This window comes from Sorex fumeus, unplaced genomic scaffold (genome assembly GCF_029834395.1).
Source record: "Sorex fumeus unplaced genomic scaffold, SorFum_2.1 ptg000037l, whole genome shotgun sequence".
NCBI lineage: Eukaryota > Metazoa > Chordata > Mammalia > Eulipotyphla > Soricidae > Sorex > Sorex fumeus.
Genome location: NW_026606094.1, coordinates 14,377,770 through 14,647,500, shown reverse-complemented (window position 1 = coordinate 14,647,500; position 269,731 = coordinate 14,377,770). Strand labels below are relative to the sequence as shown.

General features: G+C 37.9%; 1 protein-coding gene and 1 pseudogene across 1 annotated transcript; one reads left to right on the top strand and one right to left on the bottom strand.

Annotated features, from left to right (window-relative positions):
* The first annotated feature begins 44,937 nt into the window (after window positions 1-44,937).
* On the top strand, window positions 44,938-223,543 carry CFTR (CF transmembrane conductance regulator). The gene is made up of 27 exons (XM_056118608.1): window positions 44,938-45,013; window positions 77,101-77,211; window positions 81,677-81,785; window positions 100,824-101,039; window positions 105,458-105,547; window positions 106,598-106,761; window positions 108,204-108,329; window positions 111,894-112,140; window positions 114,841-114,933; window positions 123,063-123,251; window positions 127,428-127,619; window positions 154,277-154,371; window positions 157,103-157,189; window positions 159,361-160,087; window positions 161,361-161,489; window positions 168,466-168,503; window positions 168,948-169,195; window positions 172,066-172,145; window positions 177,496-177,646; window positions 178,711-178,938; window positions 181,506-181,606; window positions 194,550-194,801; window positions 205,153-205,308; window positions 210,659-210,748; window positions 219,704-219,876; window positions 220,588-220,693; window positions 221,975-223,543. Exons 1-27 carry the CDS (start codon window positions 44,961-44,963, stop codon window positions 222,173-222,175), a joined length of 4,452 nt encoding a protein of 1,483 aa, XP_055974583.1. The 5' UTR covers window positions 44,938-44,960; the 3' UTR covers window positions 222,176-223,543.
* Window positions 66,732-67,217, bottom strand: LOC130027578 (ubiquitin-40S ribosomal protein S27a-like; annotated as a pseudogene).
* Window positions 223,544-269,731: the final 46,188 nt, after the last annotated feature.

Sequence of the window (269,731 nt, the reverse complement as noted above, 5' to 3'; positions counted from 1 at the left end):
AGAAATAGGTTATTATTTTAATGAATTTTCTTAAGAATCATACTATAATCAGCAAACCAAACAAGTAATTCAATGAGGATAAAAATCATCAGGAAACGTTAAAAATGGGTATTGGTTAAAGGGAATTAACCATATAATACACAGAATTAATGGTCAATTGTGTCATATTTGTTTCTGCAAATAATTTCATATATAGTACATTTTTGAAAATGATTATAAATGCATATGGGTAACTAGGTATAGCATTGTAGCACTGTCCTTCCCGTTGTTCATCAATTTGATCGAGCAGGCACCAGTAATGTCTCCACTGGGAGACTTGTATGTTTTTGGCATATCAAATACACCACTGGGAGCTTGCCAGGCTCTGCCGTGTGGGCGAGATAATTTCAGCAGCTTGCTGGGCTCTCTGAGAGGGGCAGAGGAATCGAATCCGGGTCAGCTGCATGCAAGGCAAACACCCTACCCACTGTGCTATCACTCCAACCCAACTAGGTATAGAGCAGTTAAATTTGGAAGTGGTGAAATGTCAGATTAAGGACTTCTTTTTGTGGAGAGAGCAGGTAGACCTGCTGATGGATAGGAGCTGGGATGCAAAGAAAACGGAGTAAGGTTTGGGCCAGAGTGACAATAGAGTGGACAAGGCACTTATTTTGCATGCAGCTCCCAGGCACCTAATATGGTTCCTTGAGTCCTACCGAGAATGATCCCTGAATGCTGAGCCAGAGTAAACTCTGAGCATCACCAGGTGCAGCCCAAATCACCTTCCCCTCAAAAACAGAAAAGGAAAGAAAAAAAGGGGTAAAGGATTATATATAGGATTTATTTTCTTTATAATAATATTTATTATATTATTTATAGTACATATTATATATTATAGTGCATTATAATTGCTTTATACTTGAAGTGCTGTTACATCATATCTACCACCAGAGTATGAGGGTTCCTTGACAATTATTCCAAGTTCCTCAAACCCCAGAACTCATGGATGACAGTTCTATTGACCTTATCGTAGGGTTGTTACCTCTATATAGTCTAATTACTTCCTTTGTTTATTTATGTTCTGCAAGAATGAGATCATATGACATTTGTCTTTGTCTCTCTAACTCGCTTGATTTCCGTTAATCCCATCCAAATTGCAGTGCACTAAAGGCAGTATTTTCTCATAGTTGAGTAATATTTCATTGTATAGATGTATCACAGTATCTTTATTTAATCACCTGTTATTGGACACTTCAGTTGGTTCCAGATTTTAGCTAATATAAATAATGCTGTGATGAACATAGGTGTACATATGTCCTTTCAGATGAGTGGTGTGTTATTTTGTTTGTCTGTTTTTTGAGACGTCTGACATGATCGAGTTTCATTGTTTTTTCACATCAGTTTTATTTATTTACTTATTGAATCACTGAGATACACAGTTTCAAAGTTGTTCTTGATTGGGTTTCAGTCATACAATATTCCAGTACCCATCTCACCACCAATGTACATTTCCTACCACCAATGTCCCCAGTTTCCATCCTGCCACTGCACTCCCTCCTCACAGTCTGCCTCTAATGGCTAGCACTTTTCTTCTTCTTCTTCTTCTTCTTCTTCTTCTTCTTCTTCTTCTTCTTCTTCTTCTTCTTCTTCTTCTTCTTCTTCTTCTTCTTCTTCTTCTTCGTCTTCTTCTTCGTCTTCTCCTTCGTCTTCTCCTTCGTCTTCTCCTTCGTCTTCTCCTTCGTCTTCTCCTTCTTCTCCTTCTCCTTCTTCTCCTTCTTCTCCTTCTTCTCCTTCTTCTCCTTCTTCTCCTTCTTCTCCTCCTTCTCCTCCTTCTCCTCCTTCTCCTCCTTCTCCTCCTTCTCCTCCTTCTCCTCCTTCTCCTCCTTCTCCTCCTTCTTCTCCTTCTTCTCCTTCTTCTCCTTCTTCTTCTTCTTCTTCTTCTTCTTCTTCTTCTTCTTCTTCTTCTTCTTCTTCTTCTTCTTCTTCTTCTTCGTCTTCTTCGTCTTCTTCTTCGTCTTCTCCTTCGTCTTCTCCTTCGTCTTCTCCTTCTTCTCCTTCTCCTTCTTCTCCTTCTCCTTCTTCTCCTTCTTCTCCTTCTTCTCCTTCTTCTCCTTCTTCTCCTTCTTCTCCTTCTTCTTCTTCTTCTTCTTCTTCTTCTTCTTCTTCTTCTTCTTCTTCTTCTTCTTCTTCTTCTTCTTCTTCTTCTTCTCCTTCTCCTTCTCCTTCTCCTTCGTCTTCTCTTTCGTCTTCTCCTTCGTCTTCTCCTTCGTCTTCTCCTTCATCTTCGTCTTCTTCTTCTTCTTCTCCTTCTCCTTCTCCTTCTCCTTCTCCGCTTCCTCCTCCACCTCCTCCTCCTCCCTCGGGCATTATGGTTTGCAATACAGGTACTGAGAGGTTTATCATCATGCTTGTTCCTTTTCCTACTTTCAGCACACAATTCTTGTCAAAAGTGATCATTTCCAACACTCCGTGTCCTAGTGGTCCCTTCTCTATCCCAATTGCCTTCTCCTCCAGCACTTGAGGCAGGCTTCCAACCATGGACCAATTCTCCTGGCCTGGGTTTCTACAGTCCTTGGGTGTTAGTCAGTCTTGTATTATATTTTTGTGTATCCCACAACTGAGTGCAATCATTCTATGTCTTCCCTCTCCTTCTGAGTCATTTCAATCAGCGTGATACACTCATGTCCATCCATTTCTAAGAGAATTTTATGACTTCATTCCATATCCTTATAGGACACGAAACAAGATGCTCAGTATTGGAATTACAGCATCAAATAATGGTTCTATTATAAAAATGTTGAGAAGTCTTCAAACCATTTTCCAAAGATTTGAACCAAATAACTGTCCTACCAGCAGTGCATAAGAGTTCCTTACACCAACCCCCACTGCATACTTACCAGGACTTGTTTCTGGACTTTGATATAGACCCTTCTTGCTGGTGTGAGGTGATATCACATTGTCATTTTGATTTACATCTCCCTGATAATCAGTGATGATGAACATGAACAATTTTTCCTTGTCCTTTTGACTATCTTTCTGTAGTCTTGGAGACTGTGCTCCATATATTGTAGTTATTAGATAGCACAGGGAGCAGGCAGTTGGGATAGAGAAGGGACCACTATGACAAAGATAGTTGGCAGGGCACTTGCTTTGCAAGTGTGAATATTTCCTCCCAATAAGTGGAGTGTATTTAAATTTGAGGCCTTATTTATTTCACTTACAGAAGCTTTTTAGTTTTATGTCGTCTCATTTATTTATGTTTGCTTTTGTTTTCTTTGCCAGTGGGTATTATATCAACGAAGCCTCCTCTATGTCCTGCCTGTGTTTTTTTCTCAGTGAATTTTATAGGAAAAGATTGGACATTAATGTATTTAGTCTATTTTGAATAAATCTTGTGTACAGTGTGGCAAAAAATGTTTAATTTCTTTCCCTCCTCCAACCCCTGCAAATTGTATAGTAGGTGGCTATACAATTTCCCAGCACTTTTACTTGAAGAGGCTTTCCTTGCTCTACTTTGTGAACTTAGTCCCTTTGTAATAAATTAACTTCCCAGAACAATCTGAAGATTTATCTTTGGCTGTCAGTTCTGTTCCATTGATCTGAGTATGTCTTTGTTCTAGTACTGTGTAGTTTTGTGATAAAGATTAAAGTCTGGGAATGCAATGCCTTCTATGTTCTCTTTTTTCTTATAATTTCTTTGAATATTCTGTGAGTTTTATAGCTCCTTGCAAATTTTAAAGGTATTTGTTCTATGGCCTTAAAAAATAACATGATAGTTTTGAAGGTAATTGTGTTGCATTTTCAAACCTTCAAAGAGTACCTTCCTTCCAAACTTTTAAAGATCTTCCAGGAAGTTAAAAAAAAAACGGAAATCCTCTTGAACAATATTAGATCAACATTACCTTGATAACAAAAACTGAGAGACATTATTAAAAAAGAAAATTTCAGATAGATATATCATTCAGTACATCTAATGATCACAAATGTGAAGGACCTCAATAAAAATCTAGCAAAGTGAATACAATAATATATTAATGCAGCATACATTATAGTTAAAACCGTGCGATTCATGCCAGGAATACAAGGGTGGTTCAATCTGTACAAATCAATTGATGTGATACATAGCATTAAAGACGGAAGGAATAAAACCATTTTATCATAGATGAAGAGAAAGTATTTGACAAAGTCCAGAACCTATTCATGATGACACCTCTTAACAAAACATGTATTAAAGGGACTTGCCACTATTATATAAAGGCAAGATGTAATAGACCTACAGCTAATAGCATATGTAATGGAAAAATCTGAAAAGGTTTATTTTAAGGTCAGGTACAAGTGAGCATATACATTTTCACTGTTACTTACCATAGCAATTAGATAAGAAAGTGAATTCAAAGGTTCAGGTTGGTAAAAAAGTTCAACTGTCACTATTTACAGATGACATGGTATTTGGTGTATAAAACATTAAAGACTCCACTAAAAAGTTCCTAGAAGCAATAAACTTACAAAGTAGCAGGCTACAAAATCAGTGCTCGAACACAGCGGTAGGGCATTTGCCTTGCGTGCAGCTGGCCAGCTGAGCCGGGTTCGATTCCTCCTCCCCTCTCCAAGAGCCTGGCAAGCTACTGAGAGTATCTCACCCGCATGTCAAAGCAAAACCTGGCAAGCTACCCGTGACGTATTCAATATGCCAAACACAGTAACAATGAGTCTCATGATGGAGACGTTACTGGGCCCGCTCTTATATGTTATATGTAGAAAGAAAGATATTTTTCTCCAAAAATCTCTTATTTACAATCAACAAAACTCAAATATCTAGAAATTAACAAGGAATGTGCAAAAAAATTAGTGAAAAGTATATATAACTTCTGAAAGAAATGAATGAAGAAACAAGGAATTGGAAACATATTCCTTGTTCATTGATTGGGAGAATCAACATTGTTAAAATGAGCATCTATCTCAAAGTAATTTATAAACATCTAAACATAAACATTTAAAATGTGAAAATTTGGTTGAATATTGGTTTAATTTACTAAAGTAGTGAGAAATGAATGAATTCAAAGAAATATATTTATATGTGGGGTTTTGAAATCAAGAGTATTGGTAATTACACTTTACAATATAGAAAATGCTGGTGTACCTTAAATGGGGTGTTAAAAAGAAGTTGGGTCGATTTTAATTTATTGGAATAATTTCATTTACCTTTATATCAGTTTCATGTTTGGTAAGTTATGAAATTTATTTCTTACTTATAAAGGTGCGACTTTTTATTTACATTCATTTAATTTTTCAGGGTACCTTAAATATCCCACCCACACAGCAAAGCCTGGCAAGCTATCCGTGGTCTATTTGATATGCCATATCCAGTAAAAAAAATGGATCTCATTCCCCTGACTCTGAACACAGCAGAGTCGAGAAGGATGTGGAAGGAGAGGCTGATAAAATCCCAAGGCAGAAATAGGCTGCCAAAACGAAGAAAGACAAAAATGATTGTCTGTACTTTTAATGCTCGTACGCTGGCATCTGATGCATCCATCGAGGACCTGATGGTACAAGCACGAAAGATCAAGTACGACATCATTGGTCTGACCGAAATGAGAAGACATCAATCACATCACGCCGTTTTCAACACTGGAGAAGAACTGTTCCTTGGAACATGTGACAAAAAAGATGTTGCTGGTGTCGGTATCCTTGTCAAAACAAACTTAGCCATGAGCATTGATTCATTCAAATGCCTAACAACCCGAATCAGACGATTACACTTGAATAGATGTGTCTCACTATAACCAAACTTAAAAATATTCCTGCCATCTAGGCATCCCCCTACTTTAGAACTGTAGCACTGTCCTCCCGCTGTTCATCAATTTGCTCGAGCGGGCACCATTAACCAGTAACGTCTCCATTGTGAGACTTGTTGTTACTGTTTTTGGCATATCGAATATGCCACGGGAAGCTTGCCAGGCTCTGCCATGCAGGCAGGATACTCTCGGTAGCTTGCCGGGCTCTCCGAGAGGGACAAAAGAATCGAACCCAGGTCAGCTGTGTGCAAGGCAAACGTCCTACCTGCTGTGCTATCGCACCAGCCCACATAAAACTAGCACTGTAGCACTGTCCTCCCATTGTTCATAGATTTGCTCGAGCAGGCACCAGTCACGTCTCACAACAAATTATAAGACCTGTTGTTACTGTTTTTGGCATATCGAATACATCACGGGCAGCTTGCCAAATGCAAAGTTTAAGAAGAGAACTTCCAGAACGACCACCAACTGGGAGCTCTTTGGCTCTGTTGCAACAACATGGGAAGATGCTGTCATTAACAACATTGATGAGGAATACGATTGAATGATTCAGCACCTCCATGATTGTGCGAGGAATGCCAAGAGAGAGATAACCACAAAAACCGCCTTTCTTCGAACACTCTGGAACTTATTCGCCAACATGGCTTGGCACATGCCTCAGGCAACAATAAGCGAATGTCCGAGCTGGCAAAACAATGCAGAGAGGCCATCAAGGATGACCTCAAAGAGAGGAGAGCAGCGGTGCTGGTAGATGCGGCAGAAGCCAGGAAAAGCGTTCGTAATGCCCGCCTGTCCTTCACCAACTACAAAACCAAGATGACTGCCCTCCAACATCCTGATGGATCGATCTATCACATCTTCCAGAAGGGCAATGGAGAAGATTATTCATGACTTCTACTCAGATCTCTTTAATAGCCACGTTCACTTGCCAACATACCACATTCCGCATGATGGATATGCGTTCCCAATATTCTCCCTTCCGAAATCCAACATGCCATCTCGTCGGTAAAGAAACAAAGAGCACATCGCCCAGACAAGATCAGACCTGATCACCTGAAGAACTTACCATCAGTACTCATCAATACACTGGCTCGGCTCTTCACACACTACCTGTCTGAATGCAAGGTTCCATCCTAATGGAAAACCAGCAGGACTGTACTACTGTACAAGAAGGGAGACATCCACGACATTGTCAACTATCGCCTGATCTGTCTATTGTCTGTCATCTACAAACTGTTCACTCAAGTTATCCTGAATAGGATTAGCAGAACACTAGATGAAGGACAACCATGTGAACAAGCTGGATTCCGAAAAGGATTCCATACCATCGACCATATCCACACGATTACTAAGCTCATTGAGGTTTCTCGGGAGTTCAAGATGCCGCTCTGTCTAATGTTCATTGATTTAAAGAAGGCCTTTGATTTTGTTGAGACAGAAGCGGTCATAGAAGCCCTAGCCAATCAGGGCATACAAACTCAATACATCAGGATCCGTCGTGAGCTATATTACGGATTCACTACCAGGATCTCACCATTCTACAAAGAAGTAATCATCCATGTCAAGAGAGGGATTCGGCAGGGTGATACCATTTCACCAAAACTATTCAGTGCCACCCTCGAGAACATCATGCGATGACTGGAATGGGAAGGAATGGGAGTGAAGATAGATGGTCGGCAACTACACCACCTCCGCTTTGCTGATGACATCGTTCTAATAACACCAAACATCAGCCAAGTGGCACAAATGCTGGCCGACTTCGACCGTGAGTGTGGAAAGGTAGGACTACAGCTGAATCTTACGAAGACAATGTTTATGAGAAGCAGCCTCATTCCTGACGCTCCATTCGCTCTCAACGGAACCACCATCTCCGAATGCAATAGTTATGTGTACCTAGGTCGAGAAGTCAGCATGATGAATGACCTGGCACCCGAGTTGCGCAGGAGGAAGAAAGCGGCTTGGAACGCCTTCAAGAGCGTCGAAGAAATAGCTAAGAGGATGAAGAACCTCTGGCTCTGGGCACATCTCTTCGATTCCACTGTTCTTCCTGCATTAACATATGCCTCAGAGACCTGGGCCCTACGAAAGGTAAAGGTAAGGTAAAGGCCCTCCCGTTGATCGTCGATTTGCTCGAGCGGGCCCAGTAACGTCTCCATTGGAGACTTTGTTGTTACTGTGTTTGGCATATCAAATACTCTCGGTAGCTTGCCGGGCTCTCGGGCCCTACGAAAACCGAATGAAAATGCTACTCGGGTCTCTCAAAGAGGAATTGAAAGAGCTATGCTTGGAATATCACGATTCACTCAAATGAGAGATAGAATCCGGAGTTCTAATCTCTGTCAACCCTCAAGAATCAGGGATGCTGTCTCATTTGCCAAGGCATCAAAAATCAGATGGGCTGGACATGTAATGAGGTTTACAGATAACCGCTGGACTAGAGCCATTACTGACTGGATTCCACGGGACATCAAAAGATCGCGTGGACGCCCACCTACAAGATGGTCAGACTTCTTTGTCAAGACCCTGAATGATCGGTTTGAGGCTCTGCATGTTCCTAGAATGAACAGATGCCATTGGGCTACTCTAGCACGCAACAGGGATGAATGGAGACATTACTGGCACCCGCTCGAGTAAATCGATGAATAACGGGGGATCAAGTGATCAAGTGACTTATAAAGGCAGCCTTTTAAATTTTTTATGGCTCGTTTAATTTTCTTTCTCCTCCTAGAAGACTAATTTGTATATATAAAATTACTGTGTTGCATATAGGCATGGCAAAAAAGAGTAATCCTAGGGATATGCTGAAACTTAGTTTCAACAAATATTATATTTAGAGACTGCTGAGAAGTAGTATAGGTTCATAAATACTTAAATAATTTGTGCTTAAAGCATTTCAGAAAGTTCAAGTTTAAAAAATGGATTGAAGGGTATGATAATGAAATTACAGACCATCATTTCTAAAATTGGAGCGATAGCACAGCGGTAGGGCATTTGCCTTGCACACAGCCAACATGGCCGACCCAAGTTTGATTCCTCCGCCACTCTCGGAGAGCACGGCAAGCTACCGAGAGTATCTTGCCCGCACGGCAGAACCTGGCAAGCTACCCATGATATATTCGATATGCCAAACACAGTAACAACAAAGTCTCCAATGGAGACATTACTGGGCCCGCTCGAGCAAATCGATGAACAACGGGAAGACAGTGACAGTGACAGTACTTTTCTATAAAAAAAAAAACAAATTTAAATTGATCATATTATGGACTCCAAAAGGAGCTCAATGGATATAATAGATTTTTGAATTAAATTAAATAGCAAAATATGGCTTTTAATCTAGAGTGGCACAAAAATCAGATATAGGATTAAAATACATTGAAGTGCATATAATTGGTCAATGAACATGAGATTGGTTACCTGCAACATGTGACTAAAAATACATATATATATATATATATGTCACTGTCACTGTCCTCCTGTTGTTCATCGATTTGCTTGAGTGGGCCCAGTAACGTCTCCATTGTGACAATTGTTACTGTGTTTGGCATATCTGAGTAGCTTGCTAGGCTTTGCCGTGCTGGTGAGATATTCTCGGTAGCTTGCCCGGCTCTCTGAGAAGGGTGGAGGAATTGAACCTGGGTCGGCTGTGTGCAAGGCAAACACCCTACCCGCTGTAATATCGCTCCAGCCAAGGAAGGGGTATGAATATGGAAAGTCCAATAAATTGAATCCCTGTGGTAAATGTATATTGTGATTAATCTTAGTTGTACTTATTCTATACTTTTAACACAGAGTGTTTTGAAACTCAACATAAAATTTTTGCGTGCAAGCTACTAACCCATGAGTTTCCAGTGGAAATTTAAGAATGTATTCCTGTTGGTAGAATTATTACAGTTTTTTTGACAATAAAAGCTGTACCATTAAGAACAAATCCTGATTGATAATGCTTTCTGATAACAGAAAACTAGGTTCTGTGGGAAATAATAGATTTTCTCTATTCCAGAGTTACGGGTTTTTGCCTCTATGTTATCAGATATCTGTTCAGTGCTAGGAGTAATTATATCTTGTTAAACAGGATTTTATGATGTGTATATACTAATAATGATATATTAGAAAATGTCTGCTAGAACTGAGAAAAACTAAAGAGTATTAATAAATTAATAAGTGGGTTTATGGTGGCCTTTATTTTCCAGGCACACATTAACGTACTTTTACCTGTTATTTGCAATTTGTACTCTATGATAAATAACTCCTGGTTACATGATCCAGGCAAAGCCTTCGAGTGGAGATCCATGTTTAATTGAGCTCAAGGTCGGGAAAGCTGATAGAATTTGATTGCAGAATGTTTAATTGAATTCAAGGTCAGGGAAGCTGACAGAATTTGTAGTGGATGATATAATTGTTGAACATTTGAGTAAATAGTCTATTTGAAGATGAACAGTATGCTTTACGCAATGGGAAATCATGCCACCCAATCAAGTTGACTTCAGTGAGATGATAAATAGCTATCTGAAAAAAAGAAAAAGAGGAACAAGTGGCTGTAACTTATTAACATTAGGAAAAATATCTTTAACAAAGTCTTTCTTCTTCCTCCTGTGAATAACCATCCCCCATCCACATTCCAACATATATATTCAAAAAATATTTCTTAAGATACACTATAGTGTTGGAGGGAAAATTTCTCTTTATTTAGTAACTGTCTTAGAAATCAATTACAAAATATCACAAAATATCAAGAAAGGTGTTGAAAAAGAATGTTTTAGTTGATTTACATTATGAAGTTCTGATTTAATAAAAATTTTATAGATCAGGCACTAATATTCAATTTCTGAGTTTATAATTACATAGGAAATGTTTTGTGGATGTGAAAAATTAACAAAGGTTTTTAAGTCTGAAATGCCGAAGAGAAGAAAGAAAACAGAGTTGAACTTTGGTATGATGAAATATAAGATAAGATCAGGGAGATGCAGATCAAAACCACAATGAGATATCATTTCACACCACAGAGACTGGCCCACATCCACAAGTACAAAAGCAACCTATGCTGGCGCGGATGTGGCGAGAAAGGGACCCTCCTTTACTGCTGGTGGGAATGCCGACTGGTTCAGCCCTTCTGGAAAACAGTATGAACGATTCTCAAAAAATTAGAAATTGAGCTCCCATTTGACCCAGCAATACCACTCCTGGGAATATATCCCAGAGAAGCAAAAAAGCATAGTCGAAGTGACATCTGCACTTGTTTGTTCATTGCAGCACTCTACAACAGCCAGAATCTGTGAAAAATCTGAGTGCCTGAGAACAGATGACTGGTTAAAGAAACTTTGGTACATTTACACAATGGAGTACTATGTAGCGATAGCACAGCGGTAGGGTGTTTGCCTTGCACACAGCCAACATGGCCAACCCGAGTTCGATTCCTTCGCCCCTTTCGGAGAGCCCGGCAAGCTACCGAGAGTATCTTGCCCACACGGCAGAGCCTAGCAAGCTCCCCGTGACGTATTCGATATGCCAAACACAGTAACAACAAAGTCTCCAATGGAGACGTTACTGGGCCCGCTCGAGCAAATTGATGAACAACGGGAGGGCCTTTACCTTAGAAAAGATGAAGTCATGAAATTTACATATACAAGTGGTACTATATGGAAAATATCATGTTAAGTGAAATGAGTCAGAAAGGGAGGGATAGACATAGAAAGATTGCATTCATCTGGGGAACATAAAGTAACAAAATAGAAGACTAACACCCAAGCAAGAATGGCCGAGATTAGTACCAGGAATTTTGCTCCATGGCTTGGAGGCCAGCCACACATGCTAGGGGAAAAGGCAGCTCAGATAAAGAAGGGAGCACCAAATAAAGGGTGTTGGGAGGATCCTCCCAGGATGGTTGAAGCATGCTGAAAGTAGACTATAGATCAAACATGATTGCCACTCAATGCCTCTTTTGCAAACCACAACACCCAAAAGGAGAGAGAGAACAGAGGGAAATGCCCTGCCACAGAGGCAGGGTGGGATGGGGGGGGGGCCATGGGGGTGGGAAAGATACTGGGATCCATGGTGGTGGGAAATGGGTACTGGTGGAGGGATGGGTATTTGATCATTGTATAATTGAAACCCAAGCACAACATTTTTTAAAAAAATTTTATTTTTTTATTAGTGAAACACCATGAGGTACAGTTATAGACTTATAATTTTTGTGCTTGGGTTTCAGTTATACAATGATCAAGTACCTATCCCTCCTATCCCTCCACCAGTGCCCATCCTCCACCACCACGGGTCCCAGCATCCCTCCCAGCCCCCAACCCCCCAGTCCCACCCTGCCTCTGTGGCAGGGCATTCCCACTTGTTCTTCCTCTCTTCTTTTGGGTACTGTGTTTTGCAAGAGAGGCATTGAGTGGCAATCATGTTTGGTCTATAGACTACTTTTAGCATGCTTCTCCCACCCTGGGAGGGTCCTCACAACACCCTTTATTTGGTACTCTCTTCTCTATCTGAGCTTCCTTTTCACCTAGCACGTGTGGCTGGCCTTCAAGTCATGGAGCAAAATTCCTGGTACTAATCTCAGCCATTCCTGAGCGCTAGTCTCACATTTTGTTGCCAAGCACAAAATTTTTAAATCTACAACTGTACCTCATGGTGTCTCACTAATAAAAATTAAAAAAAAAAAACTGAGACCACTACACATACAAATTCGATTCAAAAGGGAAAAAAATGTTTTGACATGAATTAATTTATTCTATTTACATAACCACGCCATGAAGTGGGTATTTTAATCATATTTTTCTTTTTTATGTATGTAAAAATGTATGTATCTATGCTCATATTACAAAGTGCAGCTTATTCCTTGTCCAAAATTTATATATAAAAATACTATTATGATAGAGCAAAAGAATATATATAAGATAAGGTCTATGGCTGGAAAGGGTTCAAATTATCATTGTTAGGGACACAATCTTATGAAAATTGCTGTTAATTTTTCCTAGAGAATTTTGGATGTTAAAAATGTTTTAACACATTATTTATCTTATTGTGCTAAAACATACATGACATAAAACCTATTGTGTAGACTATTTCAGTGATAAAATCTAGTGGCATTAAATATGTTCACAGATATTTATTTGATGATTATTATACAATCATCCGTTGACCTTGGACTCCAGGCTCAACGACCCGGGGACAGAGATTCTCTGCTTGCTCCCAACAACCACAGGTAACAAAGGGATTAAAATCAGGAGCCCCACCCTACCCTGCCCTGTCTGCTTCCACCAACCACCAGAGACACAGGGATTGGATTGTGCACAGAAGACCCACCCTACCCCTACTGGTACCAGATAAATACCTCACCTGCAGACCTCCACTACCTCCAGTACCTCCATCCAGCTGCCTCCATGCTCCAGGACGCTTTTCGGACACATTATAAGACACTTAATATGCATCTTCCAGAATTGCCATACCATATTTGATAGGGTTCAAATATGGTTTGAACCATGGGAACACCTACAAGGGCGATTAGAGGCCGCCCCAAATGCCTCTATCCCTCTCAGAGAGCATGGCAAGCTACCGAGAGTATTCCTCCCGCACGGCAGAGCCTCGCAAGCTATCCGTTGTATATTTGATATGCCAAAACTAGTAATTACAATGGGTCTCATTCCCCTGACCCTGAAGGTGTCACCAATATGGCAGCGTTGAGAAGGATGAGGAAGGAGAGGCTGATAATATCTCAAGGCCGAACTAGGCTGCCACAACGAAGGAAGACAAAAATGATTGTTGGCAATTTCAATGCATGTACGCTAGCATCGGATGCATCCATAGAGGACCTGATGGTACAAGTGCGAAAGATCAAGTACGACATCATTGGTCTGACCAAGACAAGAAGGCATCAATCAAATCACACTGTTTTCGACACTGGAGAAGAATTGTTCCTCGGAACATGTGATAAAAGAGGCGTCGGAGGCATCGGTGTTCTTGTCAACACGAACTTGGCCATGAGCATTGATTCATTCGAATGCCTAACAACCCAAATCAGACATTTACACTTGAATAGATGTAGCTCACTGCCGGCAGTTTCTATCTTCGTTGTCTACGCACCAACATCCAATTATGATAATGGAGAAATTGAGAAGTTCTACATGGAGCTGGAGAAGTTCTATAAAAAAGACCACACCTTCTACAAGATCATTGTTGGTGATTTTAATGCCAAGATAGGACTGAGAAGATCAGCTGAAGAACTCCACATCGGGACCCATGGCCTAGAATGGAACGAACAGGGTGAGAGACTGTCTGAGTTCATCATGTCGACCAAGACCATCCATGGTAACTCACACTTCCAGAAGGCTAAATCTAAATGTTGTACATGGGAGTCTCCCGGTGGACGATTCCACAATGAAATAGACCACATCATATTCAATCGATGGTTTTGCCTGACAGATATCACTGTTGTCCCAAAATTCCAAACGGGATCGGACCACTGTCTCCTTCATGCAAAATTCTACTTCACAGAGCAGGGAGAAAGGGCTGCAAAGTTTAAGAAGAGAACTCCCAGAACGACCACCAACTGGGAGCTCTTTGGCACTAATGCTGCAACATGGGAAGATGCCATTGTTGACAACATTGACAAGGAATACGATCGACTGGTTCAGTACCTCCATGATTGTGTGAGGAACGCCAAGAGATAGCCACAGAAAAAGTCTGTTTTCGAAAACTCTTGAGCCTATTTGCCAATGTGGTTTGGCACATGCCTCAGCAACCACAAGCGAATGTTCAAGCTCACAAAGCAGTGCAGAGATGCGATCAAGGAAGACCTCAAAGAGAGAAGAGCAGAAGTGCTGGTAGATGTAGCAGAAGCCAGGAAAAGCATTCATAACGTCCACCTGTCCTTTGCCAACTACAAGACCAAGATGACTGCCCTCCGACGTCCTGGTGGATCTATCACATCTTCCAGAAGGGCAATGGAGAAGATCATTTATGACTTCTACTCAGCCATGTCCACCTGCCCACATACCAAATTCTACAGGATGGATATGTCGTTCCCAAAGTTCTCCCTTCCAAAATCCGACACGTCATTTTGTCAGTTAAGAAATGAACAGCACCCAGCCCAGACAAGGTCAGACCTGAACACCTAAAGAACCTGCCGTCAGCACTCATCAATACGCTGGCTCGGCACTTCAAGCACTACTTGTCTGAATGCAAGTTTCCATCCCAATGGAAAACCAGCAGGACTGTACTACTGTACAAGAAGGGAGACATCCATGACATTGGCAACTATCACCTGATCTGCCTATTGTCTGTCATCTACAAGCTGTTCACTCGAGTCATCCTGAATAGGATTGGCAGAACACTAGATGAAGGACAACCATGTGAGCAAGCCAGGTTCCGCAAACCGGGTTCCGTAAAGGATTCAGCACTATCGACCATATCCACACGATAACCAAGCTCATTGAGGTTTCTAGGGAGTTCAAGATGCCGCTCTGTCTAATGTTCATTGATTTAAAGAAGGCCTTTGATTCTGTTGAGACAGAAGTGGTCATTGAAGCCCTAACCAATTAGGGCGTTCAAACTCAATACATCAGGATCCGTCGTGAGCTGTATTACGGATTCACTACCAGGATCTCACCATTCTACAAAGAGGTAATCATTGATGTCAAGAGAGGGGTTCGGCAGGGTGATACCATTTCACCAAAACTCTTCAGTGCCACCCTCGAGAACATCATGCGACGACTGGAATGGGAAGGAATGGGAGTGAAGATAGATGGTCGGCAACTACACCACCTCCGCTTTGCTGATGACATCATTCTAATAACACCAAACATCAGCCAAGTGGCACAAATGCTGGCCGACTTCGACTGTGAGTGTGGAAAGGTCAGACTACAGCTAAATCTTACAAAGACAATGTTTATGAGAAGCAGCCTCATTCCTGATGCTCCATTCGCTCTCAACGGAACCACCATCTCCGAATGCAATAGTTATGTGTACCTAGGTCGAGAAGTCAACATGATGAATGACCTGGCACCCGAGTTGCGCAGGAGGAAGAGAGCGTCTTGGAACGCCTTCAAGAGCGTCGAAGAAATAGCTAGGAGGATGAAGAACCTCTGGCTCTGGGCACATCTCTTCGATTCCACTGTTCTTCCTGCATTAACATATGCCTCAGAGACCTGGTCCCTATGCAAACAGGATGAGAATGCTATTCGGGTCTCCCAAAGAGGAATTGAAAGAGCTATGCTTGGAGTATCTCGTTTCACTCAAATGAGAGAAAGAATCCGGAGTTCCGAACTCCATCAACGATCAAGAATCAGGGATGCTCTGTTGTTTGCCAAGGCATCAAAAATCACATGGGCTGGACATGTAATGAGATTTGGAGATGACCGCTGGACTAGAGCTGTTACTGACTGGATTCCACGGGATGTCAAAAGACCACGTGGCTGCCCACCTACCTGATAGTCAGACTTCATCAAGATCCTGAACTATTGGTTTGAGGCTCTTCATGTTCCTAGAACGAACAGATGCCATTGGGCTACACTAGCATGCGACAGGGACAAATGGAGAAGATTAACAGGAAGTCAAGTGATCAAGTGATCAAGTACAAACATCATGCTCATCCATTTCCATAATATTTTTGTTATTCCAAACGAAGGTTCTGTATTCCTTAAAAAATTCTTATCATTCTTAATAAATAAAAGGGCTTTTGTCTTGCAAGTGGCTGGCCGACCGTCCCAGGTTCGATTCCTCCACTACTCTCGGAGAGCCTGGCAAGCTACCAAGAGTATCCCACCCGCATGACAAAGTCTGGCAAGCTACTCATTACGTATTTGATATGCCAAACACAGTAACAAGTCTCACAATAGAGAAGTTACTGCCCGCTCGAGAAAATCGATGAACAATGGGAGGACAGTACTTCAGTGCTAAGTCTCCAACGCCCTACAGTGCTATGTAAATATATATTTATATGATAATTCAATTTTACTTATGTGATATCCCCTTGCTCCTGGTGACCTTTATCCTATTTCTACTCTCTAAATTTGCCTGTTCTAGATTCTGTCTACAATTAGATTTATACACTTTGCATAATTTTTCAAAGTTCATCCATGATGTATCAGAAATCCATTCTTCTTTATCAGAACTTTGTTCATCTTATCTCCAAATAATAATAGTCCATACACTTGATCACTTGATCACTTGACTTCCTGTTAATCATCGATTTGCTCGAGCGGGCGCCAGTAACGTCTCCATTTGTCCCTGTGGCATGCTAGTGTAGCCCAATGGCGTCTGTTCGTTCTAGGAACACGAAGAGCCTCAAACCGATCGTTCAGGATCTTGATGAAGAAGTCTGACCATCTGGTTGGTGGGTGGCCATGCAGTCTTTTGACGTCCTGTGGAATCCAGTCAGTAACAGCTCTAGTCCAGCGGTCGTCTTCAAATCTCATTATGTGTCGGTCGTCTCCAAATCTCATTACGTGGCCAGCTCATTTGATTTTTTATACCTTGGCAAGCGAGAGAGCGTCCCTGATTCTTGATCATGATGGAGGTCGGAACTCCGGATTCTTTCTCTCATTTGAGTGAAATGTGATACTCCAAGCATAGCTCTTTCAATTCCTCTTTGGGAGACCTGAATAGCATTCTCATCCTGTTTGCATAGGGACCAGGTCTCTGAGGCATATGTTAATGCAGGAAGAACAGTGGAATCGAAGAGATGTGCCCAGAGCCAGAGGTTCTTCATCCTCTTAGCTATTTCTTCGACGCTCTTGAAGGCGTTCCAAGCCGCTCTCTTCCTCCTGCACAACTCGGGTGCCAGGTCATTCATTATGTTGACTTCTCGATCTAGGTACACATAACTATTGCATTCGGAGATGGTGGTTCCGTTGAGAGCGAATGGAGCGTCAGGAATGAGGCTGCTTCTCATAAACATTGTCTTTGTAAGATTTAGCTGTAGTCTGACCTTTCCACACTCACGGTCGAAGTCGGCCAGCATTTGTGCCCCTTGGCTGATGTTTGGTGTTATTAGAATGATGTCATCAGCAAAGCGGAGGTGGTGTAGTTGCCGACCATCTATCTTCACTCCCATTCCTTCCCATTCCAGTCGTCGCATGATGTTCTCGAGGGTGGCACTGAAGAGTTTTGGTGAAATGGTATCACCCTGCCAAACCCCTCTCTTGTATACTATATATAATATTACTATATTATCTTGTATACTTGTATAATATTACTATACTATTTCCCCAGTAATAGTATACACATTTTTTTTTTAAAAAACAAGTGTAGGTTCAGAAGGATAGGATAGGGATTATGACTCTTGTTTTGCATGCAGCTGACCCCAGTTCAATCCCTAAGCATCACCAAAGAGGGATTCCTGGATACAGAGCCAGGAGTAAGCACTGAGCAGAGTTGGGCTTGGCTAAACACCTCCCTGCCAAATAAAAAATGAAAAAAGTGTATGATGCTAACCATGCTCTATGATAATATCTCATTTCATAATATATCACTCAAAATTAGGGAGTGGAGAGAGGTAGGGCACTTTCCTTGCACATTTCCAATCCAGGTTTGATCCCTTGCCCCACATATGGCCCTCTGAGCACTCAGGAGTGGTCCTTGAGCACAGAGCCAGGAATAAGTCTTGAGTCCTTCCAATTATGTCTCAATTTTATCACCCTGCCCAATAATCAGAAAATACAATAAGATACAATTAATTTTTCACCGAATTTACTAAAACTAAAAATATTAAATTCAATAATGCCAATTGTTGTCTTAGATATGGAAAAAGTTCACATTCAACAGTGAACAAATACCAAAAACACAATTTTATCAAAGAAATCAAGACAATAAAAGAATGTATTGTATAGTTTCACTGATGTGATATTCAGAGGCTAAGTAAAATTGAAAGGTGACTGAAAGGAGACTTTTGCTCTGAAAATCTCAGTTTCTTGATCTTGTGCCAATTACTTGGATATATTCACTTTATATAAAGTCATCATGCTTTATATATTGTATAATGTTTTATATATTGTATTTATATATTTTTATATATAAATTGCTCATTTCTTGGAGCTGGAGCAATGTGTACAGCATTTTGGGCACTTGTTTTGCATGTGGCTCACCTGAGTTCCATTCCTGGCACCAAATATGGTCTCTGAGCATCACCAGGAATGATCCCTGAACACAGAGCCAGGTGTAAGTCCTGAATACCCCCGGGTTTTGCCTCAAACCAAAACAAAACAAAACCCCCAAATTATTCATTTCTCTGTATGTACATTACACTTAAAAAATGTTAAAAGAAAAAAAATACAGCCAAAAAGCGGGTCTAAAAATTATCATTCCCTAAAATTCAGGAGAGAGATATTGTTCAATTAAAAAATCTGTGTTTATATCTCAATAGTCAAAGCAAACACAGACTCAGAGTCAAAGGCTGGAAAACAATCCTACAGGCAAACAGCTCCCATAAAAAAGATGGTGTAGCCATCCTAATATCAGACCACATTGATTTCAAAGTGAGGAAGGTCATAAGAGACAGTGAAGGCCATTTCTTATTGATCAAAGGATCTGTACAACAGGAAGAACTTACAATAATAAATGTATATGCACCTAATGAGAGACCAGCAAAGTACTTAAAACAACTACTCATAGATTTGGAAAAAGACATCAATAGCAACACAATACTAGTGGGAGACTTCAACACTGCTTTGTCACCTCTTGATAGATCAACCAGACTCAAGCTTAGCAAGGACATACTTCATCTGAGGGAAACAATGGAAGAAAGGGACTTAGTAGATATATACAGGACACTTCATCCATAAAAAGCTGAAAACACATTCTTCTCAAGCGTACATGGAACATTCTCCAAGATAGACCACATGCTGAGCCACAAAACATGCCTCCATAAAATTTAGAAGATAGAGATTGTATCAACAATCTTCTCAGACCATAATGCGCTGAAATTAGAAGTAAATCACACACAAAAACAGAAAACTAAATCAAACACCTGGAAATTAAACAGTGCTCTATTGAACAACGAGTGGCTTAGACAGGAAATCAAAGAGGAAATCAAAAGATTCCTAGAAATGAATGAAAATGAGAACACGAGTTACCAAAACTTATGGGACACAGCAAAAACTGTGTTAAGAGGAAAGTTTATAGCTCTTCAAGCATTCCTCAGGAAGGAGGAGCGAGCACACATAAGTAACCTAACCTCACAGCTTGGAGAGCTTGGAGAAGGACCAAAAAAAGGAGCACAACCCGAACAGGAGAAAGGAAATAATAAAACTCAGAGCAGAGATTAACAAGATGGAAAACCAAAAAACAATTTGAAAGATCAATGAAACCAAGAGCTGGTTCTTTGAGAAAATTAACAAGATTGATAAGCCTCTAGCAAAACTCACAAAGAAAGGGAGAGAGAAAACCCTAATAAACCGAATCAGAAATGAAAAGGGGGTCATTACAACAGAAACCACAGAAATTCAAAGGATCCTCAGGGAGTACTTTGAGAAACTTTAGGCCACGGAACATCAAAACCTCGAGGAAATGGATAAATTCCTAGGCTCCTACAGACTCCCAAGGCTGAACCAAGAAGACCTGGAGTACCTGAACAGACCTATCACCATCAAGGAAATTGAAATGGTAATAAAAAGTCTCCCCAAGCACAAAAGTCCTGGCCCGGATGGATTCACTAGTGAATTCTTCCAAATCTTTAAAGTGGACTTACTCCCAATCCTCTTTAAGCTTTTCCACGAAATTGAAATATCAAAAACACTTCCAAACAGTTTCTACGAAGTAAATATCACACTGATACCAAAAGCAGACAGAGATACCACAAAGAAAGAGAATTACAGGCCGATATCCCTGATGAACACAGAGGCAAAGATCCTCAACAAACTACTAGCAAATAGAATCCAACTACTCATCAAAAGGATCATACACCATGACCAAGTAGGATTCATCCCAGGGATGCAAGAATAGTTCAACATTCGGAAATCAATCAACATAATCCATCATATCAACAAAAGAAAAGATAAAAAGCATATGATTATATCAATAGATGCAGAGAAAGCATTTGACAAGATCCAGCACCCCTTTATGATGAAAACCCTAGCCAAAATGGGTATAGAGGGGACCTTCCTCAACATAATTAAAGCCATCTACCACAAGCCTACAGCAAGCATCATCCTCAATGGGGAAAAACTGAGAGCCTTCCCTCTAAGATCAGGGAAGAGACAAGGATGCCCACTAGCTACACTGCTGTTCAATATAGTACTGGAAGTACTTGTAATAGCGATTAGGCAAGAAAAAGATATTAAGGGCATTCAGGTAGGAAAGGAAGAAATCAAGCTCTCACTATTCGCAGATGATATGATACTATCCTTAGAGAACCCAATAACCTCCACCAAAAAACTCCTAGAAACAATAGACTCGTATAGTAAAGTTGCAGGTTATAAAATCAATACCCAAAAGTCCATGGCTTTCCTATATGCAACAGTGAGAGAGAAGAAAGCAACATGAAAAAAACAATCCCGTTCACAATTGTGCCCCAGAAAATCAAGTACTTAGGAATCAGCTTAACTAAGGAAGTAAAGGACCTGTACAAAGAAAACTACAAAACGCTACTTCAGGAAATAAAAGAGGATACAAGGAAATGGAAAGATATCCCCTGCTCATGGGTCGGGAGACTTAACATTGTCAAAATGGCAATACTACCGAAAGCATTGTATAAATTCAATGCAATCCCTATAAGGATACCCATGACATTCTTCAAAGAAATGGAGCAAACACTCCTGAAATTTATATGGAACAATAAGCCCCCACGAATAGCTAAAGCAATTCTTGGGAAAAAGAAAATGGGAGGAATCAACCTCCAGAACTTCAAACTGTGCTACAAAGCAGTAATAATTAAAACAGCATGGTACTGGAACAAAGGCAGAACTGGGTTGAATACACTGACATCTCCCCTCAATCATATGATCATCTAATCTTTGATAAAGGTGCAAGAAATGTGAAGTGGAGTAAGGAAAGCCTCTTTAACAAATTGTGCTGGCATCACTGGACGGTTACATGTAAAAAAATGGGCTCAGAACTCTGCCTAACACCATGTACAAAAGTAAGATCAAAATGGATTAAAGACCTCAACATCAGACCAGAAACCATAAGGTACATTGAAGACAAAGGCAGCAAAACCCTCCATGACATTGAAGCTAATGGTATCTTCAAAGATGCCACGCCACTGACTGAGCAAGTGAAAACAGAGATAAATGGGACTATCTTAAACTAAGAAGCTTCTGCACCTCCAAAGAAACAGTGACCAAAATACAAAGACAGTCTACAGAATGGGAAAGGATATTCGCCGAATACACATCTGACAAGTGGTTGTTATCCAGGATATACAAAATACTGGTTAAACTCCACAAGAAGAAAACATCCAACCCCATCCAAAAATGGGGCAATGAAATGAACAGAAACTTTCTCAAAGAAGAAATCCGAATGGCAAAAAAGCACATGAGAAAATGCTCTACATCATTAATCATCAGGGAGATGCAGATCAAAACCACAATGAGATATGATCTCACACCTCAGAGACTGGCCCACATTCAAAAGAACAAAAGCAACCGATGCTGGCGTGGATGTGGCGAGAAAGGGACACTGTTTCACTGTTGGTGGGAATGTCGACTGGTTCAGCCCTTCTGGAAAACAGTATGGACGATTCTAAAAAAATTAGAAATTGAGCTCCCATTTGACCCCGCAATACCACTCCTGGGGATATATCCCAGAGAAGCAAAAAAGCATAGTCGAAGTGACATCTGCACTTGTTTGTTCATTGCAGCACTCTTTACAATAGCCAGAAACTGGAAGAAACCTGAATGCGCAGAACAGATGACTGGTTAAAGAAACTTTGGTACATCTACACAATGGAGTACTATGTAGCTGTTAGAAAAGATGAAGTCATGAAATTTACATACAAGTGGTACAACATGGAATGTATCGTGCTAAGCGAAATGAGTCAGAAAGAGAGGGATAGACATAGAAAGATTGCATTCATCTGGGGGATATAAAGTAACAAAATATGAGATTAATACCCAAGAATAGCTGAGATCAGCACCAGGAGGATTACTCCATAGCTTAGTGGCCAGTCGGGCATTCTAGAGGAAAAGGCAGCTCAGATAGAGAAGGGAACACCAAATAAAGGGTGTTTGGAGGATCCTCCCAGGAGGGGAGATGCATGTCGAAAGTAGACTATGGACTGAACATGTTTGCCACTCAATGCCTCTTTTGCAGACCACAACACCCAAAAGGAGAGAACACAGGGGATTGCCCTGCCACAGAGGCAGGGGGGGATGGGGGGATGGGGGTGGGGGGGATATTATCAATGGTGGTGGAAAATGGGCACTGGTGGAGGGATGGGTATCTGATCATTGTATAATCAAACCCAAGCACAAAAAGTTGTAAATATACAACTGTACCTCATGGTGTTTCACCAATAAAAAAAAATTTATAAAAAAAATTCTGTGTTTAAAAAAAAACCAAATAGTGTGGCTTTGAAACATGTTTCAATATTTTATGAAAATAAAACTTATAAAGTCTAAAAGTACAGACACTAATTTTGTGATAATCCCCCCTCCCTTGTTAAGATTATATGATTTTTCAGGATGAAAGCTGGGCATAGTGGTATTACTTCTTTGTTTATTTTTTTGGACAACTCTTAGCTGTACTCAGACCTTCCTCTTGGCCCTATACTCAGGGATCTCTCCCAGATGGACTCCGGGAACTATATGAGTGATAGAGATGGATCCTAGTCAACTTTAAGGCAAGCTCCTTATCTGCTATACAATCTTGCCAGCCATGAAATTACACTTAAAACAACTTTTTTCAAGGTCCGGGAAGTGCAGGTCTTCCATGTACTAGTGTTAGATGGATCTCTTGATTCCATCTCACTACTCCTGATGGTCCCCAAGGGGTGCTGGGGAACCCCCATCCCAATTTCCCAATCCTAAATAGCATTAGAAAGATAATACAATGGCATATTGATCTGTTTTATTGAGTGGTTTTATCACATCACACTTTTCTTATTTTAAAAATAAATTAATTAATTAAAATGTGACTTAAAAAATCTGTTGTGGGTGAAACTTCTTTACGTTTTCATTTTTCTCCTCATCTGCCACTAGAGGGCAGATGAGGAGAAAAGAAAATACGTAGGCATTTCTTCCTGGCCATACATTCTACTGAGCATTTTAAAATATTTACAAAGTGGGTTATTTTGTTTTCTCTTTAATAAATGTATTTTTAAAATATTTCCTAAATAAAATTTTAATTTTTTACAGGTAAATTTTTGCTCAAATAATCTCAAATGAAATTAGAATTTTGAGGTGTTCTTTATTTTTTTTTTACAAATTAGTGATTTATTAAAAAATGAGATATTTTTCTTTATATTTTGACATAAAGATATTTACAATATTTAAAATTCCACTCATTTTTAGAAATTCTAATTAACTAGACTCCTTTTATTTAGGCGATGGATATATTTATGTGCATAACCTGTATCTATCCTAATACAACCTTTTATTCTTTATTTCAGTAGGCATAGTTGTTCAGCACAGTCTGAAGTTTTATTAAGCAAATAACAGGTATTTTTTTTCAAATAACAGGTATTTTGAAACATAATTGAAGAATATAATTTGTAAAATTTAAGAATATATTTTTTTCTTTGCTCCAGTTTGTTTGTTCTAGTAACACTATGTTTAAATACGGTTTTGGTTTTTTTAATACATATTTCTATTTGATCAATAACAAAATCAAATTAAAAATCAAAATCAATTAAAAAACTTAAGATAGCTTTATATAACTTTTGTTAAATCTAAATAAAGTCAAATGATAACTCCAACTTTAGCTTTCTATAGTTGAGTAATTACATTGTTCTGTAGTATAAATACAGAGAGAAATTGATTCGTTTTCACAACTGGGACGATAAATCTCCATACTGCTTATTCCAACTGTTAGGAATCCTTATTTTTTTCATTCAACTTAGAGAAATTCATTTGTAAAATTTTTTTAACCTGTTTTAACTGCCAAAGTTATATATAGCGTTTAGAACATTACCAGCGCATAGATACTATCTAGGCTGTTATTGCATATTATTTTATATTGTATTTTTAGCCATTATTGCAACTCATATGTTTAAATTTGGGCTGGAGCGATAGCACAGCGGTAGGGGGTTTGCCTTGCAAGCGGCCAACATGGCCCACACGAATTTGATTCCTCCACCCCTCTCAGAGAGCCCGGCAAGCTACCGAGAGTATCTCGCCCGCATGGCGAAGCCTGGCAAGCTACCTATGACGTATTCGATATGCCAAACACAGTAACAATTGTCACAATGAAGATGTTACTGGGCCCGCTTGAGCAAATCAATAAACAACGAGAGGACAGTGAATGTTTAAATTTTGTCCATTTATTGAATTACATAGGGAATCATGTACAGTTGAAAAGATAGATTCATTAATAAAAGGGAGAACTAGAAAAATTATTTCATTCTTAGATCTTCTAATTTTAGTATTCTTGTATTCAATGGGAAAAAACCTTGGCTTGAGTGACTCTTTACACTTCACTTTATTGAGCAAATGGGAACAGTAATGTTTGTCACTTAATTGTCTCAGTCTGAATATTTCCTGGTATTGTGACTTGGCATTGAATTTCCTATGTGTAATAAGTATGTGATAGGATAAGATCTAGTACTTTTAAAGGAATAAGCGGGATTAGGAAGAAATGTTCACTTTTGACGAGGAATCCCCCTGATTTTAATTAGGGATACTTAAAAATACTCAACAATAAAAAAGCTTCTGGTCACCCACTGAAGGCAAGTTTGTAGCTTTGGAAACGGGCATGGGGAGATTCCAAGGAGAGGTCTTGAAGACGGAGGAAAAAGGAAATTCCTCTGGTTAAGCAGTGATGAGTCCTTAGGCTTAGGTTAACAGCGACAGACTCCTCATTGACTAACTATACTGTCTCTTTTTGTTCCCCTAGGCCACCGAATATATTTATTCTAGTTTTATTTTCCTAAAATGCAATGCAATGAGGTTATTTCCTTTCACGGTCTCATACTGACTTCCTTTCGCAAAAGCAAGCTGAAATCTTCACCCTTTCACTTCTCACTACACGATTCCATTCTGATTTTTCATTTTCCCTTTTTCCTCTACTTCTCCAACACCAACCATAAGGCTGTTCCTAAGTCGGTGCCTGTCTGCTCAGGTCTTTCTCAGGATCTCTCACTGTAATAATGTTGCCTTATCTTTCAAGATCCTTCTTCAGTGAAACCTCCTCTTAAGACATTCTGATCCTTCCTCTCATCCTTCCTGGTTTTTGAGTCAACCCAATGGTGCTCAGGATTTGTGCTCAGGGGACCAGGTGGTATCCTGGCTGGGATGGGGGTATCAAATCCAGGGCTGCTGCTCACTGAGCTTGTGCTCCAGCCTTGTAAGCTGTTGACCCTAACCAGACACTCTAGTTCTTAACTGGAAACGTGATCTCTGGTGCCGTTGAGTCTCATGGTTCTTTGAATCTCAGAATGCCCTTCATTTAGTTCTAATATCTATAAAACATATTTATGTTTTTGTTTGTTTCCTTATCTTTTCTCTTTTCTGCTGACAATAAGCTCATTGAGTGAAGGAACTATGTCTTGTTTTTTCCCTAGAGTTTAAGTTGGTGTTCTGCAATTTACAAAGTCTGCCAGATATTCAGAGGGGCCTGGGCCATTTGTATGTTAGTTAGAACTATCTTCATCATTTGTGTAGAAAATTATAAATTGAGTAACTCTATGAGTCTCCCTTTACTTACTTATTTTGTTTAGGGGGCTATACTTGGCTGTCCTTAGAACCTATTCGTAATTCTACTCAGGAGTGACCCCTGTGGTGCTCAGGGGACCATATGCAGAGCTGGGGATCAAACCAGGGTCCTCTTCATGCAAGGTAAACACTTTATTCCTGTACTATCTCTTTAGCCTCAGTCTCCCTTTAATACAATGTATAGAAATCAGCTACACCTAAAAGCATGGATTTATCTTAAGAATTTGAAGGGTTGGAAGCGGTGCTCAAACCCAGACCCCACTGGGTCCATGCTATGTGGTATGATAAAAGAATTTTGGTAAAAGAATTTATCAAAAATTAGATGATTTAGGCAGAGCAAAGTGCATTTATTGAAAAAAAAGTTCACCGCTCAGACTGTTACAGTGGGGAGGTTCCCAGCAAGAGAAAGCATCTAGCATTCTTAGGGAAACATTTTAATCTAGGCCGCTTCAGGTGGGAAATGTCTGCTTTCTATAGATTAGTCCCGGGAGGGGGTGAGAAGACATATACCCAGTTTGGGGGAAGGAATAAATTGTACTTAAGATATTCTAAGCCAATCACATAATAAAGACAATAAATCCATATAGTAATTTGCATCAACTGTAAAATGTTCTGAGTCAATCATAAAATACAGATAATAATAGTATCGAACCTACCCCAGGAAGGGTTTCGTGTGGTCAGTTCTAGGAACTTACATGGCAGAGGCATAGAATGTTTGTTTTGCTGGGCCAAAGTGATAAGGCCGGGGTGCTAGGGCAGTTCTGGGAACTGTGGGGCAGAAGTGGAGCAATGGTGGGGCCTTTAGAGACCCCTGAGCACAGCTGATTATCTCAGAAAGGAAGGTTTCAGTCTGACAGGACTTTGAAAATAGGGCTTAAGCTGGGTATCGTCATAGGGGGCTTTTGCTAGACCACTTCAGAATTGTCATTATTTCTAAAATAATTTTGCTATTCTCTGGTATAATCTCATTCTCTTATACTAATTAATAGGAAGGTGTGTTTTAAGGCCTGTTTTAGTAAATTAATTTGACACTCACCTTTTCTATAAAATTATTTTATAAGGAAAAGGGGAAGAAATGAAGTGGACCCTGTTACGTGTGATAATTCAGTAGCAAGGAAAAAAAAGGTCATTTAATCAGTGATTCAAGAGACACAAGGACACAAGTGGAGATGAAGAGAGAACCAAGAATTGGCGAAATTAGAATTAATTTGAGCCAAATTCAGTTTTTTTCTGAAATATTCTCCAGAAGAGTCAATTCTTAGAGATAGACCATTAAATATATGAACAGTTGAAAGATAAAATTGTTTGTCAAGCTTATTGATTACTTTAAAAAATATGCTAATTTACATTTATTTAAGCTTTATTATACATTGAAACACTTAATATCTAAAATAACTTTAAATGTTTTTAGTGACTTGAAGTAATTGTAATATGTTTTATGTAAATAAACCTAATGATGTTTCTCATAGTTTCATTTTTTATCTATATATTTAAAAGTTTATTTAGGTAAAAAGCATTTTGCTAGCTTATGATTTGTTTTAAACATAAAATATAGAAACATTAAAATAAGCCCTTATATAAATTAAATGTAAGAAAACTAAATATTAATATGCAAATGCTGTAAGTATGGGATTTTATTAAATAAAGTGAAGATATTTTAAGAAAATACAAGGCATTCTCACGCGTAAAAATATGCCTGATAATTCTCATAATGACCAGGTGGCAGCATTCACCAGGTGAATAGGCATGTAGATTGCTGACAGGCAACTAAAATATACATTTCCATGCTAAATCCCCTTAAATATATGGTTGTAAAACAACTAATGCAGTCCTAACTGTTTCAGGATTTCCAGTAATATTTCAAAATCTATCTTAATAAAAACTAAGTTTACATTTTTTTTGTATTGTGTCGCAAAATAAAACTCAGTATGTATTGTTATGTTTACAGATGACCAATATAATTTCATTGTCAAGTGCAAAAAACTGATTATTCTTCCAAATCAGGTAAATTTATTCTCCTGAAGGTAAATTTAAACTTTAGCCATTCTGTCGACAATATGCCCTGGATTGTGGTTTGAGTTGTGGCTTGAAGTTTTGAATGAAATGTGTCCCATCAACTAGGCTTCTCCAAAGTGCGGAGGGGTCAAAAGAGGGTACTGTTCTTTCATTTTCTTCCTTTTTATCCTTCGCTCTGTAATATAAATCTCTTGAGACATGACAGAATAGTAGCAGTCTCTTTCACTAAGTGCCCAAACTGTGTGACATGAAGTCAGTTGAATTTTCTAGTTCAAACTACTTCACTGGTATTACACTATAGAAACTTTAAATATTTTTTCTCAGTTAAGTTCTCTGTAAAATATGAAGGAAATAAATTGTGCATTTTTTATTCTCAATGAATTATATTGTTGAGATGGCATTTTACTCTGCCAGAATGTGGTGAAATGGAATGGTCTTGAGATCAGCTTTATTTAATACTAGAGGAAAGGCTGAAGATAAAGATAAAGAAGTTAGTGATTGCTTTGAATGCTAATTTCCCCCCCCCACAGGTACAAGTTATAATTATTATGGTTTCACAAAGATATAGAGAAAATTAGAGCATAAAACATATGAAACTTACCTTATTAAGGACTCTATACTCATTACTCTCTTGCATTTAGATTCTTCTGGATAATTGGTATGTTTGGTTCAGATTAATAAACAATACAGAAATGTAAAGTGAGGAGTAAATGGACATATTTTATGTCTCAATATCTATTTCCACAATAATATTTTAGTTTCGAAGTATGTTTTACTATAGTGGGCTGGAGCGATAGCACAGTGGTGGGGCATTTACCTGTTGCACAGACAGCCTGGCTAAGCCAGATTTGATTCCTCCACCCCTCTCGGAGAGCTCAGCAAGCTACCGAGAGTATCTCGCCCGCACGGCAAAGCCTGGCAAGTTACCTGTGATGTATTCAATATGCCAAACACAGTAACAACAAGTCTCAAAAAATGGAGATGTTACTGGGGCTGCTCGAGCAAATGGATGAACAATGGGAGGACAGTGACAGTGAGTTTTACTAATACATTTTTCAATAAAGTTGTAAAACCAGGGCTGGATGAGTTTAACTACTCCCAGAGTACTTTGAAATGTTTGACAGCTCTGTTAGTTCATAGTAATCTTAAGTAAATCTGAAGCAGAAAATCTGTGATGTTAAATAAAGTAGAATGAGAGAACTGAATGAGTAGAGAAATAGAAAAGGAATAGATCACACAAAATGTAATTGTTGAAATAAACATTTTCCTAGAGAAAATTAAAAAATACAATATTAAAGTTAAATCCATTTGAATCTAGTATTTTTTTTTAGAATTTAAATTATTTTTTACATAATAGAATAGGAGCTGAAATTTATCATTATTCTATTCCAAATTCACTTTAATTTTTTTTTTCATACAACTCTGATAGTGAGTAGCTAATGTTACCTTGAAACTTTGACAATTCTATTCTCTTTTTTTTTTCTTTTTGGGTAACACTCGGCAATGCACAGTGATTACTCCTGGCTTTGCACTCAGGAATTACTCCTGGCGGTGCTTGGGGGACTGGCTGGGGATCGAACCCAGATAGGCCGTGTGCAAGGCAAATGCCCTACATACTGTACTATCGCTCCAGCCCCGATAATTCTATTCTCTTAATAATAGATACAGATTATTAAATAATTGCAGGTTAGTTTGATGGTCCCGAACTGACAAAGGAACATGAAGATTTTATTTTCCTTTTGAGCTTTCTTGAGGTCAAGAAATTTAGTAGTCTTTTATTGTTCTGGTTTGTATTGAGAACAAATATTCATTGTTTATTAATATTTTTAACAAGATTTATTTCCCACTGGGAATTAAAAGTCTTTAATTAAGTCTTTAAGTCTTTAAGGTATAGAGTAACCCAATTGGAAGCCAGTTTCTCAGACTTACGCAGTTCCTGCTCTAAGCCCTAGATCCTATGGTCATTCTTCCAAGAGAAATAAGTAATTGAGAAAGATAAAAGCTAAGAGTATTGATTTTGAAAATGTCAAACACTAGATAAAAAGGTCTGACTAGCCTTGAGATTATATTAAATATTAAATATTATTAAGCATTTAAGTTATTAGCAATTTCTTTATTGCATGGACGATGTGCCAAAGATCAGTAAAAAGTTTTCCCTACAAAATTTGCCTACATAACTATGTTGGAAAATGTATAGCAAAACATGATTTGAAACTAAAGTATTTTTGTGAAACAACTAAATAATGAGACATAAAACATGCATATTTGTTCTTCACTTTATGCTTCTGTCTTGTTTATTATTCTGAACCAAAATTATCAGTAAAATTTTTGTTTTAAAATAGCTTTAGATTCATAAAAAAATGTGATGGTATTACAGAAATTTTCTGTATACCCCTTACTGTTTACTGTATTTATAAGTTCCTAGCTTAATAGAGTATATTTGTGTTAGTGAATCAGTACTTATGTTATTACTAATTAGTCCTTACTTTTTTTCTAGCTAATCCTATTTTCTCCTGTCAGTGTCACTGGCACTGTCCTCCCGTTGTTCATCGATTTTCTCAAGCGGGCCCAGTAACGTCTCCATTGGAGACTTTGTTGTTACTGTGTCTGGCATATGGAATACATCACGGGGAGCTTGCCAGGCTCTGCCGTGAGGGTGAGATACTCTCGGTAGCTTGCCGGGCTCTCCGAATCGAACTCGGGTCAGCCATGTTGGCTGCATGCAAGGCAAATGCCCTACAGCTATGCTATCGCTCCAGACCTAACGATCTTTTTCTGTTCTAGATTATGTCCAGGATAGCACATATTTCCTTCATGCTTCCTTAGGCTCTCCTTGGTCTGACAGTGTCTAAGACTTTCCTTAGTTTTGATGACCTCCTTGACAGTTTTGCTGAGAATTGTTCAGATATTTTCTAGAATGCCCACTCAGCAAGAATTTGGCTGAAGTTTTGTTTTTGTTTGTTCTGATTTGTTTTCTGCAATGCCTGGGAGGGAACCCAGGGCCTCACATATGGAAGACAAGAGCGCTATGGCTGAGCTCAATCCTCGGCCCTCCTGATTTTCTTTGTCATGATTAGATTAGCGCAAAGGGTTCCTGTGAGGAAGATCAGAGTTGACATTTTTCATCACTTAATTTGCAGAGCACATACCAACAACATGCCTTTTACTGTTGATGTGACTGCAATGGTGTTTGTAGGTTCCTCTTCTGTACTGTATGTCCTCCAGACGGAAGTCATCATGCATAATCTACAATCAAGTAATGGGGAGGTGAACTCTTTCTCTTTGAGAGTGAAATATCTACATATATTATTTGGAGTACATTAGTACAGGAAATTTGTCTATTCATAATTTTATTATTCAGTTTGTTCCTGTTTTAGTCTTTGAGGACTCTATAACTCCTGTATCCCTTTAAAAATATCCTCATCAATTCGTGTGTGAGTGTGTGTGTTTGTGTTTGTGTGTGTGTGTTTCTGTACTTTATTACTTTTTGCTCTCTGGCACTACAAGATGCTCCATGCACATCTTTTATATTTCCTACATCCTTCCTAAAAGGAACGCTGGTTTCTGGTTCCTTTTATTGGAAAATGGTATTGGAAAGCAAGATCTGTTGGTAGCTATTTAGATGTCATTGTTTCTAGATCCTCTCAGCTGACAGGGGCAAGCAATATATGTATGTATAGTAATTTGTGTATAAAAATATATAAATATTTTCATGTAGTCTTCTGTATCTTATTTAAGCTAAATCTACTTCTGTTTATTTACCACACAGATTATTCTAGCCTCTTCCCTTAAATGATCTCCAACTTCCTATTCAAACAGTGAGAAACTGTCTTCTATTTACTCTCTAGTTATTTAATTTTTCATTTCCAGTATACTTCTGTAATGATTTCTATATTGTTAGCCTAATTCCCATTAGCATACAACTTCATCGACTAAAGGAGTGTTTGTATAGACTAGTTTCCTTTTAATTATAGAAGCTACTCATTTCTAGTTACTTAGTCTAGAATATTACTCTTTTCAGAAATATTATTTCATATATTTGTAATAAAGTCTTTCGTCACACTTTGTATTTGTTTTGAGATTTCCCCCTGCCCACCTGATTTCCTAACTGGTTTATAAAGATTAATAAAGTTGAAGTTCACTATTTATCCTGTGAAGTTAAATGATTTTTGATAAATAGTGTCACATATCCACAATTATAGTTTTATTTTAGTGGTCCTAAAATTACTCTCAGTTTCATCTATTTAGACCTTTGCCCTTCTCATTCCAAACTACTACCTGTCATGGATCCATTCCCCATACAACTGAAATTATACAGTGTGTAGATTTTTATACAGCTTTCTTTTATGAGAAATAGGCATTTTGAGATTAATCAGGTCTTTTTGTGGATTGAGGGCACATTCCTTTATGTTACCAAGCAATTAAAAAAAGTGTCAAAAGGCAGCTGAGATAGAAAAGGGACCACCAAGTAAATGATTCTTGGAGGGCTCGCTCAGAATGGGAGATGTATGCTGAAAGTAGACTATGGACTGAACATGATAATCACTTAGTACCCTTAGTGCAAACCATAATGCTCCAAAGGAGAGAGAGAGTAAAAGAGAATGTGTTTGCTACAAAGGCAGGGAGTGGGGAGGGGGGGTGGTGGGAGAGATACTGGGAACATTGGTGGTGGAGAATGGGCACTGGTGGAGGGATGGGTACTTGATCATTATATGACTGAAATGTCACTGTCACTGTCACTCTCCTCCCGTTGTTCATCGATTTGCTCAAGCGGGCCCAGTAACGTCTCCATTGGAGACTTTGTTGTTACTGTGTTTGGCATATCGAATACATCACGGGTAGCTTGCCAGGCTCTGCCGTGCGGGCAAGATACTCTCGGTAGCTTGCCGGGCTCTCCGAGAGGGACGGAGGAATCAAACTCGGGTCGGCCATGTTGGCTGTGTGCAAGGCAAACGCCCTACCGCTGTGCTATCGCTCCAGCCGACTGAAATGTAATCACGAAAATTTGTTAGTCTTTAACTGTACCTAAAAGTGATTCATTTAAAATAAAAATAAAAAAAAGAAAGTGTTATAATTGTATAGACAAATACCACGGGTTGTTTTTATTCACTCATTAGTTAAGATATAACTTATTTACTTTTAGGTCTTGGCAGTTATGAATCAAACTTCTGCAAGCATGTTTTTCATGTGGACTTAAGTTTTCAAATCAATAGAATAAGTATCTGAAGTGGGATTACTACACTGTTTATTAGGTTATTTTTTTGCAAGAAAACTACCATACAATACAAATGTGACTGTACCATTTTTGTGTTCCTACCAGAAAACCTTACTTGCAATTAGTACTGGCAGTATTTTAAATTTTAGTTATTCTTAAGAGTGAATAATGGCATCTCATTTTGTTGTTGTGGAGGTCACTCCTGTATGTGCCCAGGGGTCATCAGGACCATACCTGGCACTCTGTAGATTGAGTCCAAAGCAGAGCATTTGTTCAATGTTTTGAGGCATATCCATGGTGCGATAGATCTCATTATTTTAATTAACAATTCCCTAGCAACAAAGATGATAGACGTCTTTTGATCTACTTATTTACCATCTGTATCTTCTTTGGCACAACATCTGTTGAGATATTATGCTTATTTCTCAAATTGGGTGGTTTTTTAATGATTTGGCTATCTCTATCTTTGGAGGAATAAATAAACAAAAACATCTTTTAAAAGATTCATTAGGAATTATCTCTTGTACCTTTTATTTTTTGCATGCAAGTCTTACACATTCAAGTTATAAACTTTTACTATTGAGCTACAACTCTAATCCTAGTGTTAAAAAAAATTATAAAAGAAACAGTTCAGTTTTAGTGGACGACTGAATGTAAAGATGTAAAATGTGAGACACTTCCTGAGCACTGTAAAGACAATTCACTACATTAAAAAAAATTAAATAAAATCATTTAATTGTCACAATTGCACTATGAAATGGCACCCCCCCCCCCCATTTTATAAGTGAGGAAATTTCAGTGCAGGAACTCTGAATCCCTATGGCATACTATCTTAGACAATATATTTTAAATGATGTGATCCAAGATTCTTTTCTGTCTTTTCCTTTTATTGTTTTATTACACAACATTAAGTTTTTGTTTGTTTTAGGCAACAGCTGAGCTCAGGACTTACTCCTGGCTCCGTGCTCAGCAATCACTCCTGATTGGTGCTCCGGGGACCATATGTGGAGGTGTGAATGTAACTGGAGTCAACAGCACACAAGGCAGGAACTTTAACCTCTTTACTATCTCTTCTGCCTCAGGTGGGTCAAATTTAATTATTCACAGATTCCAGAAATGAGGTTATTATTTTCTTGAGTCACTCAGATTTTGTTCGAGAACACTCTCAGGTGTTTGAGTGAGTCGGGGAATTTGAATAAAGCTTTAGATTCCTCTCCTCCACTTCCTCACTCCCATCCTAGATCCTTACATTTATATCTCAAGACATTTTTTTAACTACATTTTCTTAAAAGAGAGATACAATGTAATAACCAAATAGGCTGTTTTTCTGTTTAATTTTAGAACAATAAATAACTCCCACGAACCGTTTGCTTTACTATTTGATAGGCATTAATTAAAAGGAATCCTCAAGTCAATGAGAATCATTACCAACGTGGTCTTGAAAATCAGCTGTGCAGTAGCGGCTGGCCCTGGGAGCCTGTAGCAGGGGACCAGGTTCCACTGTCCTGGCTTCCCTCCAGAGAGCTGTCAATGTTAGGTGCCAGGTACTGGGCAGATGCAGAAAGGTCCAAGGTTTGTGTTCTCTGGTCATGTTGAGGGCAGAGGGCCTGTAGGTCAGGCAACAGGAAACTGGGCCCTGAGGGAAGGGGCGTGGTGCTACTGCTGTGCTCTGGGCAAGGGTTCAGCCCTGAAGGTGGTGTGAGAACCTTTGCTGCTCCTCAGAGGACCTACAAGACAAGGAGGGAATTTGCAGGGTGTTCTGGATGAGACACTAGGATTTGGGAGACTTCTAGTGCCATGCCTTTGAACTAGCCCGACTTTTCTGGTAGTTTGTTTTAATGGAATAAAGAAATTACAAAATAGGGGCCGGAGCAAAATTACAGCTGGTAAGGGGTCGTTTTGCAGAAGACCGATCTGGGTTTGCTCTCCAGCATCCCATCTGGCCCTCAAGGCTGCTAGGAGTGATCCCTGAGCACAAAGTCAGGACTAAGCCTGGAGCACTGTCAGATTTGGCCCAACCCCACCCCCCCTCAAATTACAAAATAGAGTTATAAAATGGTGTTTTATTTTAAAAATTACACTATTGAAAAAGTAATTCCCTTTACACAAATCACACACACACACACACACACACACACAAACACACCATAAGCATGCGCAATGCATTGTTTCTGCATATACATCATCACTGTCATCACTGTCTTCCTGTTGTTCAATTTACTGGAGCAGGTGCCAGTAACGTCTCCATTTGTCCCAGCCCTGAGATTTTAGCAGCCTCTCCTTACTCATCTTTCCCAACATATTGGAAGCTCTTTCAGGATCAGAGGAATGGGACCTGTTATTATTACTGTTTTTGGCATATCCAATACGCCACGACTAGCTTGCAAGGCTCTGCCGTGCTGGCAGGATATTCTCAGTAGCTTGCCGGGCTCTCCAAAAGGCGCATATATATATATATATATATATATATATATATATATATATATATATATTATATGGTGTGGTAATTATGGAAAATGGGTAAGGAGTATGGTCCAGAAATATGTTCACTCATGCTTGAGGCTCGGCCCAAGCGAGTGGAAAGTGGCCTGGTGTGTGGCGGTGGTTGGGTAGTGGAGGTCAGCTGCCGGGGCTCGGTCTCTTGGGGCGAGGAGGGCTCTCACCTGCCCCCTCTGGGGCACCCTGAGTGAAAACAGCCTGGCGCAGAGTCATATGTATAAGGTATATTAAAAAAGGATTTATAAAAATACTAACTTCTAGAAAGTAGTTAAGTGGAGGGAACTGGTTATTTTTCAGATGTTGAGTGTTAGCAGACGGAAATATTTTCCTTTTATTCCAACAGGGTATCTTTGTGACTTGTAAAGATATTTTGAGAAGTTTTTCTTTTCAGTCCTAAATGCAGAAATTGGTGAAGAATTTCACGTCTCCGAGGTGAGTAAAAGAAAAAAAAAACCTGAAGGTGATATGGGAGTTACAACTGATTGATTATTTAGCACCAAGAAATTGATGCTGATAATTTCCTCTGGGCTTGGGTAACTAATAGTTCGCTTTGCTTTGTCAGTTCTAGTAACAATTTAAACTTAAAAAACCCTTTGAAAACTGTAGTAATATTCTGTCTTGTTCACTTTTCCCATTTCCAGGTATAGATTTGGAGCACTGTAGGCTTTTTCTTTTTGCTGAGGTGGAATGAAATGAGCTGGGGTGTGATCCCAAGCAGTGCTGGGGAAGAGGGATTGGGGTGTTCCAATAATACTCTGCAGGCCACAAGATTTAAGTTCGGGACTGCTGTGGACCTCTAGGTCCTCTACACCCAGCTCTCTGAGCTATGCCCCCTGCCCCCATAGCAGGCTTTGCAGAAAAACACTAGAATAGAATCAGGAAGTCATTTTACTTCACAGGATGCATTATATTTTTTATTTTCAAAAGAATTTCAAGTTTAAAATTTATTGCGTAAGACAATTATGACATACAGCCTTCCTCTCTTTGTTTCTCCCCCCATGCTTATACAAATGTATATATACAATTATGCCTCCTTTCATCCAGTTCTTGTGAGGCAAATAAGGTCACAAATCTTTTAATGTGAACTTGGCAAGAAGACCAGAACCTTTGGTTTTGGTCTGACATTCTTCACCCCACAACTGACCAAGTATCATAGGGTTTCGCGTTCCAAGGAACTCATTTCTGTTTACAAATGCCAGAGAGGCTAGAGGGTCTGAGCAGTGGACTCTCACGTGCTCTGCTGCATTTTCTACTGCAGGAGACCCAGTCACCACCTACGTGAGTGATGACAATGGACACTCCTAAAGAGTGATATATCCTGGCCCACTGCTGTTGTTTCCGCTAGAAATTCTGCACAGGCTACAGAGTTTCTAGTGGAAAATGAAGAACGTTCTCCTAGCCTGTAAGTATCTCACACTTGCACATCCATAGTTGCTTCGGTAGTTTCCAAAATCTGCTCAACATTCCATGATGGCCAAGTTTCCCCTTCCAAAATGGCCAATCTCTCCCCCATCAGGAGACCCTGGCATTAAATCTTCCCTTGAATGGTGTCTTGTGTTTGTCTTAGGACTCCTGGGATCCACATCTGCGCATTTCAGTTGGATTTATCTTAATTCATCAGGTAAGTTTCAACTTTGTTGAATCTCAAGAGGAGATTTTATTTTCTACTTCCCATAGCTATCTCCCTACCTTACATTCATATAATGAAGAATCCTCTTTAATAGATTCTGAAGAAATAAATAGAAAGAAGAAATGCAAAATTTCCTTTATGATAGGCTCCTGTTTTTACCTAAATAGAGAAACAGGAGAAAACTTTGTAAATGGCTGTTTAGCAAAAAGGTCTATATGGTCAAGTCACAGGCCAAACACTGAATCCATGCTCAGCTCTAGAGTCTAGAGTTCTAGGCCTCACTAGCTTCATTCAAATTCTGTTTCTCTTTCTGGAATCTGAGTGTGATATTTAGCCATTTATTTACAAAAATATTTCAGTTTCCTTCTAAAATAGAATGATGATTAAAACATAACAATTATGTAGGTTATTCCTACAGTATATAATATATAAATCCTATAACCAATAATTATACACAGCATACAATTTTTCTTGCAAGAAGGATCATATTAAACTTGACGTGTGATATTAGTTTTTTAAATTTTAGATAGAACTCTGTAATAGTCAAATTTATTTAGTTGAAACAATGATGAAATCTCCCTTGAGAGACTTTGTTCCAGGAAGGATTTAGATGATTTTCATACCCATCGTTAAACATACATTTTGTACACATACATAAGAATTCCAAAGTGTTGTGCCACTATTTCATCATTGGTGCATTTGAGTGGGAAGATCTCAGTCACTCTGTGAGACTCTGAGATGCAAGCCAATGAGCACAGACCACTCTAGAAGCAATAATTTGTTCTTTTGACCATATGGATTAATCACCATAGCTGCACCAATCACATTTAACTTAAAGGTCAATGAGTAGTGCAGGATTTCTTAAAACAACAAGACCTTCTAGACTTGGTCTATAAGGGATAAGTTAAAGTAAGTCAGAAAGGAGACTTTGACCCTAGGAACTCTCAAATTCTGTTTCTCCAGGTCAAACAGTTTTCCTTGAATAATTATGTTTTTGCCTTTAAACATCAATGGGTGGAGAAAATCATAAAATAATTTTTGATAAAATTATGTAATTGAAAATACTCTACGTAATGTCATTTAGTCACAAATTGAATACCCTTTGAATGGCAAACTTTCAAGATTATGATTGAACGGAGAACAGTTTTTCCAGGGGAACTTGTATATTAACTTCTATCAAATATTGGGTTATGAAAACAATACACATGATTGAACTTTGGGGTCTAGGTGTTCAGAATTAATTCTGGTTTCTAGATGCAGCGAAATTCTCCATTCTATCTTTCTTCTTATTCTTTATTTCAAATATCCTTCTGTTATTTTGTATTCATATGACAAAATTGTTATTCTAAATTTTCTATTTGAGGAGATAATAATTATAAATAAATAACCCATTGCTTTACTTACCTCAGTTCCACTGACTTTGTAAGTGCCATTCTCCTGTGAAGCATTTAAATTAGGGCAGAAATAATCTTAGGAAAAGAGTAGCCATTTTAGTTTTAGTTTCAAAATAATAAAGCCTAATTTGTGGGAGAGGTTGGTTTTTGCACAACCAGAGGGGTGCAGAAAGGGTGCTTTTGCAGTGCTTCGGGGGACCCTATGTTGCTACAGATTTAACCCAGTCTTCCATCAAGCAAAGTATGTGCAGTAACACTTTGACCTACCTCCTGGGCCCGTTAAGCCCAGTTAAACTCTCTAGATAACATTTAGCTTTCAGCATATCACCAATCAGTGTTATGATTTCTCTTGTTTCTAAAAATCTTCAACAGGGAAATGAATAGACAACAGGTATAAATCATGAACAGCAGTTTCTGAAACTCCAGATTTATTAGCAGTTATAGTCAAGACACTATACTTCTAAATATTATTCACAGTTACTTGTTCATCTACTAATATACAATGTCAATAAGATTTCATTTTGTATAAGTTGAAGGTCCTTAAGATTTCCGTATGAGAAACTTTTAAGTTACAGAATTTTGATCAGGGTGCCAAGCTCCACCTGAACACGGTTGTTAATAATATCCCAGTGGTGATGAGCTAAATATGATAGAAACAAAAATATAGGGCTTCCTAAAGTCAGTTTAATGCAAAAGGAATTTTAATAGTATAAAAATATGCTATCTTTAATGAAAATTATAATAGCAGTGTACCCAAATTCTATCACCTATTTATTTTTTATAGTGACCACACTCAGTAGTTTGTGTTTGGAGACCCAGATGCCACCTGGGCTAATGGTGATGTGCAGTTTGTAGTGTTCACAAGGGTACACTGTGCTGAGGGACAGAACTCAGGGCCTTGAACATGGAAGGTAGGTGCTCCACCACTATGAACCATATTCCTGGCAATCAAATATCCCCCTTATTATCAATGCAAGCAAAAACATCAGTATGAATGAGCCTAATTTTTTCAACAATTCAGACAGCCCATGAAGATTCCAGTTTCCAGTTTTTAATACATAATTTTTTATTTAGCACTAGTGCTATATGATGAACACTGATAAAATTATTTGAATGCTAATTAGGTTCTAATCACTTTACATTGGTTACTTGCATAACATTTAATTAATTTCATCCAGTGATTCTCAAGTATGAGGCAGTTTTTTCACCCCCTACTCCTCCCACCACCATCCAGCGAATTTGACAATTTCAAGAAACAGTTTTGGTGGACCAGAGTGATAGTACAATGGGTGGATTTAGGGTGCTTGCCTTGCATGTAGCTGACCCAAGGATAACTCCTGGCACCCCATTCCAAATCCTGTCAGGTGTGATCCCTGAAAGTACAGCCAGGGATAAACTTTGAAAAATTAGCCGTAAAGTCGGATTTGACCCTCCCCACAAAAACTAACAAAAAAAAAGTTTTGCTTGTTTCAACTAGGTGTGGTTTTGTATTTCTGCTACTTTTGAGTGGGTAGAAATCAGAGAGGCTGCTAAGCCCCCTACACCGTGGAGGGTAGTTTTTCCCTCTGTGGATTAGAATTCTCTAGTCCCAAACTTCGTTATGGCTCAGGCAAAAAGAGCTCAAAATCCATTCAACTACTCTATCAGGTGTATATTATTACCCTTTGTTTAGAAAAGAACAGAGACATAGACCTTAAGCCCAGACCACGTAACTAAGAAGTGGCTTCAGGATAAAAATTCTGCTCTTTACTCCTTTATCGTCCAAATTATTACCATTATACTCTATCTTCTTCAGAAAACTTTGATGACTACAAGTGTAACTTAAGCCTTGGAAGATGGAAATCTTACCATAGGTATACTTCTTTTAACATCTGACTTTATGATGCTGAAAAAAAATTCATCTCTTAAGCATCTTCAAGATAGATGAATCTGGGGGGATGGGGGTGGGAGGGATACTAGGATCCATGGTGGTGGAAAATGGGCACTGGTGAAGGGATGGGTATTTGATCATTGTATAATCGAAACCCAAGCACAAAATTTGTAAGTCTACAACTGTACCTCATGGTGTTTCACTAAAAAAAAAAATAGATGAATTTTTAGGACATAGTACTAAATAAAATGAGCCAGTCTTAAGAAGACAAATGCTGCCCAGTTATATGGTAGTTAAGGTAGTCAAAATCATAGACAAAAATATAACATTGGTGGCCAGAGATTAGGGGGAGGTGGGGCTGGAAAGCTATTGTGTAACCAGTATACAATTTCAGTTTTAAAGATCAAAAGAGTTATGAAAATGAAAAATAATATGGTTGCACAACAACATGAATGTACTTATCATTCTTCTTTTTTGGGGGGTAAAATAACAGCAAATTCTTCTGTATGTGTTTTCATCACAATGGCTACCTAATCATTTATATTTAAGATTAGCTCTGTTTAAGACATTAGGAAATACTTCAGGGGAACTCTGCTAGTGGGTAAATAGCTTTTTAGTGAATAAATAGGTTTTAGGGGCCACATCTGGCACAGGGCTTTCCCTTGGGGGTTCATAGGAGACTATATATAGTGCCAGAATTTAACTTGGGGACACTGGGTATGACACAAATGCTTCACAACTGTACCATCTCACTGGCTCTATTTGTTACTGTGACGTGTTTGAGAAAAGATAACTCTCTTAACCTCAGATTTTTCAGCTCTATTAGATGGATAATGAAGAAATTATTTGCTCGACACAGATAGTATAAGAATTAATAAGGGATAACATGTATATTTTTTTGTTGTACCTAGCATATATTTGCTCGAGCGGGCCCAGTAACGTCTCCATTGGAGACTTTGTTGTTACTGTGTCTGGCATATCGAATACATCACGGGGAACTTGTCAGGCTCTGCCGTGCGGGCGAGATACTCTCGGTAGCTTGCCGGGCTCTCCGAGAGGGGCTGAGGAATCGAACTCAGGTCAGCCATGTTGGCTGCGTGCAAGGTAAACGCCCTACCGCTGTGCTATCCCTCTAGCCCAACAAATGTTAGCTATTGTAGCACAGCTATTGCAATAGAATTTTATGTGGTTATATTTGGGTAATTTACAGAGAATAGTTTTGATGTTTCTTACTATCACCCTTCTACTCTCATCTTCGCTGCTGATCTCTTTCCTATTTCTGACATCTCAGAGACACATTTAGAATTTTAGTCATGCCTACCAGTCATATTCAAATTCTTTTGAACCCACATTTTCACATTAGATAAGAGCTAGCTGCAAATCTTGACTATAAACATCAGTTTGTTTGCAAGCAGGTCCAATGTCATTTATTAAGTATATATAGTTCTAGTAAATATTTGGTTTATAGATTTCTATCTGAGTCTTGAAAAGATTTTTCTATATCATAAAATGTGAGGAGAAATTGGGTTGGTGTGTGCTAAATACATATGATTAGATGCAGTATTACGAATGGGTAGGAATGATGGTTTAGAATTAAATCAGAGTTTGAATCTTAGCTATATTATTACAAGTATTTACTTGTCTTTTGACTATTTCCTCAACTGAAAATTGGGGAGAATAAGACTTATCTGCATGGCTATTAATAAAATTTAAAGTTTTCACACGATGCCTGGATAATAATAAGAACTCAAAAAATAACCCACTATTGTATTTATTCATACCGGGGAAGATTGACAAATATTTGGGTTTTATCTTACCACATAATTTGGTCAGGTTCTATGATTTTCCTTAGATTTTAGTTCTTAATCCTTTTTATAGCCATTTGCACTTTGATAGCATTTCAAAAATGTATGTATTTTATTTGATGGGTCACACCAACAGTAACAAAAGCAAACAATAGAGTGGGGGTGGAGAAGTGAATGGAGTAAGTTCAATCACATACCTGGGAAAAGTCAATAATGAAGACAGCTTTGTAATTTATGCGGGGGGGGGGGCGGGGGGGAGGGTGAGAGAGGAGGGAGGGAGAGAGGGAGGGAGAGAGAGAGAGAGAGAGAGAGAGAGAGAGAGAGAGAGAGAGAGAGAGAGAGAGAGTGAAGCAGCTGATCATGATCCATGATGGATCCAGCGTTAGAAATTCCAAAGTTCTTTTCTGGTAGCAAGCTCAGAGGATTTGGTTTATCTCTTTGATTTCTCCATTACAATTTAGGATACTAGAATTAAAATGTTTATAAAACCCACTTTAAAATGGGATTACATTAAAATGCAAACGTACTATCGGAAACCAACTGAATTCATTCATTAAATACAGTTCCTGTGCACGTTGTTATTGGCAAGGTATTTGGGTAACAACGGGTTAGCCGCGAGGAAATTCACAAACGCCCTAGCCTTGGACTTGAAGAGGCAATAGCCAGACTCAAATTCTTTGATTTCATTTGAATGTTCCTAGGTAAACTCAGGGCGCACTTGCCTTTGCAGAACCGGACTCCTCAAGCAGAGGCAAGGGTTTGCAAGGCTCATTAGCCAGACTCCCCGGAGGCTGAGCTCCTAACTCCGGGCGAAGCTCAGGTGCTCCTGCACGGGGCAGTCGAGACGCCAACCGAGTGGAAGATGGCGTTTCTGAGTCAGCTCAGCGTTAACACGCTTCCTTCTCTTCAAAGATTGTTTGAATTCCTTTCGGTGTATTAGTCAAGATGTTTTGCTGCCTGAGACTAGACTAGGAACTCTAGAGGAGGGGCGGATTATTTTTCACACTGTCTTGCTCTTGTCATCACACACACACACACACACACACACACACACACACACACACACACACACAATTTTCCTTTTTTGTTTGTTTGTTTGTTTAATGCAGCTCGGGAGGGACTGCAAAGATCAGATCCCTGGGCGGATATTGGAGAAAGCCCTAAATCCTGCACCTAAAGAACCCCCTTCCCCCAAATCCCTCTGCTAGGGGTGGGGGGGAGGGGGGCTCTGTGCTCACTTGGAGCTCGTCTAAGCCTGGAAAGCCCCGACGCTGGCTGCTGCGTCCTTCTCGCAATCGAGGGTGCAAACCTCGGCGGCGCACGGAACTTCCCGGCTCCCCAAGGGCTGCCTTTTGGCAGCTGAGAGGCGCGCTTTCCTTCCCCTTTCCCCAGAGCGCCCGGCCCGGGGAGCGCGAACCCGGGCCGGCCGGGACTCTGCGGGAAGGCGCGGCGGCCGCGGCGGCTGGACCCCTCGGTACCCAGGACCTGGCGCGCGCGCGCTGGACGCTCTGAGATCCCCCCGGGCTGGAGTCGATTCTTCCCCTTTCTGGGGTCCTGGGGGGCCTGGCGAGCGGCACCCCCGGGGCTCCCCGGCGAGCTTGGGGCTGGAAGGTACGAGCTGGGGATTCTGGAAGGAGCGCTCAGGACTCCGCCGCCGCCGCCGGCGACTGGCGGAGGGGAGGACCTGAGCCGTCTCGGGGTGCAGGTGGGAGGCGCGCAGGGGGTGGAGAAAGCCGTTAGAGCAGAATTGGGGCCGGACCCGGCAGCGCCCGGCTTTTTGAACCCGGGCGGCGGAGGCGGGGAAGAAGCTAGAGGAAAGGGGAGGCCGCTGACATCACCGGCAGGTCCGAGCAAAAGGGGCCCCGCGGCAGACGCCCGGCTAGAGGAGGGAGTTTGGAGTTAGGAGCTCGCACCCAGCCTGCCCCAGCAGGGACCCCGGTGTCCCCAGAGATCATGCAGAGGTCGCCCCTGGAAAAGGCCAGCGTCATCTCCAAACTTTTTTTCAGGTGAGGGGGTGCCCCGCCGAGCGCTGGAAGTGCACGTGCCCATGAGGAGGGCTTGGTGTCTGGGCTGGGCTTGGGGGAAAAGGGGAATTTGGGGGGTTTTTTTGAAGATGCGCTAGCATTCATCTGTTGATATAGAGGATGTGGATTTTGTGGAATGAAATAGAAAACATGAGAAAAGAGTAAGCCTGTAGCCAATTATTTGACTAAGGATTCCAGTCTACTTGCCACTCGCCAGACCCAAATATGCTACCCTTGAACTGTTTGCTTAGTTTTCTAAGTTTCTGAAGTTAGCAACTTGTTGGTGACAAATAATTCACTCTGGCCCATTGTTTTCTTCCTATATGCCTTAGAAATGTCTGCGTGTATTAGGTGCCCAGAAAACCGTAGTGCATTGAACTTGCAAACTTCTATGAATTTGCCCTTTTCTATGAGGGGCGGTGAAGATGGTAATAAGTGTTCAAAGTTTATATTCAGAAAGGGTGTAAACCTAAGAAGTATATGTCTCAATCCCAGAAGGCTTTCTTTTAGAAACGGAAAAAAAAGAGACTCCTTTGAAATCTTTTTAGAAGCCAATTATACAAGTTACACATTGGAAGGAGGGAGGGGGTGTGAAAATTATCATGGATATGTGAAATCATGGGAATAGATACTGAAGTTCAATCCAAGTGACACTTTAACAACTTATACTTTTATCTGACTTTGTAGGCACCAAAAAAGCTTGCAAACTTCATTTAATGAGATTTTTAAAAATAGAGACTAAAATCAGACTTAGACAAAGTGCAGTTAGATGTAGATTTCACATTTGAAGTGATCTTTGGTTACTGTATCTATGCTCTTTTGTACTTGTATGAATGAATGAATAGGCACAGTTCTCTCATGGGATTTTACTTGACTCATACTTCTCTAGTGAATCAGCACTCTTAGATATCAAAAAATCCAAATCTATCATAAATAAGCTAATATGTGTGGAGGGGGTTGGGATTTAACATCTTTCTGCTTCATTCTGTTGAGTGAGCCTGGAACTCAGGGACTAAGGTTGGCCATGCAAGAGAGCTCCTCTGTGCAGATGCAGGACTTTACTCTTTGGAATCACTTTTGGTGTTGATGTTTAAAGCTCACTTTATTACTCCATGAATAAAAATCAGATTACCTGTTAGCATATAAATCCCTACTGCTTAAAAATTCAGAACACTTAATGGTATACATTATAGAGTCCCTGTCTCTCTCTCTCTCTTTCTCTCTCTCTCCCTCCTAGCAGGGTACACTGAGGCACCTATACATATATGTATATATATATATATACACACACACACACACACACACACATATATGTTCAGTATAAAATTACAGTTGTCAGAAAAAGGACTCTTACCATGGTTCCTTCTGACAACTGGACTACTAAGGACCTTGAAGTTGCTTCATCAGATTTAAATGACATCAAAGTATTTACTTGTTTAAACTGAACAGCTTTCAAATTTCCATACAGTTTTGAAAATATTCTCAGGGTGATGTGTAAAGAAAATGTGTAAGGGCAGAAGGGTCACTAAGTTTGTCAAGCATATACTCATTCCTATTCTCCAAACAATTTCATAATAAATCAGTCTAAGAATAGGTGTATTTAAAAAGTTAAGTTCCTACTATTTATAGAAGCCAACAATCAACTAAAATATCAGCGATTAGAATTTCCTTCTAATTGTGAGTTTCCATTGTGAGAGCAAAAAATTGCCTCAGGTCAAATAACTAAACAACTAAAGTGGTGCTTAGTTTCACAGACAAGGTGTTAGGCTTTGGAGTTATATTGCTTTGGTTCAGATCCTGGATAAGTTAAGTAGCTGGGTGACTTAAAGCAAGTTCCTTTACATCTTACGTTGATGGGACTTGACTTTCAAATTGTGAACTAGAAAACCTTTCAAATAGAACCTTGTCAGAGGGGTTGATCTGTGGAGAAAAATGCATGGGAAGCGTGTAATCCAGAGAATGTTAGCTGCTATTGTTATTTATTATATTCTTGCATTCTTTAGCATGTACTTTGCTAATATCTTATATAATGTAAAATATGCATTTCATCTTTGTGAATAGAATTGTGTGACTCTCAGTATGCAAAGAGAGTGGAGGGGGTTGAATGAGAAGCTAATTTAGGCCCAGTCTCTTCTAGAGTTTCCTTACTTATAGAGAGGGAAACATGCTTGTAACACATTTTCTTAAATTCATTAGAACTTAACTTTTTGGGGGGTGAAATGGGTTTGTGCTTTGTCCCAAATTCCTTGCCCAGCACTGCATGATTTCTTGAGCACCACTATAAGTGATGCCAAGCACTGAGCCACTGGGTAACCCTGAGTAACACCTGATGGAGCCCCAAAACAAAACAGAGGAATTTAGCTTTCTGAGCCCTTCAACTATAGTACTATGGTCTTCAGTTATGTGTTATACTAAACACTTGATTGTCTCTTTAAAGTCACTTGAATTTATTTCTGAATGACTTAAAATTTTTATTTTTGTTCTGGGTTTTTGGGACACACATCTGATGGTGCAGGGCTTACTCCTGGCTCAGTGCTCAGAAATAATTTTTGGTGGTGATCAGGACTGAACTGGTGTTGGTCACGTGCAAGGTCTTAACCGCTATCTCCCTAGCCCCTCTAAATGACTTTGAATTATATCTCAAAATCAAATCCACCCTGGACATATTAAGATCATTGAGTGTAATCTTCTTATTTAATAGACATGGGCTATTTAAATTTTGGTATTTATTTCTGTTTGTTTTTTTTGGTTTTGTTTTTTGGGTTACACCTGGCAATGCTCAGGGTCACACCTGGCTCTACACTCAGTTATTAGTCCTGGCAGTACTTAGGAGACCATAAGGGATGCCAGACCACAGGAGATTGAACACCAGTTGGCTGTGTGTAATACTAGTGCCCACTCTGCTGTAGTACTGTTCAGGCCCCAAGTTTAGGTATTATTAAAAAAGAAAACTTGCTGGGGCTAAAGAGATATTACATCTGGTCTGGTGCTTGTCTTGCACAGGGCATTTGCCTTTCATGCCGCTAGATTCTCAGTACCCTGTATGTTCCTCCAAGTACTACCAGGAGTGACCCCAGGACATAGAGCCAGGACTAAACTCTGAGCATTGCCAGGTATGGCCCCTGAACCAACAAATGAATGAATGAACGAATGAATAAATAAGATACTGTAAACTTTGCAGACATTTTTTTATTAAGGAGAAGAAATATACTTTGTATATGAGGGAATCTGATAAAGTTTGAGGAAAATTTAAGTATTTTCTTAAATTTGCATTGGTTTTACTTCAAGTAAAAATTTTGAAGGACATTTGGAATTGTCACAATGCGTATATGTGGGTAAATATTAAAATCACTGTCACTGTCACTGTCCTCCCATTGTTCATCGATTTACTCCAGTGGGCCCAGTAACATCTCCATTGTGAGATTTGTTACTGTGTTTGGTATATCGAATACGCCACGGGGATCTTGCCAGACTTTGCCATGCGGGTAGGATACTCTCGGTAGCTTGCCCGGCTCTCCGAGAGGAGCAGAGGAATCAAACTCAGGTCGGCTGGGTCGGCCGTGTGCAAGACAAATGCCCTACCTGCTGTGCTCTCTCTCCATAATCTAAAAAAAAGAATACTCCACAATACATCAAATATTTTATTCATATAATGGAAAACAAGTATATTAGCTTAAACATTTGTAAATTAAAAATATGATTTTGAGGGGCTGGAGAGATAGCACAGTGGGTAGGGCGTTTGCCTTGCATGCAGTCGACCTAGGTTCGATTCCCAGCATCCCATATGGTCCCCTGAGCACTGCCAGGAGTGATTTCTGAGTGCAGAGCCAGGAGTAACCCCTGTACATCGCCAGGTGTGACTCAAAAGCAAAAAAAAAAAAAGAAAAAAATATATGATTTTGAGCTAGAGGTGATATATTTGTATATTTTTTATTCATTTCCCAATATAATGATTTTCAGATGCTTATTAACATAAGTTTAAGTATTAATCTTGAACACTTTTCCAAGTTTAATAAAATAATAAATAAAGGCCCTCCCGTTGATCATCGATTTGCTCGAGCGGGCCCGGTAATGTCTCCATTGGAAACTTTGTTGTTACTGTGTCTGGCATATCGAATACTCTCGATAGCTTGCCGGGCTCTCCAAGAGGGCCGGAGGAATCGAACTCGGGTCGTCCATGTTGGCTGCGTGCAAGGCAGACGCCCTACCGCTGTGCTATCGCTCTAGCCCTTTCTTTAATAACTTGTAAAGTAGTAGCTCCATTTGTTCTGCTTATTTCTTACATACCCTGAATTTCCCATAATCTTGTTAGCTTTTAGATGGTATTAGCACAACATGTGTCAGGTAGCATTACTTGTGGTTTCTTAATTTTTAAATTTTATTGAACAACAGTGAAATACACAGTTACAAAGCTGTTCATGGTTGGGTTTCAGTCATATAATGTTCCAGTACCCTTCCTTTCACCAGTGTATTGTACGTTTCCCACCACCAATGTACCCAGTTTCCCTCCCACCACTCCCTGTCCCGCCCATCCTCTTGCCCATGGCCCCTCCTGCCTCTATGGAACTTTCTCTCTCTCTCTCTCTCTCTCTCTCTCTCTCTCTCTCTCTCTCTTTTTCTCTCTGTCTCTCTCTCTCCTCTTTCTGTCCCTCTGTCTCTTTCTCTTTGTGTATCTGTGTCTGTCTGTCTCTGTCTCTATCTCTGTGTCTCTGTCTCCGTCTCTGTTTCTCTCTCTCTCTCTCTCTCTCTCTCTCTCTCTCTCTCTCATGTTGTGATCATACTATACATATCAGAAATCTAGATCTGCACTTAAAAGAACCCTATAGATGTACCAGGGAGAAAGCTCACACGATAGTACACAGATCTAGCATGCACGGATGCCTTAATTTTGGTCCTTGTTATCCTATGACACTCTCCAACCCCCCAAGCATTTCCAAGTGTAGTCTTGGTGGGCCCCCAGATACTGCTCAATATGGCTCTTATAAAAATTGTTAAAGACTTCACAGATAAGTCTCAGATAAATAGTGCTAATATTTAAGGTGGAAATTCAGTAAAGAATTGCATATTGTAAGTCTTAGATTGGTAAGAAAGTTAAGACACTTTTGTAATTATTAAACACAAAATGATGTGAGATTTTAAAATGTATTAAAACTTTTATCAGAATAGGAATGATGACTCAATATAGTTATAAAAAGCATCAATCAATCTTATTGTAAATATTCTGACTTTGATCAAATTATTTTTTTGGATCTCTTGTTATGAAATTGCCTGTGAAAAACAGTACAATAGCTCAAAGGTGGGAAAAGCTGAAGTAATTCAATAGATTTGATAAAGGAGATGTGATATAGTTTTGTACAGTAGATAACTATTCAGCTATAAAAAGATGACATTTTACCATTTTGAACAAAATCTAAGGAACTTGGAATTATGTGTGGTAATGTAAACCAGAAGGAAAAAGACAGTGATTGATTTCACTGTGTGCAATGCACAGATATAAAATGGATGAACAGAAAGCAAATCAAAAAGTCGAAACATAGATGATGAAAATCAACTAGTATTATCTGAGGAGAAGGGAGTAGATGGAGTGAAGTGTCTTAAATAAAATTCTTATATAAAAATTATCATATAATTTTCTCCTAAGAGTATCATATATTTATTATAGTCTATAGTATAACTTGCCTAGATAAAAATCTGTACTATTCAAACTGGTCATGTTGACTTACTTCTTAGTGACCTGATTGTATCTCATAATTCAACATATCCTAAATATTAAAGATTTTTTCAGCAACATTTGTCTTGTTACAAACAAATACTGTCTAGGTATTATATTTCAAATTTTTTTGATTTTATAAATTATAGAATACTGAACAACCTTCCATTAAAGCTTGGCAAGCTACCCGTGACATATTCGATATGCCAAATACAGTAACAACAAGTCTCACAATGGAGACGTTACTGGACCCACGTGAGCAAATTGATGAACAACGTGAGGACAGTGACAGTATAGTGATTTTTATCCTTCAATTTTTTTTTGTTTGTATGGCAAGAGGAAATAAAAAATTATGGCAGAGTTACCAGTAGTTTGCAGTGTGTAGGTATTTGCAGAAATATTGTCAAGTGAGATAGTTGTACACTTAAGCACAGATCTAATTCTTTCCCAATCAATATATATATCATCTCAGGGCCGTCTCTCAGACAAAACAAATTATTCAGACCAAATAAATAATTGCCTAAAATATAAAGCTGATGGGAGAAGCACAATTCAGAGTAAGTCTTATCACTGTTCTGGGTGCCAGTGTAGCATGAGTCCATTTACTTTAGTCAGTTTGTGGCCAAATGCTATGCAGTGAGAGTTGTCCATTGTGCTCATGGGTTTCTGTGTGCTCTTTTGGTTCATCTCCTGTAGGAATAGAAGGAAGTCTTTGGGGACATGGCCTTTCTGTCTTGAACAGTGGTGCCCCATTACTGAAAGATGTTAGTTATCTCCCTCTGTCTCTCCATCAATATTTCTATCTGCCCCATTCACCTTTTCCAGGCTTTAATTTTTTTATGATTTAGTTGAGATCTTTCAACTTGGAATGTGTGTTATTTTAGGTTAAGTTTGACTGTTTTAACCACAGAATTCTAAAGATATCTACGTTATATGACTAAAGTTTTAATTATATCTACTTTAAGTAGAATATATATGATTACATAATTGTGTCTTTTAGTTAATTTTGCAGGTAATAAAAATTCCATCTTGATTTTAAAATATATTTCAACAGATTTTTTTTGTTCTTGTTTCTTTGTGCTGTTTTGGGGTCACACCTGGTGATACTCAGAAATTAACTGAGCATCAGCAGTCAGAAATCTGCACTCAAGAATCACTCTAGGAGGTGCTTGGGGGACCATATGGGATGGCATGGATGGAATCCAGGTTGGCCATAAGCAAGACAAATGTCTCCCTCCAATAGTTTCTTTGTAAAAGTTCAAATTATTACTTCCTTTACTCTCTAGGAAATATTATTACATTGTTGTAACACAGAGCATACAATATAGTCTTAATATTTAATGCCTTTCTAAGACAAAAGTGGACTATAATTTTAACTGCTTTATCAGTATTTTATGTTTTATGTGACAATCGGAATACAACCAGAACCAGCTGATAGCCAAATCACGGTTTTCTGACTTTTTATTTGTGTTTTTTTTTGGAGGAAGTAGGACTTTACGATATTTGTTATGTGTTGAAGAAGCTTATTTCAATGGCCCTTATGTGATCACTGCTATAAGTTGTATTGTTGATATTTCACAGGGCCTCTAATTTCAGTGTGATGGAACTACAAACACAAGTACATGATTACAAAACCATTGGTGAAGGGTGTTCACCTTTTAACATGGAGCTATATATTATTCGTCATAACTTCAAAAACACCTGTGACTCAGTAACAATTTTGTCAATTTTGAATCCACTGATTGATTCCTGATGCATTGTGTTGGATGCTTTCTTGGAACAAAATCCCTGTGATGCAATGTCAAGAGTCATGCATCACAATGTCATCATGAACTAAATATATTTATAAATGAAACATTTGGTCAGGGTCCCCAAACACCTCAATCTCTTCCATAATCTGTCATCCCTCTTTACCTCATTGCATCATAGGGATTTTGCTTCAAGAAAGTATTCAACACAATGCATCAAGAATCATAGTCAAACATGACTGTTTCAGTCCTAAGATTTTATCTTGCCTTTATTTCATTGTGGAATTAGCATTATAAAGTAACTACTATTGTACTTTATGACAGCCAAGAAAGAACTCAGCTTCTTTTAGCAGAGAATCTGTGAAAATTCCATGGGGATGTTTGATGCAGTGAATGCACATATTCTTGTAGAACACTGATATTTTTATTAGGTTTTCACAGCTCTATACATATTGTAAGGCTTATTAAATTTGTTGTTTTTTGCATTATTTAGTATTTCAACATTGATAATTATTTTAAGTAGTAAGGTCCTGGAGGCCTGGAATTTCTATAACTTGTTTGATATCATATTCAAACCATTCCAAGATTCCTGGATAGAATACTTTTATAAATACTTCTCTGTGATGATATTCTATAATGATCAACTCTAGAGACCTATGGACATTATATATTGATGACATACACTTCTATAGTATAGCATTATTCATTTTTAAAAATTTTTTGGTATTTGGGTCATACCTGATAGTGCTCAAGGCTTACTCCTGCCTCTGCACTTAGAGATAACTTCTGGAGGGCTCTGATAACCATATGGGGTGCTGGGGATTGAATCCAGGTCAGCTGCATACAAGGCAAAAGCTCTTCCCACTCTAGTATCACTCTGACCTCTGAGTTATATTATTTTAATCAGAACTTGGAGATATTTTTGATGGGGAAAAAAATCAGCCACACTCAGCAATGCTAAGGGGATCAGGTGGTACCACAGATAGAACCATGGAAAATGCATATTCTTTAGGTCACTGGACAGATTTTTGTAATGATTAAGAGTATTTCCATCAAATAATTTTACATGTGCCCTATTTTGGCTAGGACTTTGCCTTCTTTGTAAAGTTTGCTTTATAGTACTTCTTGACTGGTAAAGAAATTGATTGAAGATTTTGTTAAGTTCTTATTGTTGGGCTTCTCAGTTCTGAAACTAGGTTAATTCTCCAATCATCAAAAAGCTCTCTTATACATTGCTTCTAGGAGCTGAATCAGACCAAGAACTTCCTTTGTAGGTCAGATTCAGGGAAGCATGGAGAATACCCTCATGAATTTATTCACCCCCTTTGTTTTCCATATGAGTCATTAAGAAGGTCATTGTGGACCAGAAAAGGAATTAGTGCAGCCTTTATAGGAAAACATACTCCGAAGTCAGCCTCAGGAGCTTATTGAAACTCTCCTCCAGAGATTGATTGTGTCTTGATTGATCTCAGAAGACTTGCTGGAGGGACTCTTGACACTCAAACAGATTACCCAGACAGAGATGCTCATTGGTTAGGAAAAATGCAACATAAAAGCAACATTTAGTGTGGAAAACTGGCAGTAAGACTAGGCTCAAGCCTTCTATGAATTCAGAGAAGTTTCCTGTAACCGGAGCATAAGATGAATTTGATGCTCCAGCAAGGACCAAATGCTAATAGGCTTGATGGATTTTGTCAGAGCTTCATTATATTGCAAATGACAAGATTAGTTCAGAAGCTGTTGCAGTTTCAGAAAAGAAATAATGGATGCAGAGTGACAGTAGGAATTGAGGAGGAAAGATGGATTAGTGAGGCATTTAGGAGCTAAACCAAGAGGTTCAGGAATTGATTAAATGTATAGGTGATGGAAAGAGAAGAATCAGGGATAATATCAAGATTTGCTGACAGAGATAATAGTGTGGATGGTGGTGAAGCTTGCTGGGTGAGTTACTGGTTGCTATTGGGGAAGGCTTGGTGTGGCAGTGGAAACTACTCCACTCAATACTTTGCTTCTCTTTAAAATGAAAAAGGAAACAGTGCCTATGACTCAAGGCCAGGTAATCAGGTTATTTGAGAATCTATAAGAGTAACTGAGAGTTTAATCTTAGGTAAGAGATATTAAAATGTCTGAAGTGGTAGTCAGAATTAGAAATACTTCCCTCACACTCTTCCGGTGAAGTTTAAAGTGGCTCTAGGGCAGAGTTCACAGTGCCCATTCCTTTGACCTTGTGGTATAGCCATCCAAGACTATATTCTAGGGACTGGTTAAATACTGGTTAAATTCTATTTAAAAGCTTCCCATTTCCCTTCCTATCAAGCCTACCAATGGGATCTGAAGTGCTTCTGCCCCATGTAACTTACTATTTTATGTTTCTTTTCTTTTTTATTATTTTTTAATTTTTTAATTTTTTGTCTTTATATATATATATTTTTTATTAGTGAGACACCATGAGGTACAGTTGTAGACTTACAAATTTTGTGCTTTCCGCCTGTCCCACAGTATTTTGAGCCGTCTCCTGCTTGGCATCACTCTTAAACTTTGGTATTCCATCCGCAACACATTGATTTTCTCTGATCAGAGATATTTGAGGAGTTGTGGAGGGTGCTAGAGGGTCAGGTAAATTAGTTTTTCCTTATTACTAATATGAATTTTTTTAGGTTTGTGTGTTGAAAGGGTCTTTCATTACTCTTGGAAGTCTCTTGTATCATTGTTCTCTGTTACAGTGTTGATCCTGCTTAATCACACAGAGCTCTCTCTCTCTCTGTCTCTGTCTGTCTCCCTGTCTCTCTCAGTGGTGCTCATGAAGCTGGAGGGTAGGGTACAGAGGGTAGGGCATTTGCCTTGCACACAGCCACCTGGGTTCAATCATTGGCACTCCACCTGTTCCCGCAAGCACCACTAGGAGTGCTCCTAAAGCTCAAAGCCAGGAGTAAGACCTGAACACCACTGGATGTGGTCCCCAAACAAAAAACAAAATAATCAAATTTAGTACTAGTGTAGAAGTACGGCCAAGTTCTGCCTAAACAATCTTTCTCTCACTTTCAATGCCTAGAGAAGACTGAAAATTATCAGAAAGGGACCCAAGAAAATTAATTTAAAAAGCAATACCTGGAGGTGCTGAATTTGTAGATTCAAGGGCCTGATTGTTAAGCCCAATGTTGGTTTAAAAACGGGGGCAGTAAGGACTACGAAGGTCCTACAGGCCAGAATTAGCAATTCAGTTTCAGAACAGCAGATGCAGAAACTAATAGAAGCTCTTTTTTTAACATTGTATTTCATTTATGACATCTTTATGAACTATGAAAACCAAAAGCATTACTTTTTTCAATCAAAATCTATTGCTGTTTCTGTGATCAGAGTTGACAAACTTTCTATAGAGGGTCAAATTATAAATATTTTCAACCTTGTGAGCCACGTGGTCTCTGAGAGAGTGGGAAAGCTGCCAGAGACAATATAAAAACTGAGTTTTCATGGCTGTATTTCAAAGAAAACTTATGCTTTATTCGGGCACAGAAATTTGATTTTTGTATAATGTTAGTGCACTGAAACATACTCTTTTAAAAAATTCTATTTCAATAAACTTCAAAATAGCTTTAAAATTCTTTAAAATAAAAAATTGGGATTTTTTTCAAGACAAAAATAATTTCCATTATAGTATTTAGTAATTGAGTAATTTTAAAAGGAAGTGAAACATTCAGACATGCAATTTGGGCTTTTTAGAAGAGGAAAACAGGAGCTTAATGACTACTAGATCATTAACAAAATAGTTTTGTCCGTTTCCTCTTCAGTCTTGCATAGTCATCTTTTGGTGTGTCCTTCAAAAAACATGTTAGATCTTATCTAGTTTATATTATCTTATCCAGCTTATAGTTCAAATTCAGTTTATAGATATATTTCTTTTATTTTTGTTTGGGTTTTTGGTTTTTTGTTTTTGGTTGGAGGTTATACCCGCCTGGACTCAGGGCTTACTCCTGGCATTATACTCAGGGAACACTTCTGCATGACTCTGAGAACCAGATGTGGTGCCAGGGATAGAACTGGGATCAGCTACATCCAAGGCAAGCACCTTACTTGCTGTAATATCACTCTCGCCCTATGGATGTATTTCTAAGATTTAACTTTGGTGGTAATGTAAAAGTTATGATTGTGAAATTTTGAAACTTCCCATTTGGTATTCTGATGATAAAATGTCTAATTTTGCTGTATCTAGCAGTATTTAGGGTTTACTCCTGATTCTGTGTACAGGGATCACTCCTGGTGATACCCAGGGGACCCTATATCCCACATGCAAAGCAGGCACCTTATTAATCCATCTTATCTCTCCAGCCCTTAAACTATCTTATTTTGAATTTAAAAAGTGTTACCAAGTCTACATGTTCAGAAGTGAAAAAGCAGAATAGAAAAATCCTTTTGCTTTTGCTTTCCTTATGTGGTTTCCTTTGTAAAAAAATTCTGATTTAAATTAATGCACATTCATTTTTCTTCAAAGATCAGTGATTGACAAGCTTTTTTGTTTTTGTTTTTTTAATGGAAACATGTGAGATACAAAGTTACAAAGCTTTTTATGATTAATTTTTAGTCACACCCTGTTCAAGTACCTCCCTTCACCGGTGTCCACTTCCCTCCACCAATAACCCTGTTTCCTTCCTGCCCCCTTTTGCTATAGCAGACACTTTTCTTTTTGACTTCTTTTCCTTTTAGGCACTCTGGTTTGTAATACTGTTACTGAAAGGATATCATGTTTATCTACTTTACCTACCAATCAAACCCAGTTCTTGTCCAGAGATATCACTTCCCACTATCATTGAGTGATTGACAACTTTGCTATAAGTGGTTTTGTCCCCATGAAACATTTTGTTCTTCAAACAGCATATGAGTATCAATGCTATCGATACTCATCAATATGAGTATCAAGTATCATATTGATGAGTATCAAGATGTCTGACAGTTTTATTTTAACCAATTGTTAAAAATGATTGTTTATAAAAATTTCTTCCTAAATATATTTACTAAAATGTACTATCTTAATAAAATAATCTTAATTTCATTTTATACCTGTGAAAACATTCATAAAAATGATAGTAGCCTGACCAAACATAACCAAAGTAACATATATCTTTCAAAGCAAAGAGAAAAATTGGCATCTAAAAATTAGTAGTTTATTTTCTCTTTAGACCTGATACCCAAGTTGTTTTCTTCTGTCCATAAATGTGAATATATAGCTTATAAACATACTATAAAATTATTATTTATCTATAATAATTATAAATATATAAATTTTATTAAAATAAATATATAAATTATTATTTAAATAAATATATAAACTATTATTTATAATAATAAATTCCCCATGAATTAGATATGGAACCCACTTGGGTGAACATTATTAGCACAGTTTAACATTATATATTTTCATCGTTAATTAAGAGCATTAATATATAACTATAATGAGATCCAAAATTTAATTCACCATTCTGAATTTATAAAACTATGATTAATGCTCAGAGGTTGCCATTTCAGGGCTAAGGCTTATGGTTATATTATTATTATTATTATTATTATTACATCCACCAAAGTTCAGGAGCCATTCCTGGCTCTGTGGCCAAAAGTGATCCATGGTATTGCCCAGTGGATCATATGGGGCCCAGATTTCAAACCAGGGTCAGTTGCATGCAAGACATGCACATAACTCCTGTGCTTTTTCCCCAGTCCAAAGTTAAATTTTATTCAATGAAATTTTTCTGAAATTTTTCTAAGAAAGGCCACCATTATGAAATAAACTGATTATGAGTTTATTATAAGAATCACTGTATCACTGTCCTCCCGTTGTTCATCGATTTGCTCGAGCGGGTCCAGTAACGTCTCCATCATGAGACTTGTTGTTACTGTGTTTGGCATATCAGTACATCATGGGTAGCTTGCCAGGCTCTGCCATGCGGGCGAGATACTCTCGGTAGCTTGCCGGGCTCTCCGAGAGGGGCGGAGGAATCGAACTTAGGTCGGCCATGTTGGCTGTGTGCAAGGCAAACGCCCTACCGCTGTGCTATCACTCCAGCCCTATTATAAGAATAGCAATGCTAAACCATAGTGCCCAAAAGTAGTGAGAGAGTATGGGGGAAATTGTCTGCTATATAGGCAAGGGGAGGGTTGGGATGGGGAGGCGGATACTAGGGACATTGGTGCTGGGAAATGTGCACTGGTGGAGGGATGGGTGTTCGATCATTTTATGACTGAAACTAAAACATGAAAGCTTTGTAACTATCTCACAATGATTCAATTAAAACTTAAAAAAATTAAAAAATAGCAACACTGAAATTTGATTTTTCTTCATCCATATACGCACATATTCAACATAAATACTGAATCCCTGATAGTATCAAACATATGAATTAGAAGAATTAGGGCATATATTAACATGTACTATACTTTGTATTCTTTCCTTTCTAGAATTTTCTAATTAATTATTACTTTTTTGTTTTCTGGGCCACACCCAGTGTGCTTAGGACTTACTTCTGGTTGTGTGCTCTCGAGGGAACATACGGGGTACTGTGGATTGAACTCTGGGTTGGCCGCATGCCAGACAAGCACACTGCTTACTGTCCCATCTTTCCAGGGCCTTCAAATTAAGTTTTTAAAGGTGCAGTTTTTTCTCTTTGCAAAACAAAGGACATTATGCGCAACTTTAGGCTTTCCTTTATCCATTTAATAAAAGGGACTTGGGTCAGTTGCCAGGAGCACATGCGAGAGTTTGAACCCCGCTATAACGTGGCTCCCTGAGTGCCACCAGATATAGCTATGGAGGTCCCCAGCACCACAGGGCCCGAGCAGCACTGCATCCTCAGTCCCTAGCCTGGCCTGGTTGTTTGACTCTCACTAAGAGTGACTCCAGATTCTCTGAACACTGCTTGGCATTCCCTCCAAAATAAGTCAAGTAAAATAATAAGGCAAAATAAGTCAAAGAAATATTTTTATTAATTTGCAAATTGTTAACCTAATAAAGAAATCTCACATCATAAAATAAACTTATAAAGTCTACAGTAGTCTTCCTTGCTGGCTGGAGCAATAGCACGGTGGTAGGGTGTTTGCCTTGAGCGCAGCCAGCACTGCTGAGCTGGGTTCTATTCCTCCGCCTCTCTCGTAGAGCCCAGCAAGCTACCTAGAGTATCTCACCCGCACGGCAAAGCCTGGCAAGCTAACCGTGATGTATTCAATATGTCAAACACAGTAACAGCAAGTCTCAAAAATGGAGATGTTACTGGGCCTGCTCAAGCAAATCGATGAACAATGGGAGGACAGTGCTACAGTGCTACATATAGAAATTTCATATTAAACCCAGTTTTTGAGCTGTCTTTGGATTCACTGAGGTGCATAACTTGGAAACTTGGAAGTTTTTCTGAATTGCTTACAGTCTTTGCTGTTTTATTGTTTCAACTGCTTAAAAACAACTCTTGACTTTCTTGAATTACATTCCATTACTCCAGCCACTAGGGCTGGAGCGATAGCACAGCGGGTAGGGCGTTCGCCTTACAAGCAGCCAACATGGCCGACCCGAGTTCGATTCCTCCGCCCCTCTCAGAGAGCCCGGCAAGCTACCGAGAGTATTCGATATGCCAGACACAATAACAACAAAGTCTCCAATGGAGACGTTACTGGGCCCGCTTGAGCAAATCGACGATCAACGGGAGGGCCTTTACCTTTACCTTTACCTTACTCCAGCCACTAGTATGCAGAATAGGCTCAGATTCTTGGATACATTATTATTGGAAGAAAATGAGCCCATTAAATCTATTGCTAAAGAAAGTTTTATCTATGTTTAGTTTTTCTGTTCTAAGGGAAAAAGGATAAAGAAATTCTTTAGGTATTATTTATGTCCTTAAGATTAGAGTTAAATTTGCAAATTTAGACAGATGCTTCTGAAATTGTGGTATACCAGTCACCTGCTCCAAACTATATGAATATACAAAATATTACATTGATATTTCTAGATCACCCTTCATGCCTGAGTAATTTTAATAACTGTGAGAGCAGCAATAATCATTTTAGCATTCCAGATGATTATTTTTCCTACTATCATCTGATAGTCATTAATCAATTGTGATTGGTTAATAATTGATTGATCATTTGAATGTGCAAGTTCCCTAAATAATCAATTGTGAAAATAGATTTTGAGAAGCAGCGGAAGACTCAAAGGAGTAGAATGCATTTTTTCAGGGGGGAGTCCCACATTCAGCTCCCTATCTCAGAACCACTGAGTGTGGTCGCTATTAAAACTAGTATGCAGAACCCCAGTTTGATACCTGGCAATGTATATGGTACAGAACGCTATCAGGTGTGATCCTTGAGCATGGAACCAAGAGCAATATCTGAGAACTTTCAGATGTGGTCAACAAACAAACAAATGAACAAACCAGAAAAGGCCAGAGAGATAGCATGATAGTGAAATCACTTTCCTTGCAGGTGGCCAATCTGTGTTTGATCACTGGCACCCAGATGGTCCCCCAAGCACCTCCAGTAGTGATCTCTGAGTGCAGAATCAGCAGTAATCCATGAACACTGCTAAGTTTTGCCCAAAAACCAAAAAAGAAAAAAGAACAGTAATTTTTAAGTACAAATATATAGTTTGAGATACCCCCCAAAAGGGGTAGCATTTTAGGTGCTGTTTTATTGGGCCCACACACTTGTGCTTTTCAGATTCTTATTTCTGAAATTCAGATGGTTCTTGAAATTGATGTTAAAAGAATCTTGTTATCAGCAGCCCCTCAAATAAATCAAAGTATGGAAACTCAATAGTACATAGAAAATATTTATTTCTGTAGCCTCCTCCACTGAATTATTTGTAAGATATTTAAGGGCCTTATCTCACAAGGTTGAATTTTACTGTAATTCAATTTCTTGTTTAAAAATATTTGAGAAAGATTAATCATTTTTTTTGTTCATTTATTTATCATTGGTTTTGGGGCCAAACCTGGAGGAACTCAGGTTTTATTCCAGGCACTGCATTCAGGGATCACTCCTGGTAGTCTCCGGGACTGTATGTGGTGCCAGCTATCAAACCTGGGTCAGATGGCCAGGCAAACACCCTACCTGTGGCTCTATCTCTAAGATTATTCATTTTTAAAAGAAAATAGTTGATATTTAGTTTTAAGTTTGTCTGGCATGTAAAGTATGTAACTTAGGTAAAAGTTATTCAAGCTTAGCACTTCACAATGTGTTGAAGTTATATCGCCTGTCCTATAGGTGAAGGTTTATGAATGCAGCTTGTCATTGTCTTTGCACCATGGAATGTAAATATTGTGAAATTATGTATAGCTGAGAATAGCCAAGAGTGGCTCAGAAGAATACTTAAAATTAATGTGAAGAAGACTCAGAAGAAAACTTAATGATACTGAAGAAGACAGTGGAAAGTTAATTGACTAAAGAAATATATAATATTGTTTATTAAAATTATATTTCATGTAGCATTTTTTTGGAGATACTATTGTCAAATTGAAGTTGTCTTATAATCAATGTTGATGCATTGTGAAATCATGATAACATCATACATGGTTTGATCTCATTCTCTGGGAATCCCATAGCAACTCTCTTAAACTGGGGTAAACCTGGTGTGTGAACAGGAGATATGATGGGTTGCTGTCCTACGTATGCTATAGTGATGCACTCACTTTTGTAGTGTGGAAATAATAAATGACATATTTTTATGTTTTTCCATATGTGCAGAGAGATGCCTGGGAAAACTTTCCCCCATAGCGCACACTAAATGAGTTGGTCTGGTTGTCTGGGTTAAGGTTTGGATGAGTCTTGAGTCCTCAAATCAGTATTAACACAGATGACAATGTGTTATGCTTTTAATGTGCTGCTTTAAAGTAGTAAAACATTTGATAAATGCTGACATCTCAAATGAAAAGTTGGTTAACTCCAGGCTTCTCTTGGAATAACTGGATGTTGGAGTCCATCCTATGGAAACCACTAAATGAGTCCCCCTGACCCTTCACTCAATGTTTGTGGTTTTTGACTTTCCCTTGAGACTCACATTTTACCACTTAAATACTCGGATATTCACCTTTGTTCATGTGTCTCTGATGTAATGTGATAATATGAATTCCTTGTTTCTTACAGCCAGTGTAATAATTTGCTAGTATAGGTATCTGCAAGTTTGGTTTCTTCTGAGACGGTTGCATAGAATCTGTTCTATACACTCCCACTTCTAGTGACTTTATGGTACCCTTTTTGACATTCTTTGACTTGCAGAGGCCTAACCCTAGTCTCTTCATCTTTGCATACATTCTCTTTGTACGTCTCCTTTTTTGGTCCACATTTCACTTTTTAAAAAATATGTGGATACCAGTCATATTTGGTTAGGGTACATTCTTATGAACTTGTTTTAACTTGATCTTTATACAGTTTCTGTTACCAGTTAAGGTCACATTTTGAGGTACTGAAGGTTAGGATTCAAACACATCGTTTTTGGGTGGGGGAATGTGTACAATTTAACCTTATAATAGTAATAATCTTTAGAAACAATAATGTATAGAAGAATGAGCTACAGAAGCAATTAAATTATGTAGCACTTCTGAACAGTTACACTAATTTATGAACCTTTTAAGAACTACGAATACCTTATTTGTAAAGGTACATAAATAACATGTGAAGTGACATAGGAATTTTCAAAGAATGTCAAAATCAAAGGGAATATTGGTTCCTGTGTAGACTGCAGAATGTCTTTCACTTAAGAAATTTTGTGACAGCAACAATAAGAATAAGTAGAACAAAGGACATACATTAGGCAGGATTTTTTTAAATAAGGATATTTAAAATGGAAAAATTTTACTGAGGGGAATTAAATTGTTGTAACAGATTTTAGGATTATCAGCTTTAATTGTAATTCAAACAAGAGGCAGACATGTTATTAAAGAAAGATCACTGAACAAGTATATGCATCCTCATATTTGTGTTTCATTGACAATAGACTTGAAAAATATTTTGACTCTTTTGTTTGTTTGAAGTACATTTGATTAGAAATAAATAATGGCTAAGGTAACATCTAAATCACATTAGTGTCTTCTTCGAGAATACTTGAATAATTGAATTGGTTAGCATGTTAATTTGTTCAGTTTTTTCATTGTTCTAGGCACTGAACAAGACAATGGAGATATGAAAATGTAGTTACATCTACTCCATCCTTAAGAAGTTAGATCTTGTGTGGGAATGTTCCAACAGTATAGTGGGTAGGGGTAGGCACTTGGCATGAATGTGAATGACCTGGGTTCGATCATTGGGCATCCTATATGATCCCTGGAGCCCTCCATGAGTGAATCCTCAGCTCAGAGTAAGGAGTAAGTTCTGAGTACCATTGGATGTGACCCTCCCAAACAAACAAACAAACAAACCAGTTAGATCTGTAGGTATACCCTCTGACTGGTGTAACATGGAGCTTTGTGTATTTGAAGGCACAGTGGATTGGCAGACAAGTAAATGGGCACATTCATTTCACAGTTCAAGAGAAAAAAGTCTAGGAGAGAATGCAGTGCATAGGAGGAAGACAATTAAACTTAGGTTGTAGAGAGGGTCACACATACATAATTTATAGAAATTATTTCAGTGCATTTCAGTTGTTTGAAATAAAGATGAGGTTTTTATTTCGCGGAAGCTGTTTATTTTCTTTCAGTATGATCTGAAACTCGGGTTTGGTATAAGAAGAAAAAGTGATGGCCCAAGAGATTGGAATAGGAGAATTCATTTAAAAATTAAGAGACTTCTTATTATTAATGGCTTCATCCAGTGGGAGCTCCTGCCGAGTTCAAAAGGAAGAGAGTCTGGCTCAGTATTTCTTTAAAGTTCATATTCCTAAGTGCATCTGGAAACAAGAGATCATGACATTTTGAGATCATAATAATTTTAAATGTCTATAGAATAATTTGTCGTAGGATCATTAGGATTTCTTGTTATGACCTGTTTTATAAAGGTGACCATTTTGAACTCAAACTATTTAAGAGTTAATGATTTAGTTACATATTGTATGTTTTTCTTTTTCTTTTTTACATATTGAATGTTTTAACATTGGGGAAAAACAACTTCTGAGGGCTTTTATTTACCTGTGTGTTTCCAATATTTTTTTAAAAAAGGTAAAAGATTAAGTGAAAGGGATTTAAAATTATATTCTTACAGTAGTGTCTGATTTTCTTGTAAACTTTAAATGAACCCTTGCCTCAATTTTCTTTCTGTGTTTACTCCATTCTTCTGAGATTTCTAGTGAGAAAAATCACCACTGCCCTCGTCCCGCCAGCTCTCAGTAGCTGCATGGACAGTGTGCTTCCCACAAATAGCAAAACTTCAAGAACATGACAGATAGCATTAGTGTTGCTCCACAGTCTCAGAAAAATTTAACCCTGAGCCATACCATTTGTCTCCTTATGCTTCCCTGTCATCAAAAGGGCAGGGGAGGGGTGGGGAATGACTGAAAAAGATGCTAAATTTATCTTGTACTGCTATAGTTTGTAATTTTTTAAATAAATGAAGTAATAACAATGAAATATAAGGAAGTATTAAAATGTTTCCCAAATCCAAATTCCCTATTTAGTTTGAAGATGGGAAATAATTTGTTGCTGTGAAGTCTGAATCCAAGGCCATGCTGGTTTTCAAAAATTTTTGAGAAGTAATCATGAGTAGCAGCAGGATAGTAACCGTATGACAGGGCAGACAGCATAAGCCAATTAGAGTGAAGAGAAAGTTAAGATAAATTAGAAAAAATATTAGAATTCGATGCATTATTTGCTTAGTAGACTCAATGTAGAACCTTAGTGTCAGGCTTATTATGATGAATTTAAGAAAATCATCAACTTTATCTCCCCAGTGCAGCTTATTTCAGTGTTGTCCTTGGAGTATTAGTTTTTAATCATATTAACCTTAAACTATTTCTATCCTCAAGTAAACTGCTGGTAGCATAATACAGTACATTTTAATTTAATTTATTTTGTGTTAAGTTCCTTCCAGACAGTCACTGGCAAGGTCCTGTTGGCAAGGGTTTAGTGATGCTTTTGTACAGAAGGGATCACTCAGTCAATGGAATGTTGATATGTGCTTGGTCTATGATGGCTTGTACAGAACAGATCCCTGACTCCAAAGTTCAGAGCTTCTCAAAGGATTTCAGTTCTCCAAAATGAAGAGTCACCTCCACACTTATGTGGAAAAATATCTGGTAGCTTTAATTCTGAAGTTGAGCTAATTCCAGAATGACAACTGGATTGGAAGGAATGTGGTTATTTCATTACTGAAGAGTGAAGAAGACCATCAGAAAGAATTTACTTTGGGTCATAGAGGTGGTATCTGAAAAAAGGAGGTGAACAAAGAACTCCAATAAGGGATTAGAGTTCTAGAGAAAGGGAGAGAACACCAAATAAATAGAATAATTATAAAACAAATACTAGCAAAGTTAAATCAATATAATATGTGAGAGATATCCTTCTATCACTCATATGAAGTATGTTTTGTTCCTACCTTAGAGAGAAGAAGTGGAACTTGTTTTCCTTCTTTTCCTCTCAGGTACTGCTGGTCTCATTAGAAACTGGGTCTCCAGTCTGTTCTCTAGTATGCAGGTGTCTAAAATAATAGAAAATGGTGGTGAGGTCCTGCCTGTTGCACAAGCTTCTCTCTGTAAGCTTTTGAAAATGTCAGCCAGTCACACAGTGGCATTTCTACCGTAAAATCTTAAGGCCATTCTATTTCCCCTCTTCCTTATTTTTTTGGTTTCAAATGTATTTCTTATTGCCAAGGGAAATAAGAGTCAAAAATTAGAGAGCAATGCTATCAGTTGTCTGTTGTGGTTATTAAAGAGCTCCTAAAAGTGAACTCGTACAGGATGCAGTCATTTCATAGTCAGTTAATAATTCTGCCTTTTCAGCTACTTGTTTCACTATAGGCAGTTTTGTGGATTTTGTTGATGATGTCATTCTCTGATGGAAAACTCAAACTAAAGCTATAGTCCAATCTTGCAAAACTGTTCATGTAAAATATAGGCATAGAAAATAACTCACAATGTTTTAATTCTTCTCTGTTTATCTTTCAATATGGGTGTATATTTTTGTTGTATTACTTATTTCCTGTCAATCACTTCAGTACCTGAAATTCAAGTCATGTGTATAAATTAGGTATAGCAGTTAGAAACAGAAATTAAAGGAACCCATTTTTCAGTTTTCTTATATTATTATCACCATTGCCATCTTTTTTAAAGAGTTCATGCCCTTTATTAATCTATACAGGTATGATACTTGTCTTCTGGTTTGTTGAAACAGTATGTCAGACAACATTTGCCACAATAATGAATGTCAAAGTGGCTGGCCATAAAACTCCAGCACCACGTTCATCTGAAGGACATTCTTGGCGAAGGTGGCTGGTTTTGCCTTTTGCATCTACCTTGTTAGTGCTTCAGGACAGCCAGTTTGACGTTCTTTCTCTTATGCTTATTCTTCTTGGGAGTGGAAGAAGACATCTTCCTTTTCTTTGTACTACCCCAAAGTCTCAAAACGAGATAAAAAGTGGACTCCTTTTGGATGTTGTAGTCAGACCAAGTATGTCCATCTTCAACTTGTTTACCAGTAAAGGTCAATTTTTGTTGATCGGGAGAAATTCCTTCCTTATCCTGGATCCTGGCCTTGACATTTTCTCTCCTATCTGAGGGTTCGACCTCAAGAGTGATAGTCTTCCACGTAAGGGTTTTCATGAAAATCTGCATCTTGGCGGTGGAGCCTCTGTGGATGACGGATCACAAAGGAAGCTACCATTGCACTTTTAAAAACAATTATTTTTTGTTTTAGAAATTAAGTGTATTTCTTCTGGAACACAGAAAGAAAAATAAAACATTTTATACAATGCATGCTGCATGTCACCAACCAAATCTTCAAATCTCTCATAGGCTATCTAGTCTTGATATTTTTTTTTCTTTTTGGGTCACACCTGGCGATGCACAGAGGTTAATCCTGGCTCTGCACTCAAGAATTACTCCTAGTGGTACTCAGGGGACCATTTGGGATGCTGGGAATCGAACCTGGGTCGGTCGCATGCAAAGCAAACACCCTACCCGCTGTACTGTCACTCCAGCTCCCTGGTCTTGATCTTTTGCAGTAGCCTCCTAGGAAATAACATCTGAAAGAACACAGAAAATCAAAATCACCATAAGTGCATTTTACCAGTTCTACGTGTGAAATATCAAACATTTTGAAATTGGTTTTTAACATTGACACAAATGGGTTATTTATTTAAATGCTTTTATGTTATAGTCTCTGAGTCTTGGCCGCTGATGGAATTACATGGCGCCAGGGGGCCAATTGGTGGGTGTGACTCCCGCCTACTGGAATTTGGAAGATCTGGGTGGAGGATGCTCGGCCCCAATCCAAGTAGGCTTGGAGATCTCGGCCCCGGAACCCGTGTGGCTTTGTCCCTCTGCCAGTACCTTCATGTGTGCGGAGAGTGGTCTCAGCATGGTGGTGACTGGTCCTGGAGGTCTTCGGCTGCCGGAGCCCTGGTCGGGGTGGGGAGGAAAGCTCAACCCGCTCCCCTCCAAGGGGCCTGGCAAGGACAGCCAGGTGCGGGGGCCAAATACCAGTAACAATGATGGGTCTCATTCTCCTAAAGAGCCTTGAATATAATCTCAGGGCTTGGATGAAGGAGACGTTACTGGGGCCTGCTCGAGGCAATCGCCGAATAACAGGATGATTTGTGATTGATTGTGCTTTTATGTTGATTCAAGCTTTACAGAGCTACAATTCACATAACAGTTTCCTCATTAATGTACATAGTTCAGTACCAGTTATAGGGTCACAGAGATGTGTATGACTATAATACATTGTATTATTATTTATTTAAAAATTTTTTTGTTTGGGGGTTACACCCAGCTATGCTGAGGGCTCATTCTTGGAGGGCTCAGAGAACAATATGAGGTGCCAGAAACTGAACCTGGGTGGGCCATGTGCAAGGCAAATGCCCTACCTACTGTATTAGTACTCTGGCCCTTCTATGATAAATTTTAGAACACTTTTCTCATCCCTGATAGAAATTCCTGGTGGCATAGCTCAGGGATAGAGCATTTGTCTACAAAAAGAAACTCCGTATGGATAAGCAGCCATTTGCTATTCTTTCTCTCACTTCCCCTAGGTAGCTATTCATTTATTTTGTTTCTATAGATTTGCCTATTCCAAACATTTTGTATGAATGGAGTGAGATCTCTGTGATTGGTTTTATTTCACTTAGCTAATGTTTTTAAGATTTATTCATATTGTAGCATATATCTGTGCATTGTTCCATTTTATTGTTGAACGATGCTGTTTGTAGGAATACACGTTTATCCGTTCAGCAGTTGAAGAGTTGAGTTGCTTCTACTTTTTGACTATTAAAAGAATATTACTGTGAAAATGTGTGTGCAAGTGTTTGTTTGGACATTCCTTTTCATTACATGTGAGCATATTCCAAGGAGTGAAATTGTTTTGTCACATGGTAAATTTATGCTTAATATTTTTAGAAACTCATTGTTTTTGAAAGTGTCAGAATCACTTAACATTGTTACAAGTAGTGTAGAAGGGTTTCAGTTTCTCTGTGATTTTTGTCAGCACTGTTTAGTAATTATTTTTTGTAGCCAGCTACTGGTTTGAAATGGTCTCATTTAATTTTGATTTGCAGTACCCTAATTACTAGTGATGTTAAACATTCTTCCATGTTTTTTTTTTGGTATTTGTAAATATTCTTCTTTAGAGAATTGTCTATTAAGCTTCTTTGTCCATTTTTAATTGGGTTGTCTGTCTTTTACTTTTGATTATGTTACTGTCTTTTACTTTTGATTATGTTATATTAAGGACATACAAATTGCAAATATTTTCTCATATTTTGGGGATATATTTTCTCATTCTATGGTATTGATTGATGCATAAGGCTTTTAATTTTGATGACTATTGATTAATTTATTTCCTTTTTGTGAGATGATCATGTGATCTAACAACCTAGATTTTGTTTGTCTTTTCAGTACTGATGATTTGAACTTAACTTACTTGAGACAATCTCAATGTTTTTATCATTGTGCTATCCATACCTGGTGGCACAATGGGGTCCATTGAGCCACACTTTGTGGTACCAAGATGGAGAAAGGGTTGTTCTGAATCCAACCTAAGGCGTCATACATGCAAGGCGTGTGCACTGCCACTTAAGTCACATCACCAGCCCTTTAATTTAATATTTGGGTTAATTAGCATGACATTAAAATAATTTTTATTGAGGTGCCAGTTAAATTCTGGGAAGTCAGATGACTTTTCAGGATGTTTTTGGTATTTTATTGAGCACAAGTAATCAGCCTTTCAGATCTTTAGAAGTTCATTGACTTCATTAAGTTTACCTTTTGACTCATCTAAAGAAAGAAAAAGAGCTTCTGTAGTACTCTTGGTAAAATTAGAACCTCCTGAGCAATTAACTCTCAAACACAAACATGACTGATATTTGGTAGGAATGTACTTCCTCAATCTGATTGAACTGACTGAAGTGGCAATTGTTTATTTATTCACCACTTTATGGATAGGCAACAAACACTGTTTAAACACTTGTGGCATAGGACCTGGAGGAAGTCACGGACCTGCCGCTGACCGGGGTGCTGAGACTTTGGGGGTGCCTTCTTGAAGTCTAGGGCTTTTGAAAGCTCTATTGCTCCCTCACGCTTTACTTTTACTAAAATTTATTGGAAAAAGATATCCGACTTTACGATACGGTTGCAAAAGTAAGCAGTACCACTCTCTTAAGGATGGGGGCGCTAGACCTATCAAGTAGAGGCAGTAGTAGCCTCAGGTGCAATAATTTAGGGGTGACTTCTATTAGTTCACTTACAGGAGGTCGAGTTCAAGGGGGTGCTGAGTGATTTTTTTTTCCTGGAAAGGAAATGTTCAGGCAAATAAGTTTGGGAATCTCTAAGAAAATATTGAATCTAAGTAGATAAAACAATTGTGACATTTGAAAGGTTACATGACTTTTAAAAATATGTCTTTTAATGATGAGATGACTTCTTGTCTCAAATAAGCTCTTCCTGTCATAGACATTTATCAAACAACTATAGCGAAATGTAGAGCTAAATATGGCAGGAGTTGGAGATTTATTTTTCACAGTCTGTTTAAATGTTCATCCCTCTGTTTTCTTTCTTTCTTTCCATTTATTTACTTATTTATTTTTATTTTTCGGGTCACACCGGTGATGCACAGGGGTTACTCCTAGCTTTGCACTCAGAAATTACTCCAGGCAGTGCTCAGGGGGCCATATGGGGTGCTGGGGATCGAACCCGGCTTGACTGCGTGCAAGGCAAATACCTTACCCGCTGTACTATCACTCCAGCCCCCCTTTGTTTTCTCTAATATTTTCTTAGGACCATCTATATTATTTGTGCTATTTTAGACTCCTGGTTGCGATATTTTATGAAAAGAAAACCCTTCATGTATTTTAAAGTTCCTCACAAAAAATAGTTTAGAGTAATTTCAACTCCATTTTTCAAGTATTAATTATTGCATAATTAAAAGAAAAAAATAGATAGTTGCTGGTTTATCTGTTTTTCAGTATTTGGGAAAGTGTTATTTGGGAAAGTGTTATGCAAAGAATAGTTTGAAATATCTATTATATTTTATTTTATGAGGATAGTTGAAAGAAAACTGATTAAATGTGGTTGAATATGATTGTTTTATACAAATAAAATGCTTTTCAGCTGAAATAGATCTGATACCTGACCTTCATTTTAAATTCTAGCAAAGCAGAACTTCAGATGCTTCTACTGAATTACAAAAAAAGCCAATGTCAAATAGAAAAAAATAATTACATGTTTCAATGGTGGAGTTTTAGGGAGACAAATTTTGAGAAAATTATTACCTTAAAGTGGCTAGAGTTAATTTTTTCAACATAGGAAATTATGTCTTACAAACAAAAAATTGGGGCTGGAGCAATAGCACAGCAGGTAAGGTGTTTGCCTTGCAAGCGGCCAACCCGGGTTCAATCCCCAGTATCCTATATGGTCCCCTGAGCACTGCCAGGAGTAATTCCTGAGTGCACAGCCAGGAGTAACCCCTGTGCATCACTGGTTGTGACCCAAAAAGAAAATTGAAAAAGGAAAGTTTGTCTTAAAAAATAAAATAGTTTTTACTTTGTATGTGCTTTTAAAAAGTAAATGGTAGCTTTTCTTTCTCTCAATAAAACTGGAAGGCTTTTATAGCTAAGTGAATAGAACAGTGTTGTGTGTTTGGGATACTGGAAATTTCTTTTCAAAGTTAAAATATTTACAATGTTAGTTTAAAATGGACATTATGAAAAAATACATGAGTGATCTCTGTCTGCTGTACCATAATTTATGTTAATTTAATTTCTGTTAAAAATGGTCAGAACTTTTGAAATTGCCACATTTCTAAGAAGTTAGAAGTTTGTCCTCAATATAGCTGCTGGTTATCATGAAGGAGAAGGATAAGATCGATAGAGCCTGAAAAGAAAGAGTTGGTGAGGGCAAATTCGATAAAAATAATGTTACTGCTTTTGATTGTTGCAGGTGTTTTCTTCATGAAACCCTGAGTAGCTTTTTCATTTTTTAATAGAGGAAATCTGAAATAGATCTTCTTAATGGAAATTCCTAACTTCTATACAAGCATGTTTAAACTATTCAGAATGTTTAACAAAGAGCAGGACTAGACTTTTCTATTATTAATATTTTACAAGGTGTCAAAACAGATAGCTGAGCATTTATTTTGTTGATTTGTATTTCCAAGATAAGCTAGAGGTAGGTAAAGAGAAGTCTTTGATGGTATCAAAATTTGATTTTCTTGGTCTAGTCTCACAGAGTGAATTCCTTTTCTAATATGATTCTAATGATTGCCAAGCAACCTAAGGCTGATTAATTTTAGTTCTCATGATTTACCTTATGTTAAGTTTCTATTTTACAAATATAGGAATTACTAATGAAACTGTAAAGAAGCACTAAATTATGTACTGATATTTATAAATAGCTAATGAGGCAATACTACGGAATATGTCAAGTTTGGTCATGCTTACCTATGGAGTGCTTGATAAAATGAGATATCATGCTATGAGATTACCTTAAACACAGATTACACAGAAAGATTTTATTTAAAAAGAATAGAAGGAGAACAAACCAATTTATTTTAAAATGAGTTGGAAGCTCATTTATAGGAATGGTCTAGGTCTAAGCTATAGGACTCAAAAATACGTATTTAGTTTTATAAAAAAGAGGTGAAAATATTTATTTTGAAATTTTCTGCAGATGTCTTTTGTATTGTATTCTGAGAGAATGGAATTCTGCTTGTTTTTAATTTACTCTCATGTTTTAGTAACTTACCAAAAGTACAACAGACCACTCCCATTCCATCCTCCACCCTTGCCCAAAGTCATTTGACCTTCTACTGCAGTTGGTCTTTTCCAGCTGAACACACTACACACCTCTCAGAAATTTTGAGAGCTAGTTATTAAAAAAAAAGGGACTCTGCGCCAGGCTGTTTCCACTCAGGACACCCCAGAGGGGGTGGGCGAGAGCCTTCCCCACCCCAAGGGACCCAGCCCGGGCAACCAACCTTCATTACCCAACCGCCACCACGCTCCAGGCTACTTTCCGGATAGGACACTTCCTACCCATTTTCCATAATTACCACACGATGTTTGATGGAGTTCAGACAGTAGACAACAGATCATAGAAATTATATATATATATATATATATATATATATATATATATATATATCTCAGAGTGCCTGGCAAGCTACTGAGAGTATCCCACCCACAGGAGCAGAGCCTGGCAAGCTACCTGTGGTGTATTCGATATGACAAACCAGTAACTATAACGGGTCTCATTCCCCTGACCCTGAAAGAGCCCCCAATAGTTGGGAAAGGCGAGTAAGGAGAGACTGCTAAAATCTCAAGGCTGAGATGAATAGAGATGTTACTGGTGCCTGCTCGAGTAAATTGACAAACAATGGGATGACAGTGATACAGCTATTAAAAACGGCTAGTATTAAAGCTTATTAATTAAAATTGTCATCAGATATATCTTAAAAGTAATGAAAATTCAAAACATCTCTTCCTAAGTTTTTCTTGTTTGTTTGTTTTGTTTTGGGTTCAAAAACACCCAGCGCTGCTCCAGAATTGCTCCTACCTCTACACTCAGGAATCATTCCTGGAGGTGCTCAGGGGATATATGGGATGCTGGAGATTTATCCAGGCAGGCCATGTGCCTAATCTGCTATACCATCACTCTGCCCCCTTCCTAATTTTTTTATGTTCTGCTATTTTATAGGTTATTTTTTTCATTGTACCTGAATAGCAAATTATATAATAATAAGCATCTACATCTATCCACTCAAAAGTCTCAGACACTTCATACTTAGCTTGAAATTGCTCATAGTGGAATATTGATGCCTGCCACATTGGTAAATGCCATGCAATTTAAAAAAAATTCACTGTGAGTTACAGTTATTTGTGTTTGGTTTTCAAGCATATAATATTTCAGCACTGATCTCCTCACCGGTGTCCACTGTTTCCACCAATGTCCCCAACTCCCCTCCACTCCCCTCCAGTCTGCATCTATGACACACAGTTCTTAATAAGATTTTGGCACTGCAGTTTACATTACTGTTACTGATAGGGTTACAAGTTTAATATCTTCCCACCTTTCAGCACTCCATCCTTCCCCAGAGTGACTACTTCCCTCTACTATTGTTATAGTGTTCTCAGTGTTCTCTTCCATGTCCTATTCACACCTTTCCCCCCAAGGTGGCAAGCTTCCTACTGAAGCCCAGCTCTCATATTCTTCATTTCTACTGGCTCTAGGCATTTGTTACTGCCAACTATATTTCTTTAGATTCTGCATATGAGAAAGATGGTTTCATGTTGGTCTCTCTCCCTCTTACCAGTTTCATTCAGCACAATTTTCTCTACACTCGACCACATAGCAGCAGATTGAATGATTTCATGTTTTCTTATAGCCAAGTGATATTTCATTGTGCATATATACCATCCTTTCTTTATCTAGTCATCAGAAATTTCCTCAGAAAATACTTACAAATGGCATATGAAAAAATGCATTGCATCACAAATCATGAGGGAAGTGCAAATCCAAACAACGAGATATAGTATCGCGCCACAGAGACTGCTGAACATCAAGAATAACAAAAACCAACAGTTGGTGTGGATGCAGGGAAAAGGGACCCTCATTCACTGCTGCTGGGAATGTCGATTGGTGCAGCTTTTGTTGAAAACAATCTGGATTTTTCTTCAAAAAACTAGGAATTGAGCTCCCATTTGACCCTACTTTTTTGCAATATAACCTAAAACACCAAAAACACAATGTCGAAAAGACGTTTTTCAAGTCTTTTTAATTTGTTTTTCTGGAGAGGGATCTTTGTGAATCCACCACAAGGTCTTGCAGCCTGTAGTCTGTTAGCTTTCAGTCTTCCCGTTTTCAACCTCTCTGCCAAGACATCTGCTTAGAACAACTCACCAGGATTAATTTACATATGGAAGAGGCACATGGTGAATAAGAACAGATAAGTCAAATGAATACAGTAAAATTGAGTTTTGTTCTGCTCTTTAATAATAGACAAGATAAACGTCTCAGAAACTCCATTTCTGAAACCTTACAATAAGAACATTTTTGTTTTACCCACCAAGATTTTTAAATTAAAATCAGGTTATGCTGACATTTGTGAAAGTTATTTTAAAAGTTTTATATATATAAACATGCATACATAGCAATATTTTACACAAATTTTCATTCATAATAAGCACTTATTTTACCTTTTCACTTATAGTTCATGATTACAAAGGCTCCTAACTAATTCGCAGGAGCTGATATCTTAAATTGCTGTCTCTGGTTATTCCCAACTCAGTGATACCAGTATTTCAAATAGTATTCCCAGTGCCTATGCTGGGTGCAGATGGTGAGCTCTAGGTTGTTGTGTGGTGAATGTAACACTTTTTTCACTCTGTGTTCAGTCTACACCTGGCTCTACACTCAGGAATTACTCCTGGAGATGCTCTGGGAACCACATGGGGTGCTGAGGATGGAACTTGGGTCAGCCACATGCAAAGCAAATGCCCTACCTGCTCCATGTCTCTGGCTCCACATGTGTTCAGTTTTATCCTTAGTGGTTTATATTCTTCAGGAAAACACACTAAAGAATTAGACCTCTAGACTGAACAGTAAAGATGTAGCCTCCTCCCCACCCCCACCAGGGATGTCCGGTTTGGGCCGCACCTGAAAGTACTCAGGGATAACTCCTGGCCCAGCTCTCAGGAATTATGGTGATTGGTGATTGGGGGACAATATGGAAAGCTGGGGAAACCCCCTACCCACTGTTCATGCTTCTGGCTCTAATGAAACCCAATTTTTATCTTTTGTTAAGGTTAGAATGTTCTTATTATGTTGCATATATTGCAGCCCAATGGGGAAAAGTGGAATATTAAACCATTGTAGATCACTGATATTTTAGGAAGAAAAGATGATGAAAATTAAGAAATTCATTGAGCTGGGTCCTAAATGCAGTTGTTTTATTATTTATTCTTTATTTTTTCCTTAATTGCTTTTAAAATTTCACCCAAGAAAAGCTCAAATTACTTATAGTTCATTTAAATGTGTCGTTGCATATGATTTCTTTATTTCACAATTCTCTTCCTCTCCTTTCTTTTTCTTTTCTCTTAAATTTCTATGTAGAATTTTGTATCATCGTAAAGATTATTTAGCCTATTTATAGTGATAAAAATAGCATATTTAAAAATGTCTAGGTGTCTTGCCCAATTACTTGCTGTGTCATCTTCACTAATTTATGTGATAGTTTGTTATTTATTAAATTCATAGAAGTCAGCTGTAGATGAGTATCTACTATGGGATAAGGAGACAGAAGATAAGGTTATATCCAAACCCTCAGTGATTCACTCAGAAGTGAAAATTAAGATAATGAATTGATACAAAATGCTCATTAATTTTCAAACTATAGTAAATTTATCATAAGGTAACTCCATACCAAGTGTAATAAAATTATATAATGTCTATTAAGTCACCATTTTATTAGTTGTGTGTCATTTTGTATTTGAAATGCTAGAGACTGAATTTCAGAAATAAGTAAGCTGTAAACTTCCAATTTACAGTTTGGGATTAGTTTCTTTTAAAATAACATTTCACTATATAATTTTTGAATATTTAGTTTTCCTCTGGGAAGGAATCTACCATCCTTTTGGGGGGTGGTGTTGGATTTTGGCCATATCCATGCAGGGAGTCATTCCTGGTAGTGTTGGGAGACCATATGGGATCCATATGAACCCAGGTTAGCCATGTGCAAGATAAAAACACTACCTGCTGCACTATCTCTTCAGATCTGGCCCTATGGATACTTTTTTGACAGATAATGGTCACATAACTTTAGAAGCCTTGATGTTTCATATGAATTGGAAAGTCCTGATGTTTATGAGTTGACTAACTTTATTGATTCAAAAGAGAGTGTTTACTATTTTACATATTTCAGAAGATTTGAAATGGCACCAGTTTCCAAATTTGTATTGGACATAAATCAAGTCAATATTTATATCTGATATCCTTCTCTCTTCTTTAGCTGGACTACACCAATTTTGAGAAAAGGGTACAGACAGCGCTTGGAACTGTCAGACATATACCAAATCCCTTCTGCTGATTCTGCTGATAATCTATCTGAAAAGTTGGAAAGGTATGTTCATGAACATTTTTTTGACTTGGCATATGTCAAAAAATGAAATTATTGCCACAGTGAGTTGAGTGAACATCCACCCCTTCTATACTTACATTTTACCCCTATTATGAGTACCTATAAGATCTGTTCTCTTAGAAAATTGTACTATACAACATTGTTAAGTGTAGTCATCATGATTATTTTGCTAGTTTTTTTTTGCTTTTTTTGGGGGGGGGTTTACACCCGGCAATGCACAGGGGTTACTCCTGGCTCTGCACTCAGGAGTTACTCCTGGTGGTGCTCAGGAGACCATATGGGATGCTGGGAATCGAACCCGGGTCAGCCGCATGCAAGGCAGACGCCCTACCCGCTGTGCTATCTCTTCAGCCCCTATTTTGCTAGTTTTATTTTTGTTTTTATATTACAATTTAATTCTAACTAAAAAATTATAATAAAGTTATGTGTTTACAATCCTCTTGACATTTATGGTCTTGGTGTAGAGGGTTACCTCACCTTACTACCACTGGGGACATTTCTGTCGCAGTACACAGGGCCCATTCTCAGTGGTGCTTTGGGGAGCCATGTGGTGCTGGAGATTGAACTCAGTGTCTCCACATGCAAAGCCTGTGTCCTAGTCCTTCAATTCATCTCCTTGGCCCCTCGGAGAAATAAATTCTAAAGATAATTTACTTGAAATAGGACCAACTTACTTTATTGAAGAAGCCTTGATCTATTAGGAATTGAACAATGAAGTGATAGGGGAAAACTGTTTTCCTGGAAAGTGACTCCTTTAATGAAAAATACACATTTGAGAGGCTAGCGAGATAGTAAAGTGGGTAGTGTATGTAGCTGACTTAGGTTCGATTCTCAGCATCCCATACGGTTCCCTAGCACCTCCAGGACTAATTTCTGACTACATAGCCAGGAGTAACCTCTGAACATTGCCAGATATAACCTCCAAAACCAAACAAAAAATACATAAGAGAGAAGAAAGTAATTTAAGTAGATTTTTAAAAGAATGTAAGGTCTTAATGAAATAAATGTCTATTTTCTTTTAAAATCTTTGTATATGAATACAAACATATGTCCTGTGAAATATTAGGGTGATGGCTAGTATATATGTATCTCAAAGAGGTTAAAAAAAACCCTCACAATTTGTTTCAGTATCTTCTGCAGAATAATATTATTTTTATTTTTAAAAAAAACCTCACCAAAACTCACTGCTACAATATAATTTGTCATCTAATGATAGAGTCATGATTTGATCCCATACCTGTAACCCTGACTGCTCCAGGAAAAGTATTTCCATTATACATAAGTCTTAGGATCCCTTCTCCTAAGAGTATTTGTTAGAACCCCTTTGATTGCCAGTGAAGAAACTGAAACAATTAACTCAAGTAAGCCAAAAAAGAGGGAAATAATTGGCTCAGGAAGTCAGTGTGAATGCCTATGTCTCTATGACCTTAAGGACTCTGTGCAACCAGGAATTTAAACATCACCTGCTGGCATTTGCTAATTCTCTCAGACAATTTTTCCTCATTCACTGGGTCCTTGGAACACTTCTCATACTTTTCTAGATGACAGATGACAAAACCTTTTTTTTTTTTTTCTGGACAAGTGTGAAACATTCTATAGACTCTTGAGTTCTAAGACCAATCATGGTTCGGAGGACTTGTGTTGACTACTCAGGATCTGTTAAAAGGTGAAAGGAAGTGGGTGGGGAAAGGCAGTTGGCAAAAGCAAAATGAAAGAAAAAGTATCTTACAGAGTTTCACTGAAACAAAAAATGTTGAATAGACTTGCAATTTGTTTATCTTGTCTTTCTCATCTCTCCTCTTTTTGATATTTTCAAAATTGAGTAAGCATGATTTTACTAAAAAAATTAGACTAGACGGAATAATAATTCACAATTCCAGTATCATGTATAAACTCCCATTATTTAGTGTGGGGTAAGTGCCACAAAAATAGGCAATTTTGCATTTTTCTCATTTGATTTGATGCTTTGGTTTTTTATATATGTGTGCCTAGAATAAGATCTGGCATGTAGAAGGATCTACTCAATAAATATTTGTTTCATGAATAATTGAATGTAAAATATTGTTATGTAGAAAGAAACTTGTAACATTACTGCTTAGATAAAAACACATAAAACACTACATTACACATATATTAGCAAATTCAGTATAACATTGGAGATATTGAATATGTTTTCTGAGTAGATGTCAAAAGAATTGAAGCTGTAAATATATATATATATATATATATTCCAGATATATTTTTAGTATTTTGTTTGAGGGCATGCACTTCAATTTGTAGGACTCTCTCTGGTCTATCTTTTTTTTTATAGTCTAGCATTTTTATTTTTTTGTTCCTCCTTTGTTTTTTTCATGTTACCCATTTCAATTCAGTTTAAAAATGTACCTGTTTTGTTTTAAGTCAACAACTCTGTGCTGGCATAAATATGCATATTTTATCTTTATTATATCCTTTTTGGTTACATTTTTCACTCTTCCATTTTTTTTTAAAAACTAAAACCGATTGAAAGGACTTTGGGCCTCTGCAATCTTAGGAAATGGCACTGATCTCCCATTTCACTGTCTGAGCAAGTATCTCTGATAGTTGCCACATGGTTGAGGGCCATTGGCCCAGAAGGCTCTGTGGGGTTAAATCTTCTACATCACTCCAATGCACCAAAACATCCCTTCTATGATTCCAGCCAAGCTAAAAACTTGATAAGTAGGACACTTCTTTAATTTTTTCATCATTAGGAATGCTTATTGGACCTGTTAAAACTCTGCTTGAACCACACCCTTTACTCTTGCTGCTGACTCCTCTCAGACTATAAATTTTTTATGTCCCACCCATTAAAAAAATTCCCCAATCTTGCTTTTCCCTCAGGTCATTACTACACTCTTTTTTTTTCTTCATAGCTAACATTTCTCTGCTTTTCTGGCATCTCTACTTCATCTTCCCTCTACGTCTGAGCCCCTCTTGAAATGTAGTTCTATGTTGTGTCTAATTATTGCTAATATGACTGAGGTGTTCACAGGCCTCTTAATATGGTCAATTATAATGACATATTCTTATATGACTTCAATGTTGATTACTTCTTCACACCTTAAAACAAATTCTTAGATTTATGTACTACTCTTCTTCATGACTTTCTCACCTGTCTCATTGTTCCTTGAAAGAGAGCCTGAATCTGTCTTCATATTTATCTCCATATTTAGTTTCTTACCACTGTTGTAAACCACTGAATGGTGTGGCTGGGAGGCAAACTCTTGTGAGTGAGTGTAAGCATGGAGAAGAGTGTGGTAAGGTAGATAGATGGGTTAGCATAAATAATCATTATTAGATGGAAAGTGTCATGTCATATACAGAGAATTCCAATTTTTCTTCATGTTTCATGCATTTCTTTCTTTAAATTTCTCAGAAACACCCACATTTATGATAGATTGATAGTAATGGTAATATTCATTGAGGAGATGCAAAGTTTTTTTTTTCTTCTAGTTCATCGTTTTGTTCTTACCTGGAGTTTATGAAACTTTTCATCTCTGTAAGAGTTTAAAAATGAAGATGAGAGTAACATTTATAACTTACTTATTTTGGAAAAGAAAGAAGAAATATTATTGGAGACCAGTGCTAAACAAGTATAATTGGCTGATGAATGTATTATGCTTAAAAGTTTTTATTTAAATATCCACCATTTTAAGACTATTTAGTTTCTGTCCCTTCTAGAAAGTATAGAATTTGATTTTTTCTAATTTCCTCAAACTCTTACTCCCACGAGTTATGATGTAGCTGAAAAGAAAATTGATATTTGTTTTATGCCCTTATTTAAAACCAATGTCTAAATAACAAGTTTTTCTATGCTAAATACCAGAAACAACCACCTTATGTTTATATTGTTTTTGGTTTGATAGTTAAATCTTGTTAAAACTATTGTAATTCTAAATAAGGAAAGATAAAAGGTGAAAGGGAAAGAGTTAATGGTTTTTCACCTTATTATAGGCATTAACAATGTACATGATAAAAAATCATGTTTTAGTAGTCCATGTAAGAAGTTCAGAGCCTTTATTTAAAACATAGTGGCCATTCTGTGAAGATGATTCTCTGAACATTGATATATGGTGAAACATCTTGCCGAGTATTTGGCAGAACACCAAATACTGGATGGTCACTAGAAGATTTTGTCTCATTGGTTACCTGGGGTCTAGGAGAGATAGAATGGCACCCTGAATGGGCCTGACCAAGGTTTTATCCCTGTCACCCGATGTGGTCCTCTGAGCCTGCCAGGAATGATCCCTGAGTACAGAGTGAGGAGTAAGCAATGAGCAGTGTTGGGTGTGACTTGAAAACAAACAAAAAAGTGTATCTTAGTTTAGTTGGGTTTAATCTGTAAATAAAACTATGTTGAAGTAAATAGAACAACTCTAATATTTGCCCATGCAACTTATTTCCTCATTTAAAAATTCTTTTCCAGAGAATGGGACAGAGAGCTGGCTTCCAAAAAAAATCCCAAACTAATTAATGCCCTTCGACGATGCTTTTTCTGGAAATTTATGTTCTACGGAATCTTATTATATTTAGGGGTAAGTATTCACTTGTAAATTCATTATAGGTAATATTTTATACTCATTGTTATTTGTAGAAAAGGTCTAGGGTAGTCTGGTATACAGTTAAAAGTGTTACTCTAATTCTTCTTTTGCATATTATTATTTTTTATTTATTTTTTATTTTTATTATTATTTTTTAAATTGAATCACCATGAGATGCAGTTACAAAGCTTTTGTGATTTCAAAGCTTGGGGTTTCAATCATACAATGTTCCAACACCCGTCCCTCCACCAGTGCACATTTCCCATCACAAGTATCCCCTCTGTGTCCCCTCTGGCACTGCCCCCCCTCTCCCAGACTGCTTTTATGGCAGGCACTTTTCTTCTCTCTGTCTCTTTGTCTCTGTCTCTTTGTCTGTCTCTCTTTTCCCACACTCCCCCATCCCTTTGGGCCATATGGTTTGCAATCCGATACTTAGAGGCCATCATGTTTGGTCCTTACCCACTTTCAGCACACATCTCCCATCCAGAGAGACCCCTTACAACCATCTTTATCATAATGATTCCTTCCTATCCCAATTGCCCTCTATACCAACCTTGAGCGATAGCACAGCGGTAGGGTGTTTGCCTTGCATGCAGCCAACATGGCCGACCCGAGTTTGATTCCTCCACCCCTCTCGGAGAGCCTGGCAAGCTACCGAGAGTATCTTGCCCGCACGGCAGAGCCTGGCAAGCTCCCCGTGACGTATTTGATATGCCAAACACAGTAACAACAAAGTTTCCAATAGAGATGTTACTGGGCCCGCTCGAGCAAATCGACGAACAACGGGAGGGCCTTTAAGGTAGGCGTCCAACCATGGACCAATCCTCCTGGCCCTTGATTCTCCAAGAATCCACACTAGCACTGCTTATTTTTATTCTTTTTGATGTGTGTCACTCTCTGGGGTGTATGGTGGTATCTCATTGTTCTTTTGATTTGCATCTCCATGATGATTAGCAATATAGAGCATTTTTTCATTTGTAGTGACCAAGATACAGAGACAGCCCATGGGTTACTCTAATTCAAAATATAAAGACACCACTAAAGTGTAAAAGAAATAAGTGAAAGTGTTGGAAACTAAAATGTCCTGTGACCCAGAGTGATAATACAGTGAATAGGGTACTTGCCTTGCACATGGCCAATATGGGTTTGATTTCTGGTATCCCCCTGTGGTCCTTTGAGCACTGTCAGGACTGATCCCTGAGCACAGGACCAGGATTAATCCCTGAGCACAGCTGTTTGTGGCTTAAGACCCAATAAGTAAATACAAAAATAAAATTGAATGCCCTGGAGAGCTCAAGATGTGGATTAATGGTGTAGTACTTGCATTGCTGTGTGAGACCTAGGTTAGACCACTGGCACCACAAAAAGAAAAATCAAAACCAAAATCCCTGGGACATGGGTAGACATTTGTCATTTAAAACAGGCTTCAACAAAATAAATTTCTTTATGAACTGTATTTTCTGTTTTGATTCCAAATCACAACATTTTACATGAGATTGCTAGTTCCTTTATTTTCCTGTATTCAACAGGGGACTGTCAGGAGAAGAATTGGACCAAGTGTAACCAAGTGGTTATAGGAAAGTTGGTAAAGTTTTTTAGTCATATCGGCTTGCTTAATTGTTTCAAGGGGAAATAAGAAAGATTTTAGATTTGGGAGAGGTGCTGTTGCAGTTACTTTTCTGACTCTTATGTCTTCAGTGTGGAGGGGGCACCGTGACTGAAAATGCAGGCTTTGCAGGAATTCTGTACAGACTGGGAGTTCTCAGCTGCTATCAAATATGGCTGTGGTCTGTTTATTTTTACATCACAAGGGCGTCATTTTATTCCTTGGTTGCAATCTGTAAATAGTGATGGCAAACTGAAAAATTATTTAGTCTTCAGTGAAGAATGTACACAATATAAGCTTTGTGTTATTTAGTATCCTCTGGATAGATTTGTTTTGTGTTCATATTGGTCTTCATGCCTCTGTCAGTGAATGGGGTGATAGTATCTCCCCAAAACGCTAACCAGTAATATTGATTTAAAAAATCTATACTTAGTAGATACCATATAGAATACTTTTGAAAATTTATCTTGATAAAAAATGACCACTTAAGTCAATTATACTTTATAGTGCTCTTGATAATGTTCTGGAAATAATTTGTGTGTTTTAAAATCTGCTTCTCTATCTACATATTTCCTAATATCTATGTATATATATTATCCATCTTCACCCATAGAAACCTGCAATAATTTATGGGTGAAAACATTTTGTTGGTAAGTAGGAATAAGGTAGCTGAAGAGATCATTTTTAAAAAGATATATTTCAGATGATTTTTTTTTCTATGAGACTACTCAGAGTTTTGGGAAAAAAATTTTATCCATAACTTCAGGCACTGTCACTGTCTTCCCATTGTTCATATATTTGCTTGAGCGGGCCCAGTAATATTGTGAGACTTGTTATTGTGTTTGGCATATCAAATACATCAGGGGTAGCTTGCCAGCTTTGCCGAGTGGCGAGATAATCGAACTTGGGTCGGCCATGGTGGCTGTGTGCAAGGCAAACACCTGACCCACTGTGCTATCGTTCCAGCCCAACTTCAGGCAGTACCGTGTTCAAATGTGTTGTGGGCTGCCTTCATGACTACATTGTTTGCATTTGATTAATGTATAGAAGAACAATTCATGCCAATGAATTGGCATCATATAAGATTACATCATATAAGCATTTTAAATAAATCACTATTGGACTGAAGTAAATTATATTTCAGACAATAAAATAAAGTCATGACTAAGATTGTGAAAAAATTCAAAATTTTCCCTATTCATGTTCTTCCTCATATCAGTAATACTGAGAAGTAGAGAACTAATTACACTCCTAATGCTCTGCCGAATTTGTGATAATTTATTCTCGAGAGTCTACCAGCATAGCAATTTCATAAGAACAAAAGCACTCACCCAAACCTTAACCTGTGTGTACAATTTATTTTTTGATCTGCTGTATAAGGACCCCAAAAGTGATACTGTTATGATAGTATAATACATATGGTATTATTCACATAATTTAATTCAATTATTAATTAGGTTGAATATTATCTCATAATTCTAGATTTAGCACTAAGTTCTTTTTGTAGGTTATTTTATCTAATTTTTCTAGTGACTCCAGGAACAGACATTATTATTTCTAATATACAGAAAAGGTAATGGGGATGCAGAAGAAAAAGTAATTTTCCCAAAGTCACTCACAAGGGTAAATTTAAGTGGTATCTAGATCCCTTTTGCTCTAAAGTCTATGGCTTCTATTGTATCAGAGATTATTTGCTATACAATTATGTTTATAATGACTGAAATTAGATAGTAGAATGGTGGCTGTAGTAATTAGTTATGGGTCTGCAGAGTTTCTTTGCAGCTTCTCAAGAAACAGGGGTTAACAGAAACTGGAAGGTTTACAGTCTTTCTGGGGTGCCTCAGGGGATAGCTGAAGAAAGTTTACTGCAGGAAGCAGGACTGGGAAGTTAAGTAGAATTTTCTCACTTAGAGAAGGAACCATGTTTAATGCATCCCAGAGCCAGTGCTAAGGGTCAAACCTATAAATAAAATTAAAGGGTAGGAAAATTGAGTGGGTGTGGAGAGGCACTCACATTCTTCAACTTTTCAATCTTAAAAATGTCAGCAATAAGCATCTTAAAGGATTCCAAGGAGCGTTAATTACTTGAGGGTAAGTGAAGAGGTATTCCGAGCAAACCTGAGCGGTTGGCTGGAACTGACCCCGGGTTTGAAGGACAAAGTTTACTTCAACCAGCTTCTGCTGATAACCAACAGAATATTAGCTAGTTAAAGAACCGTGGGAAAGAGAGCTGGGAAGAGTGTGGCGAGAAGGTTGGAAAAGGAAAATTGACTTGCAGTACACTGTGAGGCCAGGCTATAGCTGGGTAGCCTTTAGCAGAGGGAGAAGGCCTTGCTGAAGCCATGCAGTTTTGATTTAATGTTCTCATTTGTTTGCTCCTGGCTCTGTGCTCACATGACCATATGAGATGCCAGGGATCATCGCTGCATGCATGGCAGATGGTCTTCACACTCCAACTATATCATTCCAATCCACCCATGAAGTTTTACGTGATGAAAATGCTACCAATCAACATGTTTAAAGTGTTTTATTTTTGTGTGGTCATTACAAGTTCCATTTTTCAGAGCATCTGATTTCTGGATTTTATTCTTTCTGTCCTTTAAAATAAAAACAGAAGGGAAAATTGACTGTTATAATAAGGTCTTTACCATTTGAAGCCATTTCTATCAATGTTTAATTACTCAGGTTTTCTTTCTGGCCATTTCTTCTTTCCTCTGTGTTTGTATCATTTTGGTAATCTTTCAATTCCATGAAATGGGCAGGGTTTCTTAAACTTGCTATAAAACTTTTTGGGGGGGCTGGAGCGATAGCACAGCAGGGAGGGCATTTGCCTTGCATGCAGCTGACCCGTGTTTGGTTCCCAGCATCCCATCTGGTCCCCTGAACACTGCCAGGAGTAATTCTTGAGCGCAGAACCAGGAGTAGCCCCTGTGCATCGCCAAGTGTGACCCAAAAAGCAAAAAATAAATAAATAAAAATAAAACTTTTTTGGGTAAAAATTGGCCATTTTTTCAAAAGGTCCTGCATATTTATTTTCTCCCTAAGTCTAGTCAAACATGCTATAAAGAATATTCAATTCATTTCAGGATTAATGGAGAAGGTACTATTCAATTTGCTGTTGACCGTGAAAGGTTAAGAAAAAAGGAAATACCATCATGAAGCAGATGTCTCTCTGTAATACTGATGTCATTTTAAATCATATTAGCTATGCTCTCTCATCACTATATTACTGTTTTATTCCTCCATCTGACTCAGCAGCCAGATACAACAATGTATTTAACATTTAAGACTGCCAGCTTAAAAGAGAAGCTGGTTGTTGGAGAATGGAGTGAGAGTCAATTAAGGTTAGTCTGAGTCAAGCCAAGTGCAAGAAGTTCTGATAGCAGTTTACTAAGTGGGGTTATCACAATACATTTATTATGATAAGAAATCCACAAGCGTTCACTCAAAAAATATTCTTGATTCCTCTGAAGCTCTGAGGACGTTTACATCACCAAATTGGCATATGTGGCAGTGCAACTACCCAGAAGTTCAAGGACATAAAGGAAAATGTCTTCAGAACCCTGTTTTTAGATTTCTCAAATCCCACGAGTCTGTATGCAAAGGATCGTTGTCCTTTAATGTTTTGACATAGCTAGTGAGTATGCACTTAAGGACAAGTATAAAGGGAAACGGTTTGGGGAAATTCTGCACATACAAAGTCCTTGGTTTAGGCATTTTGATTTATGCATGACCCTCACAATCTCATGATTAATGGCCTGAGGGCACTGCTTTCTGGTTCATCTGCCTAGGATTCCTTTCTCTTCTTTTTTTCCAACCCCACACCTTTCTCAAGTCAGTCTCTTTAACCCCAGCTGTGACTTGTACGTTGCATTGACTAAATACATACATCTCAAGTATTTCAAGCCTCTGCTAGAACCGCCAGCTCTAATATGCGTGAGCACTTTAATGTAATTGGTCTGGGATGGCAAGTGGGATAACATTGATCTCTAAAAGACACCCCCCAGTGATTCTGATTCAGGTAGACAAGAAGAAATGTTTTCACTAAGTCTGATTGTCACAAGAATCTAAAGTTAGGAAGTAGGGGGTTTGGTAGTGGTATACATACAAAGAAATCTTAGTTCAATTTTTTTCTTCATGAGACTAATGAAAACATTTAAAAATAGTAATATGAATGGTCACTGCTACCATAAAACAGGAACCATCTTTTCTTTTTTTTTTTTAATATAATTTATTTATTTATTGAATCACTGTGGGAAAAGTTACAGAGCTTTCGGGTTTAGGTCTCAGTCATGTAGATGCCGAACACATTTCCCTTTACCAATACTCATTTTTAACCCCGAACCCCAATAGACCCCCACCTCCCACCCCTCCCAATTCTTGTGAGGCAGATGAGTTCTACTTAATACTCTATCTACTTTGACTAGATAGATTATTTCGATAGAAGATGCACAATTATTGTTTAGAGTTTACGACCCACCCCCCCCCCCCCAATCAGACCTGCTGAAACAGCGTTGTGAAATGATTTGCTTTCTACAACTTGGTTAAAGAATAAAATGATGTCGCGTGGCCGCGATAGCGGCCGCGCGGTTTTGAATTTCTGCAATTTTACTTATTGACCCTGGAAGAATTTCTATTAAAAGTTAGCTAGTTAAGAGATTGGTTTCTGTGCCCTGGAGTCGTGGCCGTGCCGGAGAGCCGCTCGTGGGGGGCAGCTGGCGACCTCGGTGGGGCGTGGGGGACGGCCCACAAAGCCCCCCTTCCCATGAGGTCCCCGCCGCTCCCCCGAGCCCGGCTCAAACCTGCTTTCCACAAGGCTCCCGTGCGGCCGCCATCTTTCTTTTCAGAGAGGAGCGGGCGGGCCGGTCAACGCCCTTCCCCCTCCGGGCAGGCTTGGTGGCGCGGATCAACACAAGTCCATTTGCTTTTCTGCTCCAAGCGGCTGGTTCTCTGTGCTAAGTCCTTGTGCCTCCGGGGCCGTGGCCGTGCCGGAGAGCCGCTCGTGGGGGGCAGCTGGCGACCTCGGTGGGGCGTGGGGGACGGCCCACAAAGCCCCCCTTCCCATGAGGTCCCCGCCGCTCCCCCGAGCCCGGCTCAAACCTGCTTTCCACAAGGCTCCCGTGCGGCCGCCATCTTTCTTTCCAGAGCAGGAACCATCTTTTCTTAATATTTGAATAATCTTGTAACCAAACACAGTACTTAGCACAGAATGTCTCCTTAGCTAGTATTTGTTGATTGATGGTTAAAATCATTCTAAAATTCATTTGGGAAAGAAAATGAGAACTAAACCCAAAACATTTGAAGAATAAAGAATAGCATGAGCAGATTTACATTGCTGGGTATTAAATCATATTATACAGCTCTAATTATGTGTGTCATGACAAGGAAATGGACTTATCCGGAAAATCCAGGAACACGTCCAAGTACATTTAATAATTTAATATAAAATAAAATATGGTATTTTAATTCAGTGGAGATAGACTATAATAAATGATAGAGAAACAATACTTTCACTTTTAATTAGACTTCTATCTCATTTCTATCTCATACATACACTAAAATTTCAGATGGCATCCATATTTAAATATAAAAAATAACAAGAGAGAAAAGTAATAAATACATATCATTTGCAAAGGAGATATCTGATGCCAAAAGCAGAAAACAAAGGTAATGGTGCATATATTTGGCGCCTAAGTTTTTTGGGGGAAGAGCTCACAAATAGTGCTCAGGAGACCTGGAGGAAACCCTTTTAGCGATTCTTGGCCACACTGGCCCCTAGTTCGATATGAGGGATCAAGGATGCAGAGCTGCATGGGTCTATAGTATCAAGAATTACCTGTCCCCTATCTCCCCAGCAGTGCCCAACAGACTCCAGGCCCTACCTAGTGATGCTCAGCGCTGGGACATCATGTGGTGCTAGGGAGGACAGAACTGGGTCAGCTGCCCCAATTTTTAAAAATTAAAATATCTGGAGTAAGGTGATATGCAGGGGCTACAGCACATGCCTTGAGTGCATCATTTGATTCCTGGGACCATGTAGTCTCTCAAACACTCCTTGAGTTTCCCAAGCATGGCTGGTGATTCCTGACACACAGACCCATTGTAGCCCTGCATCCTCCCGTTCAGCCATCTGGCCGGGTTAGGAATTACTGGAAGTGAGCTGCTGACCCCCTCAGCACTGCTTGGAGCACCATCCTCACAAAATGGAAACTTTTGATTGTTAAAAAATAAACAAGAATCACTAAAAACAAATAATAGACAGTGAAAAATATTCTGCATATATCATTAAGATTATAACAAATACACCCCCAAAAAGTATCCAAGGAACACAACATGGCAATCTACACACCTCAATAGGAATATAAATGTATAATTAATATACTAAAACTCTTACTAGGAACCAAAATTAAAGAAATAAAAAATACGTTCTTTTTTCACATAACAATCTGGAATTTTTTTTAATGACGTGTTCTTTCTGAAAATTGAATTTTCATTCTTTAATTTCAAGAAAGTAGAATAGTATAACTTTTACAGAAGGCAATTTGAAAATATGCTGAGAATTACCTTTTGAAATAATCACAGGATTATTTACCAGAATGAATAATTGGTGACAATATAAATATTCAGCAATGAGGAACTGATAAAATGAATTACGGGTCAGCCATTTGACTTATTAAGCACTGAAATGATTAGCCTGAGAAACATCTAATGACATAAAAATAATTCATAGTACATTAAGAGATTAAACATTTATAGCAATAATAAAGTAATAATTGTCCCTTTATTAAATAAAATTCTCATGGGAAAAATTAGGATAGATATCCTATTTTATCAATGATTAGTTTTCATGATACTAAAGCCTGGGATAATATTTACATTGAAACAGTGCTAGAGAATTGGTTAGGTAAAAATCTAACCACTCTCTAGGGCCCAAGAGATAGTGCAGCAGGTAAGATTCTTGCCTTGCACACAGCCGACCCAGGTCTCACCCTTGGCACTGCATATGGTCCCCTAGAGTGTGCCAGGAAAGACCACTGATCATAAAGCGAAGTAAGCCTGGAGCACTTCCAGGTGTGTACCCAAAACCAAAAACCAAAAATAAAAAGCTGACTGTTCTGCATAATAATGTTTCTACAGGAAAAGTTGCAACAATTCCACTTGCTTCAATCTTGCAAGAGACAGAGACCCCTTGTGTACCTTGTTACTTGCTTTTTCTCAGTGGAGTTCCTGGAGGGGGTTCTGGAGAAAGGCAAAGAAAGTTAGTAGTTAAATTTGAGACTTTTTATAATCCAGATTCATATTTTTCTTTCAGTAAGATTTCAGTCACTTCTTTTCAGAGTTTCTTGGCTTTTGGCTAATTTGCCTGCTTCTTCAACTAGACTTTTTCTTTTTCCATAGCCATGTAAATTAGTGCCAGCATCACTACCTGGGAGATTGTTTTAGAAATGCAGAATATTGGGGCCATATGAAACTTCTTGAATGAGAATCTGCCTTTTAGCTAGATCGAGTACAATTGACATAGTAAGCATCTGAAGCTTAAAAAAACATTACTCAAAAATTTAATAATTCAGGTTGCATAAAACCCAGCAATTCTACTTTTTGGCATCTACCCCGGTGCCCCCAAAATATTCAAATAGACTTTGTGCTCCTGTGTTCCTTGCAGCACTGTTGACAGTAATTAAGGTCTGGAAACAACACAAGTGTTCAAGAATGGATGACTGATAAATTATGGAATACTTACACAATAGAATGCTATTCACTTATAAGAATAAACCAAAATCATGCAACTTGCCACTAACAAATGAAACAAGAGAGTCTCATGATGAGTGAAATCAGTGTGAAAAAGAGGACAGATACAGAATGATCTCTCTCAGTGTGGGATATAAAGAAACTGTAGCACGGTAGCACTGTCCTCCTTTTCATCGATTTGCTAGAGTGGGCACCAGTAATGTCTCCATTTTGGGACTTGTTGTTACTACTTTTGGCATATTGAATACATCATGGGTAGCTTGCCAGGATTTGCCGTGCGGGTGGGATACTCTTGGCAGCTTGCCGGGTTCTTTCTCCATGAGTGGTGGAGGAATCGAACCCAGGTCAGCCTCGTGCAGGGCAAATGCCCTACCCACTGTACTATCCCTCCATCCATAAAGAAACATAGTAAGGAAATAACAAATGCCCAAACATAACAGAATCTGACCGTTGACATATAGTATTGAGCTTTCTGAGGACTAGTGGATGGCAGAGGACCTTGAGATATTGTTGGAGGGTGTGGACTTGAAACACTAGATGCCTGAAACTATCACTAACACTATTCAGGTAGAAGAGAAATAGTCTAAGGATTGTAGACTCATGGTTTGGGGATCCTATGAGAGGTCAGATGTATCTCCCAGCATATCTCCTAATTTTTTCTGGGGGGCTAGTGGAGGTTGAAACTCAGGATGATTCTTAGGTGGCCAGAGGGATAGTACAGCGGTAAGTCTCTTTCCTTGTATCTGGCCCAGACTCTATCTCGGGCACCTCATATGTTCCTCAGATACCTGCCTGGAGTGATCCCTGAATACAGAGTCAGAAGTAACCCCTATGCACAGCTGGGTTGATGACCCGCAAACAAACAAACAAACAAACAAACAAAAAAGGTTGGAGAGCTAATACTGTGGCTAGAGGCTAAAGCACTTGCCTTGGACGCTGCTGACCTGGGTTCAATCCCCAGTGTCCCACATGGTCCTTAGAGCACCACCAGGAATAATTCATCAATGCAAAGTCAGGAGTAACCTCTGAGCATGACTGGGTATGATACAACAATACAAAGCAAAACCCCAAACCCAAATTATTTCTGTGAGACCTGGAGTAGTAATATCTATCTATCTATCTATCTGCAGAATAGAATGGTAGCTACTGAGGGTTAAGTGATGAGGGCAGTTACTGAATGTTAAAGTGAGGTAGGTAAATGGGAATTGTTTTTTAATGGATATAGTCCCCTTTCAAAAGAATTAAAGGAGGGATATTTATTGTGTGATAATGTGAGTGTACCTACTATTACTATACTCCACACTTGAAGAAGCTTACGTTGGTAAAATTTAGATCATCTCTATTCTACCACAAGTAAAGTTGGTTTTTTTTTGTATCTCAAGATAAAAAAAGGCCGTGTCCATTAGGAATGCAGTCACTGACTCTGTACTCTAACCTAATAATCTTTATACCCAGATGGTCTTCTGGATTCATACTTTTCAGACCTGGATCCCTTTGAGTAAAAAGTACTCAAGTGGTTACAGAATTGAATGGGCCAGGAAAACTGCCAAAAGCATCCTTAGTTTCTTTCTGTCTTAATTTTTTTGAGTGGGGGTGGGTGGGTAGATGGGGAAACACCAGGCTGTGCTCAGGGCTTACTCCTGGCTCTGTGCTTAGCATTCACTCCTGGTGGGACTGGGAGTGAGATATAGGCCAACTTTTTTTTCTTTTTGGGTCACACCTGGCAATGCTCAGGGGCTACTCCTGGCTCTGCACTCAGGAGTTACTCCTGGCAATGCTCGGGGGGGACCATATGGGATGCTGGGAATTGAACCGGGTTGGCCGCGTGCAAGGCAAATGCCCTATCCGCTGTGCTATCACTCCAGCCTATGGGAGTGGGATATAGGATTCCACGTATCAAACTCTGGTCAGTCGCAATACAAAACAAGAAAACAAGCTCGCCTTTCCTGCTGTACTATCTATTCAAAGACGCCTGAGTTTTTGCCTGGAGCCAAGATGTTAGCAGTAGAAGGGACTTTCAAGCTCAGCTTGTTCCCTCACTGTGCTTGTCAGTTAGGAAAATGTCCAATAGAAGTAGCCAAAGTGATACAGAGAGTGTCAATAACTTGCTTGGGTTTTGTAACGCTAAGTTTAGTGTTCATCTTTTTTTTTTTTTATCATATTCACTTTAAAAAGTTGAGCTGGAGCGATATAGCAGAGCTGGTAGGGCGTTTGCATGCGGCCGACCCAGGTTCAATTCCTCTGTCCCTCTCAGAGAACCCGGCAAGGTACCGAGAGTATCCCACCCGCACAGCAGAGCCTGGCAAGCTCCCTGTGGTGTGTTTGATATGCCAAAAACAGTAACAAGAAATCTTACAATGGAGACATTACTGGTGCCTGCTCGAGAAAATCAACAAACAACGGGAGAACAGTGCTACAATGCTACTTTAAAAAGCTGACATTAGGCTTCTATTGTCAAAATCAACTCTTAAGTAAGTTCCATCTTATTTGTGTCTAATAAAAAGAAAAAGAATGTTTTATCAAATTTTCAGTTTTCAAATGATTGTGCACTCCTTTTCATTATATTCTAGTCTCAGTCAGCTTGCACTATACATTATTTTACATGATGATCACTGTATCACTGTCATTCCGTTGATCTTCAATTTACTGGAGCAGGTGCCAGTAACGTATCTATTCCTCCCAGTCCTGAGATTTTAGCAGCCTCTTCTTACTCGTCTTTTCCCAATGATTGGAGGCTCTTCTAGGCTCAGGGGAATGAGACCTATTGTCGCTATTGTATTTGGCATATTGATTATGCCATAGGGAGCTTGCCAGGCTCTGCCTGTGCTGGTGGGATACTCTCAGTAGCTTGCCGGGCTCTCCGAGAGGCATAAATGGGTAGGAAGTGTCTTATAATGTGTCATGCAGTCCGGAAAGCGACCTGGCAGTTGTTGGGCAGTGGAGGTCGGCTGCTGGGGCTAGGTCCCTTGGGGTGGGGAGGGCTCTCACCCACCCTACAGCTGGAGTGGAGTCCCTTACATGATGATATACTGGAAATATTTTGTGTCTTATGAATTTGATAGGCAAAAAAATCAGGTGATATCTGTTAATTGTTCCATTGTAAATATTTGAGAACATTCTACTTAAAAGAGATTTGGGAAAACTTTGATGGTTGGGGGTTAGGATGCTAGTTTTGTCCTTGAATTTTAGCAGTTCTCTGACCATGAGATTCATGTTGATCTTTTGTTGGCAGATAGTCTTGTAACGCAGATAGTCTTGTAATTGGAATTTTTTAAACCCAAACTAAACTGCATTTAAAATTTTTCTATAAACATATATTCTTTGCAGAGCAGAGTAGTACTGCCAGTGTCTTTGTAAAATAGACACTATAACTGTAAGGACAAGCACATCTACTTTTAGTTAATGTGAGATGGTGACAATTGTTGTTCCAGTCAGTTTAATATACATTTATTTATTTCACCATAAATGGCAACTGAGTAACAATTTAGCAAATGGATCTACAGTGACAAGCTACAGAAAAAAAAAGGTGATATAATTGCAGGGAGTTTAGTTCAAATTGTTCAGAGGAGAAAAAAACTTATGTAAGCTTGTACATTTCTAACTCTAAAAATTCCGAGTACAACTTAATTGCTTAAATACTTTTTTTCCCCTCCGAGAATACTGTTTTTAGCATATTTTAGGTAAGACTTACTCCTTAGAAATATGTAATGTTTCCATCATTGGTTTTATATTCTTTGATATAGGATCTCTCATGGGTTTGTATTTATCATGTGGGTTCTAGAAAATGGAGATGTTTATTTTCATCATATTATGTAGTCTATTGAATTTATGAGTAGCAGTTAGAGTTCACAATCTTTTGTTTGCTGCCTCACGCAGAAAAAGAAATAGTACTTTCACTGGCATGGATGCTGCACTTCACTGCTTGTTTCTCATTGCTTCATGGTCACCCTTGATGCATCCTTGTTGCTGCTGTCCCTCTTGACTGCAATTCAAGAGGCCAAATACAAACAAACTATTGGTGGAAGTGTAAATGAAAATAATATGGTGCTGATATTTGTCTTTGAAGAACAACAAGATCTAAAAAAATTCTAAATATGTAATTCAAATCATAATGCCCCAAAGGGGAGAGAGAGGAGGGGAGAGAGAGAGAGAGAGAAATAAGCTGGGGGAAGGGTGGCAGGAGGGAAATTGGGGACATTAGTGGTGGGAGATGTACACTGGTGGAGGATGGTGTTGGAACACTGTATGACTGAAACTAGACCATGATCAGCTTTGTAACTCTATCTCATGATGCTTCAATAAAAAAAGAGAAATTTTTTTTTAAATTCTAGGATAAAATATAGACCTCAGATAATTTTGAGGATAAATTATCACTACTATAATCACATTATGAAAAATTATTTTTAATGCAAATGCATTTATAGACCTGATTTTAAATTTGAGATTATCATTTTAGGAGTTGCTGTGAAAGAAAATCATCTACTCAAAATGGTTGGTTACAGATATTTGGAACTTAATGAAATAAGTCGGGGTAGCATTTGCACAGATTGTAATGGCTCAAGAAAGGAAATAGGTGCTGAAGAGATATACCACATTGGATAGGGTACTTGCTGTCAGGTGGGAGACAATCACTGTCTCCACATGTGGTATCCGGAGTCCCCCCAAAAGCAATTCCTGAGCCCAGAGCCAGGAGAGAACCACAGACACAGTTGGGTATGTCCTACAGAACAAAAAGAAAGAAAGGAAAGAAACTTCTGCCTTAAGGTCGAGGTAATAGGTTACTTTTTAAAAAATAAATATACTTCAGGGAAGGGAGATAGTGACAGGTTAAGGCACATGTCCCACATGCATCTGAACCTGCTTAGATACCAGCACCAGGTGATCCCTTAAGCCGATCCTAGTGTGATTTTTGGGCCCCTGAGAACTGACTAGTGTGACCCTGGGGATCCCTAATTTCTTCCAGGCAACTTGGGTAATCCCCCGCACTTCAGGGCTGAAGAAACACTACATGCTCAGGCCTTCCCATTGAGCCTCTGCTTGATTAGCCATAAGTGACTAGGAGTGGCCCATCCAGGTTTCCTGAGCACCACTGGAAACTCTCCTCAGACTCCTCCCTCCTCCCAAGTTGTTCTTCAGAGATAGGATAAACTATTATCGTATTGTTTAGGGTAGTGATTTTCTTTACAGCACTTCCTGTTTACTGAATTCAAATTTAAATTTGCAATATGGATTTGTGAAATGCGAAGACTCTAAACATTTCGTGTGTGAATCATTGGGAATGTTTCAACTGTTTAAATATTTTCTTGTACTCAGAGCTTTGTCGGCACCACATAATTGAAATGATATACTGAATTAATTGCATAGTGAGTAGCTATGCAAAACCAGCAGTCAATCAGTGAGGATGTAGGAAAACATTTTAATCTATTGCAAATGAGAGAGTTGGTGGTATTGGGCACTTGAGATCTGGAGTCTAGCAATACATTGCAAACAATTGGAAAAATATCTGAGGTTAGGAAGAATAATGCAGAGACACACTGAGAGTCCAGTCATGTCAGAATAGACCTTTGCCATGGAACCAGTTAGCACTGCATTATTTCCCCTCTGTATGTGTTCACCTTTATAAGTTATGTTTATCCTGGAACCATTGCTCAAAGTACTTTTTAAAAAATTTTTTATTAGTGAAACACCATCAGGTACAGTTGTAGATTTACAATTTTTTGTGCTTGGGTTTCGATTATACAATGATCAAATATGCATCCCTCCACCAGTGCCCATTTTCCACCACCATGGATCCTAGTATCCCTCCCACCCCCATCCCCCCCATCCCACCCTGCCTCTGTGGCAGGGCATTCCCTTTTGTTCTCTCTCTCCTTTTGGGTGTTGTGGTCTGCAAAAGAGGCATTGAGTGGCAAACATGTTCAGTCCATAGCCTACTTTCAACATGCATCTCCCCTCCTGGGAGGATCCTCCAAACACCCTTTATTTGGTGCTCCCTTCTCTATCTGAGCTGCCCTTTCCACCAGAATGCCCGGCTGGCCTCTAAGCTATGGAGTAATCCTCCTGGTGCTGATTTCAGCTATTCTTGGGTATTAATCTCATATTTTGTTACTTTATATCGCCCAGATGAATGCAATCTTTCTATGTCTATCCCTCTCTTTCTGATTCATTTCGCTTAGCATGATACTTTCCATGTTGTACCACTTGTATGTAAATTTCATGACTTCATCTTTTCTAACAGCTACATAGTACTCCATTGTGTAGATGTAACAAAGTTTCTTTAACCAGTCATCTGTTCTTGGGCACTCAGGTTTCTTCCAGTTTCTGGCCATTGTAAAGAGTGCTGCAATGAAAAGTGCAGATGTCACTTCGACTATACATTTTGTCTCTCTGGGATATATTCCCAGGAATGGTATTGCTGGGTCAAATGGGAGCTCAATTTCTAATTTTTTGAGAATCGTCCATACTGTTTTCCAGAAGGGCTGAACCAGTTGGCATTCCCACCAACAGTGAAAGAGTGTCCCTTTCTCGCCACATCCACGCCAGCATCGGTTGTTTTTGTTCTTTTGAATGTGGGCCAGTCTCTGAGGTATGAGATGGTATCTCATTGTGGTTTTGATCTGCATCTCCCTGATGATTAATGACGTAAAGCATTTTCTCATGTGCTTTTTTGCCATTTGGATTTCTTCTTTGAGAAAGTTTCTGTTCATTTCATTGCCCCATTTTTGGATGGGGTTGGATGTTTTCTTCTTTGGAGTTTAACGAGTGCTTTGTATATCCTTGATATCAACCCCTTGTCAGATGTGTGTTCGGCGAATATCCTTTCCCATTCTGCAGACTGTCTTTGTATTTTGGTCACTGTTTCTTTTGAGGTGCAGAAGTTTCTTAGTTTAAGATAGTCCCATTTATCTATCTCTGTTTTCACTTGCTCGGCCAGTGGCGTGACATCTTTGAAGATACCATTAGCTTCAGTGTCATGGAGGGTTTTGCCAACTTTGTCTTCGATATACCTTATGGTTTCTGGTCTGATGTTGAGGTCTTTAATCCATTTTGATCTTACTTTTGTACATGATGTTAGGCAGAGTTCTGAGCCCATTTTTTTTTGCATGTAGCCGTCCATTGATGCCAGCACAATTTGTTAAAGAGGCTTTCCTTACTCCACTTCACATTTCTTGCACCTTTATCAAAGATTAGATGATCATATGATTGAGGGGAGATGTCAGTGTATTTAACTCTGTTCCATTGGTCTGCATTTCTGCCTTTGTTCCAGTACCATGCTGTTTTAATTGTTACTGCTTTGTAGTACAGTTTGAAGTTCGGGAGGTTGATTCCTCCCATTTTCTTTTTCCCAAGAATTGCTTTAGCTATTCGTGGGGGCTTATTGTTCCATATAAATTTCAGGAGTGTTTGCTCCATTTCTTTGAAGAATGTCATGGGTATCCTTATAGGGATTGCATTGAATTTATACAATGCTTTCGGTAGTATTGCCATTTTGACAATGTTAGTCTCCCGACCCATGAGCAGGGGATATCTTTCCATTTCCTTGTATCCTCTTTTATTTCCTGAAGTAGCGTTTTGTAGTTTTCTTTGTACAGGTCCTTTACTTCCTTAGTTAAGCTGATTCCTAGGTACTTGATTTTCTGGGGCACAATTGTGAACGGGATTGTTTTTTTCATGTAGCTTTCTTCTCTCTCACTGTTTGCGTATAGGAAAGTCATGGACTTTTGGGTATTGATTTTATAGCCTGCACCTTTACTATACAAGTCTATTGTTTTTAGGAGTTTTTTGGTGGAGGTTATTGGGTTCTCTATGTATAGTATCATATCATCTGCGAATAGTGAGAGTTTGATTTCTTTCTTTCCTACCTGAATGCCCTTAATATCTTTTTCTTGCCTAATCGTTATTGCAAGTACTTCCAGTACTATATTGAACAGCAGTGGAGAGAATGGGCATCCTTGTCTCGTCCTTGATCTTAGAGGGAAGGCTCTCAGTTTTTCGCCATTGAGGATGATGCTTGCTGTAGGCTTGTGGTAGATGGCTTTAACTATATTGAGGAAAGTTCCCTCTATACCCATTTTGGCTAGGGTTTTCATCATAAAGAGGTGCTGGATCTTGTCAAATGCTTTCTCTGCATCTATTGATATGATCATATGTTTTTTTATCTTTTCTTTTGTTGATATGATGGTTTATGTTGATTGATTTCCGAATGTTAAACCATCCTTGCATCCCTGGGATGAATCTTACTTGGTCATGGTGTATGATCTTTTTGATGAGTAGTTGGATTCTATTTGCTAGTAGTTTGTTGAGGATCTTTGCATCTGTGTTCATCAGTGATATCGGCCTGTAGTTCTCTTTCTTTGTGGTATCTCTGTCTGCTTTTGGTATCAGTGTGATATTTGCTTCATAGAAACTGTTCGGAAGTGTTTTTGATACTTCAATTTTGTGGAAAAGATTAAAGAGGATTGGGAGTAAGTCCTCTTTAACGATTTGGAAGAATTCACTAGTGAATCCATCCGGGCCAGGACTTTTGTGCTTGGGGAGACTTTTTATTACTATTTCAATTTCCTTGATGGTGATAGGTCTGTTCAGGTATTCTAGGTCTTCTTGGTTCAGCCTTGGGAGCCTGTAGGAATCTAGGAATTTATCCATTTCCTCGAGGTTTTGATGTTCCGTGGCATAAAGCTTCTCAAAGTACTCCCTGAGGATCCTTTGAATTTCTGTAGTTTCTGTTGTAATGACCCCCTTTTCATTTCTGATTCGGTTTATTAGTGTTTTCTCTGCTCAAAGTACTTTTAATATATTTTCACTATATATTATTACCGAGAGTATTCGATATGCCAGACACAGTAACAACAAAGTCTCCAATGGAGACGTTACTGGGCCCACTCGAGCAAATCGATGATCAACGGGAGGGAAAAAAAAACACATATATATGTATATATGAATCACTGAGATACACAGTTACAAAGCTGTTCATGATTGGGGGAGACCCATCATTTCAACAGTGTATTTTTCTTACCAATGTCCCCAGTTTTCCTCCTGCCAACCTACCCAACATACTGCCTTGATGGTAGACACTTCTCTCTCTCTCTCTCTCTCTCTCTCTCTCTCTCTCTCTCTCTTTCTCCACTTATACACACAAATACACACACACATAAACTTGTGGCACTTTTTTTCTCTCTCTCTTTTCACACACACACACACACACACATATGCACACACACAAACATGTAGCAAACTTCTATTTTGAAATCAACTTTATTTGGCCTTTTGACTTTCATTTTATCTTCAAAGTAAATATGGTAGTTCATACTCTGACTTCTAAAGTTTTCATAAAAATCAAAAGAAAACTACTTTATAAACTCTTAAGGGCTATGTAAGATGTTACTAATTAACACACTACTCCAGAAACTGCACCTTTACTTTATGGCCACTAATCATTCTTTAGTCAAAAAAATGTGTAATATATATGTGTAAAAGCTTGCCTCTAAGTGACTTTTGCTTTAGCTAAAAATAAATTTGACTTCAAACATAAAATATGAAAATTAATATGAAGAGTTTCATACATGACCCTCTGTATGAATACATTTTAAGCCCTCGAAAGATAAATTTTCGTGTGTTGAAATTGTGAGGTCATGTTATCAAAAGGAAATAAAATTTTTTGTTGTTCTCTTTTTCAGGAAGTGACCAAGGCAGTGCAGCCACTCTTACTTGGAAGAATCATAGCTTCCTATGATCCAGATAACACTGCAGAACGCTCTATTGCCATTTATCTAGGCATAGGCCTATGCCTTCTTTTTATTATGAGAACACTGCTCCTGCATCCAGCCATTTTTGGCCTTCATCATATTGGAATGAAAATGAGAATAGCTATGTTCAGTTTAATTTATAAAAAGGTAAGCTTTCTAGCGTGGTTTCCATGTGACATCCAGTGGTATCATGCTTAAAATTATTCTGAGCATATATAAGAAATACATGCTGAAACCCATTTTAAATTCTTATAACATAGGTAGCTGTGATGCTTAGTGTTTTTAGCTTTCCTTGATAATTCTGTCCACTTCAGCTAATAATTGAGAATCTTTTATAACCTGTTTGTATTATAGATGTTATATTCTTTCACTAATGTCATAATTTTAAAAATTTCAAGTGTCCCTGTTAAAATGACTCATATAGTCTGAAAAAGAGTATTGGCAAAGTATTATTTCCTGGTAAAATGCCATCTATTTTCATGCTCAGTTGTTTTAATGCTAACCCAGGCAATTAAAGGCATTTTCCTGGTGGTCGCTGTCTGATTTGGGGTTAGATTTTTCTGTTACTCTGTAAGTTCTGAAAATGTATGCTTTTTGGGAACAGCAGACAAGAAATCATTGCTGAAATGTGATTTTTAACTCAAATTTAGCTACTTTACAAATGAAATTTAAGTTTATTGAAAAGTATGTCTGCATATAGAGTTTAAGCACTGTAATTTACAATACTGTTAGTGGTAGGATTTCACGCATGCAATGTACCAACACCACACTTTATCCTAGAGTATAAACTCACCAACCTGATTCAAGATGATGTGTGATAGCTTAAGTCTGCCAAGTTATTATAAACTCTTTATATGGAACTATTTAAATATGATCTGGATTTCCTGTCAACAGATAGTCTAGAACACTTCCATAATTCACAGGAAGGTCAGTTTTGTGGTAAAACTCTGATATACATATTTTATTGCTCAGAGAAAACTTTTATGATAGCACAAGAAAAATGTGGCATCCACAATTTACTAGATTATTGCATTTGTCATCTTATCAGATCATAAGTACAGGGAAAGCAATGGCAGTAAATCAATAAAAATTTTGTTTTGATCCAGAAATTTTATGTAAATTAATAAGTTTTACATTGAAAGTAGAATATACACAGAATGCATACCAAAGAAATGCTGAATCCAGTTTTATAAAAACATGATTATAGTGGTAATTAAGTTAGGAATGTACAGGACAGGTTTGTAAGTAACTTAGATCGACTAGTCCATTTGATTCTACTCTGATATAAATATTTTATTGTTCAAAGAATACTTTTATGATAGCATAAGAAAAAAGTGGTGTCCACAGTTCACTCAGATCATTACAGTCGCCATCTTATCAGATCACAAGTAGTAAGGTAAAGGTAAAGGCCCTCCCGTTGATCGTCGATTTGCTCGAGCGGGCCCAGTAACGTCTCCATTGGAGACTTTGTTGTTACTGTGTCTAGCATATCCAATACTCTCGGTAGCTTGCCGGGCTCTCCGAGAGGGGCGGAGGATTCGAACTCGGGTCGGCCATGTTGGCCGCTTGTAAGGCGAACGCCCTACCCGCTGTGCTATCGCTCCAGATCATTACAGTCGCCATCTTATCAGATCACAAGTAGTAGGGAAGCAATAGTAGTAAATCAGCAAAAAATTTATTTTGACCCAGAAACTTAATAGAAATGAATAAATACTGGCATTATGTAGAAGGTGAAATCTATGAATACACATCAAAGAAAACAAAATCCAGTCTTAAAAATATTTATTAATATACTTAGCAATATAATGGTATTTAAAAGTTAGGAATGTACATAACTTAAGTTTACTATCTTACTTGATTCCCCTATGGTAGGAACTATTTTCCATATTTTATGGATGAAATATTTTTAAATTTATTTTTATTAAAGCACCATGATTTATGGGGCTGGAGCGATAGCACAGCAGGTAAGACCTTTGCCTTGCATGCGGCAGACCCTGGTTCGATTCCCCAGTCTCTCTCGGAGAGCCTGTCAGGCTACCTAGAATATCCCGCCTGCATGGCAGAGCCTGGCAAGCCCCTCATGGCATTTGATATGCCAAAAACAGTAACAATAAGTCTCACAATGATGATGTTACTGGTGCCTGCTTGAGCAAATCAATGAAGAATGGGAGGGCAGTGCTACAGTGCTACAGTGCTACCATGATTTACAAAGTTATTTGCCTTTGGGTTTTAGACACACTGTATTCCAATACCAATCCCATCACTAGTATCTTCATTTCTCCACCAGGGTTCCTAGGCTCCCTCCCACCCTGGTCCCTATTCCAGCCTGCCACCTTGACAGGCATATTTTTAAGTTTGACTGTTGAAGTTTGCATCTCTTGATTTCAGTGTTGTGGCTCTGTGGTTTGAATATTTAGCAATACAACTCCTTTACACCACGGACGTACTTGGATTCCCTTGATTCATCCTCACCATTGACTCCTATCATTTCTTTCCCTTCAAATTTTTGAAAGGAAAAGTTTTTTTTCTTTGTTTTTCAATGTTTTTTCTTTTTTTTAATTTTCTTTTCCTTCTCTGCCCTTCTCTCTATACTTTGAGGTGAAGGGTGATTTAGACAATGGATGAACTCTTTTAAGGTACTAAGTCTTAAAAATTACAGGACAATGCAAAACCTTAAGAATTTCTAAAATAGATAAATCATAATCAAAGGGAAATTATTAGAGAGAATAAAATTGGAACTAAAATAGCACAGCTAGCCAAAATGCATCAGTTATTCAAGAGAATACATGAGTATTCTGAGCTAAACTAGAATGGAAAAATAAAAAGAGAGGTATGTTCAGGTCTGGGAGATCACACAAAGAGTTGATGTGCATGGTTTGTATACAGAATTCTCAATCTTGAATATCTTTTCCTATACATTTTGCTTTATCCCTCTAGCCACATGTACTGGTCTGTATTAGCATCATCACCCAGAATGTTACTGCATATTCATGTGGCTCAGACTTGGTTCATAAAATGAGTCTACAATAAACTGGGCTCAGGTGAAATGACTTTGATTTGCATGAAAGGCACACACTCAGCACTCCTACTATCATCCAAATTTTGTAATGAAAGGACTGTCTTTGCTTTGCTTCAAAATCCAAATGGATAAGATACTCAGAATATATTTTAAGTAATGGCTAGGCATACAAAATAAAGTTTTCCCAGTGAAGTTCAAGAAGATAGAAATAGCTAAAATTAACAAATGTCCTTGACATACTTCCCCTGCACACAGTGGAGAGCTCAAAGGCACCTGAGATTTAGCCTTTTCCTCAGTGGAATCCAGCACAGTGGAATTCTCTCTTCACTTTGCTCTGTGTATGGAATTCACAGATTTCTTCACCTATGCTAATCTAAGCTGTATGCAGTATTCCACCTCATCTCAATGTCTACTTCCTCAAAATCTTTTCATAACCAGATACGTGAATTTTCTCATAGCAATCCTATTCTAGTTCTTTTAACTCATTTATCATATCAGTTTTAATAATATATATATTAGGTTGAGTTCTCGAGTCAAAAACTATTTTTTGGAGGTTGAGGGAGAGGGACCATTAGAAAATGCAAATGAGACATTGGTATAATACTGCAACAATAAAATAATGCCTTGACTGCTTTTGTAAACTATGATACCTCAAATAAATGAAAAAATGAATTGGTTAATAAATCTTAGTAACGGGGATGGAGAGATTGTATTTGCCTTGCACATGGCCGATAGGGTTTAGTCCCTGCCATGCCATATGATCATCTGAGCCAGATACAAGTGATCCCAGAGCACAGAACCAGGAGTTAGGCCTAAGAACAGCTGGTTGGTCCCAAAACCGAAACAAATAAATCTTATTAATGATTCTTTAATCCTAAATGACAGTGATTTTTATATTACAAGTCCACAGTATAAGTGATTCATTTGGAACATTATATTAGATAAGTACACTCCAATCAAAGCCATCTAGGGAAAAATCAGTTCTTACTGAATTCTAAGACATCATATGACTCTAACCTTTCATAATAACAATTGTTTTATTTATTTAACAATTCTATTATGTGTATATTGGTAAATTATTTATAAAACTTAATATTTTAGCATATTTTAGTTATTAGTGATTTGCATATAATTTTTAATTTACTTATATTGATTTTAACAGTAATTTTAAAAAATAAACTAAGCATAAAAAATTAAAGGTCAATATTCTAATCTCAAATAATATTGCCTTTGATTCTGTATATTATATAGTGACACAAAGTAGAAAAAAGGACAAGACACCTCTCTATACTATAAAAATGGATATTTGAGTATGGTTTCTCTTCTATTTTAAAGTAAAAATGTTATTATACTCCAGATGCTATAATAAGTTAGCTAAAATTAAATATAAATATGAAATTATACTGCAGCAGAGAAAGTAATTTTTATTGCCTTTGTTTAAAAATGCATCCATAGTTTTACCTAATACCTGAGCTGTATGATGTTACTTATGAGTGTATTTTTCTTATATTTGTCTCTGTTTTCTAACATTGCAATTTCATTTTAGACTTTAAAGCTATCAAGTAGAGTTTTAGATAAAATAAGCATTGGACAACTTGTTAGTCTTCTTTCTAACAACCTCAACAAATTTGATGAAGTAAGTGCCTATTGATTTAATCTTTTTTTTCTTCATTGTTGTTATAAAGTTTAAGTTCTCTGGGTAAGATAACAATAATAAGTTGATAAATCGTATGTATCCTCTATTTTCCAATGTCTGAAAACTGACAGAGCTAAATTGTGGAGCAGAGTATCATTCTGGTTGCTCTGAATTGTACCCAGAATAGTTTGTTGAAAGCACCCAACTCAAAGATACCTTGGTTTGCTGTGTACTTTAATGAGGGTTTAAAAAAATTCATTCCTTATCAGGTTTTGTTTCCTTTTGACACCTTTGATCAGTTATTTACTTTGGCTGAATGTAATACTCTGAGCAAAGCTGGTTAAGTGCAATCTTAGCTCACAAACAAAAGTCAAATCTTTGAGGACAGATACTGTGTTTTATTTTTCTATGTATTTCCAGTACTGAATATAGTACTGAACTTTATACTTCCTTATATTTTCTCATGTTATATACTGTGTCTCTTGTTTTATCCAAATAGAGGGAGCTATTTAAAATCAGTTGTTGGCTGTATTTCACCCAGGGACCATTAAGAGATTCACACACTTTCCTCTAATGAAATTCTTTTGAATCACTTTCAGTGGTTTATTCATAACAAACAATACAAAATGAATTTTGGTTCCGCTTTGGAGCAGGGGCTGGGGATTGGGATGGAAAGATCCCAAATATGGTGGTAGGAAGGTGTTATAGTGGTGGGATTGATGTTCAAATATTAAATATAATCAAATATAGTGAACTACTTTATAAAAATAATAAATAATTTGTTGCTACGAAGCTTAAGAAATACAATCTTAAAATACTTAGAACTATGGCCACTTGAAACTTGATGCTTGGGAAGTCCTAATCTATATGTAGACTATTTTAAAGCATGATCTATTTATTCCATATAATAAAACAGAAATTTTAGTACAGATGGCCAGGAAGTGTTTGATTTTATTAGCTCACTGTGCTCAGTTTCTGTTATCTGTGCTTGTTCGTTTGGGTGGGTGGTAGATAAACCTTCACTGGTTTCTCTGCTATTTTATCTTCCAGGGACTTGCCTTGGCACATTTTGTGTGGATTGCTCCTTTACAAGTGACACTTCTGATGGGACTTCTCTGGGAGTTGTTACAGGCATCTGCCTTCTGTGGACTTGCTTTCCTGATAATTATTGCCCTTTTCCAATCTGGCTTAGGAAGAATGATGATGAAATACAGGTAGTACTCTACTTCCATTGCTTTAAAAAGTTCTCAAATGGGGTTTGGAGAGATAGCACAGTGATAGCAAAGTTTTATAAGGTGCTTCCCCTCTACACAGCCAACCTGGTTTTGGTCCTGGCATCACATTTAGCTCTTCCCATCCCTACGCCCCCCCCCCCCCCCCCCCACTGGCCAATCCCTCCAGGAGTAATTCCTTAGCACAGATGCAAGAGAAATCCCTGAGCACAGCCGAGTATGCTGACTCCTCAAAAAAAAAAAGATTTCAGAAAGATGAAAGAATATACTAATCAAACCTGATCTGCTCTACAGTGAACATGATGTGCTTACAGGGGGTCACTTAAAAGAGTTACTTTAGTGGTATAAACCACACATTTGTATTATTGGGGCAGGTTTGTGCTTGTTGAACTACAGAAATTCTTTAAATGATTCAGTTCATTTTTGTAGATCTTAGGTTTTACTTAAATTAACAAACATTTAGGTGAATGACAAAGAATGCATACTTTGGGGAGGTTGTTTGTGGCTACAAAGGGATGCTCAGGGCTTACTCCTGGGTCTGTACTCAGGAATCACTCCTGGCAGGCTTGAGAACCATACAGGTGACTGGAGACCTGTGTGACTGCATGCAAGGCATGTGGAATGTGTACATTTTTGATAGAACTGACAGACTTTTCCTACTTGTTTCATGACTTATCACCCCAAAGCCTTATTTTTTATTACAAAATGAATCAGTGACAATAGTCACTGGTATTATAGAGGACATCTAGAGTGTTGTGGCAAGGGAATAATAAGAAGGGTACAGATTTTGGAGTCTGCTCACTCTTGGCTTGAATCTCAGATTGTAAGCTTATTTGTAATGTGAGCTTAGATCACTTTACCCTAATAGTCTAATTTTTTTCAATTTTAAATAAGGGATAAACTCTTCTCCTAGACTGTCATAAAAATTGGGGATAATGTATGGAAAGCACTTAATATAGTATCTGACACATAAAAAATATTTCCTAAATAGTAGCTATTATTATTTCTTATTGTCGTGAACATCTGGGCTAGAGCGACAGCACAGCGGTAGGGCGTTTGCCTTGCGCGTGTCCAGCTGACCGAGCCGGGATCTGCGATACCTCCACCCCTCTCGGAGAGCCCGGCAAGCTACCGAGAGTATCTCGCCCCCACGGCAAAGCCTGGCAAACTACCCGTGAAGTATTCGATATGCTAAACACAGTAACAACAAGTCTCACAATGGAGACGTTCCTGGGCCCGCTTGAACAAATTGATGAACAATGAAAGGACAGTGCTACAGTGCTACAGATGTGATCATCTATTTGATGATAAAACAAATGCTCATCTGTTTGATTAGAAAATGTGATTTTCTTTAAAAACTGGAGTTTGTAATTTGACTTCAGTTTTCAAAGTATTGTGTTGACTGATGGTTTATTGATTTATAGAGATAAGAGAGCTGGAAAGATCAATGAAAGACTTGTAATCACCTCGGAAATGATTGAAAATATACAGTCTGTTAAGGCATACTGTTGGGAGGAAGCAATGGAAAAAATAATTGAAAACCTCAGAGAGTAAGTAACTTATAATTTTCAATATAGATAGCAAGGTAAGTTTTAAAATTTTAAAAAGGAACATGTCACAGTGACTTCCAGCTTATATCTAGGATTTCTGGTAAACAACTGTATTAAGATAAATCAGTGTTCATGTGTTAGATACATAATGTCATTTTCATGAACTGCAGTTTTACATAATTGGTCAGGAGTGTTAATTTTCACTACATTTAATGTATACATATGAAAAAAATCACCTGTAAGCATTTATAGCCATTTAACAATATCTGAGCAAAATAATGATTATAATTCTGGGAACTGATTAAAATCTTAATTGGAATTGCTATTGTAGTAAACATACAATTTGGTATCAACAAAATCTTTATTTTACTTTTTACTCAACTTATTATAGCTTATAAAAATCTTCTATTTGGTTAAAATATGTTGTTCTTCCTGACCTCAATAATAATGTGTGGTAATATCTGTAAACTCATTTTCATAAGTTTTCCAACTTGAGAAGTCAGTTTAAGGAATGAAAGCCACTGAGAGGGATAGAATCAGTATATGGCACCTATCTCTGCTTCCGCCTCTGCTCATCTTCCTTTTGCTTACTAGTAAAGATTATGGCTGGCAAAAAAGCATAGTGCAGACCAAGATATAATCATTTAGATAGTTTTGGACATCATATAAGTAAGGGCATTCTTATAGTTATTATAAGACCATTTTTTAAAAGTCAAGTTCCAAATTTTGCAAACTGTGATAAAAATAGATTATAAGAGATTCAGTGGGGGCATATGTAAAGGACAAATAATTACACACACACACACACACATATATGTTATGCAAACATTTCAGAGGGAAATGTATACCAGAAGGAAGATTATCCCTTTGGATGGTGTGAAAATGGGTTATCAGGAATTTTGACTTGAATCTAGTGGACATTGGTAACTGAACTGCAGGTGTGTGATTGGAACAACAAAAGAAATGCTGAAATATTAAGTCCTTTGCCATGTAAATAGAAAGAGTAAAAGAGTATTTATTTCCCAAACATTATTGGTCATCTGTTTTTATTATGCCTTTTAAGACAAATACAGGAAAGGAATTATATTTTCTTTCCAGAATATCCTTAAAGTAGTTGGGGTAATTACTTCATTGACTGAAGTGTTTTTTCTCTTTCACACATTCCCCTTTGGACATCTTATGCATATACACAAAAAGTCAAACAAGGCTACTAGAGGACTGGATTTGCTCTGGCTCATGGTAACTTAGTGGTTGGGTAATTCTTGGTGCTGACTTTTCTTGACGTTGGTTCTCTGTCTCTGTCTCTGTCTCTCTCCTCAAAAGATGAAATCAATCCTTTCTACTCTGTATTTCTGTTTGACCAATTCTAATAGCAAGTGTGTGGTTGTAACTTGTATAATCTAGTTCCTTAATCTGGCATGAAATTGTTACCTGAAAAGGGTGGACAGTGCTGACGTAAATAAGGGACAGCAAGAATTGCTTCTACTCAAAAGAGCAAATACAATGTTCTGGAAAAATTGGCAAGGATGCACTTCAAAGGAGTGATTAGCTCAGCCTTGGGAACTGGACTTTGCAAAGTTCCCTAAAAATCTGTTCCTTCATTGCTCTTTGACCATAAAGTCACTTCTAATTTTTTTTTAAAGAAATGGATAAAAAATTCTTTAGAACTCACAAAATGTTAGTGATTTAATTATGGAAAGTACAAGTTTATGGAGAACTCATAAATGTTCTTGGATTTATATTTTTCTCTAATGTCACCTTATTTTTTTTTAATTATTTATTATTCAGTTCAATGATAATTTGGACAAGTGTGTATTTTTATAAACAGCACTTTCTATATTTTTGAAGTATCATCCTGAAGTCCATATCCTTAGTTGTTGAAAGCCATGGACACAACACTGTAGATACTAAGTGTCTGGCCCTCTGTTGTAGTCCTTTATCTTGTCAACAGTCCTACAAGAACATTCTATGGGCATGAATTTTATTGTTTTAAAGGGAGAGAAGCTGGCTTGAGAATGTGAAGCTATATGTTTGGGTGAGCCAAGAGTCAAACATCAGGAAGATTGTGAAATCATAATCTATCTTCAATGACAAATAATTGAAAGAGATAAGCCTCATTAGACCATGAATCACAGCCTAGGTGGGGCACAGTGAACTTCATTTTTCTCATTGGTGTTCTTGGGATTAAATTTTTCTTCATACTTTAAAAATAAATTGCCTTTGAATTTTATTTCAAAATGAGAATGGCTTTTTCTGGATTATATAAGAATGGGAAACTAGATCCTAAATGCCAGCATAACAGTTGTTCCTCCCACTGGAAGCCTCTTTACTTATCAGTATGATTGCTGCTTGCTCCTTTCAAGAACTTAATGAAGAGATTCACAGTGACTCCAAACTTTATGGTCCTTTAATAGAGGAACAGAGGTTGAAAGCAGCACTCTGCTCTTGTGTTCTGGCCAGCTCCCACACTCCCTGTTTTCTCCCTCTTGGGCATTTAAACCTCTTATCTGTGTCTTAAAAAAAAATAGCTCATATTTTCAGTTCACAGTAGAAGACTGGAATTATAATATGATTGCAAATAACTAGAGTAGAATGAAGGAGTCTGACAGAATCTACTCTGTTCTGATTTTATAATAAGGAGCTTCACATTGCAAAGTCCTTTTTTTTTCTGTGGAGGCACCGCCAAACATTGCTCAGGGGGTCCAAAGACCACATCAAGCAACCCACAACCAATGGGGTCCAACAGTGCTTGGGAGCCACAGGGTGACCTCTGTGGTGCTTGGGGGCAACTCAGTCTCCAGCCAGCAGTGTTTGGGGGGCGGTCATGCTATGTAGGGATTGAACTTGAAGCTCTGCTCATTCAAGGCATGCACACCAGTCTTTTGAGCTAGCTCTCTGCTTTGAGAATTACTTGGGTTCTTTTTAAAAATGTGAGTTCTAGCTCTTATCACAGATTTAGTCTATTAGTAGCTCTAAGAGGTGGGCCTGAATCTGAATTTTAATGAGTTTCTCAGGTATTTTTTTAAAAACTCATTCTTAGATATGTGAACCACTGCTCTGTGTTATATGTTATTTTCAGTTTTCTCCAGAGCCCGGCTACAATTTCTAAATGAGAAGAATCCATGAGGGAATCAGTAATGTGCTTTTTCTTTCAAATCCTTTGCAAATCTTGCCACACTATTATTCCTATGTATATTTAATTAATTCAAACACTAGCCAGCCAACAAGTAAAAAATGATATAAGTCTCGCTAATCTCATTACATCATAGAGATACAGAATGAATATAGCAGTCATATTAATAAGAATTGATATTATTAATTAGAATTAAAAATTGTATTCATGGGTATCATAAGCAGTACATGCATTATGATTACCCTTTTAGGTAATCTAGCAGCAAGAACATAAGTGAAATAATTTTTTCCAAAGCACACAGCTTAGACAGAATAGCATCCAGAGCAGAACATAGACAGAAAGACCAGAACCCACATTCAGATTTTAGATTCCCAAATGCCCAGTTGAGAAGTGAGAAAACATCCTGAATCTTATTTATTTATTTTTTATAGAACAGAACTGAAACTGACCCGGAAGGCAGCCTATGTGAGATACTTCAATAGCTCAGCTTTCTTCTTCTCAGGGTTTTTTGTAGTGTTCTTGTCCGTGCTTCCCTATGCGTTGCTCAAAGGCATTATCCTTCGAAAAATATTCACCACCATCTCATTCTGCATTGTTCTGCGCATGGCAGTCACACGGCAGTTTCCTTGGGCTGTACAAACATGGTATGACTCTCTTGGAGCCATCAACAAAATACAGGTAATGTGTCATGAATGAACATCACATACAAGGGGTTTAGAACATTTTAAAACTTTTATAATGGCAAACTTTGTAAATATTAATACTTGGTCTTAGACCTATATAATTTGTAGACTTTTCTCCTGATGACTATATTTGATCTTATGAGTACTTGTAATGAAAGAAAATGAAGGCCCTTGTTATGATCTTGAGTCAAAGAAACTAAGAAAATATTGTTTGTGTATTCTGGAGGAGTTTATTCATATGAGAAAATTGACGCTAATGAACTTGACAAATGTGCAAAAAAGATGGGTAGACTTATGAGTGATTTATAAGGTATTTCAGCTAGCAATATATACATGTTCTTCTTAAAATTTTACAAGCATTTATCAGGTTAGTAAGATGGATTAGAATGGCATTTTATGCCACATTAATTACTTTAGAATCCCAGCAATGCTGATGTAGTCGATGGCTCAAATAGTTCTAAAGTCCTCAGGTAATGAAATTCAATTTATAAGGGCTAATTAAATAACCATCATGTACTTGTGTGTGGTTATAATTCTGTAGTTAATGTGCAAATCAAATTTTTGTTATTTATATTTAATATTAAATTAAATATTTAATCCAGAAAATAAAATACTTTGATGTAAATAAAAGTGGGGAGGAAGGATGAAAGAGTTTAAGGTGGTTCTTCCACTTGTTAATTTAGACCTGAATTTGGATATATTGGACTACAAATTTAGTTTTGACCCCTAGATTTGTTTTTTTTTTAATCTTTACATTTAAAAAATTAGGTTCTGGGGAGTTAACAGTAAGAGTAAAAAAGTAAGATGCTAACCTTGCATGCAAGTGATCTGGGTTCAATTCTGGGTACAGCATATGGTCTCCTGAGACCTTTCAGGAGTGATTCTGAGTGTGTAGGGTCAGGAATAAGCCCTGAACATAGCTGGGTGTGGCTCAAAAAACAAAAAATAAGAAAAGCATTGAAGGCTGGAGAAATAGGTCAAAGCACCGGAGCTTATATTTTGCCTATAGGAGCCCTGAGCTTGATCCCGAGCACCTCATGGTAAATACTACATCATAGGGTGTGGTTCTCTTTCCTCCCGAAAAGGGGGGTGGTTATAAAAACTATTTGAATTAATTGCCAGCATTTGCTATTGGGAGATGCCACCTGTGTAATAAATCATGTCTTCAGTATCCTTTGAAGAATTGGAGTGGATAGAAAACTGGGTCATCATCCTCTACAAGCTGTGACTATATCCCCCTCAGAGAGGTCCTGCCACCCCCAGTCTCCACATGCTCATCTCCCTTGATCATATAGATTTTTTAAAAAGACTGTGAGTTTGAGATGTATACAAATTGGTGAATATAGCCAGAAACAGAACAAATTTTGTAGTAATATTCTTTTTTCTGTTAACCCACTAACCTATTAGCCCATGGGTGGGTAGGGGGTGGAAGGGAAATTTTGGAATATTCTTACTTCCTTTGTTATCTCATCAATCCATAGGGAGGATAGAGAGAGAAGGAAGGGGGGAGAGAGGGGGAGAGGGAGGGAGGGAGAGGGGGAGAGAGAAATGGGAAGACAGAGAGAGAGGGAGGGAGGGAAGGAGGGAGGGAGGGAGGGAGAGAGAGAGAGAGAGAGAGAGAGAGAGAGAGAGAGAGAGAGAATCAGTGAAAATCAGTGAGAATCAGTGTTTAGGTGGAAGGGATGTAGAAACAGACAGTCAAATCTGAACAGGGAACATCAAAGAGAAGAGTCAGTGGAGAGGAACAGAAAACAAACTTGGAAGAAACCAAAAGATACAGCAAGAGAACAAAAGAGAACAAAAGAAAATCATTATGCTGAATCTAAGACCAGGCTGTTTTCCTAACCTCTAGAGCAAAAATAACAGAATGTGCAGACTTACTTCTTCCTTACATTCTTATCTTTCTGAGGAATATTTTGCTTTGGATACTGCAATAGAACACATCTTTTTGGAATTAAGGCTTGATACTTTAAATTATAGAAGATCTTTGTACTTTACAGAATTCAGATATATGATAATAATTATGTTTCTATTGACAAAGGTATTATACAGTTAAAAACAGTAGATTTTTCCCCTCTGTTTTTTGGTTGAAAATAAACATTTTAGGATGTAATTCCTGGATGTCCTTTTGGATGTTTATCCAATTCCTGGATGTTTTTCTAACAAAGTTGAATATATAATAGGAGCAAACAGTGACGTGTTAAGATCTATTGCATAAAAGAAGTTTTTTATCAAATATCACACATTTATTTATTTGTTTTTGAGGCACACCTGGCTGTGCTTAGGGCTAACTCCTGGTTCTGTGGTCAGGAGAAAGGTGGAAGGGATGTAGAAACAGACAATCAAATCTGAACAGAGAACATCAAAGAGAAGAATCAGTGGAGAGGAACAGAAACCTAACCTGGAAGAAACAGCAAGATATAGCAAGAGAACAAAAGAGAACAGAAGAAAATCGTTACTGCTGGTGGTACTCTGGGAACCATAAGCAGTGCAGGACATGGAACCTGAGTTGGCTGCATGCAGCAAGTGATTTACCTATTATCTAATCCCAAATTCCTCAAATATCACACTGTAAAGAGTGCATTTCAAATATGATAAGTTTTAGTGCTTGCTAAGTAAGATTTTCGTTTGTTTGTTGGTTGGTTGGTTGGTGCTATTCCAGTTCTAAATATGTTGTTGCTCTCTCTTTAAACAGGATTTCTTGCAAAAGCAAGAGTATAAGACATTGGAGTATAACTTAACAACTACAGAAGTAGAGATGGTGAATGCAACAGCTTACTGGGAAGAGGTCAGAATTTTAAAAAATTGCTCTAAATATTTAAGCATTTTCTTCCTTTGTAAATTTGATTTTCATCCTAATGAGAAAACAAATTTGAAGGATAATAGAACTGGAAGGGGAAACACCTGCAGAGATTTTGAAATAGAGACCCAGGATTACCAAATATAGTATAAAATCATCATTTTTCCTCTCTAGGTCATAATTAGCTTAACATGATAGATTTGGAAGGACTACAAATCATAGGTTTAGGATTGAAATGAGAACAGGATTTGAATTCTGGTTCTTATTCTTTGTAAAATGCAGATCAAATTACTTTTGTGGAGACTTTGATTCTCTATCTGCAGAATAGGAACATTAATGTTTATCTTGAAAATTTGTTGTGGAAATTGAGTTTCCTGAACATAATCATTTTCCAATAAATACTATCTTCTTTTATCTCAAGTTTTACTCCCACAGGCTTTCTGTATGCCATTTCACAGATGCATTGTCTTGTGGATTTCTAAAGTATTTCCATTTATTATTAAAAATTATTCATATTTGTGAAAATAAAATTATCTGTTATCTTGTGCCTCTAACGGAACAATTTTGATTATTGCAAATACCTAGTGAGTTCTTTCTTCTTTATCGCTTATTTCTGCTGAAGAAAGGTGGGAATTGTGAAACTAATATTCTGTTTCTGCATAGCCCACAAATCTTGAATTGATTTTATTTACATAATGTGACTTAATAACCATGGCTTCACTTTGCTTCATTTTAGAAAATATTCCTTATATGCCTCAAAAGTTGGGGAAATGTATGTGGACCAGATTGATTTTAGGGCTTTCAATGGCAAAGGAAAAATAAGAAGTATTCCTCTTTTCAACACTATTTTTAGATCATTGTTTTCCCACTCTGTTGACAAAAACCCCTTCATTTTGCTTTTCTTCCTTCTAATAAAATAGTGTACATGAGCCCTTGGTATGTGCTAGGCTCAAGGAGTAACGCTTTATATGTTTTGTCTCAGTTAAAGTTCTCATGACATTAAAAATATTAAAATTTCCATTTTACTGATAAAGCTGCAGCTTGGAGCGATAGCACAGTGGTAGGGTGTTTGCCTTGTATGCAGCTGACCCAGGTTCGGTTCCTCTACCCCTATCGGAGAGCCCGGCAAGCTACCGAGAGTATCTCGCCCGCATGCAAAACCTGTCAAGCTCCCCATGACATATTCGATATGCCAAAAACAGTAACAAGGAGTCTCTCAATGGAGACATTACTGGGCCCGCTAGAGCCAACTGATGAACAATGGGAGGACAGTGCTACAGTACTACTGATAAAGAAATGGAGACTTTGTGGGGACTTGACTCAGCTCAGTTGCCAAGAGCTGAAGTTGGAATTTGACCCCAAATGTCAGTCTATAACACTTTTACTGAACCATGAGTTTCCACCTACTTACCATCTCATTCTCTAGTCTTTGACTTTCACCTCAAATTTCAGGCAGTCCTTGAGAGAATTTACAGCATGATTGTGTTCTTGTTAAACCTTGACCCTCTTGTCTGAGACATTGCTGTCTGCATGAGCAAACCTTTGACTCTTACCCATAGTGTTTATGTTCTGGAGTAATTCCTTCTGAGGCTTCCTCTCCTAGTGGTGTCCCAAGTCTTTTTTTTTGGGGGGGGGGCTCACACCCGGCAATGCACAGGAGTTACTTTTGGCTCATGCACTCAGGAATTACTCCTGGCAGTGCTCGGGGGGACCATATGGGATGCTGGGAATTGAACCCGGGTTGGCCGCATGCAAGACAAATGCCCTACCTGCTGTGCTATTGCTCCAGCCGCAGGTGTCCCAAGTCTTGTGAGCACCGAGTTCATTCTACTTTGGAAATGTCACAGTCTGAAGTCTCTTTCATATCCTACAACTTTCAGTGCTCTCAGTTTTTTAATCCCACGCTTCCTGCCTTTCAATATTAATATTTCTAGATTCTTCAGTTCTCATTTTAAAATCCCTCTTGCTTTCATCAAAGTCACTTAATCCAATAGCATTAATTGCTGTTCTCTCAGAAATTCTGCCATCAACCTTCTTTCATTTGCTAAGTTCATTGCTGCAGGATATTCACTTTGCTAGTCTCCGTGAAGGTGGAACAACCAGAAAAAAACTGCACACTCTTGTTTGTTCAAAATTTTCTAGCTAGATTTTCATCCTCAACTAGACCTAATAACACTTTTGGAAAATTCTTTTTCTTCAGTAAGTTTCCCACAGAACTTCTTAAAAGTCACTCCAGTGCTCAGCACTTACTCCTGGTAGGCCCGGGGACCATATGGAGTGCAGGGGATCAACACTGGTCCCCCATGTGCAAGACAAGCACCTTACTTTCTTTATTATCTCCCCTGCCTCATAGATTTTATTGCTTTTTTGAAACCTCTAGCCTTCCCTCATAATCTGCTCAACTTCCCACCACACCGCCTACCTCTTTGCCTTTTACTACAGAAGTCAGGAACCTGGCAGGTGAGAATTCAATCATGGAATCACCAAATGCTAGAAGCCATCATCTTGAATGAATGCTACTTCCAGTTTCACTCTTTTCACTTAGAGTTTTCTTTCATCCTTTCTATTCTAAAGAAATGCATATGTTTCTTCCAGCTCTTGACTGAACTATTATTATCTTGCTTCATCTTATCCATATCTCTTTCCAGCTGATTCCTTCTTATAGTTAAGTGTTTTCTTATTTATTTATTTATTGAATCACCATGAAAACAGTCACAAAGCCTTTCAGTTCAAGTCTTGGTCGGTCATGCAATGATCAAATACCCATCCCACCACCAAGAACCCCAGTATACCCACCCTCCCACCCCACCCCCATAGTTAAGTGTTTTCAAGTTAAAATATATTTCCTCACTTTTGCTCACCTAGCCTCATTAACAAATCTGACCTTTCTTTCTTCTTTACCTTTTTTCATATTTTCTTCACCATAATCTGTATTCTCTCCTTACCAGTCTATTAAAGGTGTTCTAATATTTATTTATCTTTGGTTTCTGGGCCACACCCAGCTGCGCTCAGGGCGTACTCCTGGCTCTGCTCTCTAGCATCAATCCTGGAGGGCCTCAGGGGACCATATGTGATGCTAGGGGAATAAACCTGGCTTGCCTATGTACAAAGCAAGTGCCCTACCCTCGGTACTGACTCTCCAGTCCCAGTGAGGGGTGAGGGGCTAGGAGGACCTCTTAGGCAGTGCTCCTTAAGACTGGGCACTCTTTCCCAGTGATTCGTAGCCAACCAGGCTTCCAACCTGAGGGTGAAATGCTTCTCCAGTCCTATGGTGCCCAGGGTTCCAGGGTGACACCCAGAGCTGCTCAGAGGACCACATGGTACTGGATATTGAACAGGGCCAGCCTTATGCAAGGCCTGTACCTTAATCCCTGTGCTATCTCTCTGGCTACAGCTCTTCTAGTCTCTTTTATTTTAAAATTCGCATTTACATTTTTCTTTTGATGTAGCTTTAAGGAGCCACTCTATCCATGTTATTTATATTCGAACATGCCTTCCACATCTTTCCTGCCTGGATTTCAATCTTCATGTGCTTCAGGTTCCAACCTTGTTCTTCTATATTTTCATGCTCTCTGTAGGTGATCTCACCAAGGGTCAACTGACTTGACTGTGTTTTTTGTTGATGCTACTTTCTTTTTTGAACTTCCAAAATATTTTCCAACTTGCTTGATATTCCTCCAGCTTTTCACATTTATCACCTCCAAGCTTTTAAAACATATTCCTTCCTCTGTGTTCACCATCTGGTTTGATGCTATCATCATCTACTATGTCATTCAAAAGACAAGTTCCTGATGAGTTATAGATGACTCCTCCCACATCCCAAACTTGTGAGTAGGTAAGATTTCTATTTATGTATTAGGAAGATGAGACTTTGAGAATTTATATAACCAGAGCAGAGTTAGATAACTAGGTATGCAGAGTGAAACAGTCAGTTTCTCTGACCTGTGAGCTTTTCTCTTCTCACCACACCATCTCATTAGAATAAAAGTGACCGCCACTTTCTGTGGAATATTCTTATTTATCTATATCTTCACTTAATACACTCAATAACTCAGGAGACTAAAGCTCAGACAGTTGTGATGACTTGCTTTCTACCACCCAATTAGTTATACATATGAAAGAAAGATTGAAAAAAAAAACACAATAGATATGACTAATCCACTCACAACTACAGAGGGCAAAAAACAATGGAAAATGCTGAGCATTAGTAGAAATCAGCTAAGAACTTATTTGTATAGATTCTATAATGAGATTCTATTTCCCTGTAAAACTGCAGCAACAGAACAAAACAAAATAACCCCCTAACCAGTAAGTGACATTGTTTATAAGGGTTACTGAAAACTCTTCTACATTGATGGAAGAAAGTCGGGGATTGCTTTCAAAAGAATTGGAATTGTATATACCTTCTTCTCTGAAAATTACACTCGGAGAGCCCAGCAAGCTACTGAGTGTATCCCGCCCACATGGCAGAGCCTGGCAAGCTCACCGTGGCATATCAGATATGCCAAAAACAGTAACAAGTTTCACAATGGAGATATCACTGATGCCCGCTCGAGCAAATCAATGAACAATGGGAGGACAGTGCTACAGTGCTACACTTGTAATTAATAATAATGAAAAATTTTGCTTCATGACTTATAGAAAAGTACATATATCAGATAATCATTGATTAAATTAAAATTATAAGTGAATTACATTTTTTAAGCAATATGATTCCAAGTATATGGAACCGCTTATATCACTTAGACACTATTCTACAATTGAAATTATATCTAAATGGGTATCTAATGAGACCAGAGAGTCCAGGGGTTAAAACACATGCGTTACTTATGCTAACCCAACCTTGATCCCCACATGGCTCCCCAGACATCTCTGGGTACAGACCTACAGCCACCATTCCCAACCCAATAATACCAGGAGTGGCCTTGGAGGCCCTGAAACACTGTGGGGCTGGTCTTGGAATCCTCCACAAGTACTGCCAGGGAAGTTTTATAATCCCTGGCACTGCAGCACTAGGAAGCATCACATCGTTGAACCTTGGCATGGAACTGCCAGTGGGCTGGCCAAGAAGTGCCAAGAGCGGTTTTTGGAATCACTTGGGAGGCTCAAGAAAAAGAAAGAAAAGAATATTTAATAATACGAAAATACGATTTTTAAGAAGCCAGAAAACAAAACTGATCGCAAACCTTTACTTTTTCTTACTATTGTAAACCAAACATATTTTTTCATATGTATGAGTACACATTTATATATATTTTGTAAAAAAAGGGAGGAATAGTAGTTGAAATGTTAAACATGCTGTCTTCTTGGAACTGACTCCTGTTTTCTTCTTTCAGCTTGTCTGTGGTTTTAAAATTTCTTGGGGGCTAGAGCAATGGCACAGCGAGTAAGGTGTTTGCTTGCATGCAGCCGACATGGGTTCGGTCCCCAGTATCCCATATGGTTCCCTGAGCACCGCCAGGAGTAATTCCTGAGTGCAGAGCCAGGACTATCTCCTGTGCATTGCCGGGTGTCACCCAAAAAGAAAAAAAAAATTCTTAAAATGAGATTTCAATTCGATAATAAAAAAAAGAAAATGATTAAAATGATTAGTTAACAAAAGAAAACTTCCATTGGTCCAAGTGTTTATTAGATTAAAGTCCCACCCATAATCTGTACACCAAAACCTCCTACTTGTCTGTATTATCCACCTTACAAGCACATCCTCTTTCCATTTTTTAATACACATCTAACTTAGCTACTCATAGTTCCTGAGGCATATTTTGTTCTTTTAAGCCTAAATCATTGCACATGCAATTTATTTTTTTGGATACACCTGTATCATTCCTTGCTCTTGTGAAATCCCGATTATATCCTCCATGCCTCCTTGTGGCATTTTCTTGGTCAAGGTCCAGCCTGGCTCTGTTGCTTTCTTTAACATACTCCCATAGAACTTGGCATGAATTATATCACAAAACATGTTGCAATATTAATAAATATTAACATGTTACTCTCCAAAGTGGGATTTTTAAAGTGGGATTTATTATAGAGGCAATAATAAATACTGACTAGTTAAATAAATAAGGATGAGAGGAGTAACTTGTCTTGTTTTTAAATATTTTCATTGTCAACTTATTAAATGTTTTGCTTTTAGTTGTTTGATGGCTGAGGAGCATGTTAGCTATCTCTAAGAAAAGATCTCAATGTAGTGGTTTTCAAGCTTCATAACTTACGTGTTCCCTAAAAGAACTGTAAGGAACTCTATGCCTCTAAAATTTTTATATTGACTCATAAATTTTTCACTTCAGCATGTGTTAACAGAACATTTTATTCATGTTTATTGCATACATTCAATATCTAAATAAATTTCACTCGTGTTCATTACATAAATTCGATATTTAAACATTGAACTTTTGTCATTTTTTAAGTATCAGATTTTATAATTTGTAACTAATGAATGTTTGTTAATACTTTCCTTTCTTTCAATCTCTGAGATGTATAAATCTAGAGGGGCATTTCTTTAATGTGTGGTGCCAGGGATCAAACCCAAGTCTCAGTGCACATGCAGGGCAAGTTTTATGACACTGAGCTCCTTCCAATCAAGAGAGTAAATGCATTTATAAGGCAATTTATATTGTCCAGCCAATCAGCTAAATATGCTTTGTTTTCTTTGTCAGAAATTGTGTAACTTTATCATAAAATGTAGACAGTAGTACATATTGCCTACTAAATTATTTAAAACTAAGAGAAAAATTAATGAATACTTAGCTGATAGAAATGGCATCCTCCAGCTCATTTGAGATATATGATTCTAATCTAGGTAAGACACATAAGATTGCCTTAGGTTTAAACATGAGAAAGATTCATATTTCCTTCTTCAATATTTCTGACTTTGCCTTGTACAAACTCTTAGGAGAAGTCAAATTACCCCATACTATTCCCATTATCTTTGCCTTAGGGGTATATACATTTTGGAAAGTGAAAGCATAGTAAGATTTGGTTTGGTGAGAAGTTTTCTTATTCAGTGTAAAGTGGTAGCACTGCACTGTAGCACTGTAGCACTGTCCTCCTGTTGTTCATAGATTTCCTGGAGCAGGCACCAGTAAAGGTAAAGGTAAAGGCCCTCCCGTTGATCGTCGATTTGCTCGAGTGGGCCCAGTAACGTCTCCATTGGAGACTTTGTTGTTACTGTGTCTGGCATATCGAATACTCTCGGTAGCTTGCCGGGCTCTCCTAGAGGGGCGGAGGAATCGAACTCGGGTCGGCCATGTTGGCCGCTTGTAAGGCGAACACCCTACCGCTGTGCTATCGCTCCAGCAAAGATTTTGTGTGAATTTTAGCAAGATACTCTCAGTAGCTCCGAGAGGGGCGGAGGAATCAAACTTGGGTCAGCCATGTTGGCTGCGTGCAAGGAAAACGCCCTACCCGCTGTGCTATCGCTCCAGTCCCAGTAATGTCTCCATTTTGAGACTTGTTACCTGGTTTTTTTGTTTTTTTTTTTTTTTTTGCATATCAAAAACACCACGGGGAGCTTGCCAGGCTCTGCTGTAAAGTGGTAAAGTGAAGAAAGAATAGTTGTGAGAGGAAGGTAGAAAAGAAAAAATGAAAAACAGCAGAAAAATTCTGAGGCAAGTTATTTTAGGCACAAGCAATTTGGATGTTGAGGATATAGAAACTGATTCCATTCAGCTTCTGTCTTATTAATCTTTGATATTATTTACTTTAATTTGAGTACCACTGCTCTAAAAATTCTCTTAGGACAGAGAAACGGAATTTTCAAAAGGGAATTTCTTCTTCCAACTATTTACATGCAGATGGAATTTCATGGAATTATCTGTCATTCTCATTCCCTGTGATAACTGTTTTTTAAAAAGATTTGAAATTCTTAGAGTAAGATTACTGGCATGATAGAATAGAAGTTACATCTGGGTTAGAATTCCAATCTGAAGATAATTATATCTTATTATTAAAATTTTTAAATGCTGTAGATTACGTGCCTTAGAAGTCATGAACTATATAATTATGTGCTATGACATGTATGAATAATATGCTTTTGAAACCAATCATAGATAAAACAAATAGCTATTGAGGAAAGCTGCAAATAAAACCCCATTTATTTTTTGTTTTTCTTTTCACAGGGACTTGGGGGATTATTTGAAAAAGCAAAAGAAAATAATAATAATAACGATAGTGGCATTTCCAATGGTGATAACAGCCTCTTCTTCAGCAACTTCTCACTTCTTGGTACTCCTGTCCTGAAAGATATCAATTTTAAAATAGAAAGAGGACAATTGTTGGCAGTTGCTGGATCTACTGGAGCGGGCAAGGTAGTCCTTATTATTTCTCATCACTAAATCTCAACACGACATGCAGTTCTTCTTTTTCAGAAAAGTTCGAAGTATAGCAAAGAATTTCAGAAAATTCAGACATGAGTATCAGGAGCACAAATGGAATATTAAAATATTCAAATATTTTATTGGTAGTAGCATCTTCTTATGGCTTCACATTACTTCCAGTGACTTTTCTTTGATAATGTAAAAAATGTTTTGTATAGTAGTCAATATGGTGTATTCTACCTGCTGGACATTAATAAATTTTAATTTAAAAAGTATTCATTTGGGAGGAGTACATGTAACAGTGCTCTGGTTTACTTCTGGCAGCTCTGTGGACAGGGATCACTTTGGTGGGCCGGGGGGACCAAATAGGGTGCTGAGTATCGAACCCAGTTCAGCTGCATTCAAGGCAAACTCTCTTCCCACTGCACTATGTCTCTGGCCCCAAAGTGTCCATGTTCATTAGCCTTTGGTGCAGACATTTTTAAAGAACAGAACATACAGTATAAGAAAATCATAGATTAGATTTTACATCTATAACCACAGAACTAAAAATGCAAAAGTGAAAGATGACATTAAAGTTTGGGAGAATCAATGAAGCCTTGTGTATAATTTGCCTATTTATTAAATGAATTTAATAAATTAATATATTTTATTTAGCAGTGGTCAGGAGCTACTACTGGTGGTGCTTAAAGGATCCTAAGATTCTAGAGATTGAATTTTGGTCTCCTACTTGCAAAGCATGTGCTGCAGCCCTTTGAGCTATCTTCCTGGACCTTTTGTGATTTAGTAAGAGAAAAAATATTAAGTGGTATTAAAGGAAATTTCCTATTGAATTCATTAAATTTCCCATTTAAAGCATTTTCTATTAAAGGAAATACTTAGAAAGCTAATTTATTCAATGCCATTAAGCATCCACCCAAATTATTATAAAACCAAAGATAAATGAATAGATTTAAAAGTGAACACATCGGGGCTGGAGTGATAGCACAGTGGGCAGAGTGTTTGCCTTGTACGCGGCTGACCAGGGTTCGTCTCCCAGCATCCTATATGGCCCCCTGAGCACCACCAGGAGTAATTCCTGAGTGCAGAGCCAGGAGTAACCGCTGTGCATCACCGTGTATGACCCAAAAGCAAACCAAAAACAAAACAAAACAAAAATAAATAAAAGTGAACACATCTTAAAGTGTTAAATTTTATTATAGGAAAAGTACTTTATGGTTATCTCCAAGGATATGGGCTATTTTTCAGGTAATAATAAACACTTGATCTCAAAATCTAGGAAATAAATTTCACGGCTTAAGGGAATTAAATCAATAATGAGAAAGGGTTTCCTGGCTTTACAATATAATACTAAGGGCACCAGGTATTTGTTTGAGAAGTCTGCAAAAATAGATTCTTGTACCCACTAGACATTAATTTCTAGAAATATAAGAAAAGCATGCAATGTACTCTTAAAACGTTTATTTCCTAGAATTAAATCCAAGGACATAAGAAGTGAAAGAAAGACAGAAGAAAGAAAAGAAAGAAGCAATGAAAGTAGGAAGAAAGGAAGGGAGGAAGGGAGAAGGGAGGGGGAGAGGGAGGAAGGAAGGAGGGAAAGAAGGAAAGTTGGCTTAATACTCGGCACTTCATATGTCCTCAAGCCTACCAGGAGTGATCCCTGAGCACAGAGCCAGGAGTAAACCTTGAGCATAGCCAAGGATGACCCCCCCAAACCAATAAAAAATAAACAAATTAAATTACTTCCATGTATGATATGAAGAAATAACTTTGGAATTAGAAATTATAGGACTTTCAGATGCTAGTAATTATCATATGCTAGCAATGAGCAGATGACTACTACTGCACACAACCGATCACATCTTTTGTGAGGTAGCTGTGAAGATATATAAAACAGTGGTTCCTTAGGAGTGGTGAAACCCTGAGAAGTTCAATGAAAGAGGATGTTTTGTGTTTTTAATGGAATCACTGTGAGATATACAGTTACAAAGCTTTTCATGATAGTTTCAGTCAAACAATGATCAAACATCCATTCCTTACCTGTGTCCATTTTCCACTAGCAATGATCCCAGTTTCCTTCCCGCCATCTCCCCTTTTCTTCTCTCATCTCTCTCTCTCTCTCTCTCTCTCTCTCTCTCTCTCTCTCTCTCTCTCTCTTTCTCCCCCTCAACAGGATGATTTCTAATAATACTAGGAAAGCATTATTTCATAATTTTATTGGACGAAAGATCTAGCTAAAACATGAAATGAAAAATACTGACATTTTGAGTTAAATCCCACTCCACTCAATTTGGTAATTGATGTATATCCAGTCTTAATCATAATTATTCTAATATGCTTATGGAGTTTGCATGCAAACATATTTATCACAACTTTGTCTTAAAAATCAAAAATTGGATTGGGGAACTCTAAATCTTTACAGTTGGGGATTGGACAGATAAATTTTCATCTTATTTTTTAATGACAGAATAGTCAATTAAAAGAAAAAAAAGACTCAAGAATTTGTATAATATACTAAGACAAAGCATACAAAATGTGTGAATATTATTTCTGCATTTTATAAAAGAACATATGTGTGTGTATATATATGTGGAAGAACATCTGTAACGGTCTATAATGAAGTTGCTAACTTTGAAGTTTTGGGTGCATTTTATGTCTCTAGTTTATCTAAAGTTTTAACAGTTAATATTCATAGGGGAAATAGGTAGCACTTGGATTTACTCAGGGCTTATTCCTGGTAGTACATGGGGGTGCTATATGTCATGCTGGGAATTTAAACCTGGGTCAATCATATGCAAGGCAAATACTACCTGGATTATATATCTGTCTGACTTCTGTATTATTTTACTTGAAAATAATGGAAATATCCAGAAACAGACATATAGATAAAGGAGTTGTGGTCTGTATATAATCATAGTGAGATATTGTGCAGCCACATGGAAAAAAAATGCTGCAGTTGATGGGAATGAAGGGTATCATGCTGAGTTAACTAAGTCAAAAGGAGGATGAGAACCAACTGATGTCACTCATCTGTGGAGTTCAGGGTAATAAAACAAGGATATAGACAATAGCTACTGATTAACAAACCCTGAGTACAAACTGTGAGCACCAGACTAGAGGGGGAGGGCAGTGTACAGGAAGTGACTAAGGGCAGTGGGTGTGAGGTTGTGGCCACTTTGGTGGTAGTGAGGTGCTATCTGAATTTATATCTATATACATCAAGATCCTAAATATCCACACTTTTGTAAACACATATTGTGAAATGTAGTCACTGTCACTGTCACTTTCCTCCCGTTGTTCATCGATTTGCTCGAGCAGGCCTAGTAACGTCTCCATTTTGAGACTTGTTGTTACTGTGTTTGGCATATGGAATACGTCACCGGTAGCTTGCCAGGCTTTGCCGTGTGGGTGAGATACTCCAGTAGCTTGCCAGGCTCTCCGAGAGGGGCGGAGGAATCGAACTCGGGTCGGCATATTGGCTGCGTGCAAGGCAGATGCCTTACCCGTTGTGCTATCGCTCCAGCCCGTGAAATGTAGTCAATTAAAAAATTAAAGTAGCATATCTACATAATACATTGAGTCTATATCTAAGAGTCCAACTCTATCTTTAACCATGCAGTTGTCTCCTTTGACTCAATTTACCCAGTCCTCCTTCCTCCCTTCTTCCAGGAGACTTTTCCAATTAGATCTCCCGTATTGGTTTTAACAATCTAAAAGTGTTTATTATTTCATTCATCTGCTCAGTTTTCCCTGTAGACCTCATGTGATTATTGTGAGGATCCAATAACAAAGTGAATCCATTCACAGAATCCTTGAACAGTATATTGAAATCATAAAAAAGTGTCAACAAGGTATTTGTTACTACTAATAGTTCACTCACTTCCTTCAACTCTATTGAAACTATCTGAATTATGTTCGCCTCTGTGCTTATGAACCACAATCATAATACTTAACACACTCTATTGTGATTGTCTCTGTTTTAGGTTTGTTTATTTCTTTTGGTACAGCAGAAAACCTATAACCGGAAGGAAGAGCAATACATTTGAAATGTATGCACATGGAATCTTATAAAATAAGAATATCTTTTCTTAGGATTACAATTAGAGGCAAGTACATCGTGAGCGTGGTTTGATCAGATGATCTAATAATAGTGGCTTTTATTTTCAGACCTCACTTCTAATGATGATTATGGGAGAACTGGAGCCTTCAGAAGGGAAAATTAAGCACAGTGGAAGAATTTCATTCTGCCCTCAATTTTCCTGGATCATGCCTGGAACCATAAAAGAAAATATCATCTTTGGTGTTTCCTATGATGAGTACAGATATAAAAGTGTCATCAAAGCATGTCAATTAGAAGAGGTAAGTAAGAATTGTGAAAATTTTCAGATTCTATACATGAAAGCTTCAAACTACTTAAATGATATATTAAGCTCAATTTCCAGTCTATATCTATACATACTTTTTTTAGCCCATAATACTTGTAAGTCAGTTAATAAAAAAAATGTATGATCCTGTCTGAAGTTTGCAGAAACACAAGAAAACTTTCTTAAATGCTAGGCTATATTGATTATGATTTTAAAAAATTGATAAACCGGGAGAATTTTATTTACCAGTTAGTGAAATGAATGTCCTCAATGCGCATTTCTATAGTACGCAATTTAGAAAAGATACTTGAAAATGAGATAAGAAGACTTCAATGACCTTAAAAACTACGTAAGTTAAGGTAATAAGCTTTGAATAGTTGGAAGAGAATAAGAGATAATTTTTTATTACATCTTACCCTTTGACCTTCAGATAATCTTCTATACTCTATAGGCTGCAAATCTCCAAAATAAACAAGATGAAAATAATGCTACTGATCAATTTAATGACAGGAATTGGACTACAGAATGGGATAAAATCTGAAAGTATACAAAATATTCCAAGTCATGATGTAGGACCTGTGCTATTTAGTAGATAAATTGTGTGATGGATGATTCAATAATTATTGATATAAATGTTAGAACAGTAAATTTATTATGTAGTGTATAAACAGTATTGCCTGAATGGTGATCTTGATTAAAAATCATTATCGTGAGAAATTGCATTTGGTATTAATGGAATCCCTTATATAACCTTTCATAAAAAATTATAATGAAATGAAAATGCTTAATGTATAGTGTATAAAAAATAGAAATACCAGTTATAGAGTACATAAAAGCTACAATTATGAGCAAGTTCTGTAGTGATTATATAAATGGCTCTCTACTTATATATTGACTCAATGATGGGTTTTTATTCTCCAACTCCTTATTTTACATTTACTTTCAAAGCATAATACAAATTAAAAGCTATCCTGAAAAGTTAATGTATTTTCTTTAAAGAAAATATTCTTTTATGAATTATTTCTTGAAATCTTTCTTTTAGGAATAGTATTTTACCACTCGGAGGTTATGAGAGAAAGCCAAAGAGCATGACTCTAGATGCACTTCAAAAAATATTCACAATGACAGTGACATATTTTGCTTTATCAAATATACAATATTTTCTTTTTATACCTTGCCATAAAATCTGTGAGATTTAAGATGCTTAAAAATCTGTGAGACGCTTAGCTTTTATTTTCTAATCATCCTTGAGTCCCTCTTACTTTCTGTCCTTATAGCGGGAAACTGATTTGGCCTTTCTGGTCCTTCTAGGAAGGGCAATATTTTTCAGGCATCTCTAAAATTCCTTGCATTTTACACAGTCAGATGTAGTGAGTAAAATGAACATTTGAGAATGTGCTGTTTTCTTCTCTTTACCGAATGTTCCTTTATTCTTTTTCTCTTTTTTCTTCTTGTGCTATTATCTATCCAACTACATGGCAAATTCCTTGAGAACAGTGATTCTAAAAAAATTTATTTTGCTAAACTCCACCTAGCACTGTGGTAGACAGAAAGGTAAATTCTTATTGAATGCCTCTTCCAGAAATATTTTTCAGTAAGGAATGTCAGTTGTAAGAAATTTGCTCAAAAAATATTCTTCTGTGAGGCTTACAGTTTCAAAGATTAAGGAGGGGATTACATTGACAGCATTGATGCTGGGAGTAGCAATAAAAATAATCAGAAGCCTTAGACTCCTTTGGCAAAGTCAGAAGTTTTCCCTATTTTCAGTAACTTCAGAGTTTTTAATTGTTGTATTGTTGTTAATTTGGTATTCCTACCTTCGAAAGTGGCCAATGAGAACCTTCCAGAAGGCAAATTTTTAAATTTTTTTAAAAAAACCCTTTATTATTATATTTAAAAATAATTTAAATTTATTGTGGAGATACTGATTTACAAGAGTAGCACTGTAGCACTGTTCTCCCGTTGTTCATCCAGTTGCTGGAGCAGGCTTCAGTAACATCTTTATTGAGAGACTTGTTACCGTTTTTGGCACATTGAGTATGCCACAGGGTGCTTGCCAGGCTCTGCTGTGCGGGTGGGATACTCTCAGTAGCTTGCCAGGCTCTCCCAGTGGGGCGGAGGAATCAAACCCTGGTAGGTTGCATACAAGGCAAACTCCCTACCCCCCTCCCACACACACACACATACACACACTTATCTTTTATGGCTACAATGTTCCCATCCCACCTTCACCAGCAAAACACAAGTATCCCTGTGGGGAAGGGAAAATTGAAGGGGAGGTTTTAGATTTTAAGTGTGGAGGAACTTGAGCACAGATACATAAAATAGCCACAAATTCTGCGATGGTTAAGCAGCTTTTGCCAGCCAAACAACTCCCTCAGTGCTTTCTCTACGTGGCCCCTATCACCAAACACAAACACTCATGATTCAGTGTGTTTTCATTTTGACTGCCAAAGTTGATCTGTCCTCAGTGTGCTACATCAGGGCTGGGAACAGTTGATGAGAACAGAATATTTTCTTCCTCATTTTTGTGTTTTTGTTCAGCTCTAATATCTACAAAGTTCTTGCGTATGTAATGATGCTTGGTGTCACAGGAGTAAGTAGGTAGGTGTAAATTTGCTTGGATAGAAAAAAAGCGTGAGTAACATAGTTCACATAGTTTTCTGATTTCAGTTTGTTGTTGAAAATTGTTCCTTCATGGGATCGTTTTAACACTTTATCAAGGGGAAGGGCACGATTGTGCTCAGAGAGTAACATGCATATGTGAACATGCGTGAGAAAGTCATCTTCAGTGCCTCCCTTTCAGGACTTTCTCTAGGTCCTGCTTTAGTGTCTTACTTTCAGTGTTGATAATATTAGAACGAATTTCAAGGCAAATTGATATATTATTTTTAAGGTATCACATTATATGCCTCTGCTCTCTTCCTCTCATGTAGCGAACTACCTTTTTGGGTTTTCATAAACATGAGTAACTTTTCTAGCTAACTCTGAAGAATTGAACGGCTGAATGGGAACCTATAAAGTGTGGCCCCTATTAACTTATTCTTTAAGGACACCACAGTCATATTTTATTTTTGAAAAAGTGAAGGGCTTCATTGTTCTTAGGCTTTCAAGATTTTTTTTTGACAAGAAGGGGCACAAGCAGTGGTGCACAGTAGCTACTCCTGGTTCTGTGCTTGGGGTCACAACAAGTGGGGCTTAGTGAACTGTGTGGTGGTGGGGAATTGAACCCGGCCTCCTGCAATTGTTCCTCCAATTGCACTACCTCCCCAGCCCTCTTTTGCTGTTTTTCATTTTCAGAATGTCTCTTCATTTGCACTTCACCACGAATAAAACCGACAACAAAAGACACAGACTAGTGTTTTGATAACAGTAGTTTGTAGTCAGTGAAACTCTCATAAAAGCACCAGGCTTTGGAGAAGTTACTGATTTTCATAACAAAGTGTTGGTGGGCAGTGTGAGAAGAGGTCAGAGGCTTAGGATCTGTAATGTTTCATCAAAATTGTTGCCATCCTTTTGTAACCACAAAATGATCCTCATTAAGTATTTGTTATGAGACTATTATAAATGCATCACTGTACAAGTTGACGGAGGTAAAAATATGTTTTGTATTCCACCACCACTTGACAGTTTTCATATTTAGGTAACAAGAAGAAAAAATTAAGTTGGCAAGTGGTTACTAAAAGAAAAAAATTTGGGAGGGAAATTGGCAGAAGTATGAAAAACTTGGGAGGGAAGTGAGCAAAGGAATGAGTTAGTGACTGGTTCATGTTTGGAAAATAAATTCTATTTTTCAGATACCACATGACTAATTAAATTTGAATTTGACCTGGGGATAGCCAGATCTAGCCAAAACTAACCTGCATTGAACTGCCATTTCACCTTTGGTTGGTTGAACTCACCATTGTAGGAGAATTCCGGAATGTTCAGTTGGGACATTTGTAAATATAAAGGTGCCATAGAAATTAGCACCTGCATTCAGTGGTAGCCAAGACATAATTGATATCTAAAACTGATACTTGAAGTGTATTGAACTATGCCCCCTGAACCAGAAGGAACTGCCTTCAACCACTGGCAATTTTCTCCTGATGGACAATTAAATTTGAAGGTGCTGCTGTAATACAAAGCAAGTACATTTATTTTATAAAATTACTGAACCAGAACCAAGCAAGAATGCCATAGTGTTTACCGAAATAAACTGTTATTTCATTTCATTTGCACCCTGAAACTTAAAAATAAATGCTAGCCAAGATCTATTGAGAGACCATGTCAGAAGCACTATACCAAGGGCTCTGTGCACATTGGTCCATTGAATCCTCCTTTTCCAGTTATCTGTTGGTAATTTTTCTAGGCATCTACAGTCAGAATGAACATGAGCTGAACTCTGAAGGTGTGTGAACTAGGGAGAAGACGTAAGATTAAAACTCTGAAACTATGTAAAAGTTCTCACATCTCTAAAATCAAAATAGTCTTAAGACTTCCCTTCTCTGTAAGTTGTGGGCCAGTTACCAAAACAGTTACTTAAAAGTACAAGTAATCTTAAAAGTACAAGATTTTAATTATAACTATCTGGATGAAGCTGTCTCGTGAATAAATAAGGAAGCTAAGACATTTAAGCCAGGCCTTTGTATTTAAGGGGGAAAAAAATCACTGTTTTCCAAAGGTAAAAGCCAGACTATATCATTATCTTTATGCCTTATGTTCCATTGGTCTTGAAGTAGTGGGTTTTTATATCCTTCTTCCACTCCGACTTTTTCATTTTGTAGGAATGGCTAATCAAAGGAACCAAAAGGAATCTTATACTTGTACTTGAATAGAACTGTAAATTTTAATTGAGCTTTAGAATGTTTAGTAATGTTTAGAAAGACATTTCTAGAAAAGGGGACTCTGACTTTCAAACATATTTAATCACAGGTGTTCTTTAGGCAAAACAGCCCTTGAAATGGCAATAGTATTATAATAATACATTTTTGTAGCACTGTAGCACTGTAGCACTGTCCTCCCATTGTTCATCAATTCGCTCCAGTGGGCACCAGTAACCATTGTGAGACTTTTTTTGTTACTGTTTTTGGCATAGCGAATACGTCACAGGGAGCTTGCCATGCTGTGCCATGCAGGCAGGATACTCTCGGTAGCTTGCCGGGCTCTCCAAGAGGGACGGAGGAATTGAATCCAGGTCGGCTGCATGCAAGGCAAATGCTCTACCCGCTGTGCTATCGCTCCAGTGCCAATATATTTCACTACTATCTATAATATCTATTTTCATTTCAGAAATTGAGTTACTCTTGGTTCAAATTCAAAAAATTAAAATTTTCTCTTTAAAATATTTTTATTATTATATGTCCTATTATGGGCACAGTGCCACATTAGACAGCTTAGAGCCTGCCTCCTTGTGTACCAAGGGTCCCTGTCTGCAATTAAATTTTATTGATAGATATATTGGAAAGATATATGGAGAATATTTATCTGTCTACCATTTAACAATTTAGTAAAGACATGTGAGTAGAGACATTAAATTATGGATTGCATCAAGCTTTGGGCAGTATTGGTGGACAGGACACATGAGACTCATGGGGCTTTAATTCCAGTGAAGACAAACAAGAAAAAATACATGTACTGTTTGGTAGGTTCCCTAATATTGACTGATGCAGGGTCCTGTGTCTGGAAAGAGAAGCAGCATTTATAGTCTGGCCTTAGATGGGTTAGGAAAGGTTTCAGAGAAGAAATAAATATCTAGAGTGAGTACAGGGAGATTAATGGGAGTCCTCTGAGTGAAAAAAGAGCAGCAAAAACATTTCAGAATCAGAACACAGACCACATGGATGGAGGGAAGGAAGAAGAGGGGAAGGAAGGGTGGGAGAGAGAGACAGTGTAACAGCAAGAAAGAGAGATAGAGAGAAAGACAGAGACAGAGAAACAGAGGGAGAGAGAATTGCACTTACAGAACACTTTAGTGTGGTAGGACTTAGATCTGGAAAGGAGAGGGTATAAGGTGAGAACTTAGCTGAGAGAGGCCATCAGACTACAGTTTTGCTCACCTCATTTACCCAAAGAGGCTGAAAGACAGGGGACTGGAGTGATAGCACAGTGGGTAGGGCGTTTGCCTTGCATGCGGCCGACCTGGGTTCGATTCCCAGCATCCCATATGGTCCCCCAAGCACCGCCAGGAGTGATTCCTGAGTGCATGAGACAGGAGTAACCCCTGTGCATTGCTGGTGTGACCCAAAAAGCCAAAAAAAAAAGAGGCTGAAAGACAGACGTCCTCCACTTCACTTTCATATACCATATAACTGTTGAAATCTGATTCTGATAAGACACTATAACTGCACAAGAGCTGAGGAAACCTGAGGCTTAGCTGAAGCTAGAAGAACATAAGCTGAAGTGCTCTGGGAAAGAGAAGGATCCACAGTTATCACCAGCTGCTTTACTTTATTGAGGAGCTGCAATCATCAAAGTAGTTGTTAAGATGATTTCTCTAGTATCAGATGCAAGTGGGGAATGGCACACAGGGTAATGGTAATGTTGTGGTCAGAAGCTTATAGAATTTCTTTCATATTTAAAGGATGAAAAAGTACGAGTTGAAGAGTCTTGTTAAAGTTTTGATTTGTAACTGATGGACCAGAAATAGTATCCAAAATCTTCGGACTATTTCCTTTTTGCAATAAGAAGCTCTATCTTGTATGCTTAACTTTTTATCCATTGAATTTTACTGACTTTAAGATAGAAATAAAGACTAGTCCATTTCACTTAGATCGGAGCAATATGATTAAATATTCAAAATTATAAATCTATAGTTTGCAAAAGAAAGGATAATGCTAATAAAAACCACTAATGGCATTGAATCACACAGCAACAAGCCTGTTACCATGGGCCTGCAAAATATGTTGGTAACTCCAGAGCAGCATCAACTACAAAACAACATAACCACATACCAGTAAAACACCAAGAAAGACATTTAATGGATTGGGTTGTCCCTGCATCTTTACAGAAGTATTTTATTTTCTTTAGCTGGTGACCTGACTATGGGGGCAGAAAGACTCTCCTCAATGCATGCCCGGGCCCAGGGATTAAGGTCAGGATCTCATACTTGCCCCAAGGTGTTTTCTAAACCACAGAGACATCTTCCCTGCCATTTCTGGATGGGGATTCCTAAAAGTATAGTTAGGAAGGCAAGAAAAGCCCTGTAAGCCATTGAGTCATCTTCCTGGCCCCTGGCCCAGCATCTTGGGTGGATAGATTTAGACGAGATTAAGGAATCAGTATCTTCCTAAAGGCCAATTCCTGGACCAACTGAATCAAATTAATCTACAGAGCTTTCTAAAACTATGTACTTTTAAAGGGTCATTTCAGAGACCGTGAAATCAAGAATTCAGAAACTTATAGTTAAGTGAGTCTAATAAGATAATCTTTTTCACTTGTTTTAGGTATCTTTTCTAATTTGACTTCCTTGGAAATGCCTTCTTAAAGACTCCTTAGATGACTGTATTTTAAGACTCTCCCCTTATAAAAGTTTAAACTCTTAGAGCCATAGAAATAGTATAGCTGGTAAAGTGCTTGCCTTGCACACAAGTTAACCTGGGTTCCATCCATGACACACACATGTGAACTCCAGGGCCCTGCAAGGACTCGGAGAGGAGTTGTCCCTGAACACAGAGCAGGAGTACAACCTGAACATCACCAGGTATGGTCGCAAAACCATAAAAAAGGAAAACAAACTAACCCTTTCTTCCATTCTCCCAATATTTCTTCTGTCCTCTCCTGCCCTCCCATTTGCCTTGTGCCTGAAGCATAGTACAATTGCCTAGTAATTATTAAACATTAGTAACAATGTCCCTACCTGATGATTCACAGTTAAGGACATGCTTTATAAATGCTCTATTAAATGGTATTACCTCTAAAGTTCAGGTTCCCGCAACTCAGTTTCTTACCCTCCCCCTTTGCCACAAGAAACTATATTGTCAAGGTTGTTATGAAGAATGACAAGGCAGCCATAAAACAAAGTTTATGATATTTTCCTATCTACAAGCCACAGGAAGCTCAAATGTACTCAGCAAACATTGCAAAAGTACACAGGTCCAGTAAATGTAACACCCTTTTATGTCTTTTCTGTATTCTCTCTCTCTCTCTTTCTCTCTCTCTCTCTCTCGCTCTCTGTGTGTGTGTGTTTGTGTGTGTGTGAGACAGTCCCATAGTCACATTATTTTGCTTTTTTAAGCATTTTTTTCTCTTGTTTTTTTGAAGGGGTGGTTTTTCTCCTTGTTCTGTGCTCAGGGATCATTCCCGATGAAGCTTAGGAGCCAACCATATGGGGTTCAGGGAGCAGACCTAGATCACCCAATAATTAAGGCAAGCACCTTACTCACTGTACTATCTCTCTAACCCTGACCCCCTCCTTTATTCTCTTCTCCCTCACTCTCTCTGCCCCCTTAATATTGCATCTTTGGACCATCTTCCCATTGTATATTCATGATAAAGTCGATGAGCTTGATTTTAGCAATTCCTCTTTAAATGTCCTTGGTTGGTCTGTCTCTGTTTAACAACCTTCAGATGGTGGAGATTAGGTATATTGTTAAAAAGTAAAATGGCAAACATGTGAAAAGTGCAGCACATTGAACACATTGAACATATATGCACTTCTTAATAATAAAATAAGTTAATCTTTATGGCACATTTATTATAACACTACTTTGACCTTCTCTCTAGCAAGCTTTATCTAGTTATTTTCAAGTGTTTTACAGTATCATAGAGACTTAATACATAATATGCACAGAATCCTTTGAAGTTGACATTTGCCTTTCTAATCAGCATATTGTAAAAGAACTTAGCCAGAACTTAGCCAGTCTACTCTGTTTGAGTAAATCATGAATAATGGGAGGACAGTGACAGTGACAGTGATGAAAAAACTGCGCTGAGAAAATGATCAAAAGTCAAGATAACAATGCATGGTATTTCAAAAATAAGATTTTCAGGATCTCCAACAATAAGATGGATTGATCGTTTTTTAAAAAAAGAATGTATTTATTTAATCACCCAGAAAACAGTTACAAAGATTTCGGGTTTAAGTCTCGTCATACAATGATGAAACACCCGTCCTTTCACCAGTGCACATTTTCCACCACCAAAAACCCCAGTATAACCCCCATCCCACACCCTCCCCCTACCTGTGTGGCAGAGGATTTCCACATTACTCTCTCTCTACTTTGATTACATTCTATATTTTGACACCAGACCCACCATTATTATTTGGCGTTTTCCGCCTACACTCAGATCTGCCAAAGGCAACACTAGACAATTTGTTTTCTATTGTTGATCATGACTACCATATGATTTTGGAATTCCAAAATTTTAATAATTGAATCTGGAGGGATTTCTGCCAAAAGCCCCTGGGTTTCAAGATTTGTTTGTGTGTCTCTGGAATCATGGCCATTAAGCAGCTTAATCAGTAGCTGGAGGGGCCGTTTGTGGGTGGCTACGGTCTCATTGGGAAGGGAACTGATCAGTTTTTTGAGTTATATATATGCTTTAGGAGACAAAACTAAGGTATTCACCGTATCACTGTATCACTATCATCCTGTTGTTCATTAATTTACTCAAGTAGGTGCCAGTGACATCTCCATTCGTCCCAGTCCTGAATTTTAGCAGCCTCTCCTTACTCGTCTTTCCCAATGCTGCCATATTGGAGGCTCTTTCAGGGTCAGGGAAATGAGACCTATTATTGTCACTGTATTTGGCATATAGAATACACCATGGGTAGCCTGCCAGGCTCTGCTGTGCAGGTGAGATACTCTTGTTAGCTTGCTGGGCTCTCCGAGAGAGCCTGCCCCATAATCGCTCCAGTCCCGATTATGATAATATTTTAGCTAAGATATTAAATGATTTATATTTGATTTTGTTTAAGACATAGGTTTTAAAAATCTCAGCTGTTAATTTTTAAGATAATACATGTGACCTCATGCCTAACGCCTCATGCCTAATGTATGACTTTTTTTAGTAATTTTCTTGAAAACCCTCAGAAGATGAACATTGGTGATGAGAGTTATGCAGTGGTGAAAGGATGGGTGTTGGAACAAATGTATGACTGAAACTCAAACATGAACAACTTTCTAACTGTATATCTAACAGTGGTTCAATTAAAAAACATTAAAAAAATTTAAAAAGACCCAGAAGATGATTGATTATGGGGCTTAAAGCATTTGCCTGTCAAGCATAAGGTCAGGAGATCAAAACCCAGTGCCACCGCATGCCCTGGAGCAAAGATGCCAATCCCTTCATTTGCACATGATCCCACTGTCTGGGAATCTCAAGCAAGGAAAACATTTTGATTGCAGAAGGAGTTCAAAAGATATTTCAGAGCAAATAGAGAAAAAAATAGATATTATCTGCATGTGCAAGTTTTCTTGAAGTGGCACATGCTCTCAGCACAAGTGCTACGACACTTCTTTTTTTTTTAAACTGGTAACTTTAACAAAAGAGAAAACCTGCTGTGAAGTCTGAAAACCAACACCCTTAGATAAATATATTACCAGAGTAGAGTGCCCTTAGAAATCACAAAGATAAGTGCTAAATAGTGCATGCAAATCAAAGTGTTTTATGTTAATCAAATAGAAAAAACAAACATTAGTAAAGAAGTCTACAAATGAACAATAAAGTAAGTAATCAGAACAAGTATTCACATTAACAGCAGGATATTGGTATCAGAATATATTTTATCTTAAAATAAAGAGCTCGTTCATAATTCTTCTAGATGCACCTTCATTTTTTGGTTTTGTTTCAGTCCTAGAAGTTTCTTACTGATTATGATCTGAGATACTTATTGCATTTAAATGATCCAAATAGAAATAATTTTCTTTATAGATTATTTTAGTTCAGGAAATGTGGTCGAATATATTGGCTTGAAATAAAGTCTTTTTAGATGCAAGAATCCTTTATTTTATTCTTTCTGTAAGTAGTATATCTCTCATCTAGTGTCTCTATGACAGCATTTTTAAAAATTTATAGTTGAGTTTTTTTTTATTGAATCACCATGAACCACACTTACAAAGCTTTCGTGTTTGAGTTTCAGTCATACAGTGATCCCTCCACAGTTGCATATTTTCCACCACCAATGTCCCCAGTGTCCCCCCCAACACCCCCCGCCTATCTCAGCCCTCCCTCTTCCTTGATGGCAGACAATTTCCCCCATACTCTCTCTATTTTGGGACATTATGGTTTGCAATACAGATACTATCACGTATGGTTTGCAATACAGATACTAACACGCATGTTCCTTTACCTACTTTCAGCACACATCTCACATCCTGATCGATTCCTCCAACCATCACTGACTTAGTGATCCCTTCTCTATTCCAACTGTCTTTTTTTCCCAGCACATGAAGCAGGAAACCTACAATGGAGCAATTTTCCTGGCCCTCATCTCTACTGTCCTTGGGTATCAGTCTCATTTTATGTTATTTTATATTCCACAAATGAGTGCAGTCATTTGATATCTGTTCCTCTCTTTCTGACTCATTTCACTTAGCACATACTCTCCATGATCATCCAGTTATAAGGAAATTTCATGACTTCATCTTTCCTAATAGCTGAATAGTGTTCCAGTCTATAGATGTACCAAAGTTTCTTTAATTAGCTAATTCTCACTCACATGTGTTGTTTCTGGCTATTGTGAACTTAATCACTTAATCACTTAACTTCCCGTTAGTCGTCGATTTGCTCGAGCGGGCGCCAGTAACGTCTCCATTTGTCCCTGTCGCGTGCTAGTGTAGCCCAATGGCATCTCTTCGCTCCGGGAACATGGAGGGCCTCAAACCGATCGTTCATGACCTTGACAAAGAAGTCTGACCATCTGGTAGGTGGGCGGCCACGCGGTCTCTTGACATCCCGTGGAATCCAATCAGTAACAGCTCTAGTCCAACGGTCGTCTTTAAATCTCATTACGTGACCAGCCCATCGGATTTTCGACACCTTGGCAAATGAGACAGCGTCCCTGATCCTTGATCGTCGACGGATGTCAGAACTCCGGATTCGTTCTCTCATTTGAGTGAAACGTGATATTCCAAGCATAGCTCTTTCTATTCTTCTTTGGGAGACCTGAATGGCGTTCTCATCTTGTTTGCGTAGGGCCCAGGTCTCTGAGGCATATGTTAATGCAGGAAGAACAGTGGAATCAAAGAGATGTGCCCGGAGCCGGAGGTTCTTCGTCCTCTTAGCTATTTCTTCGACGTTCTTGAAGGCGTTCCAAGCCGCTCTCTTCCTCCTGCGCAGCTCGGGTGCCAGGTCATTTGTCATGTTGACCTCTCGACCTAGGTAGACATAGCTGTTGCATTCGGAGATGGTCGTTCCATTGAGAGCGAATGGGGCGTCAGGAACAAGGCTGTTTCTCATAAACATTGTCTTCGTAAGATTCAGCTGTAGTCCTACCTTTCCACACTCACGGTCAAAGTCGGCCAGCATTTGTGCCGCTTGGCTGATGTTTGGTGTTATTAAAACAATGTCATCAGCAAAGCGGAGGTGGTGTAGTTGCCGACCATCTATCTTCACTCCCATTCCTTCCCATTCCAGTCGTCGCATGATGTTCTCGAGGGTGGCACTGAAGAGTTTTGGTGAAATGGTATCACCCTGCCGCACCCCTCTCTTGACATCAACGATCACTTCTTTGTAGAATGGTGAGATCCTGGTAGTGAATCCGCAATACAGCTCACGGAGGATCCTGATGTATTGGGCTTGAATGCCCTGATTGCCTAGGGCTTCAATGACCGCTTCCGTCTCAACAGAATCAAAGGCCTTCTTTAAATCAATGAACGTTAAGCAGAGCGGCATCTTGAACTCCCGAGAAACCTCAATGAGTTTGGTTATCGTGTGGATATGGTCGATGGTGCTGAATCCTTTGCGGAACCCTGCTTGCTCACATGGTTGTCCTTCATCTAGTGTTCTGCCAATCCTATTCAGGATGACTCGAGTGAACAACTTGTAGATGACAGACAATAGGCAGATCGGGCGATAGTTGCCAATGTCATGGATGTCTCCCTTCTTGAACAGTAGTACGGTCCTGCTGGTTTTCCATTGAGATGGAACCTTGCATTCAGACAGGTAGCGAGTGAAGAGCCGAGCCAGTGTATTGATGAGTACTGACGGCAGGTTCTTCAGGTGTTCAGGTCTGACCTTGTCTGGGCCGGGTGCTGTTTGCTTCTTTACTGACGAAATGGCGTGTCGGATTTCGGAAGGGAGAACGTTGGGAACGACATACCCATCCTGTGGAATTTGGTATGTCGGCAAGTGGACATGGCTATCGAAGAGATTTGAGTAGAAGTAATGGATAATCTTCTCCATTGCCGTTCTGGAGGATGTGATGGATCCATCAGGACGTCGTAGGGCAGTCATCTTGGTCTTATAGTTGGCGAAGGACAGGCGGGCGTTACGAATACTTTTCCCGGCTTCTGCCGCATCTACCAGTACTTCTGCTCTTCTCTCTTTGAGGTCTTCCTTGATCGCATCTCTGCACTGCTTTGCAAGCTCGGACGTTAGCTTGCGGTTGCCTGAGGCATGTGCCAAACCACGCTGGCGAATTAGCTCAAGAGTTTTCGAAGATAGGCGACTTTTTGTGGCTATCTCTCTCTTGGCGTTCCTTGCACATTCATGGAGGTGCTGAACCAGTCTATCGTATTCCTCGTCAATGTTGTCAACAATGGCATCTTCCCATGTTGCCGCAATAGTACCAAAGAGTTCCCAGTTGGTGGTCGTTCTGGGAGTTCTCTTTTTGAACTTTGCAGCCCTTTCTCCCCGCTCTGTGAAGTAGAATTTTGCACGAAGGAGACGGTGGTCCGATCCCGTTCGAAATTTTGGGACAACAGCGACATCAGTCAGGCAAAACCGTCGATTGAATATGATGTGGTCTATTTCGTTGTGGAATCGTCCACCGGGAGACTCCCATGTCCATCGTTTAGATTCTGCCTTCTGGAACTGTGAGTTACCATGAATGGTCTTGGTCGACATGATGAACTCAGACAGTCTCTCACCCTGTTCGTTCCATTCTAGGCCATGGAAGAGCCTGGCAAGCTATCCGCTGTGTATTCGATATGCCAAAACCAGTAACTACAACTGGTCTCATTCACCTGACCCTGAAGGCTTCACCGACATGGCAGCACTGAGAAGGATGAGAAAGGAGAGGCCGACAAAATCTCAAGGCCGACCTAGGCTGCCACAACGAAGGAAGACAAAAATGATCGTCTGTACTTTCAATGCACGTACGCTAGCATCAGATGCATCCATCGAGGACCTGATGGTACAAGCACGAATGATCAAGTACGACATCATTGGTCTGACCGAGACAAGAAGACACGAATCTCACCATGCCGTTTTCGACACTGGAGAAGAATTGTTCCTCGGAACATGCGATAAAAGAGGTGTTGGAGGCGTCGGTGTCCTTATCAACACAAACTTGGCCAAGAGCATTGATTCATTCGAATGCCTAACAACCCGAATCGGACGTTTACATTTGAATAGATGTGGCTCACTGCCTGCAGTTTCTATCTTCGTTGTCTACGCACCAACATCTCATTATGATGAAAGAGAAATCGAGAAGTTCTACATGGAGCTAGAGAAATTCTATAAAGAAGACCACACCTTCTACAAGATCATTGTGGGTGATTTTAATGCCAAGATAGGACCGAGAAGATCAGCTGAAGAACTTCACATTGTGAACAGTGACTGAATTTTTTTTCAACTGAGTTTTTAGGATCCAAGATAAATTCTGTGTATTAAGGAAAAAACTCACTAAGTTTTCAAAAGGTAAAAGCCAGACTATAACATTATCTTTATGCTTTATGTTTCATGGGTCTTGAAGTGGTATTTTGTATTCTTCCTCTACTCAGAGTTTCTCATTTTGTAGTAATGGTTAATCGAAGAAACCAAGAGGAGAGGTTGAATACATTTGAATAGAACTGTAGATCTTAATTGAGTTTTAGAACGTTTAGTAATGTTTAGAAAGACATTTCTAGGAAAGGGAACTTGGGTTTTCAACCACACTTAATCACAATTGTTCTTTAGGCAAAATAGCCCTTGAAATTGCAACAGTATTATAAATAATACATTTCAGTATTGTCTATAATATCTACTTTTCATTTCAAAAGTTAATTACCCTTGTTTCAAATTTAAGAAATTAACATTATTACCCCACACTTCTCACCATCATCCTTCACAAAACCCAAGACTAAAGGCAATTATTGCTTTGGTGGTTTGTTTGTTTGATGTTTTATTGGGGGGCCCACCCAGCACCTCAGCACCTACTCCTGGCCCTGTGCTCAGGGATCATTCTTCTCAGTACTCAGGGGATGTGATGTTAGGAAAAGAAACATTTGTCTCATGCAAGGCAAATTACCTTACCCGCTGTACTATTTCCTGGGCATAGTCAATCACTGTTTTTAATGTACTAAGTACTTTTTGAATACACTTAGTTATACAAAGAATTTAAAATTCAAATGCATTTCACCCATGTGAAAATACTTATCTCTATACAATTCTGAAATTTTTTTAGTGGACTTTGAAATTTTAGACAAATGGTATTTGTATACATTATTTTCCAACTTGCTTTCTTTGCCCTATTATTTTTTTCTGAGTCTATTTTTGCTGTGATATGTCAAAATAATCTCATTTTCTTTACTGCTATACTATACTCATGTCACATTTTATTTACTCATTCTGATACTTATGGGCTGGAGCGATAGCACAGCAGTAGGGTGTTTGCCTTGCATGCATCCAACATGGCCGACTTGAGTTCGATTCCTCCGCCCCTCTCGGAGAGCCTGGCAAGCTACCAAGAGTATCTCGCCCGCACGGCAGAGTCTGGCAAGCTACCCGTGATGTACTCGATATGCCAAACACAGTAACAAGTCTTATGATGGAGACATTACTGGGCCCGCTCAAGCAAATCGATGAACAACGGGAGGACTGTGACTGTGACTGACTGTGATACTGATGATCTTTAGATTCTTCCAAGATTCCACTAATTCTATAGTAAACTTTTAAAAAATATTTCTCTTTCCAAGAGTTTCTCTGATATAGATAGCTATTTTTGTTGTTTTGGTGCCACACCCAGAGAAGTTTGGGCTAATCCTAGAACTGTGGTTTCCCCTGGCTGTTCTTGGTGGGCCATATGTGGTGCCAAGGACTAAACCAGGATTAGCTTTAAGGCAAGTGCCTTATCTCCTCTACTATCTCTCTGGTCCTGACTGAAATCTATCAGATGAATTGTGTTACCATAGGATATATATGTCCATTTTCAGTTTCACCAGCTTCTGACAAATCGCACTTTAAAGTAGTGGTGCCTATTTACAGTTACTTATAAGAACTCCTATTTCCTCAATCTCTGAAAGCTCTGATTATTGACAGACTTTCACTCTGACTTGTAAAACTTTGTATCTTATTTAGCTTCAGTCTTATGTAAAAGCCAATAGCTCAAGTCTAATAAAAATTCAAAGTAAAAATGAAAGAATGAATGCACTAACCTGTTCAAACATCCCTAGATAAACATTATTTGATTACTTTAAATTTTACTTCATAAAATTATTAATGATCTGTCAACTGGTTTCCATACTAAAGAATTTCTGGAGTCTGGTGCTTTACCCCTATTTGTGTGTGTATTTACATATCTCCTAACAAAATTCCAGTGTCATTGTGCTACCAAAAAGATGCCTTTACTCATTCTTCTGACTACTCTCTCATTCCTCTCTGTAACCATTGTCATTTTCAATGAGTTTAGAAGTTACTCCTTTTAATTTGTTTTTTTTTTTGGCCAGTTCTTTTATTCCACATATTAGTGAAACTATCTTTTACTTCTTTATTTACTTCACTTAGCTTAATTATCTCAAATTCCATTTATTTTCCCCCAAAGTACAATTCTGTCTTTTTTAATGGCAAGGTAGTTTTACCACTGAGTCTATGTGCAATATCTATTTTATTTAATCATCTGCTTTTGGACATTGAAGTTGGTTCATTGTTTTAACTCTTGTGATTATTGCTGCTATGAACATAGGGCTGAAAATATTTTTCAAAATATTTTTTTCACATTCTTTGTATAAATGCCTAAGAATGGTATTGTATATCATAAAGTATTTCTATTAACAATTTTTAAGGAATCCCCTACCTTTTTTTATAGAGACAGCAACAATTTATATTCCTGGTATACAATAGTATACAATAGTATACCAGTTTTGTTTTCGTAGGGCGGTTGCCTTGCACGTGGCCAACGGCAACCAACTCGGGTTCAATTTCTCCACCCCTCTCGGAGAGCTCGGCAAGCGACTGAGGGTATCTCACCCGCACAGCAAAGCCTTTTAAGCTCCCTGTGATGTATTCAATATGCCAAACACAGTAACAACAAGTCTCACAATGGAGACGTTACTGGGCCTGCTAGAGCAAATCTATGAATAACGGGAGGACAGTGACAGTGACAGTGACACATCTTTATCATCATTTCTTGTAAATATTATTTTAAATGATGGAAAATTTGTGCAACTTGTCTAAAAAAAAGAAATGTTGAACTTAATTAAAAGGGAATTTACTGAAAAACTACTTCACCAAACTAAAAAGAAAACAAAAAAATGAGCACTCTAAATCAAAAGTAGAATTAATAGACAATATATGATAAAATGGCTGAATAGTAGAAGAGATATTGAATAGCAGGTAAGTAATAAAACGGTAGATAAGATAAGATCTCTTTTCTCTGTGTTAGGCACCATGTAGAATTGAGATTAGAAGACTGTCCAGTTCATATGAGTAGAAAAGCATGAAATACTTAGGGATCAGCTTAATCAGAAGTATATAGTACATATTACATTTCTGGTCACTATTGCTGCTCAATTTTTCTGTTTTTTTTAAGATTTATTTTAGACTTTAAAATATTCAGCTTTGAGAGATCATACAGATAGTACAGCAGCTGACACTGGTTCTATCACTGCACTCCGCATGGTCCTCTGAGCATATCAGAAGTGCTCTGTGAGCACAGATCCAGGATTAACGCATGAGCACCACCAGGTGTGGCCCCAAAGCACTACCACCATCACCGCTACCAAAAAACAAAACAAACAAAAAAACCCACCAAACCCTCAAAGTGGAAAAAAAAAAAAGTCAAACATCTAGCTTTGGATTGTGATTGTCACATTACTTCATTGCACCACATGTATTCCTTTGGAAATTCCATTTCTCTAGTTCTTACACTTAGTGCCCTTTATGATGAAGGATTAGTCCACTGAGATTATGGATCAAGGAATTGAGTCACTGCATTAAGTAACTGATATTTCATAATTAATCTGCAGATCAGGGTTCAAATCTTAAGCCTCATGATATCCCACTTAGTTTTCCAACTTAGTTACTTGTGGAACAACCAAAGGGGTATACCAAAGGGGTATACCACACATAAAATTTAGATTTTTAGCTCACCAGAAATTCACAGGGAAGGACACTGAGGTGAGGGCTTTGTGACATTTTACCTGGGTACACCAAGCATGGAAGTTCTCTCAAGTGGGAGAGAAGGGATCATGTGGAAAAATATCAGTCACACTAAGCTGGGTCAAGAGTAAGACAAGAAGCTTCTGCACCTCCAAAGAAACAGTGACCAAAATACAAAGACAGTCTACAGAATTGGAAAGTATATTCACCGAATACACATCCGACATGGGGTTGATATCAAGGATATACAAAGTACTGGTTGAACTCCACAAGAAGAAAACATCCAACCCCATCAAAAAATCGGGCGATAAAATGAACAGAAACTTTCTCAAAGAAGAAATTTGAATGGCTAAAAGGCACATGAGAAAATGCTCCACATCATAATCATCAGGGAGATGCAGATCAAAACCACAATGAGATATCATTTCACACCACAGGGACTGGCCCACATCCACAAGAACAAAAGCAACCGGTGCTGGCACGGATATGGAGAGAAAGGGACCCTCCTTCACCGGTGGGAATGACGACTGGTTCAGCCCTTCTGGAAAACAGTATGGAAGATTCTCAAAAAATTAGAAATTGAATTCCCATTTGACTCAGCAATACCACTCCTGGGAATATATCCCAGAGAAGCAAAAAAGTTTAGTCAAAGTGACATCTGCACTTGTTTGTTCATTGCAGTACTCTATACAATAGCCAGAATCTGGAAAAAACCTGAGTGCCTGAGAACAGATGACTGGTTAAAGAAACTTTGGTACATTTACACAATGGAGTACTATGTAGCTGTTAGAAAAGATGAAGCCATGAAATTTACATACAAGTGGTACTACATGGAAAGTATCATGTTAAGTGAAATGAGTCAGAAAGAGAGGGATAGACATAGAAAGATTGCATTCATCTGGGGAACATAAAGTAACAGAATAGGAGACTAACACCCAAGAATGGCCGAGATTAGTACCAGGAATTTTGCTCCATGGCTTGGAGGCCCTCCTGTTGTTTGTCAATTTGCTCGAGCGGGCCCAGTAACGTCTCCATTGGAGACTTTGTTGTTACTGTGTTTGTCATATCGAATACGTCACAGGGAGCTTGCCAGGCTCTGCTGTGCGGGCGAGATACTCTTGGTAGCTTGCAGTGCTCTCCGAGAGGGGCGGAGGAATCGAACTCGGGTTGGCCATGTTGGCTGCGTGCAAGGCAAATGCTCTACCGCTGTGCTTGGAGGCCAGCCACACATGCTAGGGGAAAAGGCAGCTCAGATAGAGAAGGGAACACCAAATGAAGGGTGTTGTGAGGATCCTCCCCGGATGAGAGATGCATACTGAAAGTAGACTATAGACCGAACGTGATTGCCACCCAATGCCTCTTTTGCAAACCACAACACCCAAAAGGAGAGAGAGAACAAAAGGGAATACCCTGCCACAGAGGCAGGGTGGGATGGGGGATGGGGGATGGGAGGGATACTGGGATCTGTGGTGGTGGGAAATGGGCACTGGTGGAGGGATTGGTATTTGATCATTGTATAATTGAAACCCAAGCACAAAATTTGTAAGTCTACAACTGTACCTCATGGTACACTTATAAAAATTAAAAAAAAAAAAGAAAGAAAGAGTAACAGCCTAATGGTCCAAGTCAAGAGACAGAATAAAGTCCAATGACTTTATGTGTTTTTAATTATTCCTCAAACAGTATTTTCTCTGGAATAAACAGCATTGTATTTCTCAGAAAAAAGAAAAAGAGTAAGACCAGTACTCACTGCTGTGACACGGAGCTTCCCAGTGACACAGTCATAATTTTCTAAGCTGAAAAGTTCTATCGCTTGATGTAGTGCTATGCAACTATAAGGATTTCATTACATATAACCATAGTTATAAACTATGGTGTCTCAACAAAATAAAATTAGTATGCAGGAAAAAAGTTACACTGCTCTGAAACTAAAGGACCAGAGGAATCTATGGTTCTCATTAAAACAGATGAAGAAACACAGTACTGGGAAACCATCAATTTCTTCCTCGAATCTCTTAATTTCTGACAGTATTTTTTTCTTTCTTTACTTGGCCAGCCTCAGACCAGGATTTCTTTCTTTCTTCTTTTCAAACAAAACAGTTTTTATTGAAAGAAATTTTGAAAAATATGAGAGCATCTAAGGAATCATGTGTTGAAGAGTGTACCAGCGCTTCTAAGCAGAAAGGGCAGAGAATGGTGTTAGGAAGAAGGTTATGTACAATTTCTCCAAATTTTGTTGGCCTGGAGTTCTTTATATGCATTCACCTTTCTTCATACAGAAAGTCTTCACAAAGAAAGTCTTCAGGTTTTCATACCAACCATTTTTATATTCTCTGTAGCTTCTCTTTTACTGAGGGGGCCCCACCCTTCTCTGGGTGGTTTCTTGGTTTCTGTAAAGAGCTCAGCTCAGGCTTTGCATCTCTATGGGGATGTGTCCTTCATGCCTTTGGGCTATTTCAGTCCTGGCTGGCAATGTATTCTTAAATTTTATTATTTCTCCAAACTCATTACCAGGGGCCTCATCTATCAGCCTACATATTTGGCCCCCTAGAGATTTCACCCTCTTAAATCTGTAAGGGCTACTTGGGTGTCCTTTGTAGCTTCTTCATATTGACAAAAAGATGAAGAAACTGCTTATGTAAGAGTGTGAAATTTCATGCAAACTTCGGGGCCGGGCAATGGTTTATTGGGTTTCAGAGTTGTCAGTCTAAATGATAAATCAGATTAGTCAACAGTTTTAGAAAGCTATTAGGCCCTAGAGGAAAAAAACTTTTCCTGGCCTAGGGAGGGTAAAGTGTTTAACAGAATAAAAAATAATAACCATTTCTTCATAAGCATTTGTTCCTTTCTTTTGCATTCTGATTAGTCTTATGTAAAAGAAATGATCAAGTTCCTGCTTTTACTGATCACATGTAATGACATTTTCAAAGTTAAAAGAATTAAAACTTAGTTTTTGGTGTTGACTTTTGTTAAAGAAAGGCTTCAAATTCTTGATGGATTCAGAGCAATAATTTGAGTCACTCCCCTTTAGAGTCTGATCCCTGGAAGGTATGGATGATGCTGGATTTTTTTCCTGGAGAGACGAACTCAACTAATGGGAAGGATAAATCAAAAAGTGTGTACTAATTCTGCTCTTGTTTTTGCTTTTCTAAAGAAATTTGATGCCGATTCATTCAGTCTGAACAAAGCTTGAATTCACTTGAGAATCTTCTGAATTCTTTCTGGAATATTTTGTTTCACTCTATACTCATAAGAAGGACGAAGAGATATTTTATCCCACTTTTCCTCCTACTTTTTTGGCTTATTTGAAGTATAAGTATTATTATGTCCTAAAAGAGAAATTTGACTAAAATAGCATCTTATTTATTCTGTATTAAGAAAATAATTTAGTAAATTATATTCTTTGGATATTTAAAATTAATAGTGATATTTACTAAAGTTTGGACTATAATTTATTGTCTTCCCCTTAAATTTCCTTGTCTCATTTTTACTGCCAAATGTTTTCTTCCTTTTTTCCTGTGTATGTTTCAACTTCTTTCTGACAATTATTTCTTTTCCTATTTCCTTTATTTCTTTACAGTATCCTTCATCAGTTCCTATTCTTGTTTGCTCCTTTTGTTTGAAGCTTAATGTCTGATTACTCTTCTTCTATTCCCTCTTTCTTTCTAAATTATACAAATCTTTATTGTATGCTAACTCTGGGCCTCTAAAGATATGATTCATTTCCTAAATGTAGTAATCACAAACTCATACTTCTAAATTTTAAAAGGTAAAATTTTTAACGGATGTAGCACAATGTTGAGTTCAAATTCGAAAAGAGAAAAGTGCCAAAATATTTCAGCAATTTTTGTGTTTTTAATATTGTGTAAGTAAATTTTCTTCTTTAAGAAAACCTGCCTTACTTATATGAGGTAGTTATTTTCTTTTAAAATTTTTTGTTTCTAGAAGATAATGGGATGGAGAAAGGAAATCATGGTACAGCAGAGAATAAATGCAATACCTTTCTGTTTTCTCTAAAACAATAGAAAAAATGTGCTATAAAGAATAGTCTGTAAAACATTTCCAACAAGTTTCTGGAAGTGTGTCCCTTTAATAGGGCTGAAGATTTTAAACTTTAAGGTGTGGAATTTATGTGTTGTCTTTGTTATTTGGATGGAATTCTAGGTATGTGGCTTGGTTCAGGGTTGAATAGATAGTATAGTCCAACAAAAAAGCAATGAGTGCTTGCTGTCACGTTTACATAACAACAAAAGTTCCTTCTCACCTGGTGTTAATGGGCTCTTTATGAGATATTTCTCCAACTAATGTAAGTGGGGTCTCTAGACCACCCCCAACCCCCATTGTTTCCTACCAACATGTCAGCAATTTTGATCACAGGACTTGGGTCCCTGGGTAAGGAGTGTTGCCAGCAGCAATTCCATGAGTGCAGTGACTCAGATGGTTTCAGCACAACTTATCTTTTGTAAGTTCCCATTACACTTTTAGTGGAAAACTGACATTAGTGCCGTGTACCTGTGTTTACTGAAATAATTGAAAGAAATCTAAAGAGATGTGCACGTATATGATAAAGGTGAAATGCTAAATGATAATCCAGGGCTTATTTGGTAGTAGTCAATACAAAGGCAGTGCATTCATGGACCAATAAGCAGCAAAACTGGCACTACCAACATTGCTGGCACTATTTGATAGAGGCTGAGTATTTATACTATCATTCCTCATTTTATTATATGTTAGTACTAGTTGAGGTGTGATGTGTCCTGGTATGATTAACTAGGCTATTTTGGAGGTCTGGGAATACTAAAATTCTTTTCTAGGTAAATTAGTGGTAATTGCTTATTTGCTTTATTTCATCGAGGCAGACCAAATGGTTTTCATAAGGAAGTTATACTTCTAGCATGGAGGAAAAACCTGTAGATTATGGAAATATTATTAATTTACAGGCTTTTTGAGCTTAGAATTTTGTGTATAAATTTCCACTTAACTCTCATATTGTAGATAACAGAAACACAAACAGCAAGTTTGATTAAATGTAGATAATGTTGGCAATAGATAAATAAAAATGGTAATGGTTTCTGGATTATTAAGGAAAAAGGAACAATCTAGAAATGGGGTACAATGGAAGGAGAGTGGTGAGAGGGAAAGGAAGTGTCACTTTTCTGAAGATGATGGTGCCGCAGTGTACTGGAGGTCCCCTGGCATGTTCAGGGCTGATCACTGACTCCTTGATCAGTTAATTATAGACAAAGAAATAGGGACCGCAGTCTGGTTGATAATCAGTAACTGTTTATTCAAATCTCACAGTATTAATTATACAGAAATCATGTAGGGTTGGGGGTAGTAATTACATAGATATGGCTGAATGTTATCAGAAATGATGAACAGATGTACAGCCCTTCCTTCAGGGGAAGTTCTAGGGGATTCATTAAAGGACAGAATCTCATCTAGGGGCTCCAGCACGTTATACTCCTACTAGGAGATCAACCAAAGGATGGAATTCCATCTAAGAGTGTATTGCTTTCTCCTTCTTTTGCTAGTAATCCACTAAGTGCACTGTACTGTGCACTGTCCCCCCACTGTTCATTGATTTGCTCAAGCATGCCCAGTAACATTGTGAGACTTGTTACTATGTTTGGCATATAGAATATGTCACGGATAGCTTGCCAGGCTTTGCTGTGCAGGTGAGAGACTCTTGGTAGCTTGCCGGGCTCTCTGAAAGGGGCAGAGGAATCGAACTCTGGTTGGCCATGTCAGCCTCATGCAAGGCAAATGCCCTGCTCGTTGTGCTATCGCTCCAGCCCCACTAATTCTTAATAATATGTCTAATCATTTTGTTTGAACACAGTAGGAGATATATTAAGCTTAAAGGGTGGCTCTTCCTGGGAACATCTTGCTATATATCCCAGACAATAGTCCTCAGGCCAGATTAGTTGGTGCTAATCCCAGAAGGGTCCTTATTTAGTCACTTCTTTGTTGGGTCATGTCAGAGTTTGTTTCATGGCCATACTCTTAAATTATGTTTCTTGTGGAGTTTAGCCTGTCCGTTTTTGATAGCAGGGTAGATTACAGTTTGCGCTGGATACATCCATGTCCCTCGGCGGGACCCCTGTTTTGGGGTGTTAGGAACTAAGGGCAACTGAGGTTAGGAACTAAGGGCAACTCAAATAAATATGATGGACACCCACGAGTAAATATTATTTGGAGTATGTTTACTCCCATGTTACAAAACCATAGCATTAATTGTCTTCCTGTGTCTATACAAAAAAGGACATTGCTCTAAAATAAACTATGCAAAGGACATAAAGGCAAGAGAAAAACAATATTTCACTTACATATACGAAGTCCAGAGCCCTTAAATTACAGGGTCTGATTTGGGTATATATGTGATTAATAGGGGAAAAAAAGAGCACCAAGGAGAGGTTAAAGATAAACACAGAGGATCGGGAGTACCCCAATGGAATTGGGTGTGCCTCGGGAGCACTGTGGTGGGAGTAACTCAATAAACCTAAACTCCCTGTGGGCGCTCCCAATGTTAAAACTAAAATGCTTCGAACTCTAAGTATACTGTTTGATTCTTCATATTCTTCAAGTCTAGAGCTAAAACTCATCTGTTCCAGGAAGTCTAGCATTTTTCATCTATTTCATGCATACTTCCACTCTCTGTAAAATTATATATATATTCCACTATAAAATTATATATATTCTATTATTGGTAAAATTCATTGGCTGATCTTCTAAATTGGATTTACAATGATAGAAAGTCCAGGCTGTTTCTGATAAATTTTAATCTTTTTGGGAGACAGCATTGTTATTATTATAGCAAAATTCAATCATTAGCTATGAGAAAGGATGATATGACACTTGTGGAAGGGAGGTGACATAAGAGGCAGAGTGGACCCATGAGTACATAGGAAGAAAAAGTGGATGAGGAAGAAAACTGCATTGACTGGGTTAGAAATGTGAAATGAGAATGAGTGACCTTGTCTGTGGATACGGAATGAGTATACTTGGATATTGGTCTGAATAGTATTTTAAAAATTCCTTTTAGTAGACTTATTCACTGGAGGGGTTTCTTTTTTACTGTTTTAATTTGTATTGATTTAACATTGGCTTACAATATTATGGAATTCCGAGAGGTAAGCTTTGTGCCACATTATGTGTGGAATTGTCACCACCCCTTCCACTGAAGTTCCAATGCCATCTCACCATTTAAGACACTCCTCTCCTCTTCCTATCACTCCCTTCTCTTTCCCTTAGATAACCATCATAGTTATCACTGAGGTGAAGAATTAGTTTTGTTGTTTCTTTCTATCTGTTTGCTTTAGTAATTTATATCCCACATATTAATGTAAGTAAGTTTATGTGCTGATAGCATAGCAGTAGGGCGTTCGCCTTACAAGCGGCCAACATGGCCGACCCGAGTTCGATTCCTCCATCCCTCTCGGAGAGCCCGGCAAGCTACCAAGAGTATTTGATATGCCAGACACAGTAACAACAAAGTCTCCAATGGAGATGTTACTGGGCCCGCTCGAGCAAATCGACGATCAACGGGAGGGCCTTTATCTTTACCTTTTACCTTATATTAATGTAAACCTCTGCTAATTATCTTCATTTTCTATTTCACTTAGTATAATTATGGATATTTCTTAGAAAGACTTGATATAAAAAGGAAAAAAGTCTACTATAGATTGAGCTAGTTATAATAGTATTGGGTTTTGTGAAATGGGTCTATTGACTATATATATTAAATATATATTAAAGTCCTGTAAGTTTGCATATGCTTTACTTATTTATATTTTCCAAATATTATTTTATGATTACAAATCACATTCTAGAGATTAAAGACAACTGTATGTCCAAAATTTTAGCAATGTTTTGATCAATTGAAATTAGTATGAAACAATATAACCTTTTACAAAATTTGAGCCATGATGACAGCAATAACTTGATATGCGATTACATTTATAGGGGTCTCCCTATAATATGTCTTATTTTGGGGGGAGTCAGACCCAGTGATACGCAGGAGTTATTCCTGATTCTGCACTCAGGAATTACTCCTGGCGGTACTTGGGGGACCATATGGGATGCTGGAAATCAAACCCAGGTCAGCCGTGTGCAAGGCAAATGTGTATTATTGCTCCAGCCCCTTATAATGTGTCTTTAAAAATTATGCAATAACATACTGACATAGCCTTTTTCTATTTGTGATAATAGGATATCTCCAAATTTGCTGAGAAAGACAACATAGTTCTTGGAGAAGGTGGAATCACCTTGAGTGGAGGTCAACGAGCCAGAATTTCTTTAGCAAGGTGAATATCTGATTGCTCAGTGAGCGTTTGCTACAAAAATAATGCATTTTAAAAGTAAAAGTATTTGTTTTTCTGTTTCTTTCTTATTTAGAGTTAGACAAATACCTAAATGGATTTTTCCTATCTTCAACAACATTTTTCTTTTCCAAAAAGCAGATGCTTATTTTGGTATATGTATATTTGCCTTATGCGTTGCCTCATGACGTGACTTGCCACAGGCAAAAAACTCTGGGATTTGGTATTGTGTGTACTCTGAGAGAAGAGAAGGTGTAAATTTTTACTACTTATTCATTTATGTTGCTTTTGGGGGGTCACACCAGATTGTGCTCAGGGCTTATCCCTGGCTTTTTGCTTAGGTATAACTCCTGGTAGGTATGGGGGATCATATTGGGTGGAAGTGATTGACCCAGATCAGCTACATGCAAGACTAGTGACCTGCCAACTGTATTGTTTCTGTGGCACCTGTATATTTTCACTATGTTAATCATGAAATTCACTCTATTCAATAATACACAGACTCCCTTTATGATTGATTCTGAGTATTCTTCTTGGTTCAGAAAACATGTCAAAAAACTAATGTAATTTAAAAATCATTGTTAAAAAAAGGAAAATGACTTATCTCACAGTTTGTAAGCTTTAGAGAAAACAAATGGGATAAGAACATCTATCTCTTTGGATGGTAAGGATGGCTCTTGTGTAGGATGGCCTTCTTAATCTCTGCATTTTGAGCAAAGAGAAGTACATAGAATTCATTTATGCCAAGGGAAAACTCTAAACTTTAACCTTTATTTTAAAAATACTTCATTATATGGGATAACATACATTCATTCAATATTATTTAAATGAAAATCTTTTTACTGTATTGCTAAATTTGTTAACAAGAAATTACATTGACTCGTTAATATTTTGGTTGCTTTCCCTACTTCCTCTGAGACAGGAAAGTCACTAGACTTCCTTATTACCTGATACTATTCTAAGGCTGTGTGTGTGTGTGTGTGTGTGTGTGTGTGTGTGTGTGTGTGTAGTGTATTCATATACACTTAATTTTACTTAATCCCCATATCACTCTGCATTCCATTTTGAACCAGTTCCACTTGATTCCATATTAAGCTGTGACTTGAGCTTTGGATAATGAAATGCACAGTGAATAATTTACAGGCATGATAATGACTTGTAAATAAACAGAAGCTGATAATTTTTTCTGTGAGCCAAATTGATATCTATATTACTTTATCCACTTCAAATTTAGGAATTTTAAATACTCTACAAAGAATTGAGTTTTATTTTTTTATTTTTTTTACTAGATTAAGATATGGTTTTATTGTAAAGTTCACATAGACAAGTTAAGAGTTACTACATTTTTTGGTCTTAGTCACAGTTTATTCCAATCCTCTCTCCATTCACACCAGTCTCTCTTCCCTGCCTCTGCCTCCGCTTCTTCCTCCCCCATGCTACTTCATTTTCCTTCTCCATCCCCCTTCATCCTCCTTCTCTGGAGTCTGGATTCTGATCCTTCTTTCTCTTCCTTCTGATCCCCCAGCCCACTCTTACAGTACAGTTAAATCCCAAAGCATGAGGGATTGGGTTAATAATTACACATAGGTGTGGTCACAATCAATAGGGGTAGAACTCTTTCCCTCAGGGAAAGCCACTCCAAGGACAGATCCTCTCTCAGCAGGATGGCCCACCCTAGAGCGGAATCCCATGGGAAGAGTTACTACTTTAAAGAATATTGTTGTACTGATTGGAAAGTGCCAATTGTTATTTTTGACTATGAATATATCATTTCTAATCTCTTACAAATCTGTGGTCACAAATGTGAAGTAGGGAGACATTGAAATAAAGTAGAGCAAAGAAAGACCGTTGGGGTACATTTCTTGAGATTTCTTTTATCTAGCCATTGCATGATTTCTCCAACAGTTATTTATACTGAGAAAGATTTTTCACTTTTTATTCAGAATTTTCCTCATTTTTTATTCTATTAAGCATGCTGATTAAACACAATGTTTTATATATAAATATACCTAATCCTGTGTAGTAGGGTTAGAGAAAATATTTTTGAAAGTTAGTTAAAATTAAACAAATGTGAATTTTATTTTTAATTATTCATCTTTTTTATTTGAAATTTTTATGTGCATGGAATAGACCGAGCCTGTCAGGACCAATGTAAAGTCACAGTTGCATTCATCAAGCTCTTAGTAACAATCAACACTATAAAACATTGAAAAAAGATAGTTCCTGTAAGTGCAGCAATTTATTTACTGTGTCTAAAATTTCACCACCAAAATAAAAAGTCTTTGAAAGAAGCCTTTATAAAACTGTCTAATTTTTACCATTGTATTACCACCAGAGCTTTAAAAATATACTATTTTAAAAAAGAAAATTTTTAAAGAACATAAATTTTTTATGTGGTTCAACTTAAAATTTTCTAGTTTGTGACACATTTACTTCAGCAATTTTTAGAGAGTATAAAATGCCATAAAATTAATCAGTGACATCAAGCAGGAGCAATTGTACATTGGTTGGGGTGCTTACCTGGCATGTGGCTGACTGGAATTCAATCCATGGCATTTCACAGGGTCTCCCAAACCCATCAGGAGTGATCCATGAGTGCAGAGCCAGGAGTTAGTCCTGAGCACTGCCAAATTATTTTTTAGGTCATCAGTCAAAATAATCCTCACTACATGACATGGAAAATAGTAAGGAAATTTATTTTTTTTCTTTTTTTTAGAGCAGTATACAAAGATGCTGATCTGTACCTGTTGGACTCTCCTTTTGGTTACCTTGATGTTTTAACAGAAAAAGAAATATTTGAAAGGTATGTCCTTTGAATGCACAAGCAAAAATATAAGGAAGAATGGTTATGCCACAACAGACCTCCTATTACCCATTGAAAAATAAGTCCACCATTGATGTTCGTTATGGCAAAATGTAACATAAACATAGTCAAATGTTATCTTTTCTTCAGAGGCCAGGTTTAGTATAATTTCCCTTATGCTAAATTGCATCATTTAATGAATTACACTAAGAAGTTTTATAGTGTTACTAGTTTATGGAATATCTTCTATTGTTTTAAATTAATATGAAGCTTAAAGTTTTGATTTATGTGTTTAGCACTTTTCCTCTCTGCTAAATTGCTAATACCCATGCTGAATATTTTTATGTGAATGAATGTTTATCTCATCTACTTCAATACCTTATTCAGAACCTTTTCCTCAATCTTGGAATTTTTATTTCTTTGGAATTCTAGTTAGGACTCAATGTACATAATGTACATAAAGTTCATAAAAGAAAGAGGTAGCTAAATGACTCTATTTAAAATTTTTATAATATTTTATATGCACTATGAAATAGTTCAGTAAGACAATAAACATTTTAAGTAATAGGAATATAGATGTAGGTGCATATAAGATGGCCACATTATTCCTAGAAGCACTTTTCCAAAAATTCAGTTAAATTTAATGTTCAGGTACTGTTTACATAATTCTGGCACAGTGATAAGTAACCTCCTACCTATATAAACATTGCTAACTATTTTAATATGATAGAGTGTAAACTAGAATGATGTCTATTTTAACACAATATATAATGGCTTTGACTTTAGTGCAATATGAGGGGCAAGAAAAATAACTCAAAGAACTGAGTATATAGTCTTTGCATGAAGGAGATATAGGTTTGCTTCCTGGTACCTTATGGTCCCCCGAGCACCATCCTGAGCATAGGACAGGAGTATAGAACAGGAAGTCGCCTGAGCACTGCTCTATGGCCATACCCCCAAAACAAAGAAATGTAAATTTTATCTCCCTTAGATGAATTTAGTCAGGATTCACTTCTACACTAACCAGGTCCGACCCTGCTTAGCTTCCGAGATCAGATGAGATCGGGTACGTTCAGGGTGGGTTGGAGCAATAGCACAGCGGTAGGGCGTTTGCCTTGCACGCAGCCAACATGGCCGACCCGAGTTCGATTCCTCCGCCCCTCTCAGAGAGCCTGGCAAGCTACCGAGAGTATCTTGCCCGCATGGCAGAGCCTGGCAAGCTCCCCGTGACGTATTCGATATGCCAAACACAGTAACAACAAAGTCTCCAATGGAGACGTTATTGGGCCCACTCGAGCAAATCGATGATCAATGGGAGGGCCTTTACCTTTACCTTTACCTTACACTTCTACACCAGAGGCTAAGCTACTTAAAAAACTAGAGGCAAATGTTCTTAGTGGAGACTCAAATTTATTATCCAGTTCTCAGATCTGCTATTTGGCAGTTTAAATGTAAAAGGAAATTAATAGAAAATTACAGGGAAAAAAAGTTTTGACCTTTTAGGAGACATGAAATACAGACCTCATCTCCTGAAATCCTAAAAGTCATCTGACAATTCTCTTAGTTTCTAGATGAATAAATCAGTTAGTTTCCAGGGGGTAAACTTCTTGCTCAAAGTCAAACACTTATTTAATATCAGACATTTAATTCGTTTTGTTTGTTAACACTCAACTTTATAATGTGTCATGCTATAGTAATCATTAGTAAAATATTTCTTGCTGTAATAGTTCAAGAGACACCAAATGAATTATTCCTGAATCTTTAATTTTAGAATGATTGAGCGATAGCATAGTAGTAGGGCATTTGCCTTGTGCGCAGCCAGCCCGGCTGAGCCGGGTTCGATTCCTCTGCCCCTCTCAGAGAGCCCGGCAAGCTACTGATAGTATCTTGCCCATGAGGCAGAGCCTGGCAAGCTACCTGTGACGTATTTGGTATGCCAAACATAGTAAAACGAGTCTCCAATGGAGACGTTACTGGGCCCACTCGAGCAGATTGATGAACAACGGGAGGACAGTGTTTGTTTTGTGTTTGTTTAAGTATAACAAAGGATGGCATGATGGAAGTTTTATATGAGAATTCAGTAGTGAAATGTGTGTATATAGAATATTAACTTGCATAGAAATGTCTTTATAAAATTGATACCTTATTTATATCTTTTTATATTCTTAAAGCTGTGTCTGTAAATTGATGGCTAACAAAACTAGGATTTTGGTCACTTCTAAAATGGAGCATTTAAAGAAAGCCGACAAAATATTAATTTTACATGAAGGGAGCAGCTATTTTTATGGAACATTTTCTGAACTACAAAATCTACGGCCAGACTTCAGCTCAAAGCTCATGGGATATGATTCTTTTGATCAGTTTAGTGCAGAAAGAAGAAATTCCATCCTAACGGAGACTTTACGGCGTTTCTCGTTGGAAGGGGATGCTGCTGTCTCCTGGAATGAAGCCAGAAAGCAATCTTTTAAACAGACGGGAGAGTTTGGTGAAAAAAGAAAGAACTCTCTTCTCAATCCAATCAACTCTATACGCAAGTTTTCGATTGCTCAAAAGACACCAATACAAATGAATGGTATTGAAGAAGACTCTGAGGAGTCCTTAGAAAGAAGACTGTCCCTGATTCCAGATTCTGAGCGGGGGGAGGCCATCCTTCCTCGGAGCAATGTCATCCACACTGGTCCCACTTTCCAGGGCTGCCGGAGGCAGTCTGTTCTGAATTTGATGACGCATTCCTCAGTGAACCAAGGTTCAAACATTTACCGAAGGGCAACAGCATCTGCTCGAAAAATGTCCCTGGCCCCTCAGGGGAACTTCACCGAAATGGATATATACTCAAGAAGGTTATCTCAAGACAGCATCTTGGAAATAAGTGAAGAAATCAATGAGGAAGATTTGAAGGTATGTTTAAATTATTAGTGTGGTTTGCTCATATGCAATCGAGTAGAAAGTGATGTATTGTATATAACACGATGTACAGTTGGGGTTTAGGATGATGTATATCTTAAGAGTCTGAAAATCTAAAGTCCTAAACTTCACTTAAACAATTTGAAACTGTGAGAGAACAGCTATTTCTCTTTGAGCTGAACATATCTCTACCCATAAAATGTGCAAAGCGAGTGACATCTTAGATTCTTTTTTTTAAATTATTTTCTTTGATAATTGTTTTCATCTTAGATTCTTTACTAGACTATTGATAGTCATTATTAAACATTAGAAAGCATAGTTGTAGAATCATCTTAAAACCTATGTGTGAAGAGGTGTTTAAATAAATATACACATAAGCAATAAATTCATTTATGTAGAGACTAAGATAGGCCAGCTCATACAGACAAGTATTTCTTTAGAGATGACCTTATTTGAGGTATGTAATTAGCATGGAGTCTCTCAATATTACAAAAACCAGCTCTACACAGGGCTCACAAAATGTAGCCCTACACAAGGCTTGTTGTACTCAATTCTGTTGTACTCAGGGGCCACTAATACCATTCCTGACAGTGCCTGTGAGCCATACAAAATTCCAAACTCTATTGGCCTGTCCAAAGAAATGAGTTAAATCAAGAAGAGTTCTGGCAATGCCCAGATTTTATAGTACCATACATTTAACAAATGATATGAGACTATTAAGCATTAAAAATGGTAAACTTGTCAAAGAATAATAGCCTATATTATCAATGACCTGGGCTGGAGCGATAGCACAGCGGTAGGGCGTTTGCCTTACAAGCGGCCAACATGGCCGACCCGAGTTCAATTCCTCCGCCCCTCTCGGGGAGCCCGGCAAGCTACCGAGAGTATCTAGCCTGGCAAGCTACCCGTGATGTATTCGGTATGCTAAACACAGTAACAGCAGGTCTCATGATAGAGGCGTTACTGGGTCTGCTCGAGCAAATCGATGAACAACGGGAGGACCATGACCGTGATCAATGACATGCTTATACAGTTTGAGGAATTAGATCTTTATAATTTTTTAAAAAGTTACATTGCTTCAGTGGGTATTATGCTAGCTATTGGATTGATAACATGTCATTCCACATAGAATGGTTTATATTTGTTAAAATACATTTTGATTCAAATAGCATTTCTTTATTTCAACACATTCAAAATAAAACCACGCCAGTGTTAGGATACTGTATTGTATATATTGTCTCATTGCAATATCTGTGATTATTTTTAGGAGTGCTTTTTTGATGATGTGGACAAGATGCCAACAGTGACCACGTGGAACACATACCTTCGATATGTTACTGCTCATAAGAATTTAATTTTTGTGCTAGTTTGGTGTTTAGTTATTTTTCTGGCTGAGGTAAGAATGTTTTATGGTAAACTATTGCTGAGATTTAATGTTAAAGTAAGAATAATTTGAAAGTAATGCTGAAATTGTTTTTGATGTGCCACATTAAAATAGGGCTGGAGCTATAGCACAGACGGTAGGGCACTTGCCTTGCACATGGTCGACCCAGTTTGATTCTTCCATCCCTCTCGGAGAGCCTGGCAAGCTACCAAGAGTATCCTGCCCACACAGCAAAGCCTGGCAAGCTCCCTGTGGCGTATTCGATATGTCAGAAACAGTAATAAGTTTCACAATGGAGATGTCACTGGTGCCTGCTCCAGCAAATTGATGAACAACAGGAGAGCAGTGCTACAGTGCAGTGCTACAGTGTTACAGTGCTACATTAAAATAAACTAAATAGCTCAGTTCCCTCTGTCCCTCAGAAAATAATATGGCATACATATCTTGATATTCATGCATATGGATATATAATTTAAATTTCAATGGAATGCTTAGTTTTTCATATATTTAATTTTATATAATAATAAATCTTGGTATTTTTTGTTGGTTTGCTCGAGCGGGCCCAGTAACGTCTCCATTGGAGACTTTGTTGTTACTGTGTCTGGCATATCGAATACTCTCGGTAGCTTGCCGGGCTCTCCGAGAGGGGCGGAGGAATCGAACTCGGGTCGGCCATGTTGGCCACTTGTAAGGCGAACGCCCTACCGCTGGGCTGGAGCAATAGCACAGCGGTAGGGCGTTCGCCTTACACGCAGCCAACATGGCCGACCCGAGTTCGATTCCTCTGCCCCTCTCGGAGAGCCCGGCAAGCTACCGAGAGTATTCGAAATGCCAGACACAGTAACAACAAAGTCTCCAATGGAGACGTTACTGGGCCTGCTCGAGCAAATCGACGATCAACGGGAGGGCCTTTACCTTACCTTTACCTATTTTTTGTTGGTATTTCATAATAGCATAACAAGTATACTTAAATATTTAGTGAGTTTTTATGTCGAGATTTAAAAGCTCAAATTCAGATGCCTTTACATAGATTGAAATTCAACACAAAATTACTTTGTACAAAATTTAAACTTACTTGAGTTTGATGAAATTTAACTACATGTATCTTGCATTATTAACATGCAGAGCTATGAATTACCACCTTTAAGAGACTATTTCCTCACAAATACATACTAATAATTTATTGTTTTTAGTCATCTACTTCAGAGAACTAAAGCCAATTGCTTGCAGAAATTTTTTGCCTTCATCACCAACACTGGACATTTTGCTGTACCCTATCTGTGGGCTTTATATCAGCAGGATATAAAGAGGTGTGGTGCATGTGCAAATGACAACGTGGGCCTCAAGTTCAGTTCCTTAACAAACTAAGAGTTTCCTGAAGTTTGAAGGTAGGGGAGCCTTGTCTCTACCTCAGGAGCAGCCCTATAAATGCCAAAGGAGACTGGCAGAGAATGCCAGTGATGGTTGCTATGAGGTTGAATGGGGAACATATATAGTCCCTTTGTTCAAAAGAGGCACAGCAACGTGGCACCAACCATGAACTTGCAATGACAGAATTTGGGATCAGTTTTGCTAAATCTTTTTATTTGCCAAGACACACTAGAAAACCTGATTTTTCTGTAAAAATGTCTTGTGTTTATTATTCATTTTGTCTTTTGATGCTGGAATTTGAACCCATGTCTCAGGCATGCGGAGCATGGATTTTAGCTCTGAGCCAAAACAACAGCCTCTAAATTTTCCCATTTAAAAAAATGTGAGTAATCAATTTGGTAAAAGACGTTAAAGAACACTACACGGGGACAACAAAACAGACGTATAGGCTCAACTTAGTTCATGAGTGTTAATGAATGCTCTAGATATTTATTCCATAGGATTCCCCTGCGTATGTCCTATATCAATATACTATTGATAACCAAATATACTATTACAAATATACTATTACATGGCTCCCCATTAGTAAACTTAAAGAAGATTCCTTCCTTCCTTCCTTCCTTCCTTCCTTCCTTCCTTCCTTCCTTCCTTCCTTTTTTTCTTTCATTGTTTTTTGTTTTGGACCACCCCAGTGATGCTCAGGAAATACTCCTGGCAGTGCTTGGGGTATATTATGGGATGCTGGGGATCAAACCTAGGTTGGCTATGTGCAAAGCAAGTGCTTTACCCCCTGTACTATTTCTCCGGCCTGCTTGATCAAGATTTCTAAACTGATTAAGAAGCCTATATAAAATATCACCATTTCTTCCTAACCAAGTATGATGGTGTTAAAAATCCAAAGATATAGAACAAACTTACACATGTATATGACTTCACTTTTAAATGACCATTTCCACTTATCTTTGAATTCTGGTAATGGCTCTCTTTTAAATTATTTTTTTAGGCACCATAGTTTGCAAAGCTATTAATGGCATGGTTTTTATGCATAAAGCATTCCAGCACCACATGCTCCACCAGAATATTTCTTCTTTTACCTACTGTTTTAGATTAATAGGATACGAGATGAAGGCTTCATTAAAGGCTTGATGCAAGATGCAATATAGCATAGTGCAACTATAGAGTGAAACTGGTATCAATCCAAGTTCTCTTTTTTTCTTTTTTTTTGGTGGGAGGTGAGGGGTTGGATCACACCCTGCAATGCTCAGGGGTTACTCCTAGCTCTGGACTCAGGAATTACTCCTGGTGCTGCACAGGGGACCATATGGGATGCTGGGGATTGAACCTGGGTCAGCTGCGTGCAAAACAAATGCTCTCTTGCTGTACTATTGCTCTGGTACCTCCTTTTTCCTTATTAACACTGTACATCAACAAGTTATTTAAGTTCTGAGCCTCTGTATTCTAACTGGCAATATGAATATTGTAATAGTGCCAACATTATGGGTCACTTTTGTGGCATCTAATGAACTATAATAGTTGCTATTCTCATCTTTCTTAAAGAAATTAGGGTAAAGATATTTTGAGTTAAAGTTCATAATAGTGATGTAATGAAATTAAAAAAGTTTTATTATTTTTTGCATATTAATTAAAATACAGATTTCGATATTTCACCCAGATTTTGATGACCCATTAAAATACATTTTAATTTACCTCATTAATATCTGCCAACACTAATTTGAACAAAACCTAGTCCTGTATCACTTTTAATTTCAAAACAGCCCTTTATAATTTTAATCATTTGATTCTCTGCTTGAAAGATCACATTGCTTGATTGTTTTTCCACTTACTGAGCTTAGTAAGAAAAAAATGCTTCTTGTAATGTGTTGATGATTTATGTAAATTTGCAGAATATTTGTCCCAGGAAGCTCTATTGATTTTTTTGAAAATAATGCACCTTTCAAATGATGTGCCATTAATTTATTAATTAGTGGTTAATTATGAGCATTGAGCTGACTTAGATTGGTACAGTATTATTAACTTACTGAACCAAGAAGACAGGTTCTTTGTCTTCAAGCAAGAAATTAAGTTAATATAGAGGATGGTAATGCTGTAAAACTAAACCACATGCTGTAGTTGTTCTCTCACAATTAGCGCAAAAGCTTCTCTTAATGGACAAAACAATTAGTATGTCATTTCTAGATAGGAAATAATGTAATCAATTGCAAGATTTTTCTTGAGCAGTATTCTGGAGGCATTACTAATTAAAAGGTCTTTAGAACTTGAATTAGAAGAAGTTGGTGAAAGAAAAATAGCAATTATTTTCATTGTGTTCACAGTATAGTGTTGAACAATTCAGTCTCTGAAACTCACAATACTCTTGCCTTCTTTGAATTAAAATTTGCAGAGCCTTTTTTATTCCCTCTTTCCTTTTGTTGTTTTAAAAAAAATTTAAAAATTGTTGAATCCCCATGAAATAGAGTTACAAAGCTAGTTGGGTTTCAGTCATAAAGTGTTCCAACACCCATCCTTCACCAGTGTACATTTCCCACCACCGTTGTCTCCAGTTTCCCTCCCACCACTTTCCCCTAAGCCTATTCCCTAATACCATTTTTCCTGATGCATTTCCCTATACTGTTTCCATGTACCATTTTTCCCAATACAAATACATTTCTTCTGTAAATTCTTAGATATCAGTACCATGGATATAGGCGATGAAATTTCTCTAACTATGTTGGGCTTTCCAGTGCTTCTGTGTGACTGTATATCATTGATTGCACTGGGGGATTTTAGATAACAGTTTCTTGGTTGGTTCCTTTTTATAAGAACCAGAGGGTTTTTAATGAGTATAAAAACTCATGTTTAGTGCTTTTATCTTGTGATATTTAAGATATCTGTTACATAGCTTCTTTGTCAATTAAAAAAATAGTTTCCCGGGGCTGGAGTGATGGCACAGCGGGTAGGGCGTTTGCCTTGCACGCGACCAACACAGGTTCGATTCCCAGCATCCCATATGGTCCCCTGAGCACTGCCATGGGTGATTCCTGAGCGCAGAGCCAGGAGTAACCCCTTTGCATCGCCAGGTGTGACCCAAAAAGCAAAAAAAAAAAAATATATATATATATATATAGTTTCCCTTCTGTTTGTTAGTGAGAAATCTTAAGGTGGTTTTACTTAATCAGTAAAATGAGCATATAATATACTCCCATAATAATACTATGGCTACTGATTGTTACTGATGCTTCTAAAGAAGTTTTATTTCATAGGTCTAAGTTTTAGGACACATTTGTCTTAGTGAGGGCTTATGAAACTCTAAAACTATCTGCATGAATTCATACCAAGGTGTCACTTTTATTGTTTACTTTTATTACCTGTCATTCATTCAGCTATCTCCTCATCAACACATTGAGTTTCTACAATATTCCAGGCATGATTCTATGTGCTGTATATACAGTGTCACATGTAGTTTGTAGCAGTATAGACAGTATAGAAAAAGAATATTGGTGCTGGAGCCTTAGCATAGTGCCTTGCACGCAGCTGACCCAGGTTCGATCCCTGGCATCCCATATGGTCACCCAAGCACTGCCAGGAGTAATTTCTGAGTGGAAAGCCAGTAGTAACCCCTGAGCATTGCTGGGTGTAACCAAAAAAGAAAAAAAAAGAATATTTCTATTACTCTGAATTTTCTGTTGGAAAGTGATGATACAAACCATACTGTTTTCTATATGGTATTGAATGATGTTTAAAATACTTAAAAATTGAAAAATAAGTATCGTTTTGCTTTTACTTTTTAATTACCTAGTGCATACTATTATAAACTGCATGAACAATATAACTTCAAAATGCTTGGAAATGAGATGATAGGACATGTTTATTCAGTTGTTGCTGTATATCCAAAATATCTTTGTTAAATATGTTATGTCAGACCTTATAAATGCTTTTGTTCCAGTTAATGAGAGCAATTTGAAATAGAATCTCCAAAACTTCTATGCATGAGTAGTTTCCTATACAAGAAGTAGGCAATAATTTAATTTAATATCACACTGACCACCGTTTTTGTAAACTTTGGTTATTGTTCCATTTCTTATATTACAGACATTGTTGTATCAACAAAGGATTATTATTCTATAGGGTCTAGAAAAACAAAATTTTAAATTGAAATAGAACAACATGTAGATCACTTAAATATCAAAGAAATTACAGAAAGCACATTTGTTTTAACATTACATTACATAACATTACAGACATTACAGACATTTAACATTACATAACATTACAGACATTGTTGTATCAACAAAGGATTATTATTCTACAGGGTCTAGAAAAACAAAATTTTAAATTGAAATAGAACAACATATAGATCACTTAAATATCAAAGAAATTACAGAAAGCACATTTGTTTTAAAAAGTTTTTTCTTATTCTATAGTATAGGAGATTTGTTCCTCAACAATATGTCTGCACTTCAAGAATGTCCAAGATAATTTAAGTACCAGTGATGCACAATTTAACCTGAATGTATTTATATTAAAAAACTGTAAGCTTTTAGTGCTAAAAAATTTAACTGATTTTACTTTTTCTTTTCAGTCACTGGTTACAGAGATATTATCCCTTTGTAATCACACAAAACAAAGAAATCACAAATCATCCTGTTAATCGTCGATTGCCTTGAGCAGGCCCCAGTAATGTCTCCTTCATCCTAGCCCTGAGATTATATTCAAGGCTCTTTAGGAGAATGAGACCCATCATTGTTACTGGTATTTGGCATATTGGGTACGACACGGGGAGTTTGCCAGACTCTGCCGTGTGGGCAGGCTACATTCGGTAGCCTGCCAGTTTGTCCAAAGTAGGAATGAGATAATAAGATGTCATAATAGGATGTCGCGCGGCCGCGCGGTTCCGGGAGCTGGTTTTTATAGTTTCTGAGTCTTGGCCGTTGATGGGATTACACGGCGCCAGGGGGCCAGTTGGTGGGTGTGACCCCCGCCTACTGGAATTTGGAAGATCTGGGTGGAGGATGCTCAGCCCAAATCCGAGTCGGCTTGGAGATCTCGGCCCCGGAACCCTTTTTAATCATTGCACAATAAATGACATTATTGATATTAAACATTCAGATAAAGTACCTGCCACTAGTAAGAGATTAATATTTTTGTAAAAAAAGGGTTTTTGTCCCCCTTGGGTCACACCCCGCAGTGCACAGGGGAGCATATGGGATGCTGAGAATCGAACCTGGGTCAGATGTGTGCAAGGCAAACTCCCTACCCGCTGTGCTATCGCTCTAGGCCCTAAAAAATGTTTTAAAGTTTAAGTATTAACTATGCTGTTAGATTTTCTGTGCAAATCATAGGATAAATGTTGTTTGAGTGAAAATCACATACTTCCAGGGTTCATTGAGAAATAAGAGTATTTAAGTCAGTATGAACTAATGAATTCCATTAGTTTAATATGTTCTCAAAGCAAATAATAGTTCCTAAAACAATTATTACAGCTAATATACTTAGGGAAACAAAGCTAAGAAAAGTAAAAATTGGTATATTTGGATGCTGGCCATAGTAGAGTTAAAGATGGACATGGGTGGATAAGTAAGATGTTGAAAAAGATCATCTAGGTATTGTTTTATTTCAGGTGGCTCTGTCTCTGGTTGTAGTCAAGCTATTTGAAAGGTGAGTATTCCAACTTCTGTTGTGGGTTTCATTTTCTTTGTATTTGTTATCTGAATCTCATTTAATATTGTAATATCTGCTATACTTCAGTTCCTCCACAGTTTTATAATAGAGGAAAGTCAAATTATTTTCATTTAAAATTATGAGCATCATGGTTCCTGCAGCCTTGTCAATTTCTAAAGGACTAAATATGTTTAGTTTCCCTATAATGTGATAATATTTAAAACAACATTACATACTTAATATTCTAAGAATTTAATAAAGATACATTTGCTCTGTTTCAAATGGTACAGAAACCTATTCCAACGCTGATTGTTGTGAAAGACATAAGCTCAGTTGGTAAAATAGATCATGTTTCTGAAGACTCAAATTCAGTTCTGTTACCATGTACTGAAAATTTAATAACTTTGGTTACAGAATGACAATTTTCACTTTTTTTTGCAGCAAACCTCCAGACAAAGGAAATAGTACTGAGATTCCAAATAGCACCCATGCCGTGATCATCACTGAGACCAGTGCATATTATATTTTTTACATTTATGTGGGAGTCGCTGACACTTTGCTTGCTCTGGGGATTTTTAGAGGTCTGCCACTGGTACACACTCTGATCACAGTGTCAAAAATATTACACCACAAAATGCTGCATTCTGTTCTTCATGCACCTATGTCAACCCTCAACGCACTGAAAGCAGGTACTGACTTCCAATAGATGCCAAAGGAGACTCATGGCCCCATCAGCAGGACCAGTGGGTTAGCTGGTTTTCTGGTAGTTGTGGGGACTTTTGCTTATTGTTTTTGTTGAATCTCTTCACAACTTACTAGCGCACCTCTTGCTTGTTATAGTTCATTGTATATTTAACTTCTTCTCTTTCTTTATTGCCTAATTAGAATAGTTGGCTCATTAGAATGTTATGCTGATGCAATCATAGCAACTAAAGCAGACTCTTCTGGGTCATATATTTTGTTCTAGTCCCTTACTAGTATATTTTTGTTTTGGTCCATAGGCTTACTTAAAAAAGAGAAGATTCAAAGTGATTAAAAAATATATATATATGAAAGTCTATTAGTGATACAGACTTTTGATGGAATAAAATAGCTTTATGGAACTGTTCTAAGATAATCATATATATATATTCATTCATTCTAGTTTTTTTTGTTTGTTTAGGGGAGGCTAGTGGTGTCCCAAATATATTTTATAAGTTGTTGTGTATTTTTTGACACTAAGTAGAGGCTGTTAGGAAAGTACAAAATTTCAGTTGAAAATGATGAATAAGAACTAGGCATCTAAGGTATAGAGTGACTATACTTGATAAGAATGTATTGTGTAATTGAAATTTTCTGAGTGAAACTTGAAATTTCTCACTAAAAAGGTAAATTTGAGTTGATGGATGTGTTGACTTATTGAAAATATTTTTATAATGTTTGCATAAAATTATTACATTATTTGCTTTAAATACTTACAACTTGTTATAAAGTATTGATTATAACCTATTTGTAATAAACTTATAACTTATTTGTTATAAGTATTTAAAGTTAATATGCAATAAAAACAAAAAAGCCACAGAATAAAAAATAAAACCACAATAAAAAATAAAGTCAAGGGGCTGGAGCAATAGCACAGAGGGTAGGGCGTTTGCCTTCATGCGGCCAACCCGGATTCAATCCCTGGCATCCCATATGGTCCCCCAAGCACAGCTAGGAGTAATTCCTGAGTGTAAAGCCAGGAGTAACCCCTGAGCATTGCTGGGTGTGACCCAAAAAGCAATAAATAAATAAATAAAAAATAATAAAATAAAGTCAAAAAAGTATCAGTAGTGAAGTAAAGAGACCAAAAACTAATAACAGGTTAAAAAATGCTTTGAAACTAATCAATTCCATTATGTCTATTCACATTTAAGAACCCAAGGTTAATGAAGTTCCCCCTATTTTATCCCTACTTCGATCTATCAAGCAATTACTCTTTTTGCTTTCAGATAGGGTGAATATAAATAAGTGAATAAGCTTGATATTAGACCTAGACGTCCTCATATTACTCTCGTAATCATAAATAAGTACTCAGTACAGTATGCTGAATGGGTGAAAGTGTGAATGCCTATTTAGATATTATCATTTGAAGTATAATAAAATTCATAAATATTTTTTACCAAGTGAATTTTCATTTTTTAAATAGTATTAGTTTCATAGAGAATTTTTCTCTTAATATTGGCTTAATTCTGGTAAAATGCACAAGCATATTTAATCATATGTGCTAAAGAACATATTGCTAGAGAAGGTAAGAGATGATGACTTCTTTCACTAAATCTGTGAATAATTTTATGCTTACAGTTTTTTTGCTGAAGGTTATGAGTGATAGAAAAAGAATGACAAGATCTACTTACTTCTAGAAATTTTGTCATTAAAAAGATATAAGATACATAAACAAGCAACTATGAATATGACAAAGATAAATTCATTGTCACACAAAGGTGCTGATGAGATATATTAAGGATACTATGTATGTTCAGAAATGGAAGGAAGTAATTCCAGGTTTTACACACATTGGTGCTTCTTTGTAAAGGAGCTCTCGGGTCAGGTCAGGAAGATTAGACAAGCAGAAATGAGTGAAAAGCTTTTGTTAGGCAGAAGCAGCCACATAGAAAAGGTAGAAAGATGGGAGAAAGTAGGGTGCATGTAAAAAACAGATCAATTTGGCTGAAACTGACTGTGTCAAGGAAGCTTGTACTAGCTTGGTGACTTAAGGTCAATGTATGGAAGGCATTAAATATTAAACTAAGATTTTTGGACTTTACTCCCGATTAATAGAGGGTGAATGATAAGATTCCGTATCACCTGATTTGTGTTGCTTTATGTTACATTTCATCTAATTATGTGTTTCACTTTCTCCTAAAGAATGAATTCCTCAGGGACAATGAATTCACCTGTTATTTCAGTGCCTAACCTTGTGCCTTGTAGATAGAGACACCCCATATAGCATTTTACTTTTTTTATTAAAGGAAAAGAATGATCAGACTTATAAATGTGGATCAGGAGTTTGGAAAATAGGCAAAAGCTTATAGAACCAAAGAAGATGGTACAAAGGAAGAACATAATAAAGGAGGTCCTTATAGTGGGCAGATAGGCATTGAGTGACTTCTCCAGAGTTGTGTCAAAGATGTAAGGAAGTTTGAGAGAGACCTTACATTATGGAATAGAGACAAGAAAATTCTGTCATTACAGAATATCCAGTAACTTGTCATTGAACTCAGGCCTGTAGGTCTAAGGTTGGAGTATGAGTGCTTGTTCCTGACTATATTTGTAATATGAACTTGATTTGCATCATTGCTTTTACCTGAATCTCATAGGAATTTGTATTTTATAATGATTTAAAAGTGGGCACTGATAATTTGAATAGTTACTTAGAATCCTTATACAACACTGAACTTTTCTGCCTATATCTGATTCTATGCATTCTAGTCTTATTTGCATTCTAAATGCTTCTGTTATTATCCAAATTTAACATTGATATATTACATCGTTTTAAGGTTATTGTTTTTGGAAGAATTTACCTTCTTTTATATTATAGGTGGGATTCTTAACAGATTCTCCAAAGATATAGCAATTTTGGATGATCTTCTGCCTCTTACCATATTTGACTTCATTCAGGTTTGTGAAAATAATATGAAGGATCTTTGCACTTATCATGTTTTTAATAATTAAAAAAGAAGTAAAAATAGGTCTATTTTTCATTTGATTGGGAATTGAAGTCTTAGTATTTTAAGAGTTTCATAAAAGTTTTGTTAATAAAACTCTTAAAAATGGAATTAAATTTAGTGGTAAGTCAGAACAATCTTTTCACTATAACATGTAATAACAGTCTACAGGAAGGTCAATTGAGAGGTGTAAAAACAAACTACCACCCTACAGATCACTGGTCATGAAGTATGGCATTAGTGTCACTATTTAGTGGAAATCCACATACCTCCAAAGGACTCATATTAATATTAAGATCCATTATTGGTGTGCTATTTTACAAACAAGTCTTATTCATATGCACTATTATAGAGAATAACCTCCAACCTCACGGTAAGGAGCGTCATTCAGGGGCAGGTATTAGAGATATGTTCGCAAGATGGGGGATTGGATAAATGAAAAGTCAAGGAAGTGAGGGCTGTCCCTGAATGTCACATCTAAAAAGGTTTCCAAGGCAGCCTGGTTATGAACTTATGTCTCCACAGGGTGGTGATAATATGGGACTGAGAAGGGAGAAGAAAAGGGAAGGGTAGAGGGGATATTGCATTCGGACTCCATAAGTGACAGGCTTTAAGGAGTAGGAGAAACTAATAACCTTGCCTATTGGACCAAGTTTGAATACAGCTTCCTGGGTGACATAAGTGGATCTCCAGAAAGCAAATGCCAGAGTCTTAATGATTGCTTTAGAAAGAGAGTTTCGAGAGGATGCTGCCTATCTTAGAATGAGTCATTCTTTCTCATCCATTTTCACATCACCTTCCTGTAATATTTTGTTTTCAAGAACTTAGAACACAAAATAGGGGCTACCCCATTTTTTGTGTACACACAACTGACATTTGCAGGTGCAGAAAAACCAGATTGTCAGTTTACTTCATCTGAAACGACTGGCAAAATAAAACACGTTAACCTGTTCCAAGTGAACTTTAGCATTTGTATTTCCTTTGGCTGCCCTGTTTAGGGATATAACTCTGCGGTAGCTACTGGAATTCTTTCATGCCTTGAGTTCATTATTAGAAAAAGTATTTCCTGTGTCTTCTAAGGCTGCTGCTCATTTGTTCCTCATTCTAGCCGGGCAAATAAGTGGTGTTAATATGATATCAAATCAGATATGAACTGGAACATGGACTTCTTGACATGATTGCAAAAGAATTCATAAATATTATCACTTGATTTTCCCTGTCTAGTTTTATAATCTATCAAATATCTTCTTGGTCAGTTTAAGGCTCACTTTTGAAATCCTTTGAAAAAGTTCATTTTTTAATATTAGTTTTCTAAATTAACCCTCTTGATGTATGTGATGGCAAATATAATTTTTGCTCAACTAAAATTGAAGTTCTTTATATGTTGCTTCACAGCTGATTGGGCAGAGCCTTTCTATTTTAATTTCCCTATTTAATTTATAAGAGGGTCTCACTTTAGTGAAGCATAATGGGAAAATTCAAACGAGCACACAGCAAAAATCTGATCAACCTTGATTTTTTTAAAAGACTCATTATAGAAGATCTTTAAATTACGGGCTCCTTTTGTTATATATATGATCACATTAATTAAATCTCATTCTGCTCACATATTAGAAGCAGATCTACTGCACAAAATTGGGCAAATATATAAATTTCTTTTTATAAAAGATATGCTGTGAGGGAAGCAGAACGTCTGTTGGTGGGTGTGGTGCTGGAACATTGTATTCATGAAATCTTATCATTAACAGTACTGTAAATCACTGTGCTTCAAATTCAAAAAGAAAAAATGCTTAGCTTCTATTTACTCTATTTGTTGACATTTGACAATGTTCTGGAAAATATGCCCTCTGGGTTGAAATATAGTTAAATGAAAATCAAAGATCCAGATTCTATTAAGAAGATACAACTATTTCTTATATCTTAAATAAGAATTTTTTTAGTATCTCATTTTCCTATCCTTGAATATGGGGGAGATAAATCTGATGGTTCTAAATGTGTGTACTTGGAAGTAGATTCTAGGTTGACTCTTAACCTAAAACCATATAGAGAATAATTGTAATCTTGCACACTTCCTCTAATTGAATATTTCTTTTTCCCGAAGCAAAAGCCTATGTATTTCAAAGTTCTATTCTTAGACTCTACATTATCTACTTTCCATTCCTCTCTCTTGACTTTATATATGATACCCATTGAGTTCTGCTATTTTTATTTCTATATCAACTTCTTTCCTGCTATTCTATCAACCACCTCCTTAAAAGTTCCCATACTCACTGTTATCTTTGAATTAAAATTCAAATCTTAATGCTCATTGTTTGATTCTAAAAAGACATTTATTTACTATTCTATCTATGTATATATCTCCCTATCTACCTACTTACTGGTTCAAAGTGCTTCTTAATTTTAGGGTCTGCTCCCATTTTATAGGCATCGCTCTATGGATTCAGTGTCAGGAATCCTTTAGAGATGTTTGATGGGTGAACATATATCTCACTCCTAGGATCCTGGTGAAAGTTGCTGTATACATTTTGATATTCTGTTGACACTTTATTTTCCTAAGAGACACTTAGGATCTGGGGAAGAATGATTGGGGATAAAAAAAATCAGTCTTTTTATTTTCATTAGTTCCTCTAATTGTTTACTTCGCTGTCCTCTTAATAATCTGAAGTGTTTTGTCTATAATCCATTCAGAATTAAAAACAAGACTGGGCCAGGGAGCTAGCTTGGTCTGGACCAAACAAGCCTAGCAGGTGAACGGTCCTAAATTCAAAACTCCTTCATGCATGCCCCATCCTTCCCCATCACCCTCCCCGCTCCCATTACCACCACATATATTCCTGGTGTCCTGAGCACCACTGAAACCTAACACCAAACTGTGGGGCTTATACCTCAAGGATAAGTTTCTTAAGGAGAGGCACAGTACTAGCAGATATTGTCTGGATTTAAAAACAAACAGATAAAAAAAACTGCCAAAAACTTTGGACACACTGTTATATTATTAGAATCTGATGCACTACTAAATTGTTTTTGAAGATAAAATATTTTATTTTACTTTTTGTTTTTTTATTAGTGAAACACCATGTAGTACAGTTATTGACCTTACAAGTTTTTGTACTTGGGTTTCAGTCATACCATGATCGAGTACCCATCCCTTCACCAGCGCCCATTCTCCACCACCAATGATCCCAGTAACCCTCCTACCCCTCCCATACCCCCATCCCATCCCGCCTCTGTGGCAGGCATTCCCTTTTGTTCTCTCTCTCCTTTTGGTTGCTAAGGTTTGCAAAAGAGGCATTGTGCACTACTAAATTTTTAAGTTCTGCTAAAGATAGCATCTTCTGAAGCAAATAGGACTAATTTCCCAAAAAGCTAGATTTTCTTTTAACTTACTATTTTTGTTTGTTTAGACTCTGTTCTGGATGTTATATTGTGAATGTCTCACCACTTATAAAACCGTGACCACCTTTTTCTCTATTCTCCTCTGATCCATTGTGATAACTTGGTCAGTTGACTTCTCTGTTGTACCTGTTCCATCCTGGCATACTTATAGTTTCATTCCTGCAAGTTTCATCCCTTACTGTATATCAGCAATCATTTTATTTTTTACAAAAGATCACTTTCCCCCATTCAATGATAGAATTCAGTAGCACCAAATTTGAATGATCTGGTTGATTCTCAAATGGGCACTGCCTTTTTACATATGTCAACAGCAAAGATTGAGATCCTGACAAACCAAATGGTTTCCTGCTAGCAATGCAGTAGTACTGATCTTTCAGACATACTGGTATGTAATATGATTAATGGCTGATTTAAATTAAGTCAGATTCCCTAAGTTATCTCCTGGAACTTAATTCCTTCTTTTTTTTTCCTACCAAATATTTCATTTATTTGGCATAAATGACTTAGCTTAAGAAAAACTATAGTTTGACATGAATTGTTTTGTAGTAATTAGGGCATTTGTGGCTTTCTTCTCATATTGGTTGCATTTATAGGGCAGGAATGGAATAGAGAAGTCTTTTGATTAGAGTGTCCTCCTTGTCATACTGCAGGCTTCTGTGGGCATTTGCTGAATGAATAAGGGGTTGGTGTTGCTGTTTGATGATTGAATACTTAGAGGTATTTCCCCTAGAATAGTATAATTGAAACTTGAGGTTTAACATGGAAATAGCATCCAACTCACAGAAGATTTTAACTTTACCCTCTCCCTGTTCCTCTTAAATTATATTGTGTTCCACTGTCTCTTATGAGACATACATGGAAACTGTTGGAGAACTGGGTCACTGATATGTAGAGTTAACCATTTTTGGATGTTATTTATAATCAGTTTTTTGATTATTTTAAATTTATTATTTTAAAGGCCAGAGAGATAGTACAGTAGGTCTGGGACTTGCCTTGTGTGCTGCTGACCCAGGTTCATTCTTTGGCACCGTCATAGTCCCTCAAACCCCACCAGGAGTGACCCCTGAGTGCAGAACCAGGAATGAGTCCTGAGCACCACTAGGCGTGGTCCCAAAACAAGCAAAAAAAGTCAAAATTTATTACTGTAATTCTCATTACTGACAGTTGATTTATTTATAATGGGCTAATGTAGTCGAATTGTTAATTTATTTTCCTTTTACAATATTTGAATTTAGAGTCATGTAAAAATATTTTATTCCCTCAACGTGATCCTGAAGAGCATCTAACAGCTGTGTGATTGGCTTCTTTCTGATATTCCATCAGGGCTCCAATGATTTTGTTGAACAATACAAATTTTGTCAGCTTTGACTGACAACGAAGAGGAATAGGGGTGCATTTATTTTTTCAATCTTTAGGTTTAGAGAAGTTAAGTAGTTTGATTCGGTAATCAAGTATACATTTAAATTGCACCATTTTAACTCAAAATATTCTAAAAGAAATGTCAAATTCTCAGGAATTGCCTACATTCTCAAATTTTACATTCACACTTACTAAAATGACCTCAAACAAAAAGTTTGTGTTAAAATAAGGCCAAACAAGAAAAAATATTTTTAAAACATGTTACATTTTAAATTAATTTACTTAAAATGTATTACATTACACTTGAAAGTGTACAGGGGAATGAGATTATTCTGAGATTCAAGATCATCATGTTTTCAAAACTTCAAATGATATTAAACAATGTTTGAAATATTCCTAGAGCCTATGAAAATGTATTTTGATGTGGCTACTTTCCCTATATGAAGATACATCTCTCTTATGAGAGTTGCATAAATGTGGAGAAATCATTTAAAAAGGCATTGCTGATCCACAGCCACTCAACAACATGCTTTGTTTGATCCCTACAGTTGCTTTTAATTGTGATCGGAGCTGTGACAGTGGTCTCGGTTTTACAACCCTACATCTTCCTAGCAACAGTGCCAGTGATAGCTGCTTTTATTTTATTGAGAGCCTACTTCCTCCACACCTCACAGCAGCTCAAACAACTAGAGTCTGAAGGTATGACATTAAATGTGCAAGGCTTGCTTGGGAAATAATCCACCAGAACAATTTGTGATTCTGAAGCATTAATCTTCTTCTCCAGTACATTTTTTATTGCTTTTAAACTCATGTTATATAGAAATGACCTTTTAAAAACGCCTATAAAAGGAAATTAAGGTACAAAGCATACATAGCTTTTCTTAATTAATGGTCATATGTAAGTGTATAGACTTTCATGAATTTTGGTGTATAGAATATTCTTCTTCAATTTTTTTTCTGTCTTTGTTTGGGGGAACCACATCAGATGTTCTCAAGCCTTACTCCTAGCTCTGCACTCAGGAATCAATCCCGGCAATGCTCAGGGGACCATATGTGGTACTAGGATCAAAGTGGTTGTCTGTGTGCAATGCATGTATGTGCCTTACCCACTGTAGTATCTCTCAGGCCCAAAGTACTCGTAACATGGAAATTAAGTTATAAAATGATGGTGCTGTTATTATTGAAGGTTGACCTAGATGCTCAAATGATGCAAGACATAATCCTTCCCTTTGTTTTGTTTTCAGAAACCCTTGTTTTCTCTCTTGGAGTCTACCATTTTGCATGCCCCTAAGTACTTCTTGAATATGTTTAGGGAGCATATTTTTTCGTAACCCATTTAATAGAGGTACATTTCCAGGGGTTCAGTTTCCAGTATGTTTATGCTTTGAAGGCTATGAACCAAACTAAGTCACATAAATTTAATTGAGGAACTTGTCTTAAAAGAAAAACATCTTCTCTCAGCAGGGATTAGCACAGGATTAGCCAGAAAAACAATGCACAGTGTTGACCAGGGCATATTATAAATGATGTCAATGATTTTGTAGTAAGTTTCTCTCTGGAGCAGTCTAGTGAAAAAGTAGTAAATTTTAAAAGAAAATGCAAATTGCATGTATTTAAAGTACGTGAAAAGAATGAAAAATCCCTTGATCCAATAGCATTTGTTGTATAATAATTAGTTCAAGCTAGTCTCTGAGGTTTGTGGTTGTATAAATTTGCACTATGTATTTACATACTTACACTGTTTCTGTGGGAATATTTCACAGGCAGAAGTCCAATTTTCACTCATCTTGTTACAAGCTTAAAAGGACTGTGGACACTTCGTGCTTTTGGGCGACAGCCTTACTTTGAAACTCTGTTCCATAAAGCGCTAAACTTACATACAGCCAACTGGTTTTTGTACCTATCAACTCTGCGCTGGTTCCAAATGAGGATAGAAATTGTTTTTGTCCTCTTCTTCATTGTCGTTACCTTCATTTCCATTTTAACAACAGGTACTATGAACACCCTATTTAATTAAGCATTTTATTTAAAATGTCAGCATGTTCTATTCTTACAAGGTAAAACTTTTGCATTAGAATCGTCCAGATTTGTTGGAACTTATTAATCAAATTTAATGGTTTATTGTTAAAACAACATATATTCTTGCAATATGTTGTTACTGGATAATTTCTTTGAATTAGGATGGATATACATAGTGTTATCTTTCCTTTTTTGGTTGAAAATCTAAGCAGAATGTCAGATGGCAAATCTGTGATTGGAAAGAAAAATAATTCTGGACTTCGATTCTGGTAAAGGATTCTGGCCTCAAAAAATAACATCTCTTTAATGAAGAGTTATTTGAATAAGAAATATAAACTTTCATGTTTATACATACTTCACACACACACACACATAATCCCCTCCTAGGTAAATTTATTCAAATTTTATATAACTGAAAACTTGTACATATGTGAAATAACTATCAAAGGGCCATATATATATGTATATATAATTTTTTACTTTGTTTTTCGTTTTTCTTTTCTCCATTTTTGGGTCATACCTAGTGCTGCTCAGGGCTTACTCCTGACTCTGCATTCAGGGGTCCTGGCATGGATCAATGGATCGCAGGACCACAGGGATGCCAGGGATTGAATACAGGTTGTCACTGTGCAAGGCAAATGCCCTATCTGCTGTATTATTGCTCTGGTTCAAGGGCCATATTTTTTAATGCAAATGTCTTGAATTTTAAGATTTTTTGAGGGAACACATAGTATCAGATTATGAATAAAATGGGGGGGAGGTGGGGGAAGTAGGTTCTGGAGAGATAGTTCAGGAGGTAGGGTACTGGCTTTGCACATGGCTGACCCTGGTTTGATCCCCTGTACCAATATGGTCCAGGAGCACCCCACCAGCACTAATTTCTGAGTGTCAAACCATTAATAACCCCCGGGCATCACCTGGTATGGGTCCCAAACCAATACACACACATTCACACAGAGACACAGAGACACACACAGATACAGACACACACACACGCGCGCGCACACACACACACACACACACACACACACACAGAGAGAGAGAGGCAAACAAGCCCTATAATCAAAATAGTTGAATAACTGAACAATAAAAAGTATTGATGGATGATTCATGTGTGACAGAGGTTCTGAGCAAATACCAAGTCTAAGGAATTTTTTGCTTGTGAATACAGAATTAGGTGCAAAGGGAGGCCTTCAACTCTGTGGGTGCTTCAACTCATTCCAATAGCAACTCAGTGACACCTCAATTCATTATATGGTTTATGTTGAATTGATTTGGGGGCTTTACACCTGTAGAAGGCTTTCACTGTTGCCAAAGTTTTCAGAACCTTCGCCCCACATTCAGTCACATGATCCTATATGGGTCTTGCACCACTGTTTAAGAAATAGGCCCTAGGAGCAAGAGATGGCACTCCACACTATTTCCCTTCTTAACCTTTTGAGACCATATGCTGCTCTGTGTCTTCCTAGTGTGGCTGCTTCGTTCATGTCTCTCCTGAAAGACTGGCTTTCATGTTATATTAGGGCTCTACCACAATGAATTTATGTGATCACTGCATTCAAGCTCAAGAATTGGCAGCAGTGTGTCTGATTAGTTGCAAAGTTCTATGGAGAAGAAAAAATAGATTCACTTTGACTCAGGGATACTTAGCAGCAATCCATGAGGCTGCAGTGAAGATGGTACTTTCCTTACTCATTGTTCTCTCAGTTGAGGCAATGGGGAATGACTCTGCAAAAGCAATCTTGGTGGAAAGACATGTATTCATCCTCAACAAAATATTCATTTTGTCAATTAAAAATAGTTTTCTTTAGTTTAGAGAAATTTTGGAAGCAAAACATTTCCATTAATAATAGTAGATGTTTTCTTTCAGTTTTACCATTCTATAACAATTTTACCATGCATTATAGATGCAAGTCCACCTAACTCAAGGCTTAATAACCTAAATTTATAGTAATTTGATTAAAAGCATTCTACTATAAAATTTGTGATTACAAATAATGACTATTTATAAATTACAATTAATGGTTCCATTCAGCCTCGAAAAACCATTTACTCTAATACAAAACTTCTGCCTGGGCAAATCATTTTTTAAAACATAAAATTAGATATTCTTTCTGTCTAAATGGCAGATCCATGCATTCTGGCTTTTTCATGAAACTCTAAGTTCACTTTAGTCCCAGCAGCAGAGAAGATTCTGTCGCAAAGGCACAAAACCCATCTATTGTCTATGAATACAGTTCAATACACTTTTTTCTGACTTCATTTTGCTTGCTAAAAGGCCCATCCATACACAATCCAACACCAACAGCCTCATTCAATATCAAAAGAATTTTTTAAAATGAGGGCTACCTCTTTTCAATTATACTCTTCTTTAAACACATTAGTTGTCACTTATATGTTTCAGGGCATTATTTTTAGTGGTATTAATGTCTGTGAGCTGAGGTAGAAAATTGTTTATACTGGCACAAAATTTGAAATAAAATGAAGTGGTTCATAGAAGAAAAAAGTAAAAAATTTTTTTAATACCCCCCATCTATAGGTGAAGGACAAGGAAATATTGGTATTGTACTAACTTTAGCCATGAATATTATGAATACATTGCAGTGGGCTGTAAATTCCAGCATAGATGTGGATAGCTTGGTAAGTAATGATTATCTTGTTTAACTTTAATTATAAAATATCAGACAAACCATAATATGGGGTAATAACATAGGTAAAACTGTATATCCAATCTGCAACCTAAGAAATAAAAAGATTACAGATAAACCCAAAGGCATTATGTGTTTCTCTCATAGAACACACAACTCTTTCTTTAATTCATAGAAATGACCATCCAGATATAGTGCACAGTTTCCTTGCACGGAACTTTTCTAGGGTGAATAGATATGATTACCACTATTGCATTACAGAATTCATTGAGGTTCAACTTTATTAGATGGCACCAAATTGTCATCAAATCAATATCATTGTATCACTGTCCTCCCTTTGTTCATCAATTTGCTCGAGCGGGCCCAGTAACATTGTGAGACTTGTTACTGTGTTTGGCATATCAAATATGTCACGGGTAGCTTGCCAGGCTTTGCCTTGTGGGTGAGATACTCTTGGTAGCTTGCCGGGCTCTTCGAGAGGGGCGGAGGAATCGAACTCAGGTCGTCCATGTTGGCTGCATGGAAGGCAAGTGCCCTACCCGCTGTGCTATCGCTCCAGCCCATCAAATCAATACTATCAATTTATATTATAATTCAAGGAGTGTAAAGATTCTCAATAGCCCCTAACTTCAACAACATTTAATACAGTCAAATTTCTAAATTTATGAAATCTGAAAAGTAATTGCTAATGGAGAAGGGACCGTTGAATGCATATTTATTTGATAATTGGAATTCTTTTTAAGTTACTTGATCATGCCAGTTGTTCATTTTTCAAGTGACTTTTTCCTTAATTGATTTGCAGAAGTTTATGATTTTAATTTTTAGTTCTATACTTTTCAAATATGGTACTCAAGTTAGTGACCTGTCTTAAGAGAGCTTTTTTAAAAATGAAAATACACGTTTAATTTTAATGAAGCTAAAGTTATTGTTTTCTTTCTTTGTGCCTTTGGTGGCTTGTTTAAGAAATTCTTTAATATGTAGGCTTATTAAAATTTATTACCATTATCTTTTTCATAATTGTCTTTTCTTATTTTTAAAATTGTAAGTCTTTGGTGATAGCTGCTCTCTTATTCCGAGAATATTTATTGTTATCCTTGCTCCTTTTATTTGGCCATTATTCCTACACATTTGGATATTTTATTTGTGTGTACCAAAATCATATTTTGGTTTTGATTTTCTTGTCTAATTTCTCTAAAATGTAGAGCCTGTAGTAATATAACTGAGTTAGAATTATGTCAGGGGCAAAAATGCCATGCAACAAGAGTGAAAGCTAAAAAGAAAGAAAAAAATTCTGTCTCTACTTTAAATAGAAGTCTATAGTTTTCAATTTGACTGTATAGTTGGTCTGAATAGCTTCAACATTGACATTATTGGTATCTCTAGAGTAATTTATTTAAAATCAGTCATCTGTTACTGCTTTTATGACTATCTAGAAATTCAAGCTGAGAATGAGTCTGTAGCACAGATTTAAATTTTTTAATTGTTTTTTCCTATTCTTTGATACTGTGCACATACATTCAGTTGTGAAATGTATATAATCAATTCCTCACAGAACAAACATAATAAAAGGAAAAGCTTCAGAGGACCCAATAATGTGTCTATTTTATTTAATCACAGCATTTAATAATTGCTTGCAATATAATTTAACATTAATATGACTGTTTGGAGTGTTTCTCTATTTTGTACATTATTTTTCTGAGTTTGATGAAATGTTTAGTGGTTCCATTCATCTTACCACTTAGCTTTTATGATTTGGGGGATGGGTTTATACATATGCTTAAAAATGTTTCTGTTGAAAATTATCCAAATAATAAATAAATATTGTGCCTGCATTTATTTAGGTTTTTATTCACACTTACTACAACTATCAACTTGACACTTCCAGGTGTTCATAAAAGTTATAGTTAAATGTCTTTCAGCACACTGGATATTTTCTTTGCATTTGTTTGAAAATTTTTACATATAAAATGGCAATTTAGGGGCTGGAGCAATAGAACAGCATGTAGGGCATTTGCCTTGCACACGGACGACCCGGGTTCTATTCCTAGCATCCCAAATGTCCCCCCAAGCACCACCAGGAGTGATTCCTGACTGCAGAGCCAGGAGTAACCCCTGAGCATCGGCTGGGTGTGACCCAAAAAGCAAAAAAAAAAATGGCAATTTAATAAAAATGAATAACTATGTTAATGAAAAATTAGGAACAAAAGTAACTTGGCATGAAAAAATTTAAATCTCATAATGAAGAAGTAGTTTAGAATATTTATGGAAGAACGGCAGAGTGGTTAGTGGCTAAGAGCAAATGGAGGATGAAGGAAGATGTGATAAGCATGTTGGATAGCTGTCAGGTTCTGAGAGCACTCACACAGTATTACAAGGGAGTTTGATTTTAATTGATGATGAGACTTCCATTGAGAAATAAGTTCCTATTGTAGTAGCACTCATGCAAACCAACTGTAAACCATACAAAATTGAAACAAAAAATAAAAAACTTTATCTAAAGTAATTTGCATATACAGAAATGCAGGCAGATTTTGGAAAGGTCCCAAGACATAGACAAGAAAGTAGTACAGGATGGGTTTTCCATTTTAGTTTTTGATGAACACAGGACACATTCTCTACACAGAGTGGATAAAACACCAAATGAAACTTGACATCTTCCTAGCTTTCAAATACCATGAGTTTAACCAAATAGAGCAACTGAAAACTTAAGGTAATGCTTCAGTAATTAGTGCTCTAGAAAGCAACAGTGATAGGAAGATAGAAATAGCAACTTTTGCATTTCCCTTTCCTTCCTTCCTTCCTTCCTTCCTTCCTTCCTTCCTTCCTTCCTTCCTTCCTTCCTTCCTTCCTCCCTCCCTCCCTCCCTCTCTCCCTCTCTCTCTTTCTTTCTTTCTTTCTTTCTTTCTTTCTTTCTTTCTTTCTTTCTTTCTTTCTTTTATTCGCCCTTCCCTTCCCTTCCCTTCCCTTCCCTTCCCTTCCCTTCCCTTCCCTTCCCTTCCCTTCCCTTCCCTTCCCTTCCCTTCCCTTCCCTTCCCTTCCCTTCCCTTCCCTTCCCTTCCCTTCCCTTCCCTTCCCTTCCCTTCCCTTCCCTTTTGATCTCTTCATTTCATATAGATCATAAGTTCTGTTCCATTGAAATCTTCAGGTAGCTTGCTTAGCTCTATTGTACTAGTTCTTTGGGCTGATGTCTTGTTTTGTGTGTGTGTGTGTGTGTGTGTGTGTGTGTGTGTGTATTACCCCAAATCTCCATTATGTCTGGTGCTCCACTCCAATCAGACCAGGCACAAAAGATTTGTGTTTGAGTGAGTCTGATCAGCAACAAAGGCTTCTAGGTAGTGAATATCAATGAGCACCTACATGAAGGACATGGAAACAACCAATAATTCAAAGACCTAAAAACAATCAAGAATTAAAGGTCTCTAGTACCCAACAGTTGCTATGGGTGGTACCTGGGTAGTAAGGTACAGGTACCTAGAACAAAAGACTCTTGTTAATAGCCTCTTTCCTCAACCAGCTCAACTATTTTCTAGATGTGGGTAAGTTCTCTTCAGGATGTATTACTATGATGAATGAGATCCAAAAACGATACCCCCTATCACTGCTGTCAGCAGGGTTGTGAGAGATCACTATGGTGGTGCCTGCCAAGAACTTTGGCACTGTAGTTTCTTGGCTACCATTTCATTCCAGTATTATAATCACAGGATTGTAGGATTGGAGTTATCAATATTTGATACAATTTGTCCTTACCTCCTCTACAGGGTAAAGGTTAACACCTTAGAAATCTTTTACTGATTGGAGCTTTTATGCCCTATGTTATAGTTCTTTCTTACCAAGATCACCTTTTTGTCTCAAATTTGCATGGGTTCTTTCCATTTGTCCCTTGCTATAGAAACTTTGTTTAACAAAGATGCAGGTCAGTATCGTCAGTATCTGTATCATTAGTTAAATTTTTGGCTTAGATTTGTTGTGGCCATGAAAGAAATTAAAGGCACACTTTCCTTATTTAGCATCTTGACGCCGTCCTTAAACTTGACATTATTTAAAATTATTATTATTATTATTATTTGCGCAAGTGGGCCCAGTTTTATTATTGCATTGCTAGGGATCTACCCCAGGTCTTATGCATGTGAGACATGTACTTTGCCATGGAATCACATCCCCAGATCGTGACATTTTAAAATATTAATTCTGTCTAGAATCTTCTCAAAAAACAAAATACATGGAGTATTGAAAGCCTTAAAAGGAAATAACACTCTACCTACTAATTTGTCTAGCTTTGTATAGTAGGTGGGAAAAATATCAACTCAGTACTGTCACCTTATGATTAATACAGCTTAATAGGTCATGAATCACCCCAGAAATTTAAAATATAGTAAAATTATAATAGAATCTACTTTAATAATTCCCATTGGAAACACCCAAGTTAGAGAATATCCATTTATTTAAACTGATATGATATTTTTAAAGCTGTTGTTTCTAACTTACTTCTTCATTTAGCATTAATTATGTTTATATTCATTTTCATTATATTTGTTATACCATTCTATAGAACAGATGAGATGTGTCAATTCCTTTTAAATTCATAAATCAAGTGCTATATGAATTATTATCGTTATTGCTAAAGCTATCATATATTTCTTGCCTTCTTAAGCTATATCTGAATTTTTCCCCATTAGATTACAATATTCCTGTCATTTTTAGTACTGTAAAACTTCTCTCTCTCCTATTCTTAGATACTTAAGCATTATGTACCTTAAATGGGCAATGAATACCTAGATTTCTACTTCCATGAATGAATGAATATTAAATAGGAGCTAGGAAGAATATAAGCACAAGGTTTCAAATTTAGCAATATCAAACCATCTGGTGACTAATAAATTTCCCACACTCAGTTCTATTGTTTGAATTAGGCAGTTGACCTTTTCAGGACTGTCTACCACCTTGAGAGCACATGAAAGATCTGATTTATGAGAATGTATTCTACTTCCTCAATTTTCCAGCTATAGCCGCAGATAAACGAAACCTGTTTTATTGTGAGTTCCTAAAAGCACAAGAGAAAGGCAGCCACCTAGATGAGAGGAAGGGTAGTGAATTTGTAGGGCTCACACTTATAGTCACTGAGGCTCCAAAAAGTTCTTACAAGATTGATGCAATCTGAGAAGAGTTTTCTGTCAATAGAAACACCCTCCCTTTCTCTTTTGTCCTTTTATTGCCCGTGTTTATTTTGGGTTCCAGTAAAGATCAAGTGACTGATTGTATAATGACCAACAAGAAACCTGATGGTAGGAAAAAGAGGGATCTGACTTTTATTAATTGTTCCAGAAGCAATTCACTTGTATTTAAAGCATTTTTTTTTTTGCTTTAAGAATCTGAGAAGCAGATTCATTTTTCTTATGTTTGTGTTTAAATATATGTATGTGCATGAGTGCATGTGCACAGACAACACATACATTTCTCCTGTGATGTTCTCTTTCTTGATCATGTGTTTGTTTTCTGTTTTCACAAGTCTTTGTGGTATTATTTCTACTCTTAACCTCTGGTCCAAGACATACTTCCATCTAACTCTTGTATTTCCATCTGCAGATTGCCTTTTCATTTTATAACAGACTCTGGCCTTACCACCCAGGAGATCGTTGGTCTTAGATAAATTTTAATTCCCTCGATGGAATAACTTTTCTTGTTTGTAAAATGAAACATATTAATTAGAAATTTTCTATTTCCTATCAACTTTGACATTCCCTTCTGAACCCCTTCTTGTATGAAAGATTTCAAATCTTTTCCTATGAATGTTTTCAAATCTTAATTAGCATAATTGCATACATGATTCAAAACACTTCTTGGAATCGCATATACTTGCAACTATCCGTGAATGCTGAAATCAGTGATTAAGCTATTCACTAGTACAGTTGTCAAGCCTAATCAAAGAACTCTGAACCAATGTCTTACTAGAACAAAGAAAAGGAAAAACACTAGTAAGATGTTTTCCAGTTTGCAATCAGTAGGAGAGGTTTATGAGAACTGTCAGAAATTGAAGGAATACTGGAAAGTTTGGACAAATTATTAAGTTTTATGCCTGTTAACTTGAAATTTTTGTGTTTAGTTTTTCTTAGTTTTCTCATCAGTTTTCCAATCTGGTATCACAAGAAGAATATTTAAAATATACAGATGACTCTGGTCCTCTACAGACAATTAAAATTCTCTTAGTTGGAAGAAGGCATGTTGTCTATAGTTTAAAAGTATTTTGTATTATTCTAATATGCATCCAGACTTGTGAATTACTTGGGTTAGATGAACTCTAAGATTTGATTTAGCTCTGATTTTCTGAATCATAAGGGATTAACAAACTTTTTCTTTAAATGATCAGGTAAATAATTTTAATTTTAGATTTTCAGGATATATGGTCTCTATAGCAATTGCACAGTTCTACTTTTATAGGACTAAACAAATGGGTGAGGCTTGATTTGCCACTGAGTCACAGTTCTTTTACCTTCTGGCCTATGGGATACAATTATCTTTGGAATTGGTAGGCCTTCAGCAAATGATTTTTGTCCAATGTCACAGCAAAAAATAAATAGGTATAAACAGGTATATTGATGTAGTATAGATATATCTAGGTCTAGATGTATTTACAGCACATATGAAAAGTGATGCTTTGGAGTACTTTCACTCTATAATAAAATATACTAAATGGAACATACTCCATTTTAAAATTTAAAATTTTTAAATTTAATATTTTAAAATTAATATGGCTAGAGAAAATCTTATTAAAATAATAAAAATCTTGAGAAATTTTTTTAATTTGTTGTTTTGAGATTCCCTTTGATACTTTTTAGTGGACACCATGTCAATCCAATTGTGTTCACCAAGAAGTTGTTGATTGACCACATACATAAAAAAAATAAATAACAATATCAAATAAATCATCAAAAAGAATTATAGTAACTTTAATTTGAGTACTGCATCTAGTAATTAATGTCAGTCCTTTCACATAAAAAGGGTATATTAAGTCTTTCTTTGCCTAAAAATTTTCATGATCTGAAAATCATACCTATGATTCCAGTGTGATCTTGGTTTTCTTGTATGTGTTAGTCAGTGTGAAAAAGCATTTAGTGTGGCCTACTTGAAGGACCTATAGTTTAAAACAATTAAATCCCTCTATTATCATACTTCACACTTAAAATTGTTTTCCTACAAAATTAGTAAAGTTTTCACATTGTCAATTTCCAGATGATTCTCAGCATACTTGTTTTTTCTTTTTGCAATCTTTCTATAACTATGAGTTATGAAATTTCTTTACAGTGCTGTGATAACCTGGTTTCTAGAAAATCCAAACGATGAAAGGAGCAAATGGTTTTGTGGGGCAAAGGAATCTAGCCCCAAATTTTCTCTTTACAAAATATTTTCACTTCTTTTTTGGGCAGAAAAATGCAAAAAGTGAAAGGAGTTATTTTGTGGTGTGTGTGCGTGCGTGCATGTGTGCATGTGTGTGTGTGTGTGTGTGTGTGTGTGTGTTCTCTGTCTTACACACATCCCTTATAAAGAAAGGCTCAGATAAGGCTGTGGAACTTTTCTTTAATAACTTCATAGACTGAAATTATCTTGTTCTTATGACTCAGATTATTAATTTAAGACATTTTTATAAGGTAATTAGATTCACTTTTAAAGATCAACTTGGGAGAATTTTTAGGGCATAATAAACTTTAGTAATGAGATGAAAAATGCAAAGGAGATGATTTTCATGTTAAAAAGAAAACACCTTCTTTAACGTGAACTCAGTTCTTCCAATTTTGTAGCAGTCTATACAAATTATATCAAATTTTCTTCTTGACATGAAAAATAGGTTCAATGTCTCAGTGCTTGCCTGTCATTTTGCCACCCAAATATTCCCACCCAAAGTGATGAAGGCTGCATGAAACCTTCCTGTCTGGGAACCCACAGAACTGGCCCCTCATTTTTCTTATGGCAACTCTGTTCTATGCAAGGAATCAGAACCTTAAGATTGATTTTTCTAGTATACTGTCACTCTGGGCTGGAGCAATAGCACAGTGGGTAGGGCGTTTGCCTTGCACATGGCTGACCCCGCCCTCCCGAGTTCAATTCCTTCTCCACCCCTCTCAGAGAGCCTGACAGGCTACCGAGAGTATTTCACCCGCACGACAAAGCCTGGCAAGCTACCCGTGACATATTCAATATGCCAAAAACAGTAACGAGAAGTCTCACAATGGAGATGTTACTGGGCCTACTCAAGCAAATCGATGAACAACAGGAGGACAGTGCTACTGCACTCTAATTAATAATGGCCAAATCTGAACTTTCCATCCATCACAATCTAGATAAATGGACAATGACACAGCAAGTTTTACCTAGCATCTAAATAGTAGCCATTAGAATTAGAGTAAGGAATTAGTAAGGTTAAAAAGCTCAGCAAAAACAAATAGACAAGACCAAAAATAGTTTGCTGTGTTGAAACTTCCATCCAATCCAAATAGAAACATACACTTTCAGCCTGAGAAGCAAAAGGGGGAAAAGGGGATGATTACAGCCTGGATTACCTCCTTTAATACCGCACTGTCATTTTTCTGCACAGATACTGCTTTTTACATATGAGATGAAACAATGGACTCATTCATAATGAACAGAGATTTATCAATGCACTGTACTGTGCTAAATACTAGATGGGAACGCATGGATTATTTCAAGACTCCATCTTTTTTTTTTATTAGTGAAACACCATGAAATACAGTTATAGACTTACAAAGTTTTGTGCTTGGGTTACAATGATACAATGATCAAGTACCCATCCCTCCACCAGCGTCCATCCTCCATCACCACGGGTCCCAGCATCCCTCCCACCTCCCATCCCCCCCACCCCACCCTGTCTCTGTGGCAGGGCAGTGAATTTTGATTATTGAATAGTCCCCCAAATATTTTAACTTCGGGTTCCACAGTCCTGAACCCATGCTTGGTTGCAGAAATTCATCTTTGGGTATAAAGTAAAGTGTGGAAAAATTTGACTTTGTGTTTCCTAGTACTAAATTTATTTTCCCTTTGAACCAATGTTATCGAATAAAGAAACAATCTTGGCAGATTAGCAAATCTTGCTGGAAGAGATCCTAAATCCAGAGTAGAGTTCATAGAATGCCAAAGCTCTGCAGGGTGGGAACATCAGGTTCTAACTTGTCCCTGATTACGCTCACTATTTCTAAGACATTGGTGTGCCTATCGAACCTAGGGGCATATAGTTCCACATAGTGTGACTCTTTGATCATCGTGTCCTGACTGTGGTTTCTCCCTTGAAAATCCAGAAGCAGGAAAGACTTTAAAAAATCAATTATTTGACTTTTCTTTGGGGAAATAAAGGATAATCTGACGTTATATCCCACTATCTAGCAACCATGTCCTCTCCACTCCCCCATGCCATGCCAGGCAGATGTTTCTCTGAAGCGTTCCTCTAGGCTTCAAGTCGAGGCATGAGCCTCCTGTGTCTGAAACCTTCCTCCAGTCTCTCCATCCTTCTCCCCTGCAAGGCAGGACACCTTTTTAGAGGAACTGGTATATCAGAACCTCATTACCCCCCTTCATGAATTAGATTGTGGGATGAGAAGAGGACCTGTTTCTCATCCACTGCAATTTTGTTTATCACTACATCTTTGCCAGGACACTGCTGAGACTTTCAGGCTTTGACTTTTGAAACTGATAAACCAGCGACATGACCATGTGGCTCAAACATTCAAGCTAGCAATTGGACTCCAACTTTTTTTTTCCTTTTGAGACTTGAAAGGCCAGAATTGATTTCCTTTGTTCTGGTTTTGATGTGGTGTCTCCTCTGAGAAGCAGCTGCAAATTGGAGAGCCTGTGAGGGTCAAGGAGAAGTTGTCAGTAATTCATGACCTTATCTGGTCACATCATCTATTCAGAGTGGCTGCAAAACTGACCTTAGTGCAGGTGTCTGCATAGTTCCCTCCTCACCACCCCCTCCAAAAATGTTCTAGCCCATTGAATTGAACGAATGTCTGCTCATATGCTGCGGATGAGTGCCTGTTGTTAAGATGAACTTGTTCTTGGTCAGGGATTTTTGACCATGCTGTGTGTAACTATGCTAATCTGTCTTCAGTTTTCATGAAACAAGTTTACAAAAGCAGATACGGTAAAAGAAAATTACTTTCTAAATTTTAGGCCATGTTCCATTTGCCACATTTGCAAGTAGAAGTTCTGAATTCATCCTCATCAATGAGCCTCACAGTAAAATATTTACTTTGCAGTGCTCAAGCACTTTTCCTGACACACAAAAAGTTTATGCTTTGTCAAAATTGTGGTTTTTAATTTTCATGTTTTTCAATAACTAGACACACAATTTTGAGAGTTTGGGTAGCCATACTTAAATGTCTTGATTGTTTAGAAGTATTAAAATATGAAAAAAACTTTATTATATCATTTCTGGTTTGGTAAAACATCACAGAGACAGATTAAAATTCCTCACAAAATTTACAGATAAAATATTGTTTACCTCAACTTTATCTTATAATGTTAAGTTACATTTCTATATTTTTTGCAATAATTTTGTGATAATGATGTCATGTTATGCAGGATAAATATAAGATGTTTAAATTGCATCTCTGACAGTATCATGTCAGTGGTCACTACAATTCCAATTCATAGAGCTGCTAAATTCCCCAAATATATATAATTTGACATTAATAAAAAAATTGAAGCAAGATTTAAAGTCCCCAAGAATCTGGAATTTAAGATATTATGTGGGGGAGCAATAGTGACTCTCCAATTTTTACTTATCCTAGAGTTATTTAAGGTTAATGTGGACAATTCCCTTTGAACAATTCACCTTCCTAACAGGGTTTTCTTTGAAAGGGTTCTACTCTTGATTCTTGAATAGTTACTGGAGATAATTTGAAGACATTGTCATGATAAAGGAAACTGAAACATGGCACTACTTGGTAGAAAAAGGGGCTTCAACAGAGAAGCCTTGCTCAGTGGCATGCGAAGACATGCAGTAAAATAAGATGTACTAAGATCAAACTTTTAATATTCAATTAAAGATTAATATCTATACTTATGACAATGTACCAGTCTGAAAATGTTTCCCATTTCACCTTCTGAGTATGAAAAGTAAAATAATAGAAGCAAATCTCTGGTATGCATTTCCTTCTTAAAAATAAGTACTTTTAGTTTTACCAAAAAAAAAAAAAGCAGTAAATAGAGGACTGGAGCGATAGCACAGTGGGTAGGGCGTTTGTCTTGTACATGGCCGACCTGGCCAACCCAGGTTCAATTCCTCCTCCCCTCTCGGAGAGCCCAGTAAGCTACCGAGAGTATCTCGCCCACACTGCAAAGCCTGGCAAGCTCCTCGTGACGTATTCGATATGCCAAACACAGTCAGTAATAAGTCTCACAATGTTACTGGGTCCACTCGAGAAACTCGATGAACAACGGGAAGACAGTGACAGTGACAGTGACAGCAATAAATAGACCAGTCTCAGTTATAAATAAGATAAAATAAGTTAACATTGGGAAGGAGAATGTTAAATTCTTTTGGAGTGGTGGGCCACACTTTTCAGTACTCAGGGATTATTCTTGGCTCTGTGGCTAAGAAATAAAGCCAGGAGATGATTGGGGGATCATATTCATTGCATAGGATCAGTCTAGGATAGGCCGCATGGAAGTTAAATACCTTACTTCCTGTACTATCTCTCTGGCTACCCTAATTTCTTGACTGAATAGTCAGAAACAACCATTACTATTAAGACAGAGAGAGAGTAGTTAATTTCTTCAAAGTAAGTTATTAATATCTGGCAAAAGATTAACCATAGAGTCAAGATAGTAAAATTAGAAAATTTTTAAATTAGAAAAAATGAATGAAATCAATGCTTTTAAACTATTTATTGTGTATAAAATGATTCATATATCCACTCCTTTATTGATTTTTTAATTTTTTCAAACATTAGGTGGCTATTTTGTCAGATTGCTTTCACAAATCCTGTTTAAAATAAATTTTCATCATTCAGAGATATATGTCCATGTTTAAAAATGTAACTAAACATCTCTAAAATAGTTGGATTATAATTTCTGTATACAATTAATATACTTTGTTTACTGTTACAGTAATACTTTTGTAGAGCAATTATATATTTACTTTCAGATACAGCTTTTAGAGATAGTCCCTTTTGTTAGCATTGTAAATTGATCTTTAATTTAGATTTAAATTAACTATTTATAGATAAATTTAAATCCCTTAAATTTATTTTAAGAGCACTTGAAGGTATTTAAAATTTACTAAGCGTTAAGTATCCATTTACTGGAGCTGAAGCAATAGCACAGCAGGTAGGGCGTTTGCCTTGCATATGGCCAACCTGGGTTCGATTCCCAGCTAGGAGTAATTCCTGAGTACAGAGCTAGAAGTAGCCCCTGAGCTTTGCTGGGTGTGACCCAAAAAGAAAAAAAAAGAGAGAGAATCCACTTACCATTTATTTGACTTAAAAAATTATACTTATTCAAGTAGTTCAATAGAAATGAAAGAATCATTAATAGTAATATTGAACTGTGGAACGTTTTATTGTACCAGTTGTACAACATTTTATAGAGCTGCTCATAGTAAAAAACAATTTCCCCCGACATCATCTACTCATTTGAATAAAGTTTGACTATTTATGCGTGACTTACATAACCAAGAATTATGTGATCACAGAAAAATAAACAGGTTTATCCAGAGCTCATTTGTATAAGTCCTAGTTAATTCTCTTTGGTTAAGCTTCTAATTATATCCAATTATTTCCTCTCTATACAAAGACCTTCTGACAAATAACTAAGTGATGACCAGCTAGCATCATATTTTGCAAACTGTTTTTTAGGAAGCTTCAAATTAATATATGACATTGCCTGCAGCTCTCACAAACAAAATAGACTTTTTTTTTAAATTTCAGATGCGATCTGTGAGCCGAGTCTTCAAATTTATTGATATGCCAACAGAAGAAAGTAAACCTACCAAGGCAGTCAAGGCGTCCAAGGGTGCTCCACTCTCAGAAGTTATGATTATTGAGAATCAACATGCAAAAAAAGATGATATCTGGCCCTCAGGAGGCCAAATGACCATCAAAGACCTCACTGCAAAATATATAGATGGAGGGAATGCCATATTAGAGAACATTTCCTTCTCTATAAGTCCCGGCCAGAGGGTGAGTTTTAAGTACTCTTTGCTTTGTTAGGCCTCTGTTTATCAGGAGAGTCTCAGTCAACTGCAGTGTACTAAAATCTGTCTATCATTATAAAAGAGGACCAGTATTGAACACATATTTCAGTTATCGTATGGAATCATTCTCTTTATTCATATTAATTTAGTTTACAAAGGCTTAGATCTCTCACTTCTACATATCATCCTACCTCCATAATAAGTTATTGATTTCTAGGAGGATAATTAATGAAGCAATTAAATAGGGGTTGGGGACATAGTTCAAGAATGAGCCTCTTTTCTTATAAGTGTACAGACCTGTGTTTAATCCTTGGTACTGTATGCCCCACCCCCACAAACTGCTGGGGGGACCCTGGAGGTCCCCAGTACTGATGACCTAAGCAACATTGTTTTACTGGGTCTGATACAGTTGTCTGGATATTTCTGGGTGTAGCCTTGATGCCTCAGAGCACTGCTTGGGAATCTACACACACACACACACACACACACACACACACACACACACTCACACCACACACACACACTCACACCACACACACACACTCACACCCCACACACACAAACACACACATACACACACACAAACACACACATACACACATATACCCTCATCCCTGCCATCACTATTTTCTTTAACAAAAAGCCATCAGATAAGCCAAAATTTTAACATGCTTGAGATTTTTCACTGTGAAACTCACTTCCACTCCAGATATCTGGAAAGCATTTTGTTTTAACTTCTTTCTCATTTCTTCTTAACTTTTGAAATTTCATTTATGCTCTGAAACAAGTGATGTTTTATTTTTTAGATATATTTGGAGTTTTTATAAAAGTATAGATTGTTTCATAATTACTTATAATAATAATCAAAAACTACTTACTAAAAATAACTTTATTCTTTAAAAAGTTAAATATATCTTTATAGCATGTATTCTTTTAAAGTGTTTCTTATGGACCCTAGCATTGGATCAAATATATTAAAGGTGCTCAAATACAATAATTCTGAAAGTGATTCTCAGAGAAGGAGACTGTCATTAATTCTCCAACATTTCATGCTCTATAAATGTTTTTTTGTTTTTTTGTCTTTTTAAATTTTATTTTCATAAGGTTGTTCACATTAATTGATTGTCACTATCACTGTCACTATCCTCCCGTTGTTCATCAATTTGCTCGAGCGGGCCCAGTAACGTCCCCATTGGAGACTTTGTTGTTACTGTGTTTGGCATATCGAATACATCACGGGTAGCTTGCCAGGCTCTGCTGTGCAGGCGAGATACTCTCAGTAGCTTGCTGGGCTCTCCAAGAGGGGCGGAGGAATCGAACTTGGATCGGCCATGTTGGCTGCGTGCAAGGCAAACGCCCTACCGCTATACTATCACTCCAGTAATTAATTGATAACATGCAAAATTTCATCACCAATCCCACAATCATTACTCCTTCTGATCACCATTACTTTAAATTTTCCCACCACTTTTCAAGCTTGTCTGCCAGGAGCAGATGCTAGATAATTTATTTTCTATTGCTTATTCTGAATATCATGATATTCATGATATACAGAAGCAGCCGCTTCTGGGATTCTAAAATTGTAAATGGTTGGGGTCCAGAGACATCTCTGTAGGGAATTAATCCATTTTGAGATTCATTTGGGAATCTCTGGATTAAGACCATTGATGCACTGAAATGGCGCCAGGAGACAGTTCTTGGGCAGAACAGTCAAGACCCCAGGTGGATCCACGGTGAGACTGGGCCAGTCTCTCCTGCCTCCACGTGGCCTGGAGTCTTAGTCCTTGAACCCACATGTTTCTGGAAGCACCTGGCCACTGGAGTTTCATCTGGAATGGGAGGAGAGAGCACACCTGCTCCATCTGAGGTGCCCTGGTGGTATCGACTCAGTACGGGGTCCGGAGATATCACTGGTGAGCTGCTATCTTCGGGGATTCACTGCTGTGTCTCTGGATCAAAGCCATTGATGCACTGAGATGGTGCCTATAAATGTTGTTTTATGTTGTCTTTCCATTCCTGATTCTTTGCCAGTCTATACATTTAGGAAAGGTTATTAAATTGGTTTTATTTATTTATTTATTTATTTATAGCAAGGCTAGGCAGTTCTCAACAAAATTAAACTAACGACGTTATTTTATTTGTTCATTTATTTTTGGGGGAGCCCACATCTGAAGCTGTACTCAGGAAATTACTCCTGGTGGTCTCAGGGGCACGTAGGAGGTGCCACGGATTGAACCCAGGTCATCTATAGGCAAAGCAAGCACTCTGCCTACTGTACTATCCTTCCAGCCCCAATTAAGAATGTTATTTCAGGTGTCAAGGAGCTAGCTCTAATGACAGAGCACATACCTAGCATGGGCAAAGTCTTGAGTTAAGTCATGGCTCTGGAGGCCCTGAGCACTGCACTATTAGTCCCTGGAGCACTGCTGTTTGGGAATTATTTCAATTTTTTTTCCTGTGGCAACATCTGGCTATTCTCTTGGTTCTGCACTCAGGAATCAAACCTTAAACATTACAGAAAATAATTATTATTGGGCTGGAGCGATAGCACAGCGGTAGGGCGTTCGCCTTACAAGCGGCCAACATGGCCGTCCCGAGTTCGATTCCTCCGCCCCTCTCGGAGAGCCCGGCAAGCTACCGAGAGTATCTCGATATGCCAGACACAGTAACAACAAAGTCTCCAATGGAGACGTTACTGGGCCCGCTCGAGCAAATCGACGATCAACGGGAGGGCCTTTACCTTTACCTATTTACCTAATTACTATTAGTCAAATTGGGAGATACGTAAATGTAATGGGAGACAAGATTTCAGCAAGATATGAAAACTATGGCTCTTGAGAACCAAAGCAACAAAGAAAATTGTATATTCAGAAAAATTCTAATTGATTTTGCTATTTAAGTGGTCTTTGAGTAGTGGTTTTCAGTAGTCAAGAGAATCTGTTCTCATAGCATGGTCTCTGAACCACGGACCATGGTCATCTGAATTATTCTTTCATTTTTATTTCATTCTGAGGGCATGACCACACCCAGTGGTAATCAGGGACTATCTCTGAATATTTGTTCAGGTTTGGTCCCTAGCATGCTCAGGGGACCTTCTGTTATAATGGTATTCAAACCAGGGTCACAATCCTCACAGTCATATGTAAGGCATGTGCCTTACCTCCTAAACTATCTCTCTGGCCCCTAAATAAATGCTTGTTTTGTTTTTAACACCACATAGCCCTTCTTGAAAAAAAAAAAAACTTCTCTTGAAAAAAAAGAAAGTGATCTGTATTTTATCACATCTTCCATATGATACTAATACATTCCTATCCAAGCTTGAAAAGCACTCCCTACTTGGCTCTAAGAAAAGATGAAATTATGCAATTTGCTGCTGTATGGATGGATTTGGAGAAGATCAGTGAGTGAACTTAGGCAGACAAAGAAGGACAGATACAGAATGACCTCTCTTATATATATATAAAGTCACAGAGGAGGGGAATAACAAATGCCCAAGTGAAAGAACCTGAGAATGGATCTTCAGTCAGAAGCTAACTGTGGGAATGGAAATAAAATGAGGGGGAGGAAGCCCTGGGAAAATGGAGGAAGGTTTGGTGCTGGAATGTTTTGTGCATGAAACCCTACCATCAATCTTTTTGTAAGCCATGTGTCTAAAATAAAACAAGAAAGACAAATAAAACAAAACAAAACAAAAACACTCCAAAACAAAACAAAACAAAAACACTCCTTTAGGGTAGAGTAATAAAAGTAGAATTCGAATTGCAAAGAGTTAGAGAATGTGTGACTATTTAAATGAGAAATTATATAAAACACCATAGTTGGCGGTGGGAAAGAAAGCAAAAACATAAGAGAGGAAAAAAACTCATATAAGAGGATGACTTATAAAGAAAGATTTTTCTTTAACGAGGTTAGAATATTTTTAGTAAATAGGGAAGGAGATAAGTATAGTTAAAGTAAACCTCTGAACAGGAGTTGGGTACTGAGGGTATTTTTTTTAAAACTTATACCCAAATTAAACCATTTTGGGGATGCTAACGTAAGTTGTATTGTTTTTTTAGCTTCAAATTTCCCTTGTACAATGCTGGTATGTAGGAAAACAATTGCTGTTTGGTACATTAACCTCGTATCCTGCGACCTTATTATAATCATTTATTAGTTCCAGCAGTTTTGTTGATGATTTCTTTGGATCTTCTACATATGTGATAATGTCATTTGTAAACGAAGGCCATTTTATTTCTTCCTTCCCTCTCTGTATACCTATTGTTTCCTTTACTTGTTTTATTGCAGCATTTAGAACTTCTCGTACAATGTGAAAAGGCTTGATGAAAGAGGGTTTTCTTGCTTCATTTCTGATCTTAGCAGGAAAGCCTTCAATTTCTTGATGCCATTCCTTCAATTCCTACTTTAGAGAGTTTTATCAAAAAATACATTTGGGTTTGATTAAAATTGTCTGCACTTACTTATACTAAATAGTGATTTTTCTTTTTTTCTTGCTTATTTATTCTTAATGAACAAATTTTTAGGCCAGAGAGAGAGTTCATTAAACTAAGGGTCCATCTGCAGCCCCACATTATCCACTGGTCACTGCAGGAACAATCCCTGAGCACAGAGCTAGGTAGAAGCCCTAAGTACCACTGGGTGAGCCCCAAGTCAAGTCACAATTCAAATAAAATAAATGAATTTTCAAATATTGCACTGACCTTGAAAATGTGCTGTAAACCTGACTTGGTTATGGCATATAATTTTCTTTATACATTGTTAGGTTCCATATGCTGATACTAAGTTGAGAATTTTCAGATTTAGATTCATGAGAAATACTGGTCTGTAATGTCTCTGTCACATTTTGATGTTAATAAAATGCTGGCACTGTAGAATATTTAGGAAGTAATCCCTCTACCTCTATCCTTGGAATATATTGTGTAGACTAATAGAATTTTTATTTTAAATGTTTAATAAAATTTACCAGTGAATCTATCTGGACCTAATGCCTTCTCATTTGCAAGGTTAAAATTCTAGGTTCATTATCTTTAAAAGATACATCTTATTCAGAAAGACTGTGTGAGTTTAGGTAAATTTTATTTTTCAAGGACTGTATTATCTTCGTTATTAAATTAGTGGTCATATAATTGTTTGTAGAGTTTCTTTATTTCTTTCTTAATAATTATGAGATATGTAGTGAAATCCCCCCTTTACATTCTGGCATAATTTTCTCATTTCTCTCATTTTCTTCCTCTTCTTTTTTTTTACTTTTGATTTTTGGATCAAAATCAGAGATGCTCAGGTTGTATTCCTGGCTCTACGCTTAGAGATCACAATTTGATTGGCTCATTCTGCTCTATTTAAAAAAAAAATTACTCGCTTCATTCAATTAAGTATTTTGCTAATTTTTTGAAAGTTAGATTGTTGATTTCAGTCATTTCTTTGTCTCTAATATACACATTTGATGCTATAAATTTACCTCTGCATTACTCTCATTGTATGCCATACATTTTGAGAAATTAAATATTCATCTTCATTTATATGAAGTATTCATAAATTTATCTTAATTTTTTTTGACTTGTGTATTCTTTTTCATCTCCAAATATTTGGAGATATTCCAACTATCTTTTTGTGACTTCATTTTTTGTTTAAATTCGTTGAGCAGAGACCATGTGTGGTATGATTTCTCTTCTCTGAGGCTTCTGTTACAAGGTTACATACAATCCTGTTTGTAGCACTCTATCCTCATGACCTAATCATTTCCTGTCACCACACTGGGAGCTAAGCTTAGAACATGAGAATGGGGGTTCAGGGAGACACACAGACTCAGCAATGCTTCCTGGAGAAGCAATGGAAAAGTTAAGGTTCTATATAGAACAAACAAGTATATTCATATTAAGACTTTGTACATATCATTTACTTTAAGGAAGGTGTGTCCTACTACTTTATTTGTTCCTAAGTTATGACTTGACATTACAAAGCCCCTAAATTTTGTTTTATTTGGGTGATGTTCTCCCAAGTAGGTGCAGGGAGGCCAGCAATCACTTCCAGCAATACTCCAGTAACGAGGTTAGTGGTTCAGTGCAAGGCCTGAGGATATGATGTGATGTAGCTCCACATGGACCAGGGGCCACCCAGAGTCATCCCAGCAGTGCTTGGGGGCCTACAGCTCATATTATTTGGGAACTTCCAAGATTTCATTGGCAATAATGGGAGGTTGCTGTGTTGCTTAGATTGAACTTATTTTTATATACCTAGCCCCAAGATCTATTTTTAGTGCTTGAGAAATGTAGCAACTTTTTCACAGTTTTTACTTTAAAAACTTCTTTTCAATTTCAATTGCTTTTTTTAAAGTTGAGTGTGTGTGTAAATTTTAATATCGGTCACTTTCCTCAAAGAGAATATCTTCCCTGTTATTCTTATTTTTTTTCCCCCCTTTAAATTCAGTGTAGTTTGAGATTTAAATTTGGAACCAGGTCTTTAGTGTTAATCATGTCGTTTTAAAACTGCTATAGATGCTATATAATAGGTATGATACATATGTATGTATTACATATATATAAATAATATATCATATATATGCATGATACATATATATGCAAGATTATATTTACATATAATATTTTTCCAGCCAACAATTGAAAAGATGATTACTCATAAGGCCAATCCAGGTTCGATTCCTCTGCCCCTTTCGGAGAGCCGGGCAAGCTACCTAGAGTATCTCGCCCACACAGCAAAGCCTGGCAAGCTACCCGTGATGTATTCAATACGCCAAACAACAAGTCTCACAATTTGTTGTGAGACATTACTGGTGCCCACTCGAGCAAATCGATGAGCAACGGGAGGACAGTGCAGTGCAGTGCTATTTTTCTTTAGGTGAATTGCCTGTCTTCATTTGTATAGTCTTTAAAATACTCAGATGCTTGAATAATATTAAAGGCTCAGATCATAGCAATGTAAATACTAAATGCCTGTTTGATTTGTTAAACACGTGAATTTCCATATTAATCGAAATAAGTGGGAAGTAGCTGCATTATTTAGCTGTTTTATATTGGGTTATGAAAACAGTCTCAAAAACTATCTTTTGTAAAAGAGCAGGAACATATCAAAATATAAGATTAAAAAAACAGATTTAAAAACACAGAGAATAAATGTCATTTAATTTGGCATCTTGATTTCTATAAGCCACAAAGGAACAATAATTACAGCAGGTTTTATTCTGCTGCAACATCAAAGTGGTGAATAAGACACTCTTACAAGAATGTATTGAGAGTGTTCTATTCATGGTACAGTTCAGTTACAACCAGCACCAAACTCAACACTGTTAACTTGCCACATAAAACTTTGATTTATCTTGATCCAAAATTCTCAGAGAGGAAGTGCACTGAAGTTACTAGAAAACAGTGACTTAGAATTAGAGTTTATCTTAAAAGCTTATTTGTAGGAAGTACTCTGGCCTTATTCAACAGATCACTGAGAAACCTAGAAAAACAAATCCCGGAAAAGAATTATTATATGACAATTACTTAAACAACGAAAGGGCTTTGTTAGCTATAAACCAGTATGATTTCTTACTCTTGAAAAGTGTGTCAAACATTATGCACGACCAGCAGTTCAATAATATAAGGAAACCAGAGCAATAGATAAACTTAAAACAAAAAACTTAAACAAAAGGTTTACAAATTGCCATTCAATCCAGTTTTTCCCCACAAAAAAACCAAGTTATTTTAAAATTTTAGTGTTTTCTTCTTAAGAAGGGAAATGTGGTCATTTATCTCAGTCATTTGAACTTTAGCTAAGATCTATAGGCATTTTGATTGCAAGGGACTTCTCCCTGACCTCATTTAGACAGGGCATGTTCAGATTGCTTATACAAAGCTTTACTATTGTGTTTGAAAACTCACAGCATATGGTGAATGTGTTTGTAAAACTTGGAATGAGTTAAAAACAGAAGTAAGCATATGAAATTCTGCAAGATATTAAAACTAGGTCTTCATTTAAAAATCAATCAAAAGTAAGATTATTCATTTAACCTTCCTTTCTTCTTTCCTGCCTTTCTTCTTACCATCCATCCATCCATCCATCCATCCATCCATCCATCCATTCATCCAACCCATCCATCTACTACATATTCATTTATTCTTCTATTTAACTGTTTCTCAGATCATCTAAATAAACACTGTATTTATCACACACTTTGAGCCAACCATTATGCCAGGTGCTAGGAATTCAGTGGTAAACAAGATATTCTATCCTTCCCTTGTGGATCTTATATTATTAGGTTGAACATTAGCAATAGTCAAGGAAAAAAGGAAATTACCATTTGTGATTAGCAGTATGAAGAAATTCAACAGGCTGTTGCATATAATAGGTTGTTTATCTGATTTTTCAGTTGTTTTGGAGAACAAACACTTATAAAAGTCACAATATAGTTTATGTGATGGAAAGAAAGATAATTGTGCCTTTATAGTGTACTGGTTTTTCCAGAATCTTATAATCAGGTGATTATAAGCGTTCAAAAAATTGTTAACATTGTTATACATAGTTATATACTCTAAAGGGCAGAGCCTGGCAAACTCCCATGGCGTATTCGATATGCCAAAAACAGTAACAATGATGTGTCTCATTCCCCTGACCCTGAAAGAGCCTCCAATGTGGCACTGTTGGGAAGGACGAGTAAGGAGAGGCTGCTAAAATCTCAGGGCTAAGACGAATGCAGATGTTACTGGTACCCGCTTGAGCAAATGATGAATGTTGGGATGACAATGATACAGTGATATACTGTAAAGCATTATTTATGCTCCAAATATTGGCTCTGATTTATAAATATTTTCTCTGATTTATAAATATTTGCTAGTCTCTGATTAAATAAGTATAGGGGTTGAGAGTCAGCATACAAAAATTCATTTTTATTGTCTGTTTTTAAAGTCCCTTTCCAGAGGCAATATAAAAATCACTACTTCTAAAAGATTGCTCAGTTCTACTGCTAAAAGTAAAGGCAACAAAATAGGGATAATCTAAGAGGAAGAAATGAATGTTGATTCAATACCACTAAATTCTGGGCAGCTTTTCAGTCTTTAGGAGCTTCAGTAATGCTCTATCTCATTGTTAGTACCTTGTTTCCGGAGCTGAATCTACTGAGTAGTACCAGAATTCAGGACTGGGGCTTCTTATGGGTTCCTTACAGCTTCTCTTCTCCCCTTGTAATCCATGGCCTTCTCATTTCTCTGCTATGCTGTTGTGTTTAGGTAACAAAATCTTTTATTTTTCTCCTGTTATCTTTTGTTTGTGTGTGGTTTTTGAGGGCCACCCCTGGTGGAGATATTCAGGGTTTACTCCTGATTTTGCCCTCAGGAATTATTCCAGGTGATGCTCAGGAGTAACCATATGAGATACCAGAATTGAACACAGGCCAGTCAGGTGCAAAACAAGTGCCTTATATGCTATACTATCTCTCTAGCCCCTCTCTTATTATCTTTTTACACTTCCTAACATTCTCTTTCTGTAAATCATGGTGGATATAAAAACTTGATCTAGCAATTTTTCAAGCTTTTATCCACTGAAGAAGAGATGGCGAGACTCACCCTGCTCACTAAACTATTCTTGTTTACCTATTTACTACCAGGTCGAATATGGCCTTGCTTCAGATATAAGGATAAAATCTAAATGTTATAATTGTTAAAGATACTTTAATTTCGATTCATACTCATAGTTAAAATTATTCCCCCCCCCCAAAAAAAAGAAAGGCAAAAGAATGAAAAGAAACAAACAAAAAAGAAGAAAAAATAAAAACAAAGTAATGGGGCCGAAACAATGGCTGAGTGGGTACTTCCCTTGCATTTGACTAACCTGGGCAGTCCACTGAGCATGACAGAAGTAATTCCTGAGCACAGAGTGAGGAGTAACCCCTGAGAATTGCCAAAATGACCCAAATAAACAATCAAAAAAAAAACAAAAAATACACCCACAAAACACATTAAAAAATAAAAATAAAATAAGAGAAAATTAGTCCTTACCTCTAAATTTAAATATCTTAGAAGTGATGTGCATAAAAATACTATATCTTTGTTTTACTCAGTGAAAAAATAATCATGTTCAACTTTACTTTGCCATTAGTAAATGTTATTAATAAATGAAGCCAGTATCAGTTTCTTGTGACCAATTTATCTGGGCTTTTTATGTTGCATTTTTTCCTGCTCTAGATTAGTATTGGTTAAAATTATGACTGTAGAAAAGATTTGAAAGAATAAGTTATAATATTCATATATTTATAAATATTTCCAGCCACATTTTAATTAAAATGTAGTGGTAAATTATCTTTATTTCATAAAATCAATGGCATCTCTGTTATATTCTAGGTGGGTCTTTTGGGAAGAACTGGGTCAGGGAAGAGTACTTTGTTATCGGCTCTTTTGAGACTGCTGAAAACAGAAGGAGAAATCCAAATTGATGGTGTGTCTTGGGATTCAATAACTTTACAACAGTGGAGGAAAGCTTTTGGAGTCATACCACAGGTAAGCTAGAAAGACTTACAGAAAAAAGTTATTGAATAAAATTATTACCATTGCTGGGTACTTATACTCAAGAAATTTACATCTTCTAGTAATACATACTCGATTTATTGAGTCACCTCTGCAGTACTTGAGGCAACATATGCAGTGCAGGGGATTGAACTCGAGTCCACCACTTGCTAAATAAGTGCCTTATGCCTGTACTTTCTTTTCAGCCTTATGCAGGCATTTTCTTCCAGTGGTGGTGGTAGGAGGGAGTGCCCTGGGCTTACTTCTGACTCTGTATTCAGGGATCACTCCTGGCACTGGTTAGGGGATCAGTTCTTTGCAAGCACTCTACAAGCTGAACTGTCTCTGTGGCCCGATACAGTCTTTTTACAGGGAAAAAAATCTCTCTCTAAAAATTTAGAATACACTGAAATACAGGTATTAAAACTATCATTCGTTTTGGAAACCTTTTCCCAGAAGACACTATCTGCGTACAACTTTTGTTTTTAGTTCTGCTACAGTGTGAGCTCCATATTAGCAATAACAGCAGGTTGAGAAATGCTTAGCAAGATACAAAAGATGCTGCTGAAAAAACAAATGCTTGGAAGCATGAGCTAGTGGAATTGAAAATAGAAAGTAATGATTGTTTTTTGTTCTTTGGGTAGAATGCACCATGTCAGATTATCTGCAACTGTTTAATTTTTTAAATGTCATTTTCTTAGATTCAGATTACAAAGGATCTCTAGTTTCACTAGTTTAGTAGAATTCTGTCTGAGTTATTGTGCAAGAGAATTTCTTATATATGAGAAAAATCATCTAAATGAACACCTAGAAGTATTTTTACTGAGACCAAATCTGAAAGGCATGTGCTGTAGTTCTGTTAAACTTGCAATCATCTCTATGTATTTTCACTGTTTTACTATATTGATTATAGCACAGCGGGTATGGCGTTTGCCTTACAAGCGGCCAACATGGCCGACCCGAGTTCGATTCCTCTGCCCCTCTCAGAGAGCCCGGCAAGCTACCGAGAGTATTCGATATGCCAGACACAATAACAACAAAGTCTCCAATGGAGATGTTACTGGGCCCACTCGAGCAAATCGACGATCAACGGGAGGGCCTTTACCTTTACCTTATTACATTGCTCCCTTTGTACAGAGAGGCACCATAACTATTATACAAAGGATTTAACCATTCCTACTTTGAGTACAAAATTAAAATGTCAGGGGCATCTCCATGTAGACTGACAACAAATCTAGGTTGAAGGAGAAAAAAGTTTTTGTTTCTTGATGTATTTACCTTTACACTTGTTCCTTTAAACTAATAAAGCAATCAGTATTGTAGCTACTACTATGGTGCCAGAAGTTTAGCCTTGGCTGAACTTTTGAAAAAAATGGTATTGTTTCTTCAGACACCAAAAGGAGATTGTGGGCTGAAGCAACAGTACAGCAGGGAAGGCATATGCCTTGCACGTGGCTAAACTGGTTCAATCCCTGGCACCCCATGTGATTCCCCAAGTCTTCCAGGGGTGATAGATCTCTGAATTCAGTATCAGGATTAATGCCTGAGCACTGCCAGATGTCGCCTGAAAAAAAGGTGGGGGGAGGAAATCATCAACTTTTCTAAAGTTAAAGAAGCATTGGAAATGCAAGCATCCCAAAGTGAGAGCATTAGAGAACATAGCAATTATAAACAGTCCAGAACACAATCTCTTGGTGGCTAAGAAGTCTTGTTCTTCCATTTACTCTAAGTATTCTGGTTTCCTTTTTAATTATAATTGCAAGGCTTTTTAGTTCTTGTTCACATAAATCTTCTCAGTAGAATTATTAGCAAAGTTCTAAGAAACTCATTTCAATTTCACTGAGTCTTTTATTTTATCTTCCCTTGATAGAGAGATTTTTGTGTTATCATATGCTCTATCTAGGAACCCAAATATGCAAGACCTTCTGGGAAAATGAGTTGGCAAGAGTTATGTCAATTTTTAATCTTTCTGTTAAAGTATATCTTTCCAAATTGCTTTTATTTCATGTCTTCTATTCCCTGGCTTCAAGCTTTTTGTAAAGTAATCAAAAATACTTTGAGATATGCATTCATAAATACAAGTTTATTCTATTGTAGATGTCACTTACATTTGTGTATGACCCTCATTTTGAAGTATGTCTTCTAATATTCCAAGGATGTCTATTGAAAGGATATGCTATTTCTTATATAGTGACATACTGATAACATTAGTACTCTTTGTGGTGTAGTACTGAAATGTCACATCAGCTGTATAAAATTAAATCATGATTGAATTAGTTCAGTCAGTTCCTATTTAACTAAAAATAAGTTGAAGCATTACATTAATGTTAGAGAATAAACTGTAAAGGAAAGAAAGATCTACAGAATTCATTGAATCTATCTTAGCTTCAAATTACCTCATATCAGCAAGTAGTTTTCTATCTTTATAGTTTTTGATTTTGTATTTATTTTATCTTATTTTGTTGGGGGCCTCCCAAGCAGTTCTCAGGGGTCCTGAGGCCACTCCCTGCAATACTTGCCCAAGTTCAATGACAGAGCCCCAAGATGCATAACTGCTTGGCTCTGTGATACCAGGGACCACCATCATCAACACCCAGCAGTTCTCAGAGACCTCCAGGGCTACACCTAATAGTGCTTGGAATACCATGAGGAACCATGTGGACTCAAAGCTGTATCTCCAACCATTGAGCTATCTCCCCCCAACCCATACCTATTTAAAATAGTCAATATATTACCATATACTTGGTGAATATTATATACAGATTATTAGAATATTATGTGAAAATCTTAGGCATTTTTTATATAATGAAGAGAAATCAATGTTTTAATAGGTTGTTAGTATTGTTCTCTTATAAAGATAGCACTCTGTAGTAACTGCTCTTCCCGAAAAACATTATGTTCTAACTCTCACTATGATGTGTGCACATTTTGATTGTTTGTCTTCTCATTAGTGCACTTATCCATTCAGGCAACATTGACTGAACTGGTATTAAGTGCATGCTTTTGTGCTGATAATAGGGTGACACAATAATAGTTTCAGAGTCTAGAAGATAAATAATTAAAGCAAAATGCTCCCAAGCATATATATATGTACATATATATATATGTGTGTGTGTGTGTGTGTGTGTGTGTGTGTGTGTGTGTAATTTTACTCAGTATTCCCAAAGTGAGTTATACCACCCCCCCCCCATAGTGGGTTCTGGAATTATCCAATGGAGTAGTATTAGCCTTGAGTGCAACTTGATACACTTGCTGCTTGTTTGCTTAAAGAAAAGGGATTGACATGTGTTCTTCGGAGCCACTTCTTTTGAATTTTCCAGGAACAAATGGGAGCCCTGGTTTTAGCTGCCTTGTTCCCAGTGGACACAAGTTTTCTGTAGCATGCTATGCATTGTGTGATAGTCATGAGCTGCAGTTGCTATATCTCATCCTTCTTAAGAATGCTAGAAATGGGGCTAGAGCGATAGCACAGTGGATAGGGCATTTTCCTTGCATGCAGCCGGTTCACATTCAATTCCCAGCATCCCATATGGTTCCCTGAGCACCGCCAGGAGTAATTCCTGAGTGCAGAGTCAGGAGGAACTCCTGTGGATCTCCAGGTGTGACTAAAGCAAAAAAAAAGAAGAAAAAAAAGAATGCTAGAAATCTTCTATACAGTGAGAAACAATAAAAAAAGAAAGAAAGAAAATTTAAATAGTTTATATCTACATTCCACTCGCAAGCTTCTGGGTTTTAGATACTAAAAACCCTCAGTTGCTAAACTTAACAATTAGTATGCGTCCTTCAGAGCCACTTCTTTTGAATTTTCCTTCATTTATCAGAATTCCGTGATTATGTCCTTTGCTTCCTCTCATTAACTGATTTAGACATTGCTTTTATTTTCTTGGAGGAGTGTGTCCTTCATGTCTTAAAATTATATAATCATCACATATTCACTTCTATAAGTAATGTAGGTGTCCCCTCTGGAAAATATTTAATGAAGATTTAAAAGAACAGACTAAGGCTTCTTTCTTGCCCTCTTCCAAGTTTTCCTAAGATAGAGGGTAGCAACATGTTCTTTAAACCATAAATTATGTCCCAGGAAATAAGGTCTACAAAGTGACTCCTTAAACTTGGTGCCAATGTGAAGATATTCTATATTCTGCCAAGAAGCACACGCACCAGGAATCTGGGGCCAGCTGCCTTGTGTATTTTGTTACAGATCAGATGAAGACTTGAGTAATCTCTCTCAGGCTGAGGCAATTTGCAAAAGCCTTGACTTAAAAAAAATTGGTTCTCAATTCTCGCTACAGGATGCTATTCACCAAAGGCAATAGGAAAACAAGCAAAGAAAACTTATTCTGACATTAATGTCAAGATTATTTGTCGGCTTATCTGCATGCACAGAAAGAGAATTCAATGTTATTGATGCATCAGCATTCCTAATGAGACAGTGATTTTTCTCATAAAATATTCTTTCAGTATAGGCAGCTCTAAGTGAGTGGTGATGCATCAAGAAAGGTGACTTAGGGTAATAGTTGTGCAGGGCTCCTTGGAGGAAATTAGACTGTCTTTTGTCACCTCAGTTGAATCCTTTTCACCAGCCTCCCTTCCCTTCTATAATGTGCTTCCACGATCACACAGATTTCTTTCTAAACAAATAATTGGATTCCACACTCTCGTGAATTTCTAAGTTATGGCCTTCTGCTTTCACAAGTAGGGCTGTGCCTTGGTTTATAGATCATATAAATATGTGTTTAAGTAAATGTCCATAAATTTAAACTGTTTCAAAATCCTTTAGGCTAGATTTACAAATCCAATACATTAACACAGTAGGAATTTGTTTTAGCAGTTTATTATAGGTCATAAAACTATAATTTTAGCTTTAACTTTGTTATATTTGCTTGCAGTAATAAATATTGTTATGACAATAAAAATTTAAGTTCCTACAACTTATAATGGTTGCAATTTCTTTTTCCTAAAGGTATTGAGTTTAAAAGATTTTCATAAGGAACTTTAAATGTAGCTATAATGTTTTTATTTTTCTGTATTAACTTTTCCTTTGTTTTAATGTAGTGGGATTTCAGGATTTTAACTCCACATTTCTCTGTGCATATAATTTTTACCTCTTATTATTACAAAGTAGGGAAGATTAAATGGTAGCCCTCTGTATCCCAAAAGTATCCTTCTGTTCATTAGTATTTTATTTCCTAATAGAAAATAATAAATACAAGAAATTAATTTAAAATGATGGTAAGTTTTAGGTATTTATTATCTTATGTTTATGTTTTATATCATTCACAATTTAAAAGAAAAAATGCAAAGATGTTTACATTATTAATACTTTTCATCTGTATTGTTACAGAAAGTATTTATATTTAATGGAACCTTTAGAAAAAACCTGGATCCCTATGATCAGTGGAATGATCAAGAAATATGGAAAGTTACAGAAGAGGTAAGGATGCTAATTAAAATAATTTTGAAAATGGTAGCTCACACACAAAAAAATGGTAATCTTAGATGAGATAATTTTATATACTGTATTTGTATATCTCTGTGTATACAACTTCAAAGGGAGAACCTTAATATTCATGAAGTACCCAAGATTTTGGGGTTGGACCATAACTCTCCTCAGTGTAATTGGGCCCATTATTCTTCTCAGTACTTTTGAGAAATTGGGCCCATTATTCTCCTCAATAAAATTATTGATGAGAGTACCCTGTGAATAATTGTACCCATTACTCTCCTCAGAGAGTACAAGAGGGAAAAGAACCTTGGTCTTTTTTGCCACCCAAATCCATCAATGAGACATAAAGGAGAGATACAAATGACCACCGCTCAGTACCTTCTCACCGATTCCCTGTCTTCATTCTGAAGCTTTCCAAGCATAAGGGGAAGGCTTTGCTTTGATTTTTTTTACTTTTTTGGGAAGAAAGGGATGATGATGTTTCAAGAGCACATTCAGATGACTGTGGAAATTCCAGTTCTTCAGAGGATGTAGCTATCAAAGCTTCTAGGTGAAATGCCATGTGAACTTCATATTCCCACAGTCTTGAGGTCCTTAAGACACAGCATAAAACTATAGAAATTATGGATGAAAATAGAATAAAAATTTCTGTCTGTATATGTATATAAATAATATACATATATATTCAGTGGGTGGTTCATTATAAAATTGAAGTATTATAAGGATGAATTGGAGTATAGAGGAGGTAGAGTGAATTATTAGTTCTCTTACCAAGCATTCTAGCTAAAACTGATAATTCCTCAAACTTAAGTATTCTATATAATAAAAGAGAAAGATATTGTTTGTTTTTCCATTAAACTTGAGATTTTAATCTTAAAGGCTCTATGTGGCAGCAGATTATAATTATGGACCCCAAGAACACCTAAATTTATAAATAATTGAGAACAGCTTTATCCAACTATTTTCTGCAAAAAGTTTCTTTTTTGATCTTTGTCGTAGCCTGATTCTGTTTATACTAGATGTTCTTTCCATTTTCTGCTTGCTTTCAGAATGTATCTTGCCATGAGCTTTGAAATGCCCATGAGTGTTAAACACTCACCCATTGAGTGCCCAACCTTAACATGTCCCTAATAAAATACACATAGATTAACCATTTTCATTATCAAAGTTTCCTTATTACCCAACAAACAAGGGTTTCAAAGAAAACATTAACTAAATTGCTGTTAACGCATTTTTAGATCTTTGATGTGAATTCAGGGAATGAACTAGAGGAACACAATGTAACGGGAGAGAAACTTAGGAAGTTTAGACTTCACAAAATGTGTGAGTATTGCCAAGTCACGATAAAAATTTACAGGAAATCATGATCATAACAATAAACTGATATTGTAGAAGACACAGTTAACTTCAGAATTTTACCAGTTTTTATTTTATTTAATCAAGTCATACTTAAGTCATTTTATTAATTCTCTTTTTGATTATTTGCTATTTGTAGATAGACAAGGGGGCTGTAAATATAGCTCTGCACTTTATTTCTTCCTTGGATTTGGCCCTAAAATCCCGTGTGAAAACTTTATCTTTGCTGAACTGAGCAAGACATTATAGAGCCATGAGGATCATGCCTAGATACCAGCACTTAGTTTTTGAAGCAAAGCTGGTCCAAACAGCATTTTCCCCTTACACCCTATGCTCACACCTTTATCTTGGCTCCTTTGTCTTAGCATTCTGGGATAAATATTTCAAGCAAGTTCAAGGGAGACAAAACATTTCTTGAGATGTTGAACTGAGATGGTCTAAGTTACCCCTCTCCTATCCATGCAGGACCAGGTAACTTCTACTAACTTTATTGGCTAAGTAAAGAGAATTTCTAAAGAAATCAAATCCCAAGGAAAGAAAAAATGTTAACACCCTAAAACAATCCCACCCAGTAATTTGGTGGGATTGTTTTAACTTTTTAGGCTTTTATATGTGATAGGGACAACCCAGTGCATGGAAACTAGGTACTACCTAAAAGTTAATTATAATAACCATTTTCCAAATGATCTTTCTGGATTTTTCTCTTTAATGTTATAGTTTGACAGTTCATAATTCATATTTTACTTCTTCTTGGGGAAATTCCTTTGTATTCTCTTTAAGCTCTCATTCTCTTTGTGTATGTCTCTGTCTCTGTCTCTGTCTCTGTCTGTCTGTCTGTCTGTCTCTCTCTCTCTCTCTCTCTTTGTAGATAGACATAAATACACTTGGCAGTGATTACTCCCGGCCCTTTTCTCATGGACGGGAATGTTTTGGGATTTATATGTGATTCTGGGGACTAAATCTGGGCTAGTTGCATACAAAGCAAGTGCCCTAACAACCTCCATACTATCTCTCTGGTCTTTACCCCTCTATGTTAATTACTCCAAAGTAGATCTGCTCACACAGCTCTTTATGTGACATTTTAGCATAGACAGGAACCATAGTACCTACAGTTTCATATCTTCCACTGACAATACTTTTCTATATTTCTAATCCCATCAAGTGGCTTCACCACCCTCTAGTTGACCAGAGCCAAGATCTAAAACTCATGCTCGAGCCTGAGTTTCTCTCTGTCACCACATATAAAGTCCTATCAAGACTCTCCTACAAATATCTAAATCTTTTTGTGACACCAACACTAATTCTCATGTTTGAAGGGATCAGTATGGTTTCCCCTTATTGACTCCCTACAGTTCATTCTGTTCTTTGCAGTTCTGATGGACTTTCATAAATCTCACTGCTGTTCCTTCTCTTCCTAAAGTTTCCTATTGTTTCCTGGACAAACATCACCCTGCTCAGGTGGTATTACAAGGTCCTTCATGTTTGAGTCTTAACCAGGTCTCCTTAAACTCACTTCCAGACTTCTCTATTTGCCATGGTTTTTCCTATGCCCCTTGTCCTTTTAGAGACTTTCTCACAGATTCTCCTCTAAACCCAGGACCCTTGCTAACACTTCACTATCTGCTCCTGCTCAGTACTCAGACCTGTCCTTACACACTGCTTCTTCCCAGGAACCTGCCCTAATGCTTTAGGTCTGAGGGTGACTCTCTCCCTCTTTCAAAGCATTCTTCACCTGAGATAGACATTTTCTTCTTAATTTGATGACACTCCATGGAACACTGTCAGTTCCCTGCAGGTATAGGTGAAGCCCTATTAGTGTGGCATTTCTAGCATGTGGAATAATGTTGGGCACCTAGCTGATATTCAGTAAGTATTGACTAATTGAATGTGTCAAGTGCTTAGTAAAATAAAAAATAAAGGATTCCCAGATATGATACCATGAGCCTGGTCTTGGGATTGATACACAACCTTGAGCAGTCTGAGGAATGTGTCTGAGATTGTTGCTGCAGGCCCACAAGTTACATCCCTGACCTCTCTGGTTCACAGACCTTGTCAGCACAGTGTGCTAGCTTAGTGTTTATTCAGTATCTAAGCAGTGTGTCAGTTGATTCTAAAATAAAGGCTTTTCTGGTAATTCATGTTTTTTAACTTACTTAGTAGTTTCTTATTTATACAGTGCTGGTCTTTTAGAGATCAACTTGAAGAATAGAAGCAATGACCTTTAAGTTAAAAATTTGACCTGCATTGTAGGGTCAAAAGTAATCTCAAAGGGAATTCAGAGTGCTTTTTTCCCTTTTAATTGTTTCATTTTGATTTGGTGGGCCACACCTGGAGATACTGAGAAACTACTCCCTATTCTGTACCTGGAGTTCACTCTGCACAGCTGGGAAACCAGGCACCCTGGGTACTGAACCCAGGTTCTCACATATGCAAGTCAAGCACTCCAGTCCTGAGAATGTCTGTTTTTTATACCTGACCCTTACTGAGATATTCTTTCCAAACACAATTCAATTTTCTGCTTTTTTTACTTGCCACAAGAGCAAATTCCTGTGCCTCAACATTCCAGAGAGTACCAATAGTAAAAGTCAACATTCTAAAGAAAATTCCTCGTCCTTTTCAGAGCGGGGTTTTTAGTTTGATATTGTACAAAACAAAATTTCTTCTGACTAAATAGTAGTTCAGAAAGTAGATATGATTTATTAACTTAATAGCATAAAATTAGTAAGTTCTTCATGCCAAAGTTCTATCTACCTACAAATTATTCATGTTTTTTAATTTTATTTTAAAAAATATTTATTGAGGCATTGTGGTTTGTAATACTGTTCAAGGTAATTGTATGCACGCATCATTTCAGCACTACACCACCCCAGGTTGATGTTTTTGTTTTTAAGATTATTGGAATGAAAATAACTATTAATTTTTAGATTTCTAATAATTCCAAATTAACCTTCGTTTGAACAGAACCAAGCTAACTTCCTTTGGGGGGGGTCACACACATATGTATGTATGTATGTGTATGCATATATGAATATAAAAGATTCTGTAACTAAGGCTCACTAGATAAGATGATATCTGCATAGCAATTTTTATTTCTTTTTTTCCCTCCCATAGCACTTATTTCTGAACAGCAAATCCCACACTTATTATTTTTCTCTCCATCAGGGCCATGAAGCCCTTTATCTCTGAATCCCCAGATATACCATAGTACTGAAATTCAATAAATCCTCTTTAAGAGGCTATTAAGGTGTGTAAACTCGCAGTCATTTGCATCCAAAGAATCAATAGGGTCACTGAACTTATTCTTACCAGTCTACAGAGTTGGAAACAACTGTGTTTTTTCTAAAACAATAGTCTCTTATGCTTCCCATTATCTTTTCAAAACTTATCACAGAATCTGAGCAGCAAAACAACTAAAGAAAAAATGAGTTAAATGTTCAGTGACATCAAAATTTGTTTTTTAAATAACGTATTTTGACCTCTCTCTGAGGAATGACTTTCAAATATTTTGACTCTGCTTCATAGTAAATGAAACAGTGTGATAGGAATGTTGTGAAATGAACTCTAGGTTAGTCTATCTCACTGGTGTTCAATTTTGAAAAACTTTGTTCTCCAATTACTGACAGTAAAATATATTTAGACACAATGATTTACTTGGAGAAAAATTTTATTTGGGAACAAAAATAATACTTTACACTTTACCACAAGGAAGTCTCAAGTCTTTTACAGTTAAGTAGATTTCCTAATATGGCCTTCGGAACTTCATGCTTGATTAGTGTAGTACTAAATAAAGAATACATGTTATTATAATCTTACCAAATCTCAATCCTATTACTAGTGGTATGACATAAATTCATATTATTTCATTATGTCCTACTTACCTATTTACCAAAGCAGACTGTGAAGGGAAAATCTTACAGATCCTCATGCACCATGGGAGTGACCTGGCCCCATCCATGGGGTTTTCCTTATGCAACAGTAGAATAGTTTCATTGGATTAGATGCTTAATTCAGTGTAACCTCTTCCCACAAATTATCTCATATAATCCTCATTACGTTCCTTTGAAGACTATATTATTACTTCCCTCATTTTTAACATGCGAGGTCAATGCGACTTAGTTGTGCCTCTGACATCAGCAAATAATTGCTGGCATAACCCTCAGCTGTTCGGCTTAAGAGCACCCGCCTTTAATCAAAACCTTTCTGATGACAAGACTAACTAATGAATAAATATGTTGAACTTTTTGGTTTTGTTTTGGGGGTTACACCCAACTATGCTCAGACTTATTTCCTGTCCAATATGTTGAAGCTGGCAGGATATTTTATATTTGCATTCCCCAACACAAATGGAACTACATGGGATGTCTTTTCCCTCAACAAGCTGACAGTTTAACAGGGGAATGTGCAAAAATTATTACCATGAGTAGTCCAGAAGAACAAGCTGGGATATTCAACAGGATATTCCAGGCTAATCAGTGGCACAAGTTGTTTGGTGCTGTCAGAACTCAGAATGCAGGGAACTCAATTTTGGATTCATTTGCTCTTTGAGAGAACATAGCTGTATTCTTGTTTGGAAAAGAACTACCATAGGATTATAAAGAGAAATATGCTATAGTTGCCTATATTTTAGAAGGAACCAGGGGATCTTTGTGTGATGCACTGACAATACTTGATATTTTCATTACGGCGCTTAAAAAAATAATAATTGCCTCAACTAAGATCGCTGGATTAGAATTAACACAAAAGAGAAGGAATGGAGAAGTATTTCAAAGTTGTCTGGAATATTAGATAAATGAATATTCTCATCTTGTACATAGTGCTTCGTACCTTAAGAATGAATGAGATCTTGGGAGACTGATGAGTAGACTTTGGTCAGGAAGAAGAAAGTTGGCTTACAGGTGATACTAAGATGTAGTAATAATTGTTTTTGTAAGCCAAGAAATAAATATTTGAAGGAAGAAAAAGTAAGTTCTGTGATATGAGGTGGTGGAGGTAAAAGATACAAATTGATTTTTTTGATATTTTAAATGACAAAATTCTTCCACCTCTTTATACCTCTGAACTGGAAGAAATAAAAAAAATTGTGTACTTCTGACAGCTCTCGAGCGGGCCCAGTAATGTCTCCATTGGAGACTTTGTTGTTACTGTGTCTGGCATATCGAATACTCTCGGTAGCTTGCCAGGCTCTCCAAGAGGGGTGGAGGAATCGAACTCAGGTTGGCCATGTTGGCTGTGTGCAAGGCAGACGCCCTACCCGCTGTGCTATCGCTCCAGCCCGAAATAAAAACTTTTGTGGGGCTAGAGAGATAGTACAAAAGGACAGACTCTTGCCTACCATGTGGTTGCAATGGTCATGGCCCTGGTTCAAATCCCTAGCATCACATATGGTCTCCTGTGTACAAGTAGGGATCACTCCTGAGCAGAGCTACAATTAGTCTCTGAGGGACTAATTACATATTCAGATAATATGTAATAAGTCTACTGTTCATTGACCCTAGAATCCAAAGTGGGTATGTGGAAACCAGTGTAGATAGTATTTTATTTATTAGATCGGATATAAAATTGCATTTTCAGCTGTTAGGACATCTGCTGCTGTTGCTTAGAGCTGCTACCAGCCAGGAAGGGGTCTATTTTTGGCAGATCACTTAAGAAATTTCCATGCACCAGCATGAGTCCACAGATCATAGATGAAGAACAGAGAGTAAGATCATTAAATAAAAACTAAAAGGGAACTTGAGACAAGTGAGAGGTTTTATATGTTGTTTTGGAAAGGAGAGTTTGGCAAGTTCATGGGCTGAATTTTGTATAAAGTAAAACAGTTGAAGAGAATAAGAAAGGTTCTCTAATTCCTACTCATTGTCTTTATTCACTTTCTCAGCCAGTTAGACTTGAGGGTAGTTTCATAAATGAGCTTAGTGAGCTTTCCAGGATACAGTGGAGCAGTCCCCCTTGTCTAATTGATAAACTTGCATTCTCTACCATCTCAGAAACTCCTCTCCAGCAGTAATGACTTCTCACTGAGATTGCTTTAATGAGAATTCCAAGGAAAGGAGTGCGGTTTGCAATGAATTTCACACAGCTAATATTTGTTGAATAGCAGTGCAGCCATCTCTGAATTCATCTGAGAACTCCCTCAAGTCTTTCTTATAGCTATTATGACAGTTTGCCTCTATTACAGTTAGCTAGGAGCACTCTTTACCTCCTGACATAAAACTTCAGACTTCCCAAGTGTAGGAGACAATCATCTGTGTATTTCTTTAACCCTCAAACACTTATAAGTATTTAGCAAAAGTAAGTACGACTGCATTATCTCATTCCTACTTTGGACAAACTGGCAGGTTACCGAATGTAGCCTGCCCACAGGGCAGAGTCTGGCAAACTCCCCGTGGCGTATCCAATATGCCAAATACCAGTAACAATAATGGGTCTCATTCTCCTAAAGAGCCTTGAATATAATCTCAGGGCTAGGATGAAGGAGACCTTACTGGGGCCTACTCGAGGCAATCGACGAATTTGTGATTTGTGAAGTACGACTGCATATTTATCTGAATATGTAATGAGTCAAGCCTTTTTTTGTAAAAGGCTTGCATTTTAAACCTATTCTATCCATTTAAACATTAATAATTTCACCCTAATAGCAAAACACCTTTAAGTCTCCTATTAATATAACACATTTTAACTCAGTTTTTTTACTTTATTGTTTTATTAGTGTATTAATATCAATTTTTATTAATTAAAAAGCTAGGTACTGAGCTGCCATGTGTACTTATAAGAGCTTCTCAGTTAATGGAGCATATTCTATTAAATAAAATAAGTCAAAGGGAGAAGTGAAATGAGATTGATAAAGAAGAATACATATTGGATGATATCACTAATCTGTGGATAGAGAGAGAAAGAATAAGAGAATAAACTGTGTTGAACAATGACAAATCATTGACCTTGGATTACAGACTAACAAATAGTGGAGGGAGGGGATAATGACAATCAGAGCAGGGTGACATAAGGACAGTGGTGGAAGGTCAGGGGCACGTTGGTGGTGGTGATGTGCAGTAACTTTGTACACCAGTACTATAAACATTATTATAATCGTATTGCCTAAGATGTAATAAAAAAATAAAAGCTCCTTTGTTGATTCTTTTATGCTAGCTTTCATACTATATTAGTTCAGACTTGAGAGTGAGAAGTTGTGTAAAAGAGTCTGTCATGATAGAATGAATAACTACCTTCTAAACGGAGTATCTTCCTACCATGAATTCATTTGTGTTGGATTTATTTGTGTGATTTTATAATCCTTAAGCCTTGTAAGAACATACATCATTTTATCATGACTCTTAGAGTACCTGAAGCATAATAGACACTCAATAAACTTTTCTTGAGTAAATAATGAAATACAGAGCAGAAACAAGTACAGGTCAGAGGCTGATCTTTTAGACCTTCAAAATTGTACGGGGAAGTAACCTTGATAAAATGAATATGCGAGGAAGGTTACTATGAAATTAATCTAGAATTCTTATATAACTTTTCAGATTGTCAACCTCAGACTATACCACCCTTTTAAAGTTCAGCATTTTGCCTCTTTCTTTTCTCCAGGTTGGGCTCAAATCTGTGATAGAGCAATTTCCTGGAAAACTTGACTTTGTTCTTATGGATGGAGGTTATGTCCTAAGTCATGGTCACAAGCAATTGATATGCTTGGCCAGGTCTGTTCTCAGTAAAGCAAAGATCTTGCTGCTTGATGAACCCAGTGCTCATTTGGATCCAATGTGAGTTTCAGAATTCCTGCAACTGAAATTATGTAATGCAAGCAGAATCTCAGGAGCCTCCTTCAAATTGACACAAATTCCATTAGGTTTTCACATGTGCTAGTAGAGGTCCCACCCGCCCTAGTATGGAGTAGTTACGCAGTGGAAAAGTCACTATTTGACAAGAGTACAAGTGCTTACTTCCACATATAAGAGCCTTGTATTCTCTTCTGAATGCAATTTGGGAATTTCATGCAAACAGTTTCCTCTTGTCAACATGTGATGTAACATTTCATGACATAGGTGTAATTGGATTCTTATGATTTTACTTTCTATTCAATTTACACAATAGGGGAAATTTATAGCACATGAGAACTACTAGTGAATGCTATATAACTAAACCATTTGTTCACGATTTTTTTTTTCAAAACACTTTCTACAAAATACTTCGTTACAATCTGTTCTGTGGTTGGAAAGTTGATTGCAACTAATTCCATATCTCTTTAATGTTCACGCTATTTATGGGCCAAGGTGTGGCTCAAGTGGAAAAACACATACCTTGCTTACACAACACCTTGAGTTTTAGCCATGTACTGCATACCTCCCCGAGCATTTCCATGAATACCCACGAAGGTATTTATGTAACTATAAGGAGTATAGCTACGTTTTAACTTTAGAGGCAGAATGTTGATTGTTCTGTGACATTATATGTGAATTTTTTTTCTTTTCTAGAACATATCAAATCATTCGAAGAACCCTAAAGCAAGCGTTTGCTGATTGCACAGTAATCCTCTGCGAGCACAGGATAGAGGCAATGTTGGAATGCCAACGATTTTTAGTGAGTTTTCATAATATATGTTCAATTTCATTTCTTCTTTAATTTTTTCATAATAATTTTGCATGTGATAGTTCCTACAAATCACATCAATGTCAAAGTTCTTAAAACATATTTCACAGGGGGGAGGGGGGCTGGAGAAATAGCACAGCAGTTAAGGCACTTGCCTTTTTGTGGCCTACCTGAGGTAAATCCCAAGAATCACATATGTGCCCCGAAGAACTGCCAGGAATGATCCCTAAGCACAAAGTCAGGAATGAACCCTGAGCAAAGCCAGGGGTGGATAAAAAAAAAAGCAAATTAGAAGCATATTATTTATTTATAGTGACAATGAAATTATCTATAAATATCTCTCAAGCTCTTTAGTTGGATTAAGTCATAAAAATGACTAAGTCCCAATGAATGCTCTCAGTAATTAATTCTTCCATGATTGAATCCCAGACAGGTCTGGATAGTCTTAAAAAGTCTAATGTATAGCTTTAGTTTAGTTCAAAGAGAGACTTGGGAGTTTTTTTTTTTCAGTCATCATTTGAAGCTCAGCTTAGAGCATCTCCTATCCATCTTTTCTTTCATTGTGCTTTAAACCTGTCAGATTCTTTCCAGTGATATTCACGAATTCCTCTGGGTTTAGTCATAAGGAAATGCTAAGGATTGTGTATCATGTCATTTCTACAAAGGATTTTCAGGCTCTTGGAGTTAAATGCCGAAGGATTTTACCATTATCATACTAAGTGTCAGGTGATATATTCAGAGACGAACTCATCACCTCCGCTCTGTTGTAGTCCTGTTTAGCCTTTCTATCCTCTGGCCTTGAGTTTGTTTAATTTTAACATGCAAAGAAAGGCATATTAAGCTCAGGCCAATGCGAACCAGTTTGAAATGGTTATGTCTTTTCATATTCCCTGTTGTTAAGGTGCTATGGAGACATTATTTATTTTAAAGTAATATTTAAGATGACTAACATGAAACATTCATGTTTTCAAAGAACCCTTAGTTCCTCAAAAGTTCTCTAAAGAAGCTCTCTTGCTCAGCATTAGACCAATTTAGAAAAAAGCGAGCCAATATCACTTGCCAAGTAGAAAATACCAGCTAATTTCTCAAATGGTGGATTCTCTGTAAAGCCTGAGGATCAGCTATCAAATGTAATATCAAGAGTACGGGAAAGGCAAGCCCTTGGACACTGTTTACTCTTAGGTTTTTATCTTCCTCTGAACCTCTGCCAGTTTCTGTCCTTGCTCTGATCTGTGCTACCTTCTGAGATCTCACTAACGGCCAATTCCCTAGGTCATAGAGGAGAACAAAGTACGGCAGTATGATTCCATCCAGAAGCTGCTGAGTGAGAAGAGCCTCTTCCGGCAGGCCATCAGCTCCTCGGACCGCTTGAAGCTCTTCCCACATCGAAATTCCAGCAAGTACAAATCCCGATCCAAAATCACTGCCCTCAAGGAGGAGACGGAAGAAGAGGTGCAAGAAACACGGCTTTAAAAAGCAGTCCAAGTGTTGGTGTGGGACACTCATTCAAGGACTTGAAAGAGAAAACAGTTTTCACCTCAGATCACGAGAATAAATATTATTTTTAAAGGAAAAAATTGAATAAAAGGGATCAAGGACACACACTTCGATCAAGAAAAGTGGCTATCTGGCGATGGTAAAATTAAGTGAAAGGTGCTTGAAATTCTGGAAGATTTGCAAGCCAGAAAAATCCTTTCCCTTTGGTAGAGATTGGGAAAGTGTCAATAAATGCTAACTACATTAATTCTTCAACTCCTTGTTTAGTGGAACATAAATTTGTATGATTGGAGAACTGTATTCATTCTATTTAAGAGATATGATTAAGTAATGGTAACTGGAAACTTTAGTCATTTGTATAAGCCTGTTTCCCTTTTTCTCCTTTCTCCAAGATACCTAGAAGCACAACAATATAATTCCATAGGCATTCAGACTGTATTTTCCCAAATAAGTGTAAGAAACAAGTGAGAGTGACAGATGGTCCATCAAAATATGACCATGCAACATCTAGCTATCAAGAAAGAGAGAGGACTTCCTGATCCTGGAAATCAGGGTTCATACCATTCAGCACTACTCAAAATACTGATCTGTATAAGAAGAATATATCCCTTACCTAGGAGAAGAGCAGTTTCAATCTCATGTAGGAGACAGAAGCTTACCCTTGGTAATAAATGTTTTCTTCAGCTTCCAAGAAAGTAATAAATTCATTAGAACTCTCAACTGAAAATAATTCTTATGCAGATTCTCTAGTAGAGCATATGTGGAGAGATAAACTCTGGGTGCTGCAAAGATAATTACATGAAATCCAAAGATCTAGGTATATCAAGGGTGATGTTTTTCCAGGATTGCTATTGAACTTCATACTGTATATATGACTACGAGAGATCATGAGCAACATACTGAAAAGATTCAATCATGAATTAGTTTTATATGCTCTCTTTTATAATTTTGCGATGCAAATAAAATTTTCTCTAGGAAATATTTATTTTAATAATATTTCAAACTCATCTATAAATGGTTGTATTTTAAGAATGATTATATCATGAATTATATTTGTATAAAAGAATTTTTATATTTGAAATGTTAACTTTTTATGGCACTAGTTATTTTTATGATAGATTAAAACTGGGGTTGGGGGAGGGTAGCTTGTGGAACCTGGGTTGATACTGGCATGGACTGTGAATTTTCCTGATGGAGTGGAGGAAAGACACATCAGGGCTGACACAGATGTTGCTCACACCTGTATGATTACTGAGCAGCACCGGGTTCCCTCTTAGAAACATTTCTGACAGAAAAGGTACTACAAAATCTACCCACAGCTTTCACGGACACACTGCCTTCAAGCACTAAAGTGACCCTTCAGGTTACCTTCTATTTATTATTGTATGACAATATCATATGTCAATAAAATTCATATATTTGTGTGAAACTTAACTGTTTCCAGATGTCTTCATTAATCAAGTCTCATTGATCTCTTTATTTAGTCTCTAAGACTCATAGACTATATAATAGATAAATATTTCCTTTGATATAGCATCATTGACAATTCCACATAAAGATTTTCCTTTTAGATGTTTTGTTTTTATTCTTTTTTTTTCTTTTCTTTGTTTTTCAGGGCAGGCTCCGAGCAGGGCACAGGGGATTTGGGGGCAATCTTACTGATTCTCACCCAGCTGGGTCAGAGATTTGAAAGTCAGGGCGCAACGGTGGAGTATTATTTGTGCTTTATAGTGCTGGGGACCTCCAGGCTACTCTTGGGGATTCTGTAGGAATGAGAGTGGGGAGGTGGAAGCAGCAAGTGGTGCCGGGAGATGATTTGGGGTCGGGTATAGGCAAAATATGTGCTCTGACCCCTTTGCTACCTTCCCTCTCCATTTATCATTTTTCAAATTGTGGTCATTTATATGTAAAACTTAAACTGCATAAAATTTCCCATTTGAAACACATAAAAATATACAGTTCAGAGACCTGAAGTGCATTTACATTGTACAGTCATCCATGCACAGACCTTTTTGTCCCCTTGCCCCCTCTCTAATCACTAAAGAGAGCGCTCATCCTAACCTCAGATCCTAGCATCCATGAGGCTACTTTCTGTTTCTTTGAATTACCTCACACAGGAAATCATAATGTCTTCAAGTTTCATCCATGTTGAAATATGTTAGAATTTTTTTCCTTTTTAAGGTAAAGGTAAAGGCCCTCCCGTTGATCATTGATTTGCTCGAGCGGGCCCAGTAACGTCTCCATTGGAGACTTTGTTGTTACTGTGTCTGGCATATCGAATACTCTCGGTAGCTTGCCGGGTTCTCCGAGAGGGGCAGAGGAATCGAACTCGGGTCGGCCATGTTGGCCGCTTGTAAGGCGAACGCCCTACCCACTGTACTATCTGAACAATATTCGTCTGTGCCTAAATACCACATAATGTTTACATATTCCCTTGTCAGTGAACACTTGGTGGATTTTACCCTTTGACTGTTAAATCACATTTTTACAGATGAAGTATAAAAAATCTTGTCGTGGGGCTGGAGCAATAGCACAGCAGGTAGGGCGTTTGCCTTGCACACAGCCAACATGGCCCACCCGTGTTTGATTCCCAGCATCCCATATGGTCCCCCGAGCACCGCCAGGAGTAATTCCTGAGTGCATGAGCCAGGAGTGGCCCCTGAGCACCGCCGGGTGTGACCCAAAAAGCAAAAAAAAAAAAAAAAAAAAAAAAAGATCTTGTTGTGACCTTGCTTTCAGGAGTTTTTAGGACTCTTTGAGATTACAACTATTTTAAAATAGACTTATTAGAATAAAAATATTATAATCCAGGGGCTGAAGCAATAGTAAATTAAATACGGCACTTGCCTTTCACATGGCCAACCTAGGTTTGATCCCCAACACTACACATAGGGTTCTCCAAACCCCGCCAGGCTTGACCCCTGAGCACAGAGTCAGGAGTAATCCCTGAGCACCAATGGTGTGGCACAAAAAAAGCAGGGTGTGTGTGTGTGTGTGTGTGTGTGTGTGTGTGTGTGAGAGAGAGAGAGAGAGAGAGAGAGAGAAGAGTTTGTATTTTTTTAATTTGAAAATTTACTCAAATACTGGTATTATCTGAAAGTTTTTGATAAGTGAGCAAACTTCATCAAAGGAAATAGATTTCTACACTAGAACTGAGGTTACTTTTCTTTATCCCTGTCCCTGGTTTGTTGCTCTTGTTTTGGTGCCATACCTGGCAGCGTTCACGGGCTGCTCTTGACTCTGTGCTCACGGGTCACTCCTGGCAGTGTTCTGGGGATCACAGGCTGTGCTCAGGATCAAATTGTGGTCTACCCCACCAGTACCTTAACCACTGTACTGTCTCTCCAATTCCATATTCCTGTTTATAACTGCTGAGTCTTCTATGGTGCACTTTTCTTGTCTGCAGAGTTTCTTCATGAAGCTGAGGAGCCCATGGTAGATGAACAGAAGATCTCAACTGAATGCCTAGTCCTGTCTTTGCTTGAAGAGGTTTGTTTTCATAAGAGGGCAGTTTCAGATACACTCTATTTTCGTTTTCCTTATTTAATTTTAATTAATAAAATTATTTCTTTAGGGTAAATCTAAGAAAAATAGAGCAGAAGGTAGTGTGTTTTCATATGTCCCCAGCTCCCATAAGAATCCCACCTCTACTGTTGTCAACACACCACAATTTAGTAGCACAATTGTTACAGTAATGAATACTCATCAGAGTATCATTATTGCCGAAAGTCCCAAAGTTCAGGAGCTACAATAAGTTGTTATTGTTGATACTCATGGCATTTTGAGGGTATAGTTCTCTTTTCCTTCTATGCCCTGGCCACCATGGATCACTTTATTGTTTCCAGAGATTCTGAATTTTCCAGAGAATCACATAGTTGGACCTATGGAACATGCCACTTTTCATACTGGCTTATTTTACCTGGTAATAGCGTTTTAGTTTCTTCTTTAGATGAGAAAAACTTGTCTTTCGTGGCATTATATCTCCTTTTAGTGCATAATGGGCTGGAGCAATAGCACAGCGGATAGGGCGTTTGTCTTGCACGCAGCCAAAATGGCCAACCCTGGTTCAATTCCTCTGCCCCTCTCAGAGAGCTGGGCAAGCTTTCGAGAGTATCTCACCCGCACAGCAAAGCCTGGCTAGCTTCCCGTGACGTATTCGATATGCCAAACACAGTAACAATTGTCACAAAGGAGACGTTACTGGGCCCGTTCGAGCAAATCAATGAACAACGGGAGGACAGTGACAGTGACAATGCATAATAATATTCTGTTGTCTGGATATATCATTAATTATGCAGTCTACCAGTGCAAGACAGCATGGTAGCTTCAAAGTCAGTTAATGAATAAAGTTGCTGTAAACCTCCACAACTAGGTTTTGGTTTAGACGTTTTCAACTGCTCTGGAGCAAGATGTGGATCTCATGGTAAGAATACATTTAGTGTTGTAGGAAACTGTCAAACTCTCCAAAGTGACAGCTCCACTTTATTCTCGTCAGTGAATGAGATTTCCTTGTTGCTCTGTATCCCGGCCAATATTTAATGTTGTTTGCTTTCTGAAGATTTGGCCATTCAATAGGTGTTTCTTGGTATCTCAATGTTTTTATTTGCATTTGCCTGATGACACATAATAGTCAATAAATTTTTATATGCATATACCATCTGTGTATTTTCTATAATAGGTCTCTGTTAAAGTATACATTTTTCAGCGGATAGGGCATTTGCCTTGCACACGGCTGACCCGGGTTCAATTCCCAGCATTCCATATGGTCCCCCAAGCACTTCCAGGAGTAATTCCTGAGTGCAGAGCCAGAAGTAACCCCTGAGTATCGCTGGATGTGACACAAAAAGCAAAAAAAAAAGTATACCTTTTTTAAGTCAGATTGTTGGGTAAAGGTAAAGTTCCTCCCGTTGTTCATTGATTTGCTCGAGTGGGCGCAGTAACGTCTCCATTGGCGACTTTTGTTGTTACTGTGTTTGGCATATCGAATACATCATGGGTAGCTTGCCAGGCTCTGCCATGTGAGCGAGATACTCTCAGTAGCTTGCCGGGCTCTCCAAGAGGGGTGGAGGAATCGAACTCGGGTTGGCCATGTTGGCTGCGTGCAAGGCAAACGCCCTACTGCTGTGCCGAACAAATCAGATTGTTAATTATTCTAAATTTGTATATTTTAATGTGTGTGTGAGAGTGTGCATGTGTGTTTTAGAGGGAGGCAGATAACTTTCCTTTAGCAAATCTGTCTTTTTGTAACTGGTTTCTCCTGTTATGTAATTTCTCATTCTCTTGACATTGTTCTTTGCTCAACAGAAGTTTACAATTTTTTAACTTTTTTTTTTTGGTCTTGTTATGGTGGGGGGTGTGGGGGCAGAGCCCCACCTAGCTATGTTCAGGGGTATTCCTGGATTTCATGCAGCAATAACTCCTGAGAATTCTTGGGATTCCATATGTGCCTACGGGTATCAACTGCATGCAGGGCAAGTACCCTACCCGTTGTATTACCTCTCCAGTCCCAACATTCATAATGAAGCCAGATGTAAATTTTTTTCATGGATCTTTGGTTTTATATCTAAAGAGTCATCTCAGTTTTCTACTATGCTATCTGCTACAAGTGTATATCTAAAGAGTCATCTCAGTTTTCTACTATGCTATCTGCTACAAGTGTATCATGCATTTCACATTTAGGCCTAGATCCATTCTAAGTTAATTTTTGTGTAGGGTATAAGGTCTATTTTTACATTCACTTTTAACTAAGACATATGCTGTGTTGACTCTATTGTTGGAAAGACTATACTTTTCTCCTTATAGTTATTGTGTTCTCCTATGGTCAAAGGTCAGTTGACTAAATTTATTGGATCTGTTTATGAACTTCTGTTCTGTTGAGCTGTTGGCATATTTTATTTTTTATTTTGCTTTTTTGGTTTTGAGCTACACTTGGCAATGCTCAGGGTCAGTCTTGCCTCTGCACTCAAGAATGACTCCTGGAGGTGCTTGAGGGACTATATGGGATACTGGGAACTGAACCCAGGTCCGCCACATGCGAAACAAATGTCCTATCAGCTGTACTATATCGCTCCATTCCCTCTTTGTCTATTTTTGGTCAGTTATTTTACTCTTTATTACTAGCTTTATTGAAAATCTTGAAGTTGAGTAGTGTCAATTCTTTTTTTTTTTTTTGGTTTTGGGTCACACCTGGCGATGCTCAGGGGTTGCTCCTGGCTTTACACTCAGGAATCACTCCTGGTGGTGGTCGGGGGACCATATGGGTGCTGGGAATCGAACCTGGGTCAGCCGCGTGCAAGGCAAATGCTCTACCCGCTGTGCTATTGTTCCAGCCCCAAGTAGTGTCAATTCTTGAGCTATCTTCTCTTTAAATATTATTTGGGTACTGCAGAACTTTGGTCTTTCCATAAGCTTTACTTATTTCTTTACTTTGGTTTTAGCTTTGGTTTTGTACTTAAAATGTCATCTAGATTGTGCCCAGGGCTTCCTCTTGGCTCTGTACTACACTGTTAGAACTGAGGTGCTGAGGGTCTGACACAAAATTCACAGCCATCAACTGCTTCTTTTTTATTCCACTAAATCTTTTCTTTTTTTTCTTTTTATTAGTGAAACACCATGAAGTACAGTTGTAGTTTTACAAATTTTTGTGCTTGGGTTTCGATTATACAATGATCAAATACCCATCCCTCCATCAGTGCCCACTTTCCACCACCATGGATAATACCCCTCCCACCCCCACCCCCCGTCCCACCCTGCCTCTGTGGCAGGGCATTCCCTTTTGTTCTCTCTCTCCTTTTGGGTGTTGTGGTCTGCAAAAGAGGCATTGAGTGGCAAACATGTTCAGTCCATAGTCTACTTTCAACATGCATCTCCCCTCCTGGGAGGATCCTCCAAACACCATTTATTTGGTGCTCCGTTCTCTATCTGAGCTGCCCTTTCCACCAGAATGCCTGGCTGGCCTCTAAGCTATGGAGTAATCCTCCTGGTGCTGATTTCAGCTATTCTTGGGTATTAATCTCATATTTTGTTACTTTATATCCCCCAGATGAATGCAATCTTTCTATGTCTATCCCTCTCTTTCTGATTCATTTCACTTAGCATGATACTTTCCATGTTGTACCACTTGTATGTAAATTTCATGACTTCATCTTTTCTAACAGCTACATAGTACTCCATTGTGTAGATGTACCAAAGTTTCTTTAACCAGTCATCTGTTCTTGGGCATTCAGGTTTCTTCCAGTTTCTGGCTATTGTAAAGAGTGCTGCAATGAAAATTGCAGATGTCACTTCGACTATACATTTTTGCCTCTCTGGGATATATTCCCAGGAGTGGTATTGCTGGGTCAAATGGGAGCTCAATTTCTAATTTTTTGAGAATCGTCCATACTGTTTTCCAGAAGGGCTGAACCAGTCGACATTCCCACCAACAGTGAAGGAGTGTCCCTTTCTCGCCACATCCGTGCCAGCATCAGTTGCTTTTGTTCTTTTGAATGTGGGCCAGTCTCTGAGGTGTGAGATGGTATCTCATTGTGGTTTTAATCTGCATCTCCCTGATGATTAATGATGTAGAGCATTTTCTCATGTGCTTTTTTGCCATTCGGATTTCTTCTTTGAGAAAGTTTCTGTTCATTTCATTGCCCCATTTTTGGATGGGGTTGGATGTTTTCTTCTTGTGGAGTTTAGCCAGTACTTTGTATATCCTTGATATCAACCCCTTGTCAGATGTGTGTGTATTTGGCGAATATCCTTTCCCATTCTGTAGACTGTCTTTGTATTTTGGTCACTGTTTCTTTTGAGGTGCAGAAGCTTCTTACTTTAAGATAGTCCCATTTATCTATCTCTGTTTTCACTTGCTTAGCCAGTGGCGTGACATCTTTGAAGATACCATTAGCTTCAATGTCATGGAGGGTTTTGCTGCCTTTGTCTTCAGTGTACCTTATGGTTTCTGGTCTGATGTTGAGGTCTTTAATCCATTTTGATCTTACTTTTGTACATGGTGTTAGGCAGAGTTCTGAGCCCATTTTTTTGCATGTAGCTGTCCAGTTCTGCCAGCACACTTTGTTAAAGAGGCTTTCCTTACTCCACTTGACATTTCTTGCACCTTTATCAAAGATTAGATGATCATATGATTGAGGGGAGATGTCAGTGTATTCAACCCTGTTCCATTGGTCTGCAGTTCTGCCTTTGTTCCAGTACTATGCTGTTTTAATTATTACTGCTTTGTAGTAGAGCTTGAGTTAGGGAGGTTGATTCCTCCCATTTACTTTTTCCCAAGAATTTCTTTAGCTATTCATGGGGGCTTATTGTTCCATATAAATTTCAGGAGTGTTTGCTCCATTTCTTTGAAGAATGTCATGGTTATCCTTATAGGGTTTGCATTGAATTTATACAATGCTTTTGGTAGTGTTGCCATTTTGACAATGTTAAGTCTCCCGACCCATGATCAGGGGATATCTTTCCATTTCCTGATAGCACAGCGGGTAGGGCTTTCGCCTTACAAGCGGCCAACATGGCCGACCCGAGTTCAATTCCTCCGCCCCTCTCGGAGAGCCCGGCAAGCTACCGAGAGTATTCGATATGCCAGACACAGTAACAACAAAGTCTCCAATGGAGACGTTACTGGGCCCGCTCGAGCAAATCGACGATCAACGGGAGGGCCTTTACCTTTACCTTTACCTTCATCATCCTGTTATTCGTCGATTGCCTCGAGCAGGCCCCAGTAACGTCTCTTTCATCCTAGCCCTGAGATTATATTCAAGGCTCTTCAGGAGAATGAGACCCATCATTGTTACTGTATTTGGCATATTTGGTACGCCACGGGGAGTTTGCCAGACTCTGCCCTGTGGGCAGGCTACAGTTGATAGCCTGCAAGTTTGTCCAAAGTAGGAATGAGATAATAAGATGTCATAAAAAGATGTCCTGAGAAGATGTCGCGTGACCGCGAATGTGGCCGCACGGTTCCGGGAACTGGATTTTATAGTCTCTGAATCTTGGCCGTTGATGGGATTACATGGCGCCAGGAGGCCAGGTGGTGGGTGTGACCCCCTCCTACTGGAATTTGGAGGATCTGGGTGGAGGATGCTCGACTCCAATCCGAGTAGCTTTGGAGATCTCGGCCCCGGAACCCACGTGGCTTTGTCCCTCTGCCAGTACCTTCATGTGTGCGGAGAGTGGTCTCAGCATGGAGGTGGCTGGTCCTGGAGGTCTTCAAGACCTCCAAGACCATTTCCTCATGTCCTCTTTTATTTCCTGAAGTAGCGCATCAACTGCTTCTTGAGCTCTTTCCCTTACTTGGTTTACCCATTGACATTGAAAGAGATTACTTGTGTACTTCAAGTATGATATATGATACTGGTGTTTGTTCCCATGTTAGTCTTTCATATATTTTTTCTTATGTGTCTTTAAATCTCAGAGAGCCCAGCAAGCTACTGAGAGTATCTCGCCCGCACGGCAAAGCCTGGCAAGCTACTCGAGACGTATTCGATATGCCAAACACAGTAACAATTGTCACAATGGAGATGTTACTGGGCCCACTCGAGCAAATCGATGAACAATGGGAGGACAGTGACAGTGTCTTTAAAAGTAAAGTAAAGGCCCTCCCATTGATCATCGATTTGCTCGAGCGGGCCCAGTAACGTCTCCATTGAAGACTTTGTTGTTACTGTGTTTGGAATATCGAATACGTCACGGGGAGCTTGCCAGGCTCTGCCGTGTGGGCAAGATACTCTTGGTAGCTTGCTGGGCTCTCCGAGAGGGGCGGAGGAATCGAACTCAGGTTGGCCATGTTGGTTGCGTGTAAGGCAAACACCCTACCGCTGTGCTATCGCTGTCTTTAAATAATTTAATATGATTCTTTTTTCTTTTTTGCATATTAAAAGGATATTTTTAAAATAAGTTTTTTTAAATCAGTGGATGCTGGGCCACAAAGATAGTACAGCAAGTTAGGTTCTTGCCTTGCATGCAGCTGATCCAGGTTCTATACCTGACACCCCCAAAGAGTCCCTGAACCCTGGCACCCACATGTAGTCCCCTAAACCCCTCCAGGAGTGATTCTTAAAACAGAACCAGAAGTAATCCCTGAGCACCATCAAGTATAGACAAAACCCAAAATTAACTAAGCAAATATAAATAGCTTGCTTTTTTTTTTTTAAACCTAGGCATCAAGATCTAGGTTTGCAGATCCTAGAGTTTGCAGTAGCACTGTAGCACTGTCCTCTCGTTGTTCATCGATTTGCTTGAGCAGGCACCAGTAACGTCTCTATTGTGAGACTTCTTGTTACTGTTTTTGGCATATTGAATACGTCCGGGGTAGCTTGTCAGGCTTTGCCGTGCAGGCAGAATATTCTCGGTAGCTTGCCGGGCTCTCCGAGAGGGGCAGAGGAATCGAACCCAGATGGGCTGCATGTAAGGCAAACACCCTACCCACTATGCTATTGCTCTGGCCCTGAGTTTGTAGTATGTATATATTTATAACCAATTTAAGTTTCCTTTAAATAATACTTTTAATAGCCCTATAATTCCTTTAAATATTACTCTCTTGCTATGTGGGTAATAAAAGTAACTTTATAATAACAAACTATTTCCAATTACTCCCTTCTGTTTCTTCTATCATTGCTAGTATTAAATTCATTCATTTAAATTCAGCTGTGAGCAAGCCTATTTCTATGCATGGCAAACATAATAGAAAGTACACCGTTGCTTTTATGTCAGCTATAAGATCACTTAAAATAAGAAATATGAATTTTCCTTTTACCTTTACTTATTCATTTCCTGATCCTCTTTCTCATTTTATGCAGATCTGGATTTCTGACCAGTGTAATTTTCCTTCCTCAGAAGAACTTCTTGCAAAGCATGTCTATCAGCAGCAAATTCCTATTGACAACAAATCTCACGATTCTTGCATGTCTGGAACTCTATTTCTTCTTTTCTTTCATAGTAGTAACATTGTGTACTAAAGTTTTGCAGTCTAGTGATTGGCTTTTTATTTTATTTCACTCTTCTTTCCTATGTAGTTTTGTAATCAGATATAATTCTTGTGACTTCCCCCCCCCACCTTAATAATTAGAAGCTTTTCTCTTTTCTCTTATTTCATGGTTTTTTTATTTATTTGTTTAACTTTTGGTGGAGATGGGGTTTGGTCACACACACTGAGGAGCTCCTGTTTCAATGCTTCCAGTTTTTTCAAGTTTCCTTTTTGTTTGTTTAATTTTAATGTGATATGCCTGGGTATAACTATATGTTTTTATTTGGGGGTATTTATTAAGTTTGGTATTCTTTGAACTACTTGGATCTGTGATTTGGTGTGTAATATTAATTTGAGGTAAAGTTTTACTTATTATTGCTCAAATATTGTCTTTCTTTTACTTCCTCCTCCTCTTTTTTCCCACTCTTCATCCTCTGCCTTGTCTCATAACAGGTATAGTATTCCTTTTGAAGTTGCCTTGCAGTTTTTTCAGAGGTTTTTATTTAAGATGTTTCTGTTTAAGACTCAAACTCAGATTCTTTTCTTAATCATATTCAGTTGATTGCATCCTTTAAAATAATTCATCTGTTATAGTATTTTTTTAATCTCTAGCATTTCAATCTGATTCTTTATTAGAATTTCCAGGTCTGCTTACTTTATTCAATTTGTCTTCAAAGGTATGTACTTTTTCCATTGTAGTTCTTAAGATAGTGATCATAATTTTTATATATTCCTGGGAAGATAGTTCCAACATTCCTTGCATATCTGACTCTAGTTCTGTTGCTTGTTCAGTTCATTCAGACTTTTAAAAAAAAATCCTTTTGTATGCCTTGTGATTTTTTTTTTGTTGTTGAAAAACAGGTAAACTGTACTGCAAAAAAGGGAGCTGAGGCAATTAGATCATTAGTCAGTAATGATGTCATGTGGAGAGAGATGCACAGTCTGTCGGCCAATGAGTAAATCTCGTTCTTAATGACATCTGTACTTCTGGAGAGTGAATTTCATTGGGGTTTCTTACCCGTCCGGATATTAAGGGAAATCAGGTGGCTGGAACTGGTGTTTTCATTCCACATAGATAAGATTCCTTTTAAAATTTCTTTCTGTTTTTCAAAAATATATGTTAGATGATCGCCACTCAATGCCTCTCTTACAAACCACAGAACCCAAAATGAGAGAGAGAGAACAAAAGGGAATGTCCTGTCACAGAGGCAGGGTGGGATGGGGGGGACCCGTGGTGGTGGAGGATGGGCACTGGTGGAGGGATGGGTACTTGATCATTGTATAACTGAAACCCAAGCACAAAAATTTGTAAGTCTACAACTGTAATTCATGGTGCTTCACTAATAAATATATATATGTATATATATGTGTATATATATATATATATTAGATTCTGCTAAGTTCATTTACCTGGGTTAGGTCTTAAAATCAAAAGCATAATTCTTTGGTAGCACTGTAGCACTGTCCTCTCGTTGTTCGTCGATTTGCTCAAGCGGGCACCAGTAATGTCTCCATTGTGATACTTGTTGTTACTGTTTTTGGCATATCGAATATGTCACGGGGAGCTTGCCAGGCTTTGCTGTGTGGATGGGATACTCTTGGTAGCTTCCCGGGCTCTCCGAGAGGAGCAGAGGAATCGAACCTGGGTTGGCCATATGCAAGGCAAACGCTCTACCCGCTGTACTATCGTAAAAAAATTTTTTTTCTGTCCCAAGCCAGAAGCATCAGGAAGTTTTCACTGACCTTTACCTATGAAGAGTTTATAGAGGTGAAACTTGTAAAAATGTGGCTGGGTCACTATAAAGTTTTTATCCTTGATATGTGTCTTCATTGAGCCTATAGCATTTCTTGACTCAACCCAGGTTTTCTTCTCCAGCACCAGTACCATCTTATGGTGTCTGCTTTGTGGTTCTTTTTTTTGGGGGGATGGGGCGGGTCACACCTGGCAATGCTCAGAGGCTACTTCTGGCTCTGCAGTTAGGAATTACTGCTGACAGTGCTCGGGGGACCATATGGAATGCTGGGGATTGAACTTGGGTTGACTATGTGCAAGGCAAAGGCCCTACCCGCTGTACTATCACTCCAGCCCTTCCTGGTAGTTCTTACACACTTAAGCTGTGATTAGCTGTGTCTACTGTCAGTCTCTCCAGTTTGGGAAAGAGCAGTTTGCTCTGTGATCTTGCATCTCTGACAGAGCTCAGAAGAGTTGTTGATTTTTCAGCTTGCTCAACTCTACCTATTGTTAGTTTAGAGAGGTGGATTTCCAAGCTTTGTACAGGCCAAATCAGAAACTGAAAGTCTTTCTAGTTCAAGATAAAACAAAGATAACTGAAACTTTTGCAAAGATAGTAGTCAAATGCTAGCTGAATGTTACCAAGAATGTTCAAATTCTGAAAGCCTACTTTAAGAAAGAAAAACGTGAAAGGAACAGCCAACGATGATCCCTCAAAATGACTGGCTACTTTAACCCTTGGCTTCTCATATTAGATTTTCTTTTCTCTTCTTTCTCATATCTTTTTGTTGTTGTTGTTGTTCCTAATTTTTAAAAAATTTTTATTAGTGAAACACCATGAGGTACAGTTCACTTAATCACTTAACTTCCCGTTAGTCGTCGATTTGCTCAAGCGGGCGCCAGTAACGTCTCCATTTGTCCCTGTCGCGTGCTAGTGTAGCCCAATGGCATCTCTTTGCTCTGGGAACATGAAGGGCCTCAAACCGATCGTTCATGATCTTGACGAAGAAGTCTGACCATCTGGTAGGTGGGCGGCCACGCGGTCTTTTGACATCCCGTGGAATCCAGTCAGTAACAGCTCTAGTCCAACGGTCATCTTTAAATCTCATTACGTGACCAGCCCATCTGATTTTCGACACCTTGGCAAATGAGACAGCGTCCCTGATCCTTGATCCTCTACAGATGTCAGAACTCCGGATTCCTTCTCTCATTTGAGTGAAACGTGATATTCCAAGCATAGCTCTTTCTATTCTTCTTTGGGAGACCTGAATAGCGTTCTCATCTTGTTTGCATAGGGCCCAGGTCTCTGAGGCATATGTTAATGCAGGAAGAACAGTGGAATCAAAGAGATGTGCCCGGAGCCGGAGGTTCTTTGTCCTCTTAGCTATTTCTTCGACGTTCTTGAAGGCATTCCAAGCCGCTTTCTTCCTCCTGCGCAGCTCGGGTGCCAGGTCATTTGTCATGTTGACCTCTCGACCTAGGTACACATAGCTGTTGCATTCGGAGATGGTCTTTCCATTGAGAGCGAATGGGGCGTCAGGAACAAGGCTGTTTCTCATAAACATTGTCTTCGTAAGATTCAGCTGTAGTCCTACCTTTCCACACTCACAGTCAAAGTCGGCCAGCATTTGTGCCGCTTGGCTGATGTTTGGTGTTATTAAAACAATGTCGTCAGCAAAGCAGAGGTGGTGTAGTTGCCGACCATCTATCTTCACTCCCATTCCTTCCCATTCCAGTCGTCGCATGATGTTCTCAAGGGTGGCACTGAAGAGTTTCGGTGAAATGGTATCACCCTGCCACACCCCTCTCTTGACATCAATGATCAATTCTTTGTAGAATGGTGAGATCCTGGTAGTGAATCCGCAATACAGCTCACGGAGGATCCTGATGTATTGGGCTTGAATGCCCTGATTGGCTAGGGCTTCAATGACCACTTCCGTCTCAACAGAATCAAAGGCCTTCTTTAAATCAATGAACGTTAAACAGAGCGGCATCTTGAACTCCCGAGAAACCTCAATGAGCTTGGTTATCGTGTGGATATGGTTGATGGTGCTGAATCCTTTGCGGAACCCGGCTTGCTCGCATGGTTGTCCTTCATCTATTGTTCTGCCAATCCTATTTAGGATGACTCGAGTGAACAACTTGTAGATGACAGACAGTAGGCAGATCGGGCGATAGTTGCCAATGTCATGGATGTCTCCCTTCTTGAACAGTAGTACGGTCCTGCTGGTTTTCCATTGGGACGTACGCTAGCATCAGATGCATCCATCGAGGACCTGATGGTACAAGCGCGAATGATCAAGTACGACATCATTGGTCTGACCGAGACAAGAAGGCATGAATCTCACCATGCCGTTTTCGACACTGGAGAAGAATTGTTCCTAGGAACATACGATAAAAGAGGTGTTGGAGGCGTCGGTGTCCTTGTCAACACAAACTTGGCCAAGAGCATTGATTCATTCGAATGCCTAACAACCCGAATCGGACGTTTACATTTGAATAGATGTGGTTCACTGCCTGCAGTTTCTATCTTCGTTGTCTATGCACCAACATCTCATTATGATGAAAGAGAAATCGAGAAGTTCTACATGGAGCTAGAGAAGTTCTATAAAAAAGACCACACCTTCTACAAGATCATTGTGGGTGATTTTAATGCCAAGATAGGACCGAGAAGATCAGCTGAAGAACTTCACATCGGGACCCATGGCCTAGAATGGAACGAACAGGGTGAGAGACTGTCTGAGTTCATCATGTCGACCAAGACCATCCATGGTAACTCACAGTTCCAGAAGGCAGAATCTAAACGATGGATATGGGAGTCTCCCGGTGGACGATTCCACAATGAAATAGACCACATCATATTCAATCGACGGTTTTGCCTGACTGATGTCGCTGTTGTTCCAAAATTTCTAACGGGATCGGACCACTGTCTCCTTCGTGCAAAATTCTACTTCACAGAGCAGGGAGAAAGGGCTGCAAAGTTCAAAAAGAGAACTCCCAGAATGACCACCAACTGGGAACTCTTTGGTACTATTGCGGCAACATGGGAAGATGCCATTGTTGACAACATTGACGAGGAATACGATCGACTGGTTCAGCACCTCCATGAATGTGCGAGGAACACCAAGAGAGAGATAGCCACAAAAAATCGCCTATCTTCGAAAACTCTTGAGCTAATTTGCCAGCGTGGTTTGGCGCATGCCTCAGGCAACCGCAAGCTAAGGTCCGAGCTTGCAAAGCAGTGCAGAGATGCGATCAAGGAAGACCTCAAAGAGAGAAGAGCAGAAGTACTGGTAGATGCGGCAGAAGCCGGGAAAAGTATTCGTAACGCCCACCTGTCCTTCGCCAACTATAAGACCAAGATGACTGCCCTCCGATGTCCTGATGGATCCATCACATCCTCCAGAACGGCAATGGAGAAGATTATCCATGACTTCTACTCAAATTTCTTCGATAGCCATGTCCACTTGCCGACATACCAAATTCCACAGGATGGATATGTCGTTCCCAACATTCTCCCTTCCGAAATCCGACACGCCATTTCGTCGGCAAAGAAACAAACAGCACCCGGCCCAGACAAGGTCAGACCTGAACACCTGAAGAACCTGCCGTCAGTACTCATCAATACACTGGCTCGGCTCTTCACTCGCTACCTGTCTGAATGCAAGGTTCCGTCCCAATGGAAAACCAGCAGGAGGTACAGTTGTAGATTTACAATTTTTTGTGCTTGGGTATCAATTATACAATGATCAAATACCCATCTCTCCACCAGTGCTCATTTTCCACCGCCATGGATCCCAGTATCCCTCCCACCCCCATCCCCCCCCCCATTCCGCCCTGCCTCTGTGGCAGGGTATTCCCTTTTGTTCTCTCTCTCCTTTTGGGTATTGTGACTATCTTTCTCATATCTTTAAATTAAACTTATGACTACAGACAACCTCTTACTTTTATCTCTTTGTCTTCTATAGATAAAAATTAAATTTGGGGTTTTCCTTCTGTCAATTTGGGCCCATTCCAATATGACAGATACTTTATTCATTTATCTGAGAACCCTTTTACTTTGTTATTCATTATGTGAAAAGAAGCTAAAAATTGAAACACCCACACTTCCTTCCAGTAACTAGGGATCGTCCAGGGTTGAGAAATTGCTATGTATTAGAGTGAAAGGCTAATAAACCCCCAGTGTAAATATTTTAGTAGTTTGCTAAAGAAAGAACCTCAAATACTTTGTGGAAGACAATTTAAATTGAGGTTTAAAGAGCTCAATATAAAAAACCTGTTTGACCTGTTAAAACAGGTGTGGATAATCACAATTCCCTATTAAAAAAGTATAATGAAAAATCCAATAAATGCAAGACAAAGACACTGTACGAGAGCATGAGAACTCCAAAGCAGTAGACTGGGGATTAGAAGCTACTTTCAATATGTAGCACCAAGTGCTGGGTGACTGTCAGCTGACAGAGAGCAGGAGGATCGTATCTATGTATTTTGCTAGAGAAAAGGGATTCTTGGCAGAAGTATGGGCTCGTATTAAATTCACTACACTGGTGATACATATTTGTTCTTGAAATAACTAACTCAGTTTCTGTAACTGTGAAATGAGCTCATAATGAAAGTTCATCAGCAATTTTTAAGTGATTATGCTAATCCTTGCTTTTCATTTCATGCAGTAAGAATTAATGCAGCAATTACTTTAAATAGTTATTTGAGCAGTATTTTAAGACAATTTATAGTACATCTTCCCATTCATCAAAATACAAAACTCTGTGCAAAAAGTACCGATTAATTTTTTTAAGAACTGCCCCCTTGTGGAGATTTGGGTTTGTTGTTAAGATGATCAGTTTTCTGAAAGAAAAGCTATGCCAAGCAGCAAAACACGTACAAAATCTCACTCAAAGGAATCTTGAAGACATTGTGAATGTTGGAATTAAGTTTGAGCACTATGGGGATAGAAATAACTCTTTAGGTTTGTTCCTTCTAATTCATTTTTGTCACTGATAAAATAATAGAAGAAAAGACCTTTATTGATAACAGAGGTGCTGAAAATAGAACTAAAATAGAATTATATTTTGGTTAGCAAAAATTGGCACAAATACTAAGAAAATTAAAAAAATCATAGAAATCTATCTTAGAATTAACTCCTAAAATTAAGCCATAATTTATAAAATATTTTTAACAAAGAAATGAACTCTATTTGTAAGTCTATACATAAATCTATATGTCTTTTATCTATAAAAGAGTAAAAGAGGAGACTGGAGAGAGAGTGTGATCCCTGAACACAGAGGTAGGAATAAGACACAACAGGGTGTGCACTGCATCACCCCTCCCCCCCAAAAAAGAGTATTCTAGTAGTTATTAAGTACTATTTGAAGAAATTGAAAGATGTTAGTGAAAGGATACAATTTTCTGGTTTGAAGATGATTAAGTTTAAAAAAAAAGATTAAGTTTTACAGAGGTAATGTACAGTCCAGTGATTTTTTTTTTCTTTTTTGGATCAGACCCGGCAATGCATGGGGATTATTCCTGACTCATGCACTCAGGAATTACTTTTGGCAGTGCTCGGGGGACCATATGGGATACTGGAAATCAATCCTGGATCAGTCATGTGCAAGGTAAATGCACTATCCACTGTGCTATCACTCCAGCCCCACAGTCCAGTGATTATAATGAACATTTCTGTATTTTCAGCTTGAAAGTTTCCAGGAACAACAACAACAACAACAACAACAAAATAGCAACTATAGCATGATAAAGGTATTAGCTATGATTAGGGTATGAATTATTTTGTAATTTATATTTGTATCAAATGATGAGATGTATCTCTTAAACTTTCATAGTGTTACATGTAGCTGCATCTCAATTAAACTGGATAATAAATAACTTTAAAAGTCAACAAATAGGGAATGGAGCGACAGTATAGTGGGTAGGGTGTTTGCCTTGCATGTAAGTTTGATTCCCAGCATCCCTTATCCCCTGAGCACCGCCAGGAGTAATTCCTGAGTTCAAAGCCAGGAGTAACCCTTGTGCATCACTGGGTGTTACCTAAAAAGCAAAAAAAGAGTCAACAAATAACTAAAAAAGTCACCATTGTTTGGCCATCATTTTTGTCATTCTTCCATAAATTGATACAAACAAGGCTATTTCCAGATCAGCCATCTTTTGCTCTCATTCTCTGCACTGAAAGTGAATACTAAGGACTTATTCTTAAGGAAAATGTTGTATAAATTAATTTGTGTAAATTAACAGTCAATGTTCTTGTGATGAAGAAATTACTTTTACTAGTTCCTTTTATTTCTTTTTTAGTTTGGCCGTTGCAGTGTCCTTGAGGGAGCAAAGCAGGAGCCAGAGACCTGTGCATGGCTTCCTGTCTCCATGGGAACCCACGTCATTTCCACTGGAACCAAGCAGTGTCGCCAGGAGTCACCAAAATAAAATTAAACAGTGCAGGTGAGTCTGGGACAACTATTACATTATTTTCTATTTCATGGTCAACTAATTTTTTTTCAAATATATACAGAAAGTATCACTGTCATCCCATTGTTCATCCATTTGCTCCAGCAGGTGCCAAAAACGTCTCCGTTCATCCCAGTCCTGAGATTTTAGCAGCCTCTCCTTACTCGTTCATCCCAATGGTGCCATATTGGAGGCTCTTTCAGGGTCAGGGGAATGAGAACTCTTATTGCTACTGTTTTTGGCATATTGAATACACCATGGGGAGCTCGTCAGCCTCTGCCGACAGAAAGCAGACATATAATATCATAAATTTCATATCCCAGTTACTGTGCTTTAGTACTTACTCTTGGATAACCTTTCATCTATATTTCCTTGCACCTTGTTCTTAGATTATTTTGAGCAAATTCAAAATGTTGATTTTGTTTCATATGTGAGTCTCTAAAAGATAAGGCTATCCTCTTTTACCTTTTCAAAAAATATATCTACAATGTCATTCACGGTCATAGTCTTGGTCCTCCCGTTGTTCATCGATTTGCTTGAGCGGGCCCAGTAATGTCTCCATTGGAGACTTTTTTGTTACTGTGTTTGGCATATCAAGTACGTCACCGGGAGCTTGCCAGGCTCTGCCGTACGGGCGAGATACTCTCGGTAGCTTGCCGGGCTCTCCGAGAGGGGTGGAGGAATTGAACTCGGGTCGGCCATGTTGGCTGCATGCAAGGCAAACGCCCTACCGCTGTGCTATCGCTCCAGCCCAATGTCATTGCTACTATGATTTTTAAAAAATGAAACAGAAAATTTCTTAATATGTTTCAGTATCTATTCAATATACAATTTTTACTATCTCAAAACTTTTCAAGTATAGGAAGGTATTCCTTGCTTTTCATGGTAGTATAGTACTTTAAAAGTGACCGGGTATGGGGCCAGAGCAATAGTCCAGTGGATAGTGTGCTTGCCTTGCGCATGACTGATCCAGGTTTGATCCTCAGCACCTTATATGATCCCCTGAGCCTCACCAAGAGTACTACCTAACCACAGATCCAGGAATAAGCCCTGAGCAATGCCACCTGTAACTTCTAAACCTAAATTAATTAATTAATTAAAGTGACTGTGGAAAATAATTTACATAATAAAAGGGATAAAAGGGGGAATTATGATTATTCTATGTCCTCTAAAACTATTAAATATTGCCGGAGATAGAGTTCAGAGACAGCATATATATCTTCATATGGTTTTGATCCCTTTTTATTAGAAAAATAAAATAAAAATATTAAACATTAAAAACTCTTACAGAATTATATAATGAAAATTCTGACAAAACTAGCACACTCATTTAAAACATTAGAACCATTGAAAATTGAAGTATTTTTTATTTATTTATCAAGAGTAATTTGAACAGGGGCCGGAGTGATAGCACAGCGGGTAGGGCATTTGCCTTGCACGCGGCCGACCCGGATTTGATCCCCGGCATCCCATATGGTCCCCCAAGCACCACCAGGAGTGATTCCTGAGTGCAAAGCCAGGAGTAACCTCTGAGCAATGCTGGGTGTGACCCAAAAAGCAAAAAAAAAAAAAAAAGAGTAATTTGAACAATGATTTTATTTTCCCCACATAACTTAAAATTGAAGAAAACTTCTCTCCTATACCTTGATGGTTCTTAGGCACCTTTCAAGATTTAGCCCAGTTTCCAACATAAGTGCCTTTGTGCCTTTAATGTTATAAAATAACTCCAAGAGTTTGTTTAATGTAACTATTTTTAATGCTACTTCCTCTAGGAAATCTATTTTTGTCACATTGATTTCCTCATGTAGGCCACTAAGTTTGCCTGCACTGAGTTTCTCAGGCTGCATGTCTAGAGACTCTTGAAATGAAGTGATGTCAACGTTCCGTGGGTTGCTCTTTTTTCTCCAAATCCATTTGCTTTCTGTTCGAATTTCACTTCTAGCTAACTCCATCTTTTTTCAGGACTGAGGGGATGGTTATTGGGTCACAACTGATGGTGCTCAGGGGCTATTCCTGGCTCTGTGTTTAGGGATTGTTCCTGGTTATGCTTGGGGTAGTACAGGTGGTCAGGGGTCAAATTGGGCTGTACTGCATTCTTGGCAAGAGCCTTAAACCCTTTACTTATCTCTCTGGCCTATTCCTTCATTTGATTTTCCATTTTTTTAAATGTCAGTGGTTTTGTCATTGAGAGACAGGCAGACAACTAATACATTCCATATAATTTGCTGAATGCACCAAGTAACAATTGTAAAGGAATCCATCACCAACAGACTTTGAAAGTGGCAACATGATTTGTCACTCAATATGATGTAAATGCTATTTATACAGTAATATGCTGACTGTAGAGATAGTAGTGACATTTGTACTTTATGCGTTTATTCACAGTTAATATACACACTGTGGTAACTGAAATTTGAGTCATGTTGCTGAAGAACTGGTCCCTTCCCTTTCCTTCCCGTCCCTTCCCTTCCTTCCCCTTCTCTTTCCTCCCCTCTCCTCCTCCCTCCTTCTTCCCCTTCTTGTTTCTTTTCTTTTCTTACTCTCCTTTTTTTTTCCTTCTTCATGATAAGAGAGATTTGTTTACATTTAGATTTATATAAAACATAGATTTCCAGTAGTTTGAATTAAAGTAAGGTTTACTTGCTAAATCTCATGCTCCTTTATAAACCCTCTTTTCCATTTTCCTTTGTTCTTTTTTCCATGTGCTGCAAAGGCTGAATAAACAGGCTTGATCATTTGATCACGCTTTTTGTTTTCCCAGTCTGGATTTTGCTTCTTTTTTTTTTTTTATCTGTATGATGTTTCGCAAATTTCTGTTCTCCATATTTCTTACAACCTGGTAGTGAGTTCAAGCATCCTAATAAGTTTTCATAGTTTCCGTGCATGGTGTAATAAAAAAGCTTGAACCTATTTGCTTATATTTTAAGCATACATGCAGGCTGGAATTAACAATTTATCTAAGGAAGCCTGATGTCATTCAATAGAAAAAGGTATTTGAAGATCAGTTTACTAGAGTTGCTTGTTGATATTCACTAAGAGCACTGTAGCACTGTCCTCCTACTGTTCATCGATTTGCTCGAGCAGGCCCAGTAATGTCTCCATTGTGAGACTTGTTGTTAATGTGTTTGGCATATCGAACACATCACGGGTAGTTTGCCAGGCTTTGCCATGTGGGTGAGATATTCTCGGTAGCTTGCTGGACTCTCCGAGAGGGGCGGAGGAATTGAACCTGGGTCGCCTTGGTTGGTTGGCCACACGCAAGGCAAATGTGCTAACCTATTGTGCGATCGCTCCAGTCCATTCACTAAGAAATAAAGATAAAATATGTAATGAATTGAGACTGAGTAAAGAAACAAATATTTTAAAATTTCTATTTATACTATGCTGAACATATACCGAAGGTTCATACTATAGCTTCCAATTCAAATTCAGAACTTAATTGTTTTTACTTATCTTTTTCTTTTCACATTTTCTTCCTCCTATATTAAGAATTCCAGTTTCAACAACATTCAACAGTGATTTAAAAAAATAAATGAGAGTATTAAATAATATTATATTATATATGCGTTCCATTCATTATGATTTCAGAATAGCATTTATAACCAGTAAACTCCACACCAAGATTACAATTACTGTAAAACAACTTCCTTTTTTCTTTTCATTATGCTTCTTTTTTTTAACATGAGTGTTAAAAAAAAGAAGCATAATGAAGGTAGAGCTTCTGTTACACTCAGCCACTCTTTGGGGAAGAGCTTTTGATCCTGGTATATTCCATCAGAAAGTTGCAGGGAAATCAGTGTGCCTTGAGTCATTTTCAATAACCCCTTTCTGTGTGATTATATTACTGTTTTGAGCTACTTAGGTTCACATGTTTTATTGGCTTTATTTTTTTCAAAGCTTGTCTTTCCCCCACATCTCTGGAACTAGATGATTAAATGGCTTTAGCTTGTTCTTATGACACTACCAGCCATTGTCAATTGCTTAATACCTAAATCTTTATGGCTCCTAAAAATATCTTTAAGCTTAAACTTTCACCACTTTGTTCCAAATAAAGTTATCTCTTTGGGGAAGAGCTTTTGATCCTTTTGATTAGCCTCTCCTCCTGGGCAAAATCTCTGTGCCTTTGATACAGAGCTGGGTGCAAGTAACAGTTTCCTGTTTCTCTTGGAGCAGCACTTGCCTAAGAAAATCAGCTTAGTGTTTTCTTACTATGAACGAGCTGGAGTACGCAATCCTGCCCCTAAAGTGCTTAGATGAGTCTTTGCTCTAGCACGGCGATGACCCTCCCCTCCCCCCCCCAGTACTCTTATTAAACTAACGTGGAATTTCACCTCTATATCATTAAGCTGAGAGTGGAAGAAATTTAGTGCCTTCAACCTAACCCCTGAGGACTGTATAGAACTCCCTGACTGCAAAGTAAAATTTAAATGAACCCCACTCTTGACCACAACGCCCTAAAGGTAGAGCTTCTGTTACACTCAGCCAGGGAAGGGTGCAGATGTGGCCTTAGTGGCATGGACTTTTGCTGATCTTACTAAGGTTTGATAATTTTTACTGAATACATTTTTAACACTTGCTCTTTGTCATTAGGACAATTTCTGAAGAACTTCAATAGCTGTTTGATTATTTAACTAGTAGTTAATATTTTTCTAGGAGCAGGCTCATGGAGCTCCTCACCTAGCTGCTTTGTTCTGAAAGTTGTCTCCCAGATTAATATAATGTCTGTGGTTTTTGGTTCTCCTGATATTTTTTTTTCTTTACCACCAGTGATTCCTCAGATCCATTTTTTGGTTTTTTTTTTTTTTTGGTTTTGTATTTCACAGACTACGTGCCACATGTGACTTACCTATAATCATCATTCTTTCCACATGATCCTTAGCAAGAAGATTCTAACTGTACGTATCAGAGAGGTTATAGGTCTTTCCAGAAATCACATCTCATGCCTGGATTTGACCTCTAGGAAACTATGATCTCATTTCCATTCAGAGGGAGGTCATCTGGTAATTTTCCCACAGATCTGGAGCCCCTTCCCTGCCTCTATAATGAGTCATTTATTCTCTCTAGCCTCCCCCTCAGTCTTAGAGCACAGAAATCTCCCTAGAAAAGTAAGGAATAAAGCTTTCTCAGCATGACTAAACTCAGTCTTGTGCTCTGTGATTGATTCTTAGTCATCTTTATTGATGTCTTATTGATTCTTGTATGGCCCAAGATCTGTAAAGAAGTATTGGCAGAGGGCTTGGATGAACCTATAATAGTAACCTCAGTCTGTTTAGTGCGATTACAAATTTTTGCACTATTTTAACAGAGGTATGTGTTCAACCCCTGAGCATGGAATAGGCAATGTTTCCCAATCCATCTGGACATGCAACCCTAGTTATGTTGTCATTTATACTATGTGTTTTGGGAAATATTGGCCTATAAAATTCATTTGGCAAAGAAAGTGTGAATAATTATTCACAGTAATTAGAGAAAGTAGGTTAGTATATGGGGGCGGGTTGTGTATGGAAATTATGGAATTTTTCTTTTGATTGACTCAATCCAATTTTTTGAGCAATAAAACCTTAAATGGAGAATGAAGGTAGGAAAGAAAATGGCAATTTAAGGATAAAAAAGAATAAACTATCATAGAAAGTTTCCCACTATTTTTTGAAGTCACAGAACACATGAAAATGAATATTTGGGTTATGCATTTGAATAATAGGACATTTGGAGTCCTGAACAATTTTGTTGGGCAGGAGAAAACAGGTTCGGGATTTATGCTTGCCACAAGTTCTGTGTAGATGCGCAGATAATTAAAGATAATCTCTTTTGGCATCCTGATTCTTTTTAACATGTGGTTTTGAAGTAAGATGGATCTGAATGGACCAAAACAAAAGACAAACAAGATCCGAATATTATTTAATGGGCCATATGTAGTTGAGTTCGTTAGTTTGAAAAGGAACTGGTCAGGATGGTTGCATGTGTTTGAAACCATCTACAGCTATTTATTTGTGCAATAGGTGGATAATTGAATTTAACTATGTTTGGGTTATACCAAGCAAGTATAATTGGAAAAGAGAGGGACCAAGGGAATTGAGAATGCAGAGGAAGTACTAATTATGAACCAAGTAATATAAAGTAGGTGAGAAGGACAAATAGGGTGCAGAATGGATGAGGAACATTGAAGTGGTGGGCAACTAATGGGTTGTGAATCTTGTAGGTTATCTGTTTTGGGAGTTGGAATACCAGAGAAAAAGAGAAAATAGGAGAGAGAACAGAATGCTTGAGACTGAGCTAATGGATGGGATACATATACTGGTAAAAACAGGTTTAGAATACATAGAAGTGTACACTACATAGAAGTGAGTGACTGAAGTAGAGTGGAAAAGAAGATAAACTGAGAGGTCACTTTATTAGAGGAATTATTTACAGTGATAACAAAGTCATCAAAAACAATGCCAGATAGCAGACTAGTGAACCCAGAGGGAAATGCAATAGCTATGAGAAGGACCAGCTTTGTGGTGTGATGGAGTTTGAACTTCAAAGAAAGACGCTTATAGAACAACAAAGAGCAGTATGTGGTTGGGAGAATGAGATAATCAGAGTGTCAGAGCACATACTCCTTAAGGTCTGGTGGTACAAGATGTGTAGGAAAGAATTAAATAATAGGGACCCAGAGGAAAGATTCTACTCAGAGGAAGACATATTTTCACTAAGGCCGTGTGGATGGAGACGGAAAACAGGAGGTTTTGCTGAAAAAGCTGCTACCTGAGAAGTTGAGGGATTTGGGGAAGTCTGAGAGATAGGACCTGATTGCTGTCTAACTGGAGTCATAAGGAATGAGATTTCAGTTGAGGGGGCCTAAATTAAAGTAATAAGTTCCTTGTTAATGTTACCACAGCTAGTAACTCCAGAAGGTTCTGTTTTCTACCTAATAAAATAAAGATAATCTAAGCATAACTTTTCAGACCTTCTTTTTAAAAAAGAAATTCTAAGGGTTTTATTTATTTATTTATTTATTTCACAGTCATGGTCCTCCTGTTGTTCATCGATTTGCTCGAGCGGGCGCAGTAACGTCTCCATTGTGAGACTTGGTTGTTACTGTGTTTGGCATATCAAATACGTCACAGGTAGCTTGCCAGGCTTTGCCGTGCGGGTGAGATACTCTTGGTAGCTTGCCAGGCTCTCCAAGAGGGGCAGAGGAATTGAACTCGGGTCGACCATGTTGGCTGCATGCAAGGCAGATGCCTTACCCACTGTGCTATCTCTCCAGCCCATTTATTTATTTATTTATTTATTTATTTATTTATTTTGCTTACTGGGTCATACCTGGTGATGCACAGGGGTTATTCCTGTCTCTGCACTCAGGAATCACTCCTGGCAGTGCTCAGGGAAACATATGGAATGCTGGGAATCAAACCCGGGTTGGCCGCGTGCAAGGCAAACACCCTACCCGCCATACTATCACTCCAGCCTCAGATACCTTTTGTTTTTATTTGCTCCAGAATTTAGTTGAGATGCTTTTTATCTTTCCGTTATACCTTTCATAAACCTGTGAAATTACCAATTTCAAAGGTTGGGGAGATGACTAAAAGGGCAGAAGCACATGCTTTTCGTCTGAAAGACTTTGCTATGTTATCTATCCCTACAACAACTACAAGAATCATGCCACAAGTGATCCCTGAACACTGCCATGTGTGCTCCCTCCCACACTTTTTACAATTTTTTGTATCACACCCAGCAGCGCACAGGGCTTGCTCCCAGTTCTGTGCTAAGGAATCACTCCTCACAGATTGGGGGAACCACATGGGGTGCCAAAGATGGAACCCAGGTTGACTATGTGCAAGAAAAATGCCCTATCCACTATACTATTGCTCCAGAGAAGCAATTTTTTTTTTATTTTTTTATTAGTGAGACACCATCAGGTACAGTTGTAGACTTACAAGCAATTTTTAAACTTGGTTTCAGAAGTGAAAATAAATAAAATTTTGTCTTAAGATTTTTTTTTAAGATAATTTGACTGAGAACTCTGGGTTCAATGGGACCAGAAAAGGAGATCCTCTGCTCATATCCCCTTTTGTCCTGCAACTCAGCAGTCACACCCATAAGCCACCTCTGGCTGGTGCCAGATAATCTCGTCACTGGCCACCATCCAGATTGCCTGTCCTTCTCTCCTGGAAGGGAGCATAACACGACACTCGCCATAACCATGCTGCTGGACTCAGTACCAGGCTGCTTCACTGGGGCACCTGGGAGGGGACGGGTGAGACCCCTCTTCGCCCCAAGGGACCCAGCCCCAGCAGCCAAAACCTCCAGAACGCAACCACTTTTATGCTCATAGCCACTCCCCACATGCTCAGCTGAGCCTCACCTGCAAGTGGACCTATTCCTGGGCATGCAGCCACTTTTGCAACTGCGCAACACTTCATACCACACACCTACGCATACTCCAAGAGTACTGCACCACATTTGATCGAGTTCAATGTATCAGGCAACCCATCTTTGAGGGAAATTTTCTTTCCTCTAAAGATACTTTTTTTGTAGCATTTTTCAGCAGTTTTCATAACAAACAATACAAAATTTATTATTTCGGTTATGCTTTGGGACAGGGATTGGGGTTTGGGATGGAAACATCTGAAATATGGTGGTGGGAAGGTGTAATGATGGTGGGATTGGTGTTTGAATATTAAATGTAATAAAATATTGCGAACTACTTTATAAAATAAAAAAGTATTAAAAAAGATAATTTATTCTAAAAAGGTGATTATCCATTTTCTTCAAGATTCTCTCCTTAAATCTTCATTATTAAAACTCCTTTCTTATTTGAATGTTGAAACCAAATTATAAGCAGTTCTCCTCCCACTCTAATTTTACTTATTAAGAACACAGGTCGTTATTCCAAATGTTTAAGCATGTTGGCCGATGTATATAAAAATATGTCTTCATATGTCATGTGTGGTGGTACCTAAATCCTCTTTGGAATTTTATTTGTGGGCTAGGGATATAGCTCAGTCATAGAGCATCTGCTTTGCATGTGTGAGGTCCTGAATTCAATCCCCAGCCCTGGAGAGCAAAAATATAGAGCTTATATTTGTGGATCTTCATGATGTTTGTTTCCAGTGACCTGTTGGAATTTGGTTGTGATTCATTGTAAAAAATCTCCAAGTGCGGCCAGAGGATGACCCCGACGTCTCTTCCCCTGGCCGCCCAGGTTCTGGGTGGGCCCAGCTCGCTCCTCCAGCCATCTGGCCTGGGCCCTGGGGCAGAAAGGCGGAGGAGACAGGAGATGAGGGCCAAGCGGGTTGATTGATCAGATGCCCAGATGCCGTTTATTCCATTCTCATCCCTGTTCTCTCCTGTCTCTCTCTCTCTCCTCTCCTGGGCCCCAATCTGGAACCCCTTTCTCCTTCTGGCTCTGACTCTGGATCTTGATCTGATCTTCTCCCCCCAGCCTACTCTTACTGTCTCGTTAAATCCCCACAACCTTGAGGGGCTGAATTTACACATAGGTGTGGTCACAATCAATAGGATTAATGCTGCCTCTAGGACAGATTCTCTTTCAGCAGGATAACCCACCCAAGGGTGGAATCCCATTGGTGTGTTTCTCTTCTTGTCCAACAAACATATAAGCATTCATAATCATAGATTATATTAGGAGGGAAGTGAATTTTATTTGAAATAAATAAAAAAGTAGCACAAGCCTATATATTCCTGGAATCACTATAATTGAAGAATAATATTTGAATTGTCTTTGATTTGCTGTTCATTTGTTTTGACAGTGCTGTTGACTGGGTCTGAGTCAGTGTTGAATATAATGAAAAATCTGCTGGTAGTAATTAAAAGTTTACCTCTGCACAGAGGCATGGGTCAGAACAACCTTTCAGATGGCCTGGAACTCTTAGTTTGTCTACATGGTTGTAGAATCTTTGCTAGTGGAGTCTGTGAGACTGAACTGCTGTCTGAGAAGTGCAAATTTTAAAATCTCTTTCATTAGTCAACCTACCCTGACCATTAAGGAGAAAAACAGAATGAAATGAAGCTCTATGGTACCCACTGTAAAGTAATTATGCTCTGTCAATTTGAAGAACACAAAAGGAACTTATTTGGTCATACAACTGCACAAGAAAACCTTTCTACATTCTGTCATTGAGTCAGACTGTGGAATATAAGCACATACACACTGAGGGGGGTATTCCTGTCATAATGTAAGAACCAGAAGGAGAGGACAGAAAACATTTTGGGGAAATGAGATGATTATCTCTTGCAATATTTAATGTGTGACCAACAGCAAGAGGATTCTCTAACGCTTCCATTTACTGTCAGGACATGGACCATTTCAAGGGTGGAAATTCACATGGATTAACTCTGTCACATGTCACGTGTTAAACCAAGTCTGTTATTACATTTAACAAAAGCATGGACTGTGGCCCCTTTGGATTATAGCATGATATATCCAGAAAATGTGCATATGGACAGAGCCTGATTTTGGTGGCTAATTCCTAGAGGAGAGGTGGGGTTCACAGATCCCGAAAACCTTTGGTTAAAATTTTTTCATTCTAGATAAGCTGTATCACAGAGGTGACCTGTTAGGAACCATTTTGAGCTGGGGTGCCCCATCATGTAAAAAAAAATTTTTCATGAACAGTATGTGCTGCTTGTCATTATTCCAATTTAGAATCCCTGACACCATGAGAAATTATGAAGCTAAAAAGGACATTTACTTTCCACAAAAGTCCAGGCAGAATTTGGTTGTACCATTGAAATTGCTTATATAATTTTTTCTTAATCACTCAATAATATAATTCTATAAATATAATCTGCAACTTTTACAAAGAGGACAATGGACTTTTATAATTGTTTTCTTTCTCTCATGCTTGAGATAAAAATTCCTCGGATGGAGTAAACCTTTCTCTGTCCTAGAACAGACAAGAAAATTACCTCCTCTCTCCCAGTCTTCTCTAAGAGCACAATATACCTTAGACCCTACCTGCTCAAACTGTGGTATTGTGTACCTGAATGTTGGGGTAATTTTAAAATTAATTTACTGATAATTTATTATTAGTAAATATTGAATATGTTTTCTGTTTTATATACCTATATATCCAAGGTTGTATCAAAAACTCTCAAGTATAAAGAAGTTATGAGTGGGAAAAGTTTAAAATGCACTGCCTTAGACTGTCCCACAAGACTTCAGTATTATGTTTACTCTATCTTGGGATCCTAACTCTATCTCATTTGACCTCAACTTGCTCTCTTACGTTAATGTCTATGTTTATTGAGACTGAACAAAGGAACAGGTGGAGGTTGGAGTGTTTGTTCCTACAGGAATAATATGATTTTTTTTTCCCACATGGCAGGTTTAGTTATTCTTGATTTCTACTGACTCTTAACTTCTTGGATTAAGAAATTCTTGATACATTGTTAATGATATATACCTATTACACAACAGATTATATCAATGTATAGGTGTAGGCTAAATAAGATGATCACTTACATAATTATCCTAGTTACTGCATGTTATGCCTGTTTAGGTGTGTTATATGTTACATAAATTTTGGCTTTCCTAAGAAATGATCTCATGACAAATTGCTCAACTACTATATTCTTGGCTCTATGCAAATTAAGATAATATCAATATGTATTTGGTCACCTTACCTGAGGTTATAATGAGCATGTATCTGTTGGGAAAAGAAATCCTATCTTTTTTTTCAGGTAAATGTCCAATAGGAAAAGTCTTCACCTAGCTCTTTATCTTGAACAATTTCTTTTATTGTACCATTATCATTGAAATTGGAGAAACTCTGTATTAAAATAAAATCTTTTTAATATATTATATTGATGCTGCTGGATCTTTCGGTAGAATTTTTTAAATGGTGTATTGCATGGTAAATTTGGAGGAATTCTGTAACAAAGTATCACAGTCTGAGTGGATTAAAGCAATAGTAAGAGGTTCTCACACAATTCTGGAAGTTCTAGAAGTCCAAAATCAAGGTGTTGAGAGAGCCAACTTATCTCTGAAGGTTCATGGGGAGGAGGTTCCTTGCTTTTACAAGCCTTTGGTAATTGTCAACAATCCCTGTTATTGCTCAGTTTATAAATGCATCATTTCTTTATCTGCCCTGGTTATTATGTGGTCTTTCCCTTATGTGTCTCTCTGTGCTAGAATTTATCTTTTATAAGGAGACCCATCACTGTACTAAGACTCACTTCATTCTCACTGTTATCACTTATGTGAAGGACCTACCACAGGAAAATACCCATTTACAAGTGCAAACAGAATGATTTTTTAAGCTGGTACAACTTAATACTGGTAGTCTTGGTAATATTCTTGCTGTTCTGAATTCCTTTAAACAAAATTATGATTCAGATAGATGCCTATATATAAATTATATATATAAATTGTATACAGTCACCACATACCAAGAAACCATTGTTATATTTTTAATAATTTTCAACAATTATTCATAATTTATTACATGCCATGGACAGTTATAGGTAATGGTGACATAGTACTGATCCAGAAAAATTAATTCTCTATTTTCAAGAACTTCATACTTTAAGTGGGAATGATATAAGTGAGTATAATTTCATTAATGTTCTCACCGCTTATTGGGAGCCAACCATTGCATCATTGAGGATGAAAAAAGAGCCAGGTCTGAAAAGCTTACATTTTATAGATAAAGAGACAATGCATAGCACTGTAGCACTGTCTTCCCATTGTTCATCGATTTGCTCAAGCGGGCCCAGTAACATCTCTAGTAACATCTCCTTGTTGTTACTATGTTTGGCATATCAGATACCTCACGAGTAGCCGTGCAAGTGAGCGAGATACTCTCGGTAGCTTGCCGGGCTCTCCGAGAGGGGCGGAGGAATCAAACTCAGGTTGATCATGTTGGTTGCATGAAAGGCAAATGCCCTACCCGCTGTGCTATCGCTCCAGCCCATAAGCACATTAAAAAACAAACAAACAAACAAACAAACAAAAAAAACAACATAGTGTTTGATGCCAGAGCAGGGAATAGGGTGTTTGATTTGCACCTGGCTGACCCAGACTTGATCACTGGCATCCAATATAGTTCCCTGAGTATTGGATCAGGAGCAATGCCTGAGTGCAGAGCCAGAAGTAGACCCAGAACATCACCAGGTATTGCCCCCCAAAATAAACAAACAGAAGAGTCCCATAATTTTCTACTTACTATGGTGTGAAAACATCAATTCTTCCTGTGTTTTTCTTTTGTGGGTGTCTCCTTTAGAAAATGCTTACCCTCACTAATGGTCACCAGTTAAGGAGGGGTCCCCACATCAAACTGTTTTCTGTGACACTGACTGAATGTTCTAGAGTCAGACTGCATTCTAATACTACTTACCTGAAAAGGTGTCAGATCCCCAAGGTTAAGTGCTCAGTTTCTCTAGACTGTTCAACCTCACCCCTACTCCGTCCACCCCCTTTAGATGCCAATCACAGATAGTGGAACCCAGGTTATCCACAATTTCTGTCTGATCTGACTACAAATCAGTAGTTCTTCTACCCTTTCTTTGGTCTTTTTTCTGTTTGGCTAGAACAACTCATAGAACTTAAATAGCAATAGTGTTTTCCGATTTACAAAATATGACAAAGGATATAAAGGTACTGCACAAGGAAGAGATATATGGGGCAAGGTCTGGAAGGAACCTGTGTGCAGGAGCTTTTTGGCTGATTCAGGACCTTGATATAAAACTCCACTTGTGCTCCACTGCATTGTAAGGCCAGTGTTCTTGAGCGTAAGAGAAAGGAGTGACCACACAGGTATATTTTGTTAGAGGATAGCCCTGTGCTAAGAGTTAGAACTGTAATTCAGAAATTTTTGTCTTTTCACACAGCAAATAATTGCTATCGAGCTGACTTTTATCATAAAGGTTTTAGATGATACAATCATAGCACTGTCCACAGTCCTCCCGTTGTTCATCGATTTGCTCAAGCAGGCACCAGTAACGTCTCCATTGTGAGACTTCTTGTTACTGTGTTTGGCATATTGAATACGTCATGGGTAGTTGGCCAGGCTTCGCTCTCTGGGCAGGATACTCTCGGTAGCTTGCCGGGCTCTCCAAGAGGGGATACAATCATAATAGTAAAAATAACACAAAAAAAACATTCTAAATAAAGTCTACTTATTAGGAAATGATTGAGTAAGTTATGGTGCACATATAGCATGTACTTTATGTAACCATTTTTAAAAGTCTAATAAGTATATTACATATATAAAACGATTTTTAAAAAATTTCTGTGTGGTAGCTCAGCTGAGCCTCACCCCTGTGTGAATCTATTCCTGTGATACTTCAAACCACACATCCTACGCATGCTCCAAGATTGCTGCACCATATTTGATAGGGTCAAAGTAGGAGTCAACAAGTCTTAGAGGGAAATATACGTTTTATATATATATGTGTGTGTGTATATATATATATATATATATATATATATATATATCTCACAAGGTTCAACCTTTAACATGTTAGTGATCTCTTATGGAAGGACTTAATGGCCCCTGGGTGAAATCCAACAATTTCCACACTCTTTCCTCTAAGGATACTTTATTGTAGCATTTTCAGCGGTTTTTCATAACAAACAATACAAAAAATATATTTCAGTTCTGCTTTGGGGCACAGGTTGGATTTCAGGATGGAAACATTCAAAATATGGTGGTAAAAAGGTATAAAGGTGGTGGGATTGTGTTGGAATATTAAATGTAATCAAATATTGTGAACTATTGAAAAATTTTTTAAAACTTACTGTGTGGTGAGGTCCAAAGCAATATTACAGCAGGTAGGACTTTTGCCTTGTTTGTAGCTGCCCTAGGTTCAATCTTCAGCATCCTATACGGTCCTCAGAGCTTGCCCAAAGTGACCTTTAAGCACAGAGTCAGGAGTAAACCCTGAGCACACTGAATATGGCCTAAAAGCAAAAATAAACAAACAAAAAGGCCAAACACAAAATACTCTGTGCTACTGGACATGCTTTACATCTTAATGTATTGATAGTTTCAAAGGCATCTACAATGTTTAAACTAAAGAAATTATTTTAAATGAATGCATTTCAGATAACATAAATTATTTTTCAAAGCTGAAAAATTTTCTACTTCTTAAAATCTACCTCTGTTTATATTTGAATAGGTTTGTCTAACAAAGAAAATATAGTCAGATAAAGTGGATAAGTAGAGATGAATTTGGAGAAAATGATACCTAATTCCATAATCTTGTAGTATCCTGACCCATTAGCGTCTCCCTAATTCAACAATTCTAAATGTGAATATATGCATATGTCTACAAAGCAAAGACAGGCACATACTTGGATTAACTATGTAAGGAAAATAGTTTTCAAGTCACTGTATACTGTTTGTCCATGTGTGTGTGGGTGAGAAGTGAAGAGGGCTTTCTACAGCATTGTGGTGTTTTGCAGAAATGAAACCTAAGCCTAGATTAAACATCAACAAAAGAATCATTATTTTTACAGCATAGCTTGGAACACAGTGGAAGAGGCAGAGCTTTGAGGCCAGACACATCTGATTTACAATTTTAAACTTGCCTTTTCTTGGCCTATCAACTTCAGTGTGACATTGGAAAATTAACTCAATCTATGTTTTCATTTGGTTCTTTAAATCAAATAGTAATAGCCTCCATAGGATTATATTGCAAATTAACAGAAAGGAAATGTTCACAGAGCTCTGTGGGTTGTTAGTACATGCAATTATTAATCACTGTGCTAAAAAAAATAAAAGAAGGGTTTCTGAAAGGATTTCTAAGGATGTTTTCCTGAGGGTTATTGAGTTGGCTATAATGTTGCTCTTTAATAATTCCTTAGTCAGAACCACTTTCTTTTGCATATGACCAACTCCGGTTCTGTTCCTGATGCTTCCCACCCCCACCCCAGCATAAACAGAAGTGATCCCTGAGTGCAGAGCCAGGAGTAACCCTGAGAACAACCCTGTGACCCCCCCAACCCAAATAAACAAACAAACAAACAAACAGAAAAACCCAGAACCAAACAAACAAAACAAAAAAAAATGGTGCTGGAGGTCTCTAGTATAGCTGGTACATTTGTGTTTAAAGCAGCCAACCTGGGTTCAATCCCTGGCACCATGTATGATCTTGCAGGAGTCATCCTTTAGTACAGAGCAATGAGCCCCATCAGGTGTGGTCCAAAAACCAATACTTAAAATAACCAACCAAATAACCCCCCCCAATAACCAATAATGATTGCTAATTCTAAACTCTACTATGAGCATCCTTTACATCACTGTATCACTGTCATCCTGTTGTTCATTGATTGCCTCGAGCAGGCACCAGTAATGTCTCCTTCGTCCTAGCCCTGAGATTTTAGTAAGTGCCACATTTGAGCTTCTTCAGGGTCAGGAGAATGAGACCTATCACTGTTACTGGTTTTTGGCATATTGAATACGCCACAGGGAGTTTGCCAGACTCTGCTGTGTGAGCAGGATACTTTTGGTAACTTGCCAGGCTCTCCAAAGTAAGAACTAGACAATAAGAAGTCGTGTGCTTCCGGGAGCTGGGTTTTATAGTCTCTGGGTCTTGGTCATTGATGGGATTACACGCGCAGTTGGTGGGTGTATCGCCTACAAACCGGAAGATGGGGGATCTGGGTGGAGGAGGCCAAGTCCCAATCCGAGCAGGCTTGGAGATCTACGCCTAAGGTCCTGCACACCTGGGTTCCTCTGCCGGTTCCTTCATGGGTGAGGCTCATTTGAACTTGTGAAGAATGGTCTTAAGAATGCTGTTGCTGGAACCGGAGGTTCCAGTCTTCTGCCTCTGTGCCTGGCTGTCCTCACGGGGGCCCCTTGGAGGAGCGTGGGTTGAGTTTCCCTCGCCCCCCCGAGCAGAGCCCCGGCAGCTGAAAACCTCCGGTTCCAGCCACAGCCATGCTTAAGACCAGTCTACATCATTGTTAAAAATTGAATTTGTATTCACATCAGCAGTCTTTCTGTTTCAGTGAAATGGCTTTTCTGTTTGGTCAGAGTTTGTAATTCTCTGAGATTTGTTGCATCAGGTTTAGAGAAGTCAGAGCTCCCTCCACCAGAATTTTCTTCAACTAATGAAATTTCTCTGTGGCAATTCTGTTCATGTATGTTCATGCATTTTAAGAGAATGACTCACCCATCTGGACTTGAGTAGACTTGATGGTAGTGGAGTGAGCTATCATTATTCAGCAAGGCAACACAGATTTCTTCCAGGTGAGAGAAGAGTGAGTTCCCCTTTGGACAGTTTATACAGATGCTACTCTGGATGCCAGATGTGCATCAGGAGATACATGGATTGAGGAGAGGGTGTTACAATCTGAGCAAGAATCAGAACCAGACACTTGAGAGATTACAGGAGAGCCAAGTTTCTATTTATGCATGCAGGCTCCACCTGGCTAATGCCAAAATTGATCCAGTCTGAATGTAGTTTACACTAGTTTATATAAGTTAGATGCAGGAGACACCAATTCTGTGGGAACAAGTTTCTTGTCTGACACACACAATTGTTGCTAACATATGTTATGCTTGGTATGATCAGTGATTAATACATTTGTTTTAAGTTCCATATAAACATTACTAATTATTTCTTTGACGTTGTTTCATCTGGCTCTTGCAACCTCCTCAGTCTGACTCTTCTGCACTTTTCTGTTCATAATTTTAGAATTTGGGGCCTATTTATCTTTGCACATGTCCTGCTTCTAGTTCTTTGTTTCTACTCCTAAATTTTCCCACTACAAGGATGTCGTCTCTGAAAAAAAACAAAGTCTGTGTCCCTTTATTGGGTGAATGCCGACTGTGACACCAGTCTCTCATTTGCTTTCACCCTTTAATCACTATCTTGTAGCACAAGAAGCATTACACTAACAAACAAGAATCCTGGGCCTTAGTTTTCCTTTTACAACTTGCTTGCTAGGTGATCTTGAGTAACCACTCTGAATCTAATCTCTTCACCTGTAAACCTGGAATAAGGATACTATTTCCACATATATGTAGGAGTTAAAAAGAGAATTAATATTTCTTCCAACTTTGAGTTTTATCATGGCTAACTTGAGTTTTTCTGCCTACAATAAAGCCTACCTCTATTGTTAATCTTTTTGTTTTTCCTAATTTTTATATGTAGGATAGTCTATTCTATTACCTCCTAAAGCTAAAACTTAAAGAACTGTGCTCAACATTCCATACCAGAAACTATCATCCTTACAGTTTCAAACTCAAGGTAAAAATAGAAATATATTTTATTATATGTATCCTAGATATAAGGATCACTACAATGAGTAAGGGAAAAATTAAGGAGCAGGTAGGTCATAGAATGGTCTAGACCCTGGAGTGATCGTACAGTTGAAAGGTAAAACATCTCCTTTTTTCTTGAAAAGTGTCTTCGATTGATTCTCTAAAAAGCAGACAAGACCAGTCAAGATATGGTTAGACGTGTAAGATTTATAAAGGAAAACACTTGTGAGGAATAAGGAGAGGAAATGAGAAGTATGGCAATCCTCCAGACCTTATTAGAGGTCCGAATACTGTGAAGAAAAGAGAATCTAAGGATTTGGGCAGGGCGTTCCAAGCTGTTACCTAGGTCCAGAGAAGTCTTGAACAGGCATCAATATTGTAACAATCATGTTTTTCCATTCAGAAGTAAACCACATTTGACTACATTCCTGACTCACATCTCTCCAAACTCTTGGAACTTTCAAATAATTGAGAATGAGTATGGCATTTTTTATTATCACAGTGAGGTGACTTTTGTTTGGTTGAATTTTATTTGCTTGTTTTTGTTTTGGCTCCACACCTGACTGTGCTCAGAGGCTATTTCTGGCTCTATGCTCAGGAGTGTCCTGGCAGTGCTCAGGGGACCCTGTGTGTTGCAGGGGATTGAATCAAAGTTGACATCACGCAAGTCGAGTGATTTACTTTATGTACTATCTCTGCAACCCCATAACGTGACTTTTGGAAGGACCTCAAGATGAGTTAGTCGGGTTGTCAGAAAAAAGAGTGATGTTATCAGAAGGTTGCATTTTCAGTTCTATGCCTTGACTTCTAGTTAAAAGGAGAGGAAGTACATGTTGATACAGACACCATTGGGTTTGCCAAACACACTGGTGCAACCAGATCTCCATAACAACCACTAAGGACAGTTTTGTTTTGTTTTTTTTAATGTAGAAGTACTGCTATTTATTCAGCCACCGATTAGCTGATTGAATTGGGCATGAACTGCACCTTATAATGACAGTTTTTGGAAAGATTCCAGGTTGTTGAGTATGTTATGTGCTAGAATACTGAATACTGTTATGGCTGAAGAGGGCATGGATGCATCCTCCCCTCCCCCACCCCAACACAAACACACCACCACTACCACCAGCTTTCCCCATGCCTTTTCCTACGTGTCTCTTCTCTGTGGCTGTTTCTAAGTTATATCCTTTTATTACAAAACAGTGATTTAATGAGTAAAATGTTTCTCTGAGATTTGTGAGGCACTTGAAAAAAAGTAACTGAACCATAGGATGGGGTTTGGAGAACTCTGGATGTTTATAACCACTTAGAAGCAAAGGTAATATCACCCTGACTTGTGACTGGCATGAGAAGTGGGAGCATGTCCTCAAGATGCCCTTTTCCTGGAGAATTTATTGTTACTTCTGGGTAAGAAGTGTCAAAATATTGAGTTGAATGAATGGTACTCTGCAAGCACACCTTATATTTAAGTTCCTATTGGTATGGGAGCCCCTCCTCCCACACACATTGTCATTTGTAATTAAGAACATCAATTCACAAGTGAATCAGAAAGAGAGGGACAGACATAGAAGGACTGCACTCATTTGTGGGATATGAAATAACATAATATGAGACTGATACCCAAGGACAGTAGAGACAAGGGCCAGGAATACTGCTCCATGGTTGGAAGCCTGCCTCATGAGCTGGTGGAGATGGCAGCTGGACTAGAGAAGGGATCACTAAATCAACAATGATGGTTGGAGGGATCGTTCGGAATGGGAGATGTGTGCTGAAAGTTGATAAAGGACCAAACGTGATAGCCTCTCAGTATCTATATTGCAAACCATAATGCCCAAAATTAGAGAGTATGTGGAAAATTGTCTGTCATAGAGGCAAGGGGAGGGTTGGGATGGGGGCAGGGATACTGGGTTCATTGGTGATGGAAAATGTGCACTGGTGGAGGGTGTTTGATCATTGTATGACTAAAGCTCAAACATGAAAGCTTTGCAACTACATCTCACAGTGACTAAATACAAATTAAAATAAAGTAGCACTGTAGCTCTGTCATCCAGTTGTTCATCGATTTGATCTAGTGGGCACCAGTAATGTCTCCATTGTGAGACTTGTTACTGTTTTTGGTATATTAAATACGTCACAGGTAGCTTGCCAGGCTTTGCTGAGCGGGCAGGATACTCTCAGTAGCTTACTGGGCTCTCTGAGAAGGGCGGAGGAATCGAACCCGGGTAGTGCCGGGTCGGCAGTGTGTAAGGCAAACACTTTACCTGCTGTGCTATCGCTCCAGCACAAAATAAAGTAAAAAAAAAATTTTTTTAAAAAAAACATCAATTCACAGATCTGGGAAGGACCATCATTTCCAATTAAAAGGGCATGTATGTCAGCAATATGCCCATCAGTGTCCCTTCCATGGCCAGTCATGCTTCACTTTGCAGCAGCAGAACCTGACCTCAAAACAAATATGGGGAGAGAATCCCTTGGAGTCGTAGCAGAGTCACCCGTGTTTATGATTTGGAGCATCAGAACTCTGGACAGTGCATTTTCATGGTAAACTGTGACAAAATTGTAGATGCATTTGAATGCCAAAAGGAAAATATGGAGAAAGAGGAATTTCTGGTTGGTAATCTCATTTATCCTGGAAGTCAGAATGATTATGGTTGAGTCTGACTAGAATGAGGAAAAAAAGGAGAGAACAGAATTGGGGCAAGGACTTGTGTGGTGAAGTTTAGAAAAACAGAAAGTGAAGGAAGATCAACATTTTATTCCTCTCATAGGCTTGTTGAGAATGTAAACTGTAATGCACTCTGGGGTGCAGTGGCAACAATGGAGCAAGATGATGCTTTTATTTTTTCTCCAGAGAAATACTCCATGAGAAAAGATGTTAGATTTACAGTCAATTAGATTACGACTAGTGCCTCACACTTCAAGGCTGCTTTGGTTTTATCATTCTTAAGTTAATAGTGTTCATATGAATTTGTTGAATGTGAAGTGATATACAGGTAGGTTTCTGTCCTCCAGGAATGTGTAAGGTAATTAACAGCAATACCTATGAGGTAAGTCAGACTATGGTAGTTGGTTTAAGGTAGGCACAAGTGAAGTCTATAAAACTTCAGAAGAATGCCCCTGGGTGGACGTGGAACTAAAGGAAAATAAGAAAGCCTTTATGGAGGTGGTTTGGGATTGGGACATATAGACTAAGTGTAATTGTGACTGGTTTGGTACCTTTTATATTTAACACCATCAATGAGTAATCACCTGTCTCCCTTTTTACTCAGGGTCTTGATCTAGGCTGCACAAATTTCTAAGAAAAAAAGTTCAGTTACTCTTTAAATTTACTCTGTGTGGTCAGTTTTAAACACAACTCAGTATATGATGTGGTTCATACACTTAAGAAAGTTTTGAGAGGTGTTAGAGGAACAGAGGATAAGAAGCTTGCCTTGCACATGTCCAACCAAGGGTTGTTCCCTGGCATCTCATACAATCCCCGAGCATTGCCTTGAGTAATTTCTGAGTGCAGAGCCAGGAGTAACTCTTAAGCATTGCTTAGTGTGTCCCTGCAAAATAAGTTTTGCGAGTGTTCTCCCCTATTTTTTTCATATAGGGTTGATGCTACTTGATTTCTATAATTGTTGCATATTTTAAGTAATCTGAATTAAAAATCATTGGAAGATAAAGGAGGTGAATATTATATAATCATCTTATTAAGTAAAACATACTTTCCACTTTTTTCTGGGAACTGTACTTATTGTACACTATGGGAGGTTGATTTTTTGGTGTTGTTGTTTCTAGTTTTTTAAAAATTTATTACAGTTCACCAACTAGCCTTATTTGGCATTATTATATTCATTGTTAAAGCTACAGAATGGATTATAGTCATGAAAGCACTTGACTTACTCTAAGATGCAGTGTCACATATAAAGTAAAAGTTGTGAATTAGTCAAGGAAACCTTGACTATTACTTTGTGCCTCCAAGAGACTTTTAAAGTGGAAGATTTACTCATATAATCAGTGCTTACACACTGTACAACTTGTGATTTACATCCTTTCTGAAGGCTAACATTTTGTTCTCCATTTAGAGGTCATGTCTGAGGTCAAATATCAGTTCCAGTTTCTATTATGTTGCTACCGTTGTCCTGTCAAGGTTCCTTTTCTTCACGGAAAAGATGTCTTCAATTAGGAAATTTTGTCAAGGTCAACAGAACACAGAGTTGGTTTATTTTAATAATCCTTTTATATTAAACATATTTACTTTGAGGATTATTAAGATGTATTTTTACACTCAGGCTACAAGTTGGGTTGTTGCCACTTGGGGAAAAAAAAGTGGTGTGTGTTAGCATTGGAAAAGAGGCTGCAAACTTAAAAGTCATGAAAGATGCAAATGGAAAGTAAGATAAGTTACTGAAAAGGTTCTGAGGGAGGTTTACTCTTCTCTCTTAGATGCAGTAAAAACTTAATAGTTTTTACTGCGTTGATAATTATCTCACCCATATAAAAACTTTTGCATTCCTTATAGTTCTAATGTGTTTTATTTTCACTTTATTATATGAGAGTTGGGAAGATGAAATGTTTCCTTCTTTAATATCCTCTCGTCTTTTTTATTGTACAATTTACAGAATCTGGTTCTCCATATCTGCACACACTGTTCACAGTTCCATTTCAACAAGTGATCGACTCTTTGATACAATAATCCTCCAGAAACAGGATTTGGCAATTCTCAAAATCTTTCCGAAGCAGTGCTTACAACCATTCTTTTCATTAGATTAAGTGCATTAAAAGAATCCAATCATGGCATGATGAATTGGCAAGGAAACATCTAAGACACAGATAATTGATTGGCCCATGGTTGTAGGAAATTCACATAACTGTATTCCACTACCTCTCAAGTTTGTGACTACTAGATCATATATTACATAGATTGAGTTAAACACACCTTTAGGCTTCCTTGTTCTCTCCAATAAGAGTGATAAAAGGATTCCTTTATCAGTGTCTGAAAAATGGTCACTATTTAAATGGTCTATTTAACCACATTGACAGCTCATGTCCAAGCTGGGTTTTGAGATTTTTTTATAAAATAAGATTTGATAGCTGTATCTCTTCTTCTCCCATTTTTTGACTTCTGTAATTAAATAAGTAGCCAATGCTCCAGTTTAGGGTTAGGATTTTGCCAAAGGAATTTACCTGAAGTAAGTGAACCTTAAGTTAATGGACCTGCACTTGTATTGACCCTTTCCAAGCCTTCCAATAATATCCTCAAAGGTTTCAGTCTATAGCATATGCTAGAGATAGGGAGCATTTTACCAGAAAAGACTTGATGGCACATACTTGCTCTACTACATTTCTAAAACAACTCTGATAGACCTCATTCATCTCAACATTTTTTGCCTCAAGGAAAATAATTGGCAGGACTTTGTGACTGAGAACTCTGGGTTCAATGGGACAGGGAACGGAGATCCTTGGCCCATCTCCCCTTGTCTCCGGCAGCTCAGCAGCCACTCCCAAAGCCACCTCTGGCTGGCACCAGATAATTTTATCATTGGCCACCATCCAGATTGCCTGTTTCCTCTCCTGGAAGGGAACATAACATGACACTTGCCATTACCATGCCGTCGGACCCCACACCAGGCTATTTTACTTGGAGCACCCTAGGTGAGACCCCTCTCTGCCCCAAGGGACCCAGCCAGGACAGCCGAAAACTCAACAGAACTCAATCGCTGCCACATCCAAGGCCACTCTCCATAGGCTTGGGCCAAGCTCAACCACCAGTAAACCTATTCCTGGACAGCATGGTCAAAACAATACCACATACACTACCCATACTCCAAAAGTATTGCATCACATTTGATGAAGTTCAAAGTAGGAGGCAACCAACCTACCAACCTTAGAGGGAAATATATATCTGTGATTGTCCTCCCATTGTTTATCAGTTTGCTTGAGCGGGGCCCAGTAATGTCTCCATTGTGAGACTTGTTGTTACTGTGTTTGTCATATCGAATACATCACGGGTAGTTTTCCAGGCTTTGCCATGCGGGCGAGATACTCTCGGTAGCTTGCCGGGCTCTCTGAGAGTGGCAGAGGAATCAAACCTGGGCTGACCAGGTTGGCTGCGTGCAAGGCAAATGCCCTACCCGCTGTGCTATATATATGCACGGGACTCTGCATCAGGCTGTTTTCACTCGGGATACCCCAGAGTGGGGTGGGTGAGAGTCCTCCTTACCCCAAGGGTCCCAACCCCAGTAGCTGACCTCCACTACCCAACGGCTACCATGCTCCAGGCTGCTTTCCAGACTGTGCGGCTGCTTTGCAGCTGCGTGACACATTATAAGACACTCCCTACCCATTTTCCATAATTACCACACCATTTTTGATGGGTTCAGACAGTAGACAACAAAATATGCCTCTTGGAGAGCCTGACAAGCTATTGAGATTATCCCGCCCGCACGGGCAGAGCCTGACACGCTCCCCATGGCATATGTGATATGCCAAAAACAGTAACAAGCCTCACAAAGGAGATGTTACTGGTGCCTACTCGAGCAATTCGATGAACAACAGGACAGTGCTACAGTGCTACAATTATATATGTAACCATATATATGTCTATATATTTGTATGTATATAAATATATAACACTTAAGGGATCACTCCTGTTGGGTTAAAGGACCATATGGGATACATGGTATCAAATCTGGGTTGACTGTATGCAAGACAAATGCTTCCCCCACTCTACTATCATTCCAACCAGGTATATTTTTTCTATCGAAAATTTAAATATATAATTGCTATATAATATAGGCAATCAATGTAGTTCATGAAAGATTATAAGTTTTAATTTTTTGTGGAATTTTTTCTGTAAAAACTTTATTGAGATGTAATTTACATATGGGTATCTATCATACAATGCTCTCATTTAAAACTATTACAAGTCAGTGGTTTTTAATATTCTTTGGATGGGAGAAAGCAGACCCACAGTGGGTGGTGGACCATATGGTGCCAATTGAACCTGGTGCTCTTTGCAACATAAGCATCCAAGCTCTTTGAGCTTCTATCCTAGCCCATCCCCCTCCACAACCACCCTTACTCCTCACACACGTACACCTGCTCTACCTGCTGTTTTGCAGATGGAATCAAGGTGACTCTACCACAGACCTATATCTTCAGTCCTATTATGACTCCTTTTTGTGTATTTATGGTACCAGGGGTGGAAGCCGGATCTCATGCCTGTGCTCTAGTGTTGAACCGTATCTTTGACCCCATGATGAGTCCACAAACTCAAAAGTTTCCTTTTATTATATTTTTAATCATTTTTGGCTTTTCTGTAGGTTCTGGGAGTTGAAAATATCCATATTTGTGCAACATCATCACAAGGACATTTAATCATCTCCACAAAGAAATCTCACACTTTAGTTTTAGTGTGAGATCCCTCCCTTCTTCCCTCCCTTCTTCTGTCCTAAGAACTACTTAACTATTTTATATTGCTATGTTTCTAAAATTTCACAGTGATCTGTGGTTTTTCAAACTATTCAAATGTTTTAAATAGACACTGGCTCCTGTTCTTTTCACTCCTGTTGGCATATTACTTATACCCAAACACACAAATTAAAAATAAAAGAAGTGCATTGAAAGGAAAAAGATACCTACCTGCTTTCTAATTAGAGAAGTTATTTGTTTTCATCTTAGGTTTCTCTACTAATCAAATATGATATGTACAAAGTCATATTACTTCTGGAGTCCCATTCACAAGAAACTGAAGTCTGACTCATGTTTCTGAAGCAGAATGGAGAACTTATTGAACCCAGAAATCTTTTGATTCTGCCAAATCTGGGTACTAAAACCTATTATCAAAACTTAGTCATTTTCTGTTTGTCTTGTGTTGATTCCATTTAAGACAGAATTTCTCCCTGAGGTGGGAAAGTGACTGCCAGTTACTCCAGGATTACTTTATATTCTCTCAACAAACTTGGTGGAGGGCATTGCCTCAATCTGAACCTGGAACATAGGCCTAGAAGTAAAGATCCTTTACTCTGATTGGCTAAAACCAGATCTTATGCCAGCTGTTTGACCTGGGCAGAGTCAGTTCTGCGCACTGGACAGGGAAGAGAAGGAACTGTTTCTCAAGAAAAATCAGGTGTGTGTTACCAGAAGAGGTGGTTTAGAAGGAGGACTGAGGCAGATGAAAACAATGAACTATGTTAAAGAATGCTGTATGAGTCATAAAGCCTGGGCCTTAGTCTAATGAACCACTAAGTAGTTTTATTATCTTAAGCAAATCATTTAATCTCTTTAGGTCCTGGTTCCCAATTCTGTAAAATTACAGACTTGCATAAGATGTTGATAAATGTTATGACTAGTAGTGAGTGTAGACAGCTAGGCTAGCTAAATGAATAATTGATTTGGGGAAAGAGAAGGACCTGTAGGGTAAGGGAAAGAATTCTTCATGTTTGGATATGGCAAAGAAATTTTTCCAGCTGGAGAGTCTTCTTTGTGTATTAAAAACCCTTTGCTTTAAAAAGTTTGTAATTAAAATGCAAGTACATGACTCATGGTGTTTCACTAATAAAAATCTAAAAATAATGCAAGTACATGAATGCCTAACAAATTGTTGAGACATATTAAAAATGAAGATATATGAGGATTTTAGAAGTTCTTTCAAACCTATTAGGTTCTGGAGAGACAGTACGGAGGTTAAGCTATTTGACCTACGGAAGTTAAGGTATTTGATCTACCCATGGTAGACCCTGGTTCAATCCCAGGCACTTCCCATGTATTCCCCCAAACACTTCCAAGAGGAACCCCAGAGCCCAGATCATAGAGTAAGCTCTGAACAATATCAGATATGACCTCAAATTCTTCAAAATTAAAATAAATATGCCAATAAATAAATAAATATTGGCAATGTTCAGTTTGGTATAATTGAGTTGCTCATCTGGGTGTTTAAATTATTTAATGTAGGAGTAGTAGGCTCTTGCTCAGCTTGCACATGAATGGCAGTTACTCTTGGCAAGTGGACATTTTCACAATCCAAAGGAGCAAATGTTTCAATGAATGGGGAAGTTGGTAAATGTGAGCTTAACAGGATGTAGGATTATGCTGAAATAAATTCATAAATAAATACACAAGACTTCCCTGACTGGTGGTAAGGCTCAGCCATGAACATTGTATAAAGCACTATTGGTATGGTAATGCTCTTCAAGTACCTCGAGTAAACATTCGGTTTAAAAACAAAGGTACTTAATGTATAAGTATTTATTGGATTAAGTGAGGTCTAAATTGATAGTACTGCAAAGGAAAGGAAAGAAAGTGGTGTTTGGTTACACAAAAAGGAAGTTGGAACACTCCATTCAAAAACTTTGGATCAAAAATACAGAGAGCACCCACGGAATGGGAAAAAATATTTACCCAATACTCATCAGAAGTTAATGTCTAGGATATACAAGTCACTGGTAGAACTTTACAAGAAAAAAACCTCCAACTCCATCAAAAAATGGGGAGAAGAAATAAACAGAAATTTCCTCAAAAAAAGAAATACAAATGGCCAAAAGGCACATGAAAAAATGCTCTACATCATTAATCATCAGGGAGATGCAAATCAAAACAACAATAAGATATCATCTTACACCACAGAGACTGACACACATCAAAAATAACAAGAACAACCAGTGCTGGCACAGATGTGGTAGGGGGGAGGAAGGAATTCTCATTTATTGTTGGTGGGAATGCCGACTTGTCCAGTCTTTTTGGAAAACAATATGAATATTCCTCAAAAAATTAGAAATTGAGTTTCCATATGACCCAACAATACCACTTCTGGGAATATATCCCTGGGATGTGAAAAAGCACAGTAGAAATGACATCTGCACCTTTATGTTATTGCAGTATGTTCACAATAGCCAGAATCTGGAAACAACCCATGTGCCCAAGAACAGATGACTAGTTAAAGAAACTTTGATACATCTACACAATGGAATAATACTATGCAGCTGTTAGAAAAAATGAAGTCTTGAAATTTATTTTATAAGTGGATGGACATGGAGAATATCATGCTAAGTGAAATGAGTCAGAAAGAGAGGGACAGACATAGAATGACCACTCATTTGTGGAATATCACAGTCACAGTCTTCCCGTTATTCATCAGTTTGCTCGAGCGGGCCCAGTAACATCTCCATTGTGAGACTTGT

What these genes read in the sequence shown, in the direction of transcription:
- CFTR (XM_056118608.1), top strand. Translation starts at nt 44,961, where the DNA reads ATGCAGAGGTCGCCCCTGGAAAAGGCCAGCGTCATCTCCAAACTTTTT. An exon ending in GTAGTCAAGCTATTTGAAAG is followed by an intron (nt 168,504 to 168,947) that starts GTGAGTATTCCA and finishes TTTTTTTTGCAG; the next exon opens with CAAACCTCCAGACAAAGGAA. An exon ending in CCATATTTGACTTCATTCAG is followed by an intron (nt 172,146 to 177,495) that starts GTTTGTGAAAAT and finishes TGATCCCTACAG; the next exon opens with TTGCTTTTAATTGTGATCGG.